The following is a 210119-nucleotide window of genomic DNA, read 5'->3' on the forward strand; positions in this document are numbered from 1 at the left end:
AAAAATTATTTCAATAATATAATCCTTTAACTGATAGTTTTTTATATTTTCCACAGGTTTTGTTTTATAGGGCACTCCAAATAATGTTTGGAATATTTCTTCATTGCTTAAACACAGATCGCATATACTACAGTTGCCTCGTCTTTTCATTTTGTTTGTAACTGAAATTTATTATACTGTGTTTGTCTTTTGTACAGAATTTGGATATTTTTTTCATTTGATCTAGCATGGAAGTATATTCGACCGGAATAGTAATATCTGAAGATTTGAAATCGTTTGTCATCCAACTTATATTGTAGAATATTATTGGCCAATGGTAGGTGTTTCAAAAACTCACTATCATATCATAAATTTGGTAAAGAGATTTCATGTCATCAAATGAGTAGAATTTCTTTACGCAAACAACGAAGATGTGTTCAAACTGCTAAAAGAAATTTGTACTACCTAATAATATTTAGTTTTATCATTGCATTGATATTCAGAAATGTTCCAGATGATGAGCTTTCGTATATCGTAGATCTGTTCTTGGTTGGTTTCTTTGTAGTATGTTTCAATAGGTTGTCGAACTATGAAAAATTACATTAAGAAAATGTGTCCTCTTTATATCATTTCCGCTAGCATTTCAACTTTTCCCTTTTAAAATACTTAAAAAATAGTACCCATTAACCTGTATTCATCGAAAAATATTCATACCCAGGATGCTTTAATATCATGTATAACTATCCTTTCATTTGGAATGTCAGGCAACAGTATTCTTCGGAGATGTAAATGTGTTCTCGCTTGGCTTTATACGGTTTGTTATACCATGAAATATGAATAAAGATATTTGTTAGTTGATCTGGTGGATTTTATGACAGAGTAAAAGGGAACAAATAATTTTGGAAGGCGAGCATGTTACTACCTTTCAAAGCAATATTATGTTGCCACCTTTTAATACATTTGTTTAAGGAACTAAAGGTCGTATAAATCTTAAAATAATTATTAAACACTTCAAATTAAAGTTAAGGTAATAAATACGATATGTGTGTTTCGTTGATTGATTGAACACGGAAAGAAATTGATTCAGCTGTTGACAACTGAATTTGAATCATCAATTTTATTTTGTCTGTATTTGTTGTTCTTTTATCTTTGTTAACAAACGTTTGACCTTTCAGTTATAGTTGCTTTTTGATCATTCATACACTGTAGCTCTAATTCAATTAGTGAGATGAACAAATGATTTGAAGATAACTCCAATTTAAATTCATATAATTCCATAATTGCTTTGAAGATAGCTTTTATTAGATTAATGAGCTCTATAATTCAATTGTTTAGTGCATTAATTCGGCTAAATTTGAAACGAAATCTTATACAATATTAATTTTGAGAGAGGTCTCTTATTGATTTGGAGAGCGCTACAATTCAGGTGTAGAGGTCTGTAATTAAGTTGATTTGAAATAGCTTTAAATGAATTGTAGAGTTCCCCAAATGATTTGGAGAGGTATCTTATTCAATTAATGCTACCATTAATTCGATTTGAGCCCTCTTTAATTGAATAGAAGCGGTCTCAAATTATTTGAAGAGCTCTTCAATATTTGAGTCCATACGGATTTGGCGTTCTCTATAACATTTTTTTAATCTAATTGGGTTACTTCTGTCAATTTATATTAATATCATGCTTATATTGTAAAACGATATTTTAGTCTATTTTTGCTGTTTCTGCACGAAAGCCTGTTCAATTGACCCAACGAACTTCTGTTTTCACTGATGGTTCCCAAGCATTATTCTTACCACTGACCATATACGATTATGATTGCTGGATTATCATAATGCGATTTTTAAAGCCAGTACCCTATTCACATTGTCGCATTTTCCTTGAAAAATTTGATTCCATAAAATAGATAATTTCGACAAACATCATAGATGGGAGCACATGGTTGAACATGATTTTAAGATACGATTATAATAACAACTGTATGCTCCTATTTATGCAACAAAGAAAGAATTTGCTTAACAATCGAATACTCTTCAAAGTTGGCCAACAAAAATATTATATTTAGGAAGCGTTATCATAACCCGTTGAAAGGTTTCAGAATTACAAGGCTTTCACCTTTCAATTTCACTTCATCGATCACTGTCCCCTCTATTTCATAGTAAGCCATGCAGTCCGGCATACGAGATGTTTGCTAAAATGTTTTGCTTAGCCTTTAAAGCTTCAAATATGTTTACTTCCTGCTTCGGTGTGCACAGAAGCGAGACAGATGACAAGCTTCCATACGACTTGCTCAATTCTGTCTTGATTCCTTTGTTATGTTTTGTCCATATATATATCAATTTTCTAATGTTCATGTTTAGTACCAATTCTTCTGATTGTTCTGAAACCTATTATGTCTTAAATTTGAAACTATTATTTTGCAAATTACGGATATTGTTTAAACCAAATCAGAGTTTAATATTAGAGGACATCGTTCATTATTATCTTACGGTACAGGTATTTTGGAGGAATGCCTGTAAGATAGTAGTATGTATCTTTAAAGTCTTTCTTTAAAGCCAGGTTGTTACTGCACTTTGCAGCCTCTCCTAGATTTGTAAAATCTTGACATAATGACATTTTTTTTAATATAAGAAAAGAACTCAAATTTAAATTTCCTGAAATATTTGTTCTGTAGAGGTCCACTAAATTTATTATCATTGATCGATCATCGCTTGATATCGTCCTACTAAATATGTTGATTTGGATTCCGTGAGACTTTATCTCCATTCCGATTTCCCAATTGTGTCTATACTTTTCCATAAAAAATGGTGGGTGTTTTTTTTAAAACAAATAACTGATGAATAATTTTAGAAACCAGCACCTTATTTTTAAAATTATTTAACGGATTTGTAAATGACCGGATTTGAGCGATTGGGTGTGCTAAAGTCTTAAAAGGCAAAGAAAAACACAATGAAGCTGTTTTATTTATGGGTTTTTTTACGCTATGTAATGTTTTTGAATTACAAGACAATTGAACTTAAAATGCGATGTACGATAAATTGCTTAATTATATACCCATCATAAATCCAAATGCAATACATATAGCAAAATACGGTAGTCCGTATTCCGCTCCAGTGCAATACGGTCGTATTCCACTCTTGTGACGTCACAAGTATCGTTACGCGATGTTAAAATGACGTCATAAAACAAAATAGTGCGTCGTTTAAATGACATTTATTATGAAAGCACGTGGCTTTTAAGTGATCTATCAAGTAATGTATATAATTAAAGGGTTATTAATACTGCGTTTTGATCCGTTTCGTGAAATCCGAATCTGCAAAAATCCACTCGAGTCGAATACAAACTTCCGGATTAAAACGCAGTACCAATAACCCTATTTTATTTATTCAGTCTATCAAATCTCTTGAAAACTTCAACATGCAAGTTTTCAATAGCCGAGTGTTCACATGTTTAAACAGTTTCACACTTCAGCAATGTTATTTCAAGTTCTGAGTAGACCGCTACCATACATAAATGGTTCTTTCCCGTGGAAACAAGCAATGGGTCCATATGGAGCTACATGATGGTGTAGCCTTGATCTAGCACTAGGTAATGGCACAGGTCAATAGCCATGGGTTTAAGGTTGGCTTCATGGCGTATAGTCATTACTTCGTTGATACCAGACTTATTAATCCCATTAATAGCGCTGCCCTTGCATGCAGTATTCCGACAGCTCAACAGCTCACAGCAATTATATTTGTTGCATTACGAGGATGTAAATCTGGCTACTGTACGGAGCACGACATTTCACCAATTTGGACGGATCGGTTTGAATCAACCGGTACTTGTTCTCTTGGAAACAGCCCCATTTGAAGCAACTCATAGGAATTCCCTATCAGAGTGTTTGCCCAGAAACGAGCAAAGGCGGAAATGATTCAAGTGATATACACAACGGTGAAATCGTGGCCATGTGTGATTGAATAAGCTGTGGAGTTTAATCTGACTGTCCATTTAGGGGGTGTGAAATCGGCAATTTTGTCGCGTTTTATGCCACAGGCATGCCCTGGCAACGAATAAAGGTAACAACAGTGGTCGTTGGTGGTGCTCGAACTGCAGTGGTATGATATTTCTGTGTTCGCACTAAAGTACGTAGCATGGTGTTAAGATGCAAACGTAGGAGTGGGGTTGTATTACGGCACTATTCCCTCAGTGGTATGGTGGTACGGCGCAAGCACTTCAGTGGTATGGTGGTACGGTGCCAGCACGGCAGTTTTAAAGAGGTACGGTGCCATCACGGCAGTGGTAAGGCGGTACGGTGCCGGCAGTGGTGAGGTGGTACGGTGCCAACACGGCAGTAGTATCGCCGCACAATAGTAAGGCGGTACGGTGCCGGCACGAGAGTGGTAAGATTAAACGGTGCTAGCACCGCAATGTGATGTTGTTTCGGAACTAGAATCGCAGTGGCATGGTGCTTATGTGTTAGAACCTGAGTGGGATATGTTGCGGTACAATCACCGCAGTGCCAGCATGGCAGTGGTAAGGCGGTACGGTGCTGGCACGGCAGTGGTAAGGTGGTACGGTGCCAGCACGGCAGTGGTAAGGCGGTACGATGCCAGCTAAGCAGCTGTATGGCTGTAAGGTGCGAGCACGGCAGTGGTAAGGCGGTAAGGTGCCGGCACGCCAGCGGTATGGTGGTAAGGTTCCTGCAGGGCAGTGGTAAGGCGGTACGGTGCCAGCACGGCAGTGGTATGGCAGTACGGTGCCAGCTATGCAGTTGTATGGCGGTTATGTGCCAGCACGGCAGCGGTAAGGCGGAACGGTGCCGGCACGCCAGTGGTAAGGCGTTAGGGTGCCGGCAGGGCAGTGGTAAGGAGGTAGGGTGCCAGTGGCAGTTGTAAGGCGATAGGGTGCCAGCAAGGCAGTGGTAAGGCGGTACGGTGCCGGAACGGCTGTGTTTAGGCGGTAGGGTGCCAGCACGGCAGTGGTAAGGCGGTACGGTGCCGGAACGGCTGTGTTTAGGCGGTAGGGTGCCAGCACGGCAGTAGTAAGGCGGTACGGTGCCGGAACAGCTGTGTTAAGGCGATAGGGTGCCAGCACGGCAGTGGTAGGGCGGTACGGTGCCGGAACGGCTGTGTTTAGGCGGTAGGGTGCCAGTACGGCAGTGGTAAGGCGGTACGGTGCCGGAACGGCTGTGGTTAGGCGGTAGGGTGCCACCACGGCAGTGGTAAGGCGGTACGGTGCCGGAACGGCTGTGTTTAGGCGATAGGGTGCCAGCACGGCAGTGGTAAGGCGGTAAGGTGCAGGAACGGCTGTGTTTAGGCGATAGGGTGCCAGCACGGCAGTGGTAAGGCGGTACGGTGCCGGAACGGCTGTGTTTAGGCGGTAGGGTGCCAGCACGGCAGTGGTAAGGTGGTAGAGTGCCAGCACCGCAATGTGATGTTGTTTCGGACCTAGCACCGCAATGGCATAGTGCGTATGTGTTAGTAGTACCTGAGTGGAGTTTGTTGCGGTACAATCACCGCAGTGATATGATACTTCACATGCTAACACAGTGGTATTATGTAACGGTACAAGCTTATGTCTTGACTGTGTTACGGTGCTAGTATCAAAGAAGTAACATGAAACGGAGAAATAATCGCCGTTTTATGATTTCATGAAGCTAGGTCTGCAGTGACATTGTGCTTATGTGTAAGCACCTCAGTGATATGGTGTTACGATTCTAGCGGCGTAGTGGTCTAGTGATACGGAGTGATCACATCTATGTGATGATGGTACCATGCTAGAGCCGTAATGGGGTAGTTATAAGGTGTTAATACCGCAGTGGCATGGTAATACGAAGCTAGCACATTGTTTGGTTGGTGATACATTACTTGGGCGCAATTTGTTGGTTCTACGTTGCTTTACCGCAGTTGCATTGTGATACGGTGCTAGCACCTAAAATGTATGGTGATTCTGTATAAGGCTGGAGTGGGATGGTGTTACTGTGCTATCGCTGCAGTGACATGGTTATACGGTACAAGCACCGCAGTGGTATGGTGACACAGAACTAGGACCGCAATGGGGTGATATTACTATGCAGGGACTGCAGTAGGTTGGTGCTACGGTGCTAAGACCAAATCGAAATGTTGTGACGGTACATACAGCGTGTTGGTTTGGAGTTACGGTGCTAGCAAGGCAGATGTTCGGTTAAACGTTGCTTTCACTACAGTTTCATTGCGTTACCGTAATAGGGTCAAATTGGTATGGTTTCAAAATGCTACCGACGCAGTGATATGGAGCTATTGACGCAGTGTGATGGCTTTGCGGTGTACGCACCTCAGTGGAATGGTGATGCGGTGCTACTGACGCAGTTGGATGGCGTTACGGAGCTTCCTACGCCGTTGGATGGCGTAACGGTGATACCGACGCAGTTGGATAGCGTCATGGTGCTTCCGACGTAGTGGGATGACGTTACGGTGATACCGACGCAGTGGGATTGGTTAACGGTGATACCGGCGCAGTGGGGTGGCGTTACGGTGATGCAGACGCAGTTGGATGGTGATAAGGTTCTATTGACGCAGTGGGATGGAGTTTCGGTGCTTCCAAAGCAGTTAGATGGCGTTACGGTGCTTCCGACGCAGTGCTTGGTGAAAAGGTACTACCGACGCAGTGGGATGGCATCATGGTGCTTCCGACGCAGTGGGATGGTGAAAAGGTACTACCGACGCAGTGGGATGGCGTTACTGTGCTTCCGACGCAGTGGGATGGCGTTACGATGACACTTACGCTGTTGGATGGCATCATGGTGCTTCCGAAACAGTGGGATTGGTTAACGGTGCGTTTGACGCAGTGGGATGGCGTTACGGTGCTTCCTACGCCGTGTGATGGCGTTACGGTGAATACATTTGGATGGCGTCATGGCGCCTCCGACGCAGTGGGATGGTGAAAAGGTACTACCGACGCAGTGGGATGGCGTTATGGTACTTCCGACGCAGTGGGATGGCGTTACGGTGCTTCAAAAGCAGTTGGATTGCGTTATGGTGCTGGTACCCCTGTGTGACGGTGATACGATGATACCGGCGGCGTAGGTTAGCATTACGGTTCTTGCACTGCAGTAGGATGTTAATACGGTTCTGGCACCGTATTGGTATGTTGGTACAGTTTGTATGTTGGTACGGTGCTATGTCTAAGTTATTTGTGCCCTGGTGGAAATGTCTTTGGACAAATAAATATTGCTTAACAAAATTATATTACTTATACATCATTTGTATCTAACTAACAAGTTATATGGTCTAATTAACACCGCGTTAGTATCGTGATACGGAATTTGATAGTGTTATGGTGCTGGCACTGCAGTGGTATGATGTATAGTGGTATAGTGGTTCAGTGCTAGTACCGATGTTTGATGGGTTTTCATTGCTAGCAACTCAGTGAAATGGAGTTACGGTGCATGGACCTTAGTTAGATAGTAGTACGATGCTTGCATCACAGTGTTATTGTTTTTAGGGGCAAGTTTCTGCTGGGTTGTGTTGTGCTTCTAACAACGCTGTGGTATGGTGTTAAGGTGCTAGCACCACAGTGGGATGGTATTCCGTCTCCTGGGCACCCCAGTTGGACGGCTGTTCACAACAGAGGTATTGTGTAACGGTTCAAGGACCGTGGTGGTACAGTGTTTCGGTGCTAGCACAGCAGTTGGTGGTGTTATGGTGCTTTCCTCGCAATTGTAGGATATTACGGGTCACACTTTACATATAAATGTTTTTAGAGTTTGTTGTTTTTCCAATCATCGATATTGACATAAAACCGTAATCTTTGAAAAAAGAAGCGTGAATTCCAAAGCATGCACCCCCACACCATTCCCCTCCACACACAGACACAATCATGGTGTTAATGGAAAGGATCAAATCATGTTGCCATCACACAAGGCACAAGTATCAAATATTTGGACGACAGGTCGATTGTAGGAAGTATTTGATTGGTCGCTGTACATTTTTCGATTCATCACGGATATAAACATTTAATATTCCTATATAAATCATATCTTTAATAGACCTTTAAAATGATTATAAAAATGTATGTAGATTAAATTGATATATTCTGAATAACTTGGTTCCCGATCACGTCTTGCATAAATAAATAAGTAGATTATCGGAAGTTAAAAGTGTAGGTTTCCGGTATTTTCAAATATTTTATAAACATTCTAGAACATAAACATTGCAGAATAAGACAACCATATTATGGATAACGTCGATGATAGATAAGATGCTTTCCAAAAATGGCAATACAAACCTTCACCTTGTAGGTAATCGAACTTGGCTGATATAGATATCGGAAGTACTTCCAAGTACAGTTCTTTTCAATCAAAATTAAATTCGATTTATGTTTCAACTTTCAGGTTCTCATGACATAGTTTTTGCTTTTTTGGAACATCGCTAAGTTATTTCAAAGAAGATAACGACCAACGCTTATTCATGAAGAAGTATCAAAGCTGTGCCCTTTTCTGACAAATGCAAGCAAAAGAAGAACGACTTTTAAAAGATCTTACTTTATTCCATCAACAAATCAAAACATATATAGCAATCATGTTAACATAAAAAATAACTTCTAGAATAATTTTGATATATTAAAAAAATGTATACTCTATACTCTATATGAAATTGAATGTTTTTGTTTGCTATTCTCAGTAACAATTTTGGTAAATTTCTAGAGGCCTGAAAATTCTATACCTGCTGCATCGTCGTGATTTACAAGGAATGCTATTATTTTAGATGTAGTTTTACATTTCATCTTAAGTAGTATATTCATTTAGATAATGTAGTAAAGGTGTAAGGGAATGTCATAATAGTAATGAATTCACAAATATAATTACGATCTGATTTTTTTTTATTAAACACTTTGCCTTATAAACTATTATTTGGCTTCAGACACAAGTAGTCATGCGTTTTGATTGTAATCGGTTTGTTTTACCGGAATGTCCATTTGTAGCTGCTACTACAAGGTTTTGTATTGTAAAAAGGAATCGCATTACTTCTGAGCATTATAATCATAGTCTATCGAAAAATATAAGACAGATAACTATGACAGTACGGCATATAACTGTGTATGGGTTGCTTCCAATTGTTAAAGCATGATTCGTGAAATGTACGTCACTTATAATATTGAGCAAAAAATCATGTAGTGTAGCTGTAGTAAGCTCATTGATTTTAATCAAAAGTAATGTATCTATAAATGGGTGTGCGTGGTGGGCGTAGTTACTTAATGAAATCATCATTAAATCGGTGAAAGTTCCAAGTCGTCTCTTTCCCTGTTCTTCTGTTTTCAATTTATGATAAACAAAGTCATCCGCTCGGCATTGTCTCTGTAGTTTTCCATTGTAATGTTCAGTAGAGACATCAGTGGTACATGCGTTTTTATTCGTCGATGGGTCATAATTAAAACTTCTCGTTCATTATTTGAGAATATAATAAAAGTAGTTTCCATTGTATTATTTTAGAAACATCAGTGCTAAACTCTTCTCTCCTTTATTCTTCGATGGGTCATGATTTAAACTTCTGGGTCCTTATAAGTGAATACAAATCTATTGCCTTTTCAAACTGTTTCAAAAAGAAATTTATTCTAACTTCCGGGTTGAGCTATCAAGAACGCTGCATGTGTTTTTTAACGTACATGAATTGTTCATTTTTCAAATTTGAATTTAAATGGATAATATGTAATAACATTCCAGGCGCGCCAGCCTTGTTTGAATTTTGCCACCGCCGAGTGAGCAATCATTCGACATTTTGATTGAGCAATGTTAAATGTTTAGGGATAAAAGTCAGTACAAATGATAAGTTATTAACATTTATTTCATTCAGATTTCGTTGCTCACAAACCTGATAAACTTGGGTAAAGACACTGAAAACCGAAAACCCGACGTGAATATCCGCGCGTTCATGTAGAGAAGAATGTTTATTTACTTTTTCAATAGTTCACGATCTATGACGACCCCTTTGGCCATAGCTTGAAGCACGTCCCGTACGATTCGCTCTCGGGCGTTTCGTCCATTTTAGCATTTGGTTTTGGCATTTATCTGGAAATAGAAAACAATTATAAATGAAACGATTTGTATTATGTGTCTCCATATAAAATCCAAAAAGAATTAAATAGGAAATTAGCGGAAAATTAATGTTTTAAGGACTTCTAAAATTCAACAAGATGATTTAGCGTTTTCCTGTGTCTACCCAGCGATTCCACACTGTACCTTTTCTTTTCCTGATGTTCAAATGATGAATTATTCCGCTGGTGTACTGTTTTTTCAACATTTTTTAAACTTGTAAACATCGATTTGAGTTGTCTTCCCGGTGAATTAGTTTTTGACACGAAATGGTCACACTACATAAACTTTAACTGCCATTGAGAGGTTTCGCTACCAGTACCTGAGGGGCAGTCACGAGGGGAACACTTTAAATACTTAATCACCATAAAAGGGGCAGTTGATAGCGTCGACGGACCACGAGGCTAGGACGTATCAATACTTTGGTCCGACGAAGTGGAGTTAGTAAAGAAATCGTGGTTTTCGTAATTGAGTGAATTGCAGCCTCCCAAGGAAAATGGCATTACGCCTGATTTAAATATCAATGACTGTTAATGTATGCAGATATTTACTTATGATATGTGATAACGTTGGGCAGACAAATTGCCTTACTTTTGGTGCATATAACTGTGGCTTTGATGTCTTTCCGACGTCTTCCTTTCAAGCCAGATTACATCCATATTGAATAAGATAACTTGCGAGTATAATACTTATAAGACTGGTAGTAACAGCATGTGACTTCATTTCAAACGTGTTGCTATGCCACAAGGAACCAAAATTTATTCAATAATCAAACGGCAGGTCCATCACAAGAATTTCTCGTTGTTAGTTGTGCAACAGATTGGAAGTAATCGCACAAAGATCTTTACCAATCTGACATAAGAGTTGGTCTTTTACAAGCGATTACAGACTGTCATATAATAATCATAGTCGCAGACTGTTTTATGCAAATCGTAAGCATAGCGACACCAATATACGATTATGTTAACTTCTTGGACAATCCACCATGGAAGGTGTTTAATTATTTGTGAAAATAAGATAATTCAGGTATCCACGTGCTCTTATTTTTTTATTACCGAAATTGTCGACAAACTTAAATTGTTACGGTTACATACCACTATTATCTAAACGGAGAGCAATCCCAGATTGCCCATAGATACAACCAAATGTTCTTATTGAAATTGAAAGCGACAATATATACGCGTATGCATTTTAGTTTTTGCAGTTTCAGCGAGACCACCGAATGTATAAAGTTCAACAAAAGAAACTTCTCATTTTTTATGGTGCCAATAAAAAGTCAAAACGTATTCATAAGTTAAATGGTTATCACAAATCTATATAATTTTAAGTTTTATGTATTTAAAACCGTGAGTATGTTTGATTTATGTAGACTAAATTTAGATCTTCTTAATAAAAGGGATCCCGATTACGTGTATACATTTATGTGGATTCTCGGAAGTTAAAGTTTACGTTTCTTACATATTCAAATACTGTGTGAACATTCAAGCATATAAGCATTGCAGAAAAATACCATTATGGATATCTTAAATGATAGACTAGAAACTTTTCAAAATTGGCAGTACAAACCTTCACCTTTAAAGTTGGCTGAAGCTGGTTTCTATTCAACAGGTATGTATCATCAATATGGATTTCGAAAGTTCTTTAAAGGACCGTTCTTTTGAATCTAACTTGAATTCGGTTCATATTTTCTCTTCCAGGTTACCATGACATAGTGATGTGTTTTAGCTGTAGAACATCGCTTCGTTATTTCAAGGAAGACGACGACCCAATGCTGATACATGAAGAAGTGTCAAAGATGTGCCCTTTTCTGACAAATGTAAGCAAGAGTAGAAACAACCCTTTAACAGATTGTTTTCCAATTATAAAGTAAAATTTATATTCAGCAATGCTATCATATGCAATAATTCCTATAACAATAATGATAATAATTAATGCATGTTTACTCCAATTGAACGTTTTTTGTTTTCCAATCTCAGTAACTATTTTGGAACATTTTTAGAGGCCTGGATTTTCAAAACCTGCTGCATTGTCGTCAGATGTTTCAATAAAAGGTTGTTGTTTTTTGGATATGTTAATTTTATAAAGTATTACATAACACATGAAACATCACTGTACCATTGTCACTGATGAAATGGTAGGAAGTAAAATAAAGAGCTGTGTACAACATTTAGTTCGACGTTTATATGATTTATATATTTTCACGAACATATCTGAGTTAAATTTGAATTAGATTGCAAACTTCCGTATCTCCCTGTGCTTCAGCACCAGTGACCTCAGATATGTCAATATCTGAACTAGAGGAGGACAACCGGCGACGACGGGCCATGTTGGAGTGCAGGGTCTGTAGAGAGAGGCCGTCCTGCATGTTGCTGATACCCTGTGGACATAGGGCGATCTGTGGGGAGTGCGCACCAAACACCAGTACGTGCCCAGACTGTGAAAGAGAGGTCACAAAGACAGTGAAGACATACATAGCCTAAATATTCTATTTAATCGAACATGAACGCTATATATAGTCGTTTGACTCAAATGCTTTTAATAGCAATCCAAGGGATCCCAATAGACCCATGTGTGCAACTGATATAGTTCAGTTATGTATATATATTTAAAAAAGAAACTACTCAATTTCGTGTTGAACATTAGCGAATGTTTTCCATATCTGTGCATATCTAGGATTGAAATGTGTTTGATAAGAATAAATGTGTTCATGTTACAATAGCTTGGATTTGCAGGTAAGAAAATTTGCTAGAGTAGTGTTGGCCATTTAATGACAGTTAATCCTTGTTATCATATCGAATTACTGTATTGATTGTCATGTATTTAATTGACTATTTTAAACAAAATACTGAAGTGAGTTTTAAAGAGGTTGCTGTTGATTTGCGTTATTTTTATTCTTAACCGAAAAACTACCAAATGATGTAAATAAAAGAAATAACATGTTTTCACTCTCGTTTTAGGTAGTATAAGTCCTTAATTGTCAGTTAAACCCAATGGTGACGTTGTGAGTTTTGTTTCATTTTACAACAGAGATAAACAAAAATATCTAAAGGGAGCTTCCTAGTGCTAAAATAGGAGTTTAATATTAAGCCTATAAGATTCAATTTGGGTGGGCGTTATACATGTGTCATTTCATGTATAAGAAAAGCAATTTGTCAATAAAGGTAAACATTGTTTCAAAGAAGTTTGTATACTTATATAATCCATAATTCAACAAAAATATATAATTAATCCATCTACAAATCAGTGCATACTTCCTTATGTGAGCTATCCAGATATCCAACGTAAATAACTGTAAGTGATGGACATGTTTAGTACGATACAAAATGGCGGATTTTCGGGTATTTTTGCATTTTCGAAGGATATGTTGAGCTTGTAAGTAGGTTTATATCAGCATGACATTTACATTTGTTACAGCTCGTTCACTAATAACAACATAAACCAGTTTGTTATTCTGATTTTGCGCCTATACAAAAACCTGTGTGTGTGTGTGTGTGTGTGTGTGTGTGTGTGTGTGTGTGCGTGCGTACGTGCGTGTGAGTGGGTAGGTGGGTATGTGGGTGTGCGTGTGGGGGGTCGTGGGGGGGTGTAGTCTTGCGCGCGTGCATGCGTGTGTGTGGGCGTTGGCGTGTGTGGGTTTTGGTGTGGGTGTGGGTGCATGCGTGGTAGCGTAAACTAAGTTAATGATTTGTTTTCAAGTGACGTAAGCTGTTAATCAAGCAACTAGTTGACTAATAATCAGACTAAAAATTTTATTTAAGTGAAAATACATAGTTGGATTGAAACATTTTGAGTATTATGTTTTAAATTATGATTAGCCCCTTAAGGTCGCTGCCATGATAAAAAAAAAACCGCTCGCTTTTATTGGTCAGATGCATCCAATTAGTACATTGAAGGGTTAACGACTTTTCGGTTGACTCGTGGTAAATCGATGCAAGCAATTTACTTCATATCATCAGTAAATCATGCGATTGCGAAAACAAATTGTTGTAAAAATTGGTGGTTTTTTAATTTTACATATTTGCAATAAATATGAAACGTGTTGGATGTAAAACTGAATTAAATGGTGTCTATTAAAAGCCATCCAAAGTAAAAGCTTTATTTTGTTTTAGAAATTACTTTTTCCAAGCATCATAATTGTGTGATTTACTAACCAAGTCGTAATTAACCTTTATTTTATCTTGCTCAAATGATTTCAGTTATTTACTTTTAAGAAAAAAGTTGCAAACAGTCTCACAAGAAAGAAGCCATGCAAAACAGACACATTTCTCAAAGAGTACTGTCCATGCAAGATTTTGGAAGGACCAGATATTGGTTCAATGTAACAGAATGGGCAAGATCGGGATTTTTTAAACATGGTAACGTTTATCATTAGACCCTCATATGTTGAACAATAAAGTATTTACTCATTACTTTAAAGTCCCTATTAATAGTGATGTAGCCACGAAACAACGCGCATTTTTTCCTAAAATTTCAAATAACACATAAAAATGTTCAATATATATGTATCGAACCTTTTCTGCAAAATGATAGTATGAAACCGCAATTTATTTTGTGTTAAATAAATAGCTCATGGAGCTCTGCGCTGTTTTTGCTGCAACAACATTATATGTCCAACACCTGGCGATGACCCTTGGATGTCCCACGCTACGTTTGCCAGATTTCCCCACTGCATGAATGTGATTGCTGAAAAGGGAATTGACTTCATAAACCGGGCATACAGCATGGAAAACAATGGGGTTTGGGCGCCAAGTATAGTACAGGTGAAGTAAAAAAGACAGTCGGTGTTTGGGTAGGAAGAAAAACGTTATGACGTTACAATTTCGTAACCAAAAGATTTTGCAAACGAGTCAATGTATATTTATTACTTAACACGTGACCACGTTCAATCCAATAGAAAACGTTAAACCAATATGATTTGATGATAATAAAGGGTATCAGATGTAAAATGTAGATATGGCGGTATTTCGGGTCTGCATATGTTTTCCTCGTCTTGTTTAATTTATTTTATTTTGCAAAATGGTTCTATTTTAAGAACGTGTAAATGCATGGTTGAACAGCGGTATTCTAATGATTCTGCCAAACAGAAGAAGGTTCTGGTTTTATTTTGCAGCGAGGTGCAATTGCAGTGACCGCAAATATACGAGAAAGGAGGTTTGAACCCGGAAGAGAAGTTCAAATATATGAAGACAATCCTCAAGGTGATTCAAATATAGCGTTTACCGTTTTATATAAATACAATTTTAATTAGTTGATTCATAAACATACCGTCATGGATGTAACTACGAAATAGTGATTTGCACGCTCGAATAGATCGAGTCTTTTGGCAAATGAAGATCGTTCGTTAATATTAGTCTTAGTATGTTATATGGGATTGTAGCTGAAGGGGTGTTCACACCCGTAGATTTATTTTGACGAATACTGGAATGAAATACTGAAATACAACTTTTAAATATGTCTGTATAAGTATGTGAACTTAATGTTTAAAATGTTATTGCAATTAAAAGTTAATGGCAATTTGTTAAACAAGAGACGGCTGCTGATATTGAGCTAACGGTGATTTTATATTTGCCCGTTCTTATCACTGTACATAGCTCTACCTCCTTTCTAAAGTTCGTTTTTGAACGGGGGCCCTTCAGGGCCATAGTAGGCATATCAGATCGTTACTACAAATGATTACATGGTAAAGCGGTCAAAAATAGTAAGCTCTGTCAATGCTTGAATACACATGACATATTTAATTGCTGTTGTGATCTCTCTTGTTCGGTGTTTGTATGGCCCTGATCATTGTACTTGTAAACAGTAGATTGGTTAAATGTATGGCTACTTGTCCCATACGTTTCTTTATTTATTTAGTGTGTGTGTGTCAAATCAGTAACGAAATCAAACATATGATCACATTTAAAGCTGCACTCTCACAGATTGAACGTTTTGAAATTATTTGTTTGTCTTGGAAAGAGCCATTTTTTGCGAAAATCCATGTAATCCAGTGATATAAGAGTACTGACAAAAATAATCGCAGATTCTTATTTTATAGTTCAAAACTTGATGTGTTTTGCATTTTTTTTAAAAAAAAACGTTATTAACGGTTTAAGCCATAAAACATTAGTTTTCGAACGGAAATATGCAAATCTGCGACCATATCTTTTATCAGCAATCTTTTATCATTGTTTTGCAGATATTTACGCAAAACTTTGCTCTTTCCAAGACAAACAAATAAAAAAGTTGTAAAAATGGTATACCTTTGAGAGTGCAGCTTTAAGTATTAGGTTCAAAATGTAATAACAAATTAAAGATCGTTTCTATCTTTTGTCGCGCTAAAATAGAGAAACAGAGCATTTCTGTTATACAATTTGCATAATTGAAGTCTCTAGTAACATTATCAGTAAATTGCCTTTATGTAGTTAAGTGGAAGTAAACAAGTCTTTGTTACAATAATGGTTGAATGTTCACTTGCTAAAAGTACCATTTTACCTGTATAACTAACAATAACTTTGCTCTTTAGGTGTCCAGCGATTCTTAACACCAACCTTGTTATATGACTTGAAGGACACATACAGGGGAAGGATAACGGATTTTCGCACCTTGACCGGGATACAGTACCGGGACCCGATGGAAGCACATTTGTTGTCGGCTGATGCCAGAAACCACACGTTTGGGAACATTCAAGGAGATATCGAAATGCCAACTTCGCAAAATATGGCCGAAGCTGGATTCATTTACATAGGTTAAGTACAACTTGTTTACAAGGAGTTTATTTTTAATAGAAATGGGACCCAGTTTCTTTGGTTAAGATATCGTTTAAATTGGATTAAAAGAAGCAACCGCCTGAAATTTTACTTTATTTTATTGCATTTAATTGAAATACCATGTTTCCTTTGATATTGATATATTCGCAATCGCCCATATCATAGTAAGTGTATACAATGAGTTTACATACCTACTTGAAGGAGGAAGGATTTGCCGGTGTTACTATTGTGGCATTGCTATCTCTGACTGGTATGTCAATGACGACCCTTGGGAAAGACACGCTCGCTTTAACAATGGGTGTTACCACGTTATATTATCAAAGGGGGAGAACTACATTCGAGATGTGTTTGTGAGTTTCTTGTATTACTTTCACTTCTTTCGTGCAAAACATATGGTTAGTCCCACTTAAACATGAAATAATCAGTGTTTGATAATGTCGAAAATATTAAAGCAATTAAATATGTCATTGCTTAGCACATGTTCATTTCGATTTCAGTATCTAACAATAGTGAAGGCTATAACTTCTTTTATAGGCAAACGGTTGAAGGTTAAATCCCAAGCAGGGGTGACATTAAACCCGGAAACAGCATGCCAAGAGTTGGGTCTGTTCGATAAGATGGGAGGAGAGGACACATCAAGACGTGTGTTATTACCGTTTTGTTGTCAACATTTAAAACATAATACGTTAGTTAACCTAAGATGGATGACAGTTCAGTTGAAACTTTTGTTCACGTGTATTGGGGACATGCGAGTTGTTGATGCTTACTTATCAGAATAATTATGTAGTGACTTTTTTCAAGTGTATATTTTGCATTATTTTGTTACTCTATCGAAGAGATATGTCGTATTATTGTTCTTATCACGTTTTGAATTTTAAATGCGTTTCACGCAATTGAAATGTTAATGTAAAACCTTTGTTTATTTATATCAAGTGGTTGTCAGAATAAAATGGATTGAGCATATAATGTATCAGGGTGTCGCTGAGGAAAAGTCCATGTTTGCGCTACCAAAATCCCCTGATTCCAGTGATAAAAAAGCCGGCGTGGTACAGCAACGTTATCATACAATGTGCAAGTGTCTTGTTCCCTACATAGCCTGCCATCTAATACATCAAATAAAACAAAGTTTCCGTTGCATGTAACTAAAGTTTCCATGCTTTAAAAAAACTAAACATCATGGCGCATAAACGGTTGACCTGTAACCCTGACCGACATTTTAATTCGAGACATATTTCATAAGCAAGACATAATTAACTGAATTGGCCGATGAAGCATTTAATATCTAAAGCATATGATTGTCATTCTCAAACAATTATTTTATCTGCATAATATGTAAAAAGACATCTAGGCCTTACAGAATTAAATAGAATGTCTGTTTAAGAATAAGGCCAATATTATTCGTAATCCAAATTTAAACCTTCCAAATGCATGTGTCATCGAGTTGAGTGATTTTACTTATAACTAGCTGCATAATAATTACTTCCATGAAAACATTATTTTCATGAAAATTGTTTAATTCGCGAAAACGAGGACAAATGCTTACTATCATTGCACTTTCGTGATTGTTTTACTCATTCCTTTTATCTACTGAGAACGTCTTGTCTCGTGGTGTTTATATTTGCACAGAAGCAATACAGAGGTTTGCGATAAGTGTTTGCAGAAATATGGCAAAATAATTAGGCCAAATTAGGTTGGATTTCCATCAAAACGTTATAAATATATGTCATTGCATTGCACTCTGCAGAAAAAAAGATATATTGTATACGAGCTCAGGTTTAACATTTGTATCGACAAGATTTCAAAATTGTAACAATGGGACTACTTTAAATCACCGGCCATACGGCACATGTTTGCATTGATAAGCTGTAACTATACCCGTGAAGAGTATGCGCAATTTAGTTTACCAACGATCATTGATAACAAAAGTTTAAATGTGCAAACATATGGCAGCCAGAAACAGTTGTTCTGATGTAGTTTCTACGAAACAGAAGAAGGAGGGTTCCAAACCCACACCGCTTGCTTTGGGAATAAGTACCCTGAAACCGAAATACCCGCAGTATGCACTGGCGTCGCGAAGAACTGCGTCTTTCACGGCCGCTTCAACGCCTTGGCCAGCTGATGCACATGTCAAAGTGGAAGATCTGGTGGATGCAGGCTTAGTTTATACAGGTAATAAAAAAATGAAAATTCAACTTTTGTAAATTTATATTATTTAGAACGTTTAATGGATTTTGTTGATAGGCGTGTCGATCAGATAGATGTAAAGTCTTTTTTGCAAAATGCTCTTTGGCTTATGTATTAATATTTCAACCATTTTACCTAAGATGTTTTATACTAGGTGTATCATCTCAACAAAAGGGATCATTGGCGGTATAGCTTCTATTAGTGGACTATAACCTATTTTATTTTATTGTCTATCAGTTTTATCGTTCCTGTTATTAAACTTCCGTATTTCTAGTGTGTTTCCATTTAAAGTTCAAGGACGTTTAACTATGATACTGGGTAAACATGAAGTATTACCTGTTTCTATAATTATCTACCAATACAATTTACTACCATACTTAGTTCAAGGACATAACTTATCAATATGAGTACAAATAAACTAAAACATTACCTGTTTCTATATTTACCAATCAAAACGATGTTGCCGTCTACACAAGATGTATATTTATTTATTTTATTTATTTTTTAAATACTTATCTACAGCTGTAAAGGAACATTTGATTAAAATTATTTGAATTAAAAATATAAATATACAGCATTTATTTTATTAAAACCGAAATGCATGTTCATTTCATTTTTTTAAATTAAAGATAAGCTGCAACTGACTAAAGTCTAATAGTACTAAATGGTACATTTCGACCAGAATTTAAAGCGTGACTATCGAACAATAGTAAAATCATACATATCGAACAGAGGTAAAAACATACATATCGAACAGAATTTAATTCATTCATTTCGAACAGTAGTAAACTCATTTATATCGAACAAAAGTAAACTCATATGTATCGAACAGTTACTAGATAGGTCATGGAAACAAGTCATCGTTAAGAAAGTATAATAAGTGTCATATGCATTTTATTATTAATCATTACTCTAAATTTAATATGAAGATCTTTTTATTTTCATTTGTACTGCAGTCCGTTAGAAATTCCATTCATTGCAGATATGGAATCTTATTTGTCCTGCAGTGAAGCAGCATTTCGTTCGTCCTTATGCTAAGAAGGAACAGTCTTGCTCTCACTTCAGTGGACTTACTCTGTCGGTTTTATGTTCCTGTGTTTGTTCTTTCATTCAGTGAATCATTTTGCATTACTTTTCTTCCATTTCCAGGTGTACAGGACAGTGTTCGCTGCTACCACTGCGGTGGAGGGCTCCGAAACTGGGAACCCGGGGACGACCCAATGGTTGAGCACGCCAAATGGTACCCGGCCTGTCATCATGTACTCATTACAAAGGAGAAAATGTTTTTCAGGAAAGTGGAGGACGGAGACAATCCAGAGGATGACACGCCTTCAATGGTACATACAATCAAGCATGTTTCTTACAAAACCAAACTGGTATCGTTTTTGGCTGTTCAGTGATCCAATAGCATTCAGTCAATTTGCTGGATAACGTTTGGCTGTTCAATGTTCAAATAGCTTTAAGCCAATTTGCTGGATAACGTTTGGCTGTTCAATGATCCAATAGCTTAAAACCCAATTTACTGGATAACGTTTGGCTGTTCAATGATACAATAGCATTTAGCGATTTTTGCTGGATAACGTTTGGCTATTCAATGATCCAATAGAATTAAACCAACTTGCTTGATAACGTTTGGCTGTTCAATGATCCAATAGCATTAAGCCAACTTGCTGGATAACGTTTGGCTGTTCAATAATACAATAGCATTTAGCCAATTTGCTGGATAACCTTTGGTTGTTCATTGATCCAAAAGCATTTAGCCAATTCGCTGGATAACGTTTGACTGTTCAATGTTTCAATAGTATTCAGCCAATTTGCTTGATAACGTTTGGCTGGTCAATGATCCAATAGAATTTAGCCAGTTTACTGCATAACGTTTGGCTGGTCAATGCTAAAATAACATAAGCAAGGTCACCAAACCACAGCAAACTGGGCTGATGTTTGGCTGTTCAACGGTCTGATTTATGTAGTTTCAATTGCAGACAGAAGATGTCAGAAGTGATTCTTTGAATACTGCAGTGCAAGTTGTAATAGAAAATGGATATTCAAAAGAAAATGCCATGAGAGCCATTTCTGTGATTCGAATTAAGAATGATAAACGTTTTTTCCATGCGTTGGGATTGTTATAAAATTGTAAACACGTCTGATACTGAGGTTAAAGGTTTGTTCTGGTTCAGAACAGAGTCTGCTATTTGTTCAGCATGTTTTGTCTCCAACAGGCCCACACGCGAAGATAACAGCTGCTGATATTGCATCTATATTGCTGGAAGCGGAAGGCGACCCCAATTTCTTTTTAAGTTTCGGTGTAGACATTTCTGAACACGGTTGCTCCACTGAAGAAGATGAAGGTAGTATATAAAGCAAATGCTTTTTGAACCTATTCCTGATAAAATCTTCTTTGAAAAAATTAGCTCAACTTTTAATTTTCGCTTATATGTTGCAAAGTGTGTTAGTTCATATCCTGAAAAAAAATGTTCTTCAAAACTAAATTGAACTTTTCAAACGTTTTATTGTATTGCCTTCCTCACCCACTTTTTCATGCAGGATAACCTTAAACCACTTCACATATTAAATAACTTATAAAATCACATTTATTCGTAATGATCACATATTTCACTTTAATAAATAATAGGTATCATCATCTGAACCTATTGGTAATGTCCTAAAAAGATAAAATATCATTAAGACATTATCTAATCCGTATGCAATAACAGCGAAGACTTTCATTGATGAAATTAGACGTAGGTCGATCTGACGTCATTTTGAACCTCGCATGTCCGCAGAAAAGCGTGTACTCATGTTGACAGATTAAAGGCACATACTCAGTCACACTGAACTACTGCACTTTTTGGTAACAAAAACGTTGACATCTTCTCAAATCCCGCGGTACATGTTCAAGTAGTTGATTTGTATTAAGAATTACCCTTCTTAACTTATAATTTATATGTTGCATAAATCACATGCCGAAACCGTTTGCACCTTTTTCCTTAATATCTGTCATTCAACAACTTCAAGTTTCTGAGGTAGTTGCTTAATTAGCAATAACACTATTGTTTATTATAATATATATTTTCAGACGTTGCACTTGATTTACAATAACACTTTATATAATAATTTCTTTATTAAATGCCTTCTTTAATTTTATCATTCGCAAAATACAGTGTATATTCACGTAAAACCTGATAAAGTGTTCCAAATATCTATATATCAGAGGCAACGCTTATCTCAGATGTTCTTGTTGTGTTACTCAACTTTCCCCCTACATATTTTCTTCCATTTTGCATTCTTTTCCCTATGTTCCATGGTAATGGTCAGTTAGAATGCAGATATCCATCATTCATTGAGTTGTTTGATCTCAGTTTAACATAATTTTAAATGTCTACTGAAATATGCACATATCGAATGAGGTATTATACTGCTATCAAGGTCAAGCAAAAGATGTTAAAGCTTATCTTATCTTATCTGTCCTGCAGTTAAGCCGCGTTTCGTTCGTCCTTATGCTAAGAAGGAACAGTCTTGCTCTCATTTCAGTGGACTTACTCTGTCGGTTTTATGTTCCTGTGTTTGTTCTTTCATTCAGTGAATCATTTTGTATTGCTTTTTTCCATTTCCAGGTGTACAGGACAGAGCTCGCTGCTACTACTGCGGTGGAGGGCTCCGAAACTGGGAACCCGGGGACGACCCAATGGTTGAGCACGCCAAATGGTACCCGGCCTGTCATCATGTACTCATTACAAAGGGGAAAATGTTTTTCAGGAAAGTGGAGGACGGAGATAATCCAGAGGATGACACGCCTTCAATGGTACATACAATCAAGCATGTTTCTTACGAAACCAAACTGGTATCGTTTTTGGCTGTTCAGTGATCCAATAGCATTAAGTCAATTTGCTGGATAACGTTTGGCTGTTCAATGTTCCAATAGCATTAAGCCAATTTGCTGGATAACGTTTGGCTGTTCAATGATCCAATAGCATAAAACCCAATTTACTGGATAACATTTGGCTGCTCAATGATACAATAGCATTTAGCGATTTTTGCTGGATAAAGTTTGGCTATTCAATGATCCAATAGAATTAAGCCAACTTGCTGGATAACGTTTGACTGTTCAATGATCCAATAGCATTAAGCCAACTTGTTGGATAACGTTTGGCTGTTCAATAATACAATAGCATTTAGCCAATTTGCTGGATAACCTTTGGTTGTTCATTGATCCAAAAGCATTTAGCCAATTCGCTGGATAACGTTTGACTGTTCAATGTTTCAATAGTATTCAGCCAATTTGCTTGATAACGTTTGGCTGGTCAATGATCCAATAGCATTTAGCCAGTTTACTGCATAACGTTTGGCTGGTCAATGCTAAAATAACATAAGCAAGGTCACCAAACCACAGCAAACTGGGCTGACGTTTGGCTGTTCAACGGTCTGATTTATGTAGTTTCAATTGCAGACAGAAGATGTCAGAAGTGATTCTTTGAATTCTGCAGTGCAAGCTGTAATAGAAAATGGATATCCAAAAGAAGATGCCATGAGAGCCATTTCTGTGATTCGAATTAAGAATGGTAAACGTTTTTTCCATGCGTTGGGATTGTTATAAAATTGTAAACACGTCTGATACTGAGGTTAAAGGTTTGTTCTGGTTCAGAACAGAGTCTGCTATTTGTTCAGCATGTTTTGTCTCCAACAGGCCCACACGCGAAGATAACAGCTGCTGATATTGCATCTATATTGCTCGAAGCGGAAGACGACCCCAATTTCTTTTTAAGTTTCGGTGTAGACAATTCTGAACACGGTTGCTCCACTGAAGAAGATGAAGGTAGTATATAAAGCAAATGCTTTTTGAAACTATTCCTGATAAAATCTTCTTTGATAAAATTAGCTCAACTTTTAATTTTCGCTTATATGTTGCAAAGTGTGTTAGTTCTAATCCTGAAAAAAAATGTTCTTCAAAACTAAATTGAACTTTTCAAACATTTTATTGTATTGCCTTCCTCACCCACTTTTTCATGCAGGATAACCTTAAACCACTTCACATATTAAATAACTTATTAAATCACATTTATTCGTAATGATCACATATTTCACTTTAATAAATAATAGGTATCATCATCTGAACCTATTGGTAATGTCCTAAAAAGATTAAATATCATTAAGACATTATCTAATCCGTATGCAATAACAGCAACGCCATTCATTGATGAAATTAGACGTAGGTCGATCTGACGTCATTTTGAACCTCGCATGTCCGCAGAAAAGCGTGTACTCATGTTGACAGATTAAAGGCACATACTCAGTCACACTGAACTACTGCACTATTTGGTAACAATAACGTTGACATCTTCTCAAATTCCGCGGCACATGTTCAAGTAGTTGATTTGTATTAAGAATAACCCTTTCTTTACGTATAATTTATATGTTGCATGAATCACATGCCGAAACCGTTTGCACCTTTTCCCTTAATATCTGTCATTCAACAACTTCAAGTTTCTGAGGTAGCTGCTTAATTAGTAATTATATTATTGTTTATTATAATATATATTTTCAGACGTTGCACTTGATTTACAATAACACTTTATAAAATAATTTCTTGATTATAATGCCTTCTTTAATTTTATCATTCGCAAAATACAGTGTATATTCACGTAAAAACCTGATAAAGTGTCCCAAATATCTATACATCAGAGGCAACGCTTAACTCAGATGTTCTTGTTGTGTTACTCAACTTTCCCCCTACATATTTTCTTCCATTTTTCATTCTTTTCCCTATTTTCCATGAAACTGGTCAGTTAGAATGCAGATATCCATCATTCATTGAGCTGTTTGATCTCAGTTTAACATAATTTTAGATGTCTACTGAAATATGCCCATATCGAATGAGGTATTATACTGCTATCAAGGTCAAGCAAAATATGTTAAACCTTAAACTTCTTTTTAATTTATTTGTTGGTTTTCAGTGCGTTTTATCCTTCCGATCATTTCCAATTATGAAACCTTTTCTGCCGTTGATGGTAGCTTGAGTATAATACACAACAATGCGCAATTGTTTTACGGCAAAAAAGACAGTGTATGCTGACTAACATAACTTTTATATCTAAGCCTTTACTGAAGCATTTAATCTCCCGATATTCCCTGCCTTTTATACCTCCCCCTCGAGGAGACAGATCTACTGACTGTCTTGAAAGTGTCTAATTCTCCATTAAATCTGACATATTTGTATAAAAGCGACGTGATATTTAAGTGAATGATGTAGGAAGTATTTGGTGCGAATAACACATCTAAACGCCTTCTGTTGATACTTTTTACAGACCTCCTAATTTCACTTCATATGAACTTAAATCCATAACAATCTCTATACCACTGGCGGTTGATACCGGCATAAAAGATAGGGTCATTACATGAGACTTTAGCCTTGATTTGAATAAATTATTATCTAAACAAAAGATTGAGTCAACAATTCAATATGTCACAAGTCATCTGTGACCCTACTCATTTTACCGAAACCTCAGAACATCTTCTCGACTTTATTGTAGTTTCATCATCAGATATTGTTCCAAAAGATGGTAATCGGAAACTTTTTTGTATCAGTTAGTTTGTTATCACTTCCCTATTAACTGAATTTTGAAATTTAACAAAACAGCCATATCAAAATCTAAACGAAAAGCTTTCACAAAGGGACTACATCAAACTCCGATCGGTTAGTCATCTTTTGAGTGGAATTCATTTCATCACAAACATTTCAATATTTAAGCTTAACATTTTTCTTATCAATTTATGACATTTTGTGGAATATGTATATTGTCAAAGTTCAATACAATTTTTCTCTCAGAGCCTCTTTTGTTTTATTATGAAATCCGTTAACTACCTCGTCAGAGACGAAGAGCATAAGCAAGAGCCAGACGCTCGAACTATGAACAATACTGGCAAACCTGATGGACGCAACGCCATTATATTATAAGAACTGCTAAGCATAAAGATTAATTCTTTAGATAAAAATAGTAGTCTCACTTCGGTATCCAACCAGATCCCCCTCTCATCTACGATGGCATCGTCTACGAATCGAACATTGACAAGGCAAATATTTTGAATAATTTCTTCCAATCACAGAGCCTTCTTACTGTCAAGATGTTCATGGACTCAATATAGGTTCTGAAAACTTGCCTTACAACAGGACCGGTCTCTGTTAAAAACTTTGTTATAAGGGAGATTGATTTTGGGAAATCACAATCTTAGTATTGACCATTGTTAGTCTGTTTTTTGTTTGGGTCGTAACCTTGGTGTCAGCATCATCATTGTGAAAGCATTAATATTTGCCACAACTTTAAAACCTTCCAAGATATCTGTATTGAACTTGCCAGAGACAATATACTTTATGATGGCTACGTTTTTCATTTGTAAACAATTCTTATTAAATATGTATATGATTTGAATTTTTCCAAGGTATAAGTGAGAGAGAAACCATGGAAGAGGAGAACCAGAAACTGAAAAGATTGATTATATGTCAGATCTGTTTGCACAATGAACATGACACTGTTTTTCGGCCATGTGGTCATCTGGTTGTATGCAAAGACTGCGCATCCGTTCTGAACACGTGCAATAGTTGTGGGAAAAGTATCGAGGACAAGATCCAAATTAAGCGGTCTTAAGCAACTTTTTTACGAACTTTATTGAGATTAATCATCCTATCATTTGTTGTTGTTTTTACTGAAGAGTATTATGATTCTGTGTTTCAAATGTAAAATATTGTTACACAGGGATGTATGTATATTTTTATTCAAGAGATTATAGTCAATGTGGAAGGAAATGCATTCCTTCCTGAGTCTGTTATGCCAGGGCCATATTTATTATTTTATTTATTTATTCGGTCAAAACAGAGGTTTTTTACAACTTTTACAATGTTGTCACGTACTGTCACTAGAGTCACATTGACCGTATGCATAATTTTTACTCTTACTTTTGTTTTGTTTTACAGTATTATTTACATTTGAATTTAATTTATGAACTTGAATTCTTGAATAGAGTGTATAAAAGTGCAAACATCTCGGTTTTTCTTCACACCCAACCTCCCTGCCGTTGCCTTGTGACGAACCTGAGACTTCTTGTTACCGCCCGTGCGGCTTACTACCACTGGTTGAATAAGACGGTTCGGTTTCACTTGTTAATTCATATTTTTATTAGTAGTTGGTGAACGTTGGTGTAACCGCAATGGCAAAGTCAGTAGAAATATACCATAGGGCTTAAACCGGTTTATGAGCACTTGCCTAATACGGGCTTGACGTCCATCACAACTGGACATTAAGTCCTTAAATGGTTTATATGATAAAGGGGCTTTTTTCCCTATTTTTGGTTCAACTCATCGGAACCAGAAAAATCATTCATTTCGCATATATGTCGCGTGCAGGCAGATAAACAAATTGTACGTATTCTGAGCGGGGTCTAACCTCCGTAAAGCAATTAAAATCAATACGAAAATACCTAAGAGCATGTACATTTTAAGATAGTTACTTGTTTTGGTCGGGCGTTAATAAAAATTCAAAACTTGATCGATATGTATGTTGCATTACTCTCTACAATATAGTCTAATTGCTTCTGAAGAGTCAATTCAACAACATTGAGACATTTTTTTCATTAAATATTTCTGTATTCATAACATGCTTTCAGCTAGTTTATAGAGATTTTATATATTCATATCGGTGTAAGATATCATGAAGTTTTTTACTGTTTTGTGTATTGGAAATACTTTTAACCCGGCTTCTGCATCTTTCTGCCGATTACCTTTCCTGGCAAACAACATGTATAATCAAATTGCATTTATCTCCCTTTGCATTGCAATAAATAGAAAACTAGGTAAAATAAACTCCCTAACATTTTTAACTTAAATTCTTCTGCAAAATAAATTAAACAAAATGGATGAATTAAATAATAATGAATTGCAACGTTGATTAATTCAATGTTAATTTGAATGTAAATGATATGAATGTATCAAAATATATATAAGAAATAAAAAATTACAACAACAACACCTTAATTCACAGTACCACCATCAGTGCCATCAGTACAACAGCAGTCCATCGAAATAATTATTTAATCAAACATCTAGTGACCGTCACTTCGGCCTCTGGACTTTTTTAACTTATTGGCAGAGATTATTTAATGTCGTCAAAAAAGAAAACAGAAAACGGCTTGAAGCTGTTCAGCAAATTTCCATATCGTATATTATCATGTTCTTTTTTGTCATTGTTAAATGTTCACAGCTTATCTCTGACGTCTCTATTGTAATATTGTAGAGGCATCAGTAGTACCCTCGTTTATTTGTATTCGTCGATGGGCCATAATTCAAACGTCTGGGTCATTAAAAGGGAATAAAAGAGTTGCGTTATTTAACTAGATGGAACCAGGAATTGAGTTTAAATTTAATGGTTAAGCTCTGAGGAATGCTGTACAGTTTAACTTTCTCACATTTATGTATTGAACAGTTTTCAAATTTGAATGTAAATGGATTTAAAAGTGATAACATGACTACTATGTTTTATCCTTTCATTTTGTTTATATCCTAATGTTTGAAACAGTGTGCCGATTTTGCAGGTGATCATTTATTATATTTTGGTAGTTTACATGCAATATCGAATGTATTGATACTACTCATTCGCAGTAATGGCATGTGCACCCCAGTCATTTGTATATTGCGTTCGAGAGTTGTTAAGTCAAATAAAATAATCCGGATGTACCAGTTATTTATAACTACAAAGTGGTATTAGTAGACAGTATTTTAATGCATTTTTTTATATTCATGCTTTGGTCCAACGAATTGGAGACACTTAAAGAAATCGTGCCTTTCGTAAACGAGTGTCTTTCAGCTTCTCCAGGAAAAGGGCAAGACGCCTGATGAATTTTTCATAAGTGTTAATAAATAATGATATTTACTAATAACATGAAAACCCTGGACAAAGTTCCTCATCTTTGATGCGTATGACTGTGACTGTGCGTTTAAACCTAACGTTTTCATTACAAGCCAAATCACATTTCGTTTTATAGTCGAATACTTTCAATAAAACTAATATTATGATCGAATGACACCGCCTGCGAATCAATCTTTATCTTTCCCGCTAGGAAACCGGTATTCAATACTCAACGGAAGTATGTTATTGCGTGTTGTAAGTTGTACAAAGATCGTTAGCAGTCTGAATAAAATTTGGTCTTTCGCAAGCGATGACATACTGTGATATAATTATCCAGTTCGCAGACAATCATATGCAAATCATACGCATGGTGTATGCATTAGATGATTGGAGCTTTATGCGAGCACACGATAGTATTAAATTAACCCCTCGGAGATGTTGATTAACGAATTTCTCACTTTATTTGCTTTAATAACATAAATAGCTAATTTATGTAATATATGTTTTAGTCGTATTGAAGAGGTTTACAAAACATACTTGGTCTTCCCCAATAAAATGTTGGTATATAATGTTCCCTTAAATCCCTACATGTAGAGCAATTAAACACAAAGTGGAATTCATCTTTTATGTCATTATTTCAACAAATTGTACATTGCGGCAACTTATTGGAATGTTTGAGTACCATAGAGCTCACCGAATTTGAAAAGTTCAACAGAAATTATCTCTCATATTCTGTAAGTAACAATTAAAAGTGAAAAAATATTTATTAGTTAAAATCGTTATCACAGAACTATTAAATGAATTTTTCTCAACTTTGGTACTCCAAATTGCATGGTGTAAGACTGTTAAGGGAAATAGGCTTGAAACATCTTTCCATTCGAGCAAAATGCAGAATGCTTTGCTACTGGGGGAAATATTAAATGCCAGGCATAGTAAAATATGTAAATTGTTGTACAATATTTTGTTAGTTTTACACAATAATAATATTCTTATTTCTCCGTGGATATCTTCTGTAAAAAATATTCTAGATGAACTTGGGTAATCTTAATACTTCTTAAACCAAAAAGTTGTTTCCCTTGATTATTTCAAGAAAATTGTGTACACTAGATTGAAAGATCAGTTCTTACAGCAATGACCAAGTATTGTAGAGGAATCTTCAAAATGTACTGTTTATCGTTATTTTAAGAGTGAATTCTAAAAAATATTTCGATATATTCCGTATAGTCTTTGTAAATTACTCTATAAGTTTAGAACTACAAATCATCCTTTACCCATAGAGAAGGGCCGACATTTAAATATTGAATCTCAGAATATTTGTTTTCTTTGCGATAAAAATGTCATTGTTGATGAATACCACTATTTGTAAGCATGTTATTATTTTTATGATATAAGATCTAACTTTGAACCGCAGTATTAGTATGCTCATCCAAATATATTAAAACTTGAATTACTTATGAACTGGAAAGATAGAAACCAAAAAAAAAATTTGAAAGATAATTATGTCTAACTTCCATGAATCTCAATAATTTTGTTGACTCATTCTCCATAACTATAAGGACTCTTACGTTGACCTAAGTTTTTTTAAAACATTACTTTCGCTAATTTTCACATTCACAGTCATAATCTGATGTTTTTGTATTTTGTTGTAAACATTATTTTTAATTTAATCTCAATTGAAGTGCTGCACACTGTGTTTTATATAATGTAGTTACTGATATTTGTTTCACTGTTATGTTTCAACCGTTTCAAACTTGTTTCTATGTCATCATATCATGCATATTATATGCCAAACATGTAAATAAAACTTGAAACTTGATGACATGTGTTTATAAAAGAATACGGAGAATAAATTTAGATCTTCTCAATCAATGGGTTCCCGTCATGAGTTGTACTTATTTATGTGGATTCCGGGGGTTAAAGGTATAGGCTTCTTATATATTCAAATATTTTATAAACATTCTAGAATATAAACGTTACAGGTAAAGGCCATCATATAATGGATAACTGCGATGATAGACTATGTACTTTTCAAAACTGGAAATACAAATCTTCACCTTTAAAGTTGGCTGAAGCTGGGTTCTATTCGACAGGTATGTATCATCCATATAAATAGAAAAGTACTTCAAAGGACAGTTCTTTTAAATAAAAATTAAATTCGATTTATTTTTCCACTTCCAGGTTACCATGACATAGTGATGTGTTTTAGCTGTGGAACATCTTTACGTTACTTCAAGGAAGATGACGATCCAATGCTGATACATGAAGAAATATCAAAGCTGTGTCCTTTTCTGGCAAATGTAAGCAAAAGTTGAAACACTCTTTCAACAGATAGTATTGTATTACAATAACACATAAAGCGATGTTACCATATAAAATAACTTCTAGAATAACTTTGACATACTAGTAATATAAATGTATGCATACTCCATTTTGAATTTGAAGTTTTCGTTTACCATTCCGAGTAACTGTTTTTTTTTACATATCTAGAGGCCAGGATTGACTTTACCTGCTGCATTATCATCAGATGCTACAAGAAAAGGTCTGGGTTATTTCGGATATGTCTATCAAATATCATATAACATATTCTCAATCGAACGAAGCATCAATGTGCACATGCAATAAAAAGTAGGATATGTAACAACTTACATTATAAAATAAATACAAACAACATTAATTTGCACGTTTAACTGATACTAGTATATTTTCATACTTTTTCGCAGTTCTACTTAAATTAGATTGCACACTTCCTTATGTACAAATACTTCACTACCAGCGTCGTCAGAGATGTCCATATCGGAATTAGAACAGGAAAACTGGCGACTACGGTCCATGTTGGAGTGCCGGGTCTGCAAAGAGCGGCCGGCCTGCATGTTGATAATTCCCTGTGGTCATAGGGCGGTCTGTATGGAGTGCGTACCGAATACCAGCACGTGTCCAGACTGTGAAAGGGAGGTCACAAAGACAGTGAAGACTTACATGGCGTGAATGTTCTAGATTTGCATAGTTGCATGAACGCTATATATAGTATTTTGAGTCATCCGTGGGGAATTCCAGTTTTGGGGGAGTATTGAAACAATTTTGTAATTGATAACGCTGATATTATAGTTTTGGTCTTGTTTAATAAAGTATATATTTAAAAACGGAAGTATAAAACATGTGTTATTTAATGGTGAATATGGTCAATATTTGTGAATATTTTGGATCAAGATGTGTTTTCTAAGTTAATAATGTTCTACATTATAATAAATTGGATTTGCAGGTAAGACTTTTTGCAACTCTTTTCTAAAGTTGTCAAACTTGATCAGTCGATCCTGGTAAAAGGTTTCAAAAGTTGTATTATATTAAACCGGATATTGTTATTAAATGAAATACCTGTTTTGAGGTATTTGCTAACGGAAAATCATTTGCGTTTAATACTTAATTGTAAGATCTTTGAAAATTTCATAATGCATATTTAACATGTCTTTGTAAGATAATACTGGAAGTATGGCCTAAATAGTCAGGTAAAACGTTAAACCGTGATATATTAGTATCTCATGAGCGGTGGTTAGATTTACAAGTTCGATTAAAAACAAACTGACAAAGGGGATCCCTTAAATACTAATACATGGGTTTTTCAAGACTTTTGACAATGTCACTTTGGCAAGCGCAATACATGTAATCATTCTTATATGATTAGGTGGAATTTTGTTCGCGTATTATGCAAACATGTGTAGTTTGTGTTTGTTTCATAGTATACCAGATCATTTCATTTTCATCATTTTAAGACTTGTTAACTTTTTAAAGAAGCTTAAATTGTACCAAAGATGCCATATAATGGAATTTTGCCCTAAATTAAAACTGATAAAAAATTCCTTAAATTTATAAATGTCTTGTTTCTTTTTAAAATCTGTACATGGATCTAAAACGTTATAAACGAAAACATGGGAAATTATAATTTATATTGTAAATTTTAATGAATCTAGGTTACTATTTAGACGAAACAAGAAAATTGAACCAATTACAGTACAACCGGCTTGTACACTTCTGATGAAGAACTAAATCTCCAATTTATATACATCTAATAATGTTTAAGTATTACAGAAGTATAGATTTGATTGAGACTGATCATTGACGGCATTGGTAGGAACATTTCTATCAACGCCTCATAGAACCGACTCAAATATTTTCATTAACAGTGTATTTCGAAGTATCACATAACCAGTCGCACAACAAGTTGACCGATTAAAGGAATATATTTTGTGAGTTCATAAAAAGCGTTCTATTTTCCGGATGCATCCGCAATTTCATAGTTGTCCATCATTGGCAATGAGCACATTGGGTACAATTGACCAGATTAAGGTTTAAAGGTTTAAATACATATCAATTGGCTCGTGGATATTTATTCGATGTCTTTAGATAAAACCAATTAAGTGAAATAAATTGTTCTAAATATAATAAGTTTGCACATAGCATGAAACGTGCTAAATGTTATACTGATTTGTTAAAAGACTGAATAAACATTTTTCAAAATAGTACTTGTATATTTCAGTATTCCATTAAGCGCAAGCTTTACAAACCAATTCGGTACTTGCTTTTGTTTTATCTTGCTGACTTGATTTTGCTCATTTCTTTAAGGACAAAGTTGCAAGAAAGAGAACATGCAGAACAGAAACGCTCCTCAAAGAGAACGGTCCATGCAAGAATATGCAAGGACCAGAAATTGGTTAAATGTTACAGAATGGGCAAGATCGGGATTTTCAAAACACGGTAAAGTTTGTCATTAGACCTTCAGGTGTTGCAAGTTTTTTTGTTATTCCAAAGTGACATATAAAACATATAAATGTTCAATATATGTATCGAACCTTTTCTGCTAAATGTTTATACTGCATTTTCTGTTTTGTTTAAGGCGATTTTCTGCGCTGTTTCTGCTGCAGTAGCATTATACGTCCAACGCAAGGCGATGATCCTTGGAAAGCCCACGCCACGTGTGCCAGATTTCCGCACTGCATAAATGTGATTGCTGAAAAGGGAATAAACTTCATAAACCAGGCATACGTTACGGAAAACGATGGTTTTTGGGCACCCAGTATTGTTCAGGTAAGGTACAAAATATTCCTCGGATGTAACCGTTGTGTATATTCGCTCAATGTTCAAGGCTCCATGCACTAGTAAATACTTATATTTATCACTAGACATGTGACCACGATTAATCCAATGGACAACGTTAAACCAATATGATTAAATTCTAACAAAGTTATATTTACGAGATATATTCGTATACTGTAGGTAATGATGGTGTTTCAACGTATGCATTTGTTTTTTACCATCTTACTTATTTTATCTTAATTTATAATATGGTTTGATCGTAAAACATTTGTATAGAAGTGCAGTTGTTCGGTGCATTCTTATGATTCTGCTAATCAGAAGGTTCTGGGGGTTTTGCAGCGCTGTCAAATGTCAGTGAACTTCAGGAATGTTGTAAATATTCGAGCTGAGGAGTTTCAACGTGGAAGAGAAGTTCAAATATATGAACATAATCCTCAAGGTGATTTAACTATACCGTAATTATTATTACAACAATACATAGTTATAATGTTTAAGATATAAAAATGGGCGTTACAAAGCATTTTGAATGGAATTCTCTTTCATAAATTGGGTCTCATTGTGTTAATATACGAGATGGAAGCGTGAGGGGCGTCCACACCCGTAGAATTCTTTTGAAGAATACTGAAATTAACAAGTTTAATGCTACATATAGATACACCCCTAAAGCTTTCGGTGGTTATATCTGATTCCGATAATTAAGCATTTAATATATCGCGATTGATCAAAAATGATTTGTACGCCAGGGCGTAGTTACGCCCCGGATCAACACAAATTTTGTCTTAAGTGTATACGTTAGTTACATTTGCAGTAAATTGCCAAGTGGGTGAAAGAATCTCTTGTGACAATAACGTATGCATGTTGACTTGCTAGACGTACACTTGCACGTGTATACCTAATAATTATTTCGCTCTTAGGTGTCCAACGTTTCCTGTCACCGGCCTTGCTTTACCACTTGAAGGACACTTACAGGGGAATGATGATGGAATTTTGCACCTTGACCGGGAAACGGTACCGAGATCCGATGGAAGCAGCGTTTCTGTCGTTTGATGCCAGAAAAGACACGTTTGTGAACATTCAAGGAGAAGCCGAAATGCCAACGTCGCAAGATATGGCTGCGGCTGGATTTATTTATACAGGTTATGTACAACCCGTTTATTAGGAATTCATTTTTTAATTAAAAAGGGGCTCAGTTCCTTTACTTGTAGTAAATTGGATTGAATCGCCTTAAATGTTAGTTAATTTTATTCCAGTTAAATGAAGTACCATGTTTTCTATGATATTGATAGTTTTAGTGTATACATAGAGGATACATATATACTGGAAGGAGGCTGTCTCGTCTGTTTTAGGTGAAAGGACATGCCGCTGTTACTATTGTGGCTCTATCATTTCTGACTGGTATGTCAATGACGACCCTTGGGAAAGACACGCCATCTTAAACAAAGGGTGTTACCACGTTATCTTCTCTAAGGGGGAGGACTACATTCGAAAGGTGTGATATGTTTGTTAAGTTACATGCTCTTCCTTTATTCACTATACAACATCAGTCCATATTTATTGTATGAGTTATAAAACGACAGAATTAGTGTGATAGTGTCAAAAAGAGTCTGGCTATTTGATAGTTCATGGTATAACACATGTTCCTTCCAATTAAATGTCTAAAAGAAGTGAAGGATGACATTATCTTTTACAGGCAAACGGTTGAATGGTTAAAGGAAATTCCAAGCAAGAGTAACATAAAACCCGGAGACAGCATGCCAAGAGTTGTGTCGGTCCGATAGATTGGGAGGAGAGATTATAAATAAATAGATTACGTCATTTGAATTTAGATAGCCTTGAGTTGAAACGCTGCATCTCATGTTTGAGACAGGATCTTGTTTATGCTTACTTATCAGATTTAATATGCAGAAACTTGTTGTTTTCAAGTGTATTTTTGTTGTGTTATCACCGATATCAAGATATGTTGTATTTGTTATTGTTGTCTTTTTAACCTAATTTCATTATAGTGCACCATGTTTTTCTCTAATAAACCATTATTTACCGTTATTTGTTTATAAAGTTTTAAATTTCAATCAATTCTCAAACATTTTGCTCATTTTTCTTCTTATTCAACAAGTTTGCATTCATATTTGTTTTATTGTGGATTTTATTTATATGTTAAAATTGTTGAATTTTTGTTTTTGGAATAAATGTGAAATTGATTTCGATATGCCAAAATCCAAACGGTGTTATACCGTCGTTGTTCTTTTTGTTGTTGTGGTCGATGCTGTTGTGTCTTTGTTGTTGTTGTCTTTTTGTTTTCTTTTTGTTGTTGACAATGAAACCTTGTTTTAAGAATAGCAAACGTCGTACAAAAAAAGATGAAACTGAATATCTTAATTTATATTTAACATGTTCTTATCATTACATATATTACGGCCAATCATTGCAAAACTTGGTTTCGTCGCACCGAGGCGTTTGTTGTTGTTGTTGATGTTGTTGTTGTTGTTGGTGGTGGTGGTGGTGGTGGTGGTGGTGGTGTTTAGATATTTGCTGTCCGTCTTAATAAACAGGTCATGAATACAGCAAAAGAATCGCATCAAATTTCCTTTATCAGTATTGAATTTGTCGACAAAGATTTAAGCCAATATAATTAGTTCATATGAAGTTGTCCTACATTCTAGCACGGAGATGTTTGGGATTCCATCAAAACAGCTGTATATGTATGTCCTTGTACTCCACAGCATATCATTACAGGTTTAAATTTGTATTCTTGGCTAGCTTTCAACATTTTGAAAAAAAGGACTATTCATATCACCTGTTTACATGTCTCATGTTTGCCTTGATAAGCTCAACTATACCCGTGAAGAGCATGCGCAATTTAGCTTACCAACGATCATTTATAACAAGTTTAGATGTGTGAAAACATATGGCAGCCAGAAACAGTTGTTCTGATGTAGTCTCTACGAAACAAAAGAAGGAGGGTTCCAAACCCACACCGCTTGCTTTGGGAATAAGTACCCTGAAACCGAAATACCCGCAGTATGCACTGGCGTCGCGAAGAACTGCGTCTTTCACGGGCGCTTCAACGCCTTGGCCAGCTGATGCACATGTCAAAGTGGAAGATCTGGTGGATGCAGGCTTAGTTTATACAGGTAATAAAACAATGAAAATTCAACTTTTGTAAATTTTACATTATGTAGAACGTTTAATGGATTTTGTTCATAGGCGTGTCGATCAGATAGATGTTAAGTCTTTTTTTGCAAAATGCTCTTTGCCTTATGTATGAAAATTGCAACCATTTTACCTAAGATGTTTTATACTAGGTGTATCATCTCAACAAAAGGGATCATTGGCGGTATAGCTTCTTTTAGTGGACTATAACCTATTTTATTTAATTGTCTATCAGTGATAGTTTTATCGTTCCTGTTATTAAACTTCCGTATTTCTAGTGTTTTTCCATTTAAAGTTCAAGGACGTTTAACTATGATACTGGGTAAACATGAAGTATTACCTGTTTCTATAATTATCTACCAATACAATTTACTACCATATATAGTTCAAGGACATCTTATCAATATGAGTACAAATAAACTAAAACATAACCTGTTTCTATATTTACCAATCAAAACGATGTTGCCGTCTACACAAGATGTATATTTATTTATTTAATTTATTTTTATAAATACTTATCTACAGCTGTAAAGGAACATTTGATTAATATTATTTGAATTAAAAATATAAATATACAGCATTTATTTTATTAAAACCGAAATGCATGTACATTTCATTTTTTAAATTAAAGATAAGCTGCAACTGACTATAGTCAAATATAGTACTAAATGGTACATTTCGACCAGAATTTAAAGCGTGACTATCGAACAATAGTAAAATCATACATATCGAACAGAGGTAAAAACATACATATCGAACAGTATTTAATTCATTCATTTCGAACAGTAGTAAACTCATTTATATCGAACAAAAGTAAACTCATATGTATCGAACAGTTACTAAAAAGGTCATGGAAAACAAATCATCGTTAAGAAAGTATAATAAGTGTCACATGCATTTTATTATTAATCATTACACTAAAATTAATATGAAGATCTTTTTTTATTTTCATTTGTACTGCAGTCCGTTCGAAGTTGCATTCATTGCAGATATGGAATCTTATTTGTCCTGCAGTGAAGCAGCGTTTCGTTCGTCCTTGTGCTAAGAAGGAAAGTCTTGCTATTATTTCAGTGGACTAACTCTGTCGGTTTTATGCCCCTGTGTTTGTTCTTTCATTCAGTGAATCAATTTGCATTGTTTTTCTTCCATTTCCAGGTGTACAGGACAGTGTTCGCTGCTACCACTGCGGCGGAGGGCTCCGAAACTGGGAACCCGGGGACGACCCAATGGTTGAGCACGCCAAATGGTACCCGGCCTGTCATCATGTACTCATTACAAAGGGGAAAATGTTTATCAGGAAAGTGGAGGACGGAGACAATCCAGAGGATGACACGCCTTCAATGGTACATAAAATTAAGCATGTTTCTTACTAAACCAAACTGGTATCGTTTTTGGCTGTTCAGTGATCCAATAGCATTAAGTCAATTTGCTGGATAACGTTTGGCGGTTCAATGTTCCAATAGCATTAAGCCAATTTGCTGGATAACGTTTGGCGGTTCAATGTTCCAATAGCATTAAGTCAATTTGCTGGATAACGTTTGGCGGTTCAATGTTCCAATAGCATTAAGTCAATTTGCTGGATAACGTTTGGCTGTTTAATGATCCAATAGCATTAAGCCAATTTGCTGGATAACGTTTGGCTGTTCAATGATACAATAGCATTAAGCCAATTTACTGGATAACGTTTGGTTGTTCAATGATACAATAGCATTTAGCAATTATTGCTGGATAACCTTTGGCTATTCAATGATCCAATAGAATTAAGCCAACTTGTTGGATAACGTTTGGCTGTTTAATGATCCAATAGAATTAAGCCAACTTGCTGGATAACGTTTGGCTGTTTAATGATCCAATAGAATTAAGCCAACTTGTTGGATAACGTTGAGCTGTTTAATGATCCAATAGAATTAAGCCAACTTGCTGGATAACGTTTGGATGTTCAATGATCCAATAGCATTAAGCCAACTTGCTGGATAACGTTTGGCTGTTCAATAATACAATAGCATTTAGCCAATTTGCTGGATAACGTTCGGTTGTTCAATGGTCCAAAAGCATTTAGCCAATTTGCTGGATAACGTTTGGCTGTTCAATGTTCCAATAGTATTCAGCCAATTTGCTTGATAACGTTTTGCTGGTCAATGATCCAACAGCATTTAGCCAGTTTACTGCATAACGTTTGGCTGGTCAATGCTAAAATAACATAAGCAAGGTCCCCAAACCACAGCAAACTGGGCTCACGTTTGGCTGTTCAACGGTCTGATTTATGTAGTTTCAATTGCAGACAGAAGATTTCAGATGTGACTCTTTGAATACTGCAGTGCAAGCTGTAATAGAAAATGGATATCCAAAAGAAGATGCCATGAGAGCCATTTCTGTGATTCGAAATAAGAATGGTAAACGATATTTATGCGTTGTGATTGTTTCAAATTATAACACGTCAAATACTGAGGTTAACGGTTTGTTCTGGTTCAGAACAGAGTCTGCTATTTGTTCAGCATATTTTGTCTCCAACAGGCCCACACGCGAAGATAACAGCTACTGATATTGCATCTATATTGCTGGAAGCGGAAGACGACCCCAATTTCTTTTTAAGTTTCGGTGTAGACAATTCTGAACACAGTTGCTCCACTCAAGAATGTGAAGGTAGTATATTAACAACTGTATGACAGAGAAAATATAACTGACAAATAAAACTCAATCAAAATATTTGAGTAGCTGTTGATTCGTTATCATTGCAATTAGACATTATTTCCATCGGTATATTATCTGTGTTTTTGTTGTTGTTTTCCAGCAAATGACATGACGCGTTTAGAACAAGAAAATGAGGAGTTAAAAGCCACGTCACGCTGCAAAATATGTTTGTCCGGTCGTGCTGACGTCGTCTTTCTACCATGCGGGCACATTGTCAGTTGTTCCCAGTGTGCCCCCGCCCTAAGCACTTGTCCTGTTTGCCGAAAGGATATTATGGGTCTTGTAAAGGCGTATTTTGCTTCAAATGGTCGTTAAAAAGAGATTGTGAAAAAATGAGATACATGTTCTAATGCAAGCGATATTTGTTACACCAACCGTACACGCCAGCAACTTTTCTCAGTTGCCGTTAAGATAACACAAGCAGAGGTGACATATTATTAGTTTATCTATTTGTAATTTCACAGCTTTTATATGGATTTGCTTTAACTAAACATTGATATGATTTAGTGTTTTATATGTTTTTCGAAGTGTACGACGTCTATTCAAAAAGTTCTAAACCAGTCTAGAATAAGTTACTTAATTAGATATAAAGTCGAAATATAGTGAATAATGAATGACAAACAGTCTATATCTACAGACCTGGGAATAAAGTAAAGTAAACATTACAGATTCTATACTAAGCCGACAACATCTTTGCATATTTCTCCGAACTCAAATACCAAGTAAACAAGAAACTTTACTTTTAAGTAATTTACTCTATTTCTATATGAAGTCTTTTTCAAAATTCTTCAAACATTGTCTGTGTTAAAATTCCATTGATATGGGCGACGAAAACAATGCAAATGCACGTGGACGTAATTATTCCATGTTATATAATTAATGTTTTTTGACGATATACAATGTGAAAGTCGGATATAAGTTGTCAAGGTTTCTTTTAATATTATTATTAAGAATATACCATTCCATAATATAATAAGAATTTGCACAATTTCTCAACCAGAGCTGATATATAGAAAAATCTACTTGTCGGACAAAACAAAACTTATATGAGTATGAGTTAAACCGTTCAAAACGTTTTTTGGTTATAGCCCTGGTGCTACTTGTCGTATGAAAATTAGTTCAAATATTTCTTGCAACATGGTTGGCCATGGTTGGCCATGCCTGGGGCTCATTTTTTAAACAATGGAATTAGCGGTTTGATTTATTAAATGTGCATATAGGCGATGTTTACCACGCCTCAAGTTTATGGTTGCCTTCTGAATGAATTCAGTTTCAGAAACATGGAAAAGATCGCTAGCTATGGATGTAAAAGCGACAAAATCGCAAAATTTGAACAGCCAGACTGCGCTACAACTGAAATTTATGGCATTTGGTTGTGTCACTCATATGATTGACAGCTTACAACAGACAGAACTGCACGTCACGGGAGTTTATAACGCAAAGCTGATTATAGTGATGGTGGTTAAATGTGACCTCTTCATCAGTGTAAAATGAAATATAAAGGTGTTTTGTTTAAATGACTGACAAGCAAATTCCGTTCATCTATTTGAAGAAAAAAAAATAAACTAAAGATTAAAGAATTCGTGGTTTTGCATAAAGTAGATATCCTCAACAGTTTATTTGTAAAGTCTCATATCATGTAAAATATGTTGTATCATCTATAGATGTTCTAAACAGTTTGTTCGAAACATATTACCATGGTCATGTTGCGCTAAATGGGGTGTCATTTATACTATGTAGAGTTCAATTAGATAATAACAACTTTAACATGTTCCTGTCTAAAAAAGGGGGCCGATTGTAGGATATACATTAAGCCTTCTTATGAATTAGAAGAGTGACTATGTAATATAGTATAATATATATGTCATTAAATTGAACTTAAAATCATGTTGTTGTTTTTATCAATTTTCAATATTTTTAATTTAAGGTGGCTTTAAGAGGAATTATACTATTTCATGACTTTTCATGAACAGGTGATCATAAGCACATTTACGGTATTTATTTTGTCATTATTGTAAACTGTTATTTCTTGATGCCAGCTATAGTCACCTGATCAGCCATGTGCTTAATATAGAATTGTTGGTTTCCCAAACAGGTGTTTATGTTTTCCTCATAAGTATTAAATCTTTTTTAGTAACCAATGATTACATGTTTTCATGAGTTTTTAACCAATGAGAATCCTTTTTCAAGCTTTGGGCGAACCTTGACCCAATAATGATTTTATGAACATTCTGTTTTCTGGCGTGGAAAGTTCATAAAATAATATTATAAAATTATACTAAGCTCGTTTGGAAGGGAAGCCTACTATTAAAGGAATTTGCTTCTTTTATTTATGTTCTAATTGGATTGCAATTGAGATTCAAATTGTTGTTATTTGAGATTTAGTATTGCTGAAATAAAACATGGTATTTTAACAAATTACTTACTTTTTATTAACGTGCATGCTTCAGCATAAGCACGGTAAATGTAGTAGAGGTTGTGCGAGAATTCTACGTGCGTGTGCGTGTGCGTGCGTGTGTGCGTGCGTGTGCGTGTGTGTGTGCGTGTGTTTGTGCGTGTGCGAGTGTGTGTTTTTGTAAGATAATAATCAGATGTACATGTCTTTGTATTGCGTTCCATATAATTATCTGCATGCAATTAACGGAACTCGCGATTCATATGTATTTTGTCTAATGTTCTATTGTTTGTATTTATAAACATTGTTTGATCTACGATTCTTCATGTAATTACAAGTGTATACTATGTTTGTTTCAGGGCTTTTTAGCTCAGCTCATATTCTCATATTATAATATCTGAAATTATAATACGTCTGAAAATAAAGAACAAAAATAACTTACGCCTTTATCTATTTGGTTTCTGATATAAGAAACAAAGTATGGATATAGCTATTTTTTAAAACTTGCTAATACGGTGATATAGTTAACATGTATGATTGAAATACATTGTTGAAGCTTGAGCAAGCTATCGTAACTCATAAACTGTAATACTTAGTGAGGATATATATAAAATATGTATAGTTCCTGTTAATACACTACCCATTTAGAGGTCAGGGACATTGTATATGATCACTTTTACCTGTTTCTATATTTATCCATCAATAGAGTTTTGTTCCTATTATTACATCATCAATTTAGAGTTCAGGGATATTGAATATAATAACTATTACCTGTTTCTATTTTTATCTATCAATGATGTATAATTCCTATTAATACACTACCCATTTAGAGTTCAGGGACATTGACTATAATAACTATTACCTGTTTCTATATTTATCTATCAATTCCTATTAACTATTACCTGTGTCTATATTTGTAACTCAGGTCATTTTACGATGTTTGAAGGGTGGCAACTGTTGGCCATACATTTGTGTTTCAAAGTTGTTGATTGCTTCCCTTCAGACCAGTTCATGTTTATTGTCATTTCATGGCTAATCCTAGTCAATATTAACACAGCTGTTTAAGAATCTTTGACGATTTTTGTTCTGGCGACTCCACGCATAAGCGCACTACTGTGACTAGACATTAGCCGAATTTGTTTGGAAATTTCGAAAGTAATTTGATATGAAATGAACGAGGAATTACATATGAATCTTCCAGTGCAACATAAAAACGAGTACGTATCCTTTCATGCGTCGAAGACTTGATTACTAAGTGTTGAACATATTTATTTACCTGTTTGAATATTTATCACTAGTTACTAGACAACATTTAGTCGCTTTGTATAGCTTTAATTGCTTATGGCATGGGACAACTAGGTCACTATCTATAGTTTATTGTTGGTATTATAATTATTATGTATACATACATAAGCATTGTTACATAGTGTGTGACCAGATCATATTTTTGTTATTATAAATTGTTTGTCTCCCTTGATTTCATTCTCGTAGTTTTCTCTCTTACTGTCGATGGTAACAATGCCGCCATTTTGATTGAATTTATTGAAACCCATGCTAAACCGATCGATATACAGTATAAAAACACTACGCATCGGTAACTTCCCTTTACAAAAACACGAAAACTAGCGTAGAAAAATTATACTTGATTATTTTTAGCCTTTTAATAAATTATTACCTGAAAAAAATCTGCTTGTCGATCAAAAGGGAGGTGCGGGCGCACAAAAAAATAAAAATACTTTTTTTACATTTTCAAAAAAATAAGAGCGGTAAATCCGCGGAACGAAATATCAATTTGGTGTGGCCTATTGCATAAAAAAATAAACAATGCACCAACCGATAGTGTGCGCCTTTAAAGAAACTGCGATAACTGTATTCCTGATCGAAGTTACAATCCTCTGAATCGTTTGTAATATTTTCTCTGTTTACATGAATATATTTATTTCGACCCATGCTACCATGATTAAGCTCTCTGTTTGTAATTGTGTCCATTCTTTAAGTAATTCGGCTGTGAGGTGATTTAAAAGAATGTTATGTTTGGGGCTTTTAAGAAAGGTCTGTTGTTGGTGTTTTTATCACCTGTTTCATGTGGTCCGGCGGCTAGCCTATGATAAAGCTATACAATAACCAATTATTAATCTATGTTAGCTATTCTATTCAAATAAGTATGTAGAACCATCAGCTGCTAAAGCCACTTCCCTAAATAAAAATTCTAACCGGACAAAATTGGTAATTTATTAACGAGTATAACATATAAGTAGCTGTGTACAACTTTGCAGGCAAGAACAGAAGCAAACAAATTACGGCATGCCGCACAATATACCTGCACAAATACAGACCTGCAAACTTTGCTCGTAAAGCTGAATGACCTGCTTGCAGTTATAGCAAATACACCGTACAATAACGACGATATCAAGGTAGCCAGCGACAACATTAATTTTGTAAGTATATGTAATTTATATATTCTTATTCGGTACGGGTAAGAATGACACGAGTTTGCCTCTGGTATCTTGTGCCCTTGTATGTTTTCGTTCAGGGTTTGATTTATCTTGGTCTTGCGGCCCTTGAACAGGCTTTTGGTTACAATACTAGTTTAGTGAGGATAGTTGGATTGTCTGAAATTTGTCCCTGCAATTGCTAGTGTCTAATTTCAAGGGTGTCATGTATATCATTTTTACAGGCATATATCGACAAGTTAGTACGAGGTTTGTGTTTTTGTTACAGTTACAGTTGCATCCTCCAAACATTCCTGTTTGGATTGGTTTGCTGACCCGGAGCGAGATCAATGCATTTAAATCCGGTAAGTTCGATGATAAGAACATCTGTTCTATTCATTGCGTTAGAAATTATACAAACAAATATAATAACGTGTTTCCTCAGTTGTGTTGTTTAATGTTTGCCCTATGCTTTTATATGTCTTCATCGTTCAAATGTATAGGTACTGCCTTTACAATGTAATCAAATGTTAGTTCGGTTTAACTCCCTTGTTTATTACATTATTTTAAGAAAGCAAAACATTGTACTATTTCAGATCTCGTCGAGTTTTACCAGCAGAACTACTCCTCGCTGACTGTCGCACCATTTCATAAGACGATAACGGCTCCACTTAAAGAAATGTTTGTCGTGCCAAATCTACACAAGAACGGAAGCGAAAATGGGATTACGTCATGGGCTGATATGTTTGGATGGAATGAAAGCACGTGTAACAACATTGTGTTATCTTCAACGTCACGGGAAGGTAAAACTACGATGTGTAAGTTTCTTCTTCAAGAATGGTGTAGAGTGAGCAGCACAAACGATGCCTGCTCTCTTCAGTGCACGAGTAGACATGGGGGGCATTTTTCTGACGATGATGTCTTGGGACGTTTCGATTTTGTCTTTTTCATTAACCAGGAATGCGGTAATTTAGAGAAAGACGTGGTTAAACTTATTTCGGAACATGTTCTCGACGGAACGTCAAAAAGTAGACCGGAAGGCTTTTTTCGACGGCTACTAAAACAAAAGAAATGTCTCATCATTCGAGAAGGCCTGCAAGAATGCTCAAACCTTAAACGTCCCTCTCTAAGTACTGCGTTTGTGCTCCAAAAATCATGAGTACAATAATGTTCACATCCAGGCACTACTGCTTTCAAAGTGAAAACACAGTGTCGGTAGACGCCAATATTCGGCTCAAGGGAATTGGGCGAGATTCAATACAGGAGCTGGCCCGCAAAGCACTGACATTTTTGATGAACACTTTCACACCAACGTTTAGCAAATTTCAGCTGAATCAATGGCAATGGTCTTCACCTAGACTTCGAAACATACTGCGTATTCCAGAATTCCTATTGCAACTTATTTGTCAGTACATTGATGGTCAATCGTCGGCTCAGGAATCAGTTTTGTCTATGGCGAATTTAGCGTTTTCGTGGATTGATCAGTTAACACTTTCACAACCACTTCAAAGCGATTGCTCTGGGAAAACTTTTCCATCGAAGTTCGACGACACGTTTTTAGGAAAGCACAAAGGCCTTGTTTTAGAACTGGGAAAGTTTGCAACCGAATTCATTTGTTCTCCTACCAGCGATTTTGTATCTCACTCATTTCGAAACAAAATAACAACAAAATTGGCATTGGAGGCAGGAATTTTGTTTGAAGAGGAAGACACTTCACACGCGTCGACGAATGGAGTCAAAGTTAAATTTGTGGATAACGCATTTCGAGACCTATTTTCCGCAATATATATTTCAGCCACAAAAGCTGATTCGTCAAGAATATTTGAGCATATTAAAACTGCAGGAAAATACAGTTTCGATGCTATAAATGCATCTTGGGTATATAATTTCTTGCAGTTTGTAGATAAAGAATATTCAAAACGATTTTTGGAGAAGGTGTCCAAACTGTCATGTGAAACACTTTGGGAGAAGTTTTATGCATACTTCATTGATCCGATCAGACGACTTTTTGCATATATTATCCAGCGAGAGGAAAATGGAATAGAAATTGGCAGTGAAGCCCTCGTTGAAGTTGTTAGTAAATGAAATGCATCATATTATAGAAAAGATTGATGCATTATATAGGACAACATTAACTTGGCCAGTGTGCAGGATGCTGTTGTTTTCTACGTTTCTTTTGTCTTATTTCTGTTTTCATAATGTATGTTTTTCGTTTAATATAGTGACAAATACATGGTAAGATCATTTAAACTGTACACGAACATGTGTGTGTGTGCGTGCGTTCGTGTATGTGTGTGCGCACGCGCGTCCGTCCGTGCGTGTGTGTGTGTATATATGTTTATACTTTCTTAATAATCACGTGATAATTATTATGTATATATTGTCTTTTCCATGTAGTGGTTATATTTTATAAATGACCAAAGGCAAACCATGTCGATTGCCAATATACTGTGAATTGAATTTCATGTAAAGTGTTGATTTGATTTCAAAACACCTAATATGTAATCCGATGACATAAATCATAACCCCTTACATGTCCTTCACAAAAAGTGACATTTAAAAGAGAGAGAAACAGGTGATATTCTTGAATATTATTGTATATACAGATAACGCTGACCGAGGAGAAAGAAGACTGTATTTCGTTTACTTACATTGGCATTATTCAATCATTTAAAGCTGCACTCTCACAGATTGAACTGAGTGAATATTTGCGTAAATGTCTAAAAACCAGTGACGTAATAAACCAGTTGGGAGCTATGTAACAGTAAAGCATTAGCAGCGGAATAACCTATATCTTTGAAAAACAGTTAAGAGTTTGTTCCGATTGCTAGTATTGTAACGTTTCAGGTTGTTTTCCTCAAGCAACACGCCTTTGACCTCATCATAAAGCTTACCCATTAGGTTAAATGTAAGGTTATGTTAAACTACTCATTTCATCAGCGTTTTGCTGTACAATCTCAGCAGTTTTAAAAGCTAATCTGCTTTACATTGTTTTCTCAGAAATACTTTTCTAACATCCACTTACGGATCCTTGGTACCCGGCGTACAAGTTTTCTTTTTATTATAACATAGGAGAAAAAAAGGAAAAAAATACTAGAAATTGTTGAAATTTTCTTTGGGGAGTTCCCACAAACCTCATGCCAACCCTTCAAACTAAATAAATTTAGATTGGTTTTTTTTTGGGAGGGGTGTTGTTGTTGTTGTGTTTGTTTGTTTTTTTTGTTTGTTTTTTTTTTTTTGGGGGGGGGGGTACTGAAAAAAGGTTACACAACAAAGTTACGCCCCCTCTGACGAAATTCTTGACCCGCCCCTGACTTCAGCTCCCGATGCCTATCACCCCTTGAATTTTCAAACAAAACCTTTTCTGCTAAAATGGTAGAAAACTATGAAAAAACAAATTATATCTATGTTTTAGATATATATTAGAAATACGACAATGAAAGGGAAGACCTAACACACACAGCTACGTTACAGGACAAGAAACTTCTAATAAGTAATATTATTTGGCTTTTGTCTGGGTATGTACGATTGTTGTACTAATTTTGTTTGGTCTTTAATGTTGAAGGCTACTGTGAAGTTTTATCAAAATACGGTCAGGGATTTAAAGATAGAGCGCCTACCAGAATCTCTATGTAAAATAAACTTACCATAACTCTATTGACAACAGTCCGATCGAACCTGTTGATTGTACAGGCTCTCCAGCCGTTCCTAGTTTTTTCTAGTTTACCTAGTGTTTTTTTTAAAGTGCTCCTTGTCTTTCCTAGTTTTTGTTCTAAAATGCTCCTAGTATTCCTAGTTTTTCGTTTGCTGCGTTATGTCTGAAAGTTTCAATTTTGTGTTTTCATTGTGTTTTGAAGATTTTCTTGCAGAAAACAATGGGGAAATGTTCAGCAAACTTACCTATGCTACTGATAGTTGTGGTTTCGCATCAGTGATACATATTCTGGCCTTCACCCATGGTGATTTATGGTAAGACTAGGCGGAAATACGCCAAACAAAAGTAAATTTAACAATCAGCTGAACATTTATGTAAGGTAATTGGACAGTAAAGCAGTAGTAAGGTAATAATTTATCTGATAATACCTCCTAGTTTTTGGCTCAGTGTTCCTAGTTTTTCCTAGTTTTTTCCTCGTTTTCTGCTTGAAAAAATCCTTGTTTTCTCCTAGTTTTTTTTTTTCAAATGTATTTCTGGAGAGCCTGATTGTATGGCCTATATTTATCACCCATGTAAAGTTTCATCCAGACCCGACCAGGATTTTTTTAGGTGAAGGGCACAGGAATATCTTTGAACACATCATTGTAGAACTTGAGCAAATCAAAGGGTAATAAATCAGTGAATAATTATTTAACGGAATCCATTATTAGCCCCACCCCCACCCCACCCCCCTTATACCCTTATATAAGTGTTTTCTCTAGCGTCTATTCCTAGAACTTAACTTGCACAGTGAAATTTAGTCGCTTGTACAGTAAAAAAAAGGTGAAAGGCAGCTAAATTTGATGGAATAATTTGATATTCGATGTGCAGATGATGAGAATCATGCATGTAAAATGTCATAAATATCGACAAAAAGACATTTTATATTTATTGTACCTCACTTACCTACAATGGTAAAATCCCATTACCCGAAAAAGGGATATGTTGACCATCAGAAACATTTTCAATCTTTTTGACACGTGACCAAGCGAAAATTCACTGTCAGGTCCTGTGACCGCACTGATATTTTGAATGTCATCTAAGGGCAAATAACTGCTTCAATAGTTTAGCTAAATCATGACGTGATTGCCTCTCTAATACACATACTGTATAGCAGATACAGCTAACGCCTCGGGTGACCTTCTGCTCTCGGGTTGACAATATCAATGTCACACATGCTGCCATATGATACTTATATACTGTTCAAGGTACAAAAAAAATAATGGTGTACATGAATTATACTTTTGGGCAATCTGATGCGATGTTTAAAAGAACAAATTCTGGCGTTTTATGTTAATATAAACCAAAAAACATATTTTGATTTGCATTTATCTTTGAAAATACCTTACATAAAAGCCAACTGTAGAAATGTCCAACTAGGTTTTTCCAATGTACGTTCCATTTGGATTTCCCATGGTTGTATTCTGCCTAACTTTGTCGTCACTGTTGGGTATAAAAGTAAAGGGCGGCTTAACAATGGACTCATTTGGCAACTTCGTCAATACGGTATCGGTGTGATCTAATTTAAAGAAGTAATTTGTTGTGTTTATGATGTGGATATTTAATAATGAAGAAATAGAAAATCAACTCATTTAAAAGTTTATAGAATAGTATCCTGTATTAATAATCTGCAAATATCGTCTACTTTCAAAATGACTATAGTGGAATGACACACTGGAAACCCAAGTGCAGCAAATCCCAAGCCAATCTTAATTAATCATAGCACCAGCGCTAAGCAAGTGATCTCCTGGATTCCCAAGAACAACGCATAGTCTAGGATCCCGAGTTATAAAGGTCCTCGAAAGTTTCCACCACGCATTCAGATTGTGCGATTTATATAGAGGCTTACATAATTTAAGGTAAGTGTATACGTAGTGCGGTTTATAACCGCGTAGGCTTGTCTATTGGTTGTACTTATATAAGCAAAGTTTGTTGTATTCTGGTTGTTGGATCATCAGGAACCGGCCAACTTCTATACAGGGTGTATATTTGATATTTGGACAACTGAACATGTTTATAAAGTTTTTCTTGCAATGTTTATCATATAACTGCAATCAAAACCGATTGAGGATATAAACTAACTTTCCATATGCGAAGGCTTCTATGACCATGTTATTAATTGTAATTACCTGTTCGTTACGACGGATTCTTGCGTATGTGTTCATACTGCATTCGTTATCAGCGTGAAATGTAAATCGAGTAACATTTGTGAGTGTAGTAGGATTCAACAATGGTTAAAACAGTTTAAAAAATATCTGACAATGTCATAGCTATTAGCAAAATACAATAGATACATGTCGTTATTACAAAAATATACAGAAAAAGGTATTGTAAATATTTGTGTGAAGCTGCACCACGTTATAAGTTTTTTTCGAGCTCTAGTGTCCCAACGGCCTGCTACTTTAACTTAAATATAACATGTTTGGCCCTTAAAGGATACTTAGGGAACTGTATAATCTGTAACAAATGCGTCACAATTTTACCTATCCCTGTCCCAAGACCGTGTTTAAAGGTGTATCTGGTCACCGCCCAAATAGGTATAGGAGCCGACATTTCATTTTGGTTATAAAATGCCACAGGAAACATTTTAGTAAATTATAGCATAATCAGCTATTATAAGAACGTTACATATCAAGTTATCCCGTCTTTTATTAAGACGGATATTTGGATAAGCATGTCATCCTGTCGTTCAAAATCGTAGACAAAAAATAAACGTATGCAGGGTGGTATGGGGACTTTTACAAAATAGTACTGCATCACAATAAACGTGAAAATGAGAATGTAACCGCTTAACAAGTTATTTAACCATAAAAATATATTGAATTGAACTAGATAGAGTACTAATTTATAATTAAGTTGTCGATTGGTTTAGCATATATAGAATTACTGCGCATTTGAACTAGCACGTTGTTGATTTAAAAGAACTTAAGAAAGGTTTATAAATGCTATTTATACACGTATTGCGTGGATTTGCAAGTATTTTATAGGAACAGATCATATTTGCGCAGTTTACAAGTTTAAATATATATACAGGTAATGCTGGAAAACGGTATTGCGTGTCGCTGGAATTGGAAGTAGGTTATATTACACAGATATTGACTGAAACTAGGTTATCTTCACATATTCATTCGTTGCGCATATCTGCAAGTTCAGACTGTTAGATTTAATTGTATGGTCAAAACTTTCTGAATAGTTTGATATGCATAGGGCTAAAAAGATAATAAATAGTGTTCTTTCTTAAAAAAAACTAGTTATCTTTTAATTTATTGTATTAAATTATGATGTCCGCTTGATAGCATGTAGCCGTTATTACATTTGTCAACATACTATATTCTGAAGGAGACGAGATATTTTGCTTGCATTTCTATTGTAAGGGAAATGATATAAGATTATTTCAGGGATATACCTGGCCCCCAATAATAACCACACAATTACGCAAGTCAAATTTCAACTCATTGCATATACGTCAAAACATCGAAAGCCATGGGAGGGGGGATATACTTTTATCATATATTGTGTTCACAGGAATATTTTGTTTATTATTCAAAGAGCTTATTCCAGAGCAAAATATGCTCTTAAATAATTGCTAATATATATGTTGTGATTGATTTACTTTTTTGGCTGTTGAATATTATTCCTTTAAAATCTTGACAAAAGTTCCTAAAAAAAAACAAAAAATATATACCATTTTGAAGAACTTTTGATGTTATACGGTAAAATGAGTTGAGATTTGAATTGAGCTTTGACTTAAGTACGTTTGTGACATTAGGCATACAATGTTAATTTGGTCCTATATTTTTACAGTGGTGACCATTAATGTTTAAAATGATACAGTTCAGTAATTGCAGTCTTTTTGAAACCAGGAATTAGGATTAATGAACATAATCTCTATCATAAAATATCCATAATCATGTCATTTCCATCTTACTTTTTACAGATTTTAGCTGACAACACTTAGTGGCATCCGATTCAGAATTGATTTTATAATCATACCACTGACGAGTTATGCTGGACGCTTGAGCTGGTAAGTGTCTTTCCTACTTATATTTGCACGATCTCTGAAGGACTGATTACTCTTAATTTGAATATTAATTTTCAGAAGATATCCCTCATACCATGATATTCCCGGTTGCTGTTTGTTTACATCCGCATTTGAGCAAAAAGTACATAGGATGGCTTCGGGCCGACACAAGCAGCCTTTTGCAAGAGAGCACTCTCTTAGAAAGCTAGATAATGCCGGCCAGTTAAATATTAAAAAACTAGCCGATGCTGGGTTCTACTTTCATTTTGACAGCGTAACAAGTAAGAATGTTTTCTGAAGAAAATATCAACATTAGTGTTAAATATGTTTTTATACTTCAAAAGTTTATTTAGTAACATGTATTTTTATAAACAATGGGACAAGTTTCAGCAAAACTAAACAAACTTGTCCAGAAAGTATTCGATAAACATTAAAGATTTATTATAGATATTTTTTCAAAACCTTTAGGACTGAATGTCTGCGTACTATGTGACGCAATTATGTGCAAAAATGAACATGCAGATTTGTCTACATAAAACATTTATGAAATGTAATTAGGGTATGTAATTGCATTCTAAATGGGGTTTAAAGGGTAATTTAGTTGATTTCCATAATTATATTAATTAAATGTTTTTATTATTTCTTTACCCTTTTTCTGCTTTAATTAGAACCATAATCTTGTTAACACTTCCAGATGCGCAATATATCAAATGCTACGCATGTAATTGTGTACTGAAAGACATACGTCCTGAAGAAGTGGAGAATATTTGGTCAATACACGCCCAGTCAGTGCATTATCCGGACTGCACACATGTGTTGAATAGGAAAGGACTTGACTACATGCAAGAAAACCAGGACGGTCAGTGGGGAGAGATGAAAGGTTACAACAGTGAGGTGTGATAAACACTTAATCATTACTAAGTGTTGAGTTCGTCAAACTTCTGTAGAAGCAATATAATATAATAAAAGTTATGGAGTACAATCTGTTAGAATAGACTCACACGTATTCTCATATAAGCATAAATATATATTAAACAGATAGTAAGCATGTTAAAGACAATTTAGTAGTAAACATATTGGGTGTCAAATTAATTCCTTTTTAACAATAATAATGTAGAATTAAACAATTTGCAGACTGTCCGGACAAGGTGTTGGAAAGAAAAGCCACAGCCTCGTGAGTAATATTCAGCTGATAAGGATAACTCAATGTGTTTTTAAATAGTATATATATCGATGTGTAAGGCTATTTTTGTCTTAATAAATGTCAGCGTCAATTATACTGTTGGAAGGGGGAAACTATCATTTTGTCCAGAATGAGCACTTACTATAAAGAATACTGCTTGCTAATTCCATTGCCATATTAGCATGCTTATATGCATTTATGTCAAATACGCACGTATTCATATCGAAGAATGTTTATGTCGCTGTGTTTACAAACTTACGTTAAAGCGAGTTAGGCATACATAACCTAATTTTGTATAGAAAATTTGTAACGCTTGTAACGGGTTGAAAATAGTTATCCTATTTCATAAAATATGTTAATTAGGAAATCATATTTTTGAGCTGCCAAAGTAAGGCAAAGATTCTAAACTAGTTTTCGTTTAAAAGGTGTCGTTTCAAAGATTGATGAAATAACTTACCGGACCCTGCAACGGCATTCTATGGAAAAAGGTAGCCTTCCAACTGGGGTAAACTATGCCGTTGAAAGATATCCTGAAATGGCCTATGAAAACAAAAGGTTGGAAATGATGAACGATTCTATGTATGAGCAGCACGCTAAGGCAGGATTCTTCAGAGAAAACATCGGGGATTTGGGTAAAGACGTTTTATATACTGCTGTTATGCAACATTGTGAATATCATTAAAAAATTATATTGTTGAGACAGATTTAACATTAAACATAATCATTCTAGGTTGTTCGATTCGACTGCGATGTTTCAGCTGCAACGCTCTGTGGATTGCTCCGGACAGGGAAGACCCTTGGGAAAAACACGTTTTTCTCCAACATGCCTGTCCATATTTGTTGCTTAGAAAAGGGACAGACTTCGTTCGAGAGGTATATATATTATGTGTGTTTTTATTATAACGGTTTATTTATGCACATGGGCTTTAACCACCTAATTCAATAGTATCTCCATCAAAACATAATTGATTTAATTCTCACTCTCAGCATTCATACCGATGTTCAAAAAGTAAACCAATTTTGAAGTGTCATTTCAAAACACGTTATTAAATATCTCATGGACATTGCACACTATTTTTTCAAAAATACTTTTTCAAATGTTTTTTTTTTTTTAAATATTTAGAAAGGTTTATTTAAGATATTTTCAAAAGTATAAGGATTGTTACATGAATGCGATTATCTTCCAGACGTACAGACGGAATTGCAGGAGACAGCGCCTTTTGTCCAAGTAATGTTTTGGAACAATGCGAATATACTTAAACAAATCCAGCAACCAGAACTCCTTCTCGCAAATGTAACCTATGCCCTAGTCACTTTGTACAAAAAGTACATCGTGTTATCTCAATATGTGTGCAGAAACTTGAAAAGCCACTAAGTAAACTATGAACTATTTCCGGAAAAGAGAACACAAGCATCTGAAGTCGAGTAGATTGAGATCGCGTTGCTGAATGTGGATCAGACTGACTCGAAAGGTGTAACTAATGATGTGTGATTTTTGAATCTTTTTTAAATTGAACAATATGTTATTGAATTTATAGTATCAGAATATCTTCAATAAAACATACAATTGTGTGAAACAAAACGATATTAAAATTGATTCATTTCAAACTTGTTGAATATACGGCTTGAATAAATGATCTTGTTAGATGTATATGGTAAGTTCATAGCTATGTATATTGTATGTGTATGAGGAGCTAGATCATTAGATGTTGATATTTATAAAAAAAATATTTAAAAAACCCATTGCTATTTGCATCTATTTGACAGTGGACGCAGCACGCAAAATGCTTCTGTAATCATGTATATAACAGTTAAGTTGGATGAGATTGTTGTTGTGTGTAATAGCGTTCGGTATATCTTGCACCTGCAATTTCAATTTCCTTATGCACTGTTCTCAAAATTCCATGTAACGACGTGAATAATGGATGAAAGTTGCGTGTAAAGCGTACCTCATTAGTGTTGCTTTTTGTAAACGCATATTTAGATAAATTGAAACGAATGCTCCGTCCGGCAACACAAATATTTTAATCATCTCTGTTGTCTTAAAACAAGACAGTCTAATGTAAGGGAGACCAAATTAATTCATACATGATGACAGAGATTCTTAACAGCACTAGTACAGGTATAATCGGCACATAAAAGAGACTTGTTTTCCTTTTTTTATTGTGGGAAAATTTTACGACCAATGTTTTTAAAAGCTAATATCTCGATTATGAAGACAGCTGTTTGCATGTTGATATGGCTCGATCTCTAGTCCGTGTCATGGGTAAAACAAATACGTATGTCATTTTTGAGAGACCAAGAAATGAAGCTGAGGTGATGTTTGAGCCGACGCAATTTTTGTTGATTACAAAAGGCCTTTTATATAAACATATAGCATAAATAATAACGCATTACATATCTGTTACGATAAAAATGTGACCTTTTAAAAAAAAAATAATAACCAAATGATATACTGGGGCTTTCATGTTAAAACAAGAAAACCATTGATTCAATGCATCAAAGGGGTCCATGAAATAGCATGATGTAAGGTATTATATTATGAATAGTCTAATGTTAAGAAAGAAGCAGAAATAAATGAAACAGTCATTGCATTGCAAACTATGTTAGTATGTTCCAATAATAAATGGTTTGATGAGACGCAGTCGGCAAAATGTTCTCCCCGCCGCCGCACGAACGTGTATGATAATTATCCAAAGTAAACCACTGTTCAGCTAAATTATCCATGCGGGCTGATGACAAGGCACATAAACCCGCTGTGTGCCATTATTATGTGATTTTCTCAAAATAAGTCAACGTTCTAAAATCACAGAAGCGGCTGTTCCCGATTGCAGCAAAATGCGCGTCTGCGTTACAGTATGTGCAAATTTATGTACTTATTAACACATTCGTAAGTTGCTGTAAAAACTGTTGTATTTTTCCACCAAGGAACGCATAACAAAACCCCCCACATAAAATGGGTTTTATATTAATAGAAAGCGTTGTTGTGATATTTTATAAATTGACAGCAAAACACAAAAAGCGTGTCAATCCCTCCTGCCATAGATGCTTCGTTTCAGTGGATGCTCAAATAAGCGAATACTAAACTGACTGTAAAAGAAAACGCACCACTCACAATATGGGCATTCATTATTTGTTAAAATTAACTAGAATTGTTCTTTGAAAGAAAATTAACATCTTAAATATTTTCTATCGCTAAAATGCAGTTTATGAAAGACTATAAAACAGCACACTCAAAAAGATATAAGTCGTCGTGTCGTTTGTGGTGTTTACAAGTACGTTTGTGTCTCTCGTTCAGTGTCGTTTGTGAGAGGCATGGTTTATATTTGAATATTTACTGATGTGCTTGTCCTTGTAATCTTCATTGTATTATTGTTCTGCCCTATCACGTGGTATGCAAACACTGCTATAGATGTTTTGTATGTCTTGGGGAAAATATATATGGCCTATAATTTATGCTTGGTATAGTTTGAATCTACTAGAAATGTTACAATTTTATCGTTAGATTTTCTTTTTCTTCTTCTTCTTCCTTGAGATATAGCACACAAAAAAAAGTATGTCTCCATACCGACAGACAGACAGACGTACAAGGTAATTCCAGGAACGTTCTGATTAAGGTCCACAATACCCCCACACACACACACACACTCACACAAACACAAACAAACACGCATTCACACAAAAATGCGTCCGCTAAAACATCGTATCCAGGATTTGCGCACATTAAAATTAATATGCTTGTACAGTAAAGGAATTATGTAATATAGGACCAAAGGCAGTTTACCTTGCAAACCGTAGAAATGTAGGTTCTTCCGTGTACGTGTTGCGTTTTGTTTTATCACGTAGTTATTACAAAATGTACTGACACGTTTGCCTAACTTCGACCGCGCCACGGGATATATAAATCGAAATATTTCAGTCAACCTGTCAATTGCGTTCATATTGGTGTATTCTGACTTGAAGAAGTGATTTGTTGTGGTCATGTTACGGGAATTTAGGAATAAACAAATTGAAAATATCATATGAAAGTATACAAATGTATTACAGAATATAAACATTCTGCAAATTTCTTCGACATTAAAAAAGGAATCGTGGTATCCCATGTGCTTATCAAAAAAGAGAATCCCGAGTTAATCTTACCTAATCATTATTATAAGCTAAGTTGTTGTTTCGCTGGCTTCCCAGTTTAGGATCCTCGGATTGATTAATCCCTCGAAAATTTCCATCATTCAAACAGAGTGAGTGCTATCAAGAGGTCGGGGCATACCTTGTGGTGAGTATGTTTATTCGTAATACGGTTTTAAATACAGCAGATTTTGTTCTATTTGTAGACTGTACTTTGCGTCAAGCTGCATACATTACTGCGGCCAACATCATATTGAAGGATACAGGCTCATTTTGATCAACCTGTTCTTATAACGCACCTTCATCGCCCTGTTTACACAATATACGTAATGACAATGTCCAACAGTGAGATTTATAGGGCAGAATAATATATAGTTTTACTCTTGGTAGATGCACAAAAGAAACGTTTTTCCTTCGATGATCAAAACCAAACAAAGCATATAATTTGTGTACAGATAATAAAATATTAGCGATGTTTTGGCGCTGTTTTAACTGAGGCCATGTACGTAGCTATAAATAAAAAAACTCATTTATAAATGCTGATAGATTTTTCATTGAAGTCAAATGAATTAAACGTAATAGTGTATAAAACCAATACGTTTCTTTATTGCATCTATCAAGTGTAAACTCAAAGTGACCTCTTTCATGAAGCCATATCTATTATTTGCACGTTCTGCTTTCACGGAATTGTATATTAGAATTTTAGAAGCCAAGACAAAGAAAATGTATGCTAAGATTAAAGCACGTTTTCGTATTTGCACTTTATGTGAAATAACTAGTGCATAAGTCAGATATGTTCTTTCTAAACCGACCGAAGAAGTATGGGCACGACTTAATAAATTTCATTCTGACCTACTTTTGGTGTTTATACAAACGTGTAATGCATACACTTCCGTTAACAACGTGCACCACCCTTTGGGTATCATTGGATGTGTCTTGAAATTAGAAAGACGCTTAAGCATTGCATTGTGGCGTTGACAAAGTTGCACGATAATATACCTTTTGCCTTCTCATTTGGTCAACATCCCGTAAATAAGGAAACAAACCGCATCATTGACACTGAGGCTGTCGATTAAAATCGCCGTGTAATTTGCTGTTGGAACATCACCATGTAATTTCCTGTTGTACATTAAATTGGCACTTTTTCTGAAAAGGAATCAAGCATCGGCATCATACTCATTTGTGACACCAATTACACAAAATAGGGTAAAAAAGTCATTATAGATATGGTATTACCTTGCACATAAATAACGTACATTTTTATTTAACATTAAGATCGTCCAAAACCAATATTCTAATTTATATATTATTGATATGGGACCCTACATGTATACAGATTTAGAAGGGATGCTGTTATTTCTATAAATATCCGTTTGTATTCCAGCATTTTATAATGCAGTAAGTACGAGGGGTGCATATGAGTAGCGAATGAGGATTACTAATGCAAAATGTTATTATTTGTTTTCAAAATTGAGTTGAAGCAACAAGTTGATGAAAATCAGAGTTGAATTAAAATTTCAGTGAATGATTGTGCATTTTTGTCAACATAATTTAAGGTGTTTGGAAATGGCTCAGATTTCGACTCATATACGAGGGATGATAAAACAAACGAAAACTTTATCAATAAAATCTAAATTTTAATATATCGATACAGTTATTTTCCTAATTGTAAATCGGAGTCTTTATATTATAATATCATAAACTGAAAATAATTTGAGGATAAAACGAGGGACGTAAAGGTAAACGTTTTAATCACCTTGTTAACGCATACCCGGCGCAGTCCAGTTGTATGGTATCTTTATGACAAAATTCAACCATGAAAATGCATGAAACTTAATATTTAGATGATAAAATATCAATTATCCACGTTTGTGCAAAAGGACAAATGACCTTTTGGCCGTATTCTTGGCGTCATGTAAAACTAAGAGTTAGATATTGCTACACTCTTTTGAAATATCTTACAGTTGTTTAAGACACAAATATACAAATTAAAAAAGATACATTTCAAAATAGTTTTATGGAAAGATGGTTCACTAGATTTGTCACTCAGCCCATTCTTAGTCATTAAGATTGTATTTCATGTTACAGATACATTTATATACGAAGATACAATTATTGGAAACCGAAATGAATAGTATGATATCATATGGTAGTTAAGTAGGACAGAAATCCAATACGTCTTATAAATGGTTATTTTTGGCATCTCAGTCAAAATGTATTTTTTTTATAAATTACATGTCAAATCACAGGTGGTACCTAATATAGATAGTTTATTTTGAATACCTGTTAATAAGCCACATGACCCGTGGGAAAAAATACACGAATAAACATTTACAAATGCCATAGCAAGTGGAGCATGAGCAAATTATTATTCAATTGACTCTTCTTATAGAAATGAAGATTTTGAATGTCGAACTTAGTTTAAAATTTAATCAATATGTAAACATTCAGTCATATTGTTATTTGATTCAATATATGCTTAGTCATAATTCTTAAGTGAATACATTTTTCTGTTATTTCTGCAGTTATGATCATTGTAATGGTTAGTGTTGTTGTTTTCTGTTGTTGTTGTTGTTGTTGATATAAAATATACAGGAAATATATTTCAATCAACACATTGTTTAATATGAGTTTATGGCCTTATTTATGTTATACCTCTTTCTTGATATTTTCATGAATTTTGGAATTGGTTTCCTATCATCATTTAATATTAAACTGAGACGTCACTTTCATTGTTTTAATTATTGTAATTTTTGTTGTCAGTTCAGCAACATAGATATATTTCAATGTCTGAGAACGGTGATTTGTGTCAGCTTCAAATGCAGCAGTATTGTCTTGAGCAGAGTAAGTATTTTTTTAAATGATTAAGTAATTGATCATTACAATACATGGTTGACTTCAATATCATTACGTAGTCAATAGACCAAGGTGGACGTATATATTCACGTACTTGTAAAGAAATTATATACACTTATACCTTATACGTAATTCCTAAATTGCCAGAAAAATTGAAGACCTTCCTTTAGTGATCAGCATTTTGATATCTAGGGGGACATTTGGCCATTGGCTGCGGAGTTTGCAACTTCACTTGCCATGGACTGTCGCTGCAGGAGTCCATCAGGCGACACATCCGCGAGGTGCCAACTACAAAATGCCTGGCCGCCATTACGTCTGTTGGAGGGTTAGAGGTCAGTAGGATCTGCGCCAAGGACGGACTAGTATATCCGGTAAATCTGTGTTATCTCAGAAAGGTTTAGGTTTACGTGTTTTATTATTTTTAATGGTAAAACTATTTTTGTATGTGCTGTCATGCGTATGCCTTACCTGCGTTGTTCCTTCTTTGTGAATGTATGGTATGTTTGTCAGAAAACAACACCCGGGAGGATTCTTTGTCGCTTCTAGTAAGGAGCTAGTTGCTTCATTTTCATTTATATGCAGATTTGATCCCATCAAATTTAGTTCTGGTGATAGCAAAAACCCATTTTTAAACTTATTGTTGTACATGTTTGTGATAATACTGTGGTGAATACTTAAAGTGTTTTTTCTTCAATAGGCTGGTAAGAAGGACTTTGTTTCTTCTCTTCTGGAAGTCTGGCCATCAGATGCTAAACTGTTCAGGGAAATAGTCCTAGGGTCCCCAGCGACCCTGAATATGAGCCAGGGAATATGCAGGCGGATGTCTTTCTCTCACATGGACCCACGTTATCTACATCGCATTGACACAGATGGGCTGTCTGAGGCGGGCTTCTATTATTCTAGTAAATTCCTTTGTCTAACGACCATACAATTGTGGTATTTCTATTTGAAACGTTCTGTTTGACCTTTAAACCGTTTCCTGGTATTGCCATAGAAATAAGATTTAACCAGAACATTTAAATATACTCTTATGTTTTCCAAATGCGTGTTCGATCTTGAACATTTTATATAATACAGCAAAACTTTGACTCTGAATATTCATGATTTACGTATATATACATTTCAAATGCCATATAGATTATGATGTACTGGTCTAGGGTTATGTTTTATTTATACTTGTTAACGATTTCAGTTGAGCGAGACAGTGTTCGTTGCTACTACTGTGACATTTCCATCGGAAAATGGCGGGACCATGTCTACAATAGGGACCCTTTTGTGGAGCACTGCCTAACGCACCCATATTGTCCGCACATCATTTTGACCAAAGGCCTCTTTTATGTGGATGAGGTAAGTATCGGTTGTTTTTTATATTAAAGATGGTTTGTTATCATTTCAAGAAACCTCATTGTTGTGTATTTCGATCAAAACGCCAATCCTAATAAGCGTTTCAAACTAACCTAACTAAAAGAGTACCTATTTTCCCTACCAGCTATGTGGTTCTTCCCCCCTTTCTAAATGTTCAGCTTGATGATCAGTGTGGTAAACTCCTGTGACACATTACCTTGATATGATAACATTTCATTCTCTTAAATATACAAATAATCGACATCAGATATATGGTAGGAAATATATTTTACATCTTTTTTCATCTAAAATGGGGAAGAAAAATAAAAGTTATCTTTTTTAAAGCCTTTATATGAAGCAAATGTTCTCTTCCGACGTAGCATTTATGCCGTAATTTATCGCTTTGTATACACATACTGCTAAGCGGTAATCCGCTATATGGTTAACTTTATGTTCAAGGTTCTACTGGGGAAAAGCAGGAAACGACAGAGAAACGCGGAAGAATCAAACGGTATATATGTTATAATTTCATGTCTTTTTTAGATTACTACACCAACGAAATACAAATTTAAAAATATGAGATATTTCTCCATGGATAAAAAAGCATGTTACTTATATATTCATGACAAATCCTATAACTCATATTTCCGTTGTCATCGTTAAATAGAGACTGTAAACGAGGATTGTTCGTAAAGTTCGTGGACAATAGCATTTCTGAGTCACTCATTCAGATCATTTAAGAAACATGTTTTATGCATATCACCGTATTTTATACCCTACATACCATTTTACACAGTTACTCCAAATTTTAAATACGCTTTTAAAACAAATAATTTCTTACTTTGATGGGGGTTTTTTACAATATCGCGGTCAGAGGTCTTCCACGAGCCTTGAAAAAACCACGCTTCAACTAACATCATTACAGTGTGTGTATATCAAGTGATAAATTACGTCATATATGCTTTTCTTTTACTACACCATTTTAAATAAAACAAAGGGCAGTCTATGTCGCTTAAAACGCCCCCCCCCCCCCCTCTTCGTTTTATTATCGGAGTTTGATAAGGAGATTAGTTTCATCAAACACTTCGAAAAACCTGTTTCCAAAATAATGTTTTGACAGTGCTCCGTCAGACGGCCGTTCTGTGAAACAGCTTGTCGAATAGCTTTCAGAAACTAAACTCTCAATCAAACTCTGGTAAAATACTGAATGCGGAAGCGTAGTAGACCGCGCTATATGTTTCATTTAAAATGGTGAAGTAATATTGAAGTTATCTTTGTTTAAAGTCTTCATTCGAAGCAAAATATTGCCTTCCGACGTAGCACTATTTACGCAATTTATCACGTGGTATACATATACTGCATTAGAGACGACAAAACAAAATGCAAACATGGTGTCTATGTGACTGTGAACTGGTCTCAATATGTTCACAGTGTTGTTGTTTTTTCACGTTTTTTTTCTTTTTCGTTTTTTTCTTTTTTTCTTTTTTTGTGTGACGGGGGTGGGGGAGGTCATTAGAAACATAGGCCGATTACCTTGTTTTCAATAAACATTCTGCCAGTATGTGTGGTTGTTTAGAATTGCACAAGGAAAGCCTTCTAATCAATAAGTTTTTAAGTAATGAGCAATGCTTGCTCCAAACATCATGCATTACATAATGCTCAATATGTTATACAGTTTACCTCAATAATTGTGAAAAAAATGTACTCCTGTCCACAAACTTTAAGAGAAGACCTCGTATGCATACATACTGTCTAAACCATTATAATTACTAAGGTAACGTTTTCATGCCATCACATATAAAATATGTTCCCAGACAACGACATCGTGAAAAAGAAACTGAGGGATATTCCAACTGTAGATAGAACTCCACATCACCATCCGAGATTCTCAACATGAAGAACAAATATTGTTGTCTCCGTTGCTACTATTGAAATGACCGTTATTATTATTGTTATTATTATTATTATTATTATTATTATTATTATTATTATTATTATTATTTTTATTATTATTATTATTATTGCAAACAGTAGAATCATTCTTTGGATAGCATTGTGTGTTTAAAGCAATACTTATATTATACAAAACAATTGCACAACCAACATTGTCTCAAAAATCGCAAAGATCTCCATGTTTTTATGTGTTTATATATATATATATATATATATATATATATATATATATATATATATATATATATATATATATATATATATATATATATATATATATATATATATATATATGTGTGTGTGTGTGTGTGTGTGTGTGTATATATGTAGATATATTTATATTTGGTAATATTTGAATACATTAAACTCTTTTATCTTCAATATGTTGTATTGCCTTCCGGTAAACAAAAGGTGCCACAGGAACGTGACAAATGCACCCGATTAAACTTTGTCAGACGGATTGGTATTTGAATTTATGTTTCATTAACAGCCCATTAATCGTAGAGAGGAAATCATAAAGGTTATACGTATGTGGCAATCTCAAGTGTTTGAGATTTGATTGAAATCCTATTTTGAAAACTTTAGGGGTAAGCGGAAAAAAGTTGCTATTGACAATACGTAGCTTTTCAAAAGTAAAGCTATAAAATATGTTACTTTTGACCGACGGGTAATCTCCTGTAAGTGTCTATCATTACCTAAGTCTAAGAATATGTAATGTAAATTGATGAATCTTTAATGTAATAGGATATATTAACATTTTCGTTTTCATCTCGCAAGTGCACTGCTAGTGTAAAGTTAATTAAATGAAACCCGATCTTGACGTTTTGACTTTGTGTAGTAGCACAGTAATACAGGGTATTTAAGTCAACAGATTTCACAAACTCCTAACAATGTTACTTCACTTACAGAACAGTAATCACTGCCATCATGCAATTCACATGACCATGGATATCTCGTGTTACATACATAAAGAATTTAAATTATCTTTGATTTTAAAAGGTATTTCAAACTCCATGCAGGTATTATATTCACCTTGAATAAGTGAAATGTTATAAAAACTTTTCCAAAAAAGAGAAAAGAGATCCATTCTGTTTTCAGGTGAGATCACTGCGTAGAAGATGGCACATTTCCATTTTCTGCGTATCTATAAGTACCTATTCCCCTCGGTTCCTCAACAAGATTCGTTAAAGTTTCTTCGGCTTGCTTTTTGCAAATTTACATTAATTTTGCATTCTTACAAACGAATAAAGTGGTCTTTTAATTCGCACTTTTTTTAAAAAAGCATCACACCATATGTACCATATTTGTGTATCCCCGGCGCATTGATTATTTAAAAAAATGCCATGTCGAAAAGTGAATCTGACGGTACCTGATTGCGATTTGCGGTATGCGACCCACAGTCTTAAAACTAGAAACTTACACTCATATATAGCTGCAAAAAGAAATTAAACAGATAATAATCAGGGCTGGATATTCAATATTGCTCTTAATTGGATCTAAGAACGATGTAGCTAATCGCATTACTTGTTATTAATAACTGATCAATAGAGTTAATGAAGTCAATGATATATGATCATAAAATTGACTTAAGTCGCATATTGAATACCACCCCTTGTATTAGAAAAAGTTAGTTGACAACAGGTCGGATGTCAATTAATTTTAACATTTAAAGAAATATTGCTAACATAAAATATGTGAACGAGTCCCCTTTCACAAGGATAATGAGTATATTGTAAAGTTTGCAGAATGTGCTGACATAGTATTTGAATAAATAAATAGTTTGTACATCGATATGTAAAAGGAACACCTATTGTTTTGTCTTGATTGAGGTCTTACTTCAAAGAATACAGTTTGCCATTTGCATGGAGGCATTGCCCTATTATTATGCTAAGGTTTTGCCGTCCGTATAGCATCTTTATGTAATATATTCAAAATAGTTATTATGGAATAGAGAACTATTTAGCTTTCAGAAAATACAGGAAATTGTAACTTAAGGAAGCGGACCAATGGCTATATGTTTAGAGGTCTAAACAAACGTTAATTATATCACCGAAACAACAGGGACAAGCCAAGTAGACAAAAGAACATGTTTAAAACTTGACTATATTCCACAAATCAAACGTATTCATATCAAAGAATAAAATGATGTTTATTTAACAAACTAATTTAAAAGCGATAGGCATACATTACATAATTTTGAACAGGAGAACTTGTAACGCATATAACGGGGACACTACTTAATCTTAATTAGGAAATCATTCTTCGAGCTGCCATAAGAAATGCAATGATTTTAAACATTTGTTTAAAAGGCATCGTTTTAAAGACGACATACTTACCAGACCCTGCAAAGACGTTCTATGGAATCCTTGGGTGATCCATGCCGTTGAAAGATATCCTGAAATGGTTGATAAAAACAAATGGTAAGAAATGATGACCGATGCGATATATGCACAGCACGCTAAGGCAGGATTCTTCAGAGAAAATTGCGGGAAATTGGGTAAAGACGTTTTGTATCCTGCTGCTATACAACATGGTGAATATCAGTAAAACATAATGTTGAGAAATAATTTACATTAAAGATAATCAATAATTTCAGGTTGTTCGACTGCGATGTTTCGGCTGCAATGCTCTGTGGATTGCTCCGGACAGGGAATACCCTTGGGAAACACATTTTTCTCCAAGATGCCTGTCCATATCTGTTGCATAGAAAGGGGCAGACGTTTTTCGACAGGTATATATATAAGATAATATTATAAACATATAAAGATCGGGTCTTTTTAATCACTTAATTCAATTCTATCTCTGTCAAAATACTATTTGTTTAATCTCACTGTCTCTGCCGATGTTCAAACATTAAGTGAAATCTGAAGTGCCATATGAACATATCGACAGTGTTGTATAACTCATGGATATTACTCAAGGAGTTTTGCACAATACTAATTATACATATTTCTACTTGGATTTACATATTACTAGAATATAGGTTCCTTACAAGATTTTAAATTTAATGCAGACGTACAGACGGATTTGCATGAGACAACACCTTTTGTCAAAGTAATGCATTAGTATAATGCAATCGATTATACAGGAACAAATCCAGTAGCCGGAACACTTACTGTAATCACTGGGAACAATAACTGTCAAGTTCTAGAAAAGTGCTGCATGTCCTCCCTCTGGCAAATATTACCTGTACCCTGGTCACATGCTACAAATCGTATAACCTGTTATCGCAATCTATGAGCGAAAACTTTAAAACACTTTCAGGAAAAGTGGACACACGCATAGTATGTCCAGTAGCTGGAGGTCCGGATGTTAAATGTGGACAAGACGCACTTGAATGTTGTTCCTACATTGTAATGTTCAGATATGTTAACATGCTTTTACCAAAAATCAGTTTTTAAATACAACATACAACTGTATAGAACAAGACAATATTAGAAGTTATTCATAGCAAGCCCACTGAATAAGACTCTTGAATAAATAGGTATCTTGTAAGATGGACATTTACTTGCCATCTTTCTTAGGAACTAATATACAATTCTGAGATATATTTAAAGACTATGATATGTTTTATAAATTTGCACTTACCTAAGGTCATGCCTGTTTAAATTCCATCCAATCATTTTATTCCTGTTGCTATGTACATACAAGGAGGGTTCTCCACCCACCTTATACATATACGTGTTGAATGTATTTGAACTGATTAGTATAACTGTTTAATCATATTCGTAATTAGATAAACATTATTTATTAATAGTTGTCCTATGATAATCATTTTTATTTTGAGCCACTTCGTTACTGCTTGATTTTATGTCTTTAAGTTGTATTATTGTGAATAAACTGTCATGGCTGCCGGACCGCCCGGTGGGCACTGTGAGTACCGCCCTACAGGTCCTTCTGTTCTGTCAGAGCGGTCCTCCGGTCCTCCGTTGATACATCGATCCGACCTGTCAATCAAACTAATCATTATTGACCAATGAGAAAGCTGCAAATTATTCACCGAGTCCCGTCCGCCATCTTTACCCACAAACACAGCAGCGATAACTGTTTACAACCGGACATTTTATTGAAGTTTTAAGACTGATTTGTGAAAATGGTTAAACGATGCGGATGGGGAATATGTTATGCAGATTAAGGTATCCGGAGGGACTAAATGGAGGCCGATTTAAACGATTTCCGACCTATAATCCGATATTGAGAAGGGCAAATGCTGGATTAAAGCCTGTGGACGGCCACAAGAGAAACTGAATGTCAACAGGATAAACAAGCACGAAGATGTCTGCTCGAAGGTTAATAAATTAAAATTTGGTTTTATCGTAAAACGATCGAAATACAATCATTTCAATTATAATTCTGAATTCTGCAAATCATGCCAAATGTTTATTTTGTTTACTTTCTTGTGTCCTAAATATTGACCTCCATATGGAGATCATGCTAGTTGACAGTTTCCATCAGGTTATGAATGTGTCAAGTTTAAACTACTGTTTTATTGTATAATATGTATAATATGTTACTGACTGGCATTGTGGAGTCTTGTCACACTAATTATATTTTACTATTATGCATATTTAAGCACTTTCATGGAGGAAATGGACCATCTAAAGTGTATCCTGACCCACCATCAGCTGATGGCTGGAGAATAACATCTTCAAGAAAACTCCCCACAAAGCGGTCACTTGGAAAGGAAACTTATGGCAGCATTTATACACAAAATGCAAGTGTATGCATTTAATACAAGATATCACATGCCTGTGCGTGTTCCTTTTTCAATACAAAACAAAAGCATTATAGTTACATATATTTTAATACAAGTATTTTGTATGTTACAGAAAAGAACACTCAAAAGAACTGAAGAAAACATTATTACACGGAAATTACACAGTTTTTTTGTGTGTAAATTTGCATATAAATATATCAAGATAATAATAATTTCTTTCAGAGAAAACTGGTCCAGGATCCTGCAGACACTGTACCAGGAGAAGAAACACAGACCGAATGTCCATGTAAGTGAAACCAACACTCTAACAATGCCTATGATCTTGTTGTCATTTCTGTTTTACTTGGGTCTTCACAGGTTGTGTGGTATTTAACGGTGTGAACTCTTTCGGTAAATCAATAGGTGCTGCATTTCAAACAGAGGTATTCTCACACTCTTGAGAAATGGTAGGAGTCAGGTTTAAACATCTTGTCTTAAATGTAAAATTTATTATGCATTTATTTTCAGGGACGTCACCTTTGGATGCTTGCACTTACCGCTCAAAATGCTTCCCTAAAAGAACAGTTGTCACAAAAAGAAGTCCAAGTTGAAGAATAACAGTCTGCACTTTCATCAAAGTGTTGTGAAATTCAGATTTTAAAGCAACTGGTGGGAATTTAAACAAACTGTAAATGTCGATATAGTTCTGCTCATAGAAGCAATAGTTAAAATTTGTTTAAATATTATACAGGAATCATATGATTTTATTTCTGCTTCTTTGATATAATTGAATAACTGTTAGTTTATTCATGTTTGTAATAAAGCATTGTAAAGTGAATTGTGTGTTTGTAGTTCATTTATTTAATTAGATTTAAAATTTGTAAACTTGGTCTGTGTATCTATCTGGCAAAGGACAGGTTTCCTTTTTCGACTGTGCTACTATGACTTGGTTCACTGGAACTGGCTTGATCTTTGATCCCTTGGGCACATTCCATTGTTGGGGAATACTTGTGTAACTTTGTTGATCAGGAACATGGGTGAAGTTGTGCAACTTGAGTTCCTGAAGTGACTTGATTAAGCCAACCACGTGTGAACAATGACCGCTCAATCTATATAAAAACAGGAAAACAGAGATTGTTGACAAGTTATCAAAACAAAAGCATGATATCATGCTGTGAAATTGGCATGTGTTTATCCTACACTGACCCATGAAGTATCATTTGACTTTCCAGATGTTAAATGTCTAAAACGAGGCAGTAACTAGAAATATGAAAACCAATAAATTGAAATACAACATACAGTATCTTACTTCTTTTTCTAATCGACGACTTGAAAATATTTTTTTCGCATTCCGTATTATGGCATGAAATGTAAAAGACATGGCGATCCAAAATTGCTTATAATTCACAATGTATATTTAAGAATAAAACTACTAGTATAATAACATTTGTTAAATACAATTGGAAATTCACATACCCTGGTTTTCATGAGCAATACCTATATCGTAAGGAATCCCTCTCCACATCGACACTTAACATATGATGCTTGTCGTTTTTTCTCATTGAAGGCCAGCATCTCGCGGTAACATGGCAGATATTTCCTCTTCCAAAACTTTAATGTCATGAATATAACCTTGTAGAAAGTAATTTAATCCCTTTTCTTACACCTTTCCCGATAATTTGGCTTGATCTGGTAAATATTTAACTGATATATTGTCCGAAATCTTCGCGAGAGAATCGGATTCTGATGCTATCGTAGCAGCGCGTGAGCCGCCATTTTGAATTTACGCTTGGGGCGCATAGTTACAATATCTAAGGGGGCGGAGCTTATCTTGGCATCTCGGATCGATGTATTGGTCAGCGTTTCACCAGTCCTCCATTGATTGGTTGGACGTTTGACCGGTCCGGCCGCCATTGGTCAGTTTTGAACACGTGGGCATCTCCCGTTCTCTATATAAACAGCGTTCCTTTGGAGATCAGCAGCTTGAATTCCTAGTTCGGATAGCTCGTTTGGGTTAGGTTACACCAGTATGTTTAAGCTGGACTTTTGATGTCGAATAGCTAGTTTAATCTGATCTATTGATCTAGTAGGATGACCGTACGTAAATTCGATAATGCGTAGTAGTTTGACCTTACATAAATAACAAGTTGTTTTAACAAAAGATAGTTAATTGTTACCAAATATAAAAAAACGTGAGAGCCCATGCAACTTAAACTGTTATCTGATGACTATACATGTGTTTGATGTCAATGATTTGAAGTTATAAGAATACACTATACACCGTTAAATGTTCAACTGGGTGTTCGCTGTATTTCAACATCTTCCCTTACTTTTAAGGAAGTTTTGCCTCGACTACGTAGGTCGCTACAATAAGTATAACCATTTTAAAATACGTTACTTTTTGTGTCTATTTTGGAGGGATACAAAGTTTGCTACTAATACTACTAATCCTATGCATAACCATTCACGGTGAGTTCATGAAAAAGTTAATAAAGTGTGTGAAAATAAAGTAAAGTGCGTTAAATGCAATTGACATTCCATTTTCCATATGGATATGCCCTTCTGGCCATGTACTAATGCACCAGTCAATTGTAACCACGGCCCCCCAGGTTCGGGGAATAGCGGGGACTTTGACTTCCGGTCCAGCCAACCCCGGGTAAAATCACTGCCCTGCGGGTACGAACTGATGGTCAAATCCCCGCCAAATGCCCCCGCAACCCAGGGAACCTAAGTAAGGCAAATTCCCCGTTATATTTTGCGCAAAAACAAAACCACCGCATTCACCCGGCACTGCGGGGCCACCTGAAAGGTAAAAACAAGGCCTATTTCCCTGGCTATCCCAGGTATACACCCGGACCAGGGGGGCGTGGTTACAATTGACTGGTGCATAACGTAGATTATAGATGGAAAATTCAAATTTGAATAGAATATGGGCCTAGTATGTACTGCAAACAGGAAATTATCAATGCCCATTAAATAAGTTTAAAATCTTCATTGAAGTATGTTTTTATAGTTTGCTTCCGAACTAACTTAGTACAAACTGCATTTTTTTTATTTTAAGAGAAATCACAATTTCTTTAAAGAGAATACTTTTGGAATGAAAAAGATGAATCATTAACCATTTTCTAGCGCTCAAAATAGTTCGAACCATAATAGTAACGTGTCTAAATACATGTATAAGCCTTGACTTCTTTATAAACGATGGACTGGCGATACTGATACAAGGCAAAACTGTTTACACTAAACGAAATACAGGAAATTACCAGAAATGCGCACATTGTGTTCATCACTTGATATTGTATACCAAGAACTACACAAGGCAATTACGTTAAATGTAATTTACAGTCATATGTTAAATGTTTTGCGTTAGTTACAAGCATGTTAATGTCTTACTAACGGTTTCATAACTGAAAGCACTAGAAGTCAATGGTAAGGGCCATAGCGGGTCAGTGAAAACATTTCAGGAATTCACTTAACGTTTTCAAAAACCGTCGTTTCCTTTCATACTTCAATACAAACTTTACAACATTTCATTTGGCTCAAAAACTATTTGGTGACTGTGTGGATGTAGGACCATTCGATTCGAGAACAATGACACTGTTTCTTAAAACAGAAAGCTTACTTCAATATTTAGTTGTTTTCTTGTGTGTTGTCCTGTGAAGACAACAAGCATTCAGCTTATGTCTCATTGTTATGGCCCTTTTAGAAAACGCCAGTCTGACCACCAGCGATCATTGTGAGCTATTGTGATCGCCCGCCGTGCGTTTTTGTCTATTACAATAATTCTCTGAATCACTGGAAGTTTCAGTTTAGTGATAAGCTTTGTCGTTTAAACTTGACAGCAATATTCAAGTATTTTACTTTCCCAAACTCTAGCCCTAAAAGGGAATAAGTGTGGCTGCTGTTTTGCCGGCTTTTAATGTGGCTGTATATGAAATTAATATACTTCAACTTTGTTCGAAAAACAGACTAGCTAAAATGACTGCTGTTTAAAACTCACAAATGGGCTTATATTCTATGTTCTTTCAAATCTCACTCCACTGACCTGTAACAGATAGATTATGATAGGCATCTTCCGAACCGTGTTAACATTTTAAAGATAGTTTTATTATAATGCGCAGGATAATGGTTTAGCAGTTTACATATATCCCAGTATACAGGATTCAACAGGAATAAGTGGGTAGCGAGTGAATAAAGGCATTAGGTGCATTTGAAGTATTCTAATTATAGACACAGCGAATGATAATTCTATTAAAGGAAGTTATGATCTTCAGCAAATAAGATACAAGCCTACATGATAAACATACATTTTGAAAACGCCCTATGGCGTCTATATTTCTATCTTATAACCCACTTCACCATCCCTGTATTGGTATACACTTCATATTTGTTACATGCTATTAAACGAATGAATAAGTTAATGTATTAGTATAGTTGCTTGTTGCCGTTTAATTCGATCTTATAAAAAGATTTGGAATGATGATTATTGATATTAAATGGTTCTCTTCATTGACAAGAAAAAAACACATAAAAATAAAGCAAGCATTGTTCATATTTTTGACACCAATAATTCAACATAATGCATCATTTTAGTTAAGAAATCGCGGCATAATACATAAAGGTATATTGCTTTCAACAAATATACGCCTTCCAATATACACAATAGCTATTTTAAAGTCTATCAAAACGATCGAAAAGTTAACAGTGAATAAGCTACTGAAAAATATTTATATGCCTTTACCTTCGGACCACCGAAAAGCACTTGTATTAATAATATATTGAATATGGGACCCTATTTGGACACATATTGAGAAGGCCGGTTGGCGGGTTATTTTATTTCAAATACTTTTATGCGGAGTCCGTATCAGTTATGATGAAGAAAGACCTTAAGAAGAATCAGTGGAAGTGAAACCTTACTTTTGTAGTGGTGTGTTTTACATTTTGAACCTTCATAGCGATATTGTAACCAGGGTTTCTTTCTTCTGCAAACATGTTGAATATTCATTAGTTTCTGTGTCAGTCTATTAATAGAAACAAATCATTTTCCAAAAGGATCCCAAGTACAACTATTTAAAGAAAAACTAAAAAGAAGTATAAAAGATGTACATTGTAAATATGCGTGATAGTATCGCGGGAAGCCCACTCTGACTGGATGTTTAACGCGTCGGTTGCAGGTTTGCAGAAATTATATAACATGTGGTAACTTTGAACAATCAGGCATGTATTGATCATTATCGTCAAAAAGTAGCATTTTAATTGATATTAGAACAACTTGAATCAGATGTGTGAATCGGTGTACGTGTTTTTGTTTGCAATATTTTGACAGTTGTGTTGTCCAAGTTGACAAGTGTTTTTTTTTATCCAGCCTTGCTTATTGTGCGTTATAATGATATTATTATCGGTCGTTGAGTACTTGAAGTTAGTTTATCTATTTGTATGGTTTGTTTTACTTTATCCTACATTGCCTTCAAGTTGATACTGGCTGCTAGCCTGTTGATATTTTTTCAATTATTGAGCAATGTTGGGACTAGTGTGGCAGGTTGTCCATAAACTAAATCTTTACTCCCCGCCATGAACTCCTGTTTCGCTCACCGTTTGAATGCAGTAATGCACTAGTCAACTGTAACCAGCCCCCCTCCCCAGTCCGGGGGTATACCGGGGATAGGCGGGAAAATGGGTCGTGTTTGACCTTCCAGGTGGCCCCGCAGTGCCGAGTGAATGCGGTGGTTTTGTCTTCGCGCAAATTATAGCGTGGAATTGGCCTTACATAGGGTCCCTGGGGTGTGGGGGCATTTGGCAGGGATTTTACCATAAGTTCGTATCCGCAAGGCGGGGATTTTACCCGTGGTTGGCTGGACCGAAAGTCAAAGTCCCTGCTATTCCCCGGACCTGGGTGGGGGCCGTGGTTACAATTGACTGGTGCATAAACCAACAATGAAATATTGAGGGATGTGTGGTCTGTATGTGTTGTTATATGTCATTTCGTGTCTGTCAGGTGTAAGAACTGTGCCCTTAAACGGGAGTATTCTTTTAGTGTTTTGCTACTTGGAGTGTCTCTGAAGTTTCAATTATATAATCGTTGCTTTAGTTCAACATTTTCATATATGTAAATTGGCTGTCGCAGTATCAACACGAAATAGTGTGTTCGACAATACATTGGAACTAAAACATATGGTCTGAACTCTAGAGCCATGGAAGACCAAACCTGAACAACGCATAAGTAAGTCTGCTTGTGTGGTTACTCCCATGATCCACCCATAAAAATACCCCAAGTAGTTACTATATGTGTCATGTTGTCTCATCTTGTACCTATGAAACTATGGGATACCAAAACTGAATGTATACAGGACGAAAACAAGAATGAAGTTGCTATATCCTGACACATATCTTGACTAAGATAGTCATTCATAAAGTTAACCATTGTATAAATACAATAGTCCCATTCATGTCCATATCCTTTCTCGGTGATGTATGACATATCATTCAATTGTTTTTCAAAATAGTCCAAGGTAATATCTTAACAGTATTATAAAGTGATCTTATGATCTTATGAAGTCATCTCTGTCGTCATCAAGTTCCATTGGTTTGATTATGTTTTCAATGATAGGTCACAGATAAAGAGATTTTGAATGTCTAAGAACGGTGATATTCACAGTTTTGGTGCACAACCTGGTAATCATATCCATCATGTGATGTTGGAATTTTGCTGCCTGTTAAGATATGATGAATTCTCTTATTAGGTATTAAATCGTACCCAATCTGTTAAAGAAATTCTTGTAATTGACGATAAGAGTTTAATTTAATTTAATTATTTTAACAAAGTTAGGAGTTTTGAAGCAGTGTTTTCTTCCCTGTTCTACCGTTGCATTTTTCAGTTCACCTTGGTATATTTTTGGTCTAGAAATATGTTCATTCAATGTTCGACTCGAATTCAGTACAAGTGAAAATCGATTAGGATGTATTCAGTAAATGCTTTCTTCTTTTCATTTACTCGTTATGAACCAGATTTAGTTTTTTTATATGTACTTGATTAAAAACCAACGTTTCCAAGAAAATCAATCTGATGGTGACTTTTCACATTTCAGCGAAAAATACTACTGACCATAAATCGAATGACGATGATGGTGATGATGATGATGATGATGATGATGATGTGATGATGATGATGATGATGATGATGATGATGATGATTGATTGATGATGATGATGATGATGATGATGATGATGATGATGATGATGATGATGATGATGATGATGATGATGATATCATCGCCGGTGATAAATGAAAACATATGCTATATGTATATATGACATTTTAGTTCATAACACTGCTTTGAAAAAATGCCTGAAATAAATAACAAGTGCTTCCCCACCAACGACCAACCTATAAAAAATGTGTTTTTGTTTTGTTTTTTGTACTTTACATAAATCTTGCAAAGAAAACGAATTGATTCAACTACATATCATTCTCACTCATCAGAGGTTTGATAATTATAAATCTAAGTGAGGTACCAATAGCATCATCACTCGGGTGTACGAGAATGCTACATATTAGTTGGGGTGTTTTACGTGTGTCGTTTGGGTCCTTGTCGTGTGTCCACAACAAGGATTTGTTTTCATTGCTTGACTACTAAGCTTTTCCATGTAGTTGTCACTGTATTTTATTATGCCTATATGTGTATTGTCCGTCTGTAACTATTTTCATGTGTCTTTATAATGATATATATGACGTTAATGCTGAGTAGAGTTGAAATCTGCAAGTAATTGCACCAACTTATCATTTTTATTTCTAAAAAAAGAACTGTTCATTATGGTGCGTATACCGAATGCTTTACTCGTTCCTTTTTCCTTAGAACCCATTTTTCTTGAATATTTTTTAACCATTGACTTAAAAGTGATCTTTAAATCATCCTCTCGTATTACCATGCAATCCATCGTTATGCACTCGTCCATCTGCATAGCACAGCTTGATAGTTCATGTCAATAATAGTTTGAAGAATTCACAAATCATCCCTACAACATCATTCAAGTACAACTATTTAAAGAAAATCTAAAAAGAGGTATAAAAGATGTACATTGTATATATGCGTGATAGTATCGCGGGGAACCCACTCTGACTGGATGTTAAACGCGTCGGTTGCAGGTTTGCAGAAATTATATAACATGTGGTAACTTTGAACAATTAGGCATGTATTGATCATTATCGTCAAAAAGTAGCATTTTAATTGATATTAGAACAACTTTAATCAGATGTGTGAATCGGTGTACGTGTTTTTGTTTGCAATATTTTGACAGTTGTGTTGTCCAAGTTAGCCAGTGTTTTTTGTCCAGCCTTGCGTATTGTGCGTTATAATGATACTATTATCGGTCGTTGAGTACTTGAAGTTAGTTTATCTGTTTGAATGGTTTGTTTTACTTGATCCTCCATTGCCATTATCCATAAACTAGTTTACCCCCCCCCCCATGAACTCCTGTTTCGCTCACCGTTTAAATGCAGTAATGCACTAGTCAATTGTAACCACACACAACACCCCCACCCCCACCCCCCCCCCCAGTCCGGGGGTATACCGGGTATAGGCGGGACAATGGGCCGTGTTTTGACCTGTCAGGTGTCCCCGCAGTGCCGGGTGAATGCGGTGGTTTTGTCTTCGCGCAAAATATATATAGCGAGGAATGGACCTTGGGTGCGGGGGCATTTGGCAGGGATTTTACCATAGGTTCGTCCCCGCAGGGAGGGGATTTTACCCGGGCTAGGCTGGACCGAAAGTCAAAGAACCGGCTATTCCCCGGACCTTGGGGCCGTGGTTACAATTGAATGGTGCATTACCATTCCCCAAGTGTCTGAGCATTTTCAGAGTTTTGATTATACAGTACTGCTGAATGAAATATACACTACAAGGCTTGAACAAATTACGATCGGCGCTCGATTGTATCAAGTGTTAAAATGGATCAAAGTGAAAGGCAGTAAACTTCCATAATAGCAAATCGTAGAAATGTCCATCTAGATATAAAGATCAAAATGGCCTAGCAAGTTGAACTTTGTCTATAGTGTTCGTCTCGGTGTGTTCTGGTTTTAAGAAAGGATGGGTTGCGACCATATAGCAAATTAAAATCTCATGAAATATTATCGAATTTTAACATACAGCGCATTGAAAAGAAGCCGTGGAATCCCAGGTTGAGCTCAAACAGAGAATCCCAAGCAAATCTTTCCTGATCAGCTATAAAAGTGATTCGCTGGATTCCCAACCTAGGATTTTGAAATTTTCCGTCGTTCAGATAGTGTGTGTGGGTTATCCAGAGGCGGTTATATATTGTGTGGTGAGTAACTTTCGTAATACGGTTTTTACAGAGCACATTCAGTTCTATTTGTAGACTGTAATGTACGTCAAGCTACATACAGTAATGTGGTCAACATCTTATTGAAGGATACACGATACTTTTTATCAAGCTGTACGTAAAATCCATCTCCATCGCCCCGTTAACACTATATACGTAATGACAGTGTCCCCTAGTGAGATATTTTGGGAAACGATATAGTTTTACACTTGATTGATGCACAAAAAACAACATTGTACTTCAATGATCCGACAAAAAAACAGATTTTTTTTATTGATTTTCTTTAACTTTAAGGCCCCACAAAACCAATATTCTTATTTATATATACATTTTCGATATGGAACCCTTATTGTATACACATTTAAAAGGGGTGGTGTGATTTCTATAAATGTTCCATTGTAGTCCAGCATTTATACGGGAGTAATCACGGGGTGCATATGTTAGTAGCACCAATGTTGAGATTTTATTTCGCGCGCAGGGGGTCCAACGAGTTTTATGTTTTCCGAAGTTTAAGTGAGGGAAAAGTGTGATGCGGAATAAATTGGCAGTGTTCGAAGACATTTTGGTGTGTTGGGGGGGATATTTTCACCTGGTAAGTAAGTTTTATCACCTTTCTTGTTATATACGTACGCCTACCCTGAGGCCACAAGTGTGAGCTTCTCTCAGTTTTTTAACCTATCTTACTAGAGGCATTAACAAAAAGGTTATTGAATGTATAAGCTGAACGATTGCTTGTTTACAAAGTGAAAATGGAAAATTGCTTGACTTTAAACTGTGTTTTAGTAAAAGTGCACCATTCGTGTACCTATTCTTTCTATTTTTCATTGATATTTTACATATTGTTTTTTCGTTTCGACGGTAAGTGCACTTACATGGGCACTATACGGCCAATATTTCTATGTTTAAACACCTTTTATGTTGGGCGAGGAAGTTATATGCAGTTTTTGTGTGATGCAGAATCAGAATAAGCGTGTGCTAATAAAAGTGGAATTAAGACACGAGCTGTTAGACAGGTTAAGTTTTGAAACAAAAGGAAATTTGTTATTTAATAAGAACGTACCGCGTATTTGTTATGCAAAGTAAACAAGTGTATCTGGTAGGTTATTTTGCATAATAAATACGAGGTACGTTCTTATTGGTAACAAATTGCATTTTGTTATAAATTATAACATGTCTTACACCTCATGTCTTAATTAAACTTCTATTAACGCACACTTTTCTGATTCAGCATATAAAAAAACTTCCTCGCCCAACATGAAATGTGTTTTACATAGAAAAATCTACCGTGTAGTGCCCATGTATGTGCACTAACCGTCGAAAAGAAAACAAATATGCAAAAGATCAACAAAAGATCAATGAAAATAGCTAGAATTGGTCCAGGAATGGTGCCCTTTAAATAAAAAAACACAGTTTCAAATCAAGCAATTTTCTATTTCCACTTTGTGAAGAAGCAATTGTTCAGCTTATTCATTCAATAACTTTTTGGTTAATGCCTCAAGAAAAAAACCCTGAAAGAAGCTTACACGTGTGGCCTCTGTGTAGGTGTTCTCATATTACGAGAAAAGTGAAAAGTGATAAAATTAACTTACCAGGTGAAAATATCCTCCAAAAACACCAAAATGTCTTCGAACACCGCCATTTTATTCCGCATCACACAGTTCCCTGACTTAAAATTCGGAAAACACAAAACACGTTGGACCCCCTGGTAAGCAGAAATACACTGAATGTTCACATGGACCAGGGGCGTAGCTAGGCCTAAAAAAACTTGTAGGCCCGATGGTTCTAGGTGATTTGGGGGATATGGGGATATGACTCCGCCCCCCCCCCCACACACACACACCACACACACAAGATTTCTTTCAAAATAAGAAGCCAAATGATGCGATTTCGGAGCATTCCAGGCGAAAAAAAGCACAATTACATCCATTTACATGCACATTACACACACTTAATTATATATGCAATGATTACAATAAAATCAAGCAATAAACACCAAACTTGTTTTGGTAATACATGTAATAAGATAAACGTTTGAGTTGTTCAAAATGTTTGAGCAGCTATTAGTTTTTATTAGCTCACCTTAGCCATAGGCTGAGGGTAAGCTACTAGGATAAATGGATGTCCGTCGTCCGTCGTCTGTCGTCCGTCCACATTTAGTTTGTAAGCATTCTAGTGGTCACATTTTGCCTCAATTGTCACGAAATTTGGTCAGGATGTTTGTCCCAGTCATTACTCGGACGTGTTTGAATATGGGTCATCTGGTATGAAAAAGTAAGTCACATGACCAAAAAATAGAAAAATATGTTTTATCCTGTAGAGGCTATTTTTTTCAGTCCAAATATCCTGGAAATTTGTCAGAAAGGTCGAATTTGGGTCATCTGGGATTAGAAACTAGGTCACAGAGTCCAAATATGGAAAAACCTTGTTAACACTCTAGAGGTAACATTTTCAGCCCAAATATCCTGGAAATTTATCAGTCAGGTTGTTTCGATGATTTCTAGCTCAAGTTCGAATATGGGTCATCTGGGATGAAAAACTAGGTCACATGACCCAAAAATAGAAAAATCTTGTTAACACTCTAGAGGTAACATTTTCAACCCAAATATCCTGGAAATTTATCGGAAAGGTTAGTTCAATGATTTCTAGCTAAAATTCGAATATGGGTCATCTGGGGTAAAAATACTAGGTCACAGAGCCCAAATATGGAAAACACCTTGTTTACACTCTAGAGGTAACATTTTCAGCCCAAATATCCTGGAAATTTGTCAGAAAGGTTAGTTCAATGATTTCTAGCTAAAATTCGAATATGGGTCATCTGGGGTAAAAAAAAACTAGGTCACAGAGCCCAAATATGGAAAAAAAACTTGTTTACACTCTAGAGTTAACATTTTCAGCCTAAATATCCTAGAAATTTGTCAGAAAGGCTGTTTCGATAATTTCCCGCTCAAGTTCGAATATGGGTCATCTGGGGTCAAAAACTAGGCCACAGAGCCCAAATATGGAAAAACCTTGTTAACACTCTAGAGGTAACATTTTCAGCCCAAATATCCTGGAAATTTGTCAGTGATGTTGTTTTGTTGATTTCTAGCCCAAGTTCGAATATGGGTCATCTTGGGTCAAAAACTAGGTCACAGAGCCCAAATATAGAAAAACCTTGTTAACACTCTAGAGTTAAAATTTTCAGCCCAAATATCCTGGAAATTTGTCAGGAAGGTTGTTTTGATATTTTTAAGTCAAGTTCAAATATGTGTCATCTGTTTTGTTATTGTTATTTTATTGTTTAAAATCATTGAAAGTACCAACTTCAAACTTCATGAACTTATTCACAGTAAATTGTGATTTTTTTGTGATGAGTTATATTAATCCAACATAAATATTGTAAGAGTTATAGCCCTTTGTATCTTTTTAAACAAATACATATTTGTCATGTTTTACACGCCTGTTTAAAAAAACTGGACATATAATAGTTCCACCTACGGTGTATGGAAGGACAGACAGGCATCATCCAGTATGTAGTCCGATCAATTACTTTTGATCCCTTCTTTCCAATCATAGCCAAAATTGGTCAGAATGTGTATGAAGGTGTTTGATAATTAGCAAAATTGCTGTAGTTATCCGCGCTTTAATTATAGAAAATACCTAAAATTGCCCTTGTCCTATCAATTACTTTTTAAGCATTTGTCCAATCATCCAAAATTTGATGAGAATGTGAATGGGCATAATACATCAGAGAAGCCAAATCCCTGCTACTGCCCTTTAATGATCAACAAGTCTATAGCACAAAGTTTTCCTCGGGTGAGCGATATAGGGCCATCTTGGCCCTCTTGTTGCAGTTTTGGTTTACTTAAATTTTGTCATTTTAAGAAAAAAAGTATAGGCCCAGGCCTACAAGGCCTATATATAGCTACGCCACTGTCAGGGCATTATTTTGATTGTTTGGTATCAACAAAAACGCCCTTAGATCGTTTTTAGCTACCTTTAACCTTTATATTGGTGACGGTATATGAGTCATATAGCTTAAAAATTACGCTTTGGTATGCAACATAACTTAGTGCTTACTAGAACTTAAGTATTTGTTCAGTGTGACGAACGTCTACGTCAGTTATTCTAGATCTCCCCTCTTACATGTACATTTTAACTTTTGTGGGAAAAAATTAATGAGAACCACTTGTTATAGAAACGTGGATCACGAGTGCACATGTTTAAGTATTTAAAGAGAAATTATTGTGTGTTGGTATATAAGCTGGCCACATCCACTTATTTCGTGATCGCATAAAGCCGGGGAGGCCCGCTTTGACTGGATGTTAACTTTGGTAAGTTCTGCTCGAGGGGAATTTGAATGTAGAACTTTCCGTTCCATATCGTTGCAAAAAGTTAAATATGCAATTGTAAAATTACCGAAAGATTGTTAGTGGTTTTGAGAGGTCTATTGCGGTTTTCTATATCATGATATGACTAATGTACCGGTAAGCCTGTACTGAACATCTTATCAACAATATTATTTAGCTAGTATTGTCCGTAAACATTAACCTACGACACACTCTTTAATCTTCGGTTGTCGTTGTATCTCCGGAGACGATATTGTTTTAGGGAAAAGTTAACATTTTATAGAAGCGAGATCCGACTGGTCTTTTTTTCTTCCGATCTGGGAGTAGGATTTGTTATTGGTCCCAGTTCCGATACATCACACCCGCGCGTGTACTCGTATGGGTAGTGTAGGTGCAAGGACGTCAACATTCTATTCGTTCTTATATTTGTCAATGGTAGGATAGTTCAAAACTGCTTGGGGAAGCCTATTCTACAGTGGGAAAGTATCTGAAAGGACGCTTTCTGGAATGCCAACGTTCGAGCATATGGTACAGAAAAGATCGTTTCATGGCTAGTTGAAACTATGATAGTAAGCAAGCTATCGGGGATATCATCCAATTGGTGTTCAACCTTGTAAGTCATAATGACCCCGATCTGTGGTCTGTGGTCTTATATCCTGCAGTGGAATACTCTGAAGATGGCTAATCATTGCGGTCACGCTTCTGGTAGTCTGCGGGGATCATGCGGGCTTATCACCGTTGGATTATCCAGCTTCCTGGTGTTGGCTAAGTGTGTGGATCCCATGTAACAGGGGCACATTATTTCAGTCTTCTGATTAGAGTTGTGTAATGCAGCTCCTTGGTCTTCTTCGGGCATTTGTAATACGCATGTTCCTCTCAATAAAGGCTCTGTGGGTTTTCTGATATCTAATTATTATAGGTTGCGTCAGTATAGACGTGTTGAGAACGTTGGCTTAGCGCAATAAGTAGCGTAAGTGTTGCTAAAAAAATCGGTTGTTTGAATCCCAGAAACTGACGATTACATGTAGTTGTATTTTTTAAGTATATAGAATATTATATTGTTATGAACTTAGTATAATTGTCCTCGGCGTCGTCTGAGTGAAAGTCTTAAAGCTTGGCCATAACTAAACACCCGTTCGAGATTTTCAAAAAAAAATAACATGTTGCCAGAGACAATGACGTGCAAACTTATCAAGGCCCTCAACTCTGATTTATTAATTGTCGACTTGGTGTTCGCGCTTGGACGTTCTTGTTAAACTTAAAGTTTTGTTCTGCTTTTATTTTTTTTATAAACAAACATTACTTTAACAGAGTTTTTCGTGTGTAGTACTACTACTATCAAGCCGCTGAGATGAGTTTAGCTAGGATCTAAACTATTGCAAACAATACCTTTTAAAATATGACAATGATTACCATAATACATTCCTATGAATTCGGAAATTGAATAGAAATAAAATCACATTCGTTTAAAGTGTTGCATGCTATTTTTCCTGTAATTCAAAATAGTTAAACGTTATGGTATGATCGAAGAGCTCTATCGAAAGGGGACTCAGTGTAAAGGGCGGGTTGGATAGAACACTTGAGTCCGGAAAAGCGTCCAAGTTGCAAATGGTTTAGATAAAAACTAGAGAACAAAATCTCGTGCGCAGGTAGGAATTGAACCCACAAACTCAGGATTGGTAGTCAGGGTTACTCCTCACATCTATTCGTGAGGATTTTACGTTCGGATTTACGGTCCTCTACGGAATGTTACCAGCAATACTTACAGACTATAAATTAATAATGGATAGTCACTCTTTCGAAATGACTAGCACTGAAACTGTTTTAACATTATTCATGGCCTCTCTCTCTCTTTCTCTATACTTATATACAAAAACGCAACTATGGGTAACCGGAACTAAAATGAGTAGGAAGTTCAATGTATGATATCATATGGTATAAGGACAGATATTCCATAGGTCTTATAAATGTTTATTTTTGCCTTTCGGTCATGTATGTTTTCATAGATAGAAACAACTACAGCATGGTTATCTTATGACAACACCGACGTGTCCAGCCACGGGTTTCAGTTGCATAGAAAGCTTAGTCATATCAACCATGTCGCGTGAGAAACAGGTGGTACCTTATATAGTGTTGTACCTTTGTTAATATGTACATGGACCCGTTCGTGTCTACCTTCTTTCTGGAAGTCTCTTACAATATAATTAAATTTACCATGGAAGATGCTTTTTCTCCCACTTCAGTTAAAAAAGGTAAAATGATTTTTTACACTTGAACTCTTTTGTACGTAGTGAAAATAATAGGCGTATCGATATGTGATGATTCATGGTGGTCATGGATATGCGCGCAGTGATGTAAATAGTAAAATCGTCCTTTAAATACTTCCGAGAAGAGTGCCCCATTATTTCTTGAATGGAGTGTGAAAACTTTTTATGGTGCTATTTGAGGCGAAAAATAATTAATTTGGATTTAAAATATTACCACAAGACAAGGTTTCCATGATGATACAGACTACGGTCTTCAACACGGGGTGTAATTGTGTGATTTCAATAAAAAAGGAGTTCCATACGGGAACTTGTTTTATATTTGCCCATGGGCAAAATAAGATTTTGCCCGTGGGCAAGATAAGATTTTGCTCGTGGGCAAGATAAGATTTCTCCCAACTCAGATAAGTAGATCCAATAATTTAACCATGCTAGAAATTCTTATCTTGCCCACGGGCGAAGATAAAATATCCGTATGGAAATCCTTTTTAATGGCCACCGCATTGTAATTTACCTCCCTTTTTGAAGACTGTCGTCTGTAGCATCATGTAAATCTTGTCTTGTGGCAATATTTAGAACGCTAATTAAGTATTTCTCGCTTAATATGTCACCATAAAACAGTTTTCACGAAATAATGCTTCACTCTCCTTAGAACTATTTACAGACCGATTTGACTATAAACATAATCTGAATCACTGCGCGCATATCCATGACAACCACGAATTATCGCATATCCATATCACTTAGCACAAAAGAGTTCCAGCAAAAAATATATTTTTACTTAATTTTGTTTAACTGAGGTGGGAGAAAAAGAATCTACCATAGCCGATCGTGTAAGATAGGTTCATCCCGACCCTCGCGCAGGGTGTTTTGCGGAAACTCGGTAAACCTCATTTCCGCAAAACACCCTACGCTCGGGTCAAATGAACCTACCTTACACTTTCGGCCATGGAAGATACTGATATTCTAGCATGGCCAAATTTTTGGATCTACTTATCTGAGTTGGGAGAAATACCTCTCTCTTGATATTTAGAACGAATTTAAGAATAAGCTTCATTCAAGATTGAACTTGACACTTCCATTGATTGTATTATGGGTTGTTTTTGTTGTCAGGTCACCAACATAGATATATTTCAATGTCTGAGAACGCAGAATTGTGTCAGCTTCAAATGCAGCGATACGGGCTCAAGTCGAGTAAGTATTTTTAAGAATATGTATGTGACATTTGCAATTATACATGGTTGAGTTCAATATCATTTCGTAGTCAATAGCTCAAGGTAGGCATATTATATCTTCAGGTATATTATCAACTATACCTAAATACGAACTTCCTAAATTGTCAGCATAATGGAAGACAGGGTTTTATACGGGTTTTCACCATTATGGTTCTCGATCATGTGTGCGTTAATAAGGTGCTGATATGTAGCACAGTGAATCTAATAGTCCCCGTGTAAAACAACCACAGGGGCCGCCTCAGGTTTTTTGAAGCATGATGGTAAATGACAAATTAATATTTTATTGACAATAAAGTTAATGTCGCTGTGTAACCACGCAAAACAGGATGGTGAAATGTAACCAATCCCAGCATAAGACTCCATCCTATGGTGTTACCAAGGATTTATTAACCAGAGAAATAAAATAGAAATGGGTTGATCATCCAGGGTGAATTTAAAAGATACTCTAAAAACGTTTCCGGTTGGAAATTTGATGTTGGCATAAACAAAGACTATACTAATTATTAAATTGAAATCCTTTTCAGGGCCACTGTTAAAATTTTAAATAGTATTTTAAAATGATATATTCATTATTAACATAAAAAATGGATTCTCACCTGGGAGGAACGATTAATAGATAATATGCAACGGCTGGCGAATAATTGAAACAGCATAGAAACAAACTCCAGGAAGCCTTCCTCCCCGCAAATGTGTGGGGTTTATTTATAGAAAATGATAATATTAAAAAGGGTGAATGCTTGTGCTATTCCCAACCAAGAAAATGAAATATATACTAATCAAACTTTACTCATTAGCAAGAGTTTGCCTATGTTTGTCTATTCACAAAACAACTTCGAAAATATATCAGATTAAAGAGAAAAAGTTTCTTAATTAAAATGATCAAATTAAAATGATTGCTTTCAAACAATTGTAAATGAAACACCTAAAAAGGTTATTAAATCCGTGAAATTTTCTCATATTTATGCACCAATCAATTGTAATCACGCCCACCCCATGTCCGGGGAATAGCGGTGACTTTGACTTTCGGTCCAGCCAACCCCGGGTAAAATCCCCGCCCTGTGGGGACGAACTGATGGTAAAATCCCCCGCCAAATGCCCCCGCACCCCAGGGACACTATGCCCATTCCCCGCTATATTTTGCACGGAGACAAAACCACCGCATTCACCCGGCACTGCGGGGCCACCTGAAAAGCAAAAACACGGCCCATTTCCGCGGCTATCCCCGGTATACCCCGGACCTGGGGGCCGTGGTTACAATTGACTGGTGCATTACACAAACCAGCAAAAAAATATAACCACCATTTTCGAAACAAAATACACAAACATCCGTCTATACGTACACTATAAAAAGTTTATAAAATAAATTAAACAAACTAACTCTTAAAAAATCTTTAATTTCAAAACTGTTTTGTTTCCTTCTTTGTCTATATGGTCAGCAACTTTTTTCTATTTCTTTATCGTCAGCTAACTCCACTGCCAAAATTGCGTGCTTTTGTTATTCCCACGCGGGCTATCACGTGATGTTTTAAGTGGGGAAACTGTGCGCAGAGGATGAGAGCATTATGTCACGTGATGGAATGGTGCGCTTTGAGTGGATATTAATTCTTTGTTTACGTTTCTATGTTCATATATTTTTGGGCGCAGGGATACTACTTTAATATTATCTTTATCTAAGTTCAGCAAATTAAATGATTAAAATAGATATTGCGTTATGATTGCTTCTTGCTTTGTCAAATCTAGCTCGGTTATTTGAAACATAGCTTGCAATTTATATAGTCCGCACTTTCTCGAACTATATTTTTGGTGGCAAAGAGGCAGACGACACTTGTTACTATTAATAGGCATTTTATGTTGTGAGTGTCGAGTTTGTGGCTACACTGAACAGGGTTGAAAACAACCCTGTTTAAAAATCAGCCTTTTATATCTAGGGGGACATTTGGCCATTGGCTGCGGAGTTTGCAACTTTACTTGCCATGGACTGTCTCCGCAAGATGCCATCAGGCAACACATCCGTGAGGTGCCATGGACCAAATGCTTGGCCGCCATTACGTCTGTCGGGGGTTAGAGGTCAGCAGGATCTGCGCCGAGGACGGACTAGCATATCCTGTAAAACTGTGTTTGATATTGCGTATTTTCTAAGTGTATTGGTAAGAATAAGGTTAGGTATGTTTTTGTATTGGTTAAACAAGATATTTTTATATGCGATCATATTATATGCCTTACCAGCGCTGTCCCTTTTTGTGAGCGTATATGCGCTAGAAAACAAGAATATGGATGATTGTTGTTCCTTCAAATAAGGAGCTTGTTTTTCATTTATATGCATATTTGATATAACTTATATCAAAGTTAGTTTTCGGTAATTTCAAAACGATCATGTTTCATAACCTAATCGTTGTGCTATGATAAGATTGTGGTTTGTACATAATATGTCTTTCTTTCTTCTATAGGCTGGTAAGCAGGACTTTGTTTCATATCTTCTGCTAGTCTTGCCATCAAACGCTAACCTGTTCAGGGAAATAGTTTTAGGGTCCCCAGCGACCCTTAACATGAGCCAGGGAATATGCAGGCGGATGTCTTTCTCTCACATGGACCCACGTTATTTACATCGCATTAACACAGATGGGCTGTCTGCGGCTGGCTTCTATTACTCTAGTAAATTCCTTTGTCTGGCGACAATAAAAATATGGTATTTTGTTCTTAAACGTTATATTGTCTTACCTTCAAACACAATCCTTGCAATGACATTCAAATGATAATGCTCCCGTGTATTCATCTTGTTCTTTTGAAAAGGTTTTACAAAGCATTTTAAAAATATTCAAATAAGCTCCAATATTTCCCAATGCATAAGGGTCCGCATACATTTTGTACAGTTCGGCAAACCCATGATTTATGATTTATATATTCATTTCAATAGTCATATAATTGATGTTGCAAAGGTCTATGTGTATGTTTTATTTATATTTCAGTTGAGCGAGACAGTGTTCGTTGCTACTACTGTGACATGTCCATCGGAAAATGGCGGGACCATGTCTACAATAGGGACCCTTTTGTGGAGCACTGCCTAACGCACCCATATTGTCCACACATCATTTTGACCAAAGGCCTCGTGTTTGTGGATGAGGTAAGATTGTTGACTGTGGGGGGGGGGGGGGATGTATAAATCGAATGAAAGAAGAATATTTTTGTATATGATTTTTGATTAAAATGAAAGTACATGTATATACAAACTATTTGTAAGGTTATGATGATGATGATGATGATAATGATGATGATGATGATGATGATGCTTTTATTTATGAAATATCACGTCATACACAAAGTGGAAGAAAGCTTAATTGATCAATCACTATGTTCAAGGTTCTACTGGGAAAAACCAGGAAACGACAGAGAAACTCGGAAGAATCAAACGGTATATGAATCATAGTTTCATGGTTTTTTTAGATTACTACACCTACAAAATACATATTTTCAAAGAATAAAAACTTGCTACATCGATGATTAATGTATATTTATATATTTAAGGCCAATCATTTTACTAATTTATTAATTGTCCTGAGTAAAAAGTTCTCAAATGAACACTCGAAGCAGGGTACAAACGAGAATCGTGTAAAATTTAAGAGTTTAACACAGTTACTCAAGCTTTTTAAAAACGAATACTGTCTTACGACTTCTTTCCTTGTAACTCAGAGGAATTTCATGGGTTATGTAAAACCACATTTCGAACATGGAAACGTGATGTATATGTTATCTTATATAATCAGAATGTTATTTGTTGTAGTGTTATATTGCATCAGAAATATAGGCCCGATTACTTTGTTTTCAATAAAATTGCTTTTTTCTTAATGGCGCAATGACGTTTTCAAGTATCAAGCCAGTTATTGTGGTTTTTTATAATTGCACTCAGATTAAAGGCTCCTAATATTAGATATGAATGAAACGTTCAATACTTGTTCCTAGTAACATGAAGTGCCTCATACTTGTTCCTAACATGAAGTGCTTCGTGCTCAATCCTTCTTCCTAACATGAAGTGTCTCGTGCGCAATGCTTGTTACTAACATGAAGTGTCTCGTGCTCAATCCTTCTTCCTAACATGAAGTGTCTCGTGCGCAATGCTTGTTCCTAGCATTAAGTGTCTCGTGCGCAATGTTTGTTACTAACATGAAGTGCCTCGTGCTCAATGTTTGTTCCTAACATGAAGTGCCTCATGCTCAATTCTTGTTCCTAACATGAAGTGCCTCGTGCTCAATGCTTGTTACTAACATGAAGTGCCTCATGCCCAATGCTTGTTCCTAACATGAAGTGCCTCGTGCTCAATGCTTCTTCCTAACATGAAGTGCCTCGTGCTCAATGCTTGTTCCTAACATGAAGTGTCTCGTGCGCAATGCTTGTTACTAACATGAAGTGCCTCGTGCTCAATGCTTGTTCCTAACATGGAGTGCCTCATGCTCAATGCTTGTTCCTAACATGAAGTGCCGCGTGCTCAATGCGTGTTACTAACATGAAGTGCCTCGTGCTCAATGCTTGTTCCTAACATGAAGTGTCTCGTGCTCAATGCTTGTTACTAACATGAAGTGCCTCGTGCTCAATGCTTGTTCCAACATGAAGTGCCTCATTGTTCCTAACATGTAGTGCCTCGTGCTCAATGCTTGTTCCTAACATGAAGTGCCTCGTACTCAATGCTTGTTCCTTACATGAAGTGTCTCGTGCTCAATACTTGTTCCTAACATGAAGTGCCTCGTGCTCAATGCTTGTTCCTAACAGGTAGTGTATCGTGCTCAATGCTTGTTCCTAACATGAAGTGCCTTGTGCTCAATTCTTGTTCCTAACATGAAGTGTCTCGTGTTCAATGCTTGTTCCTAACATGAAGTGCCTCATTGTTCCTAACATGAAGTGCCGCATGCTCAATGCTTGTTCCTTACATGAAGTGCCTCAAGTACAATGCTTGTTCCTAACATGAAGTGCCTCATGCTCAATGCTTGTTCCTAACATGAAGTGTCTCATGCTCAATGCTTGTTCCTAATATGAAGTGCCTCATTGTTCCTAACATGAAGTGCCTCATACTCAATGCTTGTTCCTAACACGAAGTGCCTCATGTACAATGCTTGTTCCTAACATGAAGTGCCTCATGCTCAATACTTGTTCCGAACATGAAGTGCCTCATTGTTCCTAACATGAAGTGCCGCATGCTCAATGCTTGTTCCTTACATGAAGTGCCTCAAGTACAATGCTTGTTCCTAACATGAAGTGCCTCATGCTCAATGCTTGTTCCTGACATGAAGTGCCTCATGCTCAATACTTGTTCCGAACATGAAGTGCCTCATTGTTCCTACCATGAAGTGCCTCATGCTCAATACTTGTCTTAACATGAAGTGCCCCATTGTTCCTAACATAAAGTGCCTCATGCTCAATACTTGTTCCGAACATGAAGTGCCTCATTGTTCCTAACATGAAGTGCCTCATTGTTCCTAACACGAAGTGCCTCATGCTCAATGCTTGTTCCTAACACGAAGTGCCTCATGCCCAATGCTTGTTCCTAACATGAAGTGGTTCATGTACAATGCTTGTTCCTAACATGAAGTGCCTCATGCTCAATGCTTGTTCCTGACATGAAGTGCCTCATTGTTCCTAACATGAAGTGCCTCATGCTCAATACTTGTCCTAACATGAAGTGCCTCATTGTTCCTAACATAAAGTGCCTCATGCTCAATACTTGTTCCCAACATGAAGTGCCTCATGCTCAATGTTTTATATTGTTTACATTACTGCCTTGTAAAAAGAATGTATTATTGTTCACATTCTCAAGTGAAGCTCTCGTATTCGTATTAATTGTCTAAAATATTAATTTTACTATAAAATTTGACATTTTTATGCCATCACATATAAACTATGTTCACGGACAACGACATCGTGATAAAGAAACTGAGGGATATTCCAACTGTAGATAGAACTCCACATCACCATCCGAGATTCTCAACATGAAATAGTTGAAGTTTAAGTAGCAGTAGTAGTACTTCTACTTGTATTAGTAGTAGAAGCAGTAGCAGTAGTAGTACTTCTACTTGTATTAGTAAGCAGTAGCAGTAGTAGTACTTCTACTTGTATTAGTAGTAGAATCAGTAACAGTAGTAGTACTTCTACTTGTATTAGTAGTAGAAGCAGTAGCAGTAGTAGTACTTCTACTTGAATTAGTAGTAGAAGCAGTAGCAGTAGTAGTACTTCTACTTGTATTAGTAGTAGAAGCAGTAGCAGTAGTAGTACTTCTACTTGTATTAGTAGTAGAAGCAGTAGCAGTAGTAGTACTTCTACTTGTATTAGTAGTAGAAGCAGTAGCAGTAGTAGTACTTCTACTTGAATTAGTAGTAGAAGCAGTAGCAGTAGTAGTACTTCTACTTGAATTAGTAGTAGAAGCAGTAGCAGTAGTAGTACTTCTACTTGTATTAGTAGTAGAAGCAGTAGCAGTAGTAGTACTTCTACTTGTATTAGTAGTAGAAGCAGTAGCAGTAGTAGTACTTCTACTTGAATTAGTAGTAGAAGCAGTAGCAGTAGTAGTACTTCTACTTGTATTAGTAGTAGAAGCAGTAGCAGTAGTAGTACTTCTACTTGTATTAGTAGTAGAAGCAGTAGCAGTAGTAGTACTTCTACTTGTATTAGTAGTAGAAGCAGTAGCAGTAGTAGTACTTCTACTTGTATTAGTAGTAGAAGCAGTAGCAGTAGTAGTACTTCTACTTGTATTAGTAGTAGAAGCAGTAGCAGTAGTAGTACTTCTACTTGTATTAGTAGTAGAAGCAGTAGCAGTAGTAGTACTTCTACTTGTATTAGTAGTAGAAGCAGTAGCAGTAGTAGTACTTCTACTTGAATTAGTAGTAGAAGCAGTAGCAGTAGTAGTACTTCTACTTGAATTAGTAGTAGAAGCAGTAGCAGTAGTAGTACTTCTACTTGTATTAGTAGTAGAAGCAGTAGCAGTAGTAGTACTTCTACTTGAATTAGTAGTAGAAGCAGTAACAGTAGTAGTACTTCTACTTGAATTAGTAGTAGAAGCAGTAACAGTAGTAGTACTTCTACTTGAATTAGTAGTAGAAGCAGTAGCAGTAGTAGTACTTCTACTTGTATTAGTAGTAGAAGCAGTAACAGTAGTAGTACTTCTACTTGTATTAGTAGTAGAAGCAGTAACAGTAGTAGTACTTCTACTTGAATTAGTAGTAGAAGCAGTAGCAGTAGTAGTACTTCTACTTGTATTAGTAGTAGAAGCAGTAGCAGTAGTTGTACTTCTACTTGTTTTAGTAGTAGAAGGAGTAGCATTTGGCAAAAGTAGCATTAGCAGTAGCATTAACAGCAGTAGCAGTAGCAGTAGCAGTAGTAGAAGTAGTGGTAGTAAAAGTAGCAGTAATTGTTGTTATTGTTGTAGTTGTAAACTACACTTATTTCCTTGCTGACTTGGCCTCCACGGCGACTTCGAACCGTGCATTACGAGCGTAACATAAGGCTACGATTTAACCGGTCGATCATTCAATGCGCTTCAACAACTTGAAATGCAGTTGTACATATCATTCTTAGGGTACAATAGATGTGTTTTAAGTAATAATTATACAAAAAACGCATAAGTAACAAACTGTCTAACTCACAGAGATCTCCTGTTTTTACGTAAGCAGAATATTATGTTTGTGTTTGCATAATAAAATGTTTGTATAATTGAAGATATATTTATAGTGTGTTACATCTGGATTCAATAAACTCATTTATCTTCAGTGTGTTGTATTTCCTTCCTGAAAACGAAAGCTGTTACAGGAACCTAACACATGGCCCCGATTGGACCTTGTCAGACGGATAGCTATTTGTATTAAACATATTTATCATCATAACGTTTTATTAACATTCCATTGATAGTTACAAACCATCTGTAAGTGTGACGAGAGTAAATCATGATGGTCATGTGTGACACTCATAAGTGTTTGAGATTTGATTGAAATAATAGTTTCATAAAAGTTGTGATAGGTCGTGGGGAATAGTCATGCAACCGTGTATGATAGGATTTTAGTTTTAATGTGGCGGGCCTGCGTTGCCTACCATTTGTTAGTGTCTCAAAACATATCTCAAAACACTTCGACAAACCTTTTCACAATACGGCCGTCTGACGGAGCACTGTCAAAACATTAATTTGGAAACAATATTAAGTCTGTCGAAGTGTTTGATGAACTAATCACCTTATTAAACTTCGGTAATAAAACTTGGGCGGGGCTCTTAAAGCGGCAAAGACTATCTTATAGCTTACTGTTTTATTTAGAATGATGTAGTAAAAGAAAAGTTATCTTTGATTTCCGTCTTCTTTTTAATCAAAATGTTGCCTTCCGATGTAGCATAATATTTTTTAAATGACGTAATATATCATGTGGTATACACACACTGTATTATTGACCTTAAATAGAATTATGATATTGTTGTCGATGATTTTAACGTATTGCGTGGTTTTGCAAGTATTTTGACAGGTAATATTTGCGCAGTGTACGCGTAACAATTTTAAATATAGTATACGGGTAATCTTACTAATGTATAAACCCCATATTACGTGTCGCTCGAATTGGAAGTACAGTTATATCATACATGTATTGACTGGCACACATACTGTGTATCATAACATGTTCATTTCGCTGTAATACCATTAGCGCATTTCTGTAAGTCTAGATGGAAATTCATGATATGTTTGATTTTATGATCAAGACATAGTGTCTCGGAAGGTTTTGATAGTCAATGGACTAAACCATGCAAACAGTAAATAGTCTGCTTTGATATATGTCAGTAAATACTTTTAATAAGTAAAATAAGATTATTTTAGGGATATATCTGACAAAAATAACACAAAAATACCCAAGTCAAATTTCGATCTCAATCTCATTGTACATCCATCAAAGTATTGAAATAAAGTGGTTCTTGTACTATTCTTTTCTCATATGTGTTGATAGAAACATTTGTCTCCGATTTCACTATCATATCGTCCATTTGAATTAATGCACCAGTCAATTGTAACCACGCTGTTTTCGGCGTGAAAACAAAACCACCGCACTCACTTAATTTTTTTTAGCACTGGTGGGACCAATTGAAAAGTAAACACGCGGCCCATTTCCCCCAGTATTCCCCCCCCCCCCCCCCAGACCTGAGGGGAGGGGCGTGGTTACAATTGGCTGGTTCATAATGTTGTATACACAACGCACCCGGCGCGCGCCCCCACTTGGATCATCACAGTTTACTTTTTTAGTTCAATATAGGAGAAAAAGGTAATGAAGCACGCTTAAAATACACCATTTCTCCGACTACGAATTGTTAAAATTTTATTGAGGGAGTAACCCAAACCCCCATGCAAAAAGTTTAAAAGCCATATGATATCGGTTCCGAGGGAGGTGCGCCTTTGCACCGAAAAATGCCCGTAGCATTTGTGGCATGCCTTCAAATTGATTAAAACATATTATTTCCAGTATATTTCTTAATTTGGTTAATAGAACCCATTGCATCATTCAAAAGCGTACAATCCTCTTCTAGATGACATGTCAGGACTAACAGACAAGCACTGCATGTATATATATATATATATATATATATATATACTCTATTGTACAGTACTGTAAAATACTGCACCAATCAATTGTAACCACGCCCCCACCCAGGTCCGAGGAATGGTGGGGACTTTGACTTTCGGTCCAGCCAACCCCGGGTATAATACCTGCCCTGCGGGGACGAACAGATGGTAAAATCCCCTCCAAATGCCCCCGCACCCATGGGACCTTAGGTTAGACACATTCCCCGCTATTAAACATACATTATTATTAAACAACCGCATTCACCCGGCACTGCGGGGCCTTCTGGAAGGTAAAATCACGGCCCATTTTCCCGGATATCCCCGGTATACCCCCGGACCTGGCGGGGCCGTGGTTTCAATTGACTGTTGTATTCCTTAGTGTCTGAAAATGTAAGAAAAATGTTGAGTTTGTATAACTTTAACCAAATAACATGAATTAATGTCTTAATGAATTAACCACAGGGGCAGACAGAACTTATTTTTGTTTTCTTAAGCTTATATATATACAAATAAGAAAATAATTTGTTGCTGCCCCCTCGCTGGTTTCGAATACGGAACGAATTGGAAGCCATCTTTAGTCGGCCTGGCTACCTTGTATCCGAATTACAAGTGCCATGACAACACCTTTTTACCATAATACTTAAAAAGGCGAGGAATTGCCAGCGCATGTATATGACGGACTCTGGTCAGTTTGACGGACAAAATGGCGGATAGCAACACGGCTTATCAGCCCTGCATTCTGATTGGCTGATAGGACCTGTCAATCAAATCCTGTCGTAAGGTCAATTAACAATTGACTACAAGTCATCCAACAAAACACGGAAATTTTTGGTTGACCTCACAAACCACTGGGATTCCACCGATGTTAAGCTATATAACTGAAACAGTGAAATAGTTAGTGAATACAGCCTCGAACTTCACGGGGAACTTGACGACATCGTGCGAGTATTTTACCTGCCTCAACTAGGATTTTCCACGGTAAATTTCTTTATCATTGTCAGTATTACTCTAGAAGAAAGATATACTGGATAGTTATAAACTTACAAGTTGATTAGATATATTTAAAAAATAATCACGACCAGTGTTCTGGTTTTATAGGACAAACTTTATGATTTAACTCATTGTTTTTTAATGAGATTTCAGTTATAATGATGCTTCTTTACTTAAAGTATATTTAATTAGTTCATGAAGATATAATACATACATAATTTAGTTTTACTGAATACTGTTATATTCGTAGATGAGTAGAAATTGCGTAGTACGATGGATATGTTTAATCTAATTTATGTACTAGGACGACAAAGTATAGTATATGTACAGTATTAGTATCAACCGTCTGTTTGCTACTTCTTAGAGATATTGTTGAAAATCGAATAAAATAACAATGCATTTGAAATAGAATGTTATTTGAATTGTAGAATACTATTTGAAGTATTTTTTTCCGATTGATATTTATAGCATGACCTAGATATCCTATATTTAGTAACGCTTGGGTTTTCCAACTGTTTTATATAGTATTGAACGAAAAGAGGGATAACCAGCAGTTCTATTAATAGTTTGTACACTATCTCTGTTATAGATTTTTATTTGTCACTTGGTAAAATTTCGACTCTATTTTAAAGACAGGTTCAGTATATAGGAATATGATAATAAGTCATAGCAATATAAACTTAAGTTTATCAGTGATTTTTTGTACAATGTGCTGCCTTAATAATTTAAAAAGGCTGTGTCACCTTGCGGAAAATGTCAATTTATAAAAAAATATTTCCCAATTTGCAAAATGCGGACTACGTTAATGAATAAAATATAAAAAATAAATAAACACAATCAAATCTTTACAAGACTAACTCTTTCATAGCAAAATATAATGGTATTCATAAAAAAGAGAGAAAAGTGTATATTCGCCATTATACAGTTATAGTCTAAAATAATAGACGTGTAACACAGGATTCTTCTAAATCCCTAATATAAGCTATTTTGGCCTGATTTTGTATTTTTTCCGAATGTCGACTTTTTTCCGAATTTGCAAGCAACAGGCGTTAAAAATAATTCCAAAAAACAACAACAGTTTAACGACTGTTTATATTTTATGGTCAGGCTAGTAGCTGACTAATGCGCAGTTTTTCAAAACATAGATAGAAAGATACATTCATTCATACGTACACACATACATACTTACATACATATACATAGGTATATACATAGGTTCATATACATAGGTTCATACATAGGCTCATACATAGGTACATACATAGGTACATACATACAAAGGCTCATACATAGGTACATACATAGGTACATACATAGGCTCATACATAGGTTCATACATAGGTACATACATAGGTACATACATAGGTACATACATAGGCTCATACATAGGCTCATACGTAGGTACATACATAGGTACATACATACAAAGGCTCATACATAGGCTCATACATAGGTACATACATAGGCACATACATAGGAACATACATACAAAGGCTCATACATAGGTACATACATAGGTTCATACATAGGCTCATACATAGGTACATACAAAGGCTCATACATAGGTACATACATAGGTACATACATAGGCACATACATAGGCTTATACATAGGTACATACATAGGCTCATACATAGGTACATACATAGGCACATACATAGGCACATACATAGGTACATACATAGGTACATACATAGGCACATACATAGGTACATACATAGGCTCATACATAGGTACATACATAGGTACATACATAGGTATATACATAGGTACATACATAGGTTCATACATAGGTACATACATAGGTACATACATAGGTTTTCACATAGGTTCATACATAGGCACATACATAGGTACATACATAGGCATAGGTTCATACATAGGCACATACATAGGTTTACACATGGGTTCACACATAGGCTCATACATAGGTACATACATGGGCACATACATGAGATACATTAATAGATACATACATAGATGGATAGATAGATACATACATACATATATATATTATACGTATATATATATATATATATATTCATAGATATGCACATAGATACATACGTAGATAGATTGGTGGCTGGATGGATAGATGGATGAATGAATTTCACAACCCTTGTAAAAAAAAAGTTAAATTTTAGTATTTGAAAAGAATCATTAAGAGAGTTACATTTAAGGGGGAAAAGTCTTTGTTAAATTTATATTATTAATTAAAGATATATATTTCTTCATTAAACATATTTTGATGCAGAAAAAGAAACATGGCATCCAAGGATAGTGTTGTTGCTACCAAGCAGAAACAAGATGTCCAGAAGCCAACTCCCATGGGGCTGGGGATAAGTACGATGAAACCAAAGTTTCCCCAGTATGCGCTTCCATCAAAGAGACAAGAATCCTTTACTGAGGCGTCCATCCCCTGGCCTCAAGATGCCCCCGTTGGCGTTGAAAAACTAGTTGAGGCAGGGCTCGTGTACACTGGTAAGCATTTATTTTTTGTCAAAAACAAGATTTATAATTGTCAGACCACATTCAATCATGCTGGTTTTGAGTTATCGTTTACATTTGTTATAACCAATCAATAAAGGACTAGAAATATGGGATGAAAATAGATGTCTTAGGTTTTAAACAATGCATTAAATAAAATGGAAACTTCTATAAAAAAAATATGATATATATCCTTTTGTGAAAAAGCATATTGTTTTGATATTTTATGATCTTGAATGACCATGCATTTCAGGCGTGGGAGACAGCGTTCGCTGTTATCATTGCGGGGGAGGACTCCGAAACTGGGAAGAGGGAGATGACCCGATGGAAGAACACGCCAAGTGGTACCCGACCTGCCAACATGTTCTCATTGCCAAGGGGAAGACGTACATCAGGAAAGTGGAAGCCGGTGAAAATCCGAAAGCTGATAGTGTTGTTGAAAGGGTAAGATTTTGTAGGCTTTAAATGTATCCAATGTCATCAAATAAGATTTTCATTTATCGTGCCATTGGCCCTAATGTTTAATGACCCCAAGTTATTTAAGTATTTCTTACCCATAATTAATATGTAAAGGACAGGAGAAAATGTTATTGTATGGAGTATATTTCGTACATGCTCTTTCTCTACACATAAAAACATTTCAACTGAAACCAAGACAATATGGTGCCACCAGGCAGTGGTGTTTCATTATGAATCATTTGTTAATTATGAAGAGTGTCTTTTATTCATTTTGTGGAAGTGTGTCACTGTTCATATGTGTAATCACTTATTGACTTCTTCTTTTTTAGAAAAAGCCAGAGATGAGGAAGGAAGATCCATTGGCTGTTATTTTCCAAACTTTAGCAGAATTTGGTTATTCTGAAAATGAAGCAAAAATTGCCCTTAACATCTTTAAAAACAGAAATGGTGTGTTTAAATTACAGACTTCATTAAAAGTTGAGGTAAATGATGGTGTTTGGTTTGGTGTACATGCTTACATGGTTGTTACTCAGGAAGGTGGTTTTATGTTCCTAGCATTTCAAAGCCTGTCTCCATTGAGGCTTGATGCTTATGTACTGGTTGTTACCCAGTAAGGTGGTTTTATGTTTTGTGGAAATGGAGAAAGATTTGCAATTGCAAAGTATATGTTCGTCGCAGTCGCAAATAAAAATGGAGACAGAAACATGAAGAACATTGCAATTACCATTAGCATTTTCACGGTATTTTGAGCCGCTATGTTGCACTCCGGTAAAAAATTACCTTGAATAGTTTCAGTTTTATATTTGGAGCATGTGTGAGTAACCCCTCCCACTTTGTGTCTTATTACTGCTTAACAAGTGTTCTTAAGTGCAGGAATGAGAGCTTTTAACTTTTGACAAAAGTCCAAACTTGTTATGCCGAAGTCATCCGGATCTAGGAAAATACTTTGAGATAACAAACATTCGTTTTATCTGAAATACAAAAATATAGTACCAAACACAACACATTTTATTTCAAATTATACCGCAATAGAATCTGTGTAATATATTTCAGTTGTGAAAACAGCAAACATTTTTTTTTTTTTTTTTAAATTCATGTTCATTGATTACACAAACATAGATATAAAACAAACACATACATGGTATAGTAAACAATGATTTAGCACATGAGACAGCATCTGTGATAAAATAGCACTTCGATGATGGCTTCGTACTTCTGATTGTATGATTTTGAAGACAATTTTCGTTTTTTAACATATCCCCCCGGATTTTATTCTGGGTCCTCTGAATTGGTCAACAGCAACAGTGGAACTAACATCTGATATTTTGAAGTTTATTCTCTGTCCCCATTTTGGGATTGTCACCGAATCAATAAAATCCCCATGTTTTACACATAAACATAAAATAATGATCAATAAATATCTCTTTATTCTAAAACAAAAACAAACAACTTAAATTATTCACACTTACAAGTATCCACCAAAATATTAAAAATTGTTATTTTGACATGTTGTTTAGAAATCTTGTTGAACAAGTTCTTTGCCTCCTTTCTGATTTCAGACCAGAATATTTTATCTAATATAAAACAATGAAAAGAAGTAGAGAAAAATCTGGGGCATGATTTAAAAAAAGAAGAGTTGCAGTTATCTAGTCTAAGTCGCATTAAGGTATATAAAGATGTTATAATTGCAAGCTTCATATGATCATATCATATGTGTCAGTAAGTTATGATAACCTCAAGGGCATGGCCAACCCCAGGCCAAGGAATATTGCCTTGTTTATATGACTAACATTTGCCCCTGGGGTAAATTTGACCCTAAGGTTTATTTTGGACGTGTTTATATGGCAAGTGGAAAAAAATGAATATATACATGTAACTGTTTCAAAAACTTGAAACACAGGTGAATCATCTAAATTATAAATATATGAACGTTATGTAATTTCTTTAATAATGTCATAGAAATGGTGTCCAAACCCTGTCCTTGGCGATAGAAGTGAGAGTGGGCTAAAATTTTAAAACAGTAAAATATATCAAATTAGCTCACTATTTCAATCAGTGAAATGACATTTTCTTTTCACTAACAAATCATCGGAAAGCACATAATTAGTATTTATAGCAATTTCCTGCCTAAATATTGTAATTGTGGAGAAAAACTCTGCCTAAACAGAAAAAACAAACAAGTATATACGGTTTTGCAATTTAATTGCATGAAATACCCACAGGGGCAAATTTACCCCGCAACGCGAGAACTATTATGAAAGGAATTTAAAGGTAGAGGGCATCTAGGTGATGCCTGCAAATATATATTGTTTTAGGACAAATTCTGAATTCGGGCAAAATAGGTTACATACTGAATACTAAGTGAGTAACTCGCTGCATACTATGGACCCACTCTGTAAGTTATCGGCTCAAAAATCCCAATCCCTAAATCTCGCGTGCCAGAAAGGTTGTTTAAGTAATGTACAAGATCCTCTTTTTCATAATTTAAAGGGATTTTAGTCCAACACTTCAGCTTATCAGCTATGGCTGTTGAAATCTACAATATTTCTCTTTCTTTTATTCTAAATTAACAGTTAATAAACATTCTATAGTTATTGTTTTGTATCATACCATGAAGTTCAAAATCATCAACTCTGGAAAATCACACGCGGTAAATGGCATTTTTGGGGGGGGGGGGGGGGGGGGGTCTGGGCATATGAACAAACCGATTTTAGCGACTAAGCTTTGAAACATGTTAAATAAGATATAAAATTGAAAACAATATCTGGCTCAAAATACTGTGAAAAATACTAATATGAAAAATCAGTTACCGGGTAATTGTTTGGTTTTGAAGCAACTTGTAAATTGAACTTAATTGTCATTAAAACCTTTGTTTATTGCTGTTTTTATATAATTTGGTGAGCTTAGGATCATATGGTAGCTTTCCTATTTTAGGTTCCGATGCTCCGTTTAAAGCAGCAGATCTTGTCGCAATTTTGATGGAAATTGAAGATGATCCGGATGTGATGAATGAGTACAATATCACTGACACGACTGCGAGCATGCAGCAGCTTACCACTCAAGATACAGAAGGTATGAAGTCGTGTTCATCATATTATAGGTACCAGTAGCCTGCCAGTTGATTATATTTTAGTTCAAACCTTTGAATCATGTCTTTACTTTTTTAACCACTAGACTCAGCTTGGGGAATTTTATTATTATAAAAATCTGTTCAACCTACAATTCATTCTTTTAAAGGTAGAATGCAAGCTTTCAATGCTAAATTAAACTAAAGAAATGTTGCACACATATATATTATGTTGTGAAAATGATTTCAATGCATTAAGTGTTATGATTAGACCAATATAGAAGAACATACTATTTTAAATCAAATCAAACTGTGCAGTAAAATCTTTCTCATGCTAAGTCATATTAGATAGCTTTTTGCATAAATAATGGTATTGGTTTTTAGTAAGGAATTCTACCAAAAAAGGTAGATCATGACCCATGTTTATATGTTAACCTAAATAAGAATGAAAAATGACCGTTTTTTCTTCGTACTATTTAGCTTAATTGTATTTCATCTGATTTCATCTGATTCCAGCTATGGATGACATTGAAGCCCTTGAAGAGGAGAACCAGAAACTGAAAGAATCCTCCATGTGTAAGATCAGTTTGGACAATCGGGCAGATGTGATATTTCTGCCCTGCGGGCACATTGTTAGTTGCCCACAGTGCGCCCCGGCACTCGACAGCTGCCCAGTATGTCGCAAATCTGTTATGGGACTTGTAAAGGCATTCTTTGCCACTAAACATGATAGGCGTGATGAAGAAGAAGACTTTGCAGATTATTGAACTAAGTTCACTTAACAAAGATTTTGTTTTGTAAAAAAGGGCTTACTCAAATGCAAGAAATGGTTTTGGTGAAACCTAAGCGCTTATCTAACTATCGTGCAACATAATGCGGCCAAATAGGATGCTCAATGTAGTAAGGAGTGGGAGAGACTACTTGAATCTCATGTGCAATATTCCTTAGAACTGTGTTCAGATTAAGGTGCTATCATCATTGCTGAAAGTACATTGTCAATTTGTCTGAATAGTGGGAAATTGCAAGACAGCTGTAGAAAATAATATGAAAAAGGCATAGTTTTGGTTAGAATAGTGACACAAAGGAGTAACTTCTTGTATGATTATATTTTGATTAAGACCATTTTTTTCTTAATAATATTGTACATATATTTATGAAAATAATAGTATCTTATAAACCTGATTATCTAATTAGAACTACTATTTTATAATATTAAAAACATATTTTATTTGTCAGATTTATAACAAACAGTTAACCTATGAAAATTAAACTAAACATACCTTGTGACTGAGCAACTTTTAATCATGAATGGCTTTGGAATAACCTGTGTAAATGATTTTTAGAGAGTAACATGTGTTTTGTGATTTTTCTTTGTGCAGTTAAATACTAATTTCATTTGTTCCTTTTTTTAGCACTTTTTCAATTTATGTATATAACAAAAAAATTGTTTCTTACTGTGATATACATGGTCATTGTTTTGTTTGAATAAAAATATATAATAGTAAGATTGGCTTGAGCTCTGGGTAAAGGAATGTGAGGTTAATGAGGCTGCGAAGAGCCTTCCAGAAATGTTTCAAAAATTGACCAATGAAAATGCATCATTCACTAAGCAGCCACAACATGGAAATAAATACATGTTAGTTTCTTTGAAGAAGTTTGATGTGCAAAATATTTGCGACCAATTTGGATGTTATTCTTGTTATTTAAAACTTGAACATGTCTGGAGATAATTCTGAAAATATATCTAGTGATTAAAGATGCACTCTTCAGAGATTTCTTTAAGTCTAAATATTTCCGTTTTTTTGGTAGATTTGACAGTTCTTAATTTTAAAAACATAATGAACGTATGGTGTAGAAAAACCGCTTAATGACACCAAGTGAGTTTATACGTGTATTTATTTGTTAATTCTATTGATAAAGATAGTATTTTCGCTTAAAAGACTAAACCTTTGTCTTATATTGGAAAAACCTTTTTCATTTCAATTTGCAAGTTGTCGGGAGATATTCAATTTGAATTTCTACAGCTATGAAGCTCAAATTCAGCCAGTTTGATTTGGCCTGAAGTTCTAGAGAGCCTATAGTGCATACAGATCAAGGTATGGGACAAGTTTGAGCTTGTCCACAGGAAGACATTCGTACTGCTGTACTTCTGTGTTGACTCAACAGTACAATTCAGGACATTACTGTAAATGCCTTTGTCAGAAAACAAGCATGCCTTTCTGGAGTACCTCCTACCCATTCCCGAAGAGAAATAGGCTTTGGAGATGAAAGCCAGGAGACACATAAGCTCAGGTTTAGTACAAACTTCATCTCAAAATAAACAAAAACATTAGAAATTCGATGTTTTCAATATTGATCTTGGTGCAAATCAAGTGTTCAGAAACTTTAAAAAAAATGGAATCAATCTGTATACAATTTGATATATTTTTATGAGCATGCTTAATGTTATAGTTCTTTAAAGGTCAATCAAGGTATCTTTCCACCTTGCCAGATGTTTAAAGCTTTGTGCCAGTATACCAGTCAACAGGGGTGAACTAACATTCCAAGACCAAGCCTTCTACTGCCATCACCCCATCTCCCACCCAAGACAAGATGATGAATTGGCAAGTGATGTTGATGCCTGTGAGAAGTAGTTTGAAGGTTTATTCTTCATTTGTCTGATTTATTTAGATACTTGGTAGATGAAGTACTAGCAGATTAAACAGTCATCATTCTAATATATTTTGTGTTAATTGGCAGAGGTATCAATGACCTAGAGAAAACATCAGTGCTTGTCCGTCACGTGTGAACAAATGTACTGCAGTGTCGGGCTGTGTTGATTGTTGTATTGTTTTTATGAATGAAGTCAGGAATTACACTTTTATATGTCAAAAAAATAAAACAAAAATATTTACATGTTAACTTTAGAAATCATTCAAATTTCATCTCCATATCAGTATATATTTTCTCGCTTTTCTTGACAAATACTAAAATAACAAAGGTTTTGTCATAAAATGACTAAGAAAAAGCTTTGGAAGAAGCTTGGTAGCAATGGACCATGGTAACGTTTATAAATAGCATTTATGTGTACTGGTATACAAACTATTTTGGTTGCCTTGAACCATGGTAACCTTTATAAATAACACTTATGTGTATACAGACCATTTATCTATATTATTACATGTATAAATGGAAAAACACTTGCATAGCAATGAAAAATATTTGGCCTTTTTCAATTTATCGAAATGAGACCAGTTTGCAATTACATGTATGTCAATGGTTATAATAAAAAAAGAGAGCAGTATGCATCAGTAGTGTTTTGTGTTAACCTCTTTTCACTGACCTTCATATTCATGAACAGCTAAATTTGGCGTGAAGTCACCCGGCAATGCGGGGCCACCTGGAAAGTAAAAACACAGCCCTTTTCCAAGGCTATCCCCGATATACCCCCATACTTTGGCGGCAGTGGTTACAATTGACTGGTGCATAATACTTGCTCCTTTTTACAAGCTATATCTACAATATTTGACTAAAGATTCTAAAATGGAAGAAAGGGAACAAAAACATTGTCCTTATAATAACAGAAGAACTGATCAGTGGCACATTTTTAAGTTCTGTTTTATGTTGTCTAGATGATGTCTTAAATAATATCTCCAAATTTTACATTTGTAGAACAAAAATTATGTAAATAATGGTGGTTTGAAAAATATAGGAAATAATATCATCATTTATAACAAAAACATCTGCAGTTCGCATCTGCACAAATTAGAATGATGGACCTTGTGCAACTTACATTGAAACACTGTTTGCAGAAGGTACAGAAGGAACCCCAGTCTCACAAAACTTTTTCTTTTTAAGCTTAGAAATTGTTCCTATTGTTTATTATGGTCTTAAGGTGACTTGGTTACACTGACTGAAACTCTGATTCTCTGACTGGGTACTCTGACTGGGTACATTGACTGGTACTCTGACTGGGTACTCTGACTGGGTACATTGACTGGGTATATTGACTGATACTCTGACTGGGTACATTGACTGGGTACATTGACTGATACTATTACTGGGTACATTGACTGATACTATTACTGGGTACATTGACTGGGTACATTGACTGATACTATTACTGGGTACTCTGACTGGGTACATTGACTGATACTATTACTGGGTACATTGACTGATACTCTGACTGGGTACATTGACTGATACTATGACTGGGTACATTGACTGGGTACATTGACTGATACTATTACTGGGTACTCTGACTGGGTACATTGACTGATACTATGACTGGGTACATTGACTGGGTACATTGACTGATACTATTACTGGGTACATTGACTGGGTACATTGACTGATACTCTGACTGGGTACATTGACTGATACTATTACTGGGTACATTGACTGGGTACATTGACTGATACTCTGACTGGGTACATTGACTGATACTCTGACTAGGTACTCTGACTGGGTACATTGACTGATACTATGACTGGGTATTCTGACTGGGTACATTGACTGATACTCTGACTGGGTACTCTGACTGGGTACATTGACTGATACTATGACTGGGTACATTGACTGATACTCTGACTGGGTACATTGACTGGGTACATTGACTGGTACTATGACTGGGTACATTGACTGGGTACATTGACTGATACTCTGACTGGGTATTCTGACTAGGTACATTGACTGGGTACATTGACTGGTACTATGACTGGGTACATTGACTGATACTCTGACTAGGTACTCTGACTGGGTACATTGACTGGGTACATTGACTGGTACTATGACTGGGTACATTGACTGGGTACATTGACTGATACTCTGACTGGGTATTCTGACTAGGTACATTGACTGATACTCTGACTGGGTACTCTGACTGGGTACATTGACTGATACTATTACTGGGTACATTGACTGATACTCTGACTGGGTACATTGACTGATACTATGACTGGGTACATTGACTGGGTACATTGACTGATACTATTACTGGGTACATTGACTGGGTACATTGACTGGTACTATGACTGGGTATTCTGACTAGGTACATTGACTGATACTCTGACTGGGTACATTGACTGATACTCTGACTGGGTACTCTGACTGGGTACATTGATTGGGTACTCTGACTTGGTACATTGACTGATACTCTGACTGGGTACATTGACTGATACTCTGACTGGGTACTCTGACTGATACTATTACTGGGTACTCTGACTGGGTACATTGACTGATACTCTGACTGGGTACTATGACTGGGTACATTGACTGATACTCTGACTGGGTACTCTGACTGATACTATTACTGGGTACTCTGACTGGGTACATTGACTGATACTCTGACTGGGTACTCTGACTGTGTACATTGACTGACACTCTGACTGGGTACTCTGGTTTTGTTGGGGAAGAGGTGTACTTTAACGAGAACTTTAACGTCCATGGAGACATATTAAACTAAGATTTGGTAGAGATTGTAAATTAATATTTATATGTATTGATATCATATCAAATATATGTTCAATGATGTTGTAAAATGTATATTATGCATGTTACCAAAATAAAACTTTATCGCAAAATAGAAATTGTAAATTAGCTTATTGGGTTAATTTTCAAGAGTTTCCTGGTCAAGGGAACTGAACACCAAAAACATGAAATATCATATTTACCTCAAGCATATATAAATATGGAGCAAAATAATTACTGCAAAAGGTACTAACATCTAAGACATGCTAAATAATGCTTGGAAGGTTAAGTGAAAGTTTTATTTTAAAAAATAGTCAAAACTTAAAATTAACAAAAAACTTATTTTCCTCGAAAGCTTTACCTTGTTAATAAGAAATTCAAAAATGAGTTGAGTGTTTTTAGTAAGACTCTGCATGAACAATAATTGATCATGTCAAGACAACATTGGAAAAATAAAATAGCTGTGTATTTCATATTTTTATTGATATGAACTGATAAAAGACAAATATGAAATACAATATAAGGAATGAATTGCAGGGTTGATGTCATTATCGGGATATGAACGCAATTGGGCTGATCAAAGTGTGTGGAGTCCGAAGCTCATCGATTGATAAATGCAATTGCTGAAAGGCAGTTCATTTAAGGAATGGAAGTTGAGGTGTAAATATTATGAATTTAACCCCAGTGTTTTTAAGGGTATACATGTACCGTAGTTCCTTATTTTTTGAATTTAGGAAATACTATATGTGTAAAATAGAATACTATGTACTAGCATATTAAATGGTCGTTTGTTCATCTAAAATCTCAGTAAAAGTTGATAATCAAAACCATCAATATTAAAAATTATTTTGAAAATGTATAGATCTATTTCTAAAAAATATTGCAATAAGTTAAAAATATGTGCAATGGGTCATGTTAGGCTAGATACCCCCAAGAATTATTTTCACAAGAAAAGCAGTCACACTTACTTTTCATTATCCCTCATTGCAGTTATTCTAGTAACAGCTCATAAAAATACATTTCAAAATCAGTTAATTAAGTAGCATTTTACATATAATAAAAGATATGCCGTTTATGGGGGTTGAACCACCCGTCTTGGGTTTACCTTGACCACCATCTTTTGCATGATTACTGTTAATATGTGGAATGTTTCATTTCTAATATTATTTCATATTTGTACCAAATCTTTTTCTTCTAAATATTATTGATATGACTGTATGCTTTTCACTCCAGGACACTTTTAATGATATTTTGTAACTTTTCTGGTATTGCATTGAATACTAAGTTTCAGGCACTTGCTCCAAACTGCTCTTGATATAGCCACTGTGGTCTCAAGAAAGGCACTTCTTACTATGTAGGAAGAGTTCTGGGTTCAAATCCCAGCGGTGGCCAACAAGAAATGCATTTTGGAGCCTATAAATTGTCTTCAATTCTTAAAAAACCCAGAAAAGTGTCAGAATGTCATTGGAACAATCATCAATTTCTTGTTTATGTTTACAATAAATATAATTGCTTTTGCATTTCAGGATAATAATTTAAGATATCATCATACAAACATCTTTTCAAGACATTTAATCTTATTATAGTCATATACAGACTTGCTTCAACCTCAACCAAATGAAATTTGGTGAACAATTATGAAAAATGTGTGGCAAAAGGGAGACAATCAAAATTTCACCAACTGTCTTGAAACTAACATGGCATTTGGTGAAATATAAACATGAAAAATGTGGCATTTGGTGAAAAATTTAGCTTAGTGAATTTATGGGATGTCATTTTGTAAAAAAATACTTCAATTTCTAGAGATCTGCAAGATGGAATGATAACGATTGAATCATAATCATCATGGCATCAAAATAACATTAGGTTGCTGTCCATGCTATTGCTATTGCTGCTGCTGCTGCTGCTGCTGCTGCTGCTGCTGCTGCTGCTGCTGCTGCTGCAGAACCTATCATTAACCAGGTTTTCAACAAAAAGGGGGGATTGAGTCAAGGTCAAGTCACTGTTATTAAAAATAAAAAAAATGGTTTCTGCCCAATAACTTTAGTTAGGATTAATAGATAGTGATGAAACTTGCTGTATAGACAGCTTATTTGAAGAGCTAGTTTGAGATTGTTTTTTGGGGGAGGGGGGTCAAGGTCAGTTATTAAAAAAAAAAAAAAGGTCCCCCCCCCCCAAATAACTTTAGGTCCTATTGTAGCCCCTTAGTTTTGTTAACATAAAATCAAAAGGTCAGCCCCAATATCAGAAAATTTTAGTCAAATTTCACATAAAATCAAAAGGTCAGCCCCAATATCAGAAAATTTTAGTCAAATTTCAGTCTCAATCTCAACTCATTTTACTATATTACATCAAAAGTATTTCAAAATTGTGTTCTAAAAGCATATTTTCTCATAGAATATGTTAAATTAAAACTTTGGTCAATATTCCTAAGAAATTTTTAAAGAGAAAATGTAATTGAGTATAACTCATTGTTTTTTTAACAAATAAAATTTTTGGTCTAGAATAAGTTTACTTTCAAATATTTACAAAAAGAGTTGAATGAACACATTTGATGAGAAAACACTATTTTAAATACATTAGATTTGAATATAACTATGCTTTTATGTGGTGAAATGAGTTGAGATTGAGATTTGCCTTAAGTATTTTTTTCTGATATTGGGGCTATGTTGGGATGGCAATGAGGTGTTGAACATTCGGCGAGTGTGCAAGTGATGTTGGGGTGGCCATGAGGTGTTGAACGTTCCGCGAGTGTACCTGTAATGTTGGGATGTCCATGAGGTGTTGAACATTCGGCGAGTGTACAAGTGATGTTGGGATGGCCATGAGGTGTTGAACATTTGGCGAGTGTACAAGTGATGTTGGGGTGGCCATGAGGTGTTGAACGTTCCGCGAGTGTACCTGTAATGTTGGGATGTCCATGAGGTGTTGAACATTCGGCGAGTGTACAAGTGATGTTGGGGTGTCAATGAGGTGTTGAACATTTGGCGAGTGTACAAGTGATGTTGGGGTGTCCATGAGGTGTTGAACATTCCGCGAGTGTACCTGTAATGTTGGGATGTCCATGAGGTGTTTAACATTCTGCGAGTGTACCAGTGATGTTGGGGTGTCAATGAGGTGTTGAACATTCGGCGAGTGTACAAGTGATGTTGGGGTGTCCATGAGGTGTTGGAACGTTCCGCGAGTGTACCTGTAATGTTGGGAAGTCCATGAGGTGTTGAACATTCGGCGAGTGTACCAGTGATTTTGGGGTGTCAATGAGGTGTTGAACATTCGGCGAGTGTACAAGTGATGTTGGGGTGTCCATGAGGTGTTAAACGTTCCGCGAGTGTACCAGTGATGTTGGGTAGTCAATGAGGTGATGAATGTTCTGTGAGTGTACCAGTGATGTTGAGGTGGCCATGAGCGATGAGGGTCACGCTACTCGGAATACTTGGAAGTATTAGCCGAAGCTAGTTTGTATTTATGAATATTGCTTATAGGCTAAAGTGGCAATCCATCATGTGTTGATCTTGTGGTATGCGGCAACTTTCATTAAAGCTATGTGTGCTAAAGGCGTCACAAGGGCAGCGAAATTAAAAGTTAATGTGAAATACGTAAACTTATGAACATCAACATAGTATGTTCAATAGCCATACTTCTGTTTTTAAAGGTCTTTATTATATGATATATGTACAATTCATATTGTTTTTACCATGTATTTGGAAGAAAATCCCTTTGATCGGCATCGTGACATTCATTAAAACTTTCTTTAAATATATAACAATTAAGTTGCCTTAGAATATTTTTTCTGAAATAATGGGAACATTAAATTGATATGATGATGCATATTTCTTCAAAAACAAGTTGTATGTTTTTTTCGTGACTTTATTTTTAGCTCGACTATTAGAAGAATAAGGAGAGCTATCCTAATGACCCGAGCGTCGGCGGCGGCGTAACCACTTATGTTTAAGTTTGCGTACCACCTCAAATATTTTCAAAGTCCATTGACATATTGCTTTGAAACTTTGCACACTTGTTCACCATCATGCCCCCAACCTGTACACATGAGAAGGTAACTCTATCAAGCATTTTGACAAAATAATGCACCTTTTAAATCGGAACACCTCGGTATCCAACAGGAAATCTATATCGAAGCTCGCCGGAGATAGCCGAGTTGTTACGATTGACAAATATAAAGTTGCAGTGCGGGAGAATATTTTGAATGTCAGTCAACATGTTTCCCCCTTACCCCGACGCTGGAGATTCCGATGGATCGTGGAATGATGACTGTAAAATCAGACTTTTATCACAGAAGTGGGAATCGGTCAGTGATTTCAAATTCCAATCGAGGTACGTATGTAAGACAGAAATTATAATAATTTTTTGTCCGAAATTTCAAACAAAAAATATTATTATTTTAGTTAATCATAGAACAACTTAGAAACCACTTTCACGAATTGAACGAAACTTTGAAAATCGATAGATGGTTTCGCAAATTGCAAATATTATAATTCTTGTCACTTTGTTTAATAACTTTAAAGCTGCACTCTCACAGATATACCGTTTTGACCACTTTTTAGCTCACATAGTGACAAGGTGAGCTTTTGTGATCACAATTTGTCCGGCGTCCGTCCGTCCGTCGTCCGTCCGTAAACTTTTACTTTAAACGACATCTCCTCATAAACCGCTTAGCCAATTTCATCCAAACTTCACAGGAATGTTCCTTGGGTGGTCCCCTTTGAAAATTGTTCAAAGAATTGAATTCCATGCAGAACTCTGGTTGCCATGGCAACGGAAAGGAAAAACTTTAAAAATCTTCTTCTCCAAAACCACAATATTATTTGGTATATAGCATCATCTAGTGGTCCTCTACCAAAATTGTTAAAACTATCCCCCTGGGGTCAAAAATGGCCCCGCCCCAGGGGTCACTTGTTTTACATAGACTTATATAGGGAAAACTTTAAAAATCTTCTTCTCAAAAACCACAAGGCCTAGAACCTTGAAAATTGGTATGTGTCATCATGTAGTGGTCCTCTACAAAATTTGTTCAAATTATTCTCCTGAGGTCAAAAATGGCCCCGCCCCAGGGGTCACTAGTTTTATTACATAGTGTTATATAGTAAATCTTTAAAAATCTTCTTCTCCGAAACTGTAAGGCCCAGGGCTTAGATATTTGGTATACAGCATCATCTAGTGGACCTCTACCAGATTTGTTCAAATTATTGCCACAGGGTCAAAATTGACCCCGCCTAGGGGGTCCTTGTTTTTACGTAGTGTTATATAGTAAATCTTTAAAAATATTCTTCTCCAGAACCGTAAGGCCAGGAGCTTAGATATTTGGTATACAACATCATCTTGTGGACCTATATCAAAGTTGTTCAAATTATTGCCACAGGGTCAAAATTGGCCCCGCCCTGAAAGTTATTTGTTTTTATATAGTCTTATCTAATAAAACTTTAAAACTCCTCTTCTCCAAAATATAAGACCTAGAGCTTTCATATTTGGTATATAGTGTTACCTAGTGGACCTACACCAAAGGTATTCAAATTATTGTCCCGGGGTCAAATTGGTCTTGCTCAGGGGTCATTTGTTTTTACATTGTCTTGTCACTTAAACATCTTTTCCTCTGAAAGTAAAGGTCAGAATGACTCCATACTTGATATGTAGCATCCTAACATGGTCCTCTCTCAACTTTGTTCAAATGGTTTTGTTTAACCCCTTTTAGGGGTCACCAGAGCAAAAAACAGAAAAACCTTTAAACAACTTGATCTTATTAACTGCTTGATGGATCTTCAAGTCTGAAGCATCCTAGCATGGGCCTCTGTCAGGTCTTTTCAAATAATTTTGTTTGGCCCCTTTTAAGGGCCACCAGAGCTAAAATTAGTAAAAAAAAACTTAACATTTTCTTCGCATGAACCCCTTGATAGATCTTCAGCAAATTTGGTTTGAAGTGTCCTTGCATGCACCTCTCTTAAATTTGTTCACATAATTTTGTTTGGCCCCTTTTAGCTAAAAATAGAGTAAAAAACGATTATTCTTGTGAACCTCTTGATGGATATTTACCAAATTTGGTCTGAAGCACCCTTGCATAGACTTCTCTCAAATGTATTAAAACAATTTTGTTTGGTCTCTTTTATTTTCATATTTGCATATTGATGGAACCGTACAGAGATATTGAATGGCGTACTAATTAGTGCAAAATCCATTTAACTTAATGAAAAGTGACCAGTCTCATCAAAAATGTGCCATTGATGAAAACCTATTTGATTATTATAAATTTTATTTTAATAATCATAAATTCATTCTTACATTAATAGTTGATATTTATTCCTTTCATGCCTAGTTGATCAGATTTGATTTTAAATTATTTCATCAGTGAAATAAAAGGGCCTCTTACACCTGGGCATGTTACCTTCTGGCTAATCAGTGTTGCTTGTGCTTATTTTGTCGTTGTTATATCTGACCTACTTTCTTAATATTTTAGCATCAGTTTGACATTTGAAACATGTAGCTCAAATTACTCAGGTGAGCGATCCAGGGTCATCATGACCCTCTTGTTTATTTTTTGTCATGGAAAGAGCAAATTTTTGCGTAAATATCTGTAAACCAATGATGAAAGATTGCTTACAAAAAATCAGATCGCAGATTTGAATATTTCTGTTCGAAAATTGATGTTTTATGGCTTAAACCGTTACTAACGGTTTAGGAAAAATGCATAAAACATTAATTTTTTATCTTATATATAAAAATCTGTGATCTATTTTTTTTTGTCAGCAGTCTTATATAACTGCTTTCTATGGATTTTCGCAAAAAAATGGCTCGTTCCAAGACAAAAAATAAAAAAGTTGTCAAAAAGGTAAATCTGTGAGAGTGCAGCTTTAAAACCGGACTTGTAAAATTTTTGCTGTGAAGTTATGTAAAAACATTGCTGTGAAGTTATGTCCATGTATACTTTGATTTTATTTATTTGAATGTTATCTAAACCCTCTTTCGGGGACTTGTGAAAGGAACTTAATGAACCATTGGACATAGATAGATGACAATGTGAAATTGTGCGCCAAAAAGATCTATTACTCTTTGACCCATTTTTGCAAATTAACGCCTCTTAATCCTTGGTTGTCTTCAAGTAAGCATTTTGTTGCATTTTATCTCCCCTTGTTTGTTTCAATATATTTTGCCAATTCTTCAAATCTAGCTGCTCCCGATAACAAGAAATATCAGTTTTCGATTACTGCGCTTGTAAAACCACATATCTAGTAATTATGTCCCCCTAGTTCTGAAAGGAAGCCATGCAGTGTTTGTCAGTTTTCTTATTATTTTTTGTTTTTTTTATCTTTTCTTCATCCACTTTTCGTCCGAGGCAATGACTCGATTTATTTTTTCATTGTTTTTGAGCAATTTACTAAAAATCTGTTTAAATTTATCATTTTTAAAGTTATTTTTGTCAAGAGATATGCATCAAAACTGTTCAAAGGCAGGAATAAGTTGAAATTCAATTTTTAGCAGTGTAAGTTTTTGCACACCGGATTAATGGTAACTCTTAGTAACTTTTAGGTTGTCCGGTTAGCGCACTCGCTTCTCACCTAGGCGACCCGTGTTCGATTCCCGGCTTGGCGCATGTGAGTTTGGTTTGTGGTCACCAAGCCGGCCAAGTGGGTTTTCTCCGGGTTCTCCGGTTTCCCCTATAATATAAGACCACACTCTCGCGTAAAATAGTGCCAACGAAAGTGATTAATATAATGTTGTAATAACTTGTTTCACAATCGTTGTAAAATAAATATGTTTAAACTAATGGTAACTCTTGGAGCCGAGATTTCAAAGTTATTTCCTCTTGAACTTGTTTTCTTATACTTCTTTTACGATCATTTTCTCCGAAGCAGAACTGGGAAACTACTTGAAGGATTTGAATGAAAAATTGAACATTGATAGACGGCATCATGTATCATTCAAGAATTATAATTTAGGTTCTGTTTTTATTTTCCACTATGTACGTAAATTATTGGTGCAATTTTAGACCGAGGTAAGTTTGTTTGCAAAATTTGACAATTCTTTATCTAGTTTACCAGTTATTATGTTACTCATTAAGTGCAATTTGCAAACCATAACCAAATAACCAGTTACTGCTAGAAGCCAAAAGTGCATCGATACCGTAATTTGTAATTTGTGCAGTTTATGTATTTCTAAAAGCATTTGAACGTCGTCATAACATTGTAAATATTGTTTCATGATCTTTTTTAAAGGTTTACATTTTTTGCGTACCATGATATATCTTTATATTATTATTTTATTATATATATATCTAGTTTTCATCATGAAAATTATTATATAAATATTTACTAATTAGTTGTTAGTCCATCCTCACTGTGGGGTGTAATGTAAAAGTATCTAATGTAATGTTTTATGTTAAAATATTGATTATCAGTTCTTTTTTCATGTCTGAGATTTCAAACCTGTCATGTTATCGTTTTATATATGTTTAATTGAATGTATTATATCTATCATATAATGAGGAACATTTTGTGTTCAAGTTACTTAATAAATACGTTGAATCTTGAATCTTGAATCTTGGTAACACGAATCTTATCTAGTTAACAAGTTACATGTATTATGATACTTGTTGAGTGGAATTCGCAAACCATAACTAGTTAACCTATAAGTATTGTACAGCTAAAAAGGGTAATAGGTGGCAGTTCTTGGCCAGTTTTCAGTCTTATGATATTTATCTTACCAAAAAAGTATCGAGAATATTAACTAGATAGCTAGATAATTATCGCGAAAAATAAGTGGTTAACACAAATCAATTCGCGAACGTTTTCAGGTTACGGCAGTAATATGCCACCATAATTTCATTATTTGACGACGTTATTTACATGTTGTTGTTTTGTTTTACACATAACGTTTAGTGGTCTCATCATGTTGCGTACGTAACAACTCAACTCTTATTTTCAAATAAATTAGTGAAACGATAAAAGGTTGTACTGTTCAGGTGCCTTGAGGGAAAACGACAAGACACATCAATGGTTGAATAAATATTTAAACGCGTAAAGGATATGGAAAAGTTATAATTATAATACTATAAATTGAGTTCATACATTTTAGTTTTATTTATTTCTATGGTGTGCTTCTAAATCATCTTTGTAAGCAAATAAAGATGGACCTCCGGTTGTGTTTAACTATAACTGCCTACGCCTTACTTCTCTCTACCGTGGCTAGCAAGTATGCAAAAATACGTTAATCTAAAACTAAAGACAGACCCAGCCCTGTGTAACCCGGATAAAGCTCCCTACGGCTGCATGGCGGTGCCACAAGACTGTGACATAATGGATCTACAGACCTTCAGACAAAATGTGAGGCTTAACCTAGTGTTTTTTTTCTTTATCTCGTCGTAGAAGAGTAAATAATTGAGAACATGTATCTAAAAGCGGTAATTCTGCTTGAAAATGAAAATGACCTTTTCGGAGTTCCTCGGCCATTTTTATCGAAAACAACCTCGGATGTATATGGACGGTTTAAATACTCAGAAATCGGTATGTTTAAGTAGATCGCGTAGTAATTTACGTTAAAAACTTATCGTTTTACGCAATAAACTTATCGTATCGTATCGTACCAATCGCGTAGTAATTTGATTTACTGGGCAGTTGCCTAATTCCGGATCAATTTTGAAGTTTTCTTAAAATATTGTCATAATTACTGAACATAAGTGCATGAAATTTTAATAGAGAAATGTTGGGTACTATATCAACCAAAATGGAAAAAGAATAAAAGAAAAAACAATTATTTATAATATAATATTCAGTACGAAATAAGGGCATAAACGACGTCCAAAAACCTGCATTCAGTGCCTAAATATTCGGATTTTTTCAAAGAACAAAGTAAACATTATTTAAGTCAATACAAATATTTAAATGCTACTTAAATGAACATCATGTATTAAATGTTTAACCTGTATATAAATTTTATACTTCTCTGAAGTATTTGTATGTGTATTTTCGGCGTATCCGAACTACTAATTTGTCCGAATTTGCATAATTTTGAAAGTACGAATCTGCTTCATTTTTGCTTCATTTTCATATCAAATACTGCACAACACAAAACAATGACATCGTCAATTTATTTACTTTTTATGTTATTGGCATTGTATTTTGTGATTGACGATAAGTCATAAACATCGTATAGTAGGTCTAGTGTTTAAAGATAACCCCGTCGAACCTCAATATAAAAGCTCGTGCTGTGTGACGTCATCCCCCACGTGACTTAATATTAACATTTAGGAAAGCGAAAGTTAGAGTTATTTATGTTGGGGTTATACTCGAATAGCTGCACTTTTGTGTTGTTTCTGTTGCTATGGAGGTCAGTTGCGTAGACTGTGATCATTATATATTGATCACGGTCGCCGAAACGCTTTTTAAACGATTTCCGAATATTTAGGCAAATCCGGAATTAGGCAACTGTAGCAGTTAAATTTACTGAGACTTAACTCTTGGGAATCCCAATTATGTTTGCAATAATACACTTCACTGACAATCAATTTAAACTTAAATTAATAAATACAAGCTAAAACATTACATTTAATTAATGTTAAAATTCAAAAAAATACGAACTACTTTTACTGATGTACCGGCATACATCCGAGGTTGTTTTCGATAAAAAATGGCCGAGGAGTTGCGAATGGACACTGACCATATCACAACATGGCCTATATATATATATATATATATATATATATATATATATATCACCGAGTAGTTTAAAGCTGCACTCTCACAGATATACCATTTTTAAAACTTTTTTTTTATTTTTTGTCTTGGAAAGAGCAATTTTTTGCACAAATATCTGCAAACCAATGATATAAGTTTGCTGACAAAAGTCAGATCGTACATTTTCATATTTCCGTTCGAAAATTAATGCTTTATGGCTAAAACCGTCACTAATGGTTTAGAAAAATGCATAAAACATCATTTTTTTAACCAAAATATAAAAATCTGCGATCTAATTTTTTGTCAGCACTCTTATATAACTAGTTTTCAAGGATTTTCGCAAAGATTGGCTCGTTCCAAGACAAAAAAAGTTGTTAAAACGTTCAATCTGTGAGAGTGCAGCTTTAGGTGTACATGTAAGAAGTATTTGATCATCAATAAAAACATTATATCGCTGTGATTTTTTTTTCAAACTCCTGTGGAAGTGTTAGTTACCGTTCGATGAATATGATTTTGGGCATATATATGATAGGACAGCTCTAACAATTTTATGTATTACTAAACGCTTTGAAGTCTCGTAGGCTTAAAATTGAGTGTTTGTATCTTAGAAAATATATTGCCATTTAATTTACGTTTATGCTTTATAGATTAAATGCTTGCTCACAGGTCAGTGGCTCTTTCCTTCCTCTGTTTTGGAGAATTGATGCTGCTGGCTTTCTTCGCTAGGAACTCTTGGTCTTGCGTGTCTCAGAACTCGCTGTACAGGTAGTCGGTAACGCCGTTAGATTTGGATTCAAAGGAAAGTGTGTATAACTATTTACACGTATATGTATTTAGAACGCATGAATGTAAACACATGGGCAAAGTTATATTACATTTTTCTTTCCATAATGTCAACTAGTTACAAGTCCCATTTTTATTAGGCGTTTTTTCCCTGCATAACCGAAATACTTAAACTAATAATACAAAATATATGATCGTTTAACTGTTGCGGTCATATATACTACTAAGATTTTGCTAAGACTTACTTTATCAATAGTAATGACAAAAATACAACAATTATGATGTAGTCTTAATATCAGTATCAAGTAAACTGACGCCAAAATGACGTCAAGATGAATATCAAAATATTCTGGTTTGGCAAAATAAAAAGAAGCCATTGAATTTTAAAAACAAAATCGTTTCGACAACATAAACGTGACTGAAAATAAAGTTAAACAATGACCTTTTGCAACTATTCAGTGGTACTTGAGTTATGTCCCTTGGAAGTATACGACGTGATAAATTGCGTCACAGATGCTACGTCGGAAGGAAACATTTTGCTTCGAATGAAGACTTTAAACAAAGATAACTTCACGATTTCTTCACCATTTTAAATGAAACATAGCGCAGTCTACGCTGCTGACGGGGTCCCGCCTTCGATCCTTTACCAGAGTTTGATTGAGAGTTTAATTTCTTTAAACACTTCGACGAACCTTTTCACAAAACGGCCGTTTGACGGAGCACTGTAAAACATTATTTTGAAACAGGTTTGTCGAAGTGTTTGACGATACTAATCACCTTATAATGCAACCGGTAATAAAACGAAGGCGGGGCTTTTAAAGCGGCAAAGACTGCCATTGGTTTCATTTAAAGTAGTGGTATACACACACTGGTATATATGACATTCAAGTACATGGCGTTAGTGTGCTCATTCATGTGACAAAAACTTAATGATTTTTACTCTGGTGTTTCTACTTGGAAATTTCGGCCAAACGATGCAGTGACAGTGGGACTTTGATAAATATATGGCTAAGTGAAAGATAAGATGGGACTGGTGCTCATAAAAAAATACGCATGTTAAAAATATGCTTCATGGAGCCGAATGCTTCTATTGTTAAAGAGCTGACAACACCTCCAGCGCCGCATGCCAAGTTTTTCGGGCAACCACAGATATTCCGGACGGAACAGTCGTTAACAGTAAACGTGCCATATTTGACGTCGGTATGTATAAGATTCAAGCATATTTTACACTCAGTAATGTCAATACCAACAGTTACAATCGCGATTTAAAGTCAAAGTGAGTCCAATATATACTTGACAACTTTTTTGTGACTAAGCATTGCCTATCACATTCATGTGTTAAACTTGTTTAATTGAGTTTTTTTTGTCACATGTCGATTCTGTTATAGACATACAAATGATACTAAAATACAACATTATCGATTTTCATAACTGCAGAGCTAGTGTTCGGACCGCCTATCGGTACTTCGGTATTGATAATGATTTTGCATTTATTTGTGTTCACCATTGCAACAATTTTGGTATATTTTTAAAATGTATTACACCGTTTCGCTCTTGAAAAGTATTTCTTGAGTTTGTTTGGGATGAATTTTTATGTGAAAAACTACAGAAACAAGCTCAGTAGCCAAAAGTTTAAACATAAATTCCGTTTAATGGCACAGAGTAACCGCTAAAGATATAGAACACAAAAAAAAATATCACAAACAAGAAACATGGAACAACAGCACAAAACTCAACAAACAGCACAGTGCATATATACTATACAAAAAACTAGGTATGTTTATCAAGGATTGTAAGGTACCCCCTTGGAACGGTCAGTAAAATGTAAATTTACTGGGGGTTTAAACCAGTTTACGTGCACAAACCTCAGTCTTATCCCAACACTCCTACATGAAGAAAAAAACGTAAGGTAAATCTCATCAAAGTATGCATTAACTTGAGGAAACTTAATAATAAAACAAATGATATTAAACTAAAAACGAAAACGAAACGAAATAGACCATCATCGCACGTTAAACTGTGACCACTGAAAGCTAAAACAGTTTAATTTTGAACAGGCGACTTTTACGAAGATGGTATATTGCTTTGGTCTAATGCCGTGGAGGGCCCGCTGAGAACAGGTCCATTTACGTAGCTCAAGTGTGTTCATTACTTAATTTTATTACATCCTTCCATATTGTCAATGTACAGATAACAGGAATAACCATATTTTGCTCATTTTTCAGAATGTCCGGACGAAGTTCTCTGAGCACTTCACCGACTGCAGCTTGTTCTTACCTTTTCTTGTCAACTATACAGACAATAAAATATCCTAGACACAGTTTGTAACGCGAAAAATATAGTGTTTCGATTAATTCATCTCTAGCAGTTTCCAAATTCTAATAAGGGCGCGACCAAACCATCCAAAATGACTCCATAGAATAAAAAAGTTCCTATTTTACACTAAAATCGAACATGGCTGTTTCTTTCAACGCGTTTTAAGCAATTTCATTTATAATTTAAATAATTGATATCATGCAGCCTCAATGCGATGTAAATTAAAAGCTCATTAGCCAGCCAAGAAAACGTTTCAGTATTGATTTGTTGAATTGCACGTAAGGATTGTGAAGAAAATATGGTAAGATATAGCGAGATATTTAAACGATATGAAAACCTTGGTAATTTTCCTCGTAAATATATTTCCTGATATGCGCTCAGTTGAAATACTTTTAAACGAAGGTTCAAAGTAAAATAAAAGTTTTAAATTTCTTTGTGCACAGTGCCTCTGGAGAAAGATGTTATGGATTTGAGGATATTCAAAGAAAAGATGAGATACATGCAATGCCGTTTACAAATTTGATTCATGAACAACAATAGATTAAAAATACACGGAAAGGGATGGAATGGTGAAATTGACAATATTTCACTGACAAGTCTTTATATTTCATGTAAGGTAGGTTTTTTTCTATTGAAACGGGATACTTGAAATGATATTTATAAACATGAAAACTCCTTAAGCTGTGACGTACATATCAATATATGAGTTGGTCTTTATTTTGAACAAATTGAGCCTAAACTTTCCGGTTATCGTGTAGGCTCAAAAAAGTACTAGTCAGTTATGATCACTATCCCTTCTTTGTTTGCCTATTGAAAGGACACATTTAAAAAAAATGTCTCTTTATCTGATTGCAAAGTGCTTTGATAGTAGTATCCAAGGCCCAATTGTATGAAACTGGATAACTTAGCCACAGATTATATTTTGGTAAGTTTCCACAGATAAGCAATTTAATTGGTCAACAGGAATTGTCGGATAAATATTGACCAATCATACACATTACGACTAACATTAACCTAACCAAAGAATTAATCGGTATTATACATTTGGCTGCATGCAGAGGTATTGATAACTTTTATATACGTCCATCTTTGCTACCGAATTGATGTGAGGGTGTTCGTAAGAGGTGCATGCAACGTTTGGTGCACACACGTACTGACTTGTTGTAAATCAATTGTTGAAAATACGGATTGCTTTAACTTTGAATTTGGCAAATGATTGGTGGTGAGTGCATACATTCGAATGAGCAAAATACTTCCTACATTTTATTTGTACCATGACAATAGTCTCGCAAACAGCTAGTTTGATTGAAACTGTTTATTGACAAAAAACGAAATAATAAGTGCATCAACGTCAACATATGTTCTACCTGTAGTTGTTTTTAATCTATAACACAGATCAGTGGCACTTTAATGCCTCTGATATGGAGAATTGATGCTGTTGGCTTCTTACGAGACGACATCGCTGGTGTATATGCGCTTGACCTTGCATATGAGGTCATCAATAACACCGCTAGGCTTGGCTTCAAGGGAAGGTACGTAGCTAACATTCAATTGGAACAAAATACAAACAGTGCTCTGCATAAAAAATGGAACGCAATTTAAAAAAAAAATGCCGATCGAGGAATGATATTAAGACACTCATGATGTAAAAATATAAAAATAGTTTAATACTGAATAAACGTATTGCTAAAAATCGTATTATCAGTAATTTTATTGTACACTAGCTTACACTCCTTTCAATGTTGTATAGACTCCTGTTCTCAAAAGAACCGTTACCAAAGTATTAAATGTGCATTTGATTTGGATATGTGTAGTGAAAATACAAACTGAACTATGTCTATCGAATATCCAGAGTCGCTATTGTAAAACAAAACTTTGACAGATACCTAAGATCTCTACGATCCCGCCCTAAGCAAAACGCAATGCGGCTGACAATCAGTTTATATTGTGGAGGCGTGTTTTCCAAATCTGTCAGACCCGAAGGCAATGTAAAATAAACCCATTTTTTACATTACGCGTTGGTATACCGGGGCGATATCAGCGGTATGTAACACTCGCATAATATAATAATCATTAAACATTCTTTTTCGTTTTATGATATATCAGAGGAGGTAAAATCCCCGGATCCGCCTGCCAAGTTGTCCCCGTAACCACGGGTATTCTGGACGGCACGGTCGCTAGCCGCACATCTCAAGTCAAATCTCAATGTCAGTCTCAACTCACTTTTCCACATAATATCAAAAGCTATTAAAATAACATATGATTTAATCATCATCATCATTTTACACCTTTGAAAAGGCATTTTATCATAAAGTATGTTTATTTATGTCTTTGGTCAATATTCCAAGGGAATAATGAGTATCAAAGAAATTCATTTTGAATAGTTAAGGCTACTATACTTATGGTTTCCTTATCTTTAACTTTAGATGTAGAATATCCACTTCCGCTTGGTGCCGCGAAGTTACGCACCTACTTCGCATCAGAACACCCAGACGAGTACATCCTGTCATTCAACTGTTTCAACAGAAACACCATCAACAATGGCGTATGCTATGAACGTTGGTGGCTGACATTTTATTACGCTAGGGGAAGGTCGATCGTCCACCTATGCACCGAATCGTCCGGGAAATGTGGGAGAAGTTCGGACTGAAGTTTGAGGATACACGGAACACGCTAGTTTGGATCGGTTATGGTAAGTTATTCGAGTTCGAATTGCATTCTGAGGGCATCCAAGGGCGAAGTGTTAATTGTGTTTTTGTGTTACACTTCCACACACCTTCAGAACCGGGAACACACTGTCCACATAATTACAATCCAAATTAATTTTGCCACTGATCGAGGTGACCTACTCCCGTTACTCGATTCGATTCTTATTTAGGGTGAAGTGCCAAAAGATGCCTTTAAAAATCAAACTATTAATTACAAAAGAGTTTGCGATTTTTCTCATTCAAATTCGTATAACAACACAAAGTCCATAACTATATATGTACGAGAATGAGTTTATCGCATTTATCCGGAAGTTTTTTCGTTCTTGACAGTTAATTCAATATATATGAAAAAAGCTACAGAAACATGCTCAGTAGCAAGCCTGCTACCTTGGGATAATGGTGTCTGAAATTTACAAAACTCTACAGAGTGACGAACCGGTCGAAATCACCGCCAATAATATGTGACAATCACACCAAGCCATGCAGATAATATCAAATCAAAGTATGAATCAAAACACGGTAAAAGCAGACGAGCAGACTAATTAGATTCTTACTCATGACAAAGACAAAGGCTTAGACAACCATTTATCTATCCTAGACCACCATACATCCACGAAACTTGACACTTTATGCATTATGCTTTAACAAAATCAAAACATTCTAAAATGATAATAATACTATGAAAATTCTACAGCGACTAAAATAAGTTTCTGTTCCATGATGGAGTAAATATGTTCTGCTGGTACTTTACCATTTTTAACGCACATCGCAAATTCTCGAAATGTAGTTTCGTTTTCTTTTTTCAGAATGTCCGGGCGAAGTTTTGTAGACCTGCATATTGGAGAATGATAACAAATCAACGAAAAATGAGTTTTCAACCGGAATTTTATTGATACAAAATAAAATTATCTAGCTGCTTGGTCGCCAATTTTGTTGTTGTCAGTCCATGATGGTGAAATTCACTTTCACAGTATAGTTATTGTTGGGTCATTCGAGATCATGTTATAGGTCATAATGATTCCTTGAAAAAAGAATACCACTCAAGCTAAGGGGCATGGACAGAGCTGCACTAACCGTTCCTTCATATTCAAGATCGTGTTTCCAAAAGATCGTCACTCTTCCAGAATAACACCTTACCCGTTCTTTATCTGACGAAGTATCGGAGTTTCAGATTTAAGGATTGATTGGATTGTGAAGAAAGCACTCAAGTCATTGGCTATTATCCATTATCAAAATACTACATTTATGTTGCGTCATAATAGACCGAGTATTCAGAACTTTGTTAAAGTTAGCTACGTTGCTGTCGCCATCGTTGTTATCTTTCAAATTCTTTAGAACTAAAATGTTAACATTTGTGATCTTCAGTTTTTCTGACATTTTTCGAGACACCTGTTTCAGCTGTACTTGTTTGTTTCTAAATAAACGAGAGAGGCTGCGAAACTGGCCCCAATTTCTCGAAACGTCTTAAATACCTTATAACAGGATCAAGATAAGAAAAATGCACGTCACGTACCCTCACAAGTATTTCGCTACCTGACTGTTTACAAAACTTTGACATGACAATATGCTGGAAGTGCTTGCGATCAGTGCTTATTAGGTTTGGTGGAAAACTGATATGTACTGGCCAATATCGTAAGGCATGTCCAAGCCATTGGCTGCATAATGGCCGGACGGACGCATTTGAAGCGAAAGGTTTCAAGTGCGTGTCACATTGTTGGGCCGAACTAGGGGCAGTATAGGCAAACGTCTGGCAATAACATGTTCTGCAATCTTTGAAGGCCACTTTAAACTCTTCAATTTTAATATACCTATAGTGGCATTCAAAGATTGCAAAACAGGTCATTTCACGCTCGATTTTAGTTACAGTAAGGAGTAATATCAGGGGCGGGTACAGGAATTGCCGTTACGGGCTCAACATTTTGACGTGCGCATCTTCCTCAAAACCGAATTTATATGACATAACACTTTCTATTTATGTGTACTGTATTTTTGGTCATTTATCTTAAATATGAGTGATCAGCTAGTAATCAATTTTAATTGATACCAAAATGTTATGGCATCATAATTTAATTGAAATTATGATGGAAGTATCAGAGAAAAAACTTTTTTGTGGGTCAGAAACGTTAACTAGCGCATAGCTAATTTGAATATCTTGAATGGACATACGCTTGAAGAGGTACTATTCAACTGCACGAAATACGTCCTGCCATTTCGGTATCATGGCTAGATGTTAACGCCTTACCGATAAGAACATAAATCGAGAAGAATGCTCTTCTCTGGTTGAAGATTCACATTGAAGACCTGGACATACATAAACAATGGATCCCCCTCCATTACATGATTCCGTGACTCTGATATTGAGTAAAGCACCCTAATAAGCCAGTCAGATTTGAATATAATGATAAGAAAACAAATTATGACAACTTTCATTGAGCAAGATTCATAAACCAGATTAGTTACTTATTAATTTTCAATACTTTCACTACCAAAATATTTCATAACATTATATTTTATACATTTATTCATAGTATTGCACATAACCAGTAAAGATGATAATTGGTTTACAAATTGATAACACAAAGACAATTAAAACACTGTTGACAAATAAAATAACTGGACCTTACGATCACTTGAGAATGCATAAATAAAATCATCTAAGCATTTAATACCTACCATAAATCATGTGTATGTATTATAAATTTGAGCAGGAATACTTCAGAATGCAATAAAGTTGTGCCATATCGTAGTACGTGTACATGTCTTTATAACATAGTCATCAAAACATAGTATGTATTTGAATATTGTATTCATCAGCAATTTTGACATAAACATTAAAATATCACAATAACATGTAAATAAAACGTGTACATGATTCAATCTGCGTAAGAGTTTTTACATCTTCTCCTCTCTGGTGGTGGACTGAAGTGACCTTGACTTTGGCCTTGACCCTGAAACAATGAAATACCGATAAGACAAGCAATCTTTGTTATTGTAAATTTTCACTTTTAACTATTAAACGATCACAGATGCATTTGGCAAGTTTTGATGTTTTAAACATGTCTTTCTGACTTTTAACACGGAGAATATTCAAGTATCCTTTTAAAATATATCAAACTATCACCGGTAGTGTTGCCAAGTAGTTTGATAGAACCTAGATTGCTCTTACGAATCGTTCAAATACACGATCGGTGTAATTAACTTAATTATAATGGTAATGTTTATGGTTTATAATGGTGAAAAGAATGGTTAACATATTTCAAATAGCTTTACTCAATACGGGTGCTTATATCAGTAAAACAAATGTTTAACATATTTTAAGTAACTTCAATAATTACGTAAACATCACATTTTCAATGTAATTCATACTTCAATTACAATACTTCCATAATAATAACAATGATAAGATATCTTTTCCACGCTTAAATTTGAAGCATTTCATACGCTTTTGATAAGGGGATTTTTTACTTTGAATATGAAAGGAATGCTTACGCAATCGAACCATCGAAGCATAGCAGTTTACAAATAGCAGTTTACAAGGCTATGTAGCGTATTGCCATCAGTTAAGTTGGGAAATTAAAAACGTTCACTTCATTATCATGGGGACAATATATTTGTATGCTACATATGACTGAGTGATTCCTACCTTCACTTTACGCATCCAGTTATGCGTAGTGCAAAATAAGCTAGTGAAAACTTTATTTGTAAATCCATAAATTACAAATGGCTGAAGCACGAATGGAGTATAAACACATATTGGACATCCTCCTAAATATTAAAGGGAAGGTGGACACTATTGAAAAGGACGTGCATTTACAGAACAAGCAGCATGTGGATAGCATCAGGAAAATTAATGAGAGACAAAACTGTATAGAGAGAAAGCTGGAGGAAATAAAAATGCCAGGTGTGTGTTCTAACGCAAACAGAAGCAAGCGTCCAACAGAACATTGCCAAAGTAAAGCTGAAACTTTAAACAGATCACCGCCTATGTCAACAAAAGGAAATCCATCTAGTGAACACATGTCTGCATGGGGGAAAGATAACTTTATCAATCAGGTACGGGCAGAGATTCACCAACTGGGAGGTAACAAGGAAATAAAAACAGGACTGACCAAGTCTGCGTCCTTCAATGATCCATCTACAAAACCGTTGAAAAAACCTGTGAGAAATGTTGTCTCAGATCCACTTCCTAAAGGTCAGTTTTTTTGTAAAGGTTTCATATTGGTTTGATTGGTCATTTATTTATAATTATTTTAATCCAGATAATTATTTGTATTTTTTGAAAGTTAATGCGAACCAATTAATTAATTTAATAGAAACTGAAAAAAAAAAATTTGGCAGATCGGCAATTTTACTTTGATAACCTCATGTCGCTCTATCACTATCTCGGTAATATTTAAAAAGAAAAGAGAGAAAAAGGTTTGAAGGAAAGAAATGCATACTACACCGGCGACATCGAGCTAACGCCCAAGGGCCATTTTATTAAGTTAGAATGAAAATAAAGTGAAGAAAGTTCGATGATAATAGAAAGTCTGTACTGTTCAATTAAGGCCAATCATATTGATGTTTGACCTTTTTGTTCTCTTCTACAAAACTAAATTCATTCTAAATAAAGACACTATATGTATATTTTACATCTAACTACAACATTCATTACTTAGAGGCAGGAATCCATTTACGATTTTAAATAAATTGAGTGAAAACTCAATGTTCAGGAAATACTTGCGTGCACGAATTTCTTTTGAATGTATCATTGAAAATATTCCAGTAAAATATTTTTCTGTATAGAAATACGTGCAGTTATTTTAGTATGTGATCCTCAAACTTGAATATTGGCACTTCCTACACTTAACATAATTAAATAGCTATATATAGGTGTGTGTACCAATTGCAGTGTCTAACGATGTATTTGAAGAACACCAAATAAGAGATGATTCGTAAACGATATTCATATTACTTTCAGACGCCAAGTATTAGATTATTTTGAATAGTGCAAGATATTCAGAACCATGTTTCGAAAATTCGTTCTTCACAGATACAATTTATAGTGTGCGAACACATAGTGTGTTCCAAGCAGACCAAGTAAGTAATTATTCGTAAACGATGTTTATTTAATTTTCAGATGCAAAAGAAAAGTATGAGCAGTTTCAGCGAGAATGTCTCTCAAAGGCAATACAGTGGAACATGGCTGACATTATTGCAGGGTGCAAAGCCCACAAGAAAATCGAATTGCCCGAGTGGGTCACGCCTGATGATGTTAGACAAATTAATTACAATAATAGGCGAAAGAACAATAACTTAAGGAAATTTCTATGCTTGCTCGTAAAACAAGACTATGACAGAATGTGGAACTGGTTGTGTACCTACAAAGAACTTCCTCAAAATATTCAGGAAAAGGTATCGAGAACATTCAGGGAATTTTTCGACATTGACCCAATCAAATCAAAATTATGCTGCCTACGATGCAGACTTGTAGCAAATACATGTGTTACAAAAGTTGCTGATCAATTATGGAGTGCAGATATTTTGTCCGACGGACTTTATATTCAACTTATAGATACAGACAAAAAAGCCGGGGACCAGCAAAATCTCTGGGAACAAGTTATTATAGAATGTTTGGATTATGGGAGCATACAAAATGTCCTTTGTGTATTGAAAGTCGTATTTTCAGATCTTGTTACAAAAACGCAAGGAAAAGAGAAGGAAGAATTTCAAGAAATATTGGAAGATATTGATCAGTGTGGTGAAAATGTTGAAAAATTACTCGACTGCCAATGTCATGAACTCTGCTTGAAATCATTGCATCCTCTCTCCTGTGTAAAAACATATTCATCAGTTGGGATGTATATGTCCCCACCGGTTACAAGAAAGCATAAGCAAAAACAGCGACCCCCTCCAATCGAGGACATATCCGAATCCAGAAGATATCAACATCCGACCACTAGACAATTAAGGAAAGGTCCACCTATAAGTCCAATAAGGTCTGAGTCGTCCATATCTTCCCCAAGCTCCGACTCCAGTGCCAGCATTAACTGTCCGGGTAGTGGAGAATACTCTCCAGAGGAGGATGGTGAACAAAAGAAAGCAACGAATCCAGATTCAAGTGCATCAGTTCAGGAAAGCAAGCACTGCGTTCAAAGACAAAGAAGCAGATCCTCCAAAAAGAGACAAAATCGAGAAGAAAAACGTCAAAAAGAAGGTACGGTCAGTAATGAGAACATAGAAGAAAATCAGCCAAATAAGAACTTGGTGAGAAATCCAGTCCCTTGTTGGATTGATTCAAAGAACCGTAAAATAATACAAATGACCACCTACAACCTATTCCAGAAAACAGAAAATAAGCCTCATTATATACGTGGAGGCAACGTGTATGTAAAAAGTGTGATTCAAAAACATGGGAATAATTCCGATGACAATGATGAATTAAATGACTAAATCAAAATGATTAGTTTCTCAATTAAAGATGAAGCAGCATAGAAAATATCGTTTTTTATGTTCTACTCTCCAATGAACATTCGATCTAATTATTCATAAAAATGAGGAGTTAAAATGCTAATCAAGTCGACTCAGAAGATAAGGAATGCTGCTAATTTGGTATTAAAAAGGTTTTATAATGTTCTGCATAAAAAGAAAAATATTATATAACTCCTCTCTGTTCAAAGTCATTATAAATTTATTGAACCATGTTAGTCATAAAATGGTAGTTTATTACATAAATCACCATTTTGCTTTTACAATTAATTGTCTCAAGTTTCTTAAATGTCTAAAGTTTATTAAATACGGCTTACTACAAACATTTCATGATTTAAGTTATGTCTAACATTAGATTGTATAGTATTATACTCTCTGGCCCAAGTGGTAAATAAGTGATAGTTTCATTATAATCATATTATCATGTTTTCACACTTGATTTTGTCCCATTTATTTATACACAAATACAATGTTTAACAGAAATATATTTATGATCTCATGAAGTGATACTGGTATCTTAATGTTCCATTTCAATGCTGTAAAGAGAAATTCAAAATTACATTTAAATCATTCTAGAAGTGTATATTTAATGAAAATAGAAATATGCGTAACATTTATTTTGTTCAACGTACAGACATAAAACCATTTTGCTCTTAAATCCAAGAATAATTGTTTTAAGTCCACAATTTATAACTGAATTTTTTAATCAACTTATAGTAAAAAGAATTGTATTGTATAGTGTAAAATTAATGCTCAATTTTCCACTATTGTGTTCAAACTCTTTGTTTTATTGCCATGAATCTATCAGCATTATATTTAAATTTGTTGTGTAATATCAAAGTATAATTTTGAAAACATATCATATATTAAGTTAAGTATTTTGTTTCCCTGAGGTATGTACATTTACCTGTTTTCTACAATAAACTATCTTAGGAATGTGGGATCCCATACAGTTTGCGTTACTGATAACTGATATTGACAGGGACCTATTTTTATACATGTCCATTAAAAATCATGTTTTACCAACAGATATTATATATTTGATGTTAAAGTATTACTTCCACATTCGAATGGATGAACAGTAATGTTTAGTAATATTTACATGTTTATTTTAGTTTCTAATAAATGTTTGGAATCTATGTGTTTCCATGCACTTTTAAAAGTATAGTACGACACTGATAAATATGTTTAAATATAAATGACAATGTTGTCCCCATTTCAAATTTATTATTTGTTCTGTGTAAACACTAGACCATTGGGAACCAAATGCTTGTCGGTTAATCAGTTGAAAAAAGGGAACGGAAGAAAAAGTTATGGACCTTGCAACAAATGTGCTTATTGTCACTGGAAAAAAAATGTATGCAAAATTTCATGAGATTTAAAACATTTTTTTTAGTTCTTGCCATGGTATAAAACTGCCTGATAATAACAAAGCTTTCACGATACCTCTGTTTCTTTACCCAGAAAGGCAAGCTAACAAGGGCAAAGCGGAACGCTGCATTGTAGCCAGATTTTGTATTGTGTCAATTGTGTTATTCAAGTGTATGGTAAGTGGAAGTAATTAAAAATGCTTTTTACTACCATTTATTGTATGTTTGGAGCTTTATTGGATTGGATTTGAAGTTAATGCATACTTTGATAAGATTTACCTTTTTATGTTTTACTTTATTCAGGATTGTTGTGATAAGGGTGGGGTTGTGCACGCAAACTGGTTAAAACCCCCAGTAAATTCACATTTTACTGACCGTTCCAAGGCGGTACAATCCTTGTTACACACACCTACTTTTTATATAGAATATATGCACTGTGTTGTTTGTGGAGTTCTGTGCTGTTGTTCCATGTTTCTTGTTTGTGATTTTTTTGTTTGTGTGTTATATGTCTTTGGCGATTAACCTGTGCCATTAAACGGGGTTTATGTTTAAATTTTTGGCTATTGAGCTTGTTTCTGTAGTTTTTCATATAAATATTGTTAGACGCACAATATTGTGCGGAATGAAGCCCAAAATGTCTTAATATCACGCATTTATTGAAAGACGGTTCGACGTGAAAGAACCGATGAAGTTTAGATCTTGACTCGCCTATCTTGATTATCTAACTAAAGAACTCAGAATAGCTATTATTTATATAATTTGAAACGGGTTTAAGTGCAGTAAAGGAGTATAGAAAGTACCTATAGCGGCCTTCAAAGATTTCATAACTGGTCATTTCACGTTCGATTTAGGTTAAAATAAAGAGCCAATTTCAACGGCGGGTACGGTGAATGACTTTAGAGGGGCGTTTACTATGGGCGCAACATTTTGACGTGAGCGCCTCCCTCAAAATCGAATGTATATGACATCATATGTTTGCAGATGTGTGTGGTTACTCCCCAATAAATTTTCAAACTTTCTAGTCCGTAATGGTACATTTTGAGCGTAGTTTATTACTTTTTTCTCCGATATTGACATAAAAGGTGAACTTGGTAGAGTTGAGGTGGGGGAACGCAAGAGAGTATACAAAATGTAATACATTTGTGTACTGCATTCTTAATCATTTTCTTTAAATATTAGTTACCTTTAAATTGATAACAAAATTTAATGATGCAATGGCATCATAATTTAATGTAATTGTTGATGGGAGTATCAGAGAACTAACGTTTTTGTGGGTCAGAAACGTTAACTAGTCTATAGTTTATTTGATTATCTTGAATGAATACATGCTTAAAGGTACTATTCAACCGCACATAATACGTCCTGCCATTTCGGTTTTATGGCTGTTATGCTCAAAACTAGATGTCAGTGACTTACCGACAAGAATATTATTCGAGAAGATTAAAGATTCACACCACCTCAGACCCGAAGACCTAAAGATTCACACCACCTCAGACCCGAAGACCTAAAGATTCACACCACCTCAGACCCGAAGACCTAAAGATTCACACCACCTCAGACCCGAAGACCTAAAGATTCACACCACCTCAGACCCGAAGACCTAGGCGTACATCAGCAATGCATGGTGCCACCCCCAATTACATGACGACATTAGGCGCCCCAAAAAGCCAGTTAAATAAGAATACATGTACATGTTTAGTGAAAAAGGTATGACAACTCCTTTCATTGGGCTGGATTCATAAACCAGATAACATTAACCATACTGCTATTGGTTGACATAGAAGTGTGGTATGTGTATGTTCGCGTTTGTGCGCATTTGTTTATCAGTTTGGCCCTTGACTTTTGACCATGGTGTCATTAAACAAAACCATAGTAGGTATCTGGCTTTTGAGCTTACTTTTAGAGGTAGCTGTTTTCTCATGCACAAATATAAACACATTTGTGTATTCATCTTCATATAAAAACATAAGACTATCTTTGATGTATTCATTAATTTTATTGCACATTACCATTATAGATAACAATTAATAAAGCAGACAGTTAAAACGATGGTTAAGCATTACCTTACCTTAAAGCTCTTTAAATGAGTAAACTAATAATTTTAAATATTTAATACCAACTATTAGTCATGGTTATATATTATAAATACGTCTGCAGGCAAATCAATACTATCTAAGTACGTTGATGTCCTTATAACACAGCCATCAAAATATAGTATATGTTTGAATATTGCATGCATCAGTCATTTTGAAAAAAAGGAAAATATCACAATAACATGTAAATAAAATATGTTCATGTTTTAATCCACATGAGAGTTTTTAAATCTTCTCCTCTCTGGCGGTGGACTGAAGTGCCCTTGACTTTGGCCTTGACCCTGAAACAATGAGATACCGATAAGACAAGATTTTTTAGTTCAAATCAAGTTAGTCTTCACTATTAACTGTTAAACCTACACAGGTGCACGTTGCATTGCATACTATCTTTTAACACACTTTTTATTTTTTAAACATTTTTATGATTTGGTCCAAAAAACGACATTAGAACTGTTGAAGGCCCTTAACGACATTTGTATATTCCATGCAATGTATGATACATGTGATAGGACAATTGAGAAGGAAATAAATTCTTAATGTTCGATATCTATTTTTTTCCAAACAAATTTATACAAATATACTAGCTTATAAACACTATCGCCAGCTGTTCAAATAACGACGGTCAATAATAGTAAATAATTTTTGGCGCATTTTTAATCCTCTCAAGTTAGTTTTCTGCCCAACGTTCGACCTTTTGCACCGGGCCGTCTGGATTATTCCGCGTGACGCCCCCTCTTAATGTGCCAGCGAGCCCGTAATCTCAGGTTTGTAACTCTTTGAATCCTATCAAATAGGTACTGTCTCTTCAAAGTCGCCTGTATCCAGGCCTCCCCACTACCGTAGTCTTCGATCAGATGTAGGTAGGATATTGTTTTCTTATTATTTAAATGACTTATTCTATTGATCCATAAGATAGTGGCGGTAAAGGAACGTATCATTGTTTTCTGATGTTTGCTTATTGCGTCGCTCAAAGACCGCTTCCTAGCATCATCTAGCACAACATCCTCTTGCGATCGTTGGATAAAGTCAGATTAATATGAATTTCTCAGTCTTTCGTCGTCAAAATCAGATACACATTCATATCCGATTTTACGCGGTGGGTGGGTTTAGTAGTTTATACTCCGGGTCCCGGCGTGAGCACATTGAAGGGTCCCAGAGTGACAGTTCAACCACCGCACACCTATCCTGGGCGATGAACCAGTACTAGGTGCCTTCACTTCTGCAAGGAACTGACAACTTCTATACATGCCAGGGGCAGTGGTACAATGCGATTGGTCGTAGAAAGGATTTCATAACCAATCACAACAGAAGTGACCTGGTCCGCCCGGGAATCGAACCCGGGTTGTCCGATTAACAGTCCAACGCTCTACCGACTGAGCTAACCGGGCGGACTCCGATTTTACGCTAGCTTGAACTTGTAATATGATGACAAGAGTTAAAACAATGTAATGAAAACTGTTCTAGGTATCACACCAGTTGTTCATACATTCAACCTACGCGATGAAGCTGCATACTACAATAATTAATGGGATTTTATGTTCAATTAGTGGGCTTTATTTTTTTAGGGGAAGGGTACAGAGTACACTACTACTACTATGTTGACCAGTTGCTTGGTATAACCTTGATGCATTAAAGTGCCTATCACGTACCTTTAAGTACACGGTATATGATAAAACATTATCGATGACTGAATTTGTTTATAGAGGTATGGTTTACTGTTTATGATTAAACAAAAATGCTAAAATATTCTTAAATCACTTGACTCATTACGTGTGCCTATGTCAGTGAAAAATGTTCAACAATTTTAAAATAACTCCACTAATTACCTGTATATCACATTCTTGATGCTATTCATGCTTCAATAACAATACTTCAAATTTAACAATTTACCAAATTCACCAAATCATTCCCGCGCTTAAATCTGATATGCATATCATGTGATAAGGGGATTTTTTAACTTAGTTAAATATAGAAAGGAATGCTTACTCAATCGAACAATCGAAGCATAGCAGTTAACAAAGCCATGTGCAGTAAGTCATTTAGTGGGGACATTTAAAACATGCGCTTCATTATAATCGTTATGGGACAATATATGTGTATGGTACATATAATTGAGTGATTCCTACCTGCACTTTGTTCTAGAGTAAGGCATGAGTACTGCAAAAAAATAAGCTAGAAAAATCTGTATTCGTAATCATAAACCTCAAATGGCTGAAGCACGAATGGAGTATAAACAAATATTGGACATCCTCCTAAATATTCGAGGGAAGGTGGACACTATTGAAAAGGAGGTGCATTTACAGAACAAGCAGCATGTGGATAGTATCAGGAAAATAAATGAGAGACAAGACTGTATAGAGAGAAAGCTGGAGGAAATAAAAATGCCAGGTGTGTGTTCTAACGCAAACAGAAGCCTGCATCCAACAGAACGTTGCCAAAGTAAAACTGAAACTTTAAACAGATCACCGCCTATGCCAACAAAAGGAAAGTCATCTAGTGAACACATGTCTGCATGGGGGAAAGATAACTTTATCAATCAGGTACGGGCAGAAATTCACCAGCCGGGAGGTAACAAGGAGATTAAAACAGGACTGACCAAGTCGGCGTCCTTCAATGATCCATCTACAAAACCGTTGAAAAAACCTGTGAGAAATGTTGTTTCAGATCCACTTCCTAAAGGTAGGATTTTTTTATGGTTGACAAGTGTGTGCACCTTTTAGTTTAACTAGTTAATTAATACGCGTTTTTAAATGCTATGCAAGTCTTAAATTATTTCTTATTGAATACATCTTTATGATTTGGCAAATTAACATGTTCAGTTCTGTTGCTCTAACATTGTGTTGAAAATATCTAAAAAAAGTGTTGAATGCAAGATATACTAGAATATGCTACACCGGCGACACTGACATGCTACAAACATATAAATATATACATGTAATTGAAAGGTCTTCAGCGCCCTATGACCTATTATTCATGGTTATAAGAAAGTTTCTTGCTAATAAAAGCCTTGTATTCTCTATTAAGATCATTTATATTTGTGTTAGACTATTTTTTTCTCTTCCACAAAACAAAATACACTCTAAATAAAGTCACAAGCGATAAACACAATTAAGAGGTAGGTCACATCTATCTTCGAGCGAACACTCACTGCTGCGTTTGCAGCTTTATTTGAGAATATCGATGAACTATTTCGAGTAAATGTATTTTTTCGGTAAAGAATTATGGCAATTTTTTTAATATATTCTCCGTATACTTGAGAATTGGTACTTACTAAACTTGCCATAATTGAGTATTAGATTATTTTGAATTGTGCAAGATATTCAGAACCATGTTTCGAAAATTCGTTCTTCACAGATACAATTTATAGTGTGCGAACACATAGTGTGTTCCAAGCAGACCAAGTAAGTAATTATTCGTAAACGATGTTTATTTAATTTTCAGATGCAAAAGAAAAGTATGAGCAGTTTCAGCGAGAATGTCTCTCAAAGGCAATACAATGGAATATGTGTGGTATAATTGAAAGTTGCAAAGCCCACAAAAAAATAACATTGCCTGAATGGATCAAGCTTGATGATGCTAGACGTATTAATTACAATAATAGGCGAAAGAAGAATAACTTAAGAAAATTTCTATGCTTGCTGGTAGAACAAGATTTCGACATTATGCAGAACTGGTTGTGTACATACGAAGAACTTTCTCAAGATATTCAAGAAAATGTATGGAGAACATTCGGGGAATTTTTTTACCTTGACCCAATTAAAACAAAATTATGCTGCCTAAGATGCAGACTTGTAGCGAATACATGTGTTACAAATGCAGCTGATCAGTTAAAGAGTGCAGATATATTGTCCGATGAACTTTATAATCAAGTTATAGATACAGACAAGAAAGCAGGCTGCCAGGAAAATCTATGGGCACAAGTGATTCAAGAATGTTTGGAATACGGGAGAATGCAAAATGTTATATGCGTATTTAAAGTTGTATTTTCTGAGCTTGTTACAAACACGCAAGGAAGAGAGAAGATGGAATATCAAGCCATTTTGGAAGATATTGATCGTTATGATGGAACGGTAGACGATGTACTTTACTGTCAATGCCATGAGCTGTGTCTAAAGTCACTACATCCTCTCTCGTGCGTAAAAACCTACTCAGCTGTTGCCATGTATATGCCCCCACCTGCTACAAGAAAACATAAGCAGTATGAACATCAGACACACACCACTGAAAGGCCAAAAGAGCAGCTCTCAACAATCGAAGACATATCTGGATCATTTGCAAGCAGATATCCACAAGGGGGCACTGGACAGTTAAGGAAAGATCCATTGGATAGTACAACAACGTCTGAATCGTCGATATCTTCCCAAAGCTCCGAATCCAATGCCAGCATTAACTGTCCGGGTAGTGGAGAATGCTCTACAGAAGATGATAGGGTACGAAATAAACCAATAACTGCGGTTACACGTTCATCAGTTCAGGAACACAAGCATACAGTTCAAAGACAAACTGCGGTTACACGTTCATCAGTTCAGGAACACAAGCATATAGTTCAAAGACAAAGGAGCAGGTCCTCCAAAAAGCGACAAAATCTAGAAGAAAAACGTCAAAAAGAAGCTACAGTCAGTATTGAGAACATAGAAGATAATAAGCCAAATGAAAACAAGGTCACGTTTCCAGCGACTTGTTGGACTGATTTAAAGGGCCGTAAAAGTGTACAAATAACCACGAATAACTTCTACCAGAAAATAGAAAACAAACCACATCACATACGTGCAAGTAATGTCTTTGTAAAAAGTGTAATTCAAAAGCACGGGCAAGATTCCGATGACAATGATGAATTTACTGTCTAAATGTAGTTATTAGTTTCTCCATTACAACTGCTGTTACAACTCCAGCAGCACAACAGATGTAATGTCCGACTCTCCAATGAACATAATAACTAAATAATACATGAAAACTGGGACCAATAACAAGTAATACTACTCCCAGATGAAAATGAAAACGAGTTAAAATACAATCAAAATGTAAAGGTAGATAACAAATGCTTTTTGTTTTGGAATTTAAAACGTTTTCTTATTTTCGGTATCAAAAGAAAAATGATATAATATACCTCCTTCAAAGTCACGAGGTTTTAATTCAGCAATCGGGCCAATGAGTCATAATATGATAGTTTTATCACATATCAGCATATTATGAGTGCAATTAATTGTTTCATAAAAAATCTTTTAAGTTTTTAAGAGACACCACTATACTATATTTCTATGACACAAGCTATACTATGGGTTTAGCGGTGGCTACTATTTTGTTATTTATACACTGACCTAAGTGGTTGATAAGTTATTTCATGAATTATAATCATATATCAAACTTTAAAATTTGTTTTGTCTCATAAATTATATTTATTTGCAAAGGTTTACAGAAATATGTCCATATTTATGATCTCATGAAGTGATTTAGTGGTATCTAAATGCAACAAATTCAATGCTGTGTAGAAATGTTAACCATGACATATTTTTTGTTTTCAATTAAAATACAATTTAAATTAAAATCATTCTAAAAGTGTTTTTCATGAAATATATGTGAAACATTAATTTATATTCACATACAGATATAAAGCCATTTATTGTTTGATCAAATAATATTTGTTTCAAGTCAACTTAGTTGTAAAAATAAATTTTATAGTGTAGTATAAAGGCTTGATACTCCACTATTGTGTTCAAACTCTTTGTTTTATTGCCATGAATATATCAGCATTATATTTAAATTTGTTATGTGATATTAAAGTCTAATTTTGAAAACATATCATGTATTAAGTTAAGTATTTTGTTTCACTGGGGTATGTACATTTACCTGTTCACTTACATTAAACAATCTTAGGAATGTGGGATCCCATACAGTGTGGTTACTGGTAAACAATTCACCTACATTAAACAATCTTAGGAATGTGGGATCCCATACAGTGTGGTTACTGGTAAACAATTCACCTACATTAAACAATCTTAGGAATGTGGGATCCCATACAGTGTGGTTACTGGTAAACAACTACTGATATTGACAGGGATCTATGTTCATACATGTCCATTAAAATTCATAGTTTAATGAACAAATTATATTGTTATGTTTATGTACTAGTTTTTCTTACACATTCCAATGGATGAACAATAATATTTAGTAATATTTACATGTTTATTTAATATAATAAATGCATTGAATCTCTGTATGTATTTCCTTGCACATTTAAAACAAAAGTATTGACCATATGATAAATATTTTAAATACTACTAAAAATGTTATCCCCTGCAGTGAATGTGTTTGCTCTGTGTATAAGCTACAGCACAGTGGTGCGAATGCCGACCCATGACTCAGGTTTTTTTCAGTTGAAGAAGGTATTCAAGACTTTATTTAGTTATGGGCCTTTCAACAAATGTACCTATTGTCACTGGCAAAAAGGTAAACAAAGTTTCATGTGGAATTAACATTTATTCAGTAATTTCCAAGGATGAAGTTTTTGTATGACGACCACAATAACTCAATTACTAGACTTACTGAAAATGATACAGAGTTAAAGCTTAAATAAACTTTTTTTAAGACATACAAATCTAATGCAACATGCATTGAAAGTGTTTGAAATACTTCTTTATAACATGTTATTGTTGTATGTGACATTGCCACAACTTTTCCAAATATCTAACAATCAAATGCAACCTAACTAAAGATTGCTTTTTATGTCTCCCCCATCATGTGGTCCTAGGTGAGAAAAAAAGTATATGATATACTTTTGGACTGGAGACCAACATATGGGTCATCAACTGATCACTTCAAGGTCACTGTGACCTTGACATTTGACCTTTATCTTTGATATACTGGCATTAAAATCAAAAAGGGTCATCTACTATGCATGACCTACTGGTATACAAAGTATGAAGTGCCTGAGTGCAAGCGTTCTGTAGTTATTCAGTGGAAAATATTTTTCAGCTAAAAGATCATCGCTGACATATTGATTTTCACCTGATGGTCACCGTGACCTTGACATTTGACCTTCTGATACCTAAATCAATAGGGGTCATCATATAGTCATAACCATCTGGCATACTTAGTATGAAGTTCCAGTGTTCTTTTGTTATTCAGAGGAAACTGTATTTTTTTCACCACATGGTCACCATGACCTTAAACTCTTGACCTACTAACGCAAAATAAATAGGGGTCATCAACTGGTCATGACCAACTGCATAACAAATATGAAGTTCTGAAATCCATAGGATCTTTTTTTATAGAGCAGAAACAGTTTTATCAACTCAAGTTCACTGCGACCTTAACCTTTGGCATTTTGATCTCAAAATCAATACGGATCATCTACTGGTTATGACCAACTTGTTTACAAAGTATAAAGTTCCTGGGTTCAAGTGTTCTACAGTTATTGAGCGGAAACAAAGTGTAAAATACAGATTGATGGTCATAGCATAAAAAATGTCTCCCCAATAAGGGGTGGGGAGACATAATTCTGAGCCCAAATGCAGCTTATTCTCAAAACTAATTATAGGCAGAGGCAATACGTTAGGCAGAGCTTTCTTAAAGGTGCATTAAATAGGTTGATGTATAAGTACTTACTAATTTTTTATGCATTATTATATAAAACTGATCAGACTTAATGATCAAAATAAAAAATAAATTGTGTTAAGATAAAAAAAAATACTAGTGATATTTGGGCATTTTTAACAGGGGAATTTGTTGCCATGTAGCTATGAATTGGAAAAACTAATATATTTATAGTTTATCAGTACACACATCATATACCTTTTTTGTTTTGGTCATAAAAATAATAATGCATTAAAATAAAAAATAAAAATAATTGCTAGATTTTCATCTAAAACTACTTTTTAATGGGGGCAGGGCTGACATTTGTTTTCATAGATGATTGTTTCACCCTTGGATATGTGTTCAAACCCTTTCTAATTGCTTAAGGGACCATATACATGTGTTTCTGGACAAACCAATAACACCGTCATAACAAATCACCTTTTTTCAGATGAATGTTTAGATCAACACAATCTGGTATGAATAAACACCTGTTCCTGACAGTAATACACAAATACAGAACCTAGTTCAACATTTTTTATTTTTGGTCAATCAAATTAAAATGACAGCAAAAAAACTTGAGGCAGGCAGGGATAAAAATCTAGCAATTAATTTAAAGTCCCCTTAAGACAGTGCAATAGTACATGATTTTTGGCACTGGTCTTGCATTTGTCTGAATCACTGCATTCAAATATAAGATTTAAACAAAGGTAAGAAAGTATTTTCCTACCTCACGTGAATAATATCGCCTTTCTATAACCTGAAAAGAGAACAAATATTTGTTTTTAAAATTTTAGGCGCTGATCTCATGCAACTATTGCCTATTTGTAGCAAATACAAATTAATACCTTCTCATGTTACAAAGGCTTACAGGTAACTTACTGACGCTACATTTAAAGTTAATAGTGGTAAATTGAGGAACAAACCTTGTCAAAAAATCTTGATAATTTTACTGCATTGGTGGATCCAGGTGCTAGGTATTTCACAATCTGGCTGTCCTGAAATATTAATACAATAAATCAATAGAAAATAACAAGAACGGTACTTCAATGAATGCAAAATCAAGAATTAGTGGTTTTATTAGAATCAAAGGTATTTGTTTAAGCCACAGGGTATTATTAATTTCATATTGAACTGAAACTAGTGTCTTTCAATGTGTGTAAATCTAATATTTTTCACCACCTTACAATACTTGTTCCTTTATTTTTAGGCTCATAAACCAATTTAATTGGTCTAAATAGAAAAAATAATCCAAATATAATAATGTTTCAAGATTTTAGACTGTTTCGATGCCCTCTCAAATAAAAAGCCATGATTTTTAGCCTAGGTAAAAATACTGACGACCTCAAGTTCTCAACTTCTGGTGTCATTTATCAGACTGTGCATGTACTTGTCACGGGCTCAGAAAAGTAAGTGGCCTTTCAGATTATTGAACCCAGGAAACCCTGCTTACAAGCCAGGTGGTAGAGCAGGTGATAACAAACCAAGAAAACTCAAAAGATTCAACCATGTTATAGAAACTTTAAGAAGCGGAAATAAGTCTCAAGAGTAAATGATCAGTTTTTGGCATCATATCAAATATATTACTCATCAAAAAGACTAATGTAAATTTATCACTGATGTTAAAAACATGTTACACCATGGGCGCTGCCATTCTATTTTTAGTCATCGGTAACCATGACCTCATATTTCTCGCTTACATCATCTATAAGACCTATTTTTGCTAGTCATAGGTCATATATACCAGGTCAATCTGATCAGCTCCAAACTCATCAGCCATTGAAGATCCACGAGATTTTCCCTTGTTTCTCATCGTCTCCACCTGCTCAGCCTTCGTCCCAATGACTAGCAATGGAATCTGGTTCCCAGCAAACTGTTCAGGATCCATTTCAAAGCTGAAACCAGAGTGTAATTTAAAAAAAATATGCTTGCCTTTTATTGTGGAAAAAGGGGCATTACAGGGTAATTATTAATGTCAGCATAATGGGCCTATATATTTACTTACTATTTCTGACAAAATATGTTCTAAGTCTCATTTGAATATCTCTTATTGATTTTGGGTTATGGCCAAACTAAACAAAAATTTCAAAAAGGGGCATCATTTAACACTAGTTCAAGTCAGAGTTTTGGCCCTTGTTATAAATCTGTGATTGTCACTGGCAACATGTATTACAAGTTCCATTTGAATATTTTGACGGATTTATGGGGTACGACCAAGTTTTTGCACTACACAGACAATGATGACATCAAGGCTATAACAATACCTCGACCTTTTTTCTTCGTAAAAACAGATGAGCACAATGATATACTTTGTAAACTAACAATTCCTACATATTCATCAAAACTGGTAACTCTAGAAGTCGAAATAACTTGAAGAGGTTTTCTTCTAAAATATATGTTTATATTATATAAAAAATTATATTTATCAAATTTAAAATTGTTTTATCATCCCAGTGATTTAGTAAATTTTAAAATCAGATTTAATACCGCTAATCAAAACAGTGAAACTCTATAGTTGCAGAGCATTACATTTCATAACCTTATGTATGACTACGAAATGTTTAATACATATTATTATGAGGTTTTTATTTTATTTAAAACCTGGCCTTTTTAAGATATTTGAAATATGCAAAGTGTAAAAATATTAATGCAAGGTTGTACTTGAAAGACATCAATTCTAAAATTTCACTAATGTAATGCCTGCTGTACCATTTTTTTAGTTTATTTATTGAAAAATATTATCATTCAGAAGTATGTATAAACATATAGATACTGACCAAGCTCATTATTTATGTTCAAACGGTGGCAGTATATTTCAATACCCCTGCTGTATTATTTTGGCAAATTATTTATAAAATAAAACTGATATTCACCAATGAAAATATTGGGATAAAAACAGCGCAATTGGACATATTCATGTTGATAATTGCATACTGAGAAACAATAACTACACTCAAAAATGACCTTGAAAAAAATAAGTTTTAACATAACAGTATTAAAGGCATGTGACAGTCATTTGACAGGAAGGGGCGTCAACAAGGCAGTTAAACAGCTGTTGCAAACATAAGAATCACAGATTTTTAAACCTACCCATTTCCTGAAGATTTGTTGTCTTTCTTCAGCACCTCAGCCAGCCAGCTCCGGAGATTTTGCTGTGATTTTCTGTTTGTGAGATCATGTACTAGAATAATACCTGAAAAAGCAGACAGGAAATCCAGTGTTACAGCATAGAGCCTACAAAAATAGTTTTGATCTCCTAGGACTGGAGGGGAAAACTAAAATAATAAATTATATTTACAGCACATCTTTAGTTAAAGGGAGGCAACTTCTATTTATACCTGGTACAGCCAAACAAACATTTTGATGAGATAACACAACATAATCATAGCATTTACAAATTCCTATTACAACTTGTAATCAATTTGTAGTATAACCTACTAACTGTTACTTATAAATACAATATATTATAATAGTGTGGTCTAGCGGTAAGCAGGATCAACTACTTAGTAGCCTGATTATATTAACAGCAAATCTATAGTTAAAGGGAGGCAACTTCTATTTCTACCCAGTTACAGTAAAATGAACATTTTTGTGACAGTATGCAAAATTTTCATAGCATTTACAAATTCTGACTACATCTTGTAAATATTTTTTAGTAAACCTACTAACCGTTACTTATACAAAAAATGTACTAGGATATTGTGGTCTAACTGGCTTACAAAGTAGTTACAGGGTCAATAGTAGCCTGACTATGGTTAGCTTAGGTCATCATAAAAAAAGCTAAAATGTATTCGATGAACTTAAACTAAAGTCTGCCTTGCTTCAGTAATTTCCTACCATGAACAGGGTTATAGAAAATGGAGCGGCTATTTTGGTGTCCCGTGCAGCCTCCAATGTCCCACAGTTCCACAAAGAAGGTCTTCTCTGCAGCTGTACCAGCCTTATACTCGTGCAGCTGTTGAATAAAGTGTAATGATACAGAGATACAACCATGAAGTCATGGTTATCATTCATGACATTTGCAGCTTTTTATATACTAACTGTTTGTCATTAAAAGTCATGTCTTCATTACGCATAAAAACATATCACTGTCTTACCAGAACATTTGTAGTAGTTCAAATTGAAAAAAGTACAGGTTCAAGTGGATGCTGCATTACTGTCCAACTTTCAGTCTCACATTAACATATTAAATTTGCCATTTATGTTTAAAACTTTATTTGCAAATTGATTGACTGACAGTGTCGTCTGATATTGTCAGGCCTTTCAATGAATTACAACCTATATCAAATCTAATTATTATCTATAAAAGATGCTTAGCCTGTTCATGGGAACAATGTAGAGTTGTTCACAATAAATCATAATAGTTTTTGTTTTAAAGATTTACAATGTCAATGTTACTTGTACATGATAATTTGTAGGGTTATTGCCAGAAGATTAACAATCCTTATATATTTTAATGTCCCATAGTATTCTCTGACATTAACTGTACAAATTAAATAATCTTGAATTAAATTTTACAGCACTGCATTAGTGAAGAGCAAAGAAATAATACTTTCACATCCACTGAGCATCCTATAGTCCATCCTGGACTGTTTGTTGGTTCGTTGTGACAGATCAGATGAACCAGTGATGTCTTCCCTACACCTAGAAAGTAAGTAACATTTTGTAGTATTGTAACTTACAAAGAATGTACTATGCATGTTCATCTTTACCTATTTTAAAGCAAAAAGGCTGGCACTTCATATTGAAATGCCATACAGTAAACATGCTTATATAAATTTGAAACTGAATATCTAAAATAAAAAATAGTGGTATGTAACCTATTCATATCAGTTATCCGAATTACTATTGCATTACCACAACATGTCAATACAAGAGAAATAGACTTATATAAAAGAAAAAAGTGCATCGTCACTTTAAACGGGTCTTATATCTTTCAACTAGTCAAAAATGTATTAATTTACAAACCTGAGTCTCCGACGACAAGTATTTTAACTTTGTCAACATTTGCCATGTTTACACGCTGCACACAACAGTTTTAATTAGCTTTTCGACTATACATTAGCGAAAACCAAGCACACCAGACTCCTTATTGACTGATGGTTATATCTGTGAGCGTGTGGGTGTATGTATGTATGTATTTCTGTAGACCTTGCACTTATTTACAACGGGGTCCTTTGTTTTTGCTGAAGGGACAGCACGCGGAAGAGACAGTGGGGGATACAAGGAAGTACGGGTGCGATATCCTAGCTCTTTTTCGAAGAGAACCCTTGGTTCTTTTACATGCTCGGTGTTAAGCACCAATATACGGGATACAACTTTCCTGGGTTAAACCAGAACTGACTACACCACTTTTCCAAGCACTACCCTTTAAATGCCGAGTGCCAGGCAAGGGAGCTACTTGTACCAACTTTTATCGTCTTTCAGTATGACACGGCCAGGGATCGAACCCACGACCTTCCGCTCCGCAGACGGGTTCCTTTACCATTAGGTCACGGAGACGGTGTGCGTGTGTGCGTGTGCAAGTTTTTTGTGTGTGATGTCGTTCTTTAATTGAATGCAAAGATATGAAGATACAAAATCAATGGGTACAGTGGTATAATAGGTAGTATTTGAAATGAGTTTGTGAGTTCGTACGTCACCGGGGAGTATCACGTGATCTCTATAGTACATTGTCCGCACAACATGGCTGAAAAAACCGTCGATTCGACCACGAAATAAGGGGTATGCTCATTGTTACTGATATTTCAGGATATGCAGAATAGGCGCAGAGTACCCGCCTAATGATATAATATACTTACGTGCCTTTCGTTCGTCCGAGGGCTTCTTGGTTTAGGCCTGAAACTCGATACAAATTTTATTTTTGTATGTACATCGTCTGAACAAGTACTTTATTCGGGTATTTCAGCGCTAAATGCAAATTTAAGTCGAGATCTTCTACAAAAAAATGATTTAATTAGTAAATGTATCATTCGTGCCAAGTTTCCATTGTTTTCTCGGTGTTTTAAGAAAGTTATTGATTCCTTTCTTACCGAGTACACAGTCTGAACAAAATATTCATGAGTACATCGTCTGAACGTTTTTTTTCAACGCATCTATTGCTGTCACGAAGTCATTAGGACTTATTCTGAATACAAAATACTACGAAAAAGTACTAGAATATCTCAGAATATCTCTTCGATGTGGTAATGTCTTTTCACATCTGATTCTTAATTGCATTATTTAATTTATTTCAGAATCCGATATACATCTATCAGAATGGTACGTATTTCTACATGATAATTACCATTAAACGTCTTTTAAAAATATTATAGTTGTTTTCGCTTACGGAATTATTTTCTTGATGTAAGCATAATTCACGAAAATTGTAAAGAGCGTCAGATTTAATGATCATATATGACAATACAGTTAATCTGCAAACTGTCAAACTGATTGTTAATGTTGTTTGTGCAAACGTTGAAATGCTGTATGATATAAAGATAAAGTCCTGTAAATGTTTGTAAAAAAATTGATCATAAACGTCTAATGATATATAAAGTATACGTAGAAAACGTATAATTTCAGGAATCTGGAAAGGAGTTGATGTGCCGTCACTGCGGAAAGTCGTATAAAGGCAGATCTGGGCTTTATCAGCACGAGAAAAGCCATGACGGAAAGGCGCCGTATAGATGCTGTGGAAATTTGACTACTTCTGGAGTAAGCTTTTGAATTTTACCAGTTACTTCTGAGAGGCTTGTATCTGCGTACTGCAATTTGGAAGATTTATTTATACTAGTGGTTCCACTTTCAGTCGAAGTACTCGTTGACTTGTCTAATGCTGTTTCTTTATTAGTTGTCACTGTTATACGTGGGACACCTTCAGCAATATCCGTATTGTGTTCAAGATTTGATTTATCACTGTTTTTAATACTCACAGTCCTACATTTGAACGCAGTATCACATATTTCTAATTTCTCAGATTCGATAGAGCCCTCTTGAGTCTGACGTTTTCTGTTTGGCAAACTTTTAACCTCTTCATTGATGCTTGCAGGGCTTGATTCCACAATGGTTTCAAGAAAATGCACAGTTTTATCAATTGCAGTGTCATAATCGAGTTCTAATATATCAAGTTCAGGAAAGCTTATGTTATTCTTCTGGTGTTCTGGGGAAATGCTGCAGTCAGTTTGTTCAAAGAGTATTCTTGCTGACGTGCTTTTCTTTGCACGTTTTTTGGGCGGCGATGCTTTGTAAAGCGGAGAACGAAATGGAGATTTCATCGGAGACAGTATTGGGGTCATTTCTTGTAAACTCACGATAATAGGACATTTGGCTGGGGAAAAAAATGTTTTCCGTTTTGTTGTTTTCAGCTGTGCCACCGTTGTTTTCGAGCATCTTTCAAATGAGTTTCTCTCCGCCCGTGTTTTCTTCTGTCGATGAAGCGACAACGACAGCTTCTTTCGGCGCATTCTAAAATAATATACCATTATTTGTATATTGAGTTTAAATAGACGATCTGACATGAGTGGTCATTTAATACGGAATGTATAAAACGAGTGTTTTTCTTCTGAATTTGGTATAAACGAGCCTTCTCGTATTTAAAGAACACTAATTCGATATTCTACTAAACGCTAAATACATAACACGTCCCTATATATAGCGCATATTGTCATTGCTATTTATTTATTTTGTTACGTCAAATACGTTTATACTAACTTGCATATTTATTACACTAGTTAAACGGTAATAGATCGTATATAAAAATATATATAACGACGTAATTTCAAGACGGCGACATCTATGTGATATAAATAACTAAGTACGATAGTATATATTTTGAATTTATATCTAGTGTAATAACTGTGTTTGGAATAATATCATTTGGCGTAACATTGAAAAACGTTTTAACTATCAGCGCTATATTAAAGGACGTGTCATGTATTTAGCGCTGTAAATCATCAGCCAGATATGTATTTTATAAAAATAATACTAAGTATTTCATCCGTGTTCATGCAATACAAATTTTGTTAAACTCGTTGATCAATTTAGACAAGAAAATAGTTCAGTAAAGACCGTTTTGAATGACCACTTATGTAATTGCATCTACATATCAGTTGGTTTTAAATTCTTAAAGACTTTACTATACAAGAACATGAACACAAACTAAATGCTAAATAAGAATATGAATCGCAAATGGTGAGTTTATTCCTGTTCAAGTGTCGACAATTAAACTATATATTTTAGGGTAATATTATACAACTACAGGAATATTCAATCAACAACACAAAACTACAAAAACTGTTATAAGACTATTGTTAACCAAAGACTGACTCATTTTCATTAAGATAGTACGATTCCGATTGAAACAGATTGGTTTAAACTATATTCGTATAACGTGTAAAGTAGACCAGATATACTTCACAAGTACACTTGTTATATTTTTTTATATTACCTTCTTATCTGTGTATCCCTTGGTAACCATGCAAGAGCAGGAACGAAACGCTTGTTGTGTTGCCCCAAACTACAAAGAAGAAAGTATAGATGAGAAAAACGGCGTTGAATAAATTAAGAATCAGTTGTGTAACGACATTATCACATCGAAGAGATATTCTGTGATATTCTAGTACTTTTTCGTAGTATTTTGTATTCAGAATAAGTCCTAATGACTTCGTGACAGCAATAGATGCGTTGAAAAAAAACGTTCAGACGATGTACTCATGAATATTTTGTTCAGACTGTGTACTCGGTAAGAAAGGAATCAATAACTTTCTTAAAACACCGAGAAAACAATGGAAACTTGGCACGAATGATACATTTACTAATTAAATCATTTTTTTGTAGAAGATCTCGACTTAAATTTGCATTTAGCGCTGAAATACCCGAATAAAGTACTTGTTCAGACGATGTACATACAAAAATAAAATTTGTATCGAGTTTCAGGCCTAAACCAAGAAGCCCTCGGACGAACGAAAGGCACGTAAGTATATTATATCATTAGGCGGGTACTCTGCGCCTATTCTGCATATCCTGAAATATCAGTAACAATGAGCATACCCCTTATTTCGTGGTCGAATCGACGGTTTTTTCAGCCATGTTGTGCGGACAATGTACTATAGAGATCACGTGATACTCCCCGGTGTACGTGTTACATTTAGTGTTTTCTCATAATCATACACGTGTAAACGTTCGATTTAAAGGTGAGTTATTAACCAGGTGTAATTTCCTCAGATTTAAGTCTCGGCTGGGAGGAATATTTCTGTATTATCGTCCCAGCTTTCAGGTAGTTTGCTTTGCTAACAAAGGTGCATTTTATCTTAAAATTTACTTTCTCGCAGTTCCTAATTTGCTATAGCAAGACCTTAACAATTGTTTTTTTTCTGAAAAGCAATGGCACGTGTAATCCAATGCTTCCATGCGTTGTATTTGAACATGTCCATCGAGCTATCTGTAAGTTTTACGTCTTGAAATGGATTTCTGAGAAGAATATTATAAGTGCATTTTCGAGCATAATAGTAAACAGAAAATATGAACATGTCTTCAGAAATAAGGTTGTCCGAACCGGGGGGGGGGGGCGGATATAACCGCTGAACCCGAAGATGGTCATGATTAGATCAAGATTTAAATAAAATAATATAAACAGAGGCACAAGGCTAAGTACAAGAAACACTGAACCAGAGGCACACAACGTAAAAGCAACATAGACATACACAACTTGCATCATGTACGTGCTAGTTGCAACAAGAATCACTTAGACGACGTTATCATCTTGTCAGACAAGTAACATGGTTTCAGGGCCAACGCACTTGTTAGACACAGCTGTTGACCTACAGAGACTATAACATGAATTTCCATTATCCCTGGACTAGAAATCAAGTCATGGACTTAACAATACTGGACTGCTTTAGGGAACTTCTCTCTTTGAACTACATACCTTAGTGTTTCCAACAATTTTACTATCATCGTATTGCCATTCACGTTTACTTGCCACTCATGGCCACTGTGACAGAATTTCGTACGATGGCAATGTTTAGTTTAATCAAAGTTTGTTCTTTGTGAGAACATTAGCACATTTAGCACATATGTTTATATTTACTAGTATACGAACAAAATCAAAGCCAGTGAACAGATAGATTTGACTTCATGTTACAGCACCATTATCGCAGCCCTTACAATGCACAAGTGTAAGGCCAGTGTCGTAAACTGGCCCAAATTGACCAGGGGGAAGCGTTCCAAACAGACCAAAATTTTCTGATCGTTAATTCTGACACGCTGCCTGCAACCAATGGATAGGGAGTCGGGTCTGCCACTTGCTCATCACATAATAAAAACAGACAAAGTCGACAATGCACAGCTCATTTTGACAACTGTGTCCATGGCAGCGCAATAAAATGTACGTAAAAAATGTACATTTGTATGCCATAATTATAAAGTTGCGACAATATATCGTTGTCACCAAAGAACCACAACCGGAGGGCGCGAATGTAACGGCTGAAAATTTAAGTGAGACGAGGGGACAGGTTTATTGAGGCAAATAATCGATGAAGCATATGCGTCATGTTCAATGTCGTGGCATATGAAACTAAGGTACCAACGACACTACACCTGAAAATAGGGCAAGGACGGATAACCGTGGGGCGTGAAATGTATATACGGGTAACCGGGAAACCGCTTGTAATTAGTGATAAAATTTGGCATGTAAGTATATTTCGAGGTGGGGATTTGAGTATTGTCATTGTATTCCCAACTTTCATGCTGTTCAATGCAGACTTAACAAAGAATTGAGAAGGCTTATCCGAACCAGGTCATGTCCCTCTTCTAAAAACTCAAGTGAAAAAATATATATTAGAATTTCAAAATAAGACGCCAATGATGGCCAAAACTGTACACATGGTTTAAATTTCATTGCTGTAGCAAAAGAAATAAGGAAAATCCGAGGAAAATGTTAACATTTGTTTGCAAAACTGCAAACATGGTCAGGGTATCTATAGCTCATTCAAGCTCAACACTGACTTGTCTTTTTAAATCTGTATATATGGTCCAAATTGTATTGCTGTAGCCTCAGAATAATGAAATAGGTTTGAATGTCATCCGAGATCAACATTGGTTTGTTTTAAAAACTATACACATGGGGCAAATTTCATTGCTGTAGCTTCAAAAATAAGGGAGAAGGTCAAAGGTCACAGTCAATGTCATCCAAGCACAACATTTATATTTATTTTTAAAAATGTACACATGGTTCAATTTTTATTGCTGAAATTTCAAAAATAAGAAAGTATGTAAAAACACACAGTCAATATCGTCCAAGGACATCTTTGATATTTGTTTTCAAAACCGTACACATGGTCCAAATTCCATTGCTGTTGCTTAAAAAATATGAAAATAATTCAAAAGGAATGGGGTCAGCTTTGATCCGATGCAGGGGCATAATTCGAACAAACTTGGTTCCGGGTCATCATAACAACTATCAAAGGTCTGAGCCATGTGGTTCGAGAAAAGATGTTCAATGAGTTCACAATATAAGCAACTAGGAAACGTGTGGGCCCCAGGGCGTGGCCAGATTTGTCAACAGGGGCATACTTTTAACACAGTTGGTAGATGATCAAGGTATGTTGCCACATAAAAACACCAAGGCTCTGTGCCTAGCGATTTCAGACTAGTGTTTTTTTCGAGGATGTTCTTATACAAGTCTATAGGAAAATTGTGACACCCGGGGCGGGGCCAGTTTTGATCACAGGGGCACGATTTGAACAAACTTGATAGAGGACCACTCTATATTTGATGATACATACAAATTATCAAAGGTCTGGGCCTAGCAGTTTCGGACAAGAAAATGTTCAAAGTTTTCCCACTATAAGTCTATAGGAAACTTGTGAACCCCAGGGCGTGGATAGTTTTACAGGACCATAATTTAAACAAACTTGGTGGAGGGCCACTGCATAATGCTACTTACAAAATACCAAGGGTCTAACCCTAGCGATTTCAGACAAGAATATTTACGAAGTTTTTCTTTCACATGCATAATACTATAGGAAACTTGACCCCATGGGCGGGGCCAGTTTTGATCCCAGTGGCACGATCTGAATAAACGTAATAGAGGACTACTATAAGTATGATGCTACATACAAACTATCAAGGGTATGGGCCCAACGGTTATTTTTATTTCAAAGATTTCTCTAAACAAGTATGTAAAAAAACTTGTGACCTCAGGGGCGGGGTCAGTTTTGACCCCTGAGGCATAATTTTAACAAACTTGTTTATGGACCACTAGAAAATGTTACGCACAAAATATCTACGCTCCAGGCTACATGTTTTTTTGTCATATCCTTAATTGATATTATGAAAAGAACAAACCATTATACAGTGATATGTCAACTACCGGAACCGTGCGCCTGTGCATTGGCCGTACAGGTCGGAAAACTTGTTGATGTTATTATTTTATTCAGTGCTCTAATCCATCTAACGTTTCATAATTGTCTGTATGATTGTACACGGCTTTTGTATCGACGGTTATTAAAAAGCAACACTTTTCAGGATCCGTGCTTTATTACAAGCATATAGAAAGGCCTATAATTATAATATAATAGAACAAAAGACAAATGTTAAAAAAAAACATAATATGTACAATACAATGGCCACGCCCATGCGCTGGAATAAAACAGAAACAGATTCGAAACGGGATAAATTATTTTTTAATATATTAATTGATACAAATGAAAGACTTATAGTAAACTATATAAGATATATAACAACTCGTCAGGCTGTGTAACGATATAATATTTCAGATTCAAAACAGATATGAGAAATTGATATACGAGTACATTACATATGTTCTGTATAGGAACAGCTTTGTAGTTGGACGTTTATGCGAGGGATTGTTAGAGAGAAAAAAGTTAGTCAATCGGAACATCCCGGCCAGTATCCAACAGGAATTGACTGTCTCGAAGCTTGCCGGAGATGGCCGAGTTGTTACAATTGAAAAGTTAGTATGTAACGGTGAAGATATAAATATCAGCCAATGAAATTGTGAATTAAATATACAAAACCAGTTTAAGACATCACACTTCACTTCACAAAACATTGTAAAAACATAAAGCTTACATGGACTTAACAAATGGCAATTACAACTTGTATTGTTGGGGTGGAATTAACCTGTCGACACACCGCCCATCATCATTTAAAATGTCTCGTACATTATTAGATGTAAAATTATCAAATATACACACAGATAAGTGTACAGTTGTGGATGTCTAAAGATAAATGCTGGCGGGCCTGGTAAAATATGAGATCATCAAATTGAATGATCCCTGAAATAAATGAAATTAACATGGTATACATAAATACTAAAAACATAGAAGAAAGCTATGAAATGTTCTCACTGGAATATGATTTCGCCATGATCAAAATATACATATAAACAAGCAATTATTTCCTCGTAGATATGTCAGGTCTACGACACACGTACTGTCCAAAACCTGTTATAGTAGATATGAAAAAATAGCAATACGTGGAGCCTAAATGAACTAAAAGATGAATAAAAACATCCGACTGAAAGTGGAAATGCATAAGCCTTACTCTTACGTAGTTATCTATAAAGCCCATTCAATATAAAAAAACATATCCAACAATTTGGGAAAAAACACTAAAGATACGTAACGTTCGGATGGACGTCTAGTGTGCGTGTGTGATGGCACTGGCAGCGTCCCTAGAGCTGAGGAGGGGACTTCCGAAATATTAACTGTGGAATAATGGTGCGGAGAATGAAGAGATTTATGAGATTGACTCGGTAAAGGAAAATTGCCATGCTCTACGCGTGTGGGGGTTCGGCTGATATATACTTGTCGGAAAAAGCTCATTGAGCTAATGATTTTGTTATCATAATGACCCGACTTTAATAAAGATTACTTTATGTTATCAGTATACATAAGATATGGACGTACAACTTGCCCTTGCTTTTGTGACAAAATCGGAAAGCAGTGGTTCTACGGGGACTAGTACCCTCTACCGCAGACAAGCCATCACTACTACTTTTTGATTTTCTGGACCCGGGACTGTTATACATGTATTTATTTAGGATTAAATGTCACTAATTGTGAAATATTGACCTCGACCTCGGTACTGATATAACATACCCACATTATAAAATCACCGACCTATTAACCATATTTAAAAACAATTACTATCATTAAAAAATGGGCACACACATTTCAGTGTTCAGTGGTGTAACAGTATAAAAGTATGCTACGAATGTGTCTGATCATATGATGTGCATAGTTCTTGCAAAGTGTTTATTACTTTTTATATCTCTTGAAAATATTATTTGCGTGCACGGACCTTTATAATGTATCGGAAAATTGCCAATCCCTTTTGGTCCTTAAATTAAGCTAAAGTGTTCGAACGAAATAATTGAATAGGCTTTGCATTTGAAAGAAGGTCTTCGTGCTGTAAAATACATGTGTTTTCTCTCCGTGAAATATTAGTTTTCTGTAACCGCTGCATTTAACATTTTAAAGATAAACGTTGTCTGCTACCGCCTACTCTGAACAAAAAAATAAAAATAATATTGCCGAATCGCTTCAGTGAAGCAAAACGAATCTGGTTTCACTTTGCAGAAGTGACTGTGTTCGAACAATTAAACCAGGTTCTTGTTGTTTGTTATATACAATAAAAAAAATGTTTTGAAACAGGCAACAAAAATCATAGTAACAGCGTTTTTGACTTTGCAATTTTGAAATATTTCCAACTGGCAGATTTGAATCTATATTTGGCCTGGGTGGGGTCGTTAAATAAATACATATTACATTGAGTAGGTGGTTGAAAAGTTCTACTGGACTGAATTCTTTTGAAATAACTTCTGGAATGGACATGAAATAAACTCCAAAATGGATCATCAGGCAATTGGTTTTGAGCTGGCAAATGCAGGTCCTGCTAATGGTAAGCATTTGTTTGTTAATTTTAGAAATTAGTCACAAGTAGATATGTTCCGTAATATTTTATAATGCTCTCAATTTAGAAGAACAATACACATATCTTAAACTGTTAAATGAGTATGTTTAAATCAATATATATGAGCAGATAAGTTTGTAATGAACAAAAAACCCTCTTTAAATCATTATAAGGCTCCTGTTTGCATCATTTTAATTGCAAGAAGATGTACATTATATAATACAATATTGACCAAATCAGTAGTGCAATTATGTAACAATGAAAGATGTTGATGTCTTTCCAAGGTTTTGGTGTTGTCATTTGCATGTACCTGTCGGAAACCCACTTGTCCGGCTTGGTAACCAAAAATCAAACTCATGTGTGCCCAGGCCAGGAATCGAACCCAGGTCGCTTAGGTGAGAAGCGAGTGTGCTATCACGGGAGATATTGCGTTATGGTGGTAAATTGTGGGGATAGTTTCTGTGGTAGCCAATGCCGTGGTGCGTGTTATCACCGCGTTTATCTGCTGCTACTGCATGCAATTTCCGAAAACATGCACACTGCATATTGCCGCAATGCGGCTTACCGCGATGCGCAGGTATTTCAATAGGTGCCGTTGGTACAAATAGAAGATTGTAAAATAAATTGTACCCTGCTAGCAGAATGGCTTTCACTCATCCCCCAAACATGAAAAGTAGGTCACTGGAAATTGAGTGTTTTTAATAAGTTAATTGATACTAAAATATACCTGCTAAAGGACTTTTACCCCGTTAGGAAGAGTTTGTACCAATAGGTCCGCTCATCTTTGTTGGAAGAACAGAGATTATTGTACGCGATAAGTTTCAAAATTACTAGAACAAAATTTGAATTCAGTTTTCATTAAAAAGTTATCATTGTTCAAACTGTTTGTTTAAAATTCATTTACTACTTAAATGTTACAATCACACAAACAATATCCATGACGTGCTGTAGCGTATCCCTGACATTTATCAATCTCAGTAAAAGCCATTATGTCCCATGGGTAAATTTATTATTATCATAGAAATTGCTGTTATATAAAACTAACTTTGATGACATTACTTTATTGAGGAAGAATCTCCTATTCTCTTAAACCAGACGAAAATTAATGAAAAGCTCTAAACTAACGTTATAGATCTGATCGTGATACCCGTTCATGAAGCATTCGAAAACAATTCTTGATATTATAATTTATGGTATATAATTATGTGATTGTATTTAAATGTTACCGAGTATACATGTTTTGTAAAAAATAGTATAGGTATATGGTAATCACCATGTATTGCATCAGTAGTTATTATTAGTAGTATTATTAGTATATGTTTTTTGTGTTTCTATGTACAGGAAAACCCCATCATGTCACCCAAATATCATATCGTCCATTGCCAGGATCTGTATGTAAGTGTTAGTTGTAAAACTGCACGCATGCCATGGTTAGGTGTCACCCATATATACCATGTTGTGTTGGTTCTCCCTATTTATAATTATATTTATGTGCATGTCCCCTAGTCAAATAAGAATTAAGGATGAACATTATGCACCTGATTTGTCAATTCTGTGGTGAATATTGCAATCCAGCCGTGCCTGCAGAAAGAAGAGTGGAAATCATATAACGCTTGGCTCAATTAACATGTTTGCGGAAATGTTTGCTTCCCCCGCTTGCAGTCTATGCGCTATGTTGCAACAGGGATACAAACAGAATAGTTTGATTATGTTAGGCAAACGCTCCCCCAACTGAACAAACTGGAGGTTAAATGCTTTTTTTCCGCTTGCTCAATTTCTGTATTTTACATTAGCAGATCCAGGGGAGGAGGGGGGAACCTCCCCCATATCATTTTCCAATTAAACTTTTAAATTTAATATTGGAGAAAAAACAAAATGCACCAGACTAGAAATTGACAAATACTTTCATGGGGGTGTCCTCCAAACCCCCTGCCTATACTTTAAACCATATAAATTTCAGTTTTGAGGGACGGGGGCAGGTCAAAAGGTTACGCCCTCAGTAACATCAAATCCTGAATCCACCCCTGTTTAATATAGCAGGACTAATGTTTGAACTACAGATGCCATGTTCTATAATGAAAGAATTTTGGCTTGTTCATCGAAAAGTCTAATTTTTGAAAATATTAAAATTTTAATAACATCCAGGAGTTGCTATATTTTCCCCAGCAACAAATGCTATCTTTCTGTATGAAGTCTGCAGTGCTTATAAATGTAATATTAACGGAAAACCCCAAGCAGATTTATTAAGATTATTCACCAGCGCTTTAACAAAAGCATATAATTTTAACCACAAGGGTTGCAGGTAACATATAACTATTAACACCATATTGTCAAGGACAACTTCAACAAATAGCATGTTGTATAATAATGTTGATAGCATTTTAATTCATCCGCATACCGTAATAGTTTATTGAAGGTTGTGCCCATTCTAAATGTGCCCTCTCTGATATGGGCGTTAATGTTTAGACAAAAACATTGAAGATAACACTCTCAAACATGGTACAAGTATATTAAATCCAGTATGTGCTTTGATATTCACTTTAAATCCAGTTATATTAGTGTTATACAAGACTGGGTGGTTTTCCTACCTCTTCAGGGAAAAATCTCATTATAGGTATTGCTATTGATCATTACCTTATATGTGTTATCTGGACTCTCGCCTATCACCAATTTGTCAGGTTATCAAGAATCCATAAGCTATCATACTTGCAAATGATAAAACACTGACAGGTCACTATTTGGTGATAAATTTGCTGTCAAGAGGCCAACTTGATACTTGGTTGGAATATCGACTAGTAATGTTCATGTGTTTGTTTGTTCTAGGATTTGTTAACTTTTGAAATACATGTTTCTGATATTCTACAAACAATCACAGTCTATGATGTAGCTCAGTGATTCGACATCTCATTTTTGCTTTTGAAAATAGATTGTGTATTATGATGTTATTGCATCAACTTGTGTATCTCATTTATGTGAGCATTTCATAAAATGGATAATATAGTGTTATTCAGGGAATTTATATCTTCATATAATGTACTCTCATGTTTGTGATATCCTTTAGAAATCTGTGGAAAAATTTGAAATCAGAGTTATATGACATTGTGTTTCCTTGTAGTGCATAGAGAATTCTGTAGTACAGTTAATGGGCTTGGAGCTTGATACAAAGCTGCTTGGAACATACTTGTGGAGGTTAATCAGTTTTCCAGGATAACAGGGCTACAGTGTAGCTAACTGTCATTCTGAATGTATTTCCCATCAGGTAATGTTAAGGCTCCTATTTTTTCAGGAATTATGGAAATTCTATGTAGGTCTACTAGAGATCAATAAATTGATTAGTGGCATAGGTATCACTTCCAAATGTGTTTGCATGTACATTCATTCCATTTATCTTAAGCTTACATCATACATGTATCTATTTCCTTCCTACAGTTGCTAGAGAATACATTTATCAACATTCAGGTATTTGTTCACATAAGTACCAACGTTTCAGTATTTGTTCACTTTACTAACAACATTATTCACTTTACTACAAACATTCAGTTATTTGTTCACTTAAGTACCTGAACATTCAGTTATTTATTCACTTAAGTACCGACATTCAGGTATTTGTTCACTTTAGTACCTGAACATTCAGGTATTTGTTAACTTTAGTACCAACATTCAGGTATTTGTTCACTTAAGTACCAGCATTGGGGTATTTGTTCACTTTAGTACCTGAACATTCAGGTATTTGTTCACTTTAGTACCTGAACATTCAGGTATTTGTTCACTTAAGTACCAACATTCAGGTGTTTGTTAACTTAAGTACCAACATTCAGGTATTTGTTAACTTAAGTACCAACATTCAGGTGTTTGTTAACTTAAGTACCAACATTCAGGTGTTTGTTAACTTTAGTACCAACATTCAGGTATTTGTTGACTTAAGTACCAATGTTCAGGTATTTTTCACTTAAGTATAAACGTCCAGGTATTTGTTCACTTTTGTACCAAGATTCAGGTAGTTTTTCACTTAAGTACCAACATTCAGGTATTTTTTCACTTAAGCACCAACATTCAGGTATTTGTTGACTTTAGTAACAACATTCAGGTATTTGGTTACTTTAGTACCAGCATTCGGGTATTTTTTCACTTTAGTACCTGAGCATTCAGGTATTTGGTAACTTAAGTACCAACATTCAGGTATTTGTTTACTTTAGTACCAGCATTCAGGTATTTGTTTACTTTAGTACCAACATTCAGGTATTTGGTTACTTTAGTACCAGCATTCAGGTATTTGTTTACTTTAGTACCAACATTCAGGTATTTGGCTACTTTAGTACCAGCATTCGGGTATTTGTTCACTTTAGTACCTGAGCATTCAGGTATTTGTTAACTTAGGAACCAACATTCAGGTATTTGTTCACTTAAGTACCAACATTCAGGTATTTGTTCACTTTAGTACCTGAACATTCAAGTATTTGTTAACTTAAGTACCAGCATTCAGGTATTTGTTTACTTTAGTATCAGCATTCAGGTATCTGTTCACTTTAGTACCTGAACATTCAGGTATTTGTTCACTTTAGTACCAGCATTGGGGTATTTGTTTACTTTAGTACCTAAACATTCAGGTATCGTTCAGTTAAGTACCATTCAGGTTTTTGTTCACTTCAGTACCATTCAGTTATTTGTTCTCTTTAGAACCATTCAGGTATTTGTTCACTTTAGTACCATTCAGGTATTTGTTCACTTTAGTACAATTCAGTTATTTGTTCACTTTAGTACCATTCAGTTATTTGTTCACTTTAGTAACAACATTCAGGTATATTTGTTCAGGTTAGTAACAACATTCAGGTATATTTGTTCAGGTTAGTAACAGCATTCAGGTATATTTGTTCAGGTTAGTAACATCATTCAGGTATATTTGTTCAGGTTAGTAACAACGTTCAGGTATATTTGTTCAGGTTAGTAACAACATTCAGGTGTTCACTAAATATTATCAAGATACTTGTTCACTTTCAAATATCAACATTAACTCACAGCAAAAAAATAAATATTACACTACAGGGTATCATGCCATTTAAAGTCCACACTTTTTTATACATTTTTAACAGATATTTGGGCACCAAACTTTAATTCAAGAATTTTTGAAGGTACAATAATGTAGGAAAATGTATGTGTTTGTAAAATAACTATAGAATATCACTGAGTATGAATATCACCAAAAGTTTGATTTTATGTTTATTTTCACAAGAAGTAACATAAAGATTTCATACATGAGTCTGCATATAATCAAAATGTAGTTGAAGTCTTGTTTCAAGATTGTTTATCTTGGTTCTTAGAGGAGATTTATAGGCTGAATGAGGGTTTGATATACTCATTTGTATCTGAGAATTGTAAACAGTTTACTCCAGGGCTTTTTCTATAGTACCCACGGGTCCGGGTCCGACTATCGGACCCATTCCCAAAGCAAAATATAAGATATTTTTCCCAATCTTCAGAAAAAAATCCCAATAAAAAAAAATAAAAAAAAATAAAAATATTTTTTTTCAGAAATTCTTTTTACCTGTACTGGTTCATTTTCAACATCCTAATAAATTATGTGATGTGAAGTTTTTTTAGTAATTGAACTCAGAAATCATTGTTTTCATCACATTCAGAGATATGAAATATTATCTGTCATGATTCCCAAGGATTGATATTTCAGCCATTGTGGGTCTTTTAAAGGGAAAATAAACTAATATTAAATCATTTCCTAATTCACAGGAGACTAGACAGCTATTTCTTTTCACTGTAAAATTTCAAAATTTCCGCATTTTCACGACACAAAATTTCCCAAAATGTCTAGGGACTTTTTCCCAAAATGGTCAGAAAAAGCCCTGTACTCTTGCCACTGAATTTAGTTTACTGTGCTTGGTATTACTAATTCCTCAAATGAATATTTTTTTAGATGTTTTCATTGTTCTGACAATGAGATACAATCAATGAGATATATGACACAGAACTGATCATTTGTTTCTTCCTCTTCCTTGATATTTACATGTAAGAATTAGGGTACATTTTGCAAGTGTGTTGTATGATTAATTACCCATAACAAGCATTTTGGATAACCCAACAGAACAAGCAATGATACATTAGAATACTGTTAGATGTGTTTAATATCGGCACTTTGATCTCAGTTGTCACCTTGAAGGGGGTATTCTCATAGTATTAGAATTCATTGTTATCGGTAGTATGCATAATTATAGTTTAGTCAGATTATGTTCAAACTTTGTCAGAATGAACTCCTTGATGAAATATTGACATCTTGTAAAAGTGGGTCAATTATAGGGTCAATCATAATAGGTCAAATCTTAGAAAAATCTTTGGAACACACTAAAGGCATTATGTTTGATCCAATATTTATGAAACTTAATCTGAATGTTTTCCTTGATGAATTCTTGGACATGTTAAAAACTGGGTCAGTCAGCACTAAAGAGAATTAACATGGTATTTACATGGAGATATTCCAAAGTCACTGTTATATGTATGGGAGTTAAACCATACAAACATACATGCATATCTTGAGTTATTAAATTTTTTGTGCTATTACGTTCATTTTCTATGGCATACATGGTCAGAAAAAAGCTAAGTTCATTACTTTTAAGCAACCTTTTAATTTACAAGACATAAATTATATATTCATTATTTATTTTTATGAAAGCATTTCCAGCTCTTTACTTGTATTCAAGTGTCATTAAGATCTTTTTTAAGGAATATTATCATTTTGCTTCAATAGAAGTATGAGCAGATGGGTTTATTGATTATGAATAGTTCATATAAAATTAATGTCTACGCCTTTTTCTGGTTCTCTTTACCCAGTGATGTACATGTTATATTTTACTTACCAAACATTGTGTAGCATGCATGTTGTGCGTTGTGGATTATGTTATCTTGGTTGTTATTTGTTCTGGAACTCATATAATGATGGGGACCCCTAAGATTTGAAATGACATGTTCAGTAATACTGGTAAGACATGGATGTATCTCATATTTTTCTTGACATTAACACCTATTTTTACAGCTTAATGTTACTTCCTATAAACTACTGGCCCCAATTTCTCGAAACTTCTGAAGTCCCTTATATCAGGTTTAAGCTAAACTCACTATTTTTGTGTTTCAATTATTTGCATTATATTCACCTTTACGAGTTTTTTATACTTAAGATAGTAATTATCTGTATGGTTAATATTCACAATAAACCACTTTTTCTTTATCAAAAGTCAATATAAGTATGTATTTTGGCTAATTGAAATAAGCATCTTATTAAGCCGGTTAAGCTTAAGAAGTTTCGAGAAATTGGGACCTCAGGTTGATTTATAGGTATTTATCAGTGGAATTAAACATGAAGTTTGTCTTTTATGAAACAACAAATATATCAATTTAAATATCTTTACTACTAAGCTAGATTAGACAGATGACCGGGTTTTCTTCTGTTAATGATTTCAGAAGCTTATCTGATTATTGAAGAAAAAGGTATAATCTTAGCCTTGATGTTGATGTTGTTGGCAGTGTTGTTTTCATTGGCGTGTCAGATAACTTCCACTTTGGCCATAACCCTAAAAACATTAAAGTTATTCAAATGAAGCTTGGTCCACATGTTGCCAGTGGCAGTATGCACATGTATATCATGACCCATAACTCTAGCTTTGTCCGACTGAAAAGACGGGTGTAAGTGTTGACTCAGCAGCACTCTTGTTTTTAAAGTCTGTTTTAAGTTACTGCATGTACATTTAATTTATGTGTTTTTAGTTACTACATGTACATTATGGATATATTAAAAATTGATATGCGTTATGGGTCACGATCTATTTTTGGAATATTAAGAAACAGTATTCTATATTGTCTGTCATTCTTTTGAAGCTTCAGTAGCTCCAGCTCCACCCCAGGGTGGCCTGTACCCTGCAATGGACCCTAGATCTCAGGCCCCACCCCAGGGTGGCATGTACCCTGCAATGGACTCGGGATATCAGCCTCCGCCCCCCACACAGGCACCCATTGGCTTTGAGATGTCCAGTAAGTACCATGATTTACCCCATTGTAACCTCCCTGTTGTACCAGAGGTTTCAAAAAGTAATAAGTTCTTACCTACATCTTTGAATATTGTTGAAAGTGACTCTTTCTTAAAATGGCATTATCCATTAAACCAGAACTAATATTGATACATTTAAGTGTTTTCTTTCAGAATATTGTTGATTTGGGCCAGAGTTTACCAAATATTCCAACAAACATTGTCAGCATTACTTAGGAAACGTTTTGTGAACTGCAGTATTGTCCTGTGTAGTATTGTCAGCTTTGCCACTTTCAACGGTGATATTTGACCATTAATGCAAGCAGTCAATCTCTGTGTTTAATCAATTACTAACAATTTGCATTACTTGTATTCTGTCAGTCCAGATTCGCCTTGTCTCAGAAGTTACTATTTGCCAACCTATAAGTGCGTCCTTTAAAGACATATTTAGTCTTTTTCATTGTTAGGAACCCTTAAACATTTAAAAGGAATCAGTTAACTGCTAATAAAAAGAAAAGATACCAAAAAGAACAAAGATGCTCTTCAGACATTTTGCCTGTTAATCACACCTCTGTTTTTGTGCATGTTAAACATTAAGTATTATTTACATGGTAAGTATATGAAGGAGATTGTATGATTTATAGTTTAGTTTTGGTGAATACATAATTTTATTCATAATATTCTTTTAATGTTAAGCTGATACCGATGCAAGCCCAGGATAATAATTGTTAACGTGGTGAAAGTGAATGGTTCAATCTGTCTTGGTTGAATAGCTTTAAATGACATTTCATGGACCATGATTATAAGATGTTTACCATGCAAATAATGAACAATAAATTTGTAATGGTTAACTTGCTTTCATAGATGCTTAAGTGTAATGTGAAATGTGCCTCGTTAAGCATTCAACCATTTTCATTAAACAAAAAACGACAATATTTGCACACATATTTCATGTCTTGTCCAATCGTGGGCGGAAAACGCATACTTTTATTAAAACTTTCATTGAAATTTTTGGTATTATTTGAAGTAGATCCAAATTCATTGCAAATCATATTAGGAAAGAATGTACATGCTAATAGGCTCATATAAGGAGAGAGAAAATAGGGTAAAAAGAAGATATTTGGTTACATTTATATCCTTTTCACAGACTATAAAACAGTAGGGTTGGCGCTATTTTTCGTAGGAAGTGTTGGGTAACGAGTAAGGGAAATGAAAGTAATTCAATAGTACTTATCTCACATTGATATTTTAGCTGACCTGGGCATGAATTGCTAGGGGAAGCTTTTAGCTCACATTGATATTTTAGCTGACCTGGGCATGAATTGCTAGGGGGAGCTTTTAGCTCACATTGATATTTTAGATGACCTGGGCATGAATTGCTAGGGGGAGCTTTTAGCTCACATTGATATTTTAGATGACCTGGGCATGAATTGCTAGGGGAAGCTTTTAGCTCACATTGATATTTTAGCTGACCTGGGCATGAATTGCTAGGGGAAGCTTTTAGCTCACATTGATATTTTAGCTGACCTTGGCATGAATTGCTAGGGGAAGCTTTTAGCTCACATTGATATTTTAGCTGACCTTGGCATGAATTGCTAGGGGAAGCTTTTAGCTCACATTGATAGTTTAGCTGACCTGGGCATGAATTGCTAGGGGGAGCTTTTAGCTCACATTGATATTTCAGTTCACCAGTGGGCATGAATTGCTAGGGGGGGGGGGCTTTTAGCTCACATTGATATTTTAGCTGACCTGGGCATGAATTGCTAGGGGAAGCTTTTAGCTCACATTGATATTTTAGCTGACCTTGGCATGAATTGCTAGGGGAAGCTTTTAGCTCACATTGATATTTTAGATGACCTGGGCATGAATTGCTAGGGGAAGCTTTTAGCTCACATTGATATTTTAGCTGACCTGGGCATGAATTGCTAGGGGAAGCTTTTAGCTCACATTGATATTTTAGCTGACCTTGGCATGAATTACTAGGGGAAGCTTTTAGCTCACATTGATATTTTAGCTGACCTGGGCATGAATTGCTAGGGGAAGCTTTTAGCTCACATTGATATTTTAGCTGACCTGGGCATGAATTGCTAGGGGAAGCTTTTAGCTCACATTGATATTTTAGCTGACCTGGGCATGAATTGCTAGGTGCAGCTTTAAGGATCCCTCAGTGTCGGCCGTAGTGTATCATCAGTTGTGCCTCAATATTTTGCTTGAAACATCTCTAATCAAATCATAGGACTTCAAACAAACTATAAAGGGAATATTTATGGATGGTCCCCATTGACAATTGCTCATATTGTGCCTCTTGGGTCAAAACTAGCCCCACCCTGGGGTTTACTGGTTTACATAGTCTTAATAGGCAAAAAATATTGACATTAACCGTAAGGCTTAAGCTGACATACTCCGGTAAATGATATATATTTTGGTGTGTATTTAACTGAATATGAACCATAATTCCATTGCTGATGTTTGATGGGACTATTTGTATATTTCAGACATGCCCCATGACAATGGTGGTCCTACTGAGGTCGTGTCGGACAATCCCCCACCTGGGGGCGTAAAGGGGGTAAGTTTTTTTCATCTCTGTAACAGGGCAATATGTTCAGCATTATGGTCATGCTTCATTTAGAAACTTAGTTTTAACATGAAGGCCGTATGATCTAGGGATGTACGCCTTTCCTAGGTTCTGACTATTATGGCTAAGATTCTAAGTGTGACATGGCTGGGGCGTTTATTTATAATAGTTTAATAAGCTTTGTAATGACATGACATATGTTTTTCAAAATGTAAGAGCTGATAGTGGATGATAAACTTTTCTTTATGTTAAGAAGCCTTATCATTCAGTCGAGTGTGTACAAGTCATCTAGCTTTACTTGCGTTAAGAAAACCTTGGATATGTTCATAAAAAATGCAGTCTAAGTAAACATACTTAAATCTATTTCCTCACAATGCCTGAAACTATTTTAAAGTGCTTTGTCATGTCATGCAGATTTAAGTATAATTCAGCTGCTTAAGAAGTTTCTTTGCTATCAGTGTAAGTGTTCATGTAAATGGTTGTTTAATTATAAGGAGCCTGAAGAGAGAATTCCTCTGTCACCAAAGCAGGTTACATCAGATATGGTCACTTTACACATATATATGGTCATTGTATGGCAGTACCCTACCTATACCTTGTTACATTAAATGTATTTGCCCTTATAGACACACATGGTTTTAAATCTAGCCCCTTGCACGTTGTTTAAAATGTTATTTCTTCAAAAGAAATCTAGGCATTTTTAGAGTGCCACCAATTCAAATTACCCACAAAACAAGCCACAGTGAGTCGATTTGGGCATGCATTATCTATTTGGACCAATATGGTAAGGTTCAAATAAGGTAGGGACAAATATAATAGGTTTGTTTCTGGTTGCGAGGCCCTTAAAGTTGCTCTTGACCTTATAATTATAATAGTTCTATGTCTTTATAACTGTTTTTACTTTCTTTTTGATATATTTTTTTGTCCTTGAATAGCGGGAGTGCCCCCCCCCCCCCCCCCCCCCCCCAAAAAAAAAAAAAAAAAAAAAAAGCTAAATTAAACTAAACACAAACATTTCTTATTCTTCTCAGAAGCAAACCTATTGTTTTCTTAGTCTCAAAGGCTGAAATATTGTCCCATATTCTGCCTTTAAGCATCTGGCAGGAAAGTCCCAAGATATTTAGTTAATATATGCATGACATAATGGAAGAACCTGATTTTCTTGAATCTGGGATGTGTTTGATAAGAATTGACAACTGTGGTCTTGGAGAATATAGCATTCAAATGTCACAGCATAAGTTTCAAGACTAGTAGGAGAATCAGGAAGACAGGTTTTTTATAAGAGAAAATGCCAAAAAATAATGTAGGTTTTACTTATGGGAAAATTATTTTCCCAGGTATTTTAGATAAAAATCATTTTTTGTCATTTCCAATTAACATACTGCTCACTGCATAAGTGTGCAAGAATAACAAAAAGCCTTTAAATGTCTTTTGGGACTATTGAGATTCCAGTCAAGATGTTATTAAATAATGAAATCTCACTTATAACAACGTCTTTCCTGCATGGAGCATGGCTGTAATTACATTACCAGAATATTATCATTGTCAGAAAGTATGATACATAATTTTACATATTCATATTACATATGGTTTAATGCATGATTAAACAGCTTAAGCTTTTACACAAGAATAATTGTCAATGCTTATTTACTATGTTATGTAAATCCCTTTATTAAATGGATTGAATCTTTGCCCATAACCATACTAACATGCATGTTTATAATAATTGATAAGCTCAACTGTTTTTCAAAGAAAAGATGTAACAGATTGCACAAATTGCTATGTGCACCTGTCGCGGTTTGAACCCATGACCTTTCACTTTGCAGGGGGACACTACCGCGTCACTATAAAAGCTAGCTCTATCGCAAGACAGTATAAATACTGCTATATACATATCAAATACCCGGTTACACATTCCCCCTCAATTTTAAAATTTGTCCTCAAAATTTGGTTTGAACTCTGCCGCGTCACTATAAAAGCTAGCTCTATCGCAAGACAGTGTTGCTATATATACTGAATACCTGGTTAGAAAGAGTTGGGGCATTGTGATAGCCTTGGTGTGTTTGGAGGTAGTGTAGAAGCACACTTTGTTCAAGGTTGCAATAACTTAAAAAACATTCGACAGATGATCAATGGTGTTTGCTTTTTAAAGCTCGTGTTTTGTCATGCATCTCACAATTTTCTGTAATAATTAATAAGCAAATTACACTTAATGTTCAATGTTTATATTACTAGTTCAGTAATTGTATACTTGGTTGTCATGGTTACAGTATGAGAGTGAGGCCATTCTCCTTGACCCTTGTGACCCAAGTAGAGGGGTCAAGGTCAGGACAGGATCTGTGGTATGATGAAGGACACTCTTATGTGCCAGTAACAGTGTATTCATGTTGTTTTGTAAATGTACCTTAAAGCTGCACTCTCACAGATTACAATTTTTGTATTTTTTGTCTTGGAAAGAGCAATTCTTTGTGTAAACATCTGCAAACCAAAGATATAAGATTGCTGACAAAAATCAGATTGTAGATTTTTATATTTCTATTTGAAAATTAATGTTTTATCGATTGAACTGTTACTTACTGTTTAAGGAAAATGCATAACTCATCAATTTTTGTACTTAAATAAAAAAAATCTGTGATCTAATTTTTTGACAACAGTCTTATATAACTGGGTTCTATGGATTTTCACAAAAATTTGCTAGTTCCAGGATAAAAGATAAAAAAGTTGTCAAAACGCTCGATCTGTGAGAGTGCAGCTTAAAATTTATCTTTTACTTAATATTTCTGAATATTTCTGAATATTTTATTTATGTTGTAACTTTTCCAATATTTGGACACAGCAGGCATAATTTGGGATATGACAGGACACACTGTGCCAGTGACATTGTATTTATGTTGTAAAGTATTTTATGATGTCAAGTATTTTATGATTATTTTATGTTTTAATTCCATAAAAACACGGTATTTGGACAGCAGCAAATTTTGTGGCATACGGAACACAGACTTTTTGGATTATGTGTTGCATTTTTTCACAATATTCCCAAAATATTGCAGTACTAAATACTGGTCATTCATTTTGTTGCTTAAAATAATTGGGTTGGTGTTAATTGTCAATTGATCATTAGTTACTTTTGTAGTATAATGTTAAATGAGCCATCAATTACTTTAAATTATTGTTCTGTAAAACATACTACTTTTGATGTTGTCATTTTTATTTTTTCTCTGTATCATTTCCCCTCATCCCAAAATTAAAGTAATAATAAATCACTGGACAAAATACTAACGAACCTTGTTCTCATTAAACTTTTCTATATCTTGCACATGTTTTAACTTCTTTATAATATATAATAACTAATGAAATGATCATTATGTCATGATTTGTCTTGTTATCCAAAATTATCTAAAATAATCAAAACAGAATTTGGTTTATTACGAAGAGATATGTTAAGAAATTCTAAATTTCCATACTAAAAGAGACTAATAAATTCCATTTGATTTATGCGCAGAGCCCAGAGGAGGAGGAGACGATGTACTTCAAGGACAACAGGCGCCGTATCGATTATGTGTTGGCATCAGAGGTCGGGTCGAGTGCAGAGAAGGAGAACCGTGTCGCAAAGAGGAAGTACTTCATAGAGGAGATACAGAAAATGGGGCTTGAACTGGAATTTGAAGACGCAGAGGTATAGTTTAGTTAGCATTTACTGAGTATATATGTTAGTTTGATTTAGAAGAAATTTTGACAGCTTTAAAAAAAAATATGAATCAAGTCCAAGAAAGGGTTCTCTAGTTCTCTTCAACTGACCACTTCTTTTGTAAGAAGCAGAGACTTCTACACCTCTGGATCAGTCAAAGCCTCCCCATGACACAGAGGTGAAGAGATTGGTCATGTAAAAATGGTCAAAATAATATGTAGCCCAACCACACCACTCCTCCATCAGTAAAACATTTGCCAAGATTTATTTTTCTTAATTTAAGAAGGTAGGGTTTGTTAAAGCCAAATTGCTGTGTAAGAATTAGGCTTGTTGACTTATTCCCATGATTGTCATAAATGTTTAAAATCAAGATGTTCATGCATTTAGTTTGCAGAAAAAACTTGCTGCATTCTGGCAGACAACTGTCACATGTAATGATTTATAAATGAGGATATCCTTTTCATCAATGAAACCTGACATTTTCTACATTCAATATATAGAAAGGCTGCATTTTGAGAAATGGTAATTTTTGCACCCCTTTTCAAAATATTTAGAAAGGACATGGATAGAAAGTATGACTTTCAAAAAGTTTGAAAACTTAGTCTTGTATTGCCTGTATTTTTCATTTAAGTAAAAAACCTAGAAACACAATTATTTTTGAATCCTTTTCTCCATTACATAACATACTCTCCATTCATAGCAATGCATTCTGTTTAAGTCATGGTATTAAATACTGCGTCTAAATCAGGATGTTTTATGCAAAAAAATTGGGTTTTTAGTGGTATTTAGCTGGGCGTTAGATTCACATAACCAGTCGTAATTACACAAATCAATACCAGAATATTTTCCATAAATGTCAGCTCTCGCCATGGGGACACACTGAAAGTTTAGGAAAAAGCTTGCATTGAGTTGTATTCTGATTAAAGTGTCATATCGTTTTCAATGACTGCCCTTGGTAATTACCTACATTTCTTACTGAAATCATATATTGTGTCCAGGTCCGCATGCATTTGTTTGTCCATACATGTAGGTTTCATGTGATTAGTAAATCACTTGATCCTGGGTTTAATAGTTATGAATATTTGTATCAAGGTTGTTTGGTTTCATGACTGTTGCATTAAAATGCTTGCCAAAATAAAGATTAATATGTTATATTACTTACTAATACAAAATTTTAGAGACTCTAGAAAAAAATAACATCTTGTCCTGTTGATCAGAGGTGACGTGTTTAAGTTTTTTGTTATCTGGTTTGCACATATCTCATACAGCTAACTAAATCTTGGCCATGAGATAACTAAGTTGTTGGAAAGAGATAACAAATTAATTGGACATGTCACTTCTAAACCACCATGGATCTGCCATAAATGAAAACATAATATAGTTAATGGTATTGCATGCTCAGCAAAGAGGTTTGATTCAACTCAAGTCGACTTTTACAGATTACAAGGCACCAGCCAAGTAAAATCAAAACCTGCAGAAATCCACATTAGTCAAAAACAACCACCTTGGTTAAAAAAAAAAAAATTAAAATGTGAAACTAGATGGATTCCTTGTCAAGAAGCGATTATCGCCTACGGAGGGTCTTTCCGTATGACAAGCGGCCTCGTTCTGAGATTGACCTCTAAATTAACTAAATATAACTATGGAAAACCCAAACCAACTCGGGAACTAGTAAAATATTAAAACAAAAACATATCTGGATTTGACTCATCTTTTGTTCAAAAATGGAGGAAATATATTCTTAATCGCTATACATTTCCATTTCAAAGCACGAACATTGTATCGAAACATGGAAAACAGGTTAAGCACATATATTGTTGTAGACAAATGTTTTTATTCTCTTTGTTGAGAATAAGTATTATTACTCTTTTTTTTTTTTTTTTTGGAATATTCCAATACCGATTTTGACATTCGAATACCAAACGTTTGATCGAATATTTGTTTGCATCCCTAATTAAAAGGCAGACCTACATTGTAGTTAGTTTGGATTCCGTGGGCATTTCCCCGATCTCTTGACCATCAATCCAGGTCAAAAATTTTGGTCCTTACACATGTATTGATGTACATAAGTCATGTATAATATTGATTTATCTATAACATTTCACCTTCGCCTTCCTATCAAATCCCATTGTTAAATTGTAAATACTTGGGTTTTTTTCCAGAACTCAAAGAGTGGAAAGGTTGCGTTTATCAAGTGCCACGCCCCCTGGGACGTGCTTGCCAAGGGCGCTGAACTCATGAACATGAAGATGCCGTTGGCGGTAGGTGTATACAATTTCCTCCTATCAAAACACTTTTCCATTGGTTAAGAAAATGGGTCGCGTGCTAAGACTTTTTGGTTCATTCCTTCTTAAGGCAATAATATGTCACCCATACTAACACTTTACATGTATGTTGTTTCAATTCCTACTCTTACACAGACTGAGTCAGTCAGTCCTTACGAGTTTGTTTACCCCCCAATAAACAAAATATGAAAGGGGTATATTTGAGAAACCCTGTGGTCGCAATTTAGTTCAAGAACACCGTTAATCCGAAATCGTAGGGACTCAAAAATTCATTTCGGAGTGGCGATATCTGGGATTAACAATTTTCAGAAAATGACAGCATTTGCGAATTATAGATGACGTGAAATACTAAGTTGTGAAGATTGCAATGTCTTTTACACTCTACCAATACGATAAATAAGGTTCGAGTGATCTTTCGTATAGAAAAATATCTGTTGAATTATTGTTTAATAATTGACAAATAATTTGTTATTATAATTTTTTATTTAAACAGCATAAAACATTTATAACAAAATGACAGGACATGTATGCATTTTGAACACACGGGTTGTTCGGAAGCTGGTCGAGTGAGCAATGCGGCAATGGAATATGATGAGATAGACATTTTGAAATGATATTCAGGTTGTGTAAACCAGCAATTATATACACACTGCATCACCCAAACGAATCGCTCATTTTCTGACATAGATGTTTGTAACATATGCGTGCTCAATGGCATTCTTTAACAAGGGCTAATTGTACTTCATTGTCACCTCAAGCCATTGCCCGAGTGCATTCACAGTATGGTGTGAAACACAATGACACAATCAAGTTTGAAATAAGAATTGATAAATTGGTGTGAAATACCAAATTGGGACCATAATTTTTACTTCGGAATAGCATTTATTTCAGACTATTGATTTCAGATTAAAGATTAAAACTTTACTTAAACAAAGAAGGAGTAATATCAGGACAAAAAAATAATTTTGAAATAGCGATAATTTTTGATAAACGGTGTTCGGAATAGCGGTGTTCAACTGTATATTGGAGTCACCCTGCAGTTGCAGTATTCCATGTCCAGACCATAACTTGTAAATGACTTGATGAAATTTGATTAAACATCATACTATGGTAAAGCAGCATAAGTTGAAAACTATTGGAATTTTTTTTATGTTACTTCATACTTTTCCCTGCCGTTTTCATTGTTTTATTGTTTTCTGTTATGAGTCTCAACTGTGCAATTATTAAAATTAAGTACACTCTAGTGGTTAAGCGTCCGCCTGCGGAGCGGGAGGTCATGGGGTCCATCCCTGGCCGCATCATACCAAAAGACGTTAAAAGTTGGACTTAGTAGCTCCCTTGCCTGGCGCCTGGTGTACTCAGTACTGGTTTAACCCAGGAAAGTTGTACCCCTTGTATCGGTGCTTAACATCGAGCACGTAAAAGAACCAAGGAGTCTCTTCGAAAAAGAGCTAGGGTATAGCACCTGGACTTCCTTGTATCCCACCACTGTCTCTTTAGCGAGCTGTCCCTTCAGCAAAAATCAAAGGACCCGGTTGGAAATAAGTGCTTGCACTTTCACAGGTTATCCTTGACCGCAAGATCTAAAAAAATACATACATACATGCTTGTTCTTTTCACAGCCAAACGACATGAACTTGGAACACAAGGGTGTATTTGACTGTATCCCCACACCATTTGACCTAGATAAGGATCTGATAGAAGAAGATGATAACTACTTTACAGCACCTTTTAACAGGCGCCGAATGGAACAGTATGTATAATGTTTTTCTCAAATTGCCTGACCTTCACTTACCTGAAAATATGTTTTTGTTTAAAATGAAATTAATTTTCCTGTTGTTTAAATGTTTAATTTGAGGCCAAAAAAGAAACTTTAACATAATTTTGGTTTGAACAATTATTTTCTTTATTTATTAAGCTTAAATGACAGGTAACGGAATCAGAAAATAAATAACCTTAAAGAGCTTTTAATTTGGCTAAAATAAAAAGAAGCTACAATTGTTGCAAAATGCTTGTATTTGTGATATTTTGGTACATTCATTCCATTCATCAGAATGTTTTACAGTCATAGTATTTTATGTTGTTGTGTGGTTTGGATTGAATTCTTGTTAAATGCAAGTTCCCATGATTTTTTTCAAACCAATCACCTGGTCATAAATTGATGCTACCTTCGCTGTGATTGGCTGAACAGGGGGCAGTAAGAAGCTTTTTCATTGGATGTTGCATTGTGCTATTTTTAACAGCCAGTCAATAACAGTTATTAATAGTTTGAAATAGTTCTGTTCAACTATCTGACATGGCGTGGGATTGTGGTTCCAAAAATAAAGCATTAACCTATGACCTTTTCTGTAAATATTTAGTTTAGTGTCAGTGATTTCATTCATTTTGATTATAAGCAAATTGTTTGCACGTTGAATGCAGCTTGTCTGGTTATGGAAAATGTTACATGTATCTTTAAGTATTCTAAAGAAAGTTGGCTAGAAATGATTCTTTAACTAATAGAAAAATTCCTCAGCAAATTAAGTGTTCTTGGGAGTGGGGGATTTGGTTTTAAAAAGCTAGTGGCATACAGACCATGATTCTGTACTCTTATAGAAAAATGACTGCGTGAATCGTACAGGAACGTTAGTTTCAACATTCAACATATTGATTTAATTGTCTTTTCTTCATTATTGTAAGAAAAAACCCATCTCCTTCTAAATTCCTTAATTTCAGATTTCTATGTGGTTATGATCAAAATGGAAGGTTCAGTCATCTTTGTTTTTGTTGATTTTGATGTTTTTTACAACAGTTATAATACCAGTTCTCTTTGGGGAATGGGGGCAAGGGTTTGTATGAATATTAACCTTAAATTATTTCCAGCCGATAGAAATCAGCTGATATGTAATGCTTGCTGGTGCAAGTTAAATTAAGACATGGACACTTTTGTATCAAAGTCAGTAAAGAAACAGTTAAAAAAAATCAAAATGTGTTTTTTGTGTGTGTTTTTTATATTTTTTGTTTCAATTTCAAAGAATTCAAGGAGCATTTTACTTTTATTATTATAAAGTCGGTTTCACGGAATGACTTGAAGAAATAAAGCACATGTGAAGTCTTACGAATTTATGCCTTTTAAAACTCTCCTTACATTAAAAAGAAAATTGGTATATAGAAGTAGCTTTCCAAAATATGTATGTTAACCCTTAAGCTGCTGATGGCGATTTTAAAGGCTTTGCAAACAGCTTGGAACCAGACCAGACGTCGAGTAACTCTGCGCCTGGTCAGGTTCCAAGCTGTTTGCCACTCAAGTCAATATATCCCCAAAGTTTTAAGTAAATTGAAAGAAATTTAGAATAAACCAGACAACATTTTTGAGCAGATGACAATTTACCCAGCATGCAAAGGGTTAAGCATTAATACATTATAAAATATTGTTGATTTATGTCTAGTAAGATTAATGCTTATATTACCGTAATCTTCATGCTTAGTTCATGACCCAGTGTACTACATAATGTGTTCTATTAATTTGTTCATAAATTATATTGCATGGGCTGGTGACCTTAAAATTAGATCGATTCATTGTCATTTAACTTTATTTGCTACAATTCTTTAGCCATAACTTGTAGATATTGTGTTTTTCAAGAAGCAAGGCTAGAGTTGAATGATATCATTTTATTAGTATACCAGCTAATAATCTTTATGCAGCATTTCCAAGCCATTTAGAAAGATGAAATGGCAGTTTAAATATTGGTTGTTTTGTGACAGGCTTTTCCAGGAAAAAGACGCACGTCACAACTGGTAAATTCAAACATTCATTTTCCCAAATGGCCAAATACAAACACTCGTAAAAGAGGTGTATTGTAAGCTAATATTCACATTTTATGTTGCATATGAATTTTCTTTGTCATGTCTAACCCCCACAAACTAAAACATAACATGTCTTTTCTTGAATTAATAATCATTATAATGCTTCATGATTTTGAAACTTGTTTTTCTATTGAGTAAAAAGTATTGCCATATCTATTGCCTCTACTTCCGTGACCAGGTGTAAAATAGATATGATGTTTATGATAAATATTGAGTTCAAATTGAATAATATCATGTGCATTGCTATAAAGTACAGTAAAACTGCGATCGCCTGAAGACGCCGGGGACCGAGCCAAAACCTTGAGGGAACCAATGTTTCAAACTACCCGAATTTCAATTGTCCAGTCTGTTATGACTGTTATGAAATATCTTTCAGTGTATTTTAAGTTTGAAGTCGTCAACTGTTTACTAAGACACCAATTATGTGTTTTGTTGTGAAAATCGCTCATATTTTGAAAGGCTGTCGTTACTAATGTAAAATGTAAAAGAAATATCAATAAATGAATGAAATCAATGTTTATTTTTAAGAAATTGCCATAATGCAAAGCAAAGTGACAAGAAGGAATTCTATTTAGAGATTCTGATGTTGGATCGACATGGTAGTCTTTATTTATATATTTATTACTCATTTACATTTCACACAATAAATTTCTCGTCATTAACTTCTCATAATTATCTTCTCAAATGCCCTTATCAACTACTATCGGTCACGTGTAGACAGTGATAAACGTTTTTTCACACCTAATCCAGTTGCCTTTCAACTTTTTGTTGATTCATGAACACGTGTTCGGGGAAAAAAGTGTGAAATAATGACCTCCAGGGAGCCATAAGGTTTTGTGCATGATTTGTGTACTTGGGACTGACTATATTGGTCGACTCCTCGACATATTTCAAACCGCTTGTTCGAATGATCGCAGTTTTACTGTAGTTGATCAACCCTCCAAATAATTGTTAGTAAAAAGTATAGAAACACTTTCTTACATGTAAGAACCATTTTCATTGGTTGGTTCTTCAGTATTTAGGTCATACAAGATTATGTTTTTACTGTTAACATTTTCATAAATTTTATTTCATGAACACGCATTTTATCGTAACGTTTTCAGCAGTTAGTGTCATGTTTTAAAACTGAAACATTTATATATGATCTTGCATTAATTGCCATTTGATACAAACAATTATGAAATGAGTCAGGAAAGCTGAAGCCTTTGGCAAGCTTTTTAACATTTCTGTAACAACATTAATAAAATTTTGTATAAAATGGTAACTGAAGTAAGATTTTTTTTTACAAATGACACAATCGTACAAAGGCTTATGCTCATTTTTGAGCAAAATATTTATGCTTAACAAGAGCAAAGTGTCAACAAAATCAAGCTAGTTTACACTAGTGTTGTATAAGAAAATAAGCAGTGGTAATATATGTATTACACTTGAAACAGGGAACATCATGTGATAAAATACACTTATATTAAAGATTTATTAGTATGTTTGATGAAGCGTGCAGGGCATAATGGAATGCAGTGTCATCATGATAGAAATTCAGCTTTGTGTGTACAGGCATATTTAATTATAAATTAAATGCATGACTGTAGTTGAAAATGTATAGTGGATGTTTTGTTAAAATTAAATCATCGTTAGCTTCCATAAGATGGTTGTGAAAAGTAATAAAAACTTTCAATCATATAACTTTTATTTATGCCTTGGAATATTTTTGAAGTTTCTTTTTATTTTGTGCATTGAATAGTCACATAATCCCATTGAAACCTTCATTATTTTTTAGAATGTTTTTATACATGTATTGTTGAGCATAAGAACATTTTTTGTTAAAAGAGTTACTAGTATATATCATCTAGCTTTTTTCCCTACATCTTTCATATAATCTGTACAACATAACTTACCATCATAATTATAAGCTTTGCAATACAATTATATCATTTGTTTTAAGTTTGGCTTGTTGCCTTGAAATGCAAATGTTGTCAAATTGAGTAAATATTACCACACACATGAATGTTCCTCCCTTTAGGTTTGTGATCAAAGACAGGGACTCATTCTTCACAAACGCCCAGCGAAGCAGGATCGTGTACGCAATTCTCGCTCGCGCCTTCTATGAGGACGAGGATCCTAACAATCCTGGCAAACGACGCTTCGGTAAATAAAACATACTACACAAACATCATTTGCATAGCTAGGGTAAAGGTGATGAGTGGGCTAGTCGTGCTTAGGTGGTCTTGGGCGTGCTTACCTGCAAAATAAAACATTCAACAAAACACATATCTAACTACATTAAGGGTCAACTTGATGTGCAAAATGTGGCTACATTGTACTTACTTTTACCAGAGTTACAAAACATATACATTGACTTTATTAGTTTTGAACTGCTGTATTCAAGTTGGCATCTGTTTTAAAATTGTCATAATACAAAAATGGTATTCCACTGGTACAGTTACATTGTAGACTGTTGCTGTTTTATAACAATGGGCCAATTATTTGAACTTTGTTCAAGTAAGCAAAGGTGTCAACTGGATCTTTAGTGTGATCTGTGGTACTTTTCACAAATATTGAGACAATTCATTCAGCTATGCTTGTTTTACTTAGATATATCATCGCATACTAACTAAAACAGTCAACAGTAAAAGTTACCATTTACTATGATGTTACTAACTAAAACTGTAGTTCACAATGTATTCCTCATATGTTCCAGGAATCAAGAAACTGCTCGCCAATGGCACCTTTAATGCTGCCTACCCGCTCCATGAGGTAAGTGTCCAACACAGCCAGTAAAACAACCAAATTCGTTGTCTAAAATCATTGCAAAATAACTAACCTACAGCTCATTATGGAATCAAGTCTTTGATTGAAGAGACAGAACAGGAGGTCAAACTTTGTAACCTTAGTAAGGTAACTACTAAATGGCTGTCAAACTTGTTTATTGAAAATTTAGAATTAGCATAACAGAACTAGAAGAAATTTACAACCCATTTAGCAAGATTAACTTTAAAGCTGCACTCTCACAGATATATCATTTTTACAACTTTTTTTTTATTTTTTGTCTTGGAAAGTGCAAATTTTTGTGTGAATATCTGCAAGCAAATGATATAAGATTGCTGACAAAAAATCAGATCGTAGATTTTCATATTTCCGTTCGAAAATTAATGTTTTATGGCTTAAACCGTTACAAACTGTTTAAGAAAAATGCATAAAACATACATATTTAAACTTAAATATAAAAATCGGCGATCTAAAGTGTTGTCAGCAATTTTATATAACTTGTTTTCATGGAATTCGCAAAAATTAGCTCGTTCCCAGACAAAAAATAAAAAAGTTTTCAAAACGTTCAATCTGTGAGAGTGCAGCTTTAAACTTATTGATTCTTATTGATCAAGTAAAGCAGCAGTTTTGTTATTTCAAATCATCATTTTTAGGAATGAAGTAAAATTAAATTTAAATAATAATTCTGGATTTGTTTACTTTTTCAGGGCAAATATCTCAGCGAGCATTCGATCCTTACGAGGGGAAAACAGAACAACAGACATGTATGTATTCTCCTTTCTATGAAATGTTCACTAAATATATATGTACATGTAGTTCTGCAAGTCAAGTTTGATATTTGCAGTTTGATGGTAAAAAAGAGACAGCTACAAAAGTCATGGATGAATATTGTTTGAATATGTTTATATACCATGTTCCTTTTAATGTTCAATGAAGACTTGGCTATCTAGGATCATGGACAAGTTTTCTTTTACCGTGTCCCTGAAATTTTTGATAAAATGTTGACATGCTGTTTTGTTTTAAATAACTTCCACGTGGCCAAACTGGGATTATTTTAGAGAAGAATCTTTAGGATTTTTTCAAATATTTTAACTTAAGTGTACAATTTTAAATAATTGTATTTCTTGAAAAAACTAATGCTTTTAAATAGCGTTTTAAATTTTTAGGACTAAAGATTCACTATTTTTATAGCAGAATATACATTCATCATAATCCTTCCTACTAGTTCAATAAAACATTTCTGGAAATTGTTCACAAAAGGTACCAAATTAACTTAAAATGCTTCTGCATCAGTGCCCCTGTTGTTGACCTAGCATACCTGGATTCCTATCTTTATATTTCCAGTTGCTGTATGAGATCTGGGCCCGCCCTAGATGCTGGTACAAGTTCCAACCACTCGACAAAATCAGGTATAAAAATGAATACAGTACAAACACTTATAGGGCTGATTTCTTGAACAATCTGACGCCCATGTTGGCAGCTATATTGATTATTGATGAGATTAAGCTAATCCAACTAATCGTTGTTTTGGCATTTACTGCTTTATGCTCTCCTTTTGAAGATTACTTTCACTTTTGAAAAAAATGCGGTAAAAGCACTTGTAACATCTAACAAATATTATTCTCTAAAATCTGATTAAAGGAATGTTTTTCAGCAAAATTGTTCAAAGAGTAAACCTGTTATACTTAGGATTTATTGAGAAATTATCCCATGGAGATTAAGCTAATTTGAAGCACATATATGATTTAGGCTTCAACAACATAGTTATTTTATTGAATAAAGAGAAATTCTGTCAATCATGCTTTATGATTCTTTTTATTCTTTTTTTGCTCGTTTTTTTTTTTTTTTTTTTAAAGATTAAGGTATTGTCAAAGCCCTGGAGTTGTCATGTTGGCCATGACTTGGAACAGTTAAAGATATTGTAATATGAAACTTGGTACACATGTTCACAATGATAATTCACATATACAATAGCCTTTCCTATAACTCTGGCTATTATAGTTATTGAATGATGCCCCTTGGAAACTGAGAAAATTAACAATCGTTGACATTGACTTTTGGTCTGGTCTAGATGAATCTCATTGAATGATTACATTTTTCACCATATTGTTTCCTTCTTTTGTTTACAGAGAGTACTTTGGTGAGAAGATTGGTATCTACTTCACATGGCTGGGTTACTACACAATGATGCTGGTGCCTGCGGCCATTGTGGGTGTTGTTGCCTTCATATATGGCCTTGTTACTATGTGGGACGACCAAGTCACGTAGGTTTTTAAAAATATTTTGAGTTGTTATCCCTTGTTTGCAATGTTAGTCATTATGGTTGTGATATTAAGTGTATAAAAATAGTATATTGTTAAGGTCTGCAGTGCATATGATAGCTAGAAGAATTAGCAAGGTATTTAAACTTACGTATCGGTATTCTTAGTTCTGAGTTATCATACCTTTAAGTTAATCTTTCCAACGACAAAATATTGTAAGATGAAGATTAATTATTCAATTAAATAATATTATGTCTGTGTGACTAATTTTATTGAAGTTTTTAATAGCAAAAACAAATGACATTCTAAAACCTGACCAATAAAGCTCTTAGTTTCAAAAAAGATAGTATAACATACGATATGAGCAATGTTTATATGGCCCATATATCTTTGCATAAATTAACATGTGTACATGCCACCATATGGATTGTTTGTTTACATCCCCAGGAATGACCTGTGTGATGCCTCGTCAACTGGGAATCTGACCATGTGCCCCCTGTGTGACGGTCGCTGCACGTACTGGCGCCTTACTGAGAGCTGCGTCTACTCAAGGGCCACTTACCTGTTTGACAATCCTGCCACTGTGGCATTTGCCTGTTTCATGGCACTCTGGGGTAAGGTCTGGAATAGTGCAACTATCAGATATATGAACTTAACTGTCTAGTGGTTCTGTGTGATCAATATCCATATGATTTACAAAAACATTGTTCTAGAAAGTAACTTGAACTGTGTATGGCTGCGAAACAATAAAGTTTCAATGCAAGCTTGTCATTATTGACTGAAACAAATTACAGGGTATATAAAATTATATTGCCAATATCACATGTACATATTGAAATGAAAAGCAGCAGGTACAATGTATTTAAATTTCTTTATATTAACTTAATTACAAGTATAAGCAACAACCTTTTGTGTGTATACAGCCTCATTTTTCCACGAGTTCTGGAAGAGAAAGCAGGCTGAACTAGAGTATGAATGGGATGTTGCAGACTTTGAAGAGGAGGAGGTAATTCAACTAGTTGTAGTTCTTTCCCCTAATTTTATTGATAGAAAAATCAAGGAGTAGCTCTCCCTTTGACAATAGTAATTTTTTTTTCCAAATATAGCGATTCCGATGGCACTGTTTAAAAATGATGAACCTACAAATTCTTTAGTTTTGTTTTTTTCTGCTATCAGTAATTTCTATTTCTATTTTGCGCCTTTACTGCACGTACCAGACTTACTATCTAATTGCAATGGACCAAAGTGATCATGTGACATGATACTGAATACTCATTGGACTAAAGGACAATACCAATAAAAGCCACTTCTACAAACTTGTGCAGCAGTATTTTTCAGACTTGGCAAGAATTCGTTAGCTTCTAAAAAATATGTGTGCCAGTTTACAATAACACTGAAATGCATATAATTTCCAGAAATAAATCCTGAACAAACAATTCAGCTTTTAATTATTAATAAAATTAAAATTTGATAAAAGAAGTGTTGATAATGTTTAGGATTTTGAATATTGATGTTATACTTAGTGGTACTAATAGAACTTACTTCACTTTTTTCATTCTCCTGAAGGAGTAAAAAACTGAAGGTTTAGCGTTTTTAACCAGTGCCATCGATAGATTACTTCCCTTCAGTGTGCGAAATGAACAGTTGTCTGATCACCCATAGCGACAAAAAAAAAAGACCCAGGCTACCAAAATATCCGTTAAGATAGCTTGACAGGCGATGAAATTGTAGGGCTTGCTGATTTAAAAAAGTGTTGTGTCGATGTTTTCCTCGACACCATTTATTGACTTCTTGATAGTATCTCATTGATAATGGTGTTTTCTGATGCTGTGATATCCCTTGATAAGTAATACTTTACTGGTTAAAAATAATAATTATGATGGAAATCATATTTCAAACTGTCAATACTCTTTTGGATTAAACGACAAATTGAGGTTTGGATGATTTTTTGTGGTTACTGAAAAAGGTGAATAAGATCTTGGTCAAAACCTATAAATTAACAACAAAAGTAGCAGTAATATTGACCACCATTTGTTGTCTTTTATCATATTTAGTACGCCCAAAAGTCACCCGTGTCCATACATGCCATATTTTCTGGAGACCATTCAGGGGGATTTGTTCAAAAGTCTGAAAATTCAGGGGGATTTTGGTAGTATTCAGGGGGATTTTTTAGCAGATCTAATTCAGCAAAATTTCAAAGTATTTTAAGACGCAAGTACGAAAAAAAACAAATTGCCATAATTTTGAAAGGCTCCTGAGGGGATTATGTCCAGAATTTAAGGGGATTTTGGTCACATACCAGGGGATTTTCATCATTGCCATGTAGCATTACGGGCATGACACACATGCCAATTCACCTTGTTTACCCCTTTTTCCAGCACTTCATCTATATTTTTATGAGACACAACCATATTGCATAATAAAATCACTCACTTGCAAAATAGAATACTTCACAGAAAAATATGTTTCAGAGACAATTTAATGGGCTTACCTTCCTCTAAAATTGGATACAAAATCTGCTGCCTATGATCATAAATGATGACTTTCAGACTATTAGAGAGAATGGAATGAATTATCAATATTTTTCATTTCAGTTCCCAAATAGTCAGATTTGTTTGCTTCTGATAAAAAGCAAATGCATAATTTATTGTTTAAGTTCATAAACATATCTTCTTTTGGCATTGGTCAAAAAATAAAAACATCACCACCATAATAAATAAATAAAAGTCATTTCATCCGAATTGTCTACTTTCAGTTTCTCTTCTGGAAGTTCTGTTATTTTCCGATATTTGCGATGAAGGTCAATGTCATGTATGTAAACATATGTCAATGTCATGTATGTAAACATATTAGTGAGGCATAACAAAGAACAGCATTGTCTATTAGTTATAATAATCCTTTTCTTTAATGAATAATTTACTGTCACATTTTAATTATCAATCCTTTTGATGACAATGACACATGTTATGAAGAACGCTTTAATTTGTTACATCCTCTCTGATTGGATAAAAATTATAGTTTTAACCAATGAAAATCGTCCTTTTATCTGACCAGTCTAATTGACATTTCTTACGCAAATTCTGTCAGTTTCAATCAAAACAATACATGAAATGTGCCCTGCTGATTTATTAAGTGTCACCCAATAGGTGTTGTTAAAACACACCATCAGTTGATAATCCAATTAAGCTTCAAGACAGGAAGGGCATTATAACTGTAAACAGGCATATATAATTAAACCCTGTGATAAATTTGCGTAATTTTAAACACTTTAATTCCGGGGGATTTTCATCCCCCTCCGGGAGACCGGGGGATGGGTCGAAATTCCGGGGGATTTTATCCCCCTCCGGGGGATATGGCATGTATGCGTGTCCTTCTGTAAACCCTGGGCTACAGAAATCTCTAAGTCTATAGGCCAATTGGCTACCAGGATAAATGATAATTTCGCACACTGTCCCTTTATTGAAAGAAATATGACTGTTTTTTCCTTTACTGTAGATAACTTTCCTCTGTTTGTGAAAGAAAGTGAGTAGTTGTGTTCTCCCTTTACTGGTAATAACCTCCCTTTTTGAAAAATAACATCTTCAATGTGGTTACATCACTTAGATGTAAGTACCCTCCAAAAACAATGTGTTAGAAGTTTTCTCCTGCTACTAGGTTATTTAAACTATCGTGTAGTCTTTGTTGATATTCCAAGAGGTGGGATTAAATCTATTTCTGTGTGTGGGATTATTCCCCTTTATTTTTTTTCTATTCTACATTGTGTAAGAATATGGCATGATTTACATTATTTTTTTAAAAATTTGAAGCATTTTGCTGGTTGTATTTCAAACTGTAGATAAAATTTTGCACATATCATTTTTTTTAATATGATATTGCAAGTACATTATATAAATATATATATCCAAGTACTCTTTTAATCGATTGACATTTAAATATTGCTGCTGTACAAATTTTTGCTTGAAATGTGTATTGAATATGAATGTTTTCTTGTTTCTATAATTTTAGTCAACAGTAAGTAAAAGAAACCTAAGTTGATTTATATGTAACTTGATGTGAGTTTGGTTGTCCTAAATCGGAATAATGCTATGAAATTCATAACAGTGGTGGCAGGTTTTGTTTTTTGTTTAGCATGAAGTTATCAAATTATGTTTGAAAGTTTTGTGAATGATTTAAAAATAACATGAGGGTTTGTATGTAAATATTTGTTGAAAGATGGTGCTGTAGGCAGTAGGTAAAATGTCTTAACATTTGGTCAACAGAAAAAATGGGGACAAATTTCTACCTTTGTCAGAACAGGTATGGAATATATCTCCATCTGCTTGACAAGAATAGCTTGCAAAGGAGCTCCTATTGACTTTTATTAAAATGAAGTTTTCCTTTCCTCTTATTGCAGGTTGCATCTCTAGTAATGGTTTTCAATTATCTTAATGTTCTAGTGTTTCATTCAGTACTAAAGCTATGAAATCACAACTCCAGTCAGGCATGTTCTTACTTTAAATTATAGCGGAACCATCACAAATATTATTTTCAAAAGTTGTATTCTTCTTTATTTTCTTTTTTCTTTTTTTCCCCTGTTTTTAATGGAAACAATCAAGGTATTGGCAAAACTTTGGTGTCAGCGCCATTGTCTTCAGCATTGTGGAAAACCTTTGATGTTAACCATAACTTGTATACAATTTAAGATATTACCATGAAACTTGGTACATGTTCGCTATGATTATAAGCATGTATTATTGGGTAGTATATCGCAAAGATCTGACCAAAATTATAGATTTTTATTTTTCTTGATCAACTTAAAAAGCAGGTGAAATCAGATAAGCGTTTTCATCACCATACGATGCCTTTGGTTTATTATGAACTGGGGCAAAGGAAGGTCACATCTGTTATAATCTGTTTTGTATATAATTCTTATTATCATATTTCTTTCATTTGATTTCATAGTTTTGAAAACTATTGTTTTGTTTTGTGATCCTGTTAGGCCGGAATGCAATGGACTCCCAACTTTTATTTCTGTGTTGTATCTATCCACTGATTCAGCAATATTGTTTTCAGCTCAATTTGTGCATGTTTCTTTGTATGGAGATGTTTAAGTTATTTATGGATGACACTCTTGTTTTGATATACATGTAGGCTCATGTATACACAGTTCACACATGTTCGTTACCTGTTCGGAATAATAGTTTTGCTTACATGTGCATGTATTTCTACAGAAATGGAATGATGTTTTTTCCTTGAGAGGATTATTTTATAACACCATGACTAAACATGTTATCAGAGCACATTATGTTTGAGCTAAAATGTCATGTTATAGTGTATAGATATACCAGGTAGTCTATTCAAAACATCCATTAAAAATTAGCCATGAACAAAAATTGACATAATAAAACAATGTAGATAGTAAAGAAGTCAGTGTTAACCTGTTCAGCTATTTACAAAGATCATTTGGAGTAAAATATAAACATTATTGTCTGGCTCCAATTTCTCAAAACTTCTTAATAGACTAAAGAAGCTTATTTTGTTTAGCAAAATTACTTACATTAAACCGATTTTGATAAATAAAACTTAGTTTATAACGGTCAGTAAAAAGTAAAAAATACTTTCAAAAAAGGTAAATATTTCACAAATTATAGAAGAACAAAAAAAGTGAACTTAGTTTAATTGTGTTATAACAGAAATAAGAAGTTTCAAGAAAATGGCCCCTGTTGCTTACATTTTCCCTTTTTTCCCTCATTGGTATGAATACTTACAAAACCATTTGTTGATATTTCTGTAAGAGTACTTATTCATTACTGGATAGTTTTAAAATAATTCTTGATTTTTTTCATCCATAGAAAACCCCACTATTATTCCTGTTTGTTTATTTCTGCCAATCTTTAAGAAAAGTTACATCAGTAAAAGGCATTGTAATTCCTGCTTGTTTGTGAAATCAACTGTTTGTTAAAATGAATTATTAACATTTCAGGAGACGGTGCGCCCAGAGTTTGAAAACACAGTAAGAAGAAAGAGAGAAAATCCGGTGAATAAGGTACGGCTTATGAAGTCTTCATACTCTGTATCAGACCCTAAAACTGTCTGAATAAAGATTTAAGTTAAATGTGTAATATTTCCTTTAAGCTTGCCTGTTTATTTTTTTGAAAAAGAAAAATTGAGGTTTTGTGGAAGCCTTGGTGTTATTGTCGTCATTGTGCAAAGCTTTCACATTTCAACTCAAAAGTTGTTCAAGATGTTCTATCAACTTTGAACATATGTTTCCCAAGACAATATAAAGCCTGTAACTCTGGCTGTAAGAATTGTTGAGTTATGCCCCCTGTTTGACTGGAAAAACAACAAACAATTGTTAGCATTTGCTCTGTGGCGCTCTAGTTGATACTGGTATCTCTTGTAAGTGCTGACTTAAACTTGTTATTATACTCAGTAATCTCATATAAAAAATTCAAAAATTATTCTCACCCTACTCTTATAGTGGTGTGTTATTTTTGTGTATTTTCAGAAATTGGAGCCGTATGTGCCGAAATGGAGCAAGTGTTGCCGTTACTCCACAACCCTCTTCATTTTGCTATTCTTTGTATGTCACCTTCACTTAATATAGTGTCATTAATCAGTAATTAAGCTGATATCAATTCATTTCCACTTGAAGGTGAGATGTAGTAGGCTATGTACTGATATTATGCTTAAATTTCCTCGGCTGTATTCATAAAGCCTTTTAGTGAGAAATTTCAGCTTAGTGAAAATTTAAAAAAAAGTACAAAAGTGCATTTTTCTTTTCATAAATGTTTTCATATGCATATATTAAATATACTATTTCTTCCTTATTTTATATTTTTGGTTTGAAAGGATTGTTAATTTTCTTTAAATTCAAAAAGACAATTTTTCACTAAGTTGAACATTTTACTTATGTTGCTTTCTGGACCACTGGGGCTGTAATTGAGTCTTTTGATTGGCTTGTAAAATGAATTGACCAATGAAATAAATGAAATCACTCATTGAGTACCTCTGTCAGTCAGGGATCAAATATTGGTTTCTTTAGGTAAGATGGTTAATGTGGCCAAGTTAAGTGATGCCTATTAAAATGTTTTCTTTCATATCAGACTTCATATTATGACAGAATGCATTTGTGTCCTGAATATCAGGTACCTCAATGGTATCAATGAAGTACAAAAAAGATTTTTTTTATTTTGAATGGTGGAAAAAAAATGCAAAAAAGTAACAATTAAAATGTTAATAAGAGATATTAGAGAGCATAAGTTGCAGTATGAATCTTGTGTCTCTCTAGTAGCAACATAATAAACATACGCATGTGTGATCTTTCAAACCACTGTAAAGATATAAATGATTTTTCTGCCTTCAGTTTGCCTTGGTGTTGATGGCGATCGTGGGAGTGATACTCTATCGTATTATCATCGCTGCGTTACTCTATCACACTGACGCCAACATGGTGAAGGGGCGGGCTGGAATCATCTCCTCGGCAACCGCGGCATGCATCAACCTTGTCATCATCGTGTTGCTCAACTTTGTTAGTACATGTATATGTAATCATATGTTACCTTAAGTCATGATGAAGTTCTCAGAATTTTGTTACCCACTGTACATTTTGTTGATTGACTTTACACTTAAATAAAAGTATATCTGCCCTCATTTAATAACCAGCTTGTCTAATTCGTCCGCCCGGTTAGCTCAGTCGGTAGAGCGTTGAACTGTTAATCAGATAACCAAGATTCGTTTCCCGGGCAGACCAGGTCACTTCTGTTGTGATTGGTTATGAAATCCTTTCTACGACCATTCGCACTGTACCACTGCCCCTGGCATGTACAGAAGTTGTCAGTTCCTTGCAGAAGTGAAGGCACCTAGTACTGGTTCACTGCCCAGGATAGGTGTGCGGTGGTTGAACTGTCACTCTGGGACCCTTCAATGTGCTCACGGTGGGACCCGGAGAATAAACTACTAACACCACCACCACCACCAGTTTGTCTAACAAAAAAGTGTTTGGAGGTCTATATAGAGTATCAGATGCGTTAATTTCTACTTTAAGGAGATGCTTTTGAGATATGTAATTATTTTAACCACTATATAGAAGGCCCTATACTATATGACTTATATCTAAGAGGCTAGCATTTTGTTATTTCTGTTTCAGGTGTACCAGAAAATTGCGGAAGGGCTGACAGAATTGGGTATGATAATTTTAATTTTGGCATCAAATTTTAGTTTGTATGTATTAAGTGATAAAATGTTAGAAAAGTTGTCATTGGTAAAATGAATCATACTGGAGTCCATTTTCTAAGTGGAAATCAATGCTAAGATTCCATTTACTGGTGAGCATTTCAGAGAATATGATAAAATACCTCTTGTCAGACTATACCCACAACCTCTCAAGTCAGAAGCAGATACCTACACATTCACCCACAATAACAATTCATGTCTATTAGTAAAATGCTATTCATGATAATGAATACACTTCCAGAGCAACATCGCACGGAGTCAGAATGGGAGGATGCTTTCACTTTCAAGATGTTCCTCTTCCAGTTTGTCAACTACTACTCTTCCATCATCTATATCAGCTTCTTCAAGGGCAAGTAAGTCAACTTCTACTCTTCAACTTCTACTCTTCCAAAATCTATATCAGCTTCTTCAAGGGCAAGTAAGTCAACTTCTACTCTTCAACTTCTACTCTTCCATCATCTATATCAGCTTCTTCAGGGCAAGTAAGTCAACTTCTACTCTTCAACTTCTACTCTTCCATCATCTATATCAGCTTCTTCAAGGCAAGTAAGTCAACTTCTACTCTTCAACTTCTACTCTTCCATCATCTATATCAGCTTCTTCAGGGCAAGTAAGTCAACTTCTACTCTTCTAAAATCTATATCAGCTTCTTCAAGGGCAAGTAAGTCAACTTCTATTCTTCAACTTCTACTCTTCCATCATCTATATCAGCTTCTTCAAGACAAGTAAGTGGACTATTAATCTTCAACTTCTACTCTTCCATCATCTATATCAGCTTCTTCAGGGCAAGTAAGTCAACTTCTACTCTTCTAAAATCTATATCAGCTTCTTCAAGGGCAAGTAAGTCAACTTCTACTCTTCAACTTCTACTCTTCCATCATCTATATCAGCTTCTTCAGGGCAAGTAAGTCAACTTCTACTCTTCAACTTCTACTCTTCCATCATCTATATCAGCTTCTTCAAGGCAAGTAAGTCAACTTCTACTCTTCAACTTCTACTCTTCCATCATCTATATCAGCTTCTTCAGGGCAAGTAAGTCAACTTCTACTCTTCTAAAATCTATATCAGCTTCTTCAAGGGCAAGTAAGTCAACTTCTATTCTTCAACTTCTACTCTTCCATCATCTATATCAGCTTCTTCAAGACAAGTAAGTGGACTATTAATCTTCAACTTCTACTCTTCCATCATCTATATCAGCTTCTTCAGGGCAAGTAAGTCAACTTCTACTCTTCTAAAATCTATATCAGCTTCTTCAAGGGCAAGTAAGTCAACTTCTACTCTTCAACTTCTACTCTTCCATCATCTATATCAGCTTCTTCAAGACAAGTAAGTGGACTATTAATCTTCAACTTCTACTCTTCCATCATCTATATCAACTTCTTCAGGGCAAGTAAGTCAACTTCTACTCTTCAACTTCTACTCTTCCCAAATCTATATCAGCTTCTTCAGGGCAAGTAAGTGGACTATTAATCTTCAACTTCTACTCTTCCCAAATCTATATCAGCTTCTTCAAGGGCAAGTAAGTCAACTTCTACTCTTCAACTTCTACTCTTCCATCATCTATATCAGCTTCTTCAGGGCAAGTAAGTGGACTATTAATCTTCAACTTCTACTCTTCCCAAATCTATATCAGCTTCTTCAAGGGCAAGTAAGTCAACTTCTACTCTTCAACTTCTACTCTTCCATCATCTATATCAGCTTCTTCAGGGCAAGTAAGTCAACTTCTACTCTTCTAAAATCTATATCAGCTTCTTCAAGGGCAAGTAAGTCAACTTCTACTCTTCAACTTCTGCTCTTCCATCATCTATATCAGCTTCTTCAGGGCAAGTAAGTGGACTATTAATCTTCAACTTCTACTCTTCCCAAATCTATATCAGCTTCTTCAGGGCAAGTAAGTGGACTATTAATCTTCAACTTCTACTCTTCCCAAATCTATATCAGCTTCTTCAGGGCAAGTAAGTGGACTATTAATCTTCAACTTCTACTCTTCCCAAATCTACATCAGCCTCCACTGCAATCTCAATGGATTGTTTTGCACCTATTTAAATGACAATTCCATAACGTTTGCCAGCAATTGAATATAATTTTTTCATTGGGCGATTTCCATTGTTTAATAAAAAAATGTGTCTTTGGTATCAGATTTTTTTTACTCGAATAAAATTTGCTGTTAGATATGAAATATGTTTTTCAAGGTCTGCATATGAAATTGTTGAATTGCAGGTTTGTGGGCCGACCTGGTGACTATAACAGGAGCTTTTTCGGCTACAGGCAGGAGGAGGTACCTCTTACTGATACTATACTGTACAACATTTCTAGTTATAAGCAAGTTTCTCATGCTAAACTGTACTACAGTTGTAATACAGTTTTTGAAGCTCAACTGTGCTATCTTTGTAGTTGTAATTAAGTTTTCATAGTGAGCAAATCAAAAAGTATAAAACTCGCAACAAAGTTGTTTAAACTTGAATGATTATTAAAAAATGTTGAGTTATTGTCATAGCTTTATGCTTGTTATTGGAATGAAAAAAACTTGAATGTTTGTCATAAATCAGAACCCTAACACAATCTGTCATAAAAACTCTTGAGAATCCCGACAAATGGGAGTATGAAGATATTTAAAAAATAAACCAAATATGAAAATCCTTTGATATGTGGATTTGTTTTGCAGTCCGGGGCATTATTCATTAAGCTTCTAAGTGTTTAACAATGAATATTTTAAATATTCTGTATTTTTTATCAAATTTATTTGTTGCTTTTTTATTTGGATCCTTTCCGTGTTTATTTTCATATTTGTAGTGTTAACACATTATTAGTTTTCATTACATTTTACTTAGAAATATCACATTTTTTCACTAAGTTGAACAATTTCACTATGAAGTTTTATGTATACTAAGTTGAACAATTTCACTAAGAAGTTTTATGTATACTGCTCCAGATATTCAAATATTTACACGCTTAAAAATGCATGAATATAATGTATGATCTCATTATGAATGTTTCCTTCAGTGTGACCCAGCCGGCTGCCTTATAGAGCTGTGTATACAGCTGGGAATCATCATGGTGGGCAAGCAGGCCTTTGCAAACTTCAAGGAAGTTATCCTGCCGTAAGTTAGACACAGCTAATGCTTCTATACAAATATGGTTTTATTTTATCCAGTGTGGTAAAATTCTAAAGCACACCAGTAAATGACATCATCAATATTTTGTACTGTCTGTGTGTATGCTGATGTTTGATAATGACAGCATTTTACAGGCCGAAATTCACAAACAATGGCTGATATCAAAATGTTTCTCACTGTTTTAAAAACGGTTTAATATAAAGCTGCTAACTTACAGTGAGCTTGGCAGAGTTGTCACAGTGGTGGAGGAAGGTATGTTAGTGTATCCAGTTTCGTTTGGGCTGTAATTTGGTCATGCATAGACAGATCCAACAAACTTGGTACACATGTTCACCTTATAATTACAACACCTGTACAGATCTTCTTCCTGAGACTTTAGATATGTCTTATATGTCCGATGTTATTCTATCTTATCTTGTCTTATAAGCGTGTTCTAAAGGGCAAGGTTAGTCTTATTCAGGAAGCTGGCTGTGTGGCGCAAGACTTGTAGTATTTTTTAGGACAAGGAAGACATATGTTACCCTCACTGGCCGTGTCTTATTCAGGAAGCTGGTAGTGTGGTGCAAGTCTTGTAGTATTTTATAAGACAATGATAATATATGTTACCCTCACTTATCTTGTCTTACACAGGAAGCTGGTGGTGTGGTGCAAGACTCACAGTGTTCTATAGGACAAGGAAGACAATGTACCCTCACTGATCTTGTCTTGTCTTATTTAGGAAGCTGGTGGTGTGGTGCAAGTCACGCAGTGTTTTGAAGGACAAGGAAGACAAAGTGTATACTCACTGGGAGCAGGACTACAACCTAGCTGACCAGCCAAAACTGGGACTCTTTGATGAGTACCTGGAGATGGGTAGGTCCTTAGATACTATATTAATACTAAAATAATGCAGTTATATGTTCTCAGTTCTTTTAAAACTTTTTTTAGTTAATTTATACATTTATTGTTTTAAGTGTATGTAGGCAATGTATGCTTTGGTATTAGTAACTTTATTAAAAATACTTGATTTAGAATAATCTTTGTGTATAGATTTGCTCATTAGCTAATATCCAACTGGTTTTTTGCCTGGCAATTAAGGTTTCTAAGTGTCAGTGCCAATATCTATTTCTATATTCTAGTGATCCAGTACGGATTTGTGACAATATTTGTGGCCGCGTTCCCTCTTGCCCCATTCTTTGCGCTCATCAACAACATCATAGAGATACGCCTGGATGCCTACAAGTTTGTCACACAGTGGAAGAGGCCCCTCGCTGTACGAGCCCAGGACATAGGTGGGTCCATAAAGACCGATGTTCTTTATATTCAATGTTCTTGTTTATACTTATTTTCCGCAAAATCTCTATTCAAACTTTTTATAAATTCAGCTGATTGAAAATCGGTGGGTTCAATAATGTCTATGTTTGAATACACATCGATTGACACAATATACAAAGACCAATTGAAATAAACCATATACAATTTTCAACTTCAATACCAGAAGATGGAACATCCAATCAGAACCCAAGTTATATTTATTTCAAACACTAACTGGTCAAGGGAAAGACCTGAACCATGCTACTCACATCACTATCCATTGTTCACATTAACTAAAAGTTAAGCAAATATATAACTCAGAAAATGAAGGTTCGTGTATATGGTTGGTTGATCAGTGAATGAAGCTGTTTGTTTCAAAGAAGTTTGTTGAGTGAACCACTTTCATTAAAAAAAGAATGGCATTTCAGGTATCTGGTTTGGAATTCTACAGGGCGTGTCAGCTATTGCAGTCGTGTCAAATGTGAGTGGCCTTTTTCTTTGTCTATCAGTGATGTATTTAAGGATTGAAATTAATTTCTTGCATACTCTGTCTAAACAGGCAATTTACCCAAAAAGTGTTTATATAATCGGATTGAAATTTAATCTAAAATTAACTAAATTATAAATGCTGGCAACATATTTCTGTACAAATTTTGAAAAGTGAGTGTTGTATCATACATCCCTGAATATCAATTTTTAATCTCACCTTGGTTGTGACAACACCATCAATTACCAATGGATCTCTTACATGTTATTTCAGGCTGCGATCATAGCTTTTACCTCTGAGTTTATACCACGTATGGTGTACAAGTATGGGTACAGCTCTGACCAGTCGATGCACGGATATTACGAGACATTCCGCATGTCAAAGTTTGACATATCAGGGTTCCATAATGACTCTCGGCCAACGTCAGTGGAGCCGGAATTCGGGAATCTCAGCATCTGCATGTACGTATATTGGAGGAGGGTAAACAGTGCTTTAAAACTTTAAATGAGTTGTCAATGTTGTGGTTTACCCACCAGCCTCTTACGCAAGAGGTTGTGGTTTAAAGCTTGACCAGGGGAACTTTTTATGAACTCCAGGTCCCGATTTTCGAAATTACTTAAGCTTAATAAACTGAAGTAGCTTCTTTTTTTTTTACTTTAACCTGATTTATCAAAACTATAGAAGAACGAAAATAGTGAGCTTAGCTTGATCGTGTTATAACAGACTTAAGTAGCTTCGAGAAATCAGCCACAGTACTCTTTTCTACTCAGGAAAGTGATCAAGATCCTGTCACTGTCTGTACAATTAAACAAAAATGTTGTCAAGTTAAGCTTATGGTTTAAGAAAATGAAATGCTCGAAGACAAGTTGTCATTAAGAAGACTATGATTGAAGATGTGATTCTAAGATTAATGGTTGTCTGGGGCTTGAAAAGACAGTTTCATTGTTCCAAGGTTGAACCAGATTCCATTTGAAGCCTGGTACTTGGGAGTATTTTTGGGGGATTCAAGTAAGACTGTAGAGTATCTTTCACATCTGACCTTAGGGTATATTCCGAAGCTGATAACAAGGCTTGCCGAGTTACTGGCCACGCAGCGTGCCCGAAGGTCGGAATTTTTCATAATTTACAAATAAAGCAGATATGATAAAAACTAGAACTCCGCGAGTCGGATGTGTCGCCTGACGAATTATTTACTGTCGACATTATAGCTGTTAGATTGGCATTTTATTCATTTATAGACAATGATGTTGCCATTTAACTTTCAAGTGTAGGTGGCATTTGAACCCTCAATCAGATATACCTACGGAATAAGTTTCAGGTTGAAACCTCCTATAGTTTACGAGATATGCCACAGACAAAACCTAAGCAAGAAAATTAACAAAGGGCAATAACTCTAAAAATATGGCAGCAAGAGTAACGGTTCTTGTGCACTGCACATGCCCTCAATGAGATCTATCTAGCTATGAAGTTTCAAGTTGATACCTCTTATATTCTTCAAGATATGCCCCGGACAAAACTTTAAGCATGAAAATTAACAAAGGGCAATAACTTTAAAACTAAGAAAGCAATAGTTACTGTTATTGTGCACTGCACTTGCCCTCAATGAGATCTATCTAGCTATGAAGTTTCAAGTTGATACCTCTTATATTCTTCAAGATATGCCCCGGACAAAACTTTAAGCATGAAAATTAACAAAGGGCAATAACATTAAAACTAAGAAAGCAAGAGTTACTGTTATTGTGCACTGCACTTGCCCTCAATGAGATCTATCTAGCTATGAAGTTTCAAGTTGATACCTCTTATATTCTTCAAGATATGCCCCGGACAAAACTTTAAGCATGAAAATTAACAAAGGGCAATAATTTTAAAACTAAGAAAGCAAGAGTTACTGTTATTGTGCACTGCACTTGCCCTCCATGAGATCTATCTACATATGAAGTTTCAAGTTGGTAACTCTTATATTGTACAAGATATGCCCCGGACAAAACTTTAAGCATGAAAAATAACAAAGGGCAATAACTCTAAAAAATATAGAAGCAAGAGCAACAGTTCTTGTGCACTGCACTTGCCCTCAATTAGATCTATGTACATATGAAGTTTCAAGTTGATACCACTAATAGTTTAGGAGATATACCCCGGACAAGCGAAAATGGGACGCGGACGCCGCCGCCACCGCCGCCGACAAAAGTAACCACTATATGTCGTCTTTTCAGGCGACACAAAAATCATCCTTAAGTCCCATTCATTTTCATGCTGTTTTATTTTGCAGGTACCGAGGTTTCCGCCAGGCGCCAGATGGAGATGATCCCTATGCGTACACGATGGCATTCTGGCATGTTCTTGCCGCTCAGCTTGCATTTATTGTCCTGTTTGAGGTAAACACAAACATACCAAGTTTCTCAGCTCTACAATGTAGCATAGAATCTTAATAATGAGTATAATACATGTATTATTCACTAAAATATCAGTAAAGTTAAACTAAATAAACCTGCAAAAAGACTAAACTTAATTAAATTTCTCTTTAGAATAAACGATTCTCTACAATATACATATGTAGTTAAAGTATTCTTACATTTTCAAATTAAACCCCTTGTATTAGGGAGTGTCGGGCAGATATAAACCTTATAGAATTACTTAAGCAGTCTCAAAAATAGCATTTTTTATTTTTTGCCTTGTCTTCTTGTGTCGCCTGCGAGGCTTGGCATTTACACTTGGACTGGCAGGCAAAAAAATCCGAGAAAAAAAACAACAAGAAAAACCTTTTAATCTATGTTTTGGGTTTTATGACGCATAGAAAAAATGTTAAAATCGTATATGGTATTATCTTATCTTGTTCTCCAGAATCTGATAGTGTTCTTCACTTGGCTGGTAATGTACCTGATACCAGACATGCCATACTACGTGAAGATGCAGATGCTCCGGGAGAAGTTCCTCGGTAAGCAGGCCCTCTTCCATGCTGAGGAGATACACGATAACAGGAGACCCAAGAATGAGTAATGGAAAGACAAAATAGTTCATGGACATGGCCATGAACACTGAAGTCAATGGCTCAGTACTAGACACTGGTGAATCTGTGTAAAATAGAAGGAGTTACATCCAGCTTGCAAAAAGCCCTAGAAATGTATCAAAGGGCGTCTTCATCAGCCATCATTAAGTTATCTGTCAGAAGTGGATGTGTTGACCATTCAAATCATCATGGCCTTAAATATATCAGGTGGAAAAGAAAATAGCAAGTAAAATTATTTCTGACATAGTGGTCTATGAACGGAAGTATAAGGACTTAAGTGTGTAACATTAAAGTTAGCTTTAGTTGAACCGCATTTATGTCATAGTACTTGTATATACATATTATATATATATATCTATATGATAATGTCTTATGTTTGACGGCAGCCAATTATATAAAACAAAAAAGTTATGAAAAGTTATTTGGTCAAAAAGTTTATTGATTGGTCAATTGTTTTCCAATGATAACTATTAAACAATCAAATCAATGGAATCTGGCCTACTGCTCACCTATGGACATATTGTCCAAGTCTTATACGGTTGGCTTCTCATATCTTGTCTCATACCTTTAAATCATATATATGTTCTTTCTGCATTGTTGGGATAGATTATTTATTGATGTTCAGCAATGTGGAGCAAAACAATTAGTTATACATGTTCAGAAACTACAAATAAGCGTCAGGTATATTATTTAGGCAATTATTTTTCTATGCCTATACTTTGGTAACCAAATTTCATTATATACACATGTACTTCCTATTTTTTGCTGTTGTGATCTTATAAATTATTTTTTTAATGTTGTGAACTGAAACATTTACGTGAAGTAATTGTTTACTAGCAACATTATGTACTTAATCTTACATTGTATTAACTGGTTGCGAGTGTTGCTGTATAGTTTGAAGGTATTGATAAAGAAATGAAACATTTACATGTACATATATATTAATACAGCACATGCATTTACTATGTTATATTGATTTGCATATAAGATTCATGTTTTCAGTAAAATTTCATTCATATGGTAGAAATACTGTCAGATTTTTTTTTATATTGTATTTAAAACAAAGTTGCTACAATATATGTGCAAGACTGGACTAACAGTGTGTACTTCTTATGATTGGCCTAACATTGTGTTTTTCTTATCATGATAGCCTAGCACCTTGTACTTCTTATGCAATTAAAATGGAATAACCATTACCAGTAATATTGTAAGGAAGTAAAATGTTCTTGACACATGGCAGTTATGGACATTCATATTCTTGCTCATTGAACACCTTGTCATGTTACATGTGTATTTCATACTTACACTAATTACGTAATTAATCATTTAATTTATAACAGGTAGACAGACTACCTGTATACATGTACATAAAATTATGTTCATCATTATTACATGATAATTATTAGACTCTGCAGTTTAGTGCTGAAAGTTAAACACATCATAACGTAGCTCCTTGTTATGGTAACAGATATATATTTTCATTATTTTTTTACCTTCAACAGTTTGATATATACATTGGTTGACTTTTTAATTGTCAGAATTTGATTTTTGAAATTGCTCACCTGCATGAAGGAGGGCCTAATTGGACAATCTTTTCTTCCTTGATTTATGTATTTCCATCATTGTATGATTAAGTATGTTTTTTGGGAGAAGCATTTTATGAAAATTAATTCGGAGTGAAAAATCAAGTTTCTTGTTTTTGAATTTATACTGATGTCTTTGTATGTCTATTCAAAATTGAGGGGGAGGGATTTTGTCCTAAAATCAAATTACACATTATTTCTTTTAGAACCTAGTCTAACGTTATGCAATGCACTCAACTATATTTGTAGTAATAAATGTATGTGAATACATTAAAGCCATCCAACAATCTTTACTACCCAGTAGTTTGCATTACTTGTATATTGTATAACATACATGTATAATAATCACTTTCTGTCTAGATGTTTAAATCTGTTTTGTGCTTCACATGAAAACAAATGTCATGCATATGTTACCTGTTCTGTAAGTTTATGAAAATCAGCAAACTTTAAAAAAATGTAAATATTTTATGTTTATGTTTATACTTTAAGTTCTTCTGATAGTGTGGTGGGACTTAATGTTAAGTGTTTTTCATCGTGTGGTGAGACTTAATGTTAAGTGTTTTTCATCGTGTGGTGAGACTTAATGTTAAGTGCTTTTCATAGTGTGGTGAGACTTAATGGTAAGTGCTTTTCATAGTGTGGTGAGACTTAATGTTAAGTGCTTTTCATAGTGTGGTGGGACTTACTGTTAAGTGTTTTTCATCGTGTGGTGAGACTTAATGTTAAGTGCTTTTCATAGTGTGGTGGGACTTAATGTTAAGTGTTTTTCATCGTGTGGTGAGACTTAATGTTAAGTGTTTTTCATCGTGTGGTGAGACTTAATGTTAAGTGCTTTTCATAGTGTGGTGAGACTTAATGGTAAGTGCTTTTCATAGTGTGGTGAGACTTAATGTTAAGTGCTTTTCATAGTGTGGTGGGACTTAATGTTAAGTGTTTTTCATCGTGTGGTGAGACTTAATGTTAAGTGCTTTTCATAGTGTGGTGGGACTTACTGTTAAGTGCTTTTCATAGTGTGGTGAGACTTAATGTTAAGTGTTTTTCATCGTGTGGTGAGACTTAATGGTAAGTGTTTTTCATCGTGTGGTGAGACTTAATGTTAAGTGCTTTTCATAGTGTGGTGGGACTTAATGTTAAGTGTTTTTCATCGTGTGGTGAGACTTAATGTTAAGTGTTTTTCATCGTGTGGTGAGACTTAATGTTAAGTGCTTTTCATAGTGTGGTGAGACTTAATGGTAAGTGCTTTTCATAGTGTGGTGAGACTTAATGTTAAGTGCTTTTCATAGTGTGGTGGGACTTACTGTTAAGTGTTTTTCATCGTGTGGTGAGACTTAATGTTAAGTGCTTTTCATAGTGTGGTGAGACTTAATGTTAAGTGCTTTTCATAGTGTGGTGAGACTTAATGTTAAGTGCTTTTCATAGTGTGGTGAGACTTAATGTTAAGTGCTTTTCATAGTGTGGTGAGACTTAATGTTAAGTGCTTTTCATAGTGTGGTGAGACTTAATGTTAAGTGCTTTTCATAGTGTGGTGAGACTTAATGTTAAGTGCTTTTCATAGTGTGGTGAGACTTAATGTTAAGTGCTTTTCATAGTGTGGTGAGACTTAATGGTAAGTGCTTTTCATCGTGTGGTGAGACTTAATGTTAAGTGCTTTTCATAGTGTGGTGAGACTTAATGTTAAGTGCTTTTCATAGTGTGGTGAGACTTAATGGTAAGTGCTTTTCATCGTGTGGTGAGACTTAATGTTAAGTGCTTTTCATAGTGTGTTGGGACTACTGTAAAGTTCTTCTGATAGTGTGGTGGGACTTAATGTTAAGTGCTTTTCATAGTGTGGTGGGACTTACTGTTAAGTTCTTCTGATAGTGTGGTGGGACTTAATGTTAAGTGCTTTTCATCGTGTGGTGATACTTAATGTTAAGTTCTTCTGATAGCGTGGCGGGACTTACTGTCAAGTTCTTCTGATAGTGTGGTGAGACTTAATGTTAAGTGCTTTTCATCGTGTGGTGATACTTAATGTTAAGTTCTTCTGATAGTGTGGCGGGACTTACTGTCAAGTTCTTCTGATAGTGTGGTGAAACTTAATGTAAAGTGCTTTTCATAGTGTGGTGGGACTTACTGTTAAGTTCTTCTGATAGTGTGGTGAGACTTAATGTTAAGTGCTTTTCATAGTGTGGTGAGACTTAATGTTAAGTGCTTTTCATAGTGTGGTGGGACTTAATGTTAAGTGCTTTTCATCGTGTGGTGGGACTTAATGTTAAGTGTTTTTCATAGTGTGGTGGGGCTTAATGTTAAGTGCTGTTCATCAGGTTGTAGGGACTTTCTTTTATGTTCTTCATACTGTTGATATTATTTGGTTGTTATTTGATGTTGTGCTAAAATATGAATTCTTTGGAGATACTATTTTCTGCCATGACATGTTTTTTGTTTCGTTAAATTCTTGAATGGCATATCTTTTATTTAAACACAACTTGTATACTTGTAAAAATATTTTTTGTGCCTAAAAAACAGTTGTTTGAAGTGTTTGTGCCTAAAACCAACCAGGTCAGGATTCTTTACAACATTTTAAATGTGTCATATTTCATGATGAAGTGTTTGGGGGGTTTTCTAGGAGGAAATCCAATGCAATGCAATTAATCAGAACATATTTATCATTTCTTCCTATAGCCTATTTACAATTGTTGTTTTGATATCCTTGCTAAAGATCTGAACTGCATTATTTATATACTTTTATACAATCACGTTGTGATATTCTGTTGTTGTTTTTTTCATCCATAGTCCCTTTGTTTCCAGTGGCCTGTGGCATCACCACATGTTTTGTTTTTCATCTGTTTAAATACCTTGCTTAAGTTGAATTACATCTATTATAACCATTATGGTGCTTTAGATACACAAGAGCTGCACATTGTTAACTTGCACTAGTATTTTATGTCGGTGAATCAATCAAATAACAAATTTGAAACTTTGACAAGGCCCAAATTTCTCAAACAATGTTATGTTCCTGCTTACTGCTCATTTTATAGACTTCTGAGACTAAAGGAAATTATCTTGTTGACAAAAACAATGAACTACTTCTTTTTAATAAAACCAAGTTTTAGTAAGTAATATGGATAAGTGAAAAAGATACTAAAGCTTTTTACGCTTATAATTGTTTTTAGAAATTTGGGCCTGATGTTTGCCAATAGTTAAAGTTTCATTATTATAAAACTTCACACATTTGGTAAAACCCAGAATAATAAAGAAAAAAATAATTTGCAGATTTAAGAGAATATCTTGAGTATGTAAAGGTATAATTCCCCTAAACTTTCAAACTTATGTGAGCAAAAACTGTTTGTTGTTTTTTATGAACAATATCTATTTTAAATATATAAAAACATATGCTTTTTAAAGATTAAGAATATTATTAATACTAAGAAATATGTGTGTAATTAGTTCAAGTTTATCATTAATCTAAACTCACTTTAAATGTTACAAGTCAGAGCATATAAGGGTATGTAAGAGTTGTGCCAAACTCGTTATGATGGTAGAACTATATTCTAAATTTATATCTATATTCAAATTTAAATCTATATTTTAGCTTATATATCCGTATCTAGTTTAGGATTATAGAATGATGAACATTAGTAAATAAAAGTTAGATTTCCATTTTTATAAGACAAAAATTGAAAATGCTCTTAATGTTACTTGCTCATTTGTAGGCAATAAGACTACGTGCTCACCTTTAGATATTTACAAGTTGTTATTTAACAATTTGTCCGATTAATTAATTATGCCTTTTCTATGTGCCTATGTTGTTTTTTTCTTTCTTACAGCAATTTGCAATGTTACATATGGGCTGATTGTTCAGAACTCTGTTAAAGTAAACAACATTGCTAAAGTTATCATTGTTCGCTTTCAAATCTGAACTGCTGTGGAAGTTTTATCAGGTAAGGGTTAACCCTACACTGGTTTTCAGATAGCGAAACCTGGTTATTAGAATGAGGTACTTCGTTGTTTGGCCGGGCCAGCGTCAAACTAACCAATGAAACTGAATATCTTAGGTTTGACATTTTTTTTACTAAACTTGGTATTTAGGAAGAGTTTATGGAGACCTTTCATAGGATTGCATTTCGGCCCCTGGGGTCAAGGTCACTGTCACTAAAAATAGAAAAGACGGTTGAAACAGAATCTCACAATGAAGGGTTGAAATCTTCTGTCAATTATTGAAAACCTGGTTTCATCGCATTGTGGCATTTCTTGTTTAAATATATGAGCTCATTTAAAATTTGTTAACATAACAAATTTTTGAACAATCGCCCCATTGATGACTAAAGCTTTGTGCTGCTTAGATTAGATCCCGCTGTTTCTCAGGTACACATGTTGTTGTTTTTTGTTTCATATGCTTTAGTTTAGCTTTAACTGTTGCTGAATGTTTATTACAGTTTCACGCATTGTGGTTTATTTAAGTGTCCCAATGAACAAGTTTATAAGAAAATTGTGTATGGTAAATGTTATCAATATATTGAAATGTTGAATATTTATGTTGGAATCACTTTTTGGAGCAAGGCATATAATACAAGTTTCACTTAAAAATACATATTGTGAATCTAAGTATAATTCTGCAAGTACCAGTTAGCTTTATAGAGTTCATGTATACTATTTGTGCAATTATATATGAATAAATGATATGTTTAGCATGTATTTTGTTATGTTTTCATGTCATATGATAGCTAGATGGCATTCCTTTATTATACCCCCACGAACAAAGTTTGAAGTAGGGTATTTTGGAGTCACCAAATGGTTTGTTAAGCGGTCTGTCGCAAAATGTTTGTGGACCAAGGAACTTCTGATATACATGATCACGATGAAGTGTACACATGTCTTAACACATTTTGTCAGTTGCAGCTAATTTGTTCCAGGAGTTTTGGCCCTTCAATGGAATTTTCGCTACAAAAGCTTTGTTGGTGGTTGTGGAGCAACAAACTAAAATTTATGATGGATTGGTCTGCAAATTGGAACACGTAATCAGCATGAAGAGGACTAAATTTTAAATTTAAAGTAATACAGGTTTTGGTGAAATACTTCCACACTTGAGGTGTTTTTGTATAATTTTTCCGCATTGCCCTTGTCGCAAACTGTAATCCTTTCCTTTGATATACATGTATATCATCTGAGTTTTTTGTTTGTTTTTTGTTTTGTTTTTTTAATATATGCCTGAAGTAACATCCTGTTTCAATGTGGCAGTCATCACTTATGTGATAGCTCTAGATAATCTTGACACTGCAGGGTTCTATAAAAATGCCCCTTGCAAAGAATGAACAAGTTATGTATCTTTTTTTGGTTCAACCCATATTCATTATTTTTCCCCATTCTAGTAGCACTACCAGTGCTTTGATTGAAGGCTGCATTTTGACACTTGCAATTGTAGGTGACGGATCCTTGGTCTAGTGGTATTGATCCCCCTCCTAACCACTAAAAATACTATCGGATGTTAAAACGAGTCCCATGTGGCAGAGCTGTATACACTGGCTCACATTAAAGCTGCACTCTCACAGTTTTACCATTTTGACAACTTCTTTATTTTTTGTCTAGGAACGAGCCAATTTATGCGAAAATTTATGTAAACCAGTCATATAAGACTGCTGACAAAACACTAGATTGCAGATTTTTATATTTAAATTCAAAAATTGATGTTTTATGCATTTTTCTTAAATCGTTAGTAAAGGTTTTAGCCATAAAACATTAATTTTGGAACGGAAATATAAAAATTAAAAAATCTGTGAGTCTTTTATCACTGGTTTGCAGATATTTATGCAAAAATTTGCTCATTCCAAGACAAAAATTAAAAAAAGTTGTAAAAAAGGTAAATCTGTGAGAGTGCAGCTTTAAAGAACCAGAGAAGCTTAATCAGAGTTATATTTTGTCTATGCACCTTTCCCCACAACTCAGCAGGACTGATATTTTTGCCTGAGCTGATGCCATAGAATCCAGGATAGGCCAGTACATGGCCTCAAAAAATAAATGTACATCCCCCTTATACATGTGTTCTGTTGATTTGCAATGTTAACAGAAATAAATATTTGTTTTTTTTTAATTTATTGACCAATGAAAATCGTAAGACAGCAATGAAGGACAAGGACGAAAAAAGATAGCCATGTAATACAAGGATGACGCGGGCTAGCGATGAAGGACAAGGACAAAAAGGGAAAGCGATGTAGGACAAGGACGACGCTGGCTAGCGATGAAGGACAAGGATGACGCGGGCTAGCCATGTAATACAAGGATGACGCGGGCTAGCAATGAAGGACAAGGACAAAAAGGGAAAGCGATGTAGGACAAGGACGACGCGGGCTAGCGATGAAGGACAAGGATGATGCGGGCTAGCGATGTAGGACAAGGATGACGCGGGCTAGCGATGAAGGACAAGGACAAAAAGGGAAAGCGATGTAGGACAAGGACGACGTGGACTAGCGATGAAGGACAAGGATGACGCGGGATAACGATGTAGGACAAGGACGACTTGGGATAGCGATGAAGGACAAGGACGACGCGGGATAGAGATGTAGGACAAGGACGATGCGGGATAGCGATGAAGGACAAGGATGACGCGGGGTGGCGATGTAGGACAAGGACAACGTGGACTAGCGATGAAGGAAAAGGACGACATGGACTAGCGATGAAAGACAAGGACAAAAAGGGAAAGCGATGTAGGATAAGCGATGTAGGACAAGGACGACATGGACTAGCGATGAAAGACAAGGACAAAAAGGGAAAGTGATGTAGGACAAGGACGACGCGGGCTAGCGATTATGGACAAGGACAAAAAGGGAAAGCGATGTAGGACAAGGACGATGCGGGCTAGCGATGAAGGACAAGGACGACGCGGGATGGCAATGTAGGACAAGGACGACGTGGACTAGCTATGAAGGACAAGGATGACATGGACTAGTGATGTAGGACAAGGACGAGATGGACTAGCGATGAAAGACAAGGACAAAAAGGGAAAGCGATGTAGGACAAGGACGACGCAGGCTAGCGATGAAGGACAAGGATGACGCGGGGTGGCGATGTAGGACAAGGATGACGTGGGGTGGCGATGTAGGACAAGGACGACGTGGACTAGCGATGTAGGACAAGGACGACATGGACTAGCGATGTTGGACAAGGATGACGCAGGCTAGCGATGAAAGACAAGGATGACGCGGGGTGGCGATGTAGGACAAGGACGACGCAGGGTGGCGATGTAGGACAAGGATGACGCGGGCTAGCGATGTAGGACAAGGACGACATGGACTAGCGATGTAGGACAAGGACGACGCGGGCTAGCGATGAAGGACATGGATGACGCGGGCTAGCGATGAAGGACAAGGACGACGCGGGGTGGCGATGTAGGACAAGGACGACGTGGACTAGCGATGTAGGACAAGGACGACATGGACTAGCGATGTAGGACAAGGACGATGCCGGCTAGCGATGAAAGACAAGGACGATGCGGGCTAGCGATGTAGGACAAGGATGACGCGGGGTGGCGATGTAGGACAAGGACGACGTGGACTAGCGATGAAGGACAAGGACGACATGGACTAGCGATGTAGGACAAGGATGACGCGGGCTAGCGATGAAAGACAAGGACAAAAAGGGAAAGCGATGTAGGGCAAGGACGACGCGGGCTAGCGATGAAGGACAAGGATGACGCGGGGTGGCGATGTAGGACAAGGACGACATGGACTAGCGATGAAGGACAAGGACAAAAAGGGAAAGCGATGTAGGACAAGGTCGACGCAGGCTAGTGATGAAGGACAAGGATGACGCAGGGTGGCGATGTAGGACAAGGACGACATGGACTAGCGATGAAGGACAAGGACAAAAAGGGAAAGCGATGTAGGACAAGGACGACGCGGGCTAGCAATGAAGGACAAGGATGATGCGGGCTAGCGATGTAGGACACCTACAAAAAGGGAAAGCGATGTAGGAAAAGGACGACTTGGGCTAGCGATGAAAGACAATGATTAAAAGGGATAGCAATGTAATACAAGTACGACCTAGGCTAGTGGTGAAGGACAAGGACAAAAAGGGATGGCGATGTAGACCAAGGACGACTTGGGCTAGGAGGGCAAGGATGAAAAGGGATAACGATGTAGGATAAGGTCGTAGGACAAGGTTGACGCGGGTAACCGATGTAGGACAAGGACGAAAAGGGATAAGACAAGGACGACACGTGATAGCAATGAAGGCCAAGGATCACATGGGAGGGAGCAGGACTTTTCAACCCCAAGACAGTTCAACCCCTTCTAAAAAGAAGACTTCAACCCCTGTTTTAAAGACTGTTCAACCCACACAGGATAGCCATGTAGGAGGACGACGACGCGGGATAGCGATGTTGGACAAGGACGGCGCGGGGTAGCGATGTAGGACAAGGACGACGCGGGATAGCAATGTAGGGCAAGGACGACGCGGGATAGCAATGTAGGACAAGGAGGACGCTGGGTAGCGATGAAGGACAAGGACGAAGCGGGATAGCAATGTAGGACATGGACGATTCGGGGTAGTGATGTAGGACAAGGAGGACGCTGGGTAGCGATGAAGGACAAGGACGACGCGGGAAAGCGATGAAGGACAAGGACAACGCGAGCTGGTGATGTAGGACAAGGACGATTCGGAGTAGCAATGTAGGACAAGGACGACGCGGGGAAGCTATGAAGGACAAGGACGACGCGGGGTAGAGATGTAGGACAAGGACGACATGTGTTAGCGATGGAGGACAAGGTCGACGTGTGACAGAGATGAAGGACAAGGACGACGCGGGGTAGCGATTAAGGACAAGGACGACGCGGGGTAGTGATGAAGGACAAAGACAACGCGGGAAAGCGATGTAGTGCAAGGACGACGCGGTATAGCAATGTAGGACAAGGACGATTCGGGGTAGCGATGTAGGACAAGAAGGACGCTGGGTAGCGATGTAGGACAAGGACGACGCGGGATAGCGATGTAGGACAAGGACGACGCGGGGTAGCGATGTAGGACAAGGACGACGCGGGATAGCGATGTAGAACAAGGACGACGCGGGGTAGCGATGTAGGACAAGGACGACACGGGATAGCAATGAAGGACAAGGACGACGCAGGAAAGCGATGTAGGACAAGGACGACTCTGGGTAGCGATGTAGTACAAGGACGACGCGGGATAGCGATGTAGGACAAGGACGACGAATGATAGCGGTGTAGGACAAGGACGACGCGGCATAGCGATGAAGAACAAAGACGAAGCGGGATAGCGATGAAGGACAAGGACGACGCGGGATAGCGATGTAGGACAAGGACGATGCGGGATAGCGATGAAGGACAAGGACGACGCGGGATAGCGATGTAGGACAAGGACGACTCGGGATAGCGATGAAGGACAAGGACGACGCGGGATAGCGATGAAGGACAAGGACGACACGGGATAGCAATGTAGGACAAGGGCGAGCGGGATAGCGATGTAGGACAAGGACGAACCGGGAAAGCGATGTAGGACAATGACGACGTTGGATAGCGGTGTAGGACAAGGACGACGCGGCATAACGATGAAGGACAAGGACGAAGCGGGATAGCGATGAAGGACAAGGATGACGCGGGATAACGATGTAGGACAAGGACGACGCGGGATAGCGATGAAGGACGACGCGGGATAGCGATGTAGGACAAGGACGATGCGGGATAGCGATGTAGGACAAGGACGGAGCGGGACAAGTTCAGCCATCATTAATTTTAATGTCTGCCATGTTACTTTTGGACCCAATGAAATCGTATGGGTTTTTTTCGAGGGGAAATGCATTCCATTTAAAAATATATGTGCAAGGGTACTTTTTTAAATTGTAAGACCATTTAATGGATATCATTTATGCAATCCGTAAATAAAACCCAAATCAGGGTTTTGTCTGCTCGTTTTGAATGGCCAATATTCACTCGAAATACTTTTTTGTATATTCACCTTGCATTTGTAACGTTACCTTTCGACCAATTGTGATAATATATAATACGGAATGTGTATGTGTCTTCATTTATTTAATCAATTACTTAATCAATTCATTTTTTACATGAAACCAACTATCAGTTTGTCGTTTTGGTACAATTTCTTAAATTCTTAATCGTAGCGATGTTCGTTACTTTAGGACGATTAGTCACTTTATTCAGCTTTGAAGTTTTGAGTTAACAAAAGTCTATGCCTGTCCTTTTAGGACCTGATTGATCTGAATCAATTGAGAAATTATCTAGATTGTTATTAATGATATGATTTTATTCTGTCGATTTTGCACCGGGAGGGCAAGGTTTAGTGGGGGAATTGGAGAAAAACCGGCCGAACTTTAAAGCTGATTTAACACATCATCTTCATGGTGAAACTTAAAGCCTAATTTCAGAGGAGCTATATATGTCTATTATCTTGTTTCG

At 35.3% G+C, this 210119-nt stretch overlaps 14 protein-coding genes and 1 long non-coding RNA gene across 37 annotated transcripts; 13 read left to right on the forward strand and 2 right to left on the reverse strand.

Moving 5' to 3' along the window:
• Positions 1-4738: 4738 nt before the first annotated feature.
• Positions 4739-6377, reverse strand: LOC128238044 (P-selectin glycoprotein ligand 1-like). The gene is made up of 2 exons (XM_052953610.1): positions 6300-6377; positions 4739-5443 (listed from the first exon to the last, which is right to left on the reverse strand). The coding sequence occupies exons 1-2, from the start codon at positions 6375-6377 to the stop codon at positions 4739-4741; spliced, it is 783 nt and encodes a 260-aa protein (XP_052809570.1).
• Positions 6378-11383: 5006 nt separating this feature from the next.
• Positions 11384-17737, forward strand: LOC128236779 (death-associated inhibitor of apoptosis 1-like). 5 transcript variants are annotated; one of them, XM_052951889.1, is made up of 10 exons: positions 11390-11633; positions 11723-11841; positions 12025-12076; positions 12288-12757; positions 14222-14380; positions 14592-14785; positions 15136-15223; positions 16528-16749; positions 16973-17121; positions 17306-17737. In XM_052951889.1, exons 5-10 carry the CDS (start codon positions 14272-14274, stop codon positions 17315-17317), a joined length of 774 nt encoding a protein of 257 aa, XP_052807849.1. In that variant the 5' UTR covers positions 11390-11633; positions 11723-11841; positions 12025-12076; positions 12288-12757; positions 14222-14271; the 3' UTR covers positions 17318-17737. The 5 variants fall into 5 exon arrangements, 4 of the variants coding, with proteins under 4 accessions (XP_052807851.1, XP_052807849.1, XP_052807850.1 ...); XM_052951890.1 differs by having other exon boundaries at positions 11391-11633; positions 14237-14380; XM_052951891.1 differs by lacking the exon at positions 12025-12076 and having other exon boundaries at positions 11384-11633.
• An 839-nt stretch (positions 17738-18576) lies between these two features.
• LOC128239198 (baculoviral IAP repeat-containing protein 3-like) lies at positions 18577-26976 on the forward strand. Its single transcript, XM_052955718.1, has 7 exons — positions 18577-18940; positions 20105-20292; positions 21175-21303; positions 22570-22757; positions 23403-23514; positions 23640-23768; positions 26390-26976. Exons 4-7 carry the CDS (start codon positions 22641-22643, stop codon positions 26593-26595), a joined length of 564 nt encoding a protein of 187 aa, XP_052811678.1. The 5' UTR covers positions 18577-18940; positions 20105-20292; positions 21175-21303; positions 22570-22640; the 3' UTR covers positions 26596-26976.
• Positions 18715-20355, forward strand: LOC128238045 (baculoviral IAP repeat-containing protein 7-like). The gene is made up of 2 exons (XM_052953612.1): positions 18715-18940; positions 20105-20355. Exons 1-2 carry the CDS (start codon positions 18715-18717, stop codon positions 20353-20355), a joined length of 477 nt encoding a protein of 158 aa, XP_052809572.1.
• A 3796-nt stretch (positions 26977-30772) lies between the features above and the next one.
• LOC128239199 (uncharacterized) lies at positions 30773-36134 on the forward strand. Of its 2 annotated transcripts, XM_052955720.1 has the most exons (10): positions 30774-30938; positions 31027-31145; positions 31336-31387; positions 31622-32107; positions 33466-33597; positions 33737-33927; positions 34276-34375; positions 34851-35072; positions 35283-35425; positions 35627-36134. In XM_052955720.1, the coding sequence occupies exons 5-10, from the start codon at positions 33489-33491 to the stop codon at positions 35636-35638; spliced, it is 777 nt and encodes a 258-aa protein (XP_052811680.1). In that variant the 5' UTR covers positions 30774-30938; positions 31027-31145; positions 31336-31387; positions 31622-32107; positions 33466-33488; the 3' UTR covers positions 35639-36134. The 2 variants fall into 2 exon arrangements, with proteins under 2 accessions (XP_052811679.1, XP_052811680.1); XM_052955719.1 differs by having other exon boundaries at positions 30773-30938; positions 31622-33597.
• Positions 36135-36512: 378 nt separating this feature from the next.
• Positions 36513-41664, forward strand: LOC128239201 (baculoviral IAP repeat-containing protein 7-like). The gene is made up of 5 exons (XM_052955722.1): positions 36513-37067; positions 38242-38429; positions 39368-39479; positions 39601-39729; positions 39878-41664. Exons 1-5 carry the CDS (start codon positions 36842-36844, stop codon positions 40090-40092), a joined length of 870 nt encoding a protein of 289 aa, XP_052811682.1. The 5' UTR covers positions 36513-36841; the 3' UTR covers positions 40093-41664.
• Positions 41665-43062: 1398 nt separating this feature from the next.
• On the forward strand, positions 43063-47069 carry LOC128239200 (uncharacterized). The gene is made up of 4 exons (XM_052955721.1): positions 43063-43389; positions 44449-44610; positions 44894-44969; positions 45201-47069. Exon 4 carries the CDS (start codon positions 45760-45762, stop codon positions 46687-46689), a length of 930 nt encoding a protein of 309 aa, XP_052811681.1. The 5' UTR covers positions 43063-43389; positions 44449-44610; positions 44894-44969; positions 45201-45759; the 3' UTR covers positions 46690-47069.
• A 2674-nt stretch (positions 47070-49743) lies between these two features.
• On the forward strand, positions 49744-63952 carry LOC128239202 (E3 ubiquitin-protein ligase XIAP-like). Of its 14 annotated transcripts, XM_052955726.1 has the most exons (15): positions 50223-50279; positions 51332-51372; positions 52236-52322; positions 52398-52600; positions 53014-53213; positions 53454-53493; positions 53928-54134; positions 54233-54375; positions 54690-55157; positions 60391-60471; positions 60676-60854; positions 61181-61385; positions 61676-61830; positions 62287-62338; positions 63642-63952. In XM_052955726.1, the coding sequence occupies exons 9-15, from the start codon at positions 55136-55138 to the stop codon at positions 63722-63724; spliced, it is 777 nt and encodes a 258-aa protein (XP_052811686.1). In that variant the 5' UTR covers positions 50223-50279; positions 51332-51372; positions 52236-52322; positions 52398-52600; positions 53014-53213; positions 53454-53493; positions 53928-54134; positions 54233-54375; positions 54690-55135; the 3' UTR covers positions 63725-63952. The 14 variants fall into 14 exon arrangements, with proteins under 14 accessions (XP_052811696.1, XP_052811691.1, XP_052811688.1 ...); XM_052955736.1 differs by lacking the exons at positions 50223-50279; positions 51332-51372 and adding an exon at positions 49744-50157 and having other exon boundaries at positions 54690-57775; XM_052955728.1 differs by lacking the exons at positions 50223-50279; positions 51332-51372 and adding an exon at positions 49752-50157 and having other exon boundaries at positions 52401-52600.
• A 2579-nt stretch (positions 63953-66531) lies between these two features.
• Positions 66532-69294, forward strand: LOC128239205 (uncharacterized). The gene is made up of 4 exons (XR_008261838.1): positions 66532-68069; positions 68354-68531; positions 68720-68783; positions 69005-69294. It is a non-coding gene; the product is annotated as an uncharacterized LOC128239205 (long non-coding RNA).
• Positions 69295-84262: 14968 nt separating this feature from the next.
• Positions 84263-91813, forward strand: LOC128239204 (baculoviral IAP repeat-containing protein 3-like). The gene is made up of 6 exons (XM_052955738.1): positions 84263-84392; positions 85518-85598; positions 87568-87745; positions 88087-88291; positions 88606-88760; positions 88997-91813. The coding sequence occupies exons 3-6, from the start codon at positions 87662-87664 to the stop codon at positions 89054-89056; spliced, it is 504 nt and encodes a 167-aa protein (XP_052811698.1). The 5' UTR covers positions 84263-84392; positions 85518-85598; positions 87568-87661; the 3' UTR covers positions 89057-91813.
• A 4217-nt stretch (positions 91814-96030) lies between these two features.
• Positions 96031-103715, forward strand: LOC128238465 (baculoviral IAP repeat-containing protein 7-A-like). The gene is made up of 6 exons (XM_052954409.1): positions 96031-96185; positions 98452-98678; positions 98938-99128; positions 99473-99590; positions 102078-102215; positions 102727-103715. The coding sequence occupies exons 2-6, from the start codon at positions 98462-98464 to the stop codon at positions 102975-102977; spliced, it is 915 nt and encodes a 304-aa protein (XP_052810369.1). The 5' UTR covers positions 96031-96185; positions 98452-98461; the 3' UTR covers positions 102978-103715.
• Positions 103716-127672: 23957 nt separating this feature from the next.
• Positions 127673-132507, forward strand: LOC128236849 (uncharacterized). The gene is made up of 2 exons (XM_052951972.1): positions 127673-128336; positions 129264-132507. Exons 1-2 carry the CDS (start codon positions 127865-127867, stop codon positions 130574-130576), a joined length of 1785 nt encoding a protein of 594 aa, XP_052807932.1. The 5' UTR covers positions 127673-127864; the 3' UTR covers positions 130577-132507.
• Positions 132508-133980: 1473 nt separating this feature from the next.
• On the reverse strand, positions 133981-146679 carry LOC128239211 (rab-like protein 3). Of its 2 annotated transcripts, XM_052955753.1 has the most exons (9): positions 146616-146679; positions 146200-146291; positions 145485-145602; positions 144738-144840; positions 143392-143542; positions 142574-142645; positions 142378-142407; positions 136672-136697; positions 134307-134356 (listed from the first exon to the last, which is right to left on the reverse strand). In XM_052955753.1, the coding sequence occupies exons 1-8, from the start codon at positions 146659-146661 to the stop codon at positions 136686-136688; spliced, it is 624 nt and encodes a 207-aa protein (XP_052811713.1). In that variant the 5' UTR covers positions 146662-146679; the 3' UTR covers positions 134307-134356; positions 136672-136685. The 2 variants fall into 2 exon arrangements, with proteins under 2 accessions (XP_052811712.1, XP_052811713.1); XM_052955752.1 differs by lacking the exon at positions 136672-136697 and having other exon boundaries at positions 133981-134356.
• Positions 136112-140292, forward strand: LOC128239210 (uncharacterized). Its single transcript, XM_052955750.1, has 2 exons — positions 136112-136754; positions 137517-140292. Exons 1-2 carry the CDS (start codon positions 136283-136285, stop codon positions 138920-138922), a joined length of 1878 nt encoding a protein of 625 aa, XP_052811710.1. The 5' UTR covers positions 136112-136282; the 3' UTR covers positions 138923-140292.
• Positions 146680-156181: 9502 nt separating the features above from the next.
• Positions 156182-204386, forward strand: LOC128237151 (anoctamin-4-like). 4 transcript variants are annotated; one of them, XM_052952419.1, is made up of 28 exons: positions 156182-156554; positions 157908-157961; positions 164445-164597; positions 167088-167158; positions 167662-167697; positions 170670-170843; positions 173018-173116; positions 174763-174893; positions 179007-179131; positions 179685-179740; positions 180460-180516; positions 181097-181161; positions 181882-182016; positions 182461-182627; positions 182937-183019; positions 187976-188038; positions 188504-188578; positions 189362-189526; positions 190145-190181; positions 190472-190583; positions 192451-192508; positions 193234-193331; positions 194065-194198; positions 194465-194617; positions 195068-195120; positions 195400-195587; positions 197396-197501; positions 197968-204386. In XM_052952419.1, exons 1-28 carry the CDS (start codon positions 156503-156505, stop codon positions 198121-198123), a joined length of 2856 nt encoding a protein of 951 aa, XP_052808379.1. In that variant the 5' UTR covers positions 156182-156502; the 3' UTR covers positions 198124-204386. The 4 variants fall into 4 exon arrangements, with proteins under 4 accessions (XP_052808379.1, XP_052808380.1, XP_052808381.1 ...); XM_052952420.1 differs by lacking the exon at positions 167662-167697; XM_052952421.1 differs by lacking the exon at positions 157908-157961.
• The last annotated feature ends 5733 nt before the right edge of the window (positions 204387-210119 follow it).

This window comes from Mya arenaria, chromosome 6 (assembly GCF_026914265.1).
Source record: "Mya arenaria isolate MELC-2E11 chromosome 6, ASM2691426v1".
In the NCBI taxonomy this organism is placed as follows: Eukaryota; Metazoa; Mollusca; class Bivalvia; order Myida; family Myidae; genus Mya; species Mya arenaria.

Excerpts from the sequence above, each read along its gene's own strand:
- LOC128238044 (XM_052953610.1), bottom strand. The coding sequence starts at position 6,377 with ATGACGCTATCCAACTGCGTCGGTATCACCGTTACGCCATCCAACGGC. Across the intron at positions 5,444-6,299 it reads CCGTAACGCCATCCAACTGC|GTACTACTAACACATACGCA; the intron begins GTCAGTAGCACC and ends AACTCCACTCAG.
- LOC128236779 (XM_052951891.1), top strand. The coding sequence starts at position 14,272 with ATGCAAAACAGACACATTTCTCAAAGAGTACTGTCCATGCAAGATTTT. Across the intron at positions 14,786-15,135 it reads GGGCGCCAAGTATAGTACAG|CGAGGTGCAATTGCAGTGAC; the intron begins GTGAAGTAAAAA and ends TTTATTTTGCAG. Across the intron at positions 15,224-16,527 it reads ATATGAAGACAATCCTCAAG|GTGTCCAGCGATTCTTAACA; the intron begins GTGATTCAAATA and ends TTTGCTCTTTAG.
- LOC128238045 (XM_052953612.1), top strand. The coding sequence starts at position 18,715 with ATGGCAGCCAGAAACAGTTGTTCTGATGTAGTTTCTACGAAACAGAAG. Across the intron at positions 18,941-20,104 it reads TGCAGGCTTAGTTTATACAG|GTGTACAGGACAGTGTTCGC; the intron begins GTAATAAAAAAA and ends TTCCATTTCCAG.
- LOC128239198 (XM_052955718.1), top strand. The coding sequence starts at position 22,641 with ATGGTTGAGCACGCCAAATGGTACCCGGCCTGTCATCATGTACTCATT. Across the intron at positions 22,758-23,402 it reads AGGATGACACGCCTTCAATG|ACAGAAGATGTCAGAAGTGA; the intron begins GTACATACAATC and ends TTTCAATTGCAG. Across the intron at positions 23,515-23,639 it reads TGTGATTCGAATTAAGAATG|GCCCACACGCGAAGATAACA; the intron begins GTAAACGTTTTT and ends TGTCTCCAACAG.
- LOC128239199 (XM_052955719.1), top strand. The coding sequence starts at position 33,489 with ATGCAGAACAGAAACGCTCCTCAAAGAGAACGGTCCATGCAAGAATAT. Across the intron at positions 33,928-34,275 it reads GGGCACCCAGTATTGTTCAG|CGCTGTCAAATGTCAGTGAA; the intron begins GTAAGGTACAAA and ends GGGGTTTTGCAG. Across the intron at positions 34,376-34,850 it reads ATATGAACATAATCCTCAAG|GTGTCCAACGTTTCCTGTCA; the intron begins GTGATTTAACTA and ends TTTCGCTCTTAG.
- LOC128239201 (XM_052955722.1), top strand. The coding sequence starts at position 36,842 with ATGGCAGCCAGAAACAGTTGTTCTGATGTAGTCTCTACGAAACAAAAG. Across the intron at positions 37,068-38,241 it reads TGCAGGCTTAGTTTATACAG|GTGTACAGGACAGTGTTCGC; the intron begins GTAATAAAACAA and ends TTCCATTTCCAG. Across the intron at positions 39,730-39,877 it reads CTCCACTCAAGAATGTGAAG|CAAATGACATGACGCGTTTA; the intron begins GTAGTATATTAA and ends GTTGTTTTCCAG.
- LOC128239200 (XM_052955721.1), top strand. The coding sequence starts at position 45,760 with ATGAGTACAATAATGTTCACATCCAGGCACTACTGCTTTCAAAGTGAA.
- LOC128239202 (XM_052955731.1), top strand. The coding sequence starts at position 55,136 with ATGATCTTGTTAGATGTATATG. Across the intron at positions 55,158-60,390 it reads GATCTTGTTAGATGTATATG|TTCAGCAACATAGATATATT; the intron begins GTAAGTTCATAG and ends TTTTGTTGTCAG. Across the intron at positions 60,472-60,675 it reads GCAGTATTGTCTTGAGCAGA|GGGGACATTTGGCCATTGGC; the intron begins GTAAGTATTTTT and ends TTTGATATCTAG.
- LOC128239204 (XM_052955738.1), top strand. The coding sequence starts at position 87,662 with ATGGACCAAATGCTTGGCCGCCATTACGTCTGTCGGGGGTTAGAGGTC. Across the intron at positions 88,292-88,605 it reads GGCTGGCTTCTATTACTCTA|TTGAGCGAGACAGTGTTCGT; the intron begins GTAAATTCCTTT and ends TTTATATTTCAG. Across the intron at positions 88,761-88,996 it reads GCCTCGTGTTTGTGGATGAG|GTTCTACTGGGAAAAACCAG; the intron begins GTAAGATTGTTG and ends ACTATGTTCAAG.
- LOC128238465 (XM_052954409.1), top strand. The coding sequence starts at position 98,462 with ATGGCATCCAAGGATAGTGTTGTTGCTACCAAGCAGAAACAAGATGTC. Across the intron at positions 99,591-102,077 it reads CATCTTTAAAAACAGAAATG|GTTCCGATGCTCCGTTTAAA; the intron begins GTGTGTTTAAAT and ends TTCCTATTTTAG. Across the intron at positions 102,216-102,726 it reads TACCACTCAAGATACAGAAG|CTATGGATGACATTGAAGCC; the intron begins GTATGAAGTCGT and ends ATCTGATTCCAG.
- LOC128236849 (XM_052951972.1), top strand. The coding sequence starts at position 127,865 with ATGGCTGAAGCACGAATGGAGTATAAACACATATTGGACATCCTCCTA. Across the intron at positions 128,337-129,263 it reads CTCAGATCCACTTCCTAAAG|ATGCAAAAGAAAAGTATGAG; the intron begins GTCAGTTTTTTT and ends TTTAATTTTCAG.
- LOC128239210 (XM_052955750.1), top strand. The coding sequence starts at position 136,283 with ATGGCTGAAGCACGAATGGAGTATAAACAAATATTGGACATCCTCCTA. Across the intron at positions 136,755-137,516 it reads TTCAGATCCACTTCCTAAAG|ATGCAAAAGAAAAGTATGAG; the intron begins GTAGGATTTTTT and ends TTTAATTTTCAG.
- LOC128239211 (XM_052955752.1), bottom strand. The coding sequence starts at position 146,661 with ATGGCAAATGTTGACAAAGTTAAAATACTTGTCGTCGGAGACTCAG. Across the intron at positions 143,543-144,737 it reads AACAAATCTTCAGGAAATGG|CTTTGAAATGGATCCTGAAC; the intron begins GTAGGTTTAAAA and ends CTCTGGTTTCAG. Across the intron at positions 142,408-142,573 it reads TATCAAGATTTTTTGACAAG|GTTATAGAAAGGCGATATTA; the intron begins GTTTGTTCCTCA and ends TTCTCTTTTCAG.
- LOC128237151 (XM_052952419.1), top strand. The coding sequence starts at position 156,503 with ATGGATCATCAGGCAATTGGTTTTGAGCTGGCAAATGCAGGTCCTGCT. Across the intron at positions 167,159-167,661 it reads CACCTGGGGGCGTAAAGGGG|GAGCCTGAAGAGAGAATTCC; the intron begins GTAAGTTTTTTT and ends TTTAATTATAAG. Across the intron at positions 197,502-197,967 it reads CATTTATTGTCCTGTTTGAG|AATCTGATAGTGTTCTTCAC; the intron begins GTAAACACAAAC and ends CTTGTTCTCCAG.